Source organism: Microtus oregoni, unplaced genomic scaffold (assembly GCF_018167655.1).
Source record: "Microtus oregoni isolate MIOR12 unplaced genomic scaffold, Mior012 000002F_ref0000024, whole genome shotgun sequence".
NCBI classification, from domain to species: Eukaryota; Metazoa; Chordata; class Mammalia; order Rodentia; family Cricetidae; genus Microtus; species Microtus oregoni.
The window spans coordinates 75,669,067-75,930,809 of record NW_024543061.1 but is presented as its reverse complement, the minus strand read 5'-3'; the positions used below and the strand labels follow the sequence as shown (position 1 = coordinate 75,930,809).

At 43.0% G+C, this 261,743-nt stretch overlaps 2 protein-coding genes across 6 annotated transcripts; one reads left to right on the top strand and one right to left on the bottom strand.

The window, feature by feature from the left end:
* Positions 1 to 19,587: 19,587 nt before the first annotated feature.
* On the top strand, positions 19,588 to 68,409 carry Plbd1 (phospholipase B domain containing 1). The gene is made up of 11 exons (XM_041680100.1): positions 19,588 to 19,827; positions 27,763 to 27,982; positions 34,788 to 34,871; positions 36,324 to 36,462; positions 41,704 to 41,844; positions 42,551 to 42,695; positions 58,470 to 58,670; positions 58,811 to 58,951; positions 64,210 to 64,395; positions 65,627 to 65,733; positions 67,383 to 68,409. Exons 1-11 carry the CDS (start codon positions 19,713 to 19,715, stop codon positions 67,554 to 67,556), a joined length of 1,653 nt encoding a protein of 550 aa, XP_041536034.1. The 5' UTR covers positions 19,588 to 19,712; the 3' UTR covers positions 67,557 to 68,409.
* Positions 68,105 to 156,834, bottom strand: LOC121466380 (activating transcription factor 7 interacting protein). 5 transcript variants are annotated; one of them, XM_041680055.1, is made up of 15 exons: positions 156,701 to 156,834; positions 111,483 to 113,119; positions 108,445 to 108,525; positions 107,069 to 107,214; positions 105,112 to 105,249; positions 99,589 to 99,654; positions 95,608 to 95,681; positions 94,976 to 95,064; positions 91,307 to 91,942; positions 86,231 to 86,295; positions 84,419 to 84,497; positions 82,222 to 82,377; positions 78,671 to 78,853; positions 76,273 to 76,385; positions 68,105 to 72,298 (listed from the first exon to the last, which is right to left on the bottom strand). In XM_041680055.1, exons 2-15 carry the CDS (start codon positions 113,110 to 113,112, stop codon positions 71,879 to 71,881), a joined length of 3,876 nt encoding a protein of 1,291 aa, XP_041535989.1. In that variant the 5' UTR covers positions 113,113 to 113,119; positions 156,701 to 156,834; the 3' UTR covers positions 68,105 to 71,878. The 5 variants fall into 5 exon arrangements, with proteins under 5 accessions (XP_041535989.1, XP_041536023.1, XP_041535998.1 ...); XM_041680089.1 differs by having other exon boundaries at positions 82,222 to 82,374; XM_041680064.1 differs by lacking the exon at positions 156,701 to 156,834 and adding an exon at positions 142,678 to 142,849.
* Positions 156,835 to 261,743: the final 104,909 nt, after the last annotated feature.

The window sequence follows — 261,743 nt, the reverse complement described above, 5'->3', positions numbered from 1 at the left end:
TACTAGTCTACCAAATAACAATTAAAGGCATCTCATCAACTATGACACCCAGGTGATGTAGGAGTTCCTTCTGTATATGTGTTGCTTTTATTGGTTAATGAATAAAGAATCTGTTTTGGCCAGTGGCTTAGCAGAATAGAGCTAGGTATGGAAAACTAAACTGAATGCTGGGAGAAAGAAGGTGGAGTCAGGAGAAACTATGTAGCCCCACTGGAGACAGATGCTGGATGCTGAATGGAACTTTACCTGGTAAGCCACAGCCATGTGGCAATATACAGATTAATTGAAATGGGTTAAATTAAGATGTAAGAGTTAGCCAATAAGAAGCCAGAGCTAATGGACCAAGCAGTGTTGTAATTAATACAGCTTTTGTGTGGTTATTTCAGGAGTCTGGGCTGCCGGGGAAATCAACAAGCAGCCTCCTACTATATCCAGGCTCTCTGATAGACTACTACCTCCTCATGTTTCCTTTCTAGCTTCCTCCTCTTCTCAGTGTTCAGGCATTTGTGTATGAGTTGTCTCTATTGTGTACCAGAAACCCCAAGATCTGTCACTTGAGAAATTAGGACTATGAAGAAAAAAAGAGAAAAGACGAGAAGAGACAAAACAAGATGAAGCAAGCTGAGAAGAGGAGATGAAAGGAGAGGAGGGGAGGGGAGGGGAGCGGAAGGGAGGGCAGGGAGGGGAGGGAAGGGAAGGGAAGGGAAGGGAAGGGAAGGGAAGAGAAGAGAAGAGAAGAGAAGAGAAGAGAAATATGGTCATTAAGAGGAAGGAGGTGTGTGGTCTTGTTACTGTTGATGACTTGGTTGACTTTTCTGGGGGTAAGGATTGAACCGAACACCTTGCACATCCTAAGAAAGCGCTCTACCCCTAAGCCACATCCTTGGCCCCGCCTTGTCTTTAGTGCTCCATTTGAGAAGGCTGACATACTTTGCGAATGGAAAGGGTCAAGAGGGAGGCCAAGAATAGATAAGAGAGGCTAGACCCTTAGACTCTAAGGCTCAGCCATGAGTGGAAAGGGGAAAGAAGCTGGAAGGACCAGAAAGCAAGCAAGTGAGGGGGCAGGACTCAGATGGTTGGGGGAGAATGCCTCACCAGCACAGAAAGATGCTAAGTGGAAATATAGGTAGTTATCCATGGCTCTTATGGGGAAGTTGTGGGGGTTCCCACACTACAACTTCTGCTTTCTCTTTGTAGGAGGAGGCGGGCTGCCTACTCAGAACAAAATCAGTGCTAAGGAAGCTTGAAAAATGAAAACAGTTTGAAGTAAGAGGATGGCTAAGGAGATATTTCTCTGTCAGTGTTCTGATAGTGGTGGCTGACAGAGCAGCTAGCTAAATTCATCTAGATATTTTGTTGGCTAAGGGCTTAGTGTTTTTGGTTGCTATGATAAAACACCATTTTCCTAATACCATAAGTCTAAGGTGACTATCAGCACCTTAGAGACAAAAGATTTTATTTTGAGCCAGGTGGTGGTGGCGCACGCAATCGGGAGGCAGAGGCAGGCAGATCTCTGTGAATTCGAGGCCAGCCTGGGTTACAAAGAGCTAGTTCCAGGACAGGCTCCAAAGCTACAGAGAAACCCTTTCTCGAAAGAAAAAAAAAGATTGTATTTTATCGTATGCATCCAGGTATCCTTCCATCAGGGAGGGAAGCCAGCAGGAACTCAAGGCAGAAACCTGGAGGCAGAACTGAAGTATATTATTGATGAACACTATGCCATGACTTGCTTTTTTAACAGAAAACATGTTCTTGGGAATTGTGTTCTGAGTGAATGAGATTCATTGGCCTAAGGATGTTATACTCTAGCCTGGGTGTGTTTATGGGTGTCTTTATGCCCAGCATTCAGGACTGTCTACACAGGAAGTTCCAGGCCAGCCAACACTATACAGTGAGACCTAGTTTTCAAATAAATAATGTTAGACTTCTTAAACTAATTTGTAAAATTAACATGATCTCAATACCATCCAAACTCTTACAGAAACAGACAAGGGTTTAGTAAAGGAAAAATACGCAAGAGCAGACAGGGAAACACTAAGACAAGCAAACCAAGGAAGACAAATGTTAGCATATAGTGTAAAGCCTTGATAGTTAACACAACATGGTGGATACACAGCTGGAAAGAAGAGAAAAGAAATAGAATCAGCTAAGCCTAGAAATCAGTGCATTATAAAGACGGTGGTGTCCTAAGTCACGTGGGCAGCAATGAAGGTTTGCAGGAAGTAATGCCGGGATAACTGTTCAGCAATTTGGAAAAGATGGTATCCCTCACATATGAAAATAAATTTCACCAGGGGGTGTTGCTGTGCACTGTACATCTGTAAACCCCAGCGCTTGGGAGACTGAGGCAGGAGGATCTTGAATTTGAGGCCAGCCTGAGCTACATAGCAAGACCACATCTCAAATGATTAAACAAATGAATAAGATCTCCAAGTGCAACAGGAATATAAGGAGAAGGAAAGAAGCCCTGCAAATATTGAAATAAAGCAAGAGCGCAGGCCTGTTCAGGAGTCATATGAGGAGGAGCTTCAGAATCTCCAGCATCCAGAGAACAGAAAATGAAGAGTTTATAAATGAGACTGTGCGGGGTGCATGCATCTTCCTGGCAAAGACAATTATAAAAAGCAAAGCTAAAAGGTAGCAGCAAACTGTGTGTATGTATGTGTCTGTGTATGCACAGTGTGTGTATGTGTGTGTTCTTCTGTGCCTCCGTGTCTATGTCTGTAAAAGGTAACTGCAAACTTTGTGCTTCTACGTGTCTGTATATACACATATGTATTCTTCTGTGCTTTGTGTGTGTGTGTCCTGCTGGGAACTGAACCCAAAGCCTTGCTATGGCAGGGTCCTTATCACCAAGCTACATCCACAGCTCAGTCATTGCAAACATGTAAAAACATTTTTTTACATGTGTCTTCAATGAGACCTAGTATCCCTCACTCAGAAAGAGCTCTGCAATTTCAGGAACGAATGATCAAACAACCAGCAGAAAACTATGCGGGAACTGCAGGTGGCTGATAAGAAGCATATCAAATGGCTCTCAAACATACGGAGGAGCACTCAAGTTCACTGCTAGGGAAGCAAGCTAAAGCAATACTGAAAGGCCCACCTATGTTCCTTGGGCAAGGCCTGAGGAAGCAGGCATTCTAACACTCAGTGCTGGGCACAGGATCCAGCACAGTGCTGTGGAATGGTGAGTGTCCAGAGGAACTAACGTAACTAAACTACACATGCATTTACACTTTGAGCTCGAAATATCACTTCTAGAGACTTAATTTTAAAATACCTATCAATGAATAAAGAATAAAGCAGAAAGTTTGAAGCTAAAAAATAAACTAAGTTAAATTTCAATAGGAAGTTTCAAAAACAGATTAAAGCAAGCAGGAGGAAGAATTGGTAAGCCCAAGGGTAGATTGTTTGAAACTACACTGCTAGAGAAGCAAAAATTAGAATAAACTTTTAAAATGAGAAAAACTTGAGGAAGTCCATGAAATGAAAACAGTATCAAGGATAGCCTCAGAAAAAGTAAAAGGACAACAAAATGTATAAAAAAAAAATACAAGGCAAAAACTCCCTAGTCTTGGGAAAGAACCGAACATCCAGATCAAAGCAGTCCAGGGAACACTGGCTAAGATCAACCCAAGAAAATCCACACCATCACCAACATCGATTATTATAAAGCTGCCGAAAGTCAAAGGAAAGTCTTAAAGCGGCGGAGGAAAATCAGGTTTTTCTAACCAGAGCTGGAGGGGCGTCCTAGGGTTTGAAGTGGACTTCATTCACAGAAGCCCTGCAGAGCAGAAGAGAAGGAACGCCCTGTTCAATGGACTAAAAGGAGAAGATTCCAGAACTGGAGGTGTGAACGAGAAATGTCCCTGATAGGCTCATGTATTTGAATTAGTCCACAGTCGGTGATGCTCTATGGGGAGGTTGTGAGACCTCCAGGAACAGAGCCCTGTTGGAGGGAATACATCACTCAGGACGAGGTTTACAGCCTCACCGAATACCCTATCCCCCACCCTACCCCCAGACCTTCTTCCTGTATGTCATATAAAAGATGACCATCCATCTTTCTGATCATGCTCTCCCTGCCTGTGGTGATGCCTTCCCCCAGATGGACTCTGTCACTCTGGAGGGTTAGAGTCCATGATGGCAGAATCAAGGCAGCGGGCAGCGGGCAGTGGACAGCAGTCATGGTGGCTGGAACAACAGCTGGATGCTCACATCTCGAACCCCAAGGTCAAAGCAAAGAGAATGCATTTGAAATGGCCTTGGTGTCTCTTTACAGCAATAGAAAAGTAGACAAGACAGAGGGCAAGGTCAACCTGGTCTACAAAGGGAGTTCCAGGCCAGCCAGGACTGCCTAGCAACACCAGGTCTCTAAACAAAACAAACAAACAAACCAAGAGCTTGACAGCATAAACCATTAGGGAAATGCAAACTAAAACCACAACGAAATGTAATTAAGTAACCATTAGTACGTAATGGCTAAAGTTTGACACAGATCATAACAAGTGTTGACAAATACCAAAAGGTGGTAGTAACATTCTTACCTGCTGGTGGAAACATAAACTGTGCAACCTCTTCACAGGATGAGCTGGCAGAGTCTAAAGGCTTAACATATTCATGTTCATCATCCACTTCACTCAAGGGTAGTTTCCTAACTAATGGCCAATGTCCATACAAAGACTTAGACCTACATGTTCAGAGCATCCTTAATTATCACAGCCAGACACTGGAAATAACGTAAATGTTCATAAAGAGGGTAAATGGTTGTCGGCTATGGTGGTACATGCCTACAATCCCAGAGTTGGAGAGGCAGACCCAGAGATTATTGAACTGATGTGTATAGTGTTGTAATAGGAGCGGCGGGGCTGCATCCCCAGCACCCCAGCCGCCGGCTGCTTATGCCCCGAAATAATTACACCAGACACTGTTTTCTTTTAAACACTGCTTGGCCCATTATATCTAGCCTCTTCTCGGCTAACTCTCGCACCTGGACTAGCCCATTTCTAATAATGTGTGTAGCACCCCAAGGTGCGCTTACCAGGAAGATTCTAGCCTATGTCCATCCTGGGTCAGAGCTTCGCGTCTGCCCGGGAGAGGGGAACATGGCCTCTGCTCCAGAGAGCAGAGCTGTTGAGTCTGAGCTCACTTCCTCTTCCTCCCAGCATTCTGTTCTGTTTACTCCACCCACCTATGTTCTAACCAATAAAATGGGCCAAGGCAGTTTCTTTATTAGCCAATGACCTTCCTCCATCAGTATAGTATGTGGACTTTGTTCCAGTGGGACTTAAGATTTGTAGTTTTCATGATAGAGCTGGATTTTCATGACATAGACGCAATGGGGGCACACCTGTAACCCCAGCATGGAAAGTGGAGTAGGCAGATGAGGAGTCTGCCTGCTGCAGCCTTGCTGAGTTAGTTATGCCCTTGCTGGGACAAAGGATAAAAGATAATAGCAACCGAGGGAAGGAGGGGTTTGTTTGGGCTGACATCCCAGAGCTCTGAAGTCTTGAGTGGCAGAAAAGGGAATGGAGAAAGAAACAGGATTGAACTGTGGTCCTCATGTTTATGCAGCAAACACCAAAAGGTAAAGCTTTTATTTCTTGGGGCCTCCTGAGAGAGATTACGAAGCCACAGGAGGGCTCAGGTGACTGAGTTCCATAGGGCAAGGGGCACCTAGCAAGTAGGCTGGGTTAGCTCAGCTTGGGGCTTCCGGAGTATTCTCAAGCCTTGTGCAGTCTGGAGGCCACTGACGGGTGACTTGGATGTCATGAGTCAAGGGTGGCTATGAATCCAGGACTGGACCCTGACTTGGGAAGTAACTGGCACGGAAGAACTTAGCAAACTGCTCACAAAGAGGAACTGGGAGAGTTTAGGTGTGACTCCAAGGCTGGGCTAAACAGCAGAGAAACAGCCACCCAGGCATCCTTCATACAGGAGAGCCTGAGGCAGGAGGATTGCCAAGAATGTGACATTACGCCTGGGTTTCATAGCGAGTTATAAATAGCCTAGACTACAGCGTGAAGCCCTGCCTGTCTCAGAAAACCAAAGCAGCTAAGCTAACCAAAACAGGAAAAAAACCTATGAACTAGAGACTGTCATTAGGATAGTTATACAGAGAGAAAACAACCGTGTGGAACCGTCAGTTAGTGGCCAAATAAAACGTTGTAATGGTATGATTTTACCCCAAAGACGTAGACCTTTACCAAGTTTTACTCAGCAGAACAAAGGGTGGATGGGAGGATCTAAATGTGTCCAGGAGCTGGAGAGACATGTCAGTGGTTAAATCCCATACTGCTCTTGTGGGGAACCCGTAAGTTCCCAGCACCCATGTCAGGAGGCTCATAACCATCTGTAACTCCACTCCAGGGAAATCTGGTGCCTCTGGCCTCCTCGGGTGCCAGTACTCACATGTACATACCCACACACAGACACACAGGCACACACATAATTTAAAATAATAATAAAAAAAAAACAGTCTAAAAGGAACCAAAAGGGATGTCCAATCTTGTCACATTGTGAAACGACATTATCATCTCCAAAGTCTACACCTAAGAACGAGGAAGTCAAACCACAAAAGAAACTTTCTACCCTACCCCACCCCTCCACACACCACCGCACCTCACTGCACCCCACCCCACCCCCAAACCTACTGTGTTAAGTAAATTTACCATTTAGTGTTAGGCTGCGTTCAGAGCTGAGTTTGGCCTCTCGTGGTCACCTGGTGGGCTGAGGATGGACACGGCTGACAGTGTCCACATGGGGTTCATGAGGCACACAGAGAACACCCAAAGACAAAACTCCACCTTCATCCTCCTAAGTGCACCAAAATTTCCACATGGGAAACTAGGTCCATGGTGGGTTGGTTAGTGAACAAACTTGCCATGGGAGGGTGCAGGGTTTAAAGCCTGTCCCTTTTCAGAGCTGTTGTGAGCCCCTCTTCAGATGGTTGATGACCCACCTCAGCTGCGATCCTGTTACATATAACACAGGGACCTCACTGGTCGGGGTGCTCTCAGGAAAGACAGCATTCATTTAGATTTTACCCTGAAAGTCAAGCATGGTGTCACTCCTGCGATCCAAGCACTTTGGGGCCAACTGGAGAAGAACTTGAGTGTAGAAGGAGCTGTGGGCTGCATTCCTGCCGCCCGGCTCCCGGCCCCCTGGCTAGTTTATGCCCCAAAATAATGACACACAAACTGTATTTATATAAACACTGCTTGGCCTATTTCTATTAATGTGTGTAGCACCATGAGGTGTCTTACCAGGAAGATTCTAGCCTACATCCTGGGTCGGAGCTTCATTGCAGCTGCCCTGGAGAGGAGAGGCATGGCGTCTGCTCACTTCCTCTTCCTCCCAGCATTCTGTTCTATTTACTCCACCCACCTATGTTCTAACCTATCAGACCAAGCAGTTTCTTTATTAATTAACCAATGACCTTCCTCCATCAGTTGAGTTCAAGGCAAGCCTAGACTATGGAGCAAAACTCTCTTAATTCAAAACAAACAAACAGGGGCTGGAGAGATGGCTCAGAGGTTAAGAGCATTGTCTGCTCTTCCAAAGGTCCTGAGTTCAATTCCCAGCAACCACGTGGATGCTCGCAACCATCTGTAATGGAGTCTGGTGCCCTCTTCTGGCCTGCAGGCATAGGCACAGACAGAATATTGTATACATAATAAATAAATAAATATTTTAAAAAAAGGTAAAGACCTATTTTTTTAAAAAAGCTGTCTGGTGCCCTCTTCTGGCTAACTGTATACATAATAAAAAAATAAACATTTATTTCAAGGGATCTGAAGACAGATCTGTTTGCACCAGGTATGAACTGGCCCAGGTGGATCGACCAATGGGTCAGACGGATTGGATCAGATGGACCTGAAGCAACCCAGGAAAGCCGCCTGTGCCTCGACTTCCTCCCTCCTTGAAGCTCCTAGTACTGAGGATTGTTATGTGTCTGTCTAGCAGGGGAATAGTGCGTGTGCGCATGCGTGCGTGCGTGCATGCATGTGTGTGTGTGTATGTGTGCATGTGTGTGCATGTGTGTGCAGGTGAATGTGCACATGTGTGTAGAACCCAGCAGTCCACATCAAGTGTCTTTTGTGATTATTTTCTGCCTTGGTTTTTGTGACAGAATCTATTACTGGACCTGGAGCTGGGATGACTGGCAGGGATCTCTGCCTCCCCGCTCTGAGCCAACCGGCACACACCACCATACCTGGCTCTTGCCTGGCTCTTACATGGATGCTGGGACTCATGCTTAACACGGCAGGCACATAATAGATTAAGCCACCCCCCCCCTTTTGTTTGCTAACATTAATGCTCAGATCAAAAATGTACCTCCCACAGTGATGAACAGGTTACAGCAGGCAAGAAAAGGCTAAAGATGTTACAAGAATTAAAGAGGCTGCCCTGAAGACACAGGTAGAGGATGCTAAGATGCAAAGAAGTCTCAGTTTGAGACCATATAAGGTTTCCCTGTTTGTTTGTTTTAATGTGAGTATGTGTGTATGCATGTGTATGCGTATGAGTGACATGTTTGTGGGTGAAGGTGTTTACATATCATGGTACGCAAAGGGAAGTCAGAGTACAGCTTCTGGGAGCTGATTTCTCCTTCCGGCTTTATGTAGGCTCCACGGATCAAACTCAGGTTCCTGGGCTTGCTCAACAAGCACTTTATCCAGTAAGCCCATCCTGTAGGAAAAAAGATTTATTTTGTTAGTGGTGGTAGTAGTTCTGTTTTGTTTTTCTCTTTTTGTTTCACACGCTTACGTATATAATTTTGAATCTCAGTTCTGCATGCGAGAGAAAGGCAATAGTTTGTCTTTCTGACCTTAGATTGTAATCATCTCCAGTCCCATCCATTTTCCTGAAAGTGCCATGGTTTCATTTTTGACGCAAGCTGTTTAGGGCCCAGAGTTTCCGAATGCCATGTTAGAGGCTAGCTGCCCCACTTCATCTTCACTATTGATTTTAATACAATTAAAATAATTTACTTCACCTGCTAAAAACCAATAACACCTCCATTCCTCTCGTTATTCGACTCCCAGACCTGTCCCAAAGTCTTGATGTTTGTACTTACATTTCTAAGGTGAAATAAGATTCATAATCCTATTGGGTTCACTGGTTTGTTTTTTTTTTTCCCCCAAAACAATAGCCCACAAAGACCTTCTGAAAAACCAGGTCAACTAGACAAAGCTTTCCAAAACTAGCCAATCACAATGATTTCGATGACTATAGCCCAGGCTGACTTCTAATTTGTAGAAATTGTCCTGCCTCAGTCTCCAGAGTGCCAGGATTATGGGTGTGAGTCACCATGTCTGGTTTCTTTTTTTTTTTCTATTGTTTTTTGGATTTGATACAAGGTCTTGCTGCACAGTCTAGACTGACCTTGAAATGGTGAGCTCCTGCCTCAGCTTCCCTCTGCTGGAATTACAGGTGTGTGCTACCAGATCCTGCTTCTGTTTTCTTTAAAGTGGTTTTGATTGCTTATAGAATCTTCTGTAAGTGCTAATAGATGTTGCACAGCAAGGCACAGTGGTGCAATGATTATAATCCCAGCTTGGAAGGAAGCAGAAGCTGTCAAACCTCATGAGTTCTAGATCAGCCAGGGCTACACAGTGAGACGTCGTCTCCATAAACTAAAGTGTGTCCATGTCTAACACGGTCACCACTTTTACTTCTCAAGTACGTGTGACCTACAGTCGGCTGGCTCCCCGGATGCACAGCCCAGGGACAGTGAGAGCCAACTGCACAGCACCCCTTAGCCGCTTGCTTTCCATAGCTGGCTTTAAAAATGCACAATTCAGTATTCACTAGGAGTTGTCAGGATGCGCAAAGGCATTGCTCAATCCATTTGGCCATGGAAATGTCCATTATGGTTTTTATGTAATGGCGCTTCTATTGTGTAATTCTTGTTGACTAACCACCCATCCTAGTTACCTGGTAATGAGTGACACAAAGAAAAGCCTCCCTCAAAAGTGTCTTGTGCCATCATCACCCCAGAACAGACACGGACGGGAGTCATGCTGGAGAGGGCATTGTTTGGAGAACACACTCGCTTCACTTGGCAAAATGGACAGTTCAGCCCTGATAGATACGCTGAGGGCAAACTGTGCTCAGGTGGCAGAAGCTGCCTAAGAAGTCTCACTTTACTCCTGGAGAAGGGCCTGGAGTTTACCCACCCAGGTGGAAGAGCCCCTGGAATTTTTTTCACGTTGTTACTTCCATCTGCATTAGGTCTTAATTTGTACTCGCTAGTCAGTTGACGGGCATCGTAGTAATTTTTTCAGAAACAGTTCCTGGATGTTTCATGTTTCCCATGACTGAGAATTCGCCTTCACACCTGAACTGAAGTTAACCGTGCCTAAAATGTCCTGATGAGTCTGAAGATGGGCTGGAGAGATGGCTCTCGAGTTAAGAGCACTGGCTCCCCTTCCTGGGGTTCTGAGTTCAGTTTTAGGTACCAGCGTGGTGGCTCACAGTCATCTGTAATACTAGTTCAAGGGAGCAAAGGCCCTCCTTCAACCTCTGTGGGTACCAGGCACACACAGCGGCATAGAACACGCATACATGTAAAATAAATCTAAGAAAAGAAAAATCCGGAGGATCATACTCTATATTATTTTTGAATTTTATAACAGAGAAGAAAAAGTCAATTCTACTTTAATACTCTAACAGTGGCATCCCTCCTCCCTCTCTCTTCTGGAATATTCCAGTATTTATTTTCTTTGAGTGGGTACCAATTCCAATTTTTTAAAAAAGACTTATGTTTCTCTCTTCTCTCTCTCTCTCTCTCTCTCTCTCTCTCTCTCTCTCTCTCTCTGTGTGTGTGTGTGTGTGTGTGTGTGTGTGTGTGTGTGTGTATGTGTGTGTGTGGCGGAGGAGGTCCTCAGAGGCCAGAAAAAAGGGAGTCAGATCCTCTGGAGCTTGAGTTTTATACACACCTGTGAGCCTCCCAGCATGGGTTCTGGGAACCAAATTCCTTTGCAAGAGCAGAGGGATGCCACTCTTAATCACTGAACCAGCTCCTCAGCGCCCAAGCCTGCTATTTTCTTTATGGCCGCTATTCCACAGCCTGTAGCCATCACCTCTGTGGAGAGAAGAGACAGGAAGAGATGTGCAGACTCCCAGGGGGTGCCTCAGGCTTCGGCGGGGGCAGTGGCATGGAAAGGAAGGTTCTAGACCCCACTGCCTAGGAAGCCAGTGAGCAAAAGTTCATTAAAAGCTAACCCCTGAAAACAATGTGGAAGGTGGGCGTGTCGCTCAGCAGTAGAGCAATTGCCAGTTTATGTGAGGCCCTGGGTGAAAAGACTGCTGCATACTGTTCTCTGTCGTCCACATACATACACACAGGAAATAATAAAATTTGATTCCCAGAATGAACGGAAAATCAAATCAGGTGTGGTGGCACTGCCTGTAACCCCAGCACTGAGGAGGCAGCTCCCTAGGGCTCCCTGACCAGCCAACCTAGCCTAGCTGGCAAGCTCTCGGCCAGTGAGAGACCCTGTCTCCAAAACTAGATGAAGAACTGGAGAGATAGGTCAGCAGTTCAGAGTACAGAGGACCCGAGTTCGGTCCCCAGCACCCACATCAGGTGGCTTACAACCACCTGTAACTCCAGCTTTAGGAGACATGATGCCACTGGCCTCCACAGGCGTCTTTAGTCATGAGCATATACCCCGCCCTCCCCCCCACACACAAGCACATACACACATACATATAAGTAAAAATAAAAGGAGTCTTAAAAACCCAAGCACACACAACTAGGCAGAGGGTGTCGAGAAGTGACATCAAAAGTTGACCTCTGACCTCTACACTCACACACATACCCAAACTCAGGGTCAAGTGTCAAGCAAACACAAGGCCACAGTTTGGTCCCTACCTGAAGGTGACATAAAGGGCTATGGCATTTGATCCTGAAATGTTCTTTATCTACAAAGTTAAGTACCACTAGGGAAGGGCCCCGTCTTGTGCAAGGAAGATAGGCACCAACTATGTAGCGAGTCAGAGGAAACTGAAGACAGCTTTAGGGTGTAGCCATCCCACTTAGAAAAGAGATGCGGGAAGGTGCCTAGGGGAGCAATGAAGAAAGAAGTGTGTGTGTGTGTGTGTGTGTGTGTGTGTGTGTGTGTGTGTGTTTTAAAGCAACGTGCTCTAAACAATGCAGAAATACTCTTGGCCCCAGAAGTACGGAGTGCTCGGGTTTTCAGCCTCTTTGGAGGCAAGGGAGAGAAGAGGATTTGTAACAGAGTGGGGCATTCCTGACTTTGCCTTTGACCAATTGATAAACAAATAATCCCCATAAACCTCGTCCAGTTGGTAGCCACCTTTCCGAGGCCACCTTTTCAGCCTCTACTGTTGTGGTCAACACATTGTCCACTCCCCCAGGGTTCCTGGAGCAACGGCATCCTTTCCTTCCCGTGCCCAGTTTGCAAGACACCTGCAGGTTGGATTGCAATGAGGTAGCATGCGTGCAGGGCTAGCAAAGATGGCACAGACCCTGTTTAAGCAACTGAGACCAGCACCACCGACTGGATTAACCCAAGCCCTTGAGGCCTCTGGAATGATCATTCATATTTCATTTCTATAGCAAGTTGACTCCAAACTATGATATCTATAGACCGATGGTAGGTTTAACTGCCCATGACCCTGCGTACGCACAGAGGCAAAAAGAAGAGACAAGGCAAGAAGCTCAGTGCATGCATGTATGAGTAATTAAACATTACTCTGAATAGGGCCTTGTAACCCTTCGGTCTCAAAACATACTGGTGCTGGTGAGATGGCTCAGCGAGAAAGGCTGGACAAGTCTGATGACCTGAGGTCAATCTGTAGAATCCTTATAGCTGTGGAAGAAGAGAGGTGACCCCATAAAATCACCCTCTAATTTCCAGAAATGGACCATGACTGCATATATCTACTTCTTCTTCTTCTTCTTCTTCTTCTTCTTCTTCTTCTTCTTCTTCCTCTTCTTCTTCTTCTTCTCTCTCTCACACACACACACACATACACACACAAAATTCAATTCAATAAATATTCTTTCATAAGGATCATTCTAAGAATTAATTGCTCAAGGGAAGAGAACACAAACACATTGGAAGAGCAGAACGCACTTTGTGGGTTTTGGGAGGCTTTGTGTATACAGAGACAGATGTCTTCAAAGCCACTAAATTTGTAAGGCTTTGAACAAGGAAAAATGTTTTTGAAATATCCAAAAGTTTGATTTAGAAAACCGGACAACATAAACAGAGGTAAGGGGCACAGGGCATACTGAAGAAGGGTAAATTAGATCGCAAATACATGTAAAAAACATGGGTCGACTCCTAGGCCCAGCTGTCGGCACAGAGGTGCCAGCACAGCTGAAGAAGCTGCTAAGAGAAATACAGATGTCCAGACAATGGGTGCAGTTCCACACCGGGGTGGAGTCACCCTCTCAAAGGTGTTTCAGGGTGTGGAGAGATTTAGTAACAAAATGCAAGACCGGTTTTGAATTCCCAGGAGACGATACTACAACTTCCCACACTGTAGCCCATGAACTTGCAGGCCTTGTAGAGCAGCCAAGAGACCCACATGGCACCGGGGCTGTAGCGTGGCAGAGAGCAAGGCAAACATGGAGGGGGACGGACCCACACAAGATGAACTGAGGCACAGCAGGTCAGATGAGGTCAGAACATCTTTAAGTGCCGACTACCACTATCTCCAGGTTGAGAGGAGTCTAAGGAAGGACCTGAGACCTCCACAGGATCCATGTTGGCTATCAAGGTCTCCATGGACACACCAAAGCTGTGTGTTATTTCGGTAATGATTGGTGACAGCTCAGCCCTACACCTCACAGCCTTGTTAGCATAATCGCTATGACAGCAGGCCTGGTTCTTGTCCACGAAGTGAGCAGAAGTGATTACGGAGCAGGTATAACTCCCCGCCACCCTTTGGCTTTTCTGTGGTTGGAAGGAAACACCCCAGCTCTTCCCCAACATCTGGCAATCACAGTCCGTTTGCAGAGTGTAATAGCAGCATCTTTTGGATGCTCCAAACAGGGCAACAGGTGAGCGATTAGTACTGAACTGACAAAGGAGCTGGAGAGACGGCTCAGTGGTTAAGAGCACATGGTAGAGACCAGAGGACCTGAGGTCGGTTCCCAACATCCACACCAGGAAGTTTCCAGGGGATTTGATGCCTCCTGCCCTCTGTGGGTATCCAAATACATACACATGAAGAAATTAACTACATTTTAGGCTGTTAGGCATCCCTTTTGATCTGAAGCCTTGGGTATAGGTTACTGAGACTCCCGGTCATTTATAAACAGTAGCAAAAAAATGTTTGGGAACCTCTGTCTCGGGAGGGTGCTAGATCAAAAGATGAAAGGACACCAGGCTCCTGAACGTCTACGTGGAGGAGAGTCACTTGCTAATTAAGGCCTCCCACACTGGATGGGTAAAATAATAAACTTTTGTTGCACTAACCCTATGGAGTTCCTTATCACAGATGGCATTACCCTAAGTGATGCCCAGAGTACGTGGGAATCTTTTCCTGAGGCCACAGGTAGTGACAGCAGATAACTCGTAATCCTGATAGTAATGAGCCAAACCACATCCTGCTGGGAGCCGCTAAGCCGAGAGAGGACTCCGTAAACAGGTACTCATGTCCACGCAGTACACAGCTCCCCTCTCCGTCCTGAGCTAAGACTGACCTCCAGGCAAAGGAGGACACAGACAAGGCAGAAGAGGCTAAGGACTTGGCTTCTAGTTCCCTGTCTGTGACTGTGATACAAGCCCTGACTGAAAGTCACTTAGAGAGGAGAGGGTTTGTTCGGCTTACGCTTCTAGGTCACGGTCCATCCCTGGAAGTCGAGGCAGCATCTTAAAGCAAGAATCTGGAAGCAGGAACCATGGAGGAACACTGCTTGGTAACTCACCCAGGCTCTTTCTCAGCTGGCTTCCTGACATAGCCTGGGACCACATTTCCAGGGATTTTTATCATCCACGGTGACCTGAGCCCTCCTTATCCATTAACAATCAAGACAATCCCTCAAAGATATGCTCACACAGCCAACCCGGGGAAGACAATTTGCTCAGTTAAGACTCTATTGTTAACTCTGTGTCAAGTTGAGGACAAAACCAAATGGCATTATGTAATCACAAATTAAAAGCAGTGTTCTTCCATCAGAAGGTAAATTGTGTAGGGTTTGTGCTGGGTTTGGTCTTGAACTAGGTTCCCAATAGCTCAGGCTGGCCTTGACTTCATGAACCTCCTGCTTCAACCTCTTCCCACTTCCCTTTGCTGGGGTGATGGTCCAGTTGTTTGGGGTTCCCTCCCAATGGGTCAGGATCCAGAGCCCCTGTGGTACTGCTGAAGTGGCTACCGCATGCCCATTGGCCATCTCCTTAGGGCACAGTTGTTACCAGGGAAATTGGGATCCTATCCTGAGTTCTTATAGATCTGGAAGGACTGGTAAACATGCCAGGTTCAATTCCCAGCTCCTGCATGGTGGAAGCCACAAAACAACTCCCGAGGGTTACCCTCTGACATCCACAGGCAAGTTCAATTCCCAGCTCCTGCATGGTGGAAGTCACAAAACAACTCCCGAGGGTTACCCTCTGACATCCACAGGCAAGTTGCAACATAGGTGCCCGCTTCACAATGGAATAAGAAATAGATGATTTTTAAAAGTTTATTTATTTGAATTTTCACTTATTTATAAATGAATTTTTTTTAAAAAAATTTAAAAACAAATGCAACTACTAACCCTAGACCAAAGCACACACACACACACAAAACTATAAAGCAGGCTCAGAATGAAGCTCAATTAGTTTGTTGGGTTTTGTTTTTTATTTTGCTTGGTCATTTTTTGTAGATTTGAAAGAACACCACAAGGGCAGCGTAGAGAGGCAAGCAAGCTATAAATCTCAGTGACTGCTAGAAGGAGGTAGAAGAGATTGACTTTTTGAATTGAAATTCAAGAAAACCGGTATGTATGTCCAGCAGTCAAGGAACTGCATGAGAGGTGGAGGACTTCAGAGAAAGAGGGAGAAAGCCCAGAGTGTCCGGAAAGCATGGGCCAGTGCAACAGGAAAAAAGGAAAGAGAAAAGAAGTTTTATTTTGTCTTGTTGGAATTCAGAATGGGTCAGTTGCAAGCTCTGCAGGAGCAGCAGGTGAGGACAGCAGATGAGGGCGGCAGGTGAGGGGCTTCCGGGAAGGACAAGACAGGGGTAATTATTTCTCCCAACTCCTTCGTACATCTCTAGGTAAATCAGTTTTCCAGAGGCTCAGTCTCCAGGCCAGGTGGTTGACAGGCCCAGCTACCGACAACAGGATGTGATGTTCTAATCTTTGGAGCAAAGATGAATGTCTTTGACCCAGGGCCAGAAGCAGAACTCAGAGTCCATTCTCTTGGAGAGGAGGAGGCAGCTCTCCCCAAGGGGCCTCCACTAAGACCACCACTTTTTCTAAATCCTAAGGAGGGGCAGTGGTGTTGTTTTCCTTTCTGGTGTTTACAGTGGAATGGAAGACTGGGGTGAGGGTGGGGGGTCCATCTGGCAGAGAGGGGTCTTTCCAATGCTCTGGTTATTCTCCTGAAACTGTGGTGGTGCTGGGGATTGAACCCAGGTCTTCACCCACGCTAGGCAAGCACTCTAACACTGAGCCACATCCTCGTCTCCTTTTCAGGGGAACCTTTAAACAACCAGGGAGAGTTTTCAAATTCCATCTGAGTGAAACTAACAGTCTCCAAGGGACTGGAATTTTTCTAAGAATCGTATGCTGCAGCAAGGGAAAGATTGAAGTCTGATGCCAGCCATGTGGGTATAGCGAGGAGCATACACTTGTATCCCCAAGAGTCCACATGTTTGTGATGACATTGTGGAGCCAAACAATAATGGGGCAATGATGAGCGGGACCACACAATGACCAGGACTGCTTGGCCTTATACACCTTTTCCCTCTATTCAAACCTAAAGCTCATGTCAGGACCCTGATGGCAGACTTGGAGTGACCAAATCTCTTTGTTCGTCTTCCCAATGTAGCCACATAGAATGAATCTCTCTCCATTTTCTCTCTTCTTTGTCTCTCCCATTAGTGTGGTGGGGATTTGTAGGCAGAGCTTTTTGTTGGGACCGAGATCAGCTCTGTTTCACCAGCAACTTCCCAAATAACCACTCAGAGACTTATTATTAATTATAAATGTATGGCTGATAGCTCAGGCTTATTATTAATAGCTCTTACAACTGAAATAAACCCATTTCCATTCATCTGTGTGCTGTCCCGTGGCTCGTGGCTTTTTACATCTCCTGAATGTTCTGTTTTCTTTCCATCTGGTTGGTGACTCCCCTCATTTTATCCTTCTCTGCCCTGAATCCTGCCTAGCTATCAGCCAATCTGGTTTGTTGTTGTTGTTAACAATGAAAACAACATATTTTCACAATATACAGAATGATTATTTCACAGCAGGAATGTGTGGTAGTTTGCTCCCCCACTGCTGTGATAAAATGCTGATTTATGAAGAAAAGAGTTTATTTCAGGTTTTAGTTTATCATTTAAGGAAGTCAGGGAAGGAACCTGGAGGCAAAGAACTGAATCATAGACCATGGAGTAACCTCACTTTCTAGTTTGCTTCCGGGCTCATGTTCTGTTACTGTTCTTTTTTTTTAAAAAAAAAAATAGGGTTTCTCTGTAGCTTTGGTGCCTATCCTGGAACTAGCTCTGTGTAGACGAGGCTGGCCTCGAACTCATAGAGATCCGCCTGCCTCTCTTTCCCGAGTGTTGGGATTAAAGGCGTGAGCCACCACAGCCCAGCCTGTTACCCATCTTATATACCCCAGGTCTACCCTGCTCAGGGATGGTACTGACCATAGGACTGGGCCTGCTACATCAATTAGCAATCAGACAAATGTACCCACAAACATGCCTGTAGTCTAATTTGAAGGAGGCTTTCTCAATTGCTTCTCCCTAGATGTGTTAAATTGACAATTAAGATTAGCCATCACAGGGTGTGTGGCTGAGGCTAGCCTGTTGGGGCAGTTGGATTCATGAGTTTTGCCCTATTAATTCTAGTTACAATTTTGAACCAATATCCTTGAGTCTTTTAACCTAGAAGAGTTTGCGGTCACTAGTTCCTGGATGTTTAAAACCTCTACAATTTAAATGTGTCAAATGTACCACAACTCACATCAACAGAGCTCAGCTAGGGGTAGTATTTCATTTAGGGGACCACTGGACAGAATCTGGAGGCATTTTCAATGATCACGTTTAAGGCCTCGGAATGCACAGGACACACACATACAAGCACGCACACACATACCAAGGAAATAACTGGGCCAGAATTTCAATAGTGCTGAGGTTGAGAAAGTCTAATCCACTAATTTGCTTATGGGAATAATCACTTCCTCAACTAGAATGGGATTCTGTAGAGACATCTGTCATATAGGGCCCTATCCTGGAAAACTGAAGTCAGTGAATACTCAGTTAGCAAATCATCAGGTGGGTGAGGCCAGCTCCCATTAGGCGTCTTCTCTGAACAGTCGGCTCCTTGGATTAGGAGGGTCAGTAAGGTCACGGAGGCTGGGATGTGGAGACATGCCTGGAATATTTGGAATGACACAACTTCACTGGGCAGGCAACACAGGACCCAAAGGTTCAGTCTGCCTTTATTTTAATTTTCTGTACAGTGCCTACAATGCCCTCAGCTTCTCCCTCCATTGAATGAATATCACCAAACACAACTGTGATTTGTATTTAATACTTTATATGTGTCATTTCTATTACAAGTGATTTCTTTCACCGCTAGCAAAGGTATTCCTTATCAGGATCATTCCTTTAGTGTTTATTTATTTATCTGATGTTTTGTTTGTGTTTTGTTTTGTTTTTCCTTTTGGGAGACGGTCTCATTCCATACCCCAGGTTGACCTGAGACTTTTAACAATCCTCCCGCTTTTGCAATGCTGGGATTACAAACCTGGCTTTTTTTTTTTTTTTCAACTGTCTTAACTGGGTCCAGGACCAAAACCTGCGCTTGGTCAGCATGAAGTCTGTTGCCTACTTCACAATGTCACCTAGGGCACCCTGGACCAACTCACAATGTTGCTTTCAGTGAGCCCTGCCCAGAAATGGGGTCTCAACAGAGGATCAAGGGTAGATGCGCTTCGAGCCCACTGTGAATCAGTTCCGGCCAATGAAGCCAAAGCCCGGGAGGTGTGGAACTCCTGAGGTTAGACAGGCTGGCGCTAGAGGCCCTGGTTCCTGACAGATGAGAACCCCCGAGAAGACAGAAAGCCACAGAATCCGATCTGCGTGTAGGCAGAGGCATGAGACCCAAAGCTGCCTGGGGTACCTCATCTCCTGCCACAGGGGCCAAGGCTGCCTTGAACTGATTTCTTAGCCCTGAGTCCCAGCCTGCAGGAGGCGGCCAGAAGCCACGCAGCCCCTGAACTTCCCAAAAGCGCTGCTTTCTGGGCCCGGCCCACAGGTGACTAGAGGGTCAGACCAGACGGAAAGGATCCGCCTCTCCCAGCCTGGGGCTCAGAAGGGCGAAGGTTGGTTCCCAAGGCCACGTGAAGCGCCCAAACCGGCAAAACTAATGCCAGAAGAAAGTTAAGATCGCCCAGGCCTCTCCAACGAAACGTCCCTCTGTCACCCCCAAGTGCGGCTCTTGCAACAGCTGTTACCGCCGGCGCCAGTGGGACCTAATCCAGCCCGGCAGAGGTCACAGCGGAGAAGCGATGTCCCACCGAAGTTCTGGCAGGAGCCTCGGGCCGCCAGCGCCGCAGCTGCTGCTGCTGCCCTTGCTGCTGCAGCTTTCCTGGGCAGCCGCCGTGCGCCAACATAAGCAACCAGGTGAGCAAAACTAGGGGCCGCGGATTGGGGACCGCGCCCCGTACCCCGCAGCGCGCGCCCGCGGCTGGCCAGAGTCCCAGCAAGTTTGCACCCAGGGGCGTCTTTGGGTCGCACTTCTTGGTGGGCAGCCTGGCGAGTTGTGCTCCAGCCCTGCCTTAGATCAGCCAGCGGTGGCTTTTAAGGAGGGAACTAGGAGTCTCAGCCAGCGGTGGCTTTTAAGGAGGGAACTTGGGGTCTGCCAACTTAAAAAAGTTTTGGCCTGAGTTTTTGGCACAGCCAGAGCAGATCCAAAGGGCTCCAGTCAAAAAGGCATCTAAGTGTGTTTACCCAGATCGAACGGAGGTGAGATTTGAGGCCCGCCTGTGTTCTGCTTCTAAAGGCAGGCAAGCGACTTCGGCTTAAGAGAATTGATCGCAAACTGGTAATACGTGACAGGGACAAAACAGAAAAGAGTGATGCTCTTTCCTCCAAGTGGCCTCTTAGACCAAAAGAGGGCAAAAAATCTCCGTTCTACAGCCCAAAGAGCCAGGACGGGACTGGGAGGAAGTCGGGAATTTGCGCAAAGATAAGACAGCTGGATTGCCAGAGGGCCGTGGTGTAACCTCTTCCTGTCAGTAAAGCAGGTCTCAACAGGCGGCCTTCCAATCTTATCTTTCCATTTGCAAGAAGACCAGAAAGAATTGTGGGTTGTGCAGACTTGGGAGACTCCAAAAGCCAAATTTGGAGAAGATGAATTCAATTTCAAAATCTTCTCCATACTGACCTTGCCCAAGGACAAGCTGGGACTTGGGCAGGGTCCCCTTCCCAAAGTGGCTCAGATTCTTGTTACCAGCCGTCAACAAGGACCCGCACCTTGGAGATTTTGAGGTGTTTGCTTTCAAAACCGACTCCAGCCGTTCTGGTCCTGCATCTTTCCAGTAAGCGCCGGTCTGTGGCATCAGAAGACAGCGGTCCAGAAACACCTGGCGTCTCCCCTGAGTTAGCTGCACATTGTTTCCTCTCCCCAACCACCACACACGTACACACACACACACACACACACACACACACACACACACACTTTTAGTCTTGAGAAATGGTCCTCACTGCAGATAGCAGTCCTGATAGGCCCCTCCACGTGGGTTTGAGGACAGTTAAGGATGTTTGCAGTGCTATTTGAGATGCCTGTGATTTCCTTTGTTCCTCTCTATGGATCTGTTCATCTCAATGTTGATTCTGTACTGGAGACTTCCTCAACCTGCGGGCACACTACCTGAAATCTGAGTTGTAAAAAACCAGGGACTTGGCTCTCTCCCTGTGCTCCCTGAAGTACCTAGCTCAGTTCTGTGAGCTCAGTCAGCTTTTATCCTAACGTTTCATGGGGAGAGGTGAACAAATATGTACTCGCCCCAGACAAGGCGCCCCCCTGAGCCATCCTGCTGGCCCACTTCTTATTTTTGAATTTGGATTTCTTTTTATTCTAGAAACTGGCGGATTTATTTTGCAGTCACCTCTTCACGTTGTTTTAGTTACAGCCCACAGATGGCAGTGTGGCCGGTCTTTGAGGACTGAAAAGCCCAGAAGTATTTTTAAGAACATCCTTGTCTGGTTTCACTGTGTATGTGTGTTCAGTCCTGGGGATTGAACCCTGGACCCCATGAATGTTCAAACATTACCCTCTGTGATGGAGCAACCCCACCTCAACTCGTGCCATTCGAGAATAATCCTCCAGGCCAAGTCGGGTGGTCACTAGAGAGAGATGGGGCAACCTCTCTGAGACGTAGAATATAGCATATTCCTTCTTAAAACTGGTTCCTCACCTGACTGTCAGCCTTACAGGGCAAGACTCCAGAAGCCAGTATTGGCAGCATAGCAGATGTGATCAGATCTCTGGGAGCCAGTTCACCCTGATACACACCCAAGTCTGTTCCCAGACTCTTCATTAAGTATTCATTGGAGATATAACTGTCGGGCTGACTGGGTGCTCCTGCAGCCTGCTTCAGGCATATTCTTCCTGCCACCAAGACACACGGTAGACATTACTGAGTTCGATGTCTGGGGGCCTGGCTCCTCTCCCCTCAGTAGAACCTGGAATCAGCTGGTAGCGTTTGTCTGATTGAGCCATCTGACCAAATGGTGGGTATCTGCCTGGCCACATATCCAGGCCTCACCCATGTACTCCTACTACCCTGGATGTCATTTTAGTCTCCTCGAGGTGTCATGGCCGACCACTGGTTGAGTCTGCCCTCAACGGCTACTTTAACTCTGAATTCACTAAAGTGGGTCTCATGGTTGCTCCATGGATTTTTTTTTTAACACAGTAGTTCTTTATTATCTTTTATTATTTTAAAGACAGAATATCACTGTGTAGCCCTGGCTAGCCTAGAACTCATTGTGTAGACCAGGCTGACCCAGAACTCAGAGAGATTCACCTGCCTCTGCCTCCCGAGTACTGGACTTAAAGTCATGAGCCACCACACCGGCATGGCCTTGTTGCCCTAAACGCTGTTTCAATCGCTTCTGTGTGCTGCTTTAGCTCGAAAGGGTGGCTAGTGAGTTATTGCTTCTTTGTACTAGGGCAAAAGAGGAACTTACCTAATATTGTTAAAAAAGAGATAGAGGTAGTGAAATTATGGGGAAATGTTTGTGCAAAACAAAGCTTGTAACTCTGTGTCTGCACTGCTGCAGATGCCACGGGACATGTGTCAATCTTCCTGGGGGAAGTTGTGGAAGTCTTTTGATTGAGATTTGAAAAGAGAATAAATAAATCCCCGAGAGAGACTATCCTGCCGTGAAAGGCCTCCGTCAGCCTGACAGGTGCTGCCGTAGGCCCAGCATGAAGGGCTGACCAGCGACCTAAGCATTAGTCTCTTTAAGATGCCCTGTAAACTCAGGTGACCAACATCCTAATTCATAATTTGAAATCGTGAATCAATATCCAGAGACCAGTGAGATTGCACAACCAGAAAGGCTCACGGGGCACAAGGCTGACCTGAGTTTGATCCCTGGGACTTGCATAGGGTGGAGGGGGGGAGGTACCCGGCTCCACTCTCCACAGAGCTGTCCTCTGACCTCTGCTAGGTGCTGGGACACACACACACTCACATCCATCAGTGTGCTGTGAATTCCGTGTGTGTGTGTTCCCATGTGTGTGTGTGTTCCCGTGTGTGTGTGTGTTCCCATGTGTGTGTGTGTGTGTTCCCATGTGTGTGTGTTCCCATGTGTGTGTGTGTGTGTTCCCATGTGTGTGTGTGTTCCCATGTGTGTGGGTGTGTGTGTTCCCATGTGTGTGTGTGTTCCCATGTGTGTGGGTGTGTGTGTTCCCATGTGTGTGTGTGTTCCCATGTGTGTGTGTGTTCCCATGTGTGTGTGTGTTCCCATGTGTGTGTGTGTTCCCATGTGTGTGTGTGTTCCCATGTGTGTGTGTGTTCCCATGTGTGTGTGTGTTCCCATGTGTGTGTGTGTTCCCATGTGTGTGTGTTCCCATGTGTGTGTGTGTTCCCGTGTGTGTGTGTTCCCATGTGTGTGTGTGTTCCCATGTGTGTGTGTGTGTTCCCGTGTGTGTGTGTGTTCCCATGTGTGCCCTTCCAGTTTGGGATTGAGGTGGCCGTGTAATCAAGAAAGAATTGTGGTAGGCCCGAGGGAGTGGATGTGTTGGCAGATGAGACTCACCTCCCATTCCCAAGGAGGTCGTGATGGAGATTATTGGACCAAACACACACAAATATCTCTCATTAATGAGGGCTCTTGATGAGCCGTGACTCAGAGGGTCAGATCTGCCAGGCATGGTGACACACACCTTACTCCAGAACTCGGAAGGCAGAGGAAAGGTGATCCCTTAAACTGAGGCCCGCCTGGGCTACACAGCAAATCCCAGGCCAGCCAGGGCTGTGACACTTTCCCCAAAAGAGAGCGAGTGGAGAGTGTAGGTAGGGCTGGGGGAGGGGCGCGCCAAATCAGAATGAGGCCAAGTGGATGTTCAAGCGGGTAAAAACGAGGGACCATTTGGGGCCTGAGAAAACTCCAGTTATTCCTGCATTCTTGTTTTGTTGTTCCCTAACTGCCCATCAGGGCCACCAGCCACTCGCACCAGCTTCACACAAGCCTGCCCTCCTGTGCCCCACAGTGTCTGGCTTTCCATGGCAGAGCATCTCAGGCTGCAGACTTCAGGGGGACCCTCACAAGCCTGCGAGAGAGCTCTTTAACCTAGGCAGGGCATCTTATGACTATGTAGGAGAGGAGCAGGCAAAGAAATGTGCCCCTTTCTCTCTGTGTCTACATCTCTTTTGAGATTTCCCGCCTGGCTTCCCTCTGCTAAGCCACTGGCTAAAACAGCTTTATTCATAGCCGATAGGAGCAACACATACAGAGAAGGCCTTCCCACATCACTTTTCCGTCCACATTTGGTTTGTTTGTTTGTTTGTATGGGGACGGCATCTCACTATGGAGCTCAGGCTAACTTCAGATTCCCAGTGGTCCCCTGTCTCAGCATCCCAAGTGTTGGGGTTCCAGTAGTGAGCCACCATGACCTGCTGTTCCCCTCCCATCCTTGGGATGGGGTACCACACACTACCTCAGCAGGGCCTGGGAAGATCAGTCAGTTCACAGTTGGGCAGACTCATTGGCTTCCCCCATTTCTCCTGCTCTTCACTCTATTCCCAGGAGGAATTTACCCAAACAACCTTCCTCTGAGCCTACACCAAGCTGAACACATACCATTTTCTTGCCTGGACACTGCAAAACTCACAGAGCAGTTATTTCATCAGTAACTCTGATGAAGACTCAAAGCAAATCTAGAAGTCAGAGAGCAGTTTCTTGGGGGCCCTTGTAGGGGGAGGAGGCACGAATACTCACCACACAAGCGAGGCACACGAGGTAGAGGAAGACAGACTGAGGCACTTCAGTGAGTCTCCACCCAACCCGAACAGAATAAACCTCAACCTCGGGCCTCATACGTTTGCAAACATAATTACAAAGAGATATTAGGCCAGCCTCTCTGAAGGAACTGATGTTTGAATAAACTTGCTTTTCATTAGAAGAACGAGCACAGAGCTGAGAACTGTACTATTTAGCTTGGAAGAAGGAGGCCAAAGGGTCAGGAGTTCAAGGTCTTAGAGGGAGTTGGAAGGCAGCCTGGGCTACATGAGACCGCCTCAAAACACATAACTAGGGCTGGCGACAGGCGGCACAGCTCAGTAGTTGAGCGCACTAGCTCCTGCAAAGGACTAGGGTTTGATCCCCAGCACCCACGTGGAGGTTCATTGCAGTCCTTAGCTGCAATTGTAGGGACCCTAACACCTTCTTTTGACCTCCAAACGTACCAGGCACACACAGGTACCAGACATGCACTCATAAAAGAAATCTAAAAAAAAACCCACCAATGAGAATCCCCAAAGAAACGTCATTTTGTGGGGAATAGCAGCCCTCGGCAGAGGTGGGCAGATACGATCTTCGCCTTCAGAGGGCTGCTGCTGAAAACAAGGTTAGGGTTAGGAGGACGCACATCTCCTCCCATCAGTCCACCTTCTCCAGCATCTGCCCCTGCGTAGATATGCTCTTCAACATGGATGATGAGTTAGCATGCTAAGGGGGTTGGAAAAAGATAGTCGAGATGCTAGAAAACAAGAAGGAATTGGTAGACATCATGGAATGAGTGAAGTTGTTAGGGGCAGATCAAAACCCTCAGGCTTAGCATTAATCCCAAAGACATGTCCTGTGGGTAGTAAACTGGTTTTGGTGACATCTTAAGGATGGGGTGGAGGTGTCTTCATGCGGAGGTTTGTTGGTGTCGGAGAAGCTGGCTTTTGTGGTCAGGGATGCAGGAGGCTCCAGCAAGAGTGAGCTGAGCCCTCGAATGCTTCTCTTGCCTGCAGCAGCCTCAATGTGCAGAAAAGGGTTTGGGAGAAAGTTGCATTGACTTGAGCTTAGAAGAGAGAGCAGGGCCGGGCGATGGTGGCGCACGCCTTTAATCCCAGCACTCGGGAGGCAGAGGCAGGCGGATCTCTGTGAGTTCCAGACCAGCCTGGTCTACAGAGCAAGTTCCAGGACAGGCTCCAAAGCTACAGAGAAACCCTGTCTCGAAAAACCAAAAAAGAGAGAGAGAGAGAGAGAGAGAGAGAGAGAGCAGGAAGGGAAGAGGCCTGTGGGCTCACTTGCCTTCCCCCTTTCTCTCATGGTTCCCCTTTGGTGATTTCTCCCAGCCTCAGTTTTTTGTGGTAAAGTCAGGCCTGGTTCCTCATTCCAGGGGTGGGGTAGTGGTGGTGGTGGTGGTGGTGTGTGTGTGTGTGTGTGTGTTTGTATCGGAGAGGGAGAGACTCAGGAAAGGGATCAACTATAGCTTCTGGAGTCAGGAAGAAACTTGGAGAACAGACTTTTTATATTTGGGAAGGAAATTTTAAGATGTGCACAGCTGTCGATTATGGCTACTCAGTTTCATTAACAGCTCATTGTCTGTTGCCAGGATTAGTGAGAGGTGTGTTTGTGTGCATATGTGCGTGCAAGTGTGTGTGTATACTATTGTTGTTTTGAGACTGTTGTTTTGCTCTGTAGCCCTGACCAGCCAGGTACTAGAAGACTGTCCTCAAACTAGCAGTGATCCTCCTGCCTCTGCCTCCTGATGCTGGGATTGCAGCTATATGCAACCATGCAAGACCTGCCAGGAATGTAATGCAAACCTTTGCTTCCATTTAACCCTTTGTAAAGGCCTTCTGCTTGGGTCTGACAACATAATTGCAATTCCAGCAAGGAGGGTGGTGAGTTCTAGTCCAGCGTGAGATCCATACCGAGTGTATGCCTCAGGCAGTCAGTAACAACAAAAATACCTCCTTTCCAGGATATAACTATGGTCAGTCGCAGCCTGTGACCCTGTTCGTCTTCCGGTTCAGTGTGCATGGTGATTCTTACAGAGTCCAGGATCCCAGTGGGGATGGTGCCACCCGCAGTGGGTGGGTCTTCCCATGTGATTCCAGATTCTGTCAAGTTGACAGCATTTACCACTACACAGATGACCGGCACCCCACTAGACTCTCCTGCTGCTGTTTCCTGAGCACCAACTCTGTGACAGGGACTCTATCTGCTGGGAGAGAAACTGTCTCTGGATTTGAGGGGTTTGCCATGTAGGGTTAAGTGTAAAGGAGTGGGAACAGTGGCTCCTGTGAGACGGGACAGTTTGCTGAGTCCTCACCAACCATTTCCAGAAGGTTAGAATGGTAGGAAGAGAGGGAATATCAGGAGGAAGAAATGGCATCTCACATCAGGAGAGCTGAGCCAGTTCCTGGCAGGGCGGAGAGCTGGATGCACGGGTACCAGAGTGATCGGCCTGGAGATGCTACAGGACACGAAATGGATTGTGAGACCAAGAGGAGGGACTGAGAAATTGATTTTTTATTTTTTTATTGTTTATTTTGGGATAGGATCTCACTAAGCTGTACTCAAACCTGAGATCCTCCTGTCTCAGTCTTCCAAATCCTGGGGTGATGGGTCAGCATGGGTCAGCATGCCTGACCATTCCTGGCTTCAAATGGGAATCACTTTCTCTCCCCTCTCTCTGTGTCTCTCTCTTCTTGTGTGTGCGTGCGTGCGTGCGTGTGTGTGTGTGTGTGTGTGTGTGTGTGTGTGTGCAAAGCCTGTGGTTAGCCACAGATGTTCCTTGGGATGCTATCTACGTCATTTAGTTTCAAGACAGGTTTTATACTGGACTGAGGCTAGACTAGCCCGCGAGCTACTGGGAGCCAGTACTGGGATTACAAACACATGTCACCACAGCTGGCTTTTACTAGGGTGCCAGAGATCAAATTTGGGTCCTTACACTTGCTTGGCAAATATTTCACCGACTGAGCCATCCTCCCAGCCTGTAGGATAGAAATCTTTAAAAACAAACTCTGTGACATTGGTTACACGGGGGAAAGGCATGGGCCTTGGCTGAGTGGCGTCCCTCACGGCTCCCATTTCCTTCAGGAATCTACTATGCAACTGCATACTGGGTACCTCATTCGAAGTCAGTGGAAGTCAGGAACGTGCTGGACAAGAATGGGGATGTCTACGGCTTCTACAATGACTCCATTACAGTCACAGGCTGGGGCATCCTGGAAATCAGAGCTGGGTATAGCTCTCAGATCCTGCCCAATGAGATCATCATGTTTCTGGCCGGCTACCTCGAGGGCTACCTCACGGCTCCGTAAGTACCCTATCTCTTTACTTTGCGCCACCGTGGCTCCTGGACCCTGGAATGGTGTGTTAGAAGTGGAAGGTAGCTGGGGTGTCCTTGCTAGGTTAACAGCACCCCACTTGTACCCATCATAATCATATCCACCCAGAAAACACAAAGCACCCAGGTCGGGCACCCACTCCTTTTCATAATACTTCTTTCTTGAGATCTACTTTTTGGGGTTTTTTTTGTTTTTTTTTTTTTTAAACGGTTTCTCTGTGTAAAACCTCTGGCTGTCCTGGAGCTCACTTTGCAGACCAGGCTGACCTCGAACTCACAGAGATTCTCCTGCCTTTGCCTCCCGAGTGCTGGGATTAAAGGTGTGCACCACCACCATTATGTGCGTTGTATGCAGTGTATATACTTGTCCATTTGAGTGTGTGCATTGTGTGCAGGTGTGCCTGCGCGTGTGCAGAGGCCAGAGGTTGGTGGCGTCTTCCTCGGTCGCTCTCCACTTTAATGTTTTGGAGACCGGGGTTCTCACTGAATCTGAAGCGCTGTGCTTCAGCTAGACTGGACAGCCAGTGGACACCAGACACAGCTGCTCCTGTCTCCTCCTTTCCAGCGCTTTGGGTTGTTTTTGTTTGTTTGTTTGTTTGTTTGTTTTGAGACAGCATCTCACTTTGTAGCTCTGGCTGTCCTAGAACTCACTCTGTAGACCAGGCTAGTCTTCTGCTCACAGAGATCTGCCTGCCTCTGCCTCCCAAGTGAATGCCGAGCTTAACGGCATGTACCACTGTGCCAGGCTGCTTAGTTTTCATTTTTAAAAAGCAACTACGATTCTGTAACTACAATTTGTTTTGTTTTTAATTGATTGGCTTTACTTTGTTTTTTAATAAAATCTTATGTTTTGTCTCTGTGGGTTTTGTTTAGCTTTGTTTTTTTTGGTGGGTTCAGTTTTTTTGTTTGTTTGTTTGTTTTGTTTTTGTTTTTGAGAAATGGCCTCAGTATGCAGCCTTGGCTGTTTTGGAACTTGTCACGTAACCCAGGTTGGCCTCAAACACACGGATATTCATTTGCCTCTGCCTCCCAAGTGGGAGGATCTGGGCATCATTGCTGCTGCAACAAGCGACCTGATCAGACATCCAGGATCTGCAGCAGCTCTGCCGCCCTGCTTACTGAAAGGTAGACACAGGCAGGAAACTCAGCGTGATGGTGTGTTTAGATCACCTCTGGGCTCAGCACAGAGCTGCCCAGAGCTGGCTGCTTGCACAGCGACTGTGTGTCCTTCACACCCATGCTTGGCCGAGGGCTGGGGAACAGGTAGCAACCATGTCCCTCTTTCTCTTCTGATGTGGCCCCAGAGATGGGGTTTCTTACCCAGTCTGTTGTACAGGCTGTTAAGGCATCAGCCTGCTCAGTGGAGTAGCTAGGCTGACTCGCGGGATCACGGGTTCCAGCTGCTGGTGCTAGCAGGACTTTTAGGATGACAATTTCCAGTTGAAGTCCCACAGTGTGAGGTCTCAACTGAATGGATTCTGGGGAACTCGATGCTGCCTCGCTCAATACCGCTAACTGAAAATGCACTAATCGTCTAGGGTCAGTGTTATTATTTTAATGTAAAATTGCCCCCCCCTCACTCCGGCTGGTGGCCCTGTTTGGGGGAAGTTGTGGAAACTTTTGGACATGGAGCCTAGTTGGCAGATACAGGCTAATAGAAGTCAAATTTAAGGGTTATAGACCAGCTCCATCCACAATCTGAAGATCCCAGCCATAGGCTCTTACTGGCAGGAAGTCCACCCCTACACTGTGCTAGACTACATCTGTTGGACTCTAGTGTCCAAACACCGAGGAGGAGTCGCCCCCAGAAACCACCTCACACACCACAGGTGATGCAAAAGCATGAGGATTTTATTAATTCTGTCATGACAGGGTCCCTCAGCATTTGGGAAGCTGAGAGACCTCAAATAGTTGGTACAGTCTACTTTTAAAGGAGAAGGCCACAGAAGCAAGGGGGGTTGTTCTTTGACTATTATGATTGGCTTATTCAAAAGAGCTATTACCAATAATTGGCTGGAGAGCTGTTGCCAGATCAGATGAGGTAAGAGGTCATTTTGACCCCGTTTCCCAGGGGACTGAATCAAAGCATACGTATATGGGTTCAGGAACTGAGTACGTGTATATGTAGCTGTTAGGTCCTTGGTTCCCAGGGGAGGAGGGGAAGCACTATGGCACGGAGGCTGGGAGGATTCAGAATTGTCAGAAATGGCTTTAGAATTGTCTTAAAGTGATGGGTAAAAATAAATCCTCTGTCCCATGGGGTGCTGTCTTGGGGTACCCTGTCCTAGCAACAAGGTAGGAGGGCTTCTACTTCACTTCCTTTATCTTATGTAGTCTAGATTGGCCCATAACTCACAGTATAGCTAAGGATAACCTTAAACTCCTGATCCTCCTGCCTCTACCTCCCAGGTCCTGGGATTATAGGCCTGTGCCATCATGTCTCAGCTGAATGCCGTCCTGTTTGTTTGTTTGTTTGTTTGTGTGTGACCCCAGAGGCCAGAAGAGGGTATCAGATCCCCCAGAACCGGAATTATAGGCGGTTGTGAGCCACCTGATGTGGGTGCAGGGAAACACACTCAAGTCCTTTGCAAGAACAGGAAAAGTCCTAACCACCAAGCCATCTCTCCATTCTCCAAAGATGTCTTCTTGATAGTTTCTTATGACTATCTCCCCACTGACTTATGGCTCCATCTCTTCCCTCTACCATCTGTAGCAGCTTGAAGGTGGGGTCCCTGTCTTAACCACGTTTATGCACCCAAACACCTGGCTTGGCACTTCTGCCCAGCTGTTAATTATATGCTCATTAGATTTAATTGAATCCTGTTGTTGCAGTTGATGAATCAGAAGGAAGAGCGTGTATTTCCATACAACACAGCAAGCTGGAGCCCCAGCCATGCTGAGTTTCTTCCTTCGTTTTTGAAATTGATTGAGCGGCCCCCTAAGAGTTGTAAGTTCAGTCTCCTGTGTCTCCCTGGTGATCTAAATGTTAAGCGATCTTGGATGGGTCATTGATAATATGAGGCATTGAAAGCTTTCTGGGAAGAAAAGGGATGAGGATGTGGGGTCCTGGGATGCTCTCTCTGGTTGTTTAAATAAAGTGGCTTTAAAAAATGGGGTGTTCAAGACAGCTCCTGAAGCCTCCTCCTCTGCAACTTCCCAGCTGGAAGGAGTGGATTCAGTGCCCCACACACCTGTTTTGTTGCTCAGGAGGGAGGGACAGAGGTGGGCACAAGAGCATTCTTTGGTGGAGACAGTTTCCATGTTCACACAACCGTTGCCAAGGCTGGTAAAGTTTACCAGCACCATGGTCCCAAGAGAATCGGCAATCAGTCCATCTCTCGTGTTTGGGCTACTGTCAAGAAACGCCTCAAGAATTCCTTCCACGTGCCGGGCTTGCTCCTTTTGATGTGAGATGCTCCCAAGTCAAGTCTATAAGCAAAGGCCCAAATGAAGCTAGAGCCCCACCCTCAAAACTATCTAATGCACTATGGACGTGTGAGGACACTGAATACAGAAAGCAGAATGACAATCCAGAGAAGCAGGCCAGTGGCCACTGCCAACTGGCTACAAGCACTTATCAAGGGTGCCGTGCTCCAGTACGTGTTCAAAGAACATGAAGTCTTCACGTTAACTTCAGTCTGTGCTAATTCCAAGTTCACTGCTGGCCCCATTCGAGGACCGTGAAAACCTTGGCACAGAGAAATGTTTTAGGTAGTTGAAAGAAAGTCAGTAAGTAGGTATCTTAGTAAGGGTTTCTATTGCTGTGAATGAAAGCCCATGACCAAAAAGCTTACTCTTCCACATCATAGTTCATCTTCAAAGGAAGTCGGAACAGGAGCTCAGCCAGGGCTGGCACCTGGAGGCAGGAGCTGATGGATGCCGAGGCCATGGAGGGGGGCAGCTTACTGGCTTGCTCCCTGTGGCTTGCTCAGCCTGCTTTCCATAGAAGCCAGGAACACCAGCCCAGGGATGTCCCCACCCAGAATAGTCTGGGCCCTCCCTCATCAATCACTGATTCAGAAAATGCCCTACAGCCTGACCTGTAAGACATTTTCTCAGTTGTCTCCTCCTTTCAGAGAACTCTGAAGTTAACATCAAACTAGTCAACACAGTGGGGTTCCAGACTGGAAACCAGGCTGCTTACAGTCAGTTTTTCCATTTGTACAGACACGTGCATGTAGGTTAATGACTGTGGAAAACACTCAGGCCACCTGTCTGGTCCCTGGCGCAGGAGAGATGCAGGAGGCTGCTACATGGTGTGATGTTGTCATGGGGCGAAAAGATTCAGGAAGAGATGGATGCTCGTGTTTCCTCGAGATTTTCAATGTCTGAATGTGTGACAGACAGAGAGGAGCAGTGTTAGCCCACCGAGGAGGACCCACTGCAGGACCCGGAACTAAACTTGAGAGATCCATGAAGTTTGCGCTAGCGTCAGCGCCGCTGCACGAGACACAGAACCATGGAAAAGTCAGGGTTCTTGCTTTTAGTCTTCCACCAATGTAGAAGCAAGCTTTGAACTCAGTATTCAGAGTCAATGTCCTTGGAGTAATGTGCTTGCCTTTGCAAGGATAAAGACCTGAGATCCATCCTCCAACCCAAGTAACAGAGTAATAAGATGGTGCTTGCAGGAGGCAGAGACAAGCACATCTCTGGGCTCGCGACCACCAGCTCAGCCTTCATGCTGAGTCCAAACCAAAGGAAAACCCTGTCTCAAAAATAAGGTGGAAAGTGCCTGAGGAACAAAATCCTTGGTTATCTGCTGGCCTCCATGTGCGCGCGCACACATGCATGCATGCATGCACACACATACACATATGAGTCTGTGTCCTTGCATGGTATCAAAGATGGGTGTTGGAGAGATGGCTCAGCACGTGAGAGCACTGGCTGCCCTTCCAATGGTTCCAGGTTCAATTCCCAGTACCCACATGGCCAGCTCACAACTGTCTGTTACTCCAGTTCCCGGGCATCTGACACCTTCACACCAATGCACATAAAATAAAGTTAAAATAAATTACTTTTTTAAAAAATTGTTCAAGCAATAAGTTGTGATATGGGAACTACATCAAGCAGCAGAGTGTGACCCTGGAAACAAAGACTTGGAATTCAGTAGGCAAAGTTCGACTCCGTCCTTCTGGGCTGGAGTCTACAAGCAAACTCCCGACTTCTCTGTAGCTGTAATCTCATTCCTCCAGATGGCGGCCTTAAAGGAGCCACTCCCCGTAACCCACATAGGTGTGGTGTAAACACGCTTCTCCCTTCCTCCACTGACCAGTGACCCCCTCCCCGGGATGGGCCTATGCGCCTGAGCAGCTTGTAGGAAGGAGGAGGTTCAGTCAGTGGTTGCGTGATGCCATTACCCAGCACCCGCCACAGTAGAACAATCTCTTTTATTCTTTTGTCTTTTTTAAGAATCATCCGATACATGATAAGACTGACATACTCTCCATGGTCTCCATCTGTCCATTCATTGCTACCTGCGGTTTCAACAGCCATCCCCTGTGTCTTCCAGTGTCTCCTCAATTCACCCAAGGCCACGCAGAATATTTGGTTATCTGCTGAAAGTCAGTGAGATGTGTAAGGACAGCTTGGACTAAGAACCCCTAAATCTGTTGCCCTGAGAAACCCGTTCTAATCATCTCTGGCCCCAGGGTTCACCTTTAGTTTCCCATCTGTGACAAGACACTTGAGCAACTGTAAGGGGAAAAGGTCTGTGGGCTCCTGGTGTCAGAGGGTCAACCCCTGGTCGTCTGGGCCCGTGGAAGCCATGTGTCAGCTGGGAGCCTCACAGGAGCGCGCTCTATTAGTGACTTTCCCCTTTACTGGTATAAAACGCTCACAAGAAGCAACATTAAAGGGGGGAGGATTTATTGGGAGTTCAGGGTTTGAGGGGGATACAGCCCGTCATGGCCGAACAGGTAAGGCCATAGGAGTTGCCTGTGGCTGGACCAGGAGCAGCTTGTGCAGGTGGTTACATGGTGTCCAGAGTCAGCACAGGGCTCAAGTGGAAGGGATGACCCCATGACCCAGAACCCTCTAGCCCCACTCCTGCAGCCCTACCTCTGAGTTCAAGCTATGTGTCCAAAAGATTCCACAATGTCCGAAAATAGCACTGTTCCAGCGGGAGCCCCTGGTGGACACGTCACCTTCAGACCACAGACCGCAGTCGGCTTATGACGTTGTCCTCCTCTGCATCCCACATTAATTTTAACTATTGTTGTTGTTGTTGTTTTTGTGTGTGTACGTGCATGTGCACACCCAAGGAGTCAGAGACATGTTGGATTCCTTGGAGCTGGAGTTATAGGTAGTTGTAAGCTTCCTATGTGAATGCTGGGATTGAACTCAGGTCCTCTCCATGACTAATATTCACTCTTGACCACTGAGCCGTCTCTCCAGTCCCACCACCTTCTTTTGTAAGGCAAGGTCTCTTCCCTGATCCTAGAGCTCACCATATCCCCTGAGCTGGCTGGCCAGCAAGCCCCCAGCAACCACCTCTCTGCATCTTCCCATCACTGGGGATACGAGCACATGCTTCTATGTTGTGTGCTCGGAACCAAACTCAGGTCCTTTGGGGGAGCAGGGGGTGCCCATAACTACTGAGCCATCTCTCCAGCTCCTGGAGATACTTCTTCATTTTAAGCTAGGCATTTGTTTGGTTTAAAGAAAGAAGGCGGAGGTTTGCAAGCGGTGAACATTCTAGTTAGCCGGAAGAGAAAGTTACTGCGAGCGTGAAAGCCAACAGAAACCGGAATGTAACGCATTTTCCCTGTCGTTCCAGACACATGTCCGACCACTTCACGAACTTGTACCCACAGTTGATCAAGAACCCTTCCGTCATGGATAAAGTGCAGCGCTTCATGGAGTATGTATAAAAGCGTCCTGCTCTTGCTGCCAGGGCTCCCCTGCGGCCCCTCCCTCGTCAAGCTCCTAGTCTGTCTCTGCAGCAGAGGCTTTCCCATGGCGGGGGTCAGCTTTTCTGCTTGCTAGCCGCTTCAGCTCTTTCGGAGGTCAGGTTGAAAGTCACATTACCAACAGCTGAATCAGCTAGAAGCCATCGTCAGTGCCAAACAGACAAAGCCATATCTCTGAAGCCCCCCACACAGGTGTCCCTTACTTTCTTTCTAGGCATCCCTTCTCCTCGCTCCTTAAGGTGCTTCTGTGCTGTGTACCCGGCAATTAACTGAGTTGGGTGTTAAGGAATATCTAAATCCCTAGCCTGGAAGGCGAGAAGATGACAGGGTCTCACTTTGTAGCCCAGGCTGACCTGAAATCCACGATCTCCCTGCCTCAGCTTCCGGAGTACAGAGATTACCCACGTACCCAGTTCTAAAGTCAGACTTCTAATACTTTCTGGGGATGTTTCCATTTTAATTAAATTTTCTGGGGAGTAAAATTTAAGTATTATTAAATCAGTGGCATGCAGGAGAGTCATCTGGGAACACAAAGGTTCTTTCCTGCGTGGTCTGCTGATCACACATTAAACTCTGCATCTGTGAAAGGCTGAGAGGTGTGCATTGGATTGTCTTAAGAATAAAGACAAACCAGAAATGCTTTCTGTGTGAAAAATAATTACGTTAGATCATTAAATCATCCCATAGAAAGAACAGAGAGCTAAAAGTAGTAAAAATGAAGAAGCTGTTAAAAATAAAACATCCAGGGCCTGGAGAGGTGGCTCCCCAGTTAAGAGTGCTTGCCACTTCTGTAGATGACCTGGGTTCTGTTTCCAGAACCCACATGGAGGCTCACAACCATCTGTAACTCCAGGTCCAGGGGAATCCATCGCCCTCTTCTGGCCTCCACATGTACTGCATGCACAAGGCCCCTGGACAGACTGGCAGGCAAAATACTCATACAGCATGAATTAGTAAATAATCGTTAATATCATTCTATAACGTTGATGCAGATACCAATACTAAACCGAGATGAGATGGAGAGACGAGAGAGGGAAGCAGGACCGTTTTAAACAGCCTCGTCCGACTTCAGCTCTCCTGCACGCAAATGCAAAGCTATCCAGCCAGTCTTTAGTGCTGAAGCACAGTGGAGTAGCAATCTGTGCTTGGCTTTCATGGGTTAGTATCACATGCATAGCTTTCTAGACAAGGCCCCAGAAAAGCTACACAAAGTTAACATCCTGTGGGGACACCAGAAACCGTTTAACGTGCGTACCGAAATCACGTGAGTGGCGGCTGGAATCAAATCTAGAATTTAATTAGAGCAGCGTGTGTGTGGCTGTGTGACCTCTAGACTCCTGGTTTGATTTGGCTTCGAGTGAGCCATCATTGAGATCCGTGGTCAAATCAAATTTCTCCTCTAGGAAGCAAGATATATGGACTCGGAAAAACATCAAAGAACAGAAGGATGACCCATTTTGGAGACACACCGGCTATGTCATGGCCCAGCTGGACGGGCTTTATGTCGGAGCCCTGAAAAGGGCTTACATTGAAAATATGAAGGTAAGACTTTTCAAAGTGTCTCGGAATTCATATGGCCTGAGAGATGGAAAAAAAATATTTTGAATCCAAGGTTAGGGATATAGCTTTGTCGTAGAGAGAGCACTTATCTAGAATGTTCTCAGTTCTATCCCCAATGTCATAAACAAAACAAAAACCTCCTCATCTAATTGTTCTTACAGAAGTCCATTTTAATAAATCCAGCTGACAAAACAAACAAACAAGCCAATTATCAAGAGTACAGGGCCAACCTGGGCTACTTAGTTACCTCCAAGCTAGACTGGGCTTACACAGTGATACTCTGTCTCAACAAGAACAACAAACAGCATTCTAAACTACTGTTCAGCACAAAGTTTTGGTGCAAAACACAGCTTGTTTCTATTTTTGTCCAACCTTCTCTCTACACAGCTCATGCTGAGGTTTAAGAGCCGGTTACAAACATACAGGTTTTTTAGCTTACTTGACAGAGTTTTTGTGTTTGAAATTACCCTCTCATTAAGACAAAAATGTCTTAGTGTATAAATTCTGATCGCCACACCCAGCGATAATCACATAAACACACCAATGTGCAAAGCTATGTGTATTCATTCTGGAAGGGAACTAAGAAACCTTGAGGTGCCTAAGGTAGCAGCTGACATAGTTTCAAAAGTGATGGATAATTTGTGCCCTTGGGGTAATATGTGGGGTGTGTGAGAGTGTGTATGTGTGTGTAGATATATACATAGGACAAAATATTTGGAGAAAATTAACCAAAATGATGTTCATAATTCTAAGCCTTAAGAGATCACTCTTGCTCATAAATTAGAAATAAGACTTAAAGGCTGGGCATGGCGGCACATGCCTGAAACTCAAGCCCTTGGGGTGAGGAGGTGGATCAGGAGTTCAAAGCCACACAGGCTGGTTAGTTTTAACTGTCAACAAACAGACACCAAGAATCAGCAGAGAAGAGGACTGAGGGACTGTCTAGATCAGTTTGGCCCTGGGCCAGCCTGTGGGAGATGGCCTTGATGGCTGAGATGGGGAAAACCCACCCTGAATGGGGGCGGCACCACCTGGTGGCCTGTGCCCTGGACGGGAGAAGCGTAGAGAATGTGAGCTGAGTACCAGGCACAGGAGCAAGCCTGCATTTGTTCTCTTCACTGTTGGCTGTGATGCATCTTGACCTCCCTGAAGTGATGGACTGTAATCTGGGCTCGTAAACCAAGCAAATCCTCTCCTTGCCTCCACTGCTTCTTGTCCAGTATTGTGTCGCATCAACAGAAAAGAAACTGGGTCAGCCACCTTCCGCTGCAGAGGGAGATGGAGGCCAGCATGACCTTCATGAGACACTATGAGTGCTGGCTAGTTTTATGTCAGCATGACACAAGATAGAGTCATCAGAGAGGGCACATTTGTGTGCTGATGTGATTATCGCTGGGTGTGGCCACCAAAATTTATAAACTAAGCCACTTTCATCTTAAAGAGACAGTAATCTAAAACACTAAAACTCGCATCAAGTTAGCTAAAAAGTCTGTACATTTGTAACCAGGTCCTAAACCTCAGTGTGAGCTGTGTATAGAGAAGGCTGGAACATCATTTAATTAAAAAATGCCTCCATAAGATCTGCTGTAGGCAAGCCTGTAGGGCATTTTCTTAGTTAGTAATTGATGGCAGAGGGCTCTGTGGGTGGTGCAGTCTCTGAGCTGGTAGCTCTGGGTCCTATAAGAAAGCAGGCTGAGCAAACCAGGAAGAGCAAGCCCGTAAGCAGCACCCTCCATGGCTCCTGCATCAGCTCCTGCCTCCAGGTTCCTGCCCTGTGTGAGTTTCTGCCCTGATTTCCTTCTGTGAAGGACTACGGTGTAGAAGTGCAAGCCACATAAACCCTTCTCTCCCCAAGTTGCTTTGGTCATGGTGTCACATTATAGTAATAGTAACCATGACTAGGACACTATATAAGAGAGGGGGGGGGAGAGGGAGGAGGGAAAGGAAGGAAGGAAGGAAGGAAGGAAGGAAGGAAGGAAGGAAGGAAAGAAAGAAGGAAGGAAACAATAAGTCTATTGAGAAGATAAGAGATCAAGTCTCTTGTTTCAGGCCTGATGATCTGGGTTCAATCACTATGTAGAGATAGTGGAAGGAGAAACTTGACTTACAAATTGTTCTCTGATGTCCATATGTGCAGTGTGGCATATGTACATACATACACACACACACACACACACAAGCACACACACACACACACAGAAACAACTTCTACCCTCACCAACACACAAAAATATAAAATATAGTTTAAACATTTTTAAAGAATAAAACCCTAGGGGTGTGCAGGGATGAATCAGCAGTTACGAGCGCTGACTGCTCTTGCAGAGGAGCTCCAGTTAAATTCCCTGCGCCCACATTGGGTTCACATGTTTAACTCCAGTTCTAGAGGATCTTGTGCCCTCTTCTGGCCTTCTTGGGTACTGCATGTATATAGTTGACAGCCATACATGCAGGACAAAACCTCTATACACATAAAGTAAAAATAAATAAATCTGTTTATTAAATAAGAAAAAGAATAAAAAACTAAAATAACTACCTAGAAAGAAGAAAGTAGAGATAGAGAGAAGGAGCAGAGGCAGCATTTTCTTGAATGAAATTTGTTTTGTAGGTTTGACTTCAAAACCACACTTGGTGGTCCTAATTACAAGGTACAATTTAATGACAAAGAAAAGCAATATTTTCAAAGGTGGGGGAGATGATGCAAATATACCTAACTTTTCAAAAAATTGCTTTTGCTTTTTTGAGATCATAGTATAATTGCATCATTTCCCCCTCCCCTTTCCTCTCTCTAAGCCCCTCACTCTCTCTAAGCCTCTCTCTGAGCCTTTCTCTAAGCCTCTCTTTCAAATTCATGACCTCTTTTTCTCATCAACTGCTGCTACATGCATACATGTGTATGTGTGTATATGCGTAGATATCCCTACAGAAGCCCAGGCTGCTCCGTGCATTTACATCCCTTGTCTGTTTCAGGGCTGCCCATGAGTACTGGGATAAACCACTGGTGGGCTCTCCCTGGGGACGACTGTTTCTCCCACTCTTAGCATAACATAGTTGCCTGTAGTTCTTTCGTAGGGCAGAGGCCCCGTGGTTTTTCTCCATCTACTTAAGTCTTCTGTCTTTGACATCCTTGTTCAACTCATGTTTGGGAAACCATGTTGGTGAGTCTTTATGGGTCAAGCCTCTAATATTCCTAGGAGACACAGGCTCACAGAAAACTTAGGCTCTTTACATCCCTTCTCCAACAATGTTTCCTGAGTCTTCGGTACAGACTCTCCTTTGGGACTGGGCTCTGCAGCTCTGTATTTTGATTAGTTGTGGTTTGCCAGAATAGCTGCATCTGTTAAAAAGAGAAGTTTCGGCCGGGCGGTGGTGGCGCACGCCTTTAATCCCAGCACTCGGGAGGCAGAGGCAGGCGGATCTCTGTGAGTTCGAGACCAGCCTGGTCTACAAGAGCTAGTTCCAGGACAGGCTCCAAAACCACAGAGAAACCCTGTCTCGAAAAACCAAAAAAAAAAAAAAAAAAAAAAATAAAAAGAGAAGTTTCCCTGGTGAAGGGTGAGGGTTGGGCTTATCTGTGGTTATAAGGAAAATATCTAAACTTTTAACAAAAAGAAACTAACATGAGAATTTAATTGTGTGTGGTGGTTTCATTTCTATAATCTGAGCAGTTGGGGATCCTGAGGCAGGAGAATTTCTGAGAGTTTTCACTAGCCTGGCTTCATAGTGGAATGATAGCTCAAGAAACAACAAAAGAAACAGGCTAGAACGAGGCGTATCAGTTGAGAGTACTTTCTTTTTGGTTCTGGGCCCCCCAAGTCAGGCTGCTCACAGCTGCCTGTAACTCCAGCTTCGGGAGACCCAATGGTTCTGGCCTCCTCAGCACCTACATTCATATGTACATGCCCCCACATACATAAACATGATTAAAAATAGTAAAAATGGGCGGTGGTGGCACACGCCTTTAATCCCAGCACTCGGGAGGCAGAGGCAGGCGGATCTCTGTGAGTTTGAGACCAGCCTGGTCTACAAGAGCTAGTTCCAGGACAGGCTCCAAAACCACAGAGAAACCCTGTCTCGAAAAAAAAAATAGTAAAAAAATTAATATTTGTTTTAAAAAGAAAATAGACTTGAAACAAAAATAAGGTTTGTGGTGGTTTGAATGACAATGGCCCCCACAGACTCATATATTAAAATCCTTGGTCATCAGTGGCTGGAACTGTTTGGGAAGGATCGGGAGGTGTGGCTTTGTTTGGGAAGAATCAGAAGGTGTGGCTTTGTTTGGGAAGGATCAGAAGGTGTGGCTTTGTTTGGGAAGGATCAGGAGGTGTGGCTTTAGGAAGGGTCAGAAGGTGTGGCTTTGTTTGGGAAAGGTCAGGAGGTGTGGCTTTGTTTGGGAAGGAGGAGGTATGGCTTTGGGAAGGGTCAGGAGGTGTGGCTTTGTTTGGGAAAAGTCAGGAGGTAAAGCTTTGTTGGAGAAAGTGTGTCACTGAGGGTGGAAGCCTGTGCCATTCCCAGTTAGCTCTCTGGGTCTCCTGCTGATGGATCAGAAGTAAGCTCTCAGATACTGCTCCAGAACCATCCCTTCTTGCCTGCTGCCAAGCTCCTCATCATGATAATTCTAGGCTCTAACTCTCTGGAGCCATGAAACCCAATGAACCTTTTTTTATATAAGTTACTGTAGTCATGGTGTCTCTTCACAGCAATGGAAAAGTAACCAAGACAGCTTATAAATAAAAAAGCAAGCAACCTGTGGGCTGTGGAAATGGCTCAGTGGGTAAAGGGCTTGCTGTGTTGTCATGAGATCTGAGTTCAGATCCTCGGCAACCATAGGCCACAACCCCAGTACTGGGAGGTTGCTGTTGCTATGTGGAGAGTAGAAAATATCTATCTATGCTCCTGAACAGCACACAGAACACCGCCCCCTCCATGAAATAACCACCCTGCCCAAGACAGAACACTGCTGTTCTCGAGAGGAGCTCCTGCAGAGGAGCACCAACAGAAGTTCTGCTTGTTGTCTTCGCCAAGGAATTTCCCTTCCAGAATCTGTCCCGACACAAACATGCTAACTTCGCTTCTCAGTTACAAAGCCAGAAACTTAGTTTGTGAGTTAAAGTAACATGAAGGACGTAGCCCCTCCACATGACAATAGTTAAGAGAAGCCTGAACAACAAGCAAAGCCAGAGAGGACACGTGTCGCAACTCAGTGCTGTTGGTGCCTTTTTATAGCCCATGACGATGGCCCAAGTTCAGTTCCTGAATGCCGTTGGGGACCTGCTGGACCTCATTCCCTCTCTGTCTCCCACAAAAGGCGGCAACATGAAGGCGTTCAAGAGATGGGACATGGGCCACTGTTCTGCTCTTATTAAGGTGAGACCCACAGTCCCTGTCTTCTTCCCACCAGCACGGACTTTTTATTAGCATGTACTAATCACACACCACAACCAGTTTCCCGAATCACTTTTTCCGCACACACCTTTCCCATCTGTCTTTCACCCACACGTAGGAAACCTCTCCTTAGCCCTGGCTGGCTGTGGACCACTGCATAGACCCTCCGTGGTATTTAAGAACTGGCAGGAACTCGGATGGAGGGAATTAGACACGGTGTCCACCTATTTCCTCCACAATTCTGCCTCCACTATATGCATGCGCCATTCCTACCTTCCAGATCCTTCTGGTGTGGGCTTTGGAAGGACAGTCTGTGTTGCATACATTAAATGTTAGTGTTGGACTCCTTTGGCCATATTTTCCAGTAACAAAGAAAGCAATAATAGCGGAGATCACTCAGCAGGGGAAAGGCTCTTGCTGCCAAGCCTGGAGGCCTGAGTTAGATCCCTGAGACCCGCATGGCGGAAGGAGAGAAGTAACTCCCACAAATTGTCCTCTGACCTCCACATGTGTACCTGGCACACACTCCCCCGCAGGAATACATGCACACACTCACACAAGTAAGTGTAATTATTTTTAAGAAGAGAACGCCATAAAGATAAGTTGACACAATCCCTCAGGGGTACCCACGTGTATTGTCTACACGCTTACCATTTGCCCACACTTCTAACTGTGGCTTTGACTGCAGGTCCTTCCTGGATTTGAGAACATCTATTTTGCCCACTCAAGCTGGTACACATACGCAGCCATGCTCAGGATCTATAAACACTGGGACTTCAACATCAAGGACAAGTACACCACCAGCAGCCGGCTCTCCTTCAGCAGCTACCCAGGTAAATAAATCCAGGGTGCGGTCTGAGGATCGGCTCCAAGTTAACTGGATGGAGAGACGAAACATCCCCAGCTGTAGTACAGTTGGATTTTTAGAACGTCGTTTAAAGAAATTAAGTTGCCTTTTTTAATAGAATGACCTAAGTGGGCTCACAGTGCTTTGTGAATGTAAGTGGATGTGTCTGAATTAATCTCAAATGCTGACTGGTTCTAGCAGAGTGACTCGGTAAGTCCCGCCTCAGGATCTTGGTTTCCCTCCTTCATAGCGTGTGCCTGGTACTCCACTGCTGTGTGACCCCTAGCGCATAGCTAATGACTGAGTGTGGACTTCTAGCCTCCGCACTGCAGTCGGGAGAGGCAGGAGTTACGGTAGCGCTGGATACCACAGGCTCTGTCTTATTTCTGCTGTTGTTGTAATAAAATGCCCTGACGAAAGCAACCTACGGGAGACAGTTAAGGGTGTGGTCCATCGTGGCGTGGATGTCCTGGAGGTAAGAGCTTGAGGCAGCTGCTCATGCTGCATCCTCTGTCAGGGAGCGGGAAGAGATGACCGCTCCTACTTAGCCTCTTTCTTCTGCTTACCCAGTCCATGACCCAAGGCTTGGGAGGGGGCCACCCGCTTTTCCGGTGGGCCTTCCCACCCCTACTAACCTAGTAAAATAATCCTTTACAGGCTTAACCAGAGCTAACCTAATCTAGGTAATTCCTCACAGGTGTGCCCAGAGGCTAATCTCATCTAGGTGACCCCCCACAGGTATGCCCAGAGGCTTGTCTCCTAGGTTACTGAAAATTCTATTAGGTTGATGATCAGCATTAACTATGAAAGCTATAGAAAGTTTTTGTTTGTTTGTTTGTGGTAGAAATGGTTCGGTTTTTCGAGATAGGGCTTCTCTGTGTAAACCCAGATTTTCTAGAACTCTGTAGACCAGGCTGGCCTGGAACTCAGAGAAAGCTGCCTGACTCTGCCTCCTGAGTTCTGGGATTAAAGACATCTGCCACCACCCAGCGAGGTATTGAAGTTTAATAAACATTAGGAGTAGCCCAAAGAGAGGGTGCCACATCTGCTTGGTGGGAAAAGAACAGTTGACATTTGAGATGAATTGTAGCTAGAATTAGAACAGTAGAGAGGAATAGGAGGTGTCTGAGAGAGGAGGGCTAGCAAACCCAAAGCCTAGAGGACACAGTTGGTGACTGTCATTGAACAACGGGCAGGAATAAGACAACAGAGAGGGCAGAATTGTAGTGATGAGCAGGCATGTTGAGAGGGCAGAAGCCCGTCTCATGCTCTGTGTTCAGGGAGCTGCCATCAGCTCTATGGAGACAGGTGGTCGTGTGCCTTTGGCCTGGAGGAGGGCTAGGGCAGAGCTGTATTCTGTAGCCACATCAGTTGTTAGGCAAAGTAGACCATGACTTTTCAAGATATTTCTAGTGAGGGATGGGAAGCTTCTAGAACAGTGGCCTAACTCTTCTTAATGCTGAGACCCTCATGTTGTGGTGACCCCAACAATAGTTATCTTGTTGTTATTTCATAACTGTGATTTTGCTACTGTTCTGAATCTGTAAATATCCAATTCAGGATGGTCTTAGGTGACCCCTGTGAAAGGGTCCTTCAACCATCCCAAAGAGATGGTGGCCGGTGTTGAGAACCACTGTTCTAGAACAAAGCTGTCCCAAGGGCTGCCATAGAGGATCCGGAACTGGGAACGCGTATTTCTTGCAGTTTCACCATCTAGGAGACAACTTTATGTATCTCAGTGGGAGGCAATAAACCCCTTGCAAAGCCAGGCTTGCCTTTGAAGCAACCTTGGAGCAGGCTGGAGCAGCTACTCAGAAAGACGCCTACTACAGAAACGGAGCCTGTGGGGCCAGAGGTGGAGCCCAGAGTACAGTTTCCTATCACGTGGTCCAGCCCCACCCCCAGAGCCGAGAACAGGTCAACAGATGACCTTGGCAAGTTTGAGGCTTAGAATGCAGCCTATGTAATAAAAGTTGCTCCAAGTCTGACAGCTTGGTTTGCTCTTGGGACCATGCAACGGGCACAGGTTTAGAACCCTTTATATTGAATCATTGTGTGTGTGTGTGCATGTGTGTGTGGTGTGTGTAGTGTGAGTGGAGGTATGTGTGCATTGTGTATGTGTGGTGTGTGTAGTGGGGGGGTATGTGTGCATTGTGTGTATGTGTGTGTGGTGTGTGTGTGTATGTGTGGTATGTGTGTGTATGTGTGTGTGTGGTATGTGTGTATGTGTGTGTGGTGTGGGGGGTGTGTACATTATGTATATGTGTGTGTGGTGTGTGTATGTGTGTGTATGTGTGTGTGGTGTGGGGGTATGTACATTGTGTATGTGTGTGTGGTGTGTATGTGTGTGTGGTGTGTGTGTATGTGTGTGTGTGGTGTGTATGTGTGTGGTGTGGGGGGGTGTGTACATTGTGTATATGTGTGTGTGGTGTGGGGGTGTGTGCATTGTGTATATGTGTGTGTGGTGTGTATGTGTGTGTGGTACGTGTGTGTTGGGAAGCTAGACAAAAGGTCCCAGGTAAGGGACAGGTAATAAGGTCCCATATGAGTCTCTCTCTACACTCGGAGATGCCTGTGTTAGCCCAGCGAGTCTTAGCCAACAGAAGGAGATTTAGAAATTTTCTAGAAAGGTAATTTCTGTGCTAGACACGGGTCAGGAATACGATGCCTGGCATGATCTACCTGGTTGGTCACAGGGTGGCGGAGGGAGACTTAGAGGATTTTAAGTAAGACATTTGAAAGCCAAGTAGGTACGTGTACGGGTGGGGTGGGTCTTCAGCCCTTGGCTGCCACACCTGGCCATACCCTTCAGCTTTCTCAGGACTTCACACGGTAACAGCTACAGGCTGTCATAAGAAATTAACAAAATGACTAATAATTATTAGAATTACTTCTTCCAGTGTTCGGACTTAAAAAGATGAAGTCTGGAGCTGGGTGTAGTGGTGTTCACCTATAATCTCAGCACTCGGGGGGTGGGAGCAACAGGCTCAGGGGTTCAAGGCAGACTAGGCTACACGAGACCTTGTCACAAACAAAACCATAAAAAAGATCAATGTAAATACTGGATTCATCGCAATTGATCTTCTCCTTGACTTGAGCATATGTGTTCATTTAAATATTTGGGTAATGTTTTTTAGTTTTACATACAGCATTAATCAGTTTTCCATCACGATAATAAAATACCTGACCTAGCATAGTGACATACACCTTCAATTCCAGCACTCAAGAGGCCAAGACAGGCAGATGTCTGTGAGTTCCAGGCCAGCCAGGGGACTAGGGGACATAGACTCTCTCTCTCTCTCTCTCTCTCTCTCAAAAATAAATAAACCAAAAAAAAAAAAAAACGTATAAAAACACCAGGTGGCATACCTGCCTTTAATCCCAGTAGTTGGAATGCAGGAAAGGGAGATAGACTTCTGAGTTCGAGGTCAGACTGGTCTACAGAAAAAAGTTCTAGGACAACCAATGCTACACAGAGAAACCCTGTCTCAAAAAACCAAATACATAAATAGACAGACAGACAGACAGATATGTGAGGAAACAAATGAAATGCCTGACAACCTTATGGAAGATGAGTAGTTTACTTAGCATGCAGTTTGGTGCGTTTAACAGCACAGTGTTGACAAATGCTTAGATCTGAGCGACATCACATGACGGGTCAAAGCTAGAGCACTGTCAAAGTCATTGCATCTCAAGCCAGGACCAGGGAGAGAGAGGACAGCCCGTAGTCCTCAAGGAGACCATGAGAAGCATTGGCCCCTAGGCCTCAATGACAAGGCTGTCTTGAGAGGCCTTACCTCCCAAAAGTGCTACTGTCCCCCAGTAACAACAGTAAGACCCCAGTCTTAATAGATTCTTGGGGGACCCTAAACCAAACTGAAATTTGTGCATATGTTTTAATTAAATTTATTCTTAAATAAGTTTTGGTGCTACCATAATCAAAACAAATGTTTTTTTTCATTTTTCCTATAGTTCATCATATGTTTGTGCATGTGTATTAGTAAGTCACTGCTAACTAACAAAGAGTCCTAAAAAAATAGCAGCTTACCACAGTGCTGGGCACTTAGCATCTCATGGGCTTTGTGGACCAGCAGCTTAGATGCGGTGAGGGAAATGTGTCTGGGACTCAGCTAGAGGAGAAAAGACTGGGGTCCTGGAGGGCTGGAAATGTGGGTGGCTTAATTGAAGCTTGAGGATTCCCAAGGGCACTCACGGGGCTGGAAGGGTGGCTGGCGCTCCTTCCTCTCCACTCCAGGCTCTCCTCGGGAGTGACTGTCACTCGATCAAGTGACACTGGAGAACGAGCTATTGTGACCCAGCTCAGAGGTCACACATGGCCCTTTCCACTGCATTCTATTTATCAGAAGTGAGGGACAACGGCCAGTTTAAAAGCAAAAATAAATAAATAAATAAAGCCTAACTTTTTGAAACAAAAACTGCCAAAGTATTTGTGGACAAGTCAAGACCACCACTGCGCCCTGCTTCCAGGTGGCTGCAGAGAGGATTTTGAGTTTGAGGCCAGCCTGTTGAGACTCTGTCTCAAACAAAAAAAAAAAAGAGCAAACAAAATACTATTAGACAATGATTTTGTTTTGTTTTGTTTTGTTTTTAATTTTATTTTGAGGCAGGCTTTCATTATGTAGCCTGACGGGCCTGGCACTTGCTCTGTAGACCAGGCTGGCCCTACAGTCACAGACTTATACCTGCCTTCACCTCCTGAGTGCTCGGATTGAAACACCTGCCTCAGAAGATGCATCTCACTGTCACTTACCTCCCTGAGGCCTTTTTATGTCTGTTTATCGTATGTGTAGGTGTTCTCACACTACACATGTGTGTGGAGAGCCACCAGAGAGACTTGGGGCTCTCTTCCTGTCACAAGGGTCTGGGACTAGAGCTCAGTCTTCGGGGTTGGTGGTAAGAACGTTTTTAACTCAACGAAAGGGCTATGAGTTCCACGAATTTGCTTCTCTCCAGCCCAAGACTTCCGTAAATGATGATTCCTGTAGGTTCCATAAGAAGCCTTGGTAGTTTCTCTCTACACAAGAGAATATCTCTGAATGAAATTTGACTCCTTCCTTCCTTGTGTACCTTTGGTGACTTCCTCCCATGGTTAGTCTGGTAGATGTGATGAAGATTAGCGATGAAACAGGTTTGCTGTCAGGAAACAAAGATTCAGATTTCAGGCACAGATTTCCTATTAGCTGTGGGCTCTCTAGCCAAGTTTTTCCCGTGAACTAACGCCCTTCTCTTCCTACAGTGCTGAGTGATTTTGTCAATGAATGTTTGGGTTTTACTTTACCAAAGCCTTTCTCAGCACCTACTGAGAGGAGCATTTGACTTTTCTCTTTATTAACATGGTGACTAATTTATGTCTATTGATTTTTAAGACATTAAGCCAGTTTAACATTCCTAAATTAATCGTAGTCATGATCCATTGTTCAGGTTTTTTAATTTGAATTACTCATACTTTATTAAGGATTTTTTTATATCCAACAGATATACAAAAGGTATTTCTGTAACACAGATATTGGTACGTTTTCCTTCTGTGATAATAGTGTTAGCACCAGGGTGAGCACACCTGTGTGTCCTTGACATGGGATTATTCCTTCCCCTTAAATCCTGTGATGGAGTCAGTAAGGACTGATATTATTTTCTCCCTTAATAGGATTTGAATAAGATTCACTCTAAGGCATGGAATTTATCTGGAAAGTTCTTAGGAATTTAGCTTCTTTCATTGTTACAAGCTCTAGTTGTCTAGTTTTTTGATTTGTCTGTTAGGAGTGTTTTCTGTTCCTTCTAAGGTTTTTTGGATAGGACGTTATTTATGTGTTCCTTGACATTTTGTTGTCTGCGGTACCCAGTCATGTTCCCAGCTCTTCTCATTATCATGCTAGTTTGTATCAATCTTGTGCATCTGTTTTATTGATATTTTCCAAGAGTCAGATTTTCATCCCATTAATTTGCTTTCCGTTCTCTGTGTAATCTTCTTTTTTATTGTTTCATTTGATCATTTTTATCTTACTATCTATTTACTTCACAAGCTTATTGACCTATCAAGAGCAAATAAAACTATAAACTGTTGACAAGATACTTTCACAGCACTGTTAAGCTTCCACTAGCAACAGTTAACATAATATATATTTAGACTTAAGCCTGCCATTTTGATACATGTTTCTTGACTTCATCTGTCTTGTTTCTCTGTTTCTCATTCCTTGGCTATTATGAGCATCTGAACACAGTGGTCTAAAAACTTCTGTATTTGGGCTTAGAGATATGGCTCAGTGGTTAAGAGCCCTGGCTGTCCTTGTGGAGGGTCTGGGTTTGGTTCCTGGCACCCATGTGCAGCTCACAACTGTCTGTAACTCCAGCCTCAGGAGATCTAACATCCTCTTCCGGCCTCCACAGCCATGCATGGATTCAGTGCACAGATACATTCAGGCAAACACGCATGCACAAAAACAAGTAAATCTAGAAAATTCCGTGCGAATACCTAAGTTGGTTTTCTGTCTATCTTTCTCTGCCCTGGACTGCATTGTCACCGCTTGCTTAGGGACTGTAATAGACATCTTCAATACACAGTTTATTTCAGGTAAATATTTGATTATATCCATCAAAACATGGGTTGGTCTGGGGATATAGTTCAGTTGACAAAGTGCTTGGAAGTCTTAGGTTCAATCCCCTGTCCCACACAGACTGGGATAATTCCAGCACTTGGGAAGTAGAGGAAGAAGGATCAGAAGTTCAAGATCATCCTCCAGTGCATAGTGAGTTCGAGGTTAGCCCTGGATGCAAGAAGTCCTCTCTCAAATAAATAAGTGATAGGGATCTGGGATAGTGATAATTCTATGTTATTGTTTTCATATATACATGCACATATACATATATAATTTTTATTCAAACAGTTAGTGAAATTAGGATTATATATTAAGTAAGATTGAAGTAAATTGCCAATACTTTCTATTTATGCTTATATTTCATATTATTTATTTTCTATTTGTCTATGTGGCTGGTGGCTTTTGTTTTCTTGTGTTTATCCTCGTCTGGCATGTTGAACTTAAAGAATTTGTAAAATAATATTTTTCATAATCTTTCAAGATTTTCATCAATTACAGTTTCAAGTACTTTTCCCGCCATTTTTCCTCTCATTTGGAGACTGCAGTTCTGACTGCTCTGCCTCCTAAGTGCTGGGATAACAGGCATGCTCCCACGCCTGGCTCTTCCTGTTCTAAAGACAGTACAGAAACTAGGTTAAGTATCACTCATGGGATCTCAGATCACCTAAATTACCTCCTTCATGACCCTGTCCCCAGATACAGGGGTCATAACTTCAAACCTTTTAATTTTAAGGATCACAGCTCAGTGTATAAGAGATGATAAAGCTTCTTCTCCTTCTTAACCAGTGCTGTGACAGAGGTCATTTCTTCCCACATTTAACCATTTTCTAGAACCTACATAGCAATTCTGATGAGAAATAGCACGGAAGTACACGTCCCTAATTCCAGCACCCAGGAGGCAGAGGCAGGCCAATCTCTGTGAGTTCGAAGCCAGCCTGGTCTATAGAATAATTTCCAGGACAGCTGTAGGAGGAAGCCACTTGTTGGTTCCTAGCTGCCCGGCTAGCTTAGACCCAAAATAACCACACAGAAACTGTATTAATTAAATCACTGCTTGGCCCATTAGCTCTGCTTTCTTCTTGGCCAGCTCTTACATATTAATTTAACCCATTTCTATTAATCTGTGTATGGCCAGGTAGCTGTGGCTTACCCGCTAAAGTTCTGTCATCTGTCTCTGTCTGGGCTACATGGTGTTTCTCTGACTCTGCCCTCTTTCTCCCAGAAAACAGTGTAGCTTTTCCCACCTAGATCTGTTCTTCCCTGCCATAGGTTCAAAGCAGTTCTTTATTCATTAACCAATAAAAACAACGCACAGACAGAAGGACCTCCCACACTAGACAGCTAGAGCTACATAGTAAGACTTTAAAGAGAGAGAGAGAGAGAGAGAGAGAGAGAGAGAGAATAAACAGGAAACAGAGAAGGAAAATGGCCTGGATGAGACCCACCAAGCGCTGTGAGAATTAGACCACACTCAAGATTCGAATCAATGACTGCAAAGCTTGTTTGTGGTCATCTGTTATTCAGTAAAAAAGAAAACAAAGTCTTTTTTCTTTAATTCCATATTGTGTGCCGGGATCTGTGACTGACATGTTGACAAACATTTGTCTCTCTACCAAAACCCAAAAGCCTGGCCAAGGGTATCTTATTTGGTTCTTCAAAGATGGCAACAGAATGAGAGAAGTTCAAGGGGTCACACGGATAGATCGTGGTCACACGGATAGATCGTGGTCACACATGGCACGGCTGAGGCTGGGTTAAAGCAGTTTATCTGCCTGTAAATACCTCCTTCCTGAAATGGCTCAACTCACGTTAAACGGGAATGGTACCAGGAAGGGAGCCATGAACTCAGCCTCGGGGTTTGAGGAGTGTTTGCTTAGGGAGGAGAGCTGGAACCCATTCAAAGTGTCCTTAATTCAATCCAGTAATGATGATCCCCCATAAGACTGAGGCTTCAAGCTTAATTATCTGTACTGGAGGCTTTCTGGAACATTCTGAGTGTGTGTCACCTGGCATGCACGGGCTCCTGCTTTGCCTTGTGTCTGAGATCCTGTCCCCACCTAGAAACACACACATACAAACCTTTCCAATGGAATCGCTCCTCAAAACGTCCAGGGGGCGTTTGCTGAAAGTCCACATACAGCGGCACCCAAGGGAATTCATCTTTCTTCCATAAGTGCCGCAGTGATTGTGTGACGTCAGGGACACATGGTGAGAGGGATCAGTTCTCTCTGTCGGCCTTTATATAGGTCGCAGGGATGAGACGTGGGCCACTAGGCTTGTGGAGTAAGAACTTTTATCCTCTGAGCCTCTAGCTGGCCCAAAAAGGTTTTGTTTTGTTTTTTCTTATTCCCAGGCAGGGGCATTTAGAATAGCTCCTGGGTGATGCTAACATGCTGAGACCAAAGCCCACCCTTTGATGCCGCCAGCTGCCTGCGTGGTCCCAAAGCACAAGCCTTCCAAAAGACACACATGATAATGGAAGTGAAAGCCGAGGCTCTTCGCCCCAGAAGAGTTTAGTCTTCGAGGTCCATGATGGGGTGGCTTTCCTTGGTTATGAGGGTGTCGTGTTTAATGAAAGTATGCTGTGAACATTTTAACACGCGCGTGGTTGCTTTCACTGCTTTCATGTTGCCTCTTTGATCTTGGAGGCTCTGTTGTAAAAGTAAAATCTACACACATGATTCACAAGCATGGACAGGCCAAAGACCCTACCCTCTATTTGGAAAAGCTGGAAGCTAGAGCCGGGAAGAAGGAAGAGCCAAAGCAGGGCCGTCGTTGCAAAGGATAGCAGGCAGAGTGTGTAGCGCTTAACCCCAGTTTTCTTAGACTCCCTTTGTGTGTGTTTTACCTCCTTTGGCACCACTCCAGGACAGACTGTCTCCTGTGGGTCACACCTGTCTTAGTCAGCCTCCACCGCCCGGCTCAAGGAGCATCCTCCCTTTATCCCTCCAAGAATCGCACTGTATCTCCCATTCTCCCCTGACGGAAGTGGCCACTCAACGATTCCCCGAGCCGGTTCCAGCCGGCTGAACAGCTCCCATGAGTCACCCTTCCTGTTTCTAACGTAGCTGTGTTGCTGTGCGTGTGAACAATCATTGTTGACTTGCACACCTGTTCCCACCCCCTTGTCAGGTGCGTGTGGCTAGAAAAGGGTTGTTCGAAGTCCGCCTGAGATGATTCCTGATTGGCTGTTTAGTTCAAGTCGCTTATCTGCAGTGTGTGTGTGTGTGTGTGTGTGTGTGTGTGTGTGTGTATGTATGTATGTGTGTGTGTGTACACCAAAGGGTGGCTTCCACCCTTCCAGAGTGAGGAGCGCCGTTCAGGAGATGTGTAAACATTATTCAGTATCAACTTCTTTTTCAATTAATTTTACAATTCGCCATTGAGCACTTACTGCACGTTAAACCTTTGCACGATGCCAAAATAAGACAAAATTCCCTTTCTTGATAGAGTTTATATGCTGTAGGACCGGAAGAAATGACAAAAGGGAATAAATAAGGAGGCTGGCGGGGTAGCCCAGTGGGTAGAGTGCTTGCCACACAAGCTTGAAGACTTAGGTTTGGTGCTCGGAGCGCATGTTTAAAATGTTGGGCTTGGTGGTGGGCACTTGCAATCCTGGAGCTGGTAGACGCCTGGGGTTTATTGGTCAGCCAGTCTGGCTTGCTTGGCAAGCTCCAGGCCATCGAGGAACTCTTTCTCAAAAAAGGTAAAGTGGGGCCGGCAAGACAGCTTAGCCGGTAAAGGTGCTAGCTGCCAAGCTGGGTGACCTAAATTCAGTCCGGGGGACTGGTGTGGTCGAAGGAGAGAACCAGCTCCCACAGCTCATTCTCTGACCTCTGCATGCATGCCATGGCACACAACGTGAAAGCGCGCGCACACACACACACACACCACACACACTCTCTCAAACGTATCAAATAGAACTACAGTATCGTCTATTTATACATTGTCAGTGTAAGAGATTAGCATTTACTAAACAGAAAATTACTGTAAGAAAGTTATGAAATGTTATTATTATTATTTCTTTTTTGAGACAGGGTCTTATCCTGTGGTCTAGGAACTCTCTTAAACCTTGCTGGCCTCCAACATGGCTGACACCAGCCTCAGCCTCCCAGGACTACAGGTCTTTCCACATCCAGCTTGGATGGTCCAGTTAGTGATTTTAGACCGCAGTGTTACAGAGACCCCAGAGAGTGAAACCCGGAGGAAAGGGTGGGCATGTCTGTTCGTCGTGCCCTCGGTTGGCAGTGGGTTGTTATGACACCTCTGGGCTCTGGAACACTGGACACGTGCAGGAAAAGTGTCGACTGAGCTCACTAGGGAAACCTTTTAGGGCTGTCTGAATAAGGAGTCTTCACGGCATGGAGGGGTAGTGGTCACTATATTAAAATTTTGTTTTTATCTTTAATTCTGTGTCCATGTGTGGGTGTGTGACGGTGTGGGAGCAGATGCCCCAGGAGTCTGAAGAGAGGATCAGGTTCTCCGGGAGCTGGAGTCACAGGCAGTTGTGAGCCACTGTGTTCGGGTACTGGGAACCAAACCCTGATGCTCCCTCCCAAAGAGCAGCCAGTGAGCCGACTCTCCAGCCCCCGGTTTATCTCTTATTTGGGTCTTGCTCTCTCAGTGCCCCTGCCTGGGCCTTCTGAGTTCTGGGATTAAGACAGGAACCGCTTCTCATCTTTATAAATCTTACAGTAAGCATTAACACATTTTACATTTATTTATTTTGTGTGTACACAAGGGCCATAGCATGTGCTTGCCAGTGTGTGTGTGCGTGCACTCGCTCACACACATGCACACACATACCGTAATATGCATGTGGAGGTCAGGAGACGGCTTGCAGGAGTAGGGTTCTCTGCCTCCGCCATGTGGGCACCAGGGATAGAACCCCAGTTATCAAAGCTTGGTGACAAGTGCCTTTGCCTGCTGAATCTCCTCACTGACCCCTAAAGCACGCTCTATTTACTGAAAAAGCTCCCTTTTATTTCTTAATCTCAGCGAGAAAGTTGCCATGAGATGGAATCTGAGGATGAGGTTTATAAAACACTGGGAGTTTCCCGTTTCCCTAAGTGCTATTAGTTTGCCTTCCAGGGCTGCTGGTGACACAGTGTTTCCCTTAGGGCCTGCGCTGGGACTTGGTACCCTCTTTAAGTCTTATTTGACGTCCTTAAGCTATACAATATAGAGCCGCCCTCCCCAGAGAGTTTCGGCAAACAAAGTTGTCGTTTTGTCTTTGCTGTTCCAGAACTCTGGGCAGCCTGTATTTTTTTTTGGCTGCACTCCTCGGTGAAGACCCGTACCCTGCAATGGAGGGCATCCCTAAAGCACTCCCTCGTGGGAGAACGGCTGCCCTCTCCCGTCCGGAGAGGCTGCTACAACGAGGAGGAGTTAGCCACGCGTCAGAGCATTGCTTCAGCCGCCAGGGATCTTCCTCCCACAGGCTTGCTTGCGGTGGCCACGCATGGTTGCACAGTTTGAGCGCTGCAAGGGGAAGAAGAAATGAACGAGTCGTCCCTGCAAACTAACCCCCCTCTATCCTACATCCAGCCTGTGTCTCCCCAGAAATTGTGTTTGAGGGTGCCATTAAGCCTGTATAGACAGACCGGAGCAGATAACTCCCTCGCTCTTGCTCCTTGTGTGAACTGACCCACCCTGTGAAGAAACTCGTTAAATCAGTTGGACATCCTCTTACCATTTAAGAGTCTTACTCTGAAGCCCTGGCGATTAAACTTAGATTGTGAGAGCCGGACGACATCGCGCACTCTCGGGCTAGCGGAGCTGAATTGGCCACGGGGAAGGTTTGCTGTGAGCTGTCTGTGTAACCGAGAGGCTTCTCTGCTCCCACAACACTTTGCTCTCGTTTCCGGTGGCCCAGGCAGAGTTGAATTGGCCACGGGCAGGTTTGCTGTGAGCTGTCTGTGTAACCGAGAGGCTTCTCTGCTCCCACAACACTTTGCTCTCGTTTCCTGTGGCCCAAGTTGGCCTGGACCTTGCTGTGTAGCTGAGGATGACCTTGGACACCTGGGCCACTCTTCTCCACCTCTGAAGCACCTAGCTTGATGTAACCCTCTTACTGGACCCCTAGCCTACCAGGTCCACCCCAGGTGCCATCATTGTACAGTGACACACGCCATTCCAGGGGTGTGGTTTAAGGTGTTCCATATATAGTCTTTTTGTACTTAAGAAGAAGGGCATTTATTTTAATGTTTTAGGAGAAAGGAAATGAAAATTAAACCCTGGTTTCTTCGGATATTAATGTATATGAAAAAGCTAATATATCTTGGGTGTGAAAAGGAAATTAATGTAAAGAAAAATACTGAGTAACATATATGTTAAAGAGTGGTGGCGCACGCCTTTAATCCCAGCACTTGGGAGGCAGAGGCAGGCGGATCTCTGTGAGTTTGAGGCCAGCCTGGTCTACAAGAGCTAGTGCAAGGACAGCTAGAATGGTTACACAGAGGAACCCTATCTTGAAAAAAAAAGAGTTTGAGTTAGCCATTCACAATGTGTATATTTATTTGACTATCAGATGTATCCCATAGATATATACAGTTTTGCCTTTTAAGAAGTCAAAACAAGAAAAGCCCCCAGAGATGGTTCAGTGGTTAAGAGCACTTTTTGCTCTTGTAGAAAGGCCTCGATTTGGTTTTCAACACCCACATGGTGGCTCACAGCCCTCTGTAACTCCAGGTTCCGGGGGTTCTGATGCCCTCTTCTGGCCTCCTCGGGCACTGCACATATGTGGTATACAGTATACATACAATCAAAGGAACTATTTCTACACATTAAATATATATGTGTGTGTGTGTATGTGTGTATATATATTTGCTTTTCAAGAAAGGGTTCTCTTGTGTAACCTAGCTGCCCTGGAACTCACTCTATAGACCAGGTTGGCCTTGAACTCAGTGATCTGCCTGCCTCTGCCTTCCATGCACTGGGATTAAAGGCATGCACCACCACTGCCAGGCTAAATTAAAAACATTCAAAACTATAATACTAAGAGCCTGCAAGACGACTCTGGGTAAAAGTGCTTGCTTTGAAATCCTAACAGCCAAAGTCCAATCCTGGAACCCATGTAAAGGCGGAAAGAAAACTGTTGCTTCGGGTTTCTACTGTTAGGATAAACACCAGGACCACAAGCATCTTGGGGAAGAAAGGGTTTACTTCATCTCCCAGCCTACAGGACATCACTGAGGGAAGTCAGGGCAGGACTGGAAGGCTGGAACCTGAAGGCAGGAACTGACACAGAGACCAGTGAGAAACGCTGCATCTAGATGTTTAGTTTGCTTTCTTACCCACTGCAGAGCGACCAGGCCAGAGATGACACCACCCGTGCTTATCTGGACTCTCTTATACCAATCATTAGTCAATAAAATGTCCCACAGGCTTATGTATAGGCCATCTAACGGAGGCATTTTCTCAAATAAGATTCCTTCTTCCCAGACATGTCCAAGTTTGTGTCAAGTTGACCACACCAAACCAAACAAACAAAACGAGGACAAGAACCAATTGCACAAAGTTGTTCATTGGACCCCCACAACACAAGTGTCCATACACCTTACATACATACACAACAGTAATTGTTGGACTCTAGCATCCAAACACCGAGAAGGAGTCACCCCCAGAGACCATCTCATACACCACAGCCGATGCAAAAGCATGAGGATTTTATTAATTCTGTCATGACAGGGTCCCCCAGCATTCGGGAAGCCGAGGGACCCCGAATAGCTGGTACAGTCTACTTTTAAAGGGGCCACAGAAGCAAGGGAGGTTGTTCTTTGACTATTCTGATTGGCTTATTTGAAAGGGCTATTACCAATAATTGACTGGAGAGCTGTTGCCAGATCAGATGAGGTAAGAGGTCATTTTGACCCCGTTTCCCAGGGGACCGAACCAAAGCATACGTATATGGGTAATTGTCAGGAACTGAGTACGTGCAAGTGTAGCTGTTAGGTCCTTGGTTCCCAGGCGAGGAGGGGAAGCACTATGGCACAGAGGCTGAGAGGATTCAAAAATGGCTTCAGGATTGTCTTAAAGTCTTACATAATAAACAATACAAACAAATAATAAAATGAAAATATTATGCGAGTAACAGTTTAGATAACAAAAATGTAGATATACTCAGATAAGATAGGTCAAAAAGAAAGGGGATGTTATAAAATGGTAGACGCCAGAGCCCACGTCTATCTGTTCCATCACAGAAGAAGAGTTTAGATGGGGTGATTTCCAAAAAGGCGTCCTAGACACTGGGAAGTCGGAGGTGTCTGCTGAAGGTCCTTTTCTATTCTGTATTCTTACAAGGTGAAAGGGGCAAGCGAGCTCCCTCGGGCTCTTCACCTCACCCTTGAGAAACATGGCAGAAGAGCCTAGCCTAACTCCGGGCTCTCGGACATTCCTTTACCACTTTCAACTGTCGACCTCTGTGGGTGCAGATGGTGTCCTGCCCTCCCCCTCTCCGGGCTGCCTCTGAGTTGCCCGCCCACACTCACCCCAGCACAGATAGTCCTGCCAAATAGAGATCCAGTTTGTCTGCTGTTTACTTGCTGCCTGTATAAACACATGCCTCCTATCCCCTAACACACACACACACACACACACACACACACACACATATCTCGGGTTACCACACTTTTCTGAAAGAGAATTTAAGAGGGTATGGGGTGATGTGGGATTCCCCTCCATATGCTATAAACATGTTTTATTACCATTGGTTAGTAAATAAGCTATTTCAGCCTATAGCAGGGCAGAATATAGCCAGGATGAAAGAGATACATATATAGAGAGAAAGTAGGAGGAGTCAGAGAGATGCCATGTAGCTGCTGAAGGAGAAAGACACCAGTAGCCAGCCAGAACCTTACTCTTGTGGCAATACATAGAATAGAAATGGGTGAGTTTAAAATGTAAGCGTTAGTCAATAAGAAGCCTAAGCTATTGGCCAAGCCATGTTGTGATGAATACAGATTCTGTGTGATTATTTCGGGTCTGGACACCTGGGAAACAAACAAACCTGGTCTACAGTGAGGTTTACAGGAGCTGTGCCAAAGCTAGGAAGGGCTGCTGCAGGGAAAAGAAAGTCAAGCACCGTGCTGATGGTGACCGTGTGGACAGCGCACGTGTAACAGCCTGTGCATCTGCCATTCCTCCAGGGTTCTTGGAGTCTCTGGATGACTTCTACATTCTTAGCAGTGGCCTGGTACTGCTACAGACCACCAACAGTGTGTATAATAAAACCCTGCTGAAGTTCGTGGTCCCTGAGTCTCTCCTGGCCTGGCAAAGAGTCCGCGTGGCCAACATGATGGCAGTCGGTGGTAAGGACTGGGCAGAGATCTTTTCAAGGTACAACTCTGGTAAGTAGGTCTCTCTGTGTGCTAGCCCTCAGGCATGAGCCTGCATTAGTGAAGCATTACCATTGTTAATCAGTTGAGATTATCTACCAGTTAGCCAGGCGAGGCATTCCATGCTACCCTTGTGTCTCCCAACCTTGCAGGTACCTACAACAATCAGTACATGGTCCTGGACTTGAAGAAGGTGGCCATCAAGAAAAGCCTTGACAAAGGCACTCTGTATATCGTGGAGCAAATTCCTACATACGTAGAATATTCAGAACAAACCAAAGTTCTAAAAAAAGGTACCGTCTTCCCAGCCTGCCGGGATTGTGCGCCTATCTGTGTGTCCTGGCTTCATTTCTGCTCTTGTGCTACTGGGAGAAAAGCAACTTAGGCGTGTGTGAGGTGACTGTGTGTGTGTGTGTGAGGGGTGTGTGTGTGTGTGTGTGTGTGTGAGGGGTGTGTGTGTGTGTGTGTGTGAGGTGACTATGTGTGTGTGTGAGGGGTGTGTGTGTGTGTGTGAGGGGTGTGTGTGTATGTGAGGGGTGTGTGTGTGTGTGAGGTGACTGTGTGTGTGTGTGAGGGGTGTGTGTGTGTGAGGGGTGTGTGTGTGTGTGTGTGAGGGGTGTGTGTGTGTGAGGGGTGTGTGTGTGTGTGTGAGGGGTGTGTGTGTGTGTGTGAGGGGTGTGTGTGTGTGTGTGTGAGGTGACTGTGTGTGTGTGGTGACTGTGTGTGTATGAGGGGTGTGTGTGTGTGTGTGTGAGGGGGATGTGTGTGTGAGGTGACTGTGTGTGTGTGTGTGAGGGGTGTGTGTGTGTGTGTGTGAGGGGGATGTGTGTATGAGGTGACTGTGTGTGGCGGGGATGTGAGTGTGTGTGTGTGTGACTGTGTGTGGCGGGGATGTGAGTGTGTGGGGGGGGATGTGTGTGGGGGGGGGATGTGTGTGTGTGTGTGTGTGTGACTATGTGTGGCGGGGATGTGAGTGTGTGTGTGTATGACTGTGTGTGGCGGGGATGTGAGTGTGTGTGTGTGTGTGTGTGACTGTGTGTGGCGGGGATGTGAGTGTGTGTGTGTGTGTGTGAGGGGGATGTGTGTGTGTGACTATGTGTGGCGGGGATGTGAGTGTGTGTGTGTGACTGTGTGTGGCAGGGATGTAAGTGTGTGTGTGTGTGAGGGGGATGTGTGTGTGTGGTGACTGTGTGTTGCGGGGATGTGAGTGTGTGTGTATGAGAGATGTGTGTGTGTGTGTGACTGTGTGTGACGGGGATGTGAGTGTGTGTGTGAGGGATGTGTGTGTATGTGAGTGTGTGTGTGTGGGTGGGTGTGTGACGGGGATGTGAGTGTGTGTGTGCGAGGGGTGTGTGTGTGTGTGGTGACTGTGGTGGGGATGTGAGTGTGTGTGTGTGTGGGTGTGTATGTGACGGGGATGTGAGTGTGTGTGTGTGAGGGATGTGTGTGTGTGTGACTGTGTGTGGTGGGGATGTGAGTGTGTGTGACGGGGATGTGAGTGTGTGTGGCGGGGATGTGAGTGTGAGGTGAGTGTGTGTGACAGGGATGTGAGTGTGAGGTGAGTGTGTGTGACAGGGGCGTGTGTGTGAGTGGGTTTCCTGGTACGGAAATTTTTCTGTCAGTTTTCCTGGTACGGAATTATTGTGTTCGGCACAACAGGTGAGAGGGACCTCACTCTCTCATTGGAGATTGGGACGCCTGTCAGGCACATGACCCTCTGACCTCTAACAGCCCTAACAACGATCTCCTTCTTTAATTCTGGAGGCTGACTTTTTAGTTCCTCTCAGCACATTTTTTGGCTGTTGCTCTGACTCAGGCGGGAAAAGCAATAATACCAAATTGCTTCTCTACAAACTCTGGAGTGTCCTATAGCAAAGGCTGAGAGTCCAGAATGGGAGAACCGGAATAAGGTCTGAAGTACTGGGCCTAACAGAACCTTACTAAAGAGGGTACCATTAGTGGAAGGGGTCATCAGGGGTACTGCCCAGACAGGTGAAGCTGAGGGATTGAATCTTGGCTTCCCCAAAATCTCAGGTAAATGACCCATCCTCGCCAACCCTGCTCTCTCCATGTAAGTCAGGGCAACCGTGACATAGACCCACCATTGCTTGCTCATCGTTTTAAGATCCCAGAGCTCGGAAGCCAAAGTTATTGCTCTGGTGCTAAGTTACCCGGTAGGAAAATGTGATCCAAACTAAACTAATTTAGTAGGGAAAAGACACAAATCTGCAAAAATGAGCTTGAGGGCCTTCTGTCTTTATCCCCTCACAAAGACACTGCTTATCATGATGGTCATTTGTCTTTGTCTCTGTGACAGATCACATGACAGTGACTTAAAAGAGGCCAGATTTACCTGTGGTGCAGGTCACCAGGTCGAAACTTTAACAGCACTTGCCACTTTCCTACAATGACTTTTTTTTAAAAGTTTGTTCATTGGTATATACTGTGTACAAGAATAGACTCATTATGCTATCTTACACAGAGTATACACTGATTGTGTACAACAGTAGATTTATTATGCTATCTTACACAGACACGTGTTTTTATAGCACCCTCTCCTTCACCTCTCCCCCACACCTCCCCACCCTCACCAATCCCTTTCCTCTTCCCAGTCCGTCCCTTCTGCTTTCATGGTTTATTTTTTCTGGGCATGGGGGAGCCCTGTAGAGTTTAACTAGGGAGATTGACAAAATAGCTTGGGTAACTTAGCAGTGGCTATACTACAGAAGAAAACGTCCCTAGGGCCCCTTAGACCACTGGTTCTCAAACCTTTCTAAGGTGGAGACCCTTTAAGACAGTTCTTCGTGTGGTGGTGACCCCCAACCATAGTTATTTTGTTGCTACTTCATAATTGAAATTGCACTACTCTTATGAATTGTAATGTAAATACCTGGCATGCAATATGCAAATGGAGTCGTGACCCACAGGTTGAGAACCACTGCTCTGGCCACCCTTCTGGGTCTTTTCTCTGTTCTGATGTTTGATCTCACAGGGAAGTTCCAGAGAAGCATTATACTAAACATTCTGCTGTGAAGATAAAGGCTCAGGAAGAAATAGGAGATGCTCTCAAATAAAGATACTGTGTAACCATTCTTCAAATTAAAAAAAAAAAAAAGCAACTCTGGGATGGAGGCAGTGCTTCTTCTTCTTCTTCTTCTTCCTCCTCCTCCTCCTCTTCTTCTTCTTCGAAAGTTAATTTAGAGGGTTATGGAAGAAAAGGAGAGAGAGAGAGAGAGAGAGAGAGAGAGAGAGAGAGAGAGAGAGAGAGAGAGAGGAGAGAGAGGGAGGAGAGAGAGAGCTGCCTCTAAGAGCCAGACGGCAACTGAGCTTGAAATCATGCTTCCAAGAGGGGATGGTAGTGCTTAAACATCACCAGGTTGATCTGGGAATACACCCACTTCCATAGTAGATGCTTTTGTCAATGATGAGGCCTTATGAGATTGCGAAGGGCAGCAGAGACTGGTTTTGGAGGGAGCTGTTCCTATAGTATTACCAACAATTAATTTATCGCCGAGACTGGCACTACTGTAAGTACCCACAGCTGCTTGAACACACTTAGTGTCTACAATGATCCTTAAAAAGGAAGGATCCACTGTGTGATACTGGATTAGTTACCTTTGTTGTGATAAGCACCATGATCAAAAGTCACTTACATAGGCGGTTGTTTTGGCTGCTGGTTCCAGAGGGAGAGACCACGACAGCTGGAGAGGCGCAGTAGCAGGCTGCAGGGGCAGGCAACAGACAGATCACATCCTCAGCCACGGGCAGGAAGCAGACAAAGCAGAGGGGAAGTGGGGCCAGTACATAAATCCTCAAAGGCCACCCTCACTGATGCACTTCCTCCAGCAAGGTTGCATCTCTCAAAGGTTCCATGACTTCTCCAGACAGCACCACCAAGAGGAAGCCAAGTGTTCAAACACACAAGCCTGTGGGGAACATTGCTCGTTCAAAACACCACAGATGCTGGAAAAGTATTATTGACATTATAAAGATGAAGACATTAGCACAAAGAGGTGAATGATTTGTCCTTGGTCACATACCTAGTAATGCTGGAGCCAGGCTGTGAGTCCAGGTGGTATTCACTTCTGAGTCTCTGTGACTTAGTCCAGCCTAGCAACAAGTCTGTTTTTACCTGTAATTTCAGTGCTGTCCTTATCTCCGCTCTTCCTGGCGCTGGTTCTGTGCCCCTGCAAAGTTAAACATTTGCTTTGTCTCAGTAGCTTCTCCCTGGATAAGGAGCTTCCCACACAAGAGTAAAAAAAGGACAAAGACACACACACACAAGGGCCAAAGAACATGGCGGTCGGAAATGACTCCCTGAAGTAGAGCAACCCCTAATTTTTAGAATTGAAGTAGACTCACTGTACGTGGTGCAGGACTTCATAAAGACGTTTCCTCCAAGTCCACCGTGCACTTTGAGCTCATCCACCCACCATACTCCCCCCTTGCTCCCTCCTTCCATCCCTTTCCTGCTAGGCCCCTTTGTTTGTCCACGTCATCTCCGTTTTACTTTTGAACCGAACTATAAAGCACTCCGGAGGAAATGCGGTGTTTGTCCGAGTCGGGCTCACTCCCCTGCCTGTGACCATCTCCAGACCCACCCTCTTTCGTTTTATTCTTTGTGGCAGAGTGTCGCACTGTCTGCATTGACTCCTTCATGGCTGGATAATGGGCTGCTTCTACTGGCTACCGACCATAAACAATAAACATGGATTTACATGTCACTGTGGTGTGCTGACTTAAGATTTCCTGAGTGCATTCCCAGGAGATCCACAGCCGGAGCTGGTTTGGAGAAACCTCCATATTGGTTTCCATAGTGGCTAGGGACACCCTCATTTTAACTGATGGTCCTGTAGGTAATAACCTAGGCCAGTGTAAGCTGCGATGTTCCTAGAATTGTGCCACATGTCTACTGCTTAGTGACTTGATGTGCAAATTTTGGATGACAATGGCTACCGTCCTGAAAGTTAACAGCTTGCTGGAATGGGAAAGACAACACCCCACCCCATCCCCACTCATCATAGGCACTCCCTTCGCTTCTGTTCTCACAAAAGGAAGAAGTGGGGTGAGGTGCCTGAGACCTGAGCTTTCATCCAGGAACTTAGCTAGAACTTGCGTTTTCTGATGTCAGTGCTGTGCTTCCGTCAGTATGATTAGTGTCTGCTGTCCTCAGTGGGCACCAGACGGTCACCACATGGACGTCAGGCTGCTCCCCAGAATACTACATTATCCTTCGCTTTTTCTGCTCCATGGAGAATAATGTTATTATCTGCATTCTAGATTGCGCTGATAACTCGGGGTGAGAATCAAAAACCTCTCCTTCTCTTCTTCCCCACAGAAACCTAGAAGCACTCCACCTCGGGGAGTTTAGAGGGACCACTGGTCGGCAGGTTTCTGTTCTCAGCTCCAATTCCTATGCCGCTTCATTGTAATTACACATGTGGCGGGTCTCAAATATACTGTTATTCACTAACCTCCGCGTTTTGTTCCCCTTCTCTTCCCGTCTCCCTCTCTCTGTTCAACCCCATCTTTCTCTTCCGTTCCATATCAGGATACTGGCCTTCCTACAATATCCCTTTCCATGAAAAGATCTACAACTGGAGTGGCTACCCGCTGTTGGTTCAGAAGCTTGGTTTGGACTACTCTTATGACTTAGCTCCACGAGCCAAAATCTTCAGGCGCGACCAAGGGAAAGTGATTGATGTGACTTCCATGAAATACATCATGCGATACAATAGTACGTAACACATTTCTCAAGAGCCATTCTTCAAAACTCCTTTCCTTCCCCCATGGAATACCCTGTGCAAGTTTATCATCTTGTTCTAGAAGGAATTATAAGAAGTTATCCGTTCAGTGTTCAGAATACTATTCGTGCTGTACATACATTGCTGAACAAATAGAACTTTTGCCTCCTTTATAAAATCTCAGAGAACTTTTTGAAAGGCTGGCAGTGTGGCCCAGCAGAGAAAGGCACTTGCTGCCAGGCCTATTAGCCTGAGTTCGACGCCCTAGTCCTTGACAGTGGAAGAAGAGGATTCCCATAGTTTGTCTTCCGACCACCACAGGCACGCCATGACATGCTTATGTGCATACGCACATTTAAGCAGACACAAATTCAATTCTTGATCCTGTCTTCTCCTTGCAAATGTTGGAATTGTGGGTGTATATAACCACACCTGGCTCTACAGACTTTTTCTTACCTGACCGCCCTCCCCACACCAAAAAAGTTGCATGTAAAACATAAAGGAAATGAACCAAGTAGGGAGGGCCCCTTTCCTTAACACCTCTTGACCTTCTGCCAGCAGAATTCCCAAGGACAAAAGCAGCTAAAATACTCATAAATGCTTTCTTTTGATGAAGACTCTCCAAGGCTAATTTGTTTATCATCTGCTGGGAAATGGTTCTGCATGTGTATCTCTCCCTGGGGTGTGGTGCTTGAGGCAGCTAGGCCTGGAGCAAAGGATTTGCAGCTTGTCATTCCCTGGAGCAAGCCTAGAGCAATGCCTGTATTGGGAAGCAGGTTTGAGTTTCTAATGCCGTGAAAAGACACCGTGATCATGGCAGCATTTATAAAGGAAAACATTTAATAGGATGGCTTACAGTTCAGAGGTTCAGTCCATTATCATCATGGCGTGGAGCACGGTGTGCAGGCAGACACGGTACTGGATAAGTAGCTGAGAGTCTCCATCTTGTAGACAACAGGATGTGGTCTCCATGTCACACTAGGGAAGCTTGAGCAAGAGAGACCTCAAAGCCCACCCCAACAGAGATACACTTCTTCCTACTTCACACCTCCTAATAATGTCGCTTCCCTTTGGGGCCATTCTCTCTTAAACCACCACAGTGGGGGCACCCTGTCAAACACAATCTTTAATGATTCAGGCATGAATGGATCCAAACTCTTACTTTGGATAAGTAGATCTCAGAATAACCAATACCTGTTCTTTCCCCATTCTTGTGTCTCCTAGATTATAAGGAGGACCCCTACAGTAAGGGTGATCCCTGCAATACCATCTGCTGTCGTGAGGACCTGAATGAAGCCAGTCCCAGCCCTGGAGGTTGCTATGACACCAAGGTAACTCACATACCTTACTTTCCAATTTACTTCTAATGAGGAGTTAGGCTAGAGACAGATTTTTTTTTTTTTTTTTTTTGTGGCATAAAGCCCAGTGTCTCTAAACATATATGAAATTCAGGAAGCAGACTGTTCCTATAGATAACAGAATTTACCTTATATAGTGAAGGATCAATCTTCAACACCCTCACCCTGTCTAGAAGAGCTCTTAGTTATTTATAAATGTATTCATAGGGATGGAGAGATGCTTTAGAGAACTGACTGCTCTTTCAGGGGTCCAAGGTTTGATTCCCTGAACCAACATGCTGCCTAAGAACCATCTGGACTCCAGTTCTGGGGTATCCAACGCCCTCTTCTGGCTTCCAATGGCACTGCATGCGTGTAGTGCACATACACACAGGAAGACAAAATATTCATACACATAAATCTTTTAAAATTCATTTTAAAATGTGTACAATCAGCATAGTAACATTTTATGATGGCCCTAAATCCAAAGAACCATCTTACTGAGACTACTGTGGTTCTATATTACACATGAATTAAGGAATATGTTTTAGCCCAGTTGGCCAAAGCACTTCAGGTTTTTGCAGCAAAATGAAGCTTGCTCACGTGGCCAATAACAAAAGCCAGCTAACAGCACATTGATAGACGGCCACCATGGAAGGAACTAAATCACCAGAGACCCAGTGAAGGCTACAAGCTTGGCCTTTTTCTTGAGAGCAGGCTGCTCCAGACTTTCCCATACATAAGCTGGCCTTTTAGCTTCAAGATGCAGCTTTCATCTCTTTGACTGGAGAAGCTCCCACACCACTTACACTTGCCTTCACTGTCAGCCATCCTTCACGGGGGAGATGCTCTTCAAGTCTGAGTCCTAGCTCTCCCTTCCAGCCAGGCGTGTGAAGGCAAGACTTCAGTTCTAAGGATGTTTCATGTTGTACAACCCAGGTAATAAAGAAGAAAGTGGCACCAGGGAGCCCCAACATGTGTTGTTTCTTTTCCATGGTATTCACACTTTCAAGAGGAAAGTGTATAGGAAGTACTGCATTTGTCTCAGACAACATGCAGAAAACCGTCTCTGTTACCCTGTATGGAAGAACCAAAGTCAAGCTGCCATCTGCCAGATGTTGTTGCCCGAATAAGCTTAACATACATTGTCTTCCGGCTACTTCAGAAGCATCGCCTTCTTTCCCCTCTAACACTAGATTTGCTTCTATCCCTGAGTCGGGTTCTGGAGAGCCCTTTGAGTGTGGCTCATCCTTTAGAACCCTTGTTGCTGCCCTAATTAACAGCAGCCTCTGCTGAGGATTTGCTGGCTTTGTTACTCCCAGTAATTCATGCTTTGGTCTAGGAAGAACGGGCACGAGTCCACTTTCTGAAGAAAACCGAGTCGTGGAAACAACCACTAAAGTGATCTTAATGAACCTTGTGGGGCTACAATTCTGAACTGGCCATCCCACTGCGCAGCTTCTGTCTATGCTGCTCTCCTAGTAACTCCCATTTGGATGCTAAATGGCCGCAGAAGCTCGTGTCATGGATGGGATGCAGCTCCCAGGAAACTGTCTCAAAGGCTTGCAGTGTGCCCTTGAGTAGAAGACGAGGACTACGCAAGCTCCAGATGGTCTTTTAAAATGTTGTCCTCTCTTTTCCAGGTGGCAGACATCTTCCTTGCGTCTAAGTATGCAGCCCATGCCATTAGTGGTCCCACAGTACAAGGTGGCCTTCCTGCCTTTAACTGGAATCGGTTCAACAAAACTCTTCATGCGGGGATGCCAGAAGTCTATGACTTCGATTTTGTTACCATGAAACCAATTTTGACACAGTGAGGATGGAGGAGGAAAAGGACGCTGTGAATACGACTCCAAAGGCACTATATTTAGCTCTATTTTCCCATCTGTACATTTACTAAAAAAATACTAAATTCCCTTCCATTTCTCAGATTTTTGGCATTTTACAGCAAAACCATTTCCTGCAGGGTGGAGAGCGAAATGAACACACATGAAAGGACAGAAGCCATCCTCCCCTCCTCTGCCTGCAGATGCCAAACACAGCCCATGGTATAACCAAGCTCTAACCAATTGAGCTTGATTGTAAGATGAGGGTCATTTTCAGTCAAAAGCCATTTTAAGACACCTGCACCTCCCGTGTTTGTTCTCCTTCCCCTGCTGGCCAATGCCAACGGCAAAGCCCAAACAGGAGGCACTGTGACCCTATCTAACAAGGCAGTGGGTCTACAGAGCAACTTCTTCAAAGCTAGGGAATAACGTGGGGGTTGAGTGCCAGGGAATTGCCAAACAGGTTAAATAAGACACACTGAACAGTGAGCACACACACGCGCCGGGAACTCTCGGAATGAACTGGAGTACTCAGAATGTTAAAAACCCAATCATTTATTTCAGAGTACAAATTTCAGGCTTGCTGGACAAATCCCCACTGCAGTTAACACGTACACAAACAGCACTCTACTATACATGGAGGAAAGAGAATGAAAACTGTCAAAACCTAACAGAAAATAGGGCAACTTGCTACAGTCCAGTTAATGAGACCTCAGGAAGGCCTTACATCATTTTATTATTTACACATTCAACCGCAATGAACAAAAATCAGATTGCAGGTTGTCCTGCGAGGGGCTTATTTTTACATTTATGTTTGAAATTGTTAATAAATCTCAAGCTAGGATTCCCAGGTGTTTGATTGCTTAATTCCCTTATTTACAAAAGGAGGGGGGAATTCATTTAAATATTTAAATGATAGGTACTCAGTTGTCTCTACATAAAAAACACAAAAATAAAAGTTTGAACATGATAAAATCATTTGAAGATGAGAGCGGTGTCTCTTCAGCTACTCCCTTTCAGCTGACTCAAGGGGATGAGGTTTAAGAATTTGGTAAGCCTCCTATACTGACAAACTCATGGTTACTGTTCTAATTTTTTGTGTGCCCCTCAAATATTTCTTTGAAGCCATTTGCCCAGAAAATAATTAAGGCAGGCAGAATCACACAATTGCCCAGTTATCATCTATGCACAAGGACATGTATTTCCAAGAGAACCAAACATGTGACCCAACCAGAGGGAAGCAGGAAATATAATGAAGATACTGAATGGCCTAAGGCCGAGTCAGGGACTTGGAAGGCTGTCTTTGTGGTCCTTACAGGGTGAGATAGCAGCATCTGGAAGTGAGAAGATGCCACACACAGCATTTTAAAGCATACACAGTACTGGGAAACTCGCGGGAAGTGAAATGTCTCCAGGCACTGACACGAGTGGTAATCTGGAAGATGTTTAACACAATGGAGCAGGCAACAAGAACACCCATCTGGCGTGTATAAAGAAAGCAGCAGAGGTGTGCCTGAAACCCCTGAGACACACGTGCTTTTAAGGTACCCCTTATCTGGCACATGGGGGAGGGGAGGTCAAGGAGGATTCCTCTCTGTGAGGGGAATGGTGCTCAGCCCACTATTTCTAAGGAAGAAAACTCTCGTTTCTTTCATAAAGTCACGCTTCACTGCACAGTACAAAGTATTCTACAGTTTAAAACTTGAGCCTAGAGAAACAGGGCCAGTCACCTTGTCAAGTTAACAGTCACAACCAAGGCTGTCTTTGTATGCCAACAGCAAGGACATACATGAAAGAGGTGTGCTCACGCTTAAAACGGGGTGGAAAGTACTGACACAGCAGAGTAACAAACATTACTATTCCCGTTCATTCCCGTACAAACACCTGACACCTCAAGATGGCACTTGAGAAGTTTCCAGGATTCCCGGTGAGGCAATACTTAGCAGTATTGTCAGGCTAAAAATGGAGCAAACATGAATCCCCCAAATGGGACAACTGAGCTTATCTGTGATACTTTGAGCAGGAGGCAACAGAGAGCCATGGGACATGTACTGCTCCTAAATCCCAAGGGTGCTGAGGCCTGTGGCTGCTTCCATTCTCCCCCACAGACAGCCAGAGAGAAAGCCAATGCCCATCTGCCCCACAGAAAAAAGCCTAGCACATGCCAGAAAACTCAAGGTGGCTGCTGGCCGAAGCCTAGTGGCAGGTCACCTGAGGAGATTGTATCCAAAAGAGTGTTCTCCCTCAACAATTACAGTCTCTCTTCATACCTGATTTCCAATCTGGAGGTAACTACCTGCTGCAGGAAAGTTACATCTAGAGCCATTATTTAAGATTTTTTTTTTTTTTGACAAAAATCCCCAAGTAGAAGCCAAAACAACAAAATATAGTAATCCTACTGGGCTTTCTTCACCTAATTATATAACACTATGGAAACATTTAAAAAAGAACAAGAGAAAAAAATGATTAGTGAATATAAACAAAAATATTCACCCGGGAAACTTCCATTGGCTATTGGGCAGACCAGCCAGTAAAACCAATTTTGCGTATGTTTTTCAAGACATAGACAGGAGTGATGTTGAGAACAGCAACCCTGTGCCTCCCACAACACGTGATGAACGAACATGCTGGTACAGAGAGGTGATCTTGCATACGAAATCATTTCCTCCTTCCCAAATTCTCACTGCCTAACACTGGTAACATGATGAACATGATCACAAATCTGAGTCCTTGCTGCACAGCAGCAGGCTACGCTAAACTTTGGGGAAACTGACTTGCATGTGGAAGCTTAGGAGCATTTACACTTTGGCAACTGCAGGCTTCCTTCATTAACCAAAATGTTCATGCACACTGAAGATGACAGAGCAAAGCCAGGGAGAAGTCATCAAAGACCCTGTTGTCACAACTAGATGACTCCTGCTGTCAGCCACCCAAGGCACGAATACACAACGGGACTGGAGCTCCCCACTTCCAATGCCAGCAAAAGAGAATGACTGATGAAGGCAGAAGTATGTCTTAAAAATGCTGTAGGAGGAAAGAGCTGGAAAGTGACTGCACAAATCCCACAATGCCTCGCTCACCCTCACCCTTCCTCGTCTGCAACTCTAAGGCGCCTGGCTGACTCCCTGGGCATGCACGGGCAGAGGAAAGAGAAACAATGAGCTGACCGGATCTCGGAGCTGTGTGAAATGACCCAAAGGACACGCTTCTAAGTTCTATCCAAAGTTGATGACATCAGACAGTACTGGACACCACCACTCGAAGTGAAGGCTAAAGCAGGAAGGGTCTCTCTCGAAGAATTAGGAGATCTGAGCTCCAGCTCTTTCGTGAGCATTTACTGTCTGGGAAAGGACACTCTCCATAAGTGATGAGATGAACCACAACTTCCTGCAGATTCTCTAACAATACAACATAGACATTAAATTTTCTTAAACAACATGGCCTATTTTATGCAGCTAAATAATGGGCAAAATTAAAAGAAAACAGAAGTCAAATTTTTGGATTTTGTGATACAGTGATGTTATAAAAGATGAGGAAAACACACCCTACACAACTCGGTTCTAAAAATGCATAAAGGGTGTGGTGTCCTTGGTGGCAATGAATAAATGAAAGCTGAGAGAGAAGAAACAATGACAGGCATGTGGTCTATGTATTTCTGTAGCTTCTAAGGCACAACACAAATGGAGAAGCCAGATTAGGGACTTGGGGTACAGATACAAAATTTTTTACCTAATCAGTAACACAGAAAAAAAATCAAAGAAATTATGGAAAGAATATCCCTTCTGTTAAAATTAATCCGCTTTAAGCTAAATATTTTTTTTTCTTTTCATTTCTTTGGACTTTGTTTCGAGTCTTTGATCTTCTAGATCCCCCTAAAGGTAGAAGCAGGCCAGCAACCCCTCAGATTCTTTATCTATCATTTCCCACCAGGAGAGGTAATATGAGGAGTGAAAATGGGGACTGCACTGTGATAAACACACGCCCAGAAATTTAAAGCTTAAAACAAAAAAGAAAGAAAGAAAGAAAGAAAGAAAGAAAGAAGAAGACACACACGGACACCCATATGAATTCCCCAGCCTCATAACTAAAGCAAGGAACAATTTACATTTGAAGCCCCTGAAGCTTGACTTGTTCAGGGGAAGACTTGCTTTACCGGCTGAATTTATTATACTTCGGTTATAAACAAACATAGTGTGTACACTCATCTGTCCAAGAGATCTTGCACAAGGTGGATTTTACATTAAATTTCATGCACAAGATTAAAAACAAGCCCAAAATGTGCAACTTTGAAAAGAAGCTGAAGGCTCCAAGGTCTAACTGTTCTGGGAGGAAGAGATCACGTCCGTGGACTGAGGGTCACAGAAAGGCCCAAAACGTCCATAAATGTCCTTGGCGCGCACGGCAAAGTAGTACTTGCTGCCAGACACGAACTGAGTCAGAGTGCAGGCCATTGGCAAAGGAAGGGCTTTGACCTCGCCAATCTTCTTCCACTGAGAGGGCACAGTGGCACTGGGTTCCTCGTGGTAAGCGTAGAGATGGTAGCTGTCAACAGTAGCACAGCTCCGATCCACTTCCAGGACACTCCACGACAGCACGATGCCATTCTGACTCTGAACTCGTGCTAACTTCAAGTGTGGTTTCTGAGGCAGGGAAGTGCTGGCAGCTTCTGGGGGCAGACGCTGAGGCTGTGGGGCTTCCGGTAAGGGTGCTGGATGCATAGGGCGTGGAGGCTCCTGAGAAAGAGACATTGTGTTGATTTCTAATGATTATACAACCATTTTAGAAGATACTTGAGCGATCATAGAGAGAACATTTCAAATTAAGGACTCTAAAAAACCACCCGACACCACATCCAATTTTGGCAATTCTATTCAGTGATATACAACAAATCATGCTCCAGACTATGGTGCTGAACTTGCTCAACTATATTTCCTAGGCAGAAAATACTAAGTTCTTCATGGACAACAGCAATCACTGAAGAGACGCTGACACTAACAAAGAATTTACAATTCAATGTTCTCTACTGTAGATTCTTCTTTTAGGAAAGAATCTAAAAATTATGTATAACATATAATCAGCACATAGAAGCACACTCATTTTATGTAGAACATACAATCAGCACATGCAAGCACACTCAACTTTATTTTTTTTTTTTTTGTTTTTTTTTTTTTTGTTTTTCGAGACAGGGTTTCTCTGTGGCTTTGGAGCCTGTCCTGGCACTAGCTCTTGTAGACCAGGCTGGTCTCGAACTCACAGAGATCCACCTGCCTCTGCCTCCCGAGTGCTGGGATTAAAGGCGTGCGCCACCACCGCCCGGCTCACACTTTAGATCCACAATACCCTACAAAGACAGCAGCACACGGATGAATTATGCTGACCGTGCACTATGTTCTCGGCCAGGCTGGATGAAGAAGGCAATGCTGTGAAGGACAAGTGGACTTACAGAGGCACAAATGGCTGGATGACCCCCAGCAAACAGGGCAAGGGTGAGCAGATGAGCAGAGGAAGGTGGGAGGCTAACAGACAAGAGTGAGTGTTAGCACTTCCTTTGGCATAGGGTGCGTGAAGAAAAGACTATCTGGAAGGGAGTTAAGGCCCAGTGATTCAGAGCATGGAACTGGCCCTGGAGGGTCTGCTGATACAATGCTGCGTAGCACTGCAGCTACTGCAAACATGGCCATCACAGCTGATCTAAGACAACAGCGGTCTTCCCCCCCAAAAGAGCCAGAAAACAGAGTTCAAGTGCAACATACTACTCCCTGACTTGGTACTGGAGTCCAAATGTCATTCCTTACCAAACTTCATGTTAACAAAACATGTCTAAATATAAGGTGGGGATATAGTTCCATGCAAATACTGGTGGACAAGGCACCCAAATAGAACAAAGCAAAGCAGTACTTCATTATATATCTAGATGATGTGGGAGTCCCCTCTGTATGCTATGAATATGTTTTATTACCGTTGGTTAATAAAGAAGCTTTTTCGGCCGATAGCATGGCAGAATATAGCCAGGCTGGAAGAGATACAAAGAGTACACAGGGTCAGAGAGATGCCATATAGCTACCAAAGGAGACAGATGTCCCAGAACGACCTGGTAAGACACAGCCTTGTGGCGATACACACAATAATAGGAATGGGTTAATTTAAGATGTAAGAGTTAGTTAATAATAAGTCTAAGCTAATAGGCCAAGCAGTATTTTAATTAATATAGTTTCCGTGTGATTATTTCAGGTCTGGGGGGGGGTCAGGAACGAACGAGTGGCCTCTACCCACAGATAGTTTGAATAAACTAATGGATTAAGTGAAGGTTCAAGAGTATGCTACTAAATTCCAAAGTTTTATTACAGTCAAACTGTCAAAAGTATAAGACAAATTATTCTAAAAGCTACAAGAACAAAAGTGCCAAGTCACGGTTTAAATGTGATTCCCCTAAGTTGGAGTTCAATATGTAGAAAGGAGACTGCTCATTACCACCAATGAAAGAGAGCATGCAAGAATACAAATCCTACTGTAGATAGTAGAGATACTATCCACAAAGGACAAGGAAAGGCTGCAGATGCTAAGACTACAGGGCTGAAGCTGGAAAAAGTACGAATCACATACTGATTATTTCAAGGAATGTGGATGTTTTGCTGAAAGGCATTATTCCTAGTAGTAAAGAAATTATACATACATCTGTAGAGAGATATACGAGTCACCAGTTAACAGATAAAATCAAGTTGAGCAAGGCCCACATTTAAGGGAGTAACACTGAAAACTAGATTATGCCTGACAGAACAGCAGCCATAGCTGTTCTTCTAATCATCTCTTCCTGCCTTACTTAATCATCTCAGTTCATTAAAACCACACAGCTAAAAAGGGCTAAGAGAAGCTGGCTGAAGTCATAGGCTTAGGAAAGCACTGGAACTGGGTGGGTCTGCCTAGAGCTCATGTGGTCAGCCATGTCCCTTCTAATATGTTGAATATTTATGCTTGTTGAATCCACTCATGCCTCAAACCAGTTAAAACCAGGTAAGAGTTTTGTTTTCTCAGTGCAGATGGGGTTTCTGTTGAAGTTTTTGGGAAGAAATACATCACACTAGGTATTCCCTTAAAATAAGCAAGCGTGGCTACACAGGTCAGTGAACCCTCTGGAACCCCAACTCCTGGCAACTACGGCAAGAGGACCATGAGCCCGAGGCCAGTATGAGCTAGATGGAGACGAGCCTCAGAGGAAACAAACTAATGCAGCAAGTGCTGTGGGAATACAGTGACACAGACAGAAAAAAGCTGTCACGTGCGGGAAACTGTTGAAACTGCACACAGGTTACACTTTGAAAGCTTTAATAGCAGTAGATAAAACTAGAAGTCAACATCCCTAGCAAAACAATTTAAGCTATGAGAAGTTCTAGATTTACAAAGCAAAACGTCTCAAAAGCTGTTGTCGATTATGAAGTGGGAAAACCATCCCAGTTTATATTACAATTCCCTGAAGAAAGCAAAGCTTTCTCTTGTAGCTACAACAAGAATGGCAAATTAGCCGTGCACCTCACAACAGCCAGAACTGAGCAAAGGAAGATCCCGAGGAGGGTGAGATTGCGCTGCGACTAGACGCACTATGGGCGCGGGCACAGCACCACTAAACACTTCAGGACGTACTAGCCTTGTGTATTTATGTTCAAGTTTTACAGACCGGGAGCACTACCACTAATCCCCATAGGATGCTAAGGGCTCCAGCAGACAATAAGGCTCTTAGAGTGACGGGACTCAGACATGCAATTCAGGATACTACTCTTCCACTACATTTAAGTTAGAAAATCCCAGCTGACCAGCTCCAGCTCCATCCAGACACATACACGCATAAGTGCTGGGGAGTGTGGGCTTAGGGAGCACACTGCCTTGTGTTGGTTCCTCAGCCTGTGAATATCAGTTGCCACAAGGGCAATGGAGACTTTAGAAACTGTGCTGTATGAAAACAAGCATACTGCCATGTTGGGAACATGATGAACTCCAATGACAACTATGGGTGCTAGAAAAACATGTTTTGCTAAGTAATGTGTATCACCTTTGACCTCCTGCCTCCCTTCTCTGATGGCCAGCATTTCTCTTCATATATATCCTACATATATTCATATATATTCCTCAGCACCCCTGAAACTCAGGTATAATCTTGTCATATGACAGTATGGCCTAGTTTGATGCTACGTTTAGAGGAAAATACTTTATTTACTGTCCTTTTGTAAAAAATGCATTCTGAAAACCAATGGCTAGTTTAAAATAAACCAATGACAATACAGCAGTTCTAATACAGACAAGGAAAGAAGAAGCACCCTTTAATTTGCAATGAGTTAGAAGCGCTGTCTACCACCCCACAAGCCCTGGCTGTCGCCCTGTCTGCACTAAGGGAGCAGAGGCCCTAGACACTTTCTCAATGTGTAAGGGTAACTTCCTTAAAATAACCAACTACTCAAGGGGAGAGAGAACTATCTCCTTCCTTTGATAATACTACTTTAAAAAAAGAAATGGTAGCCAGGTGATGTTGGCACCCACTTTAATCTCAGGATGCAGAAGGCAGAAGCAGGCAGATCTGAGTTCGAGGCCAGACTGGACTACATAGTGAGTTGTACAACAGCCAGAGCTACACAGGTAGAGAAACTATCAAAAGGCTGTCTGGAACGCGGTGACAGCTTAGTCACTGAGGAAGTCTGAGGCAAGCACTGATATTTACAGTATGCACTTGTGGTGGCCGGTGATGCACCGTGAGCTGAGGCCCTGCTGATCCCAGGGTGAGTCCGTTGTTCACAACGTATGTGGTGGTCTGAGGCACTCGAACTGTAACACCTGGAAAAGAAAATAAAACAGAATATAAAGGAAATATCAAAATTCTACTGTAAATTTGTTGGAGCATTGTAAACATTATTAGTAAAGCAACTTTTTTTGTTTGTTTGTTTTGTTTTGTTTTTTCGAGACAGGGTTTCTCTGTGGTTTTGGAGCCTGTCCTGGAACTAGCTCTTGTAGACCAGGCTGGTCTCGAACTCAGAGATCCGCCTGCTAAAGCAACTTTTTAAAAAATTCAAGAGGAAAATGATTCCAACTGTCTCCAGTCAGCCAAGCTGTGACTCGACCACGAAGACACAAATCATAAATTCAAGCATTTCACAAATACTTCTCAAGTGGCACTGCAAGCTGCATGCAGCAACATGACCACCACCACCAACACAAATGCAGGAGTCTTCACAAGGACTACTAGAAATGAAAACCCGACAACACTGGCCCTGCTCTCCAGGTGTGGGCAACAGCCAGACTGGAGCCAACGATTCAAAAGATCACAGACAGAAGCTGTCATCAAAGTCATCCTTGGGGCTAGAGACAAGGCTCAGCTGTTAGGCGAACAGCTTGCTCTTGCAAAGGACCTGAGTTTGGCTCCTTGCACTGACATCAGGTAGCTCCTGTAGTTCCAGGTGATTTGACATCTTTTTCTGGCCCGTGCAGATAGATAGACACATATACACACATGAACAAACAAATCTTTTCTTACCCCTATGTTAGTGGGGTCTTCATTTTCTCTCTCTAAGGCTAATCAGCTGAGGACACACTTGGGAAAACAGCTGTGACATTGCCCAGGGTCAACAAATGGGAATTTCGAGTCACCTACTCTCCCAATCATGTCTTCTCCAGACACTCAGTACTTGATCCAAGTTAGTATTGCCAGGTTCCCTGGCTGTTCCAGAACTCATCCATGACCCAATCAAACAACTGCCTCCACTGATGGCATTAAGAAAAGCGAGGACAACAGACAAACAGGGAGGTATAAGGAAAGGCAGAAGAAGGGCAAAAAAGATCCTAGTGTGGAAAAGGTCACTCCTTTAAACTTTATGCATTCTTATTTGTCTATTTATTTGGGCTTTTTGACATAGGGTCTCATGTAGCCCAGGCTAGCCTTGAAATTATTATGTAGCCAAAGATGACCTTGGACTCCTGATCCCCCTGCCTCCACTTTCCAAGTGCATGCTTTTAAGCTTTAACTATAAATCTTTCCCTATGCTATATTCTACTATTAAGACACATATTCTATGCTATGAGTACACAGTATCTAATACAGAATGACTACAGTCACAGCTTAAATAACCTCTACATTTCCTGGGACAGTTTCCTTCCTTTAATTTCTTTAGCTGCCTTCCGGACTCTTAAGACTGTCAACAGAGATTACCCTTTTGCCATGACATCCCTTTTCTGGGTAAGTCACAACTTATCATTCCAACTCCGATTTGGATAGATGGTGATTATTAAGAGCAGGGCATAGAGTACGTGCCTTTAAACTTCAGCATGCAGGAGGCAGGAGTGATCAGACTTCGGTGGGTTTGAGGTCAGCATGTGCAGCACAGCGAACTTCGACCCAGGCAAAGATAGACAGGGAGAACGTGTCTCAAAACATTAGTAAATATCAAATGTGGTGCTATAATATAGGCCATTAACAAAGCTAAACGAAGACAATATAAAGGCTATATATAAATCCTACAGGATACATGTCCAATTCCTTTCTTTTAATCATAAGAAGGGCTGGATGTGGTGACACACACCTTTAATCCTAGCACTTATGAGGCAGAGGCAGGTGAAGCTCTGTGAGTTCCAGGCCAGCCAGGGTTACATACTAAGACTGTCTCTAAATAAATAAATAGGGGAGAAAAAAAAAAGAATATTTTTCAAAATCCATTTTAATAGATACAACTATATGCTTGTGGTGCTTTGAGAAATGTATACATGGTGGAATGGCTAAGTCCAACTAATTACCTCACATCATTTTAATTTTTGCCATAAAATCACTTAAAATCTCCAGTAGCAGCAATTTCCAATGTACTGCATTACTACTAACCACATACCACACAAGCGCATTGCTCAGTGTGTCCCCTACACCGTTACTAACTACACCACACAAGCGCATTGCTCAGTGTGTCCCCTACAACGTTACTAGCCATACCACACAGTGCATTGCTCAGTGTGTCCCCTACAACATTACTAGCCATACCACACAAGCGCATTGCTCAGTGTGTCCCTTTGTATGATAATCCAGTGTCAGTATGGATCAGTACTCACACTTCAAAGCCACGTAGAAAAAAGAGCCTTACTATTTTGAGGGTTGACCTGGCGAACAGCAGGAGCCTGCATAACGGTTCCTCGCAGGGGAGCCTGAGCTGGTGGTGCTGGCACAGTTGTATAAACCACCTGGTGATTTGCGGGAGCTCTTGGTATAGGGAGTCTTGTGGTCACCTGAGTTACTGGACGATGTGTTACATTCACGGTGGTTGGAGCTAATAGAAATCAACAAAAGATAGCAAGAATCTAGTCAATTCTATGTAAGAAGACAGCATAAAATTTACCATTACACAAAATTTGACCATGGGGGACAGGCTGTCAGAACCATGTACAGATCACATACCTCAAGCCCTTCCTCCAGTCCCCTGGGTCATATACATGCATTTCCCCACTTCAGGTGTCTCTGCCTAGCTGAGCTAACTATAGCAAGGGACAAGCCATCGCCTAGCAATAAGGAACAAGTTCAGCTGAAGCAATCCTCCAACACCCAGCCAAACTCATCAAATCAGAAGACTGAGGACAAACAAGCCAGCATAGCTCAAAGAACAGGCTGTATCCAATACTACTACATAAAGGAGGGTATGGCCTCAGACTGGGGGGGTGGGGGGGTGGGGAAGCATCCCCACACTGTGTTATCTGTAGGAGGGACTGTTGTTCCAGGGCCTAGCTTGGTTTCTGCTCTTCAAGCACATCTATGGCCTGCACTGTACAGACAGACGGCTGGCTGATGAAGTCCTCTCCATTCCTCCTGCACCAAGCCTGTTTCTATCTGACAGACCGGCTCTCTTGCCTGATCAAGCCAACTATCAACTCTGCTGGCCTGGTCTTTTTTCACTCACCTCAAAGCACCAGAGACTATGAATCAGCCATATACCCATGTTTCTGAAAACTTGCTGGGCGGCTTGCAGATAAGCATGTATTATTTTAGAAACTTAGAAGGAGGCAGCCTTCTATCTTTTTATGTAAATTCTTGACCCAATTATTAGTAAACATATAACGTCATTTAGCTCCTGTTCCTGCTCCAGTGCATAGGCATATGGACATTGCTCTGGCTACTGTTGAAGCTGTGTGTGATGAAGTTGGGAAAAGATGAGTTTGTTTGTCTGTTTCTACTCTTTCCCCTTCCACCTGAGTTCTTTTCTGAGGATGCCACTGTCCAAATCAAAGCCTGACTGCAAGCTGCATTTTATAAACTTGACACAAAAAAGTTGAATGTCTTTTTACATTTTCCTTTTTGTGTGCAAGTGTGATGATCAGATGACAATTGTGGGGCGGTGGTTCTCTCCTCCACTATACGGGAGCCAAAGACTGAAGTCACGCTGTCACGCTTGGCAGCTTGCAAGAGTAAGTGGCTCTACCTGATGTTCAATCTGCATTTCTACAGTTCATAAAACTGGCTCAGTATTGCAATTTACTTTAAAAAAAAAAATTCTACCTATATATTTGGCTGGCCATGATAATTTACATTTTATCCCTTCTCTGTGGGTTAAGTTTTCCTCTCCCAGCTTTCCTGCCTCACTTTATCCTATTCAGCTACTGGCTAGTCAGCTTGTTTTTAAACCAATCTTAGCAACATATATTCACAGAGTGTACAGAAGGATTATTCCACAGCACGTCTCTCCTTTAATCTATGTTCTAGAAGCATGTCCTTGAACAATGTTAGCAGGTGCTTATTCAAACGAAAGAAAAAAATAAATAAAAAAGGAAGTTTAAGAAGAAGCTGCAACAATGAGGTCGTTCTCATCTCTATAAATGGTGTTTGCCTGTGGATCACTTATGTACCTGGTATTGGAAGTAGGCCAGAAGAGGGCATCTGATCCCCTGGAACTACAGTGACAGCGAGTTGTGAGCCCCAATGCAAGATCCTCTGGGAAAACAACCAATATTCTTAACCTCTGAACCATCTCTCCCAAACTAGTTTTCATTCATTATAAGAGATGAAGTTCCACTCACTATGTTTCCCAGGTGTATTTTAGGCACAGGTGATCTCCTGCTTCCAAAGCAGCTGGGACAATGTCACCATGTATGTCCACAATGGGAATTTATTTTCTGTACTGCGTATTTCTATTCTCCAAAATTCTCTGCTCTATTTGCTTATTTAAATGTTTACCTATTTATTTTTTGTAGCACTAGCGATAAGCTGAGGACCTCATGTATCCTAGACAATTGTTATAGCAGAGACAAATCCCTAGGCCACTAAATGGTGACTTTTTAAAGTATTAATATTTTCTTGATAATATGACTCTGAATTAGAGTTCAAGCATAACTGAAAAGAATAAATTTACTTCCATGTGGAGACAATGAATTCTATAATAAAATCAATGTGGAGAAAAACATATTTAACAATGATATAAAGACTCCCTTACTGAAGACTTCTCAGAAAAGTGGTGATACTTGCCTAGCAGTATGTGGGGGCCTGGGTTATGCTCTCTAGTGCTTGTGTGTGTATGTGCGTACACACACACACACACACACACACACACACACACACACACGGCTCCTAAGCCTTGACTCTCTTGTGAGAGCCTTTTGAACTGAATTACTTCATCTGATGACAACTGCCAATGTATCTGCTTGTGTAAGGACACTTCACTCCACACTGTAAAATAGGCAACTGTCAATATCACTTTGGATCAAAGTTAAAGAGACACAGATTGCTAAGAGTTGAATGCAATAGTACCTATATTTAGACAGAAAAATAGCAATTAAATATAAAAAGCAACACAAACATCTAGACCAGAAATAGTCACATAAACATGTATTTTTGGCTAGAATGCCAGCAGAACAGGCTGCAGTTGAAGTGACGAATATGACATGACATCAAGACTCTGAAAGGGAAAAGATGCACAGTACACACTAACCAGCATTCACAGGCCACACTGAACCACTAGAAAATATCCCATTTATTCACTAATTATTCCAGCACTCTGACTTTCACGGCTGAAATGACATTTAGCTCAGTCATCCTTACTCAGTGGAGTGCTTATGGAAGCACTCTGCAGACAAATCTCTGAGCAATAACCTAACCTGGAAGAAGCCATACGCTTTGGTTGACTTTGAAATAGGCTACATACTCCTGAAATGTAGCAGGCAAAATCTTACATGGACTTCTTGATAGTATGTAGGTTGGTTAAAACTAGCCTCAGACCCTGCCTCAGTGGCAGATTGCTTATATAGCAAGCTTAAGACCCCAGGTTATTTACATACATACACACATACACACATACACACATACATACATACATACATACGTACGTGTGTGTGTGTGTATAAGTATGCATGCAAATATATGACCATCACTGAAATTCCTTGGTTATATTCAGAAAAAAATCATTACAAGTAGCTTTTCCAGAGAGGTAAATTTTCTCTGCTCTTCTGAGCAGCTGAGGACAAGGACACAGAAAAGTGTCATAATTATTCTCTACCTGCGCTGCTCCTAAGGGCAGTGAGCAAAGCTAGATCACAAATATTCTCTTTAAAGTAAGAAGCATTGTTCTTAAGATTTTATTGAATTCTTCCCAGGATTCCTTAACCAGTGTCTTATACACAAACTAAGGTTCTGCTGGGTGACTCGGCAGCTCACCTGTAGGCAGTAAGTGGATGGTCGTCTGAGACGGCCCACTTGTCGGCACTCCAGACGGCTGAGCAGGTGGTGCTGGCTGAATAGGCTGCAGTGGTCGAGGCATGGGCTGAGAAGTGCTCATGGCTGGCGCAGGATGACTCAGCTTCTTGGGCTCTGCTAATGAAAACATAAAACATGTGGCTGATGACAGGCACCACAAGGCACCACAGGCCTGACTTTTAACTCAAAAACTTCTTTGCTTGTCATCTACATATAAATTTCCCTCTTCAGAAACTACTTTCTGTTCTCATTATGTAGATTTTTGCTGATTAGCAGATTCCAGTTCACACTTTTAGAGGGATAATTAATTTCATTTTTCAATGCAAGAACCTTCTAGATTTAATATATCATACTGACTAGAATACCTTCATTGTTAAAATGCTTGAAGGCATTTGTACTCCTGTATCAAAGACATTCTTCTAGACAAATACTGTGAACTCATGGCTTCCCCTGACTTTCAGTTTTAATTGCTCACATTTGTTTAGATTCGTATGTAAATGGCAGTCATCAGCACTATTTATTTCTTAAAGTACAAAGGCTTAAAATATTAAAAAGGATCTCTGATGGCCTACAAAATAGCTGTCTATATCTCAGTCAAACCTAATATGAGAAGAACACTCAGATGGGCTGGGAAGAACATCAGCTGTTTTCTACAGAAGATGAGCCTCATTCATTTCCATACTGTGGAATTTCTCATTAAAACATCATCCATAATTGTGGTTTATTCAGCTTGTCTCAATAGAACAATGTACTTTAGATTGGGAGAATTAAGATGACCCAAACGTGAGGCAATGAAAGCAGCCCCAAGAGGCTAGCATACTAGCAGGCAGGATGCCTGGAACTCATGGCCAGTTCCACCGCCCAGTATGCTGCTTCTGTGTTTATTTTTGTGCTTTAAGAATTCCTGAAAGTCAAATCCATCTATCGAGAAAAGTAAAAATAAAAAAACAACAACGAAAAAAAACAGTTAAAATGACAATTCGAAAGACTTAAAATTAGCGTTGCAAGTGCCATCATCACACCAGCACCAGGCCAGCCTCAATGGAGGACAAGAGAAATATCTCAACTGCACCTCAGCTTTACGTGGCTCTACAGTGATTTAACTACATTTAATTTTATTTCTCCCAAAGCAACTGTCTTATATCGTAAAATAAAACTTTGTCAAACTTTTATTAAATTCATTGACTTCAAGATAAAAACAATTATTGCCAGGCGGTGGTGGCATACACCTTTAATCCCAGCACTTGGGAGGCAGAGGCAGGAGGATCTCTGTGAGTCTGAGTCCAGCCTAGTCTAAGAGATTAAGTTCCTGGACAGTCAAGGTTACACAAATATGTCTCAAATTAAAAAAAAAAAAATCAAACAACCAAACAATAACAAAACAATTAGCATTAGCATCATGGTTTTACACATGTCTGTGAACAAGGATACTCTAATAGCCAAGGAAGTCTGAGAAACACTACATTTTGAATTATGAATGGAGATTTACATCATAAATCGACACTAAAGGCAAGATCAGAGTAAATTAATAATAAAAATAAACCATTGAATAGGGGGAGGAAAGGGGTTCAAGACAGGGTTTCTCTGTGAAAGTCCTGGCTGTCCTGGAACTTACTTCGTAGACCAGGCTAGTCACAAGTCACAAAGATCCACCCCTTGCTCCATGTGCTGGGATTAAGAGTGTGTGCCACCATGCCTGGCTAATCCACTGAATTTTAACTCAGGACTTTTCGAATTAGAATTACTAACCAAGTAACATTAGTGCGAGAGTGCAGACTATGGCTTAGTATCAGTTCAGGAGAGGGAGAGAAATCAAGAGGGCAAGCCACCAAAGAGCCAGACTTGATCCCTGGGTCTCTGGCTGACTCTGCTGCTGCCTAAGTCTACAAAGTCCCTTCAACTCTAGATTGAGGCCAAGGCTTCATTAGCAAGAGCAACGGGGTGAGCAAAGGCGCTTCATAAGTGAGCATGCTCTCTGCTGCTTTTCTCTATAACCTGTTTATCTTCATTCAGGATCTGACTGCTGATTCTTAATTCTACCTTTAAATACTCTCATTCTGAAAGGGAAACAGATGCATCAACTCTACTTCACAAAACATCACCCAACATTACAAGAGGACATGGCATTACAGCCTTTCTCCCCAGAGTCTCTCGGTACCTTGTGTAGTCCCACTCTCCTCATCGTCCATTGTGAGGTCGATGACACTGCTTGAGTCATTGCCAGAAGCTTTCCCACTCTGAAAAACAAAACTTGGTTGATCCTGTGACACAACTGGCAAATACTAAATAATTGTGTGGTAACCATTAAAGGCAAAGGGGGTGAAGGGCCTAGTTCAAGCTAGGCTCCTAAATGCCTTTATCTCAACAGTTTGACGTCAACAGCACAACACAGCTGTGAGCTAAAACTCCCAGGGCTGGCAAATGTCTCAGTGGGTAAAGGCACTCACTCCCAAGCCTGACCTAAGTTTGAGCTCTGGAATTCACAAGGTGGTAGGAAAGAACCAACTCCCTCCCACAGGTTGTCCTCTGACCCCGGCTTGCACATTTTGGCACATGAGCACAAGTTCCAACACATAACAAACAAACAAATAAATAAACAAACACTAATTATTGCAATACAATGTAATTATCAAATACTTTCTAACAAAATTCTAATAGTTTTATATTGTGGAATAATGCTCTTGTACCTGTAAAGATTTGTCACTTGTTTTGGTTTAATAAAACACTGATTGGTCCAATAGCCAGGCAGAAGTATAGGCAGGGAGACTTGACTATAAAGAATTCTGGGAACAGGAAAAACTCAGTCTGCAGTCATCAACCAGACACAGAGGAATCAAGATGAGAAAGCCTCACTGATAAAAGGTACCAAGCCACGTGACTAAGTTGTAAGAGCTAGTTAATAATAAGCCTGAGCTAATAGGCCAACCAGTTTTTAACTAACAAAAGCCTCTATGTATTTTGTTGAGACTGAACAGCTGTGGGACCGAGCAGGACAGAAACTTCCATCTACGGTTTTTTGTTTTTAACAAATAAAGCTATCTGTTGTGCAGAGTTGCTGTAGGTGCCATTATCTGACAATGGAAACATCAGTCAACCTTACCCTAAGTGATCAATTATGAATATACCAAAACGCTAAGGACTACAGTTACAGAGAGGCTGCAAAGAATTAAAATATTTTTCCTTACAAAACACATGGCTATGTCATTAGATATCTGATTTAACCAAACTCAGTACAGTGTCCAAAATCATTATAAGACAATAAAGATTAAAAATAAAAACAAAAGCAACAGTAGCAGAAGAAGGGAAAACAGTACTGGCTGCAGAGACAGCATCAGACAAATAGCTGCAGTTCTCATTCCAACTCCTGAGCTATGTGAATTAATCTCTTTAGACATGTAATTATAAAGATTAATCCAAATGTATGTACAAAATGCTTAACATCACATATGAAATATGGTAATGATAATCATAATTTGTTGAGACATGGCATCTTGAGATGGACTCGAAATAATTAGGGAATTTGTGAAACTCAGGTTGAAACTGAAGGCTACGTAATGGGGTAGCAGTGACACTGCTGAAAACCAACCAGGGCATGAGAGCGTGGACTACAAACAGGACAACCAGGGCATGAGAGCGTGGACTACAAACAGGACAACCAGGGCATGAGAGCGTGGACTACAAACAGGACAATTTTATGCTGAAGAGGAGCACTAAGACAGGCTACATAGACAGTTCGTCCAAATGCTAATTTTATTAAAATCCTCTAAACAAAAACTTTTAAGTACAACAAACCTCTCCCTCAGAAAAGAAGGAAAAGGAACAGAGAACTTCTATTCAGTGAGCTGAGTGAGACTAGACTGGGCTACACAAGATCTGGTCTCAAAAACAAAACAAAACCCTGCAGATGTAAGGAAAATGACACTTTCTGTTGCTTGTCATGTGACTCTGAGGGAAAGGGAAACAACCTTACCTGTGATGTGCTGTCTGCCATTTTCTTATTAACAGAAGAATCTACTGTTTTGTTTGTTTGATTTTCTGAGAATTAAACAAAAACGGAAACTTAACATGTATAATATGTAAAGGGTTGCTTTACACAGAGTAATTTCTTTACTGTATGCTTTACACACACACACACACACACACACACACACACACAGTAATTTCTATATTCTTCTCCAACTATTTTCATGGTCATATTATAATGTTAAAAATGTTGAAGTTTCATACACTCATTACCTGGCAACTTAAACTACCCCAAAGAAGGCCCGAGAGATGAAACTGAACGTTAGTACAACACAGATGAGAAAACAGTTGAGTGAAACATCATTCTTTCACAAGATTTGAAAATCTTTGGGGAAAATCTAAGACTGAAAATGTCCATAATACATTCATTACAGAAGTCACAACAACCATGAGAAACAAATGCACATATCAGTTCAAGTACAGATTTCCTTTCTTTTGTGTGCCTTGTGCAGGAGCATCTGCTTGTTCATGGCTGTGGCTGGAGGCAAGAGGACGACACCAGCTGTCTCCATCGTCAGCTGCCACCTTAGACTTTTAGGTAGTCTGTCCGTGAACCTAGAGTTCATTGATTTGGCCAGGGTGGTTGGACAACGAGCTCCAGGAATCTCCCCATATCCGCACCCCTACACTGGCTTTAGATTCCACAGCCAGACCTGACTTTGGTGTAAGAGTCGGGGCTCTGAACTGGGGTCCTCATGCTTGAGCAATTTATTGTATCACCCACACACCCATATTACGTTCCTGAATTCATTTTCATTTAACTTGCATTAGGTTTCCATCGGAAAATTGTTCTGTTATGAAAACTGAAAAGCAAGGGTATCCCTGCCCAGGCTCTAGCAGACAGAAGAGGAACTATCTCGTCCACCGACCACAGTTCTTCACTTCCGTGCTCTGACCATTGTCAAGAGTGCCTTGTGTCACAGCATCCCATCCTTTTTCTGGAGGCCAACAACTTCCTGCTCAAAATATGGCATCCCCATATTCCAAACCCTCAAAACATATACAGAGAAGATCATTTGTGCAAAAAGCTGATAAAACTGTCTATATTACATATATAACTCTCTCTCTCTCTCATATATATATATATATATATATATATATAAAAAATACTTATATAAAGAATTGATTAAGAAAAACTCCACATGTTAAAATCCAAGGACAGGAAACTAATGTTTTCAATCTTGCTTTAATTTTATTTTTGGAGAAATAATATGTTAATATAAACTTACTTTTTAAAATATATTTTTAATTTGGCAGGATGTAGTGGTATGCATCTTTAATCCCAGCTCTTGGAAAGCAGAGGCAGGCAGAGCTCTGTGAGACAGAGGCCTGACGTACACAGCAAACTCTAGGCCTGCCAGAATTATATTAAGACCTTGTTTCAAAAACTATATATACAGAACATATATTCTATGTAATATATATTAATATATAATATATTTGTATTATTTCCTTAAAGACTTTTATCATAAAAGTTTTACCTGTCAAAGAATATAACTAGGCAATATTACAAAAGCATCATTAGTTTTTTTGCATACACATTAAATGTATGTATGTGTGTATATGTGCATGCATGTGTATGTGTGTGTGTGTATGTATGTGTGCATATGCTGTTTTGTTATCCAGAATGATTCTATTCTTGGCATAACTTTCTAAGGATAAATTAATTACTCACAAAACTGTAACCTTTCTCTAGATTTGCAATATGCTCTGTCCTTTAAACTACAGGCTAAAAATTCCCCCAATTTGTTGTTTTATTTTGGTTTGGTTCTGGGTTTTGTTTGTTTTTTTCCCAAGACAGAGTTTCTCTGTGAAGCCCTGGCTGCCCTAGAACTCACTCTTGTAGACCAGGCTGGCCTTGAACTCACAGAGATCCACCTGCCTCTGCCTCCCAAGTGCTGGGAATAACGGCCACTGCAGCTCAGCAAATTCCCTCAATTTTTAATGCAGCATTCTTCAATCTCAGAGCATTTTTCACCTTCTACTCTTTACCTGAGTTACTTCTCAAAGTAGGAAGTTAAAAACCATCTATCAATCAACAAAATTAACTAGGATACGAAATCAAATTATGGCTTAAAATCTTCCTATCATGCAGGACACTTGTTACCTGCTTGATGGATTATGTTATTTAACATCAGTTGGTCGTTTTTAAGAACCATTTCTATTTTTCATGTGCATGTGTCTGAATGTCTGACTGTCTGTCCTAAATGTCTGTATATTATATCACAAGTATGCAGATGCCTCTGAAGGTCATAAGAGGGTGTTCAATCTTCCGGAGCTGGAATTACAAATAGTTATTAGTTTTGCAATATGGGTGCTTAGAACTGAACCCAGAACCTCTGGAAGAGCAGCAAGTGCTCTTAACTGTTGAGCCATCTCTCTATTCCATAGTCCTCAAGGTACAAACTGGTAGTATTCTATTAAAGGTCTGGATAACCGTATGAGGAGAAATGGGATGCTTGCAGAAACTCAAAGGACATGATGGGTGAAGAAGTAACTGCTGAGTGATATCTAAATTCTAGTCTTCCCATATTTTGGAATGAAAGATGTTTAGGGGGCTGGAGAGGTGGCTCAGAGGTTAAGAGCATTGGCTGTTATTCCAGGAGTCCTGAGTTCCATTCCCAGCAACCACATGGTGGCTCACAACCATCTGTAATGAGATCTGGTGCCCTCTTCTGGCATCCAAGCATACATGCAGACAGAAGACTGTGTACATAATATCATGATTCCAGCTTAAATTATGAGTATGATTTATAATGAGTATATGAGTATAATCTCTGAATTTAGGCATGGTCAAAGAATATGGTTTTTGGTGTTCTTTTTGTTTATTTTGGTTTTTTGAAATGAGTTTCTCTGTGTGGCCTTATCTGTCCTGGAGCTCTCTCTGTAGACCAGGCTGCCTTCAAACTGAGAGATCCACTTGCATCTGCCTCCCAAGTGCTGGGATTAAAGGCGTGCACAACCACCACCCAGTTTAAACTACATGTTCTTACATAATCACTTTCCAGTTAATTGTGGAAACACCACTAATACTCATTAGTAACAGCCAGTAATTCATCTGTAAGAACAAATGAAATGTGATTTCAAATGAAGGTAACTTTAGTACTTTATATATAGTTATATGAATATATTAAATGCTAAAATAAAAACATTTAAGCATAAATATATCTCAAAAACAGAATTCTATGGTAATTAGTAATTATGGGAAGTATTAATCTTACATAAAAATGAAACAAAATGACTCATTGTTATTAAAACAGCTCATCAGCTACATAATTCTATAACAAGCCCTTATCTAATGCTTACAAACCGTTAAAGGGAACATGTTAATGAAATTATAATCTGAATTGCATATATTTAAGGTACAAGCATTCATAACATTAAGCACACATTCTAATTTTCTTTACAGGCCACGGTCTCACAGTAAAGTTCTATAAAAAATAGACCAGACGATCATTAAAAAAAAATCAACTTTGTTTCAAAATTTCATATTTATCCTGTACAAATATCACATAAAATAAAGTGCATTATAAATCATCTGACATATTAAAAATACGAAACATTCTGTGAAAAGAAATGAGAAAGACAATGAAGTGAATCTTGTTTGTCCTCCGACATGACTCACAGCAAACATCCCTCTTAGCAAAGCAAAGCAAGCGTCGGCCAAGGCTCTGTGGCCGGGCCTGGTGCACACACCTTTACCCCAGCACTTAGGACGGGAAGGCAGGCACATCTGAGGACAGTCTGATCAAGGTCAGCCACAACAAGAATTGTACAATTTTAAATAAATTTGCAGTCAAATTCATCTTATATTTTGAAGAAAAATACAATTAGGCAATATGTCTTATGGAAAATGACAGAAAATAATCAGTCAAACATTTTTGCAAGCAAAGAGCTATTTTTTTTAATTGTTCAGCTTTAGAAGACGCTGGGTGCTGAATGCACAGTGTGTTCCCCACTGGGGAGAAGATTACTGGTTTACTGTTGTTGTTGTTGTGGGGTTTTGGTTTTTTTGCTTGTTTGTTTGTTTTGAGAAAGGGTTTCTCTGTGTAGTACTAGCTGTCCAAAAACTCACTCTGTAGATCAGGCTGGCCTTGAACTCACAGAGATCTGCCCACCTGTCCTCTGCCTCCCAAGTGCTGAGATTAAAGGCATGTGCCATCATCTCCTGGTGATAAATAGTTTTTAATTCTCTCTTAAAATAAACTTCTAAAATTAGATACTCAACTGTCCTGGTCCACCTAATCTACCATTAAAAACAAATAGAAACACACAATGCAAACTACAAATCTATATAAAACCTCACCAATGTGGGGTGGGGCTCGAGCTCTGGGGCAGAGTGCTTGCCTAGCAAGCACAAGGACCTGGGTTCTGTCCTTAGCTCCAGGGAAGAAAACAACCAACAAACAAAACACAAAAAACTGACAAAATAACAAAAAAAAAAAAAAAAAAAAAACCTCACCAAAATTACTAAATAACAAATTACTAAAAAATAAAATAGAAATGCTAATTTCTCAACCAAAATTTCTTTCTCCCTGGGAAGAGCAAAGGGGCGGAGAGATGCAAGTGTAAGGGCACTGAAACAGTAAGGCAAGAGGATTTAGTTCTGCTTCTTAGGGCACAGGACAGAAACTAACTACTTGACTGAAATCATCTATGACAAAAGAAAAAACATTAAAGTCTCGAAATACTAAAATTCATTTCTTGAATTGGACTCATAAAGAGTCCAGCATTCTGAACTGACTATTACATGCAATGTACGTGGATCAAATAATTGTGACAGATCCCATAAAGCTATACAAATATGACTCACTAAGAAAGCACAGTGAAATAAACTTCTCACACTCTATCTACTTTAACCTCATCATTTTACATTAGGTATTCAGAAAATTTCTAAAAATAATCAAGCCTATTTAAATAATCAATTCTATTTACTCCATTTTTCCAATGAAGTTAGGAAGAGCTTAATGACTGAATGACCATCAATGTGCTTTTGTTTCTGGTACTAAGCAAAGCAACTTACCGGTTCGCGGGTTGGCAGAGCTATTTTGTTCTGCAGAAGATGAAGTGCTAAAAGCAGATATTGGGATTTTCATCTGTATTGGGCCTCGATTGTTAGAGGAGCTATAAAGTCCTGATGGGCCTACTGTGGGTAAAGAAGTCCTTGTGGCCTGCACAATAGAATGTGCAGTGGGAACGGCCTGCACAGCGAGGGTTGTCCCCAAGGGTGCAGCACTGGCAGAAGAGTTCCTCTGAATACTAGAACTGGGCACTGACGGAATGTTTGGTTTGGTGGGGTTTGGCAAGGGCGGCAAGGATACTGGATTTTTGGTAAGCCCGCTCACTGTTGGTGGGCTTTGCACAGATATGAATTCAACGTTGCCAGATGGTTGATTCGTCACGATAGTCCCTGGATGGCTTTGCAGGAGCTGAGGCTGAGAGGATACGGCAACAGGGACATGCAGAATCACTGGTAGGGGCTGCAGGGAGATTGTAGGCTGAGGGTTTCCACTAGGCACCTGAGTAGTGGCAACGACTGTGGCTGTGTTGGGAGCAGGAAGAAGAGATGCTGCTGGCAGAGAACCTGAGGTCGCCGAAGGCTGCAGTTTAGGCTGACTACTGACAATCGCCGGAGGAGTGACAAGACTGGCTGACGACACTACAGAGAAAACACAAGTCTGAGTCTAGATAACTATCTTAAATTATCAGCAAAAGATAAGTCACAAGTTGAATATATTTTAGAGAAAAGCCGCCACAAAGAAGTTTCCAGGTTTAAGTTTGAAAACCCTGGAATGTTTAGGAGCACTTCTGTGTACACTTGGTGTCTTTATGGAACGCCACATAATTTAATGTTACTATATAAGATTATTATCTCAATATCAAAACAGCTCTTGAAAATTACAATGTTTACTTCGGAGGAACTAACTGGAAAAACAACTAAAAAAATACTGAAAACTAAGTAAAACTATGTAAGTATTTTTAAAACCTCATTCTAAACATTATTAATGCCTAAAACATCGACAGTACCTAGCTGAGGTAGGAAGTCTGGAAAGCACTGGCATTAGTTAGTGAAGCTGATGGCACTATTCACCACTGGACCTGGAGGACTCCTACATATCCTTACTGAGATCCTTGAAAAAGAACTCACTCTGGGAGGAGTGACCCTTAGAGAAGAGTCTAGAAACACTACTGATAGAGAGGAAAGCACTGAGTAGAAAGTGGAGATCAATTAAGAAACAACACACACACATACCAAAGAGGGAAGAGTAAGTCCTAAACCAGAGATTTACAGTAGCTTACGATTCAACTACTAAGGTTTAGTCTCACTGACACAGGCTTAAAATGTAACTTAATTGACTACTGAGATATCTAATATCTAGTCTTTCTAAAATCATAGGTACCCCAGAGCAGGAATTCTCAGTGAGTGCAGAGAGATACCTATAGTGTCCTGGGAACTTTGCAATAAGTTACAATGTCAAAGCTGTTTTCCTAATAGTAATGAGACATTTGACTTTTGCACTTTCTGGACAAAAGGTGAATGCCTGTTGGCTTACTTAGTTCAGCAAGTCCATATCTGCGGACATTAACATCCTTTATGCTAAGAGTCCCAGTGATACATAAGGCAGACAACAAAGAACCTTATACACACCGCGCTTTGTCCTATGCAGCCGCGTAACCCTTAACAACATGAGTATGTTTTGAGAAATGCGTCATTACATCATTCCAATGTTGTATGATCACAAGACTGTACAAATCTACCTGGGATAGATCAACCACTCAATGTGTCAAACGAGACAGTAAATATAAAAGAGATGCAGCTACTACAAGCATAAAATTGGTATCAGTTTCAATAAACCATGGGTAACAGTTGTCACTGGGTACCCTACACAGTTTTATTTTCTACAGTCTGTACAGCTCACAATGCTGCAGCTCTGCTCACATGAACATAGCATACTCAGGAGGAACATGCTAAGCTATTATAGTAAACAGCTATGGTCTCAACTCTGTTGCTGTCTCCCCAGATAACTGTTTTAAACTGATTTGCAACTCACTGAAATGTCATTATGTGGTACACGACTGTACACATATCCTTACGTTAAGTTTACTTGGAAATTGGGCATAATAAAAAAACAGTAATACCTAATAAAACAATTATCACAATAAAAGACAAATGATTAGTGGAATGCTCCATGCAATATTAATAGACCGTGGTAAGAAACAATGGAAAACGACACCACGGATAAGGAGAAAACTACAAAATCCAAGGTAGAACAGAGGTGCCAACCGCTCCTGTCACACTGTCTTCACTAACACATACTTTATTACAGTATTGAAAAAAGGAAATTTCACTAAAGTAGTAGTAAAAGCTACCATTTCTATTATGTTCTACCCTCCAGTAAAATCATACACTGGCCTTGAATTATAATCTACCTGCCATAGCCTGTTGAGTTCTGGAATTACAGGTCTGCACTACAAGACCTAGCAGGACCTATTTTCTTGAAAGAGTGACAGAGAAAAACAATGAGAAAAGCCTATGATTTGAGTCTGCTCTGCATTAGTCCCACAGAAACCACCATCAGTGGGCAGTGTCCAGCTATCTAGTTCCACGGAAACCACCATCAGTGGGCAGTGTCCAGCTATCTAGTTCCACGGAAACCACCATCAGTGGGCAGTGTCCAGCTATCTAGTTCCACAGAAACTTAACCAAGATTTTAAAGAAATATGTAAAAAGCAACACATCACTGTTTTGGGGGATATTTATATGTACTTGCATGCTCATGTGTGTACATGAATGTGTTAAGTGTCACTCCTCCAGTGCCAATCCCCTTTCTCTTGGTATCTGTCACTGAGTCACTGGCACTTTCCCGTGCAATCTTCTACATCTTGATGGCACCACTCTCCATCTCCCTTTTCTTACTGGGTTGAGACAGGGTCGCTCACTGGCCTGGAGCTCACCATGTAGGCTGGCTGGCCAGAGTCTGCTCCCCTCTCTAACACTGAGACAGCCAAGTGAGGTGGCTGCCTCTGTCTGTCTTATCTATTTACTGCGGGCTCTGTGAAATAAACTCAGATCTTAGCTCTTTAACTGATTTTTTTTTTTTAAAGTACAATTATTTTCTATTTTAAAAAAGTTTCTATTCGAGACCAGCCTGGTCTACAGAGCGAGTTCCAGGACAGGCTCCAAAGCCACAGAGAAACCCTGTCTCGAAAAAACCAAAAAAAAAAAAAGTTTCTATGCACATGATAGGATTATTATCATTCACTTCTGTGTGGTTTTTGATTACTCAAGACAAGGGCTCACTATGTAGCCCTGGCTGCCTTAGAATTCACTACATACACCATGCTGGTCTTAAACTCAGAGATCCGCCTGCCTCTGGGCTTATTATTAATTTTAAGTGAAAAAAGTCCTTACATTTTTATTTTAACTCAATTTTTAGTACCAATTAGTTTAACTCGAAAATTCTCTGGAGTACTTAGCCATTCCCTGAGCCTGTAAAGGCCCTAGAGAAGAGAGACCTGAGAAATACTAGACTAGGAATTTCAGCGTCTCTCTTTTCATGTGTACTACTTACTTATAATCCTCAATTTTTTTGAAATATATTCATATTTATACCAAGGTGTCCTGTTTTCGAAGAGAACCAAAGATGTTAGGGTCCAAGAAAATGTATTTTTTGGTATTTAAAGAAGTTACCTGTATTCACAGGAGTTTGAAAGGATGGCGGTGGACCCTCACTAACATTTCTTTTCGACTCCAGCATTTGTCGTACCGTGCCTGCATTTCTATGAAACAGATACATGTACAGTCAATGACTATGTGATCCAAAGGGGAACCCACAGAAACAGGAAAAACAGTGGTCCATGGTGGGAAAAGGGTAAGATATGGGGTTTATACCCTATGCTTGAAGCCACAGTTCATACACAAGAATGAATGCCAGTTAACATAGCAGCAGAGTCTTTGCCCATATTCCACTGTTATTAGTTACCTAAAGACTGAATACAGGCAATGGCATATTCTTATCAAGGACCAAAGCAGTTCTCAACTGCTAAAACCTATTAATGACATATTCTTAAAGAAACATGTAGGGTTTTGGGGAGCGGTGGCCTCTAGATTTAATCCTAAATATTGAAAAAGCAAAGAAAAAAAATTTAACAAAAGAAAAATTCTAATAAATTATCAAAGGCAATACATAATAAAAAGGGGAAGTAGAAAAGCAACTATGACCTGAGTTATTTACCGCTGCTTAAGCATTTACAATTGTGTGCCAAGACTAAGCAGAGACTTGCTTTCTCAGTAAAACACAATGAACAAACTGAAGTTCTTACCTGTAGGTCACATTGTTATTGTTGCTGACATCACTGGCAGGCTTTCCTGGTGATACAGGTGGGTTTGGAGGGCTCTGAAAGAGGGGGGAAATACCAAAGTAAAAAAGTAAAACCCAATATATAGGAATTGCTAGGAAAAGAAAGTGAAAGAAAGGGCGTTCAAGTGCTTTCTCAATATCCGATCTATTATTTAACTAATGCAATAGAAAAGCACTGCCGGATCAGACATCACTACTTTGTCTTTTCCTATTTTCTTGTGGAAATCTTTCTTCATAAACTTCAAATCTTCTCATCCTGTCAATCTCCAGGTGGCAACTTCAGTCATTTTTTCTTTCAGGTGGTTTTCCTTCTAGTTAGTTCTACACAATTTATCTGGCAATTTTCTCAAATGTTTCTCGGAATACTTCGTAGGGCTCTGTGGTCATCTGGAGATGCTGTATATGTGCAAGGCAAAGACTTCAGTGCAGTAAGCAGCAGTTTTGGCTGGGCAGCAAGCTCATCGGTGCATTCTCTGCACTGAAGCGAAGTTTAGAGCAATGCTGTTCATTGCAGAGATGAAAGGCTCTAAGCCCTGCACACATTCAAAGCTAGGAATGTTACAATGCTGCTGCAACTTCTCTTATCTTTTGATTTGATTGGTTTTACAAAGATTGTTTTTTCTTTGAAATAACATTAACCGTTTCACTCCACATTTTAAATAAAACTAATAAAATATACTATTAAGGTAACAACATTGACAATCTCTTCAGTTCTACAAAGGCAGCCAGATTTCTCTATTGAGGCCCGGAGGTGGTAACTTTGGTATCCATTGGAGACCCACTTGTTTCACAAGTTTTTCCTTCATTTTTTTGACAATATATGAAATCTAAAGCTCTCTTACTTTCCAATCCTAACAGCACAATGGATGAACATGGGAAAGGAAAGAAAAAGAAAATGGGAATAAAAGAGGACATAGAAAGAGTAAAATGATTCAAATGAATATATAAACTAAACTAAGACACTAGCAAGAATATATAAAGAAATAAACGAGGTAAGACAAATCTCCAAATTATAACCTTTGTTTTACATAGTCTAGGCTGTCATGAAACTCTCTATCGGCCAAGTTTATAGTCTTATCCTCTCCTCCCTCCTCTCTAGCGCTAGGATCATGGGCATGTATATAGGACCACACCCCGTCCCATGGAGTGCTGGGATATAATCCAGTGCTTCGCATGTTAGGTATGATGCCAGACTTAAAGACAGTAAACACAGCTTCAAGAATTCTGCAACCTCAATAGATTAATAGAAATGCAGACATTTAAGAATACTGAAGAGAACTCAGTTCAAAGACTAAGGCACACTAAATATACAGGAAGAAAGCAAATCTCACAGCATACATAAAGGAAATAGTAGTCAGCATGTCCTAAAATAACAAAGGTCATTAAATGCTGGTTTGAAGAATTGTCAGGGGCTGGAGAGATGGCTTGGTGGTTAAAAACACTGGTTGCTTTTCAGAGGACCTGGGTATAATTCCCAGCATCCACATGGCAGCTCACCACTGTCTGGAACTACAACACCACAAGTTCTGACACCTTCGCACATGCAAGTTAAAACACTAATGCACGTAAAATAAAAACTAAATAACTTTAAAAAAAAAAAAGGAATTGTTCTCCTTGGCTCATAGGTTTAAATGTTTGAACAGCAGAGAGTGGCACTATTAGGAGAAGCAGAGTCCTTGGAGGAAGTATGTGCTGGGGTGGGCTTTGAGGTTTCTGATGTCACTCTTCCTGCTGACTGCCAATATAGATGTAGAACTCTCAACTACCTCGCTAGTACCATGCCTGCCTGTTGCCACCATGCTTCCCACCCTAGTAACCTCTAGAACTGGAAGCCAATCCCAACTAAATATTTTCCATTATAGGAGTTGCCAGTCATGGTGTCTCTTCACAGCAATAGAAACCCTAACTAAGACAGGCGTTGGTACCAGGGACTGGGGTATTGCTGTGATAAGCTGGACCGTGTTTCCTGTTGGCAAAACGTGGACTCTGGGACTTTGGATTGGGAAAGCAGTAACACTTTAAGTGGGGCTAAATGGGCCATCCTAGTAGAAATGTGAAAGACGGTGGTGCTGAGAGCAATCGATTGTGAAGGCTGGGCTCAAGAGATTTCAGAGAAGAGTAACATTAGTTAAGTGGCCTACAGGTCATTATTTTGTGGTATCTTGGCAAATAATGTGGCTGCTTTTTGCCCTTTTCCAAAAAAAAATCTGCTTGAGGTAAACTGAAGAGTTTTGGATTAATGTCCCTCGCAGAGGCGATTTCAAAACGGCCTCATCTTGACTGTGTTGCATGGTATTAGTGGACAGTCTTAGGCAGATCTATAATGAAAAGAAGGACTGAGTAAGAAAAAGTACAAAATATACAGTCTGAGGATAAAAGAAAAAAGAAGGCACCGCCAGAAAGTATAATAGAGTTAAGTATTGTGCTCAGAGATAAACATATTTAAAAGGAGAAAAAGACAAAAAACAGCCTGCTACCAGGTGGAATAAAGATGAATGGTAATCTCAAGGCAAAATCCCACTCAGTTAAGCTTCTAATGTGTGGAAAGGAATTTAAAAAAAAAAGCTTAGGGAGCCGGCGGTAGTGGTGCACGCCTTTAATCCCAGCACTCAGGAGGCAGAGGCAGGCGGATCTCTGTGAGTTCGAGGCCAGCTTGGTCTACAAGAGTTAGTTCCAGTACCCGAACCAAAAAAGCTAGAGAAACCCTATCTCAAAAATTAAAAACACCTTAGGGTTGGGTGTAGTGATGTAATGCCTTTTTTTTCCAGTACTCAAGAGGGAGAGATAGTCAGACCTCTGAGTTTGAGGCTAGTTTGATCTACAGATCAAGTTTCAGGACATCCAAACTTATTTACTGGGAAAAAAAAAAAAACAATTGAAAACAGAAAGTTGGTAAAAAGGTATTTGAAACGTGTTCCACCCCTAGCAAACAACAGAACTTGGCAGCTTTGGCCACATAGTTCTGGCTTTAGAATCAAGGATATAAGAAAGAGGTTATGGAATCTCCCACTGTAGCTAAGGAAAGCCACTAAGGCCAGGCATGGAGGTCCAGAGAAGACACTGCATGAAGCTGTGAAGGTCAAGCCTGCATTGTCTGAAAGACCCCAAGTTGTTGGAGATGGCCAGAGTCATGGGATACCTGCCAGAGAACTACTAACAAGGAGTGGAAGCAGCCCGAGAGAGAGAAGTGTGCTGCATTCAAAAAAGCTGAAAGGAGTTGAAGATCTGAAGAGCATTTTGATATCAGACATGGGCTGGAAGAGTTTGCAGTTTTCCCAGCTGGTTTTCAGTCTTGTTTTGGTCTAGTATTTCCTTACTATACTCCCTTTCCTCCCTTTGGAATGGTAATATATATCCTGTGCTATTGTTTGTTCGAAGTGTGTGATCTGGTTTCCAAATTTCATTTTACAGGGGGTTACATGTAAGAGATTGCCTTGAGTTTCAGAAGAGACTTTAAACTTTGGACATTTTAACAGTACTGGAACGATACAGACTATGGGGACTTTGAAGTTAGACTGAACGTGTTACATTATGATATGACAACAAGCCTATGGGAGCCAAGGAATGGAATGTGGTAATTTGAGTAAGAATGTCCCTCATGGGCTCAAAGATAAGAATGCTTGGATACTGGGAAGTGGCACTATTAGGAAAAGAGGCCTTGTTGGAGAAAGTGTGTGACTGAGGGAGGGCTTTGAGATTCTAAAGTGCTCAAGTCAGGCCCAATGTCATTCTCTCTTCCTACTGCCTGCCCATCAGAATGTAGAACTCTCAGCTCCTCTCCAGCACCATGTCTGCCAGTGATGAGGTCAATGACTAAACTAAACTTCTGAAACTATAGGCCAGCCCCAGTTAAATGTTTTCCATTATAAGAGTTGCCACAATCATGGAGTCTCTTCAGAGCAACAGAACACTAGGATAATGAACACAGAACAGAAATGCTTACTTCTTGTCTTTTCTTAAGATCATCTTTGGCTGCTCCAAAACGTTTGGTTAATCTGGCTATCTTGGCCTAGAAAAGAAACAAACAAAAGTCAAGTACTATAACTCCTTTAAGGTCTGCTATTCACAAGAGAAATCTACAGGAAACAGGCTACTGAGAAACAAATAAGACAAGCTGACTGTAAAATACATACTTGGAAAAAACACAGTGTGCTCCCTGAACTAATTGCCAGATATAAATACTAATAGACCAGCTTGTCCTTACCACACAACTAAGTATATTTACTTTCCAGAGCATATTTTGAAATATATAAGGTTTTATTTTATTTGCAGCTATTTTTCAAAATGGTTGTAATCACACAACTTTTTTTAAAATTTATTTATTTACTGTTTATTTTCTATTTATTTTCTGTTTATTGGTATTTTGCATAATGTGTAAGGGTGTCAAATCCCCTGGAGCTGGAGTTTCAGACAGTCACGAGTTGCAACGTGGGTGCTGCGAATTGAACCTGTGTCATCTGGACGAGCAGGCAGTACTCTTAACCACTGAGCTATCTTTGCAGCCCCACGCTTAACTATCTAACTTAAAACATACATGCATGCAGACATATATGCAAGTCATACGAAATCCTTTGACAACACTATTTGGATATCTACTCATTTGGACATGCAGCTTTCTACCAGAGCAGTGGCTCTCAACCTGCCTAATGCTGTGGCCCCTTGATACAGTTCCTCATGTTGTGGTGATCTCTCCACCATAAACTTCATAATTGTAATTTTGCTTCTGTTATAAATTGTTAATATAAATGCCTGAGAAGCAGGATATTATATGTGACCCCCCCTCAACAGGGTCTCAGCCCTCAGGTTGAGCACCGCCGCACTGGAGCTGATTATATATGTTTTGTCTACCGGATAAGGTGAATGTTTTCCAGTGCCTTGCTACAGTCATACAGGGCTATACCCATGGCTTTATAGCTTTGTTCTTTCAGAATATTTCTTTGGGGTAATTCACACAAGTGGAATTCTAAGTGACTAAAAGCTTTACTGAGTCTACAGCAGAAGAGAGGAGGTTTATAAATTATCCTTTGAAGGCAAGAGGAGGTTAGAAGGCAAACAACCCTTTCAGGTCTAACCTGTTTGGAGTTCACAGAGAAAACAAAAACAGTTCCATGCCACTCTGCCAACTGAGTAGCTTAGGGAAAACACACCAGAGCACTCAACTCTGCCAACTGGGCTTCCGCTTGCTTTGTTTCCTTCTGTGTTCCATGGGTGTCTCTCTTGCTGGGCTCATGTGCTGTCTGTCTCTCTGTTTCTCTCTCTAGCTGTGTCTACCACTCACTGCAGTTTCTCCACCCTTCACAGCATGCTTTTCCTGTCTTTCATGATTTTGTTTCTCCTGCTCTGTGCTTTCCCTATTTCCTTTTCGATTTCTAATTAACTATGATTTAATTTTTAACTCCTGAGTTCATCTTATGTGTCCTGGGCTTTTGCTCTTCTACCCTAAGTAGGAGAACAGATGTTGTTTGTAATTATTTTACTACAGTTAAGGATATTGTACAAGATGGCTCAGCACAGCAGAACGGGAGTGTACCTCTGTCACGCTGTCCTAATTCACATGTGCACCATGCATGTACATACACACAAATACGCACATACATAAACACATGCAAACTAAAGAAATGTAACAAAAATCTAAACATCTAGTTGTTGTTGTTTTTAATGAACAGTATTACTGTGGTATATTCTCTCTCCTCTGCATGGTAGGAGAAACTGAAACCTCAAGAGAAAGCAGACAGATAAAACATGCAATCAGAAGAAGTATCAATCAAATGATATACATTAAAATGTAGAAACAGACAGGTGAGATAACAAAATGATTGAAATGTCAAAGAATTTGAAAATCTAATTTTAAAAAGAATTATCACCTCAATGAAATAAAATTAAGTTAAACAAAGTAAAGCAAATTTGGTATTTAGATAACAAATACCAATTTAACAAAGAGAGATTCTGGAAAGTAATGTTTAATAATGGAAATATTAAAATTAAAAGATAAACACAAACTTTTTAAAACTCAATGGGATGCATCACCCAAAGACTTATCAATCAGAAGAAAAAATATCAGGGATTGAAAACAAGGTAAGGAATTCTTATATTCATACAGTAATAAAGGAAAATAAGAATAATGAGCCATAGGCACAATTTAAGGAACTCTGATCATGAGACCAGATTTAATCCCAGAGGTAGAAGAAGCTGAGGAGCAAACGAAAAGCATAGAAAACCTTGTCAAATCACACTCTAGCAGAAAATTTCCCTGATTTAAAAAAAGTGCAGGAGGTATTTTATCAGACAGAACCAGAAAGAAACTTTTCATGACACATTATTGTTAAATTATCAATACTCAACAAAGAATGCTGTAAAGGGTCATCTTACAAAGCAAATTCATTATAATTTTATTACATCATAAAACCTAAAAGTCAGGAAAGCACGTATATTTTAGGTAAATCACTCCCTAACTAGTTAAAATATTCAGAAAAGTTATCCTTTAAATTCTGATAGGGGGGAGGGGGCATTCTAAGATGAACATATACCAAATCAAACCATGACTACTTAAAGCAACATTAGAAAAAAAATTACAGAATTCTTCATACACACAAAGAAGAAAGTCACAATTACAAAAGCCTAGAAAAAAAATGAGTTCCATGAGAATGTATGAACAAACAGAATTAGGAAATAATAAAACAAATTCAATATAGTGTCCCAGAAAACTTTTAAGATCAGTAAGGTAGAAAGGAAAAAGTACTCAGATCAGCTGAGGAGCTGCTGCTGTGAAAAGAGACAGAACTACAGGAATGAGCATGTAAATCTTAGTAAAAAACGTAAATTATCTTCACTCTCCTGTTCTAATGCAGACAGACTGATTAGATTAAAACAAGGGGGAAAAAATCCAACTGATTACTGCCTGCAAGAAACACATCACACGGACAAAAGATATAGAGTGAATATGAAAGGATAGAAAAATGATATTCCAAACAAATGATAAGTGAAATCAAGCTGGAGTAGCTACATACATACTGATAAAGTAGAATTTCAGTCAAAGTTAGAATAAAGAAGCTCATTATAATACTAATAAAAAAGACTAATTATAGTGGTATATTATTTGTATTCTAATAAATAAAGCTTACCTGAAGACCAGAGAATAAACCAGTCATACTTGTCAGCCATACAGGCACACACCTTTAATCCCAGGACTCAAGAGAAAGAGGCAAATGGATCTCCCTGAGTTCAAAGTCACCCCGAGCCACACAAGACTAAATCTGTCTGAAACAGAAACAGAGCTCACACAAAGGTGATCCCAGCACCTAGGATCACATGCCTTTTATCCCAGCACTAAGGAGGTGGAGACAGGAGTGATATGGCTGGGCAAAGAGAAGAATATAAAGGGGAAGAAACAAGAACTTAGTGGAGTGTAGAGTCTGAGGATTCACTGAGACTGGATCTTGCCCTTTCAGTCTGAATATTTGGTAGAGGTAAAAGGTCTCTCTAGTGAGCCAGGTGTGGCAGTGGTGAATGCCTTTGATCTCAGCACTCAGGAGGCAGAGTCAGGTGAAATTTCTGAGTTCAAGGCCAGCTGAGTCTACAGAAGGAGTTCCAGGACAGTCAGGAGTATTTAGAGAAAGCCTGTCTTGAAAGAAACCAAATCAAACAAACAAGCAAATAAAAAAAAGGTCTCTCTAGTGCTTTGCTTTTCTGATTTTCAGCTTGAACCCCAGTATCTATCTCTGGGTTTTTATTACTCGTGCTACATCCAAGGATTATATATCCATTTTCATTCTTCTTGTAGAATTATTGGGAAATGCATTAAACATTTTGTTTGAGCAACTCAACTAATTGAATAAAGAAGCATTTGGGCAGGTAGTGAGGAGAGAAAGCAATTGAGGATGTAGCTCAGTTGTTGGCCTAGAATAAATAAACAAGGCCGTGGGTTCGACCCCAACACCACAAAACCAGGCGTGGAGGTGTATGTTTATAATCCTAACAATAAGTGGAGGCAGGAAACCAGAAGTTCAAAATCATTCTCAACTATACATAGAAAAAAAAATACTCATCTTTAATATGGATTGTTAGGAATAATTTTCGCTGACACAAATAATCCCAATCAGACCAAATCAGACCAAATTAAAAGATATCCAGGTTTAATTGGACTCCTGTGCTTTCGGGTGGCCCTGAGGGGAAAATGAAAAACCCAACAGCAGGGCGATGGTGGCGCACACCTTTAATCCCAGCAGTCGGGAGGCAGAGGCAGGCGGATCTATGTGAGTTCGAGACCAGCCTGGTCTACAAGAGCTAGTTCCAGGACAGGCTCCAAAACCACAGAAAAACCCTGTCTCGAAAAAAAAACAAAAAAACAAAAACAAAAACAAAAAAAAAAACCCAACAGACACTGAGAGGAAGAGGTGAAGTTTAAATAGCCTGTGGAAGTGTCTTGACCTTTCCTGGGGAGGAGTCAAGGTTTGGCGGGCTTCCTTGACCCTCCTTGGGAAGGTGGGTTTTCAAAGATTGAGGCCGGGAGCATGGATTAGTAAACTAATATCTTTTATAAAAAATTATATGTATAAATGTTTCTATAAGAATATACGGACATGCATCATGTATGTATGTGTCTTGTGCCTAAGGTCAATTAAAGGTAATAGATCCCTACTGGAGTTGCCAACAGTTGGGTCACTATGTAGGTACTGAGAACTGATACTGGGTCCTCTGCAAGAGCAGTCAGTGCTCTTAACCACCGAGTCATCTTTCCAGTCCTATAAACTAACATCATAAAGCATAATATCCACAGACAAAGTAGAATGATACAAAACTAATCCTTCACAAATATTATTTTGCATCTACGGTATGCTATATGCCAACCTTTCTTCAGGGATAAACAAAAAGTTCTTTTAAGTACCAATTTAGGTAATTTCTGAGTCTCTGATGTGGGGTTAAATTATGCCAAAGCTCATATCATAAAGTCTATAACCCAGGTATCTAAGGGTCACTGTAAAAATAATCAATTAATATGAAGTCTCTTAGACTGGGGTGGTTCTCTTCTAATGGAATTTATATAACTGGTACCTTCAACTACAAAGAAAGTTGAACACAAAACACAGAAAAAAGTGCCACATGAAGGCAAAGCCAGGAATGAAAAAGATACCTCCTCAGAGCTGCCAGCACGAGTCAGAGAAGAGACCTGGTGTGCACCCCTCCTCACAATACTACTATGCAGAGAAAGCTGTCTGCTGGGACCTTCCCCTAGGGTTTCTGTTCTCCAACTGTAGAGTAACACACTTCAGTTGGTAAAGCATCCAGCTATGTATGGTTCTGTTTTAACAGCAGCCCCAGCAAGAACAACAGACACTTTTTACTTCTTAAATAGGATGCTAATGTATTTTGCAGTCAGCTTCAAATACATGAAAATGGTAATACATAATCAAAAAATAAATTATACACAATGAAACGTGGGTTACAGAATTAGCCTCAGCGTACAAACCTGCAGCTCGGAAAGAACTGCTTTATGCCTTTTGTTGCATTCTATCTTTTCCACTCGGGTTTTCAATTCTGCCAAAGTCTTATCAAACACAGCACATTGGAGAGCACACAATTTTTCTTCAAGTAACCACTGTATAACCTTAAAAAAAAAATTCCTTTGTTACAAAAGGGCAATTCAACAACAACAACAACAAAAACAGTAAATATTAAGAACTAACAACAATAATAAGAACTTATTTAATGAATAAAACAGGGTTAACTAACTTAAAGTATAAAATTCCAAACTCAATGCTACCTACTGCCATTCACCACTACGCCAAAAACACAAGTCCATACTAAGGATAACACTTCCAGAGTGGAATTCTGAAAATAATTTGAAGCTTTTTAGTATTTTCTCCTTATCATCCTTATTATCCTGAACCCATCTGAACAAAATTTGTTAAAAAGAACAGCTTCAGAATTTTTCTAATCTATTAATGACTGGCAATTTTGTGAGATGCAGTAAAAATGTCACTGGAGTATAAGACTTGATAAAATATAACAAATATTTATCCAAAATTTAACCACTGTTTCATGTGACCCACAAAAAAAAAAAAAAAAAAAAAAACAGGATACTGGCATATCTATATGATCTATATGCCACACCTTAGAAATATGGTCTAGAGATGGAAATCCTCAACCCACAGGTGTTCATCAGCCCTTCACAATTCGAACAGTGCTGAATGCATTATTATCTCAATAGGCACAAGAAAAGGAAACTAGGCAGTAAGAGCATTTTTATAACTTCATTTAATTTCCTTTTTTAAAAAAGCATAGATGCTTGTACCATTTGTTCTTGTATCTTAGAAGAACTTCGGTTTATTAATTTATGACTAAATACATAAGACCCTAAAAAACAACCAGACTTGGTGATTTACACCCGCAAGTGAAGGCAGGACGACACCTGCAAGATTAAAGTCAACCTGGGCTAGAGCCTACACTATTATGAACAAATGTCTTATGGAGCAAAGAGGAGATCTGAGTTTCATGGCTCTCTATAAAAGGTGTTTTAAACAGATGTTGATATGGATCTGTGTGGTGCTCATGCATGTAAAGATACGTGTGCCCATGGACCACAGAGGTCAACATCAGGTATTTTCCATGATCACTCTGCACCTTGTTGAGTCAGGGCCTCATACTGGTTGAGCTAGAGTTCACCATCTACCTAGACTGGCTGGTCATTGAAGTATAGGAGTCCCTGGCTTCAGCTTCCCAGTGCATTAGCTAGAAGAGATTTATACGTGAACATCACCATGACTGACTTTTCATAATAGTGTTGCAAATGAGAACTTTGGTTCTCATGCTTGGAAAGTATTTACTCTGAGAGTTCTTCCCCTTCTCACACTAGGAAAAATATTGTAAATAACCAAAATAATTAATTTGCGATAGCTGTATACTAGTATAACAGACATAGAGGAAAATTGCAGAAAATCTTTACTCTGAACATTCCTTTTCCTAGTGCATCTAAAGCCTTGTCTTTATCATCTTTATATTAACATAAAGAGGTTTTAGGAAGTACCAACTTATAAAAATTATTATAGTATTTAAGTCTACTATTAAGATTTAAAATAAATAAAGCTTGTTTCTTCTGCATTATAAAATAATGGTCAATATAGGAAGAAAAAGAAAAGCTCAAAAACTATTCACTTTTACCATAAAAACAAATAGAAAAATATCTCCCTTTTATTTTTAATAATCACTACCACTTTTTTAAATAAAAATACTGTAACAAATAAGAGTCAGAGGAAATTTAAAATGAAGTTAACAAAAATAATCACAGATTTCATAGCTTGTCATTGACTTCAAGTTCTGACTGGCTAAATTCTGACTAAGTAAACACAGAATAATAGGATCGTGCTAGAAATCTTGATGTGTATGGACAGTGACACTCTGGAACATTGAAATATAACGGGTAGCACCTTCTGAAGCTTCTGGTTAATGTCTCCCTTGGCTGTGATCTTTACTTGAAACTCTGCCTCGTATTCTTCTTCCATATAGCGCCGACGTTTGGACTGCACACTGTCCATGTCTTCTGATTTAGAACGTTTTCGTCTGGAAAATTCATCTGAGAAAAACAACAAAAGCCCCCGCACTTTTAAAAGTCCATTGTTTTAGTTACAGCAGTCAACAGCCCAGTGAGTCAGCAGATGAAGCTCTCTGTCAGTCACCGTCTGACTGTTCTTAAGAGCTCGGCAGACACACACGGCAGCGCTCGGCTTTAGCTTTACAGCTGAGGTCTTGTCTACTACGCCAAAGAGAACCTGCACACTGCTTAGCAGTGAACTCTGAAACCAGGGAGTGTTCTTCCCTTGAGATCCTCACACAGACCAAGAATGCTCTACAGCCTTGTCCTGCGGATGACAGGAACCCGCCCCAATCTTCCTTTTACTGAATTTCATAGCACTTATGAATGCATTACCACAAAGACTGATCATCCTACATTGCAGACTTCTAGAATCTCTATATATTCTGAATTACTAGTTCTTCCTTGCAAAAACAGGTGCATGGCAATCACAGTGACCGAGCCACTCTCTGGTCATTCAACCCTGAGCAGAGACTCAGACATGAACTCTTAACATTTCCTAAGAGTTCAGATACAAAGACAGTGAAATGAATGTCACAGAAATACACTGGCACAGAATAGACATTCAATTAAAAAATTATTTCAAATGTTAACATACATTAAATCATGAGAAAAATTTAATTGGTTTTTCAGCATTTAAAAAATTGAAACACTAATATTCCACACCTTTTAGGTTCTTACCAATGTCACTCTATAAATGAAACCTATTTTCTTTGATCTATAAAACAATGTTCAAGATGAGGGGTAGAAAGAAACTCAGAAACTATCCATTCCGTTTTATCTTAGTAGTAGATAAAGAACTATATCCGCATCTATCTATGCACTTTTTAATACAGATACAATAAACCAAAGGTGCTGCTGGCTCCTAGCTGCCCAGTCCTTTTCTGTCTACTGCATCAGTTCTACACCCCTTCCCTTTGAATCTGTGTTGTTAGGAACGTTTTACCTCTCACTACAGCAAGACAAATCCTCCCTCTCCAAGCTTACAAACAGTTTAAGATACCTGGTGCCTCATGTTAAGTCTAAATCCTGTACGGAACGATTAACACAAACACACTGAAACATGAAAAGATGCATCCAAAGATCCTTGAACTGTCATTGCAAGACCAGAAAACTGAGGCTTAAACAAAAAAAGCTATGGCCATCTCTGGAGCAGAGAGGGCAGCCCATCACGGCTAAGGCCAACTAAGGCAGATGCGGGTATGTGCATACTTCTCACAGGTAGCCGCTCCTCATCCGGCACTCGCTCCTCCTCCTCCTCAGCTTTGCTGTCCTTTTCATTCCTTTCTACTTCTGTGAGGACAAATGTAGAGAAAAAGGGAATTTTACTTATTTCGGCAAAAGTTAGTAACAGCTCATCAATTTACATTTTTTGGTCACCATTCAGCTACCAAACAAACTTTTACAAAATTAAAGTTACAAAATAGGAAATCTGGAAAAAGAGAGCACAAATTGAAAAGTTAAATACTAAGTTTACATTCAAATTGTGTTTATCCTTAATAAGTGCAATATAAAAAATAACAGATTTTAAAGTCAACAATTTAACTTCTTCATTTTCTATCACCAGTAACAACTATTATAAAGCATTCCTATTTCTTTGCTTTCAGTTACTAAACTAAACCAGAGTGGTTCAGAGGTGAAAGCACTTGCCAGCAGGCCTGACAACCAATTCCCAGGTTTCATGTGACATGAGGAGAGAAATGACTCCAAGTTACCCTCGAACCTCCCGCCCCTTCCCTGCCACCACCCACACACTGTTACCTTACATAAATAAATAAATGTAAAAAAACGAAAGCAGTAGTTAAGACAATTACCAAAATAACAACGATATTCTTAAAATACTTGTAAATTCTTTTTCTGTTTGTTTGTTTTGGGGATTTTTGTTTTTGAGGTTTTTTGTTATGTTGTTTTGGTTTTGTTTTTTGTTTTGTTTTGTTTTGTTTTTTTGCGTGTTTAGTTTTTTGATTTTCAAGACAAGGTTTCTCTATGTAGCTTTGGAGTATGTCCTGGAACTCACTCGGTAGACCAGGATGGCCTCAAACTCACAAAGATCCACCTGCCTCTGCCTCCCGAGTTCTGGGATTAAAGGCTTGAGCTACTACCACCCAGCCATACTTGTAAATTCTAAACAACTCATGTATCTCCTCTGCAATGATCAATTTCAGATCTGTCCACTAGACTCATGGCACTTGAGACACACACACAAGGATCAGAGTGATTGCTAAAGTTTACACTGTGTCACAGAACCAAATCTGTTGAAAAATGTTCACATATTCTTACCAGGAAGTAGAGCCCATATTTTTTTGTTCAAACATTCTAGGGATTGAGCAAACTGCCCTTTGGGAAAGATTTAGAGAACACGTGTGTGTGTGTGTGTGTGTGTGTGTGTGTGTGTGTGTGTGTGTGTGGTGACTATGTGTGTGTGTGAGGGGTGTGTGTGTGTGTGTGAGGGGTGTGTGTGTGTGTGAGGGGTGTGTGTGTGAGGGGTGTGTGTGTGTGTGTGTGTGAGGGGTGTGTGTGTGTGTGTGTGAGGGGTGTGTGTGTGTGTGTGTGTGTGTGTGGTAGCTGTGGACTACCATGTGGGTGCTCAGAGTCCAACTTTGGCCCTCTGCAAGAGTAGCAAATGAATATTCAGTGTTCTCTCTAGCCCCAAGGAAATCTTCTTTCAACACAAAATGATCATCAAAGGCCCTTGTTCAGAAACAACTTATGTGTCATTTCAGGCAGTGTCAGGGATTTCTAAAGCCCATCCCAACACAAAGCTTCCTAGTTGGCCTGTACTTAGAGAGCCTATCCTAGGCATGGCACGTGTGTACAGATGCCTCTGTTCTTCAGTACAGCCTTCTCGTTAAGTTGCTAAGTTTTCACAGTTCTATCTTCCATGAAACTGGCTCTGTCTGTCAACACAGTAAGATTACTAAAGGTGGGAAGTCAAATCCAGGTAACCCCAAAACCTTTAAAAAAAAAAGCACTTAAATAAAGCATTTCTGATCATCCTGACATTACCTTGGTAGGTGACTTTGCCTTTAACAACCAAAGAGTACACAGCCTGACACACTCACTCACTGCTGCCCTGTGCAGGAATAACAATAGTGTATGCGACATGGAAACAGGTTTGCCTCTGTCCTAGCTAAACTGTGGGCCACAGGCCATAGTCTGCCAACCCCTTGCCTTGGATTGAATCCATAACTATATTTAAAGTTAAAGTACTAAAGGCTACTTGAAAACAACATACCCATTAGAAAAAAAATAGAGAAAGTAACAGGTAATTCATATATAAGAAAATACAAAAGGTCAATAAACAGAAAAGTTTCAATCCTGCAAAACACATCAGGAGAATGTATCCTACAGAAAATCTAACTTTATACAGATTTTTTCAAAGCTTTACACTAATACAAGGGTACCAATACTATATTCCACATCATTGGTTGTCAACTTGTGGGTTGCGACCCCTCTGGGGATTGGATGACCTTTCACAGGGGTTGCCTAAGTTCATCAGAAACCACAGACCTTAGGTTTACGCTACTGTTCATAAAAGCAGCAAAATGACAGCTATGAAGCACCAATGAAAGTGACTCAATGGATGAGGTCACAGCACAGGGAACTGTGTTAAGGGGCCACAGCCCTAGGAAGGTTAAGAAGCACTGGTCCACCTCAAGTTTGACAATAGCCAGGGTGGGGCTCTGGCAAGGTGGGAAGTCAAATCCAGGTAAGCTGGAAACTTACTAGGAGGAGAAACAAGGAGCTAGCTTTGTGAATGTGACTGGAGGTCTAGCTCTCAAAATGAGCAAAGAGATGGAGAAGCAGCTAAAAACTTTCCACGATGGAAGGCATGCTGAAGTAAGACAAGACAAGACAGAATACCTCCACAATGTCTGAACTTACCCAGAAAAAGAAATACTAGTCCAGTCTCCTTAGGCTATGATTTTAATTATCGACAAAGTAGTATTTACCAATATGCAACAGCTTGTTTCCAGGTGTACTAGGACATATTAGTTCTTCTATTTTTATAAAAGTACTATTTTTTAAAACTATCTTATTAATAGTTTAAGATAGGGTCTCATGTAGCATAGGCTAGCCTCAAACTACTTATGTAGCCAAGGTTAACTCCTGGGCCCTCTATCTTCCCTTGTGCCACCACACTTAGCTGCGTTTCTGTAATGTTATTCAAGGATCACTGATATCAACATGAAATGGGCAGGTTCTAGTAAACAGTTCATTAAAGCAAATAAAATCCATAATCAGCTAACCTGGAGAGCTCGGCTTATTTTGTGATATAACCTCGGGCTCATCTTTTCCGCATGAAATGTCCTCTTCATCAGAGAGGACCAAAAAGGCTTCTTTTGGCAAATTCTCAGTACTTTCTTGTTTTGATGGTGAGCCAAAAGAACCCTCCATTTTCTCTTCCAAATCTTGACTTGTCTCAGCCGGAAGGAGAGAAGTCTTTGAAAAGCAAGGAAGTTCATCCTCCGCAGGTGCAAGCTTTTCCAGAATAGGAATGATCTCGTCTGTTTCCATGGAGTCCGTGGTGTCTAAAGCAGTCTCCTTCTTGTCTTCTGCAGCACTGTCACTGACAGCTTCCTCAGCTTCCGCAGGACTTTTGTGCTCATCCTTCTCACTTTGGTCAACTTCCATACTGCTGGAGATGGCCTCTTCTGCGAGAGCAAGCGCGGCAATGGGCTCTTCCTCTACCTTCTTTGTATTTTCTGGAGGTAGATCACAACAAATAATTGCACTGTGTGTTTCTAGAGTTTCTTCCTTCTCACCAACATTATTGTTAGTTTTATCTTCCTCATCAAATGAGTTTTTACTTTGAATTTGGTCTACGTTTTCACTGTCTTCATTTTTTTCTGAACAATCATCATTGTTATTGCCACTCTGCTCTGTCTTGTCAGTTTCAGGACTTGGTTCACAAACTGGCACAGAACTTGGTTTAAAAGTATCAGTGGCTGATTCGGCAGCCAGCTCACCAGGAGCCAGCTCACCAGAAGCCAGTCTGCTACAGGTAGGGCCACCAGAGGGCTCATCACTAGAAGGCAGATCATCAGAAGGCAAATCACCAGAGCGGGCACAATCATCAGAAGATGGCTCCCCAGAGGCCAAGTCACAAGACACCACTGCCACTTCACCAGCAACCACTTCATCTGTAACTGGTTCACATGAAACTGCTTCATCCGACAGCGGCTCACCAGAGGTGGAACCACCAGAGGCAAGATCATCAGAGGCAGGCTCTTCAGAAGCAGTATCTGCAGAGGTGGGATCACTAAGGGTGAGATCACGGGAGGAGGGATCACTAGAAGGGGACTCCTCACAGGGAGAGCCATCAGTGGCTGGTACTCCAGCAGCCAGCTCTTCTGTGGTCAGATCAGCAGGGGCTGGGGTAGAAGGGGCTGGAGTAGCAGGGGCTGGGGTAGCAGGGGCTGGGGTAGCAGGGGCTGGGGTAGCAGGGGCTGGGGTAGCAGGGGCTGGGGTAGCAGGGGCTGGGGTAGCAGAGGCTGGTTCACTGGTTAGCTGAGAAGCAGGCTCGGAAGTCACACTAGGAGATGAAGGTTCATTACTTGAACCCTGTTCTTGCTTGTTTTTTACACTAACATTTGGGATACAAGGTGTTTCTTTCAATTCTGTTTTACTTTCTTCAGATTCAAAACTAATCCCTTCGATCCCGTTCACTTCTTCTCTATCTTGAATACAATCTGTATTTTCCAAAGGCGAGGTGGGATCCAGATCTCCATTTTCGTGGTTCCCATTTAAGAGTCTAGCATCGGTTTTCAGCACCTCTTCTTTGATTTTATACACAGCTTCGAGCTGCTGACGGTCACTCACTCTCATTGTTTTGCGAGCCTTGAAGACTTTTTTCTGAGGTTCTTCTACACTATCCATTTTGAATCTTTAAATAAAAAGAAAAAAAGGAATAATTGAGACAAAAGTCATTTAACTACAGGTTTACTGAAAATTAATGTGGACAATTTAGACAATTCATGTTTACTAGATTTACATAACATAAAACTAAGAGATGACACAGCACACAGCAGAACATCAGTTGCTAAGAAAATGAAGAGAAAAGAGGGATAGTTTTTATTCTCAATGTAAGAGTTAAAAAGCCAGAGAAGCAGCCGGGTAGCAGTGACACACATCTTTAATCCCAGCACTCAGGAGGCAGAGGCAGGTGAATCTCCCTGAGTTTGAGGCCAGCCTAGTCTACAGAGCAAGTTCCAGGACCAGTCTGGGCTACTCACAGATAAACCCTGTTTCAGAGGGGAAAAAAATCCAGAGGTGCTTCAGGAAGCATGAAAAAGCACATGAGGAAAATGAGTTCTGGAAACCAAACCTGAGTCTTCAAAAGCAGGAAATATACTTAGCCACTGGGCCATTTCCCAGCTTGGTTTGTAGGTTTGGAGAAAGCAGGCAATGATGCTAAAGAGACCAGGATTCTTCCACGGAATACAAAGAAACGTGCAAACACTCACTGTGGCGACAGCTACACAATGCTGTCTATCCACTGAAAACCCTCTAACTGTACATTTTTATGGACGAATTATACGTTATAATATATTGTAGTATGTCCTCTTTTTAGGTCAGTTGCGGTACAGTCCTATCAAATCTGTTTACCAAAGAATGAACTTTTATCCTTGTTAATGCTTCTGGTGTACAACTGCTCTGTACTTTTTTTTGCTCATTTCTCCTCTAATAATCATCTCTTTGACTTTTTGCATGGGTTTAATTTGCATCTGATGAGTTATTTTTTCAGTTACTGAAATAAAATATTCTTTGGGAAAAAAAACCCACCCTGGAGAGAAAGAGTTTGTTCTGAATCCTAGCTCAAGGCTGCAGCCCATTGTGATGGGAGGTCAAGGCAGCAGCAGGAGACAGACATGGCTGCTCCTGGCACATCCACAATCAGAAAGCAATGATGAGGTCTGGTGCGCGCCTCACTTTTTCTTTTCTGAGACCAGGCCCCAGTCCAGGGAATGGGATGACACATGGTGGGGAGGTCTTTCTACTTCCTAAGCCTAATCAAGGTAACCCACCCACCGGCATATCCAAGACGCCCATCTCAGGCAAGTCTAGATCTCAAGTGACAATGGAGACTAACTACTGAACCATATTTCCTTAAGGTTCAAATTTAACCGCTAATTTCCAATTAAATCTCATCTTTTATAACGTATGACAGAATGTCATTAATTATTAAGAGTATCTTTACCTGAATATCTCTATCTCTCTCTACGAGTGTCTCAAAAAACCAGAGAGAGAGACAGATATTCTGGTAACTGTTCTGGAACTAGCTCTTAACAGATCAGGCTCACCTCGAACTCAGAGATCCACCTCCCAAGAGCTGGAACTGAAGGAGTGTGCCACCACCGCCTAGTCTAATCTCATGCTTTTTTATGTGTATATACAACCTGAATATCTGTGTATCCTGTGCACCCAAGAAATCCAGAAGTAGATGCTGGATCCCCTAAAACTGGGGTTACAGACAATTCTGAGTCCAGGTGAGTACTGGGAACTAAACCCAGGTCCTCTACAAGAGCAGAACCACTCCTCACTGCTAGGCCACATTCCAGCTCGAGTCTCAGAGTCAGCTGTCATATTATCATTCTTTTCTGCTAAAATATTTTCTAATTTTCATAATTCTTTCTTTTTTATCTATAGATGACTGACTAGTGTATTTCTTTAAGAGGTTATACTAATCACCAGGTAAAGATCATTATCAAAACCCAAGCAAACACTGACCATGAACAGCTCATGACACATCCTGGTCTATACACACAGGGCCAAAAAGTGCCTGATGATTTTTCCTTAAAATGAATGAGACTGTGGAACTACACCATTACTGTTTAAACTACAGATGAGTAGAAGGCTAAGAGGGTGGGCTCTATTGCAAAGTGACCAATGCCTTCAGACAACAGCGTACCTAGGAAAAAATACAGTAAGACGGGAGCTATGATATTACAAGCCAAAGAACACCTAGAAGAAGTTAGGTGGAAGAAGTTGACTGGACAACTGCTTCCTCAGGCCCTTCCAAGGAGATATGCCTTGACAACACCTTTTGAGCTTCTAGCCTGGGAAATTAAGACAATATCTCTAGAGTGTGTGAGTGTGTGTGTGTGTGTGTGTGTGTGTGTGTGTGGTTTATTATGTAAACACAATAGTAAGAGTGAGGAATTGCCTCAATAGACACAAAATATCCATTAGACTACATTCAACATTACCTCATCATTAATAAGACATTTAAAAACAAAAAATTTACTTAAATCTGATAAAGGTTTTCTAGATATAAATGCTACATTTAATGGTGAAATAAGATTTTTTAAAAAGGCAGCCAGCAGTAGCACACGGCTTTATTCCCTGCACTCGGGAGAGGCAGAGGCAGGCAGATCTCTGTGAGTTCGAGGCCAGCCTGATCTACAAGAGCTAGTTCTGGGACAAGCCCCAAAGCTACAGAGAAACCTTGTCTCGAAAAACCAAAAAAAAAGGGGGGGGGCAAAGGTATTCACATCACCATTTTTATATAAACATAAACATTTCTGCGTGGCATGTGAAGTCCTGGATATGATCCCCAGTACCACCAAAAGGGGGAGCAATGCCAGCTGTAGAAGACAGAAGAGTGAGATGGGTAGGAGAGGGAGGGGGAAGTGAAAAAAGGAGGGGGGAGAGAAAAAGCGAGATCAACCACAGTGGAATAAAACACATGTACGTGTGCACCTGCACACATATTCATGCACGCACGCGTGCACACACAGTCAACGAGGGTCTACCTTTTTTTCCAATTTTTCTTTAAAAAGGCTTTTCTCCGTGTTATATACAAACAACAGTTCTCCCCTCCTGAGGCCCTATGTCTTTAAGCTCCACAAAACCACCTAATTTACACCATATCAAAGCAGGTTTTAACACTGTCACTAATATAACCTAGCAAAGTTGTTAATAACAATTACCTTTCAAAAATAAGCCTGACCTATTTGTCAGAGACCAATAGGATACCACACTTGGTCAAAGAATGTCTAGATTGTGTTACATTTGACATTCATTTTCTGAATTTAATTCAATAATATAAACATTTCTTAGTTTTATTTAAATTAAAGAACTCTTTAGAAAATTTATCTTTCAACTATATAGAAATCTTCAAACAAAACCACCACTGGACTATTTCTATTTCAAGAGTCTAGAACTGAAACCAAGTTTTTCCTTCCTCATTCACTTCAAAGTTACCTATATATTTTGCTGCAGTGAAGATACAGAATTTGTAGCCTACTTTTTGGTGCGGCAGGCAGAAGCCAAGGTTTTCTTCTGCACACTAATCAGAGCTATCAATGAGCTCTACCCCAGACAATGCAAGCCTGTTACACACCTTATTGACTGTAAACATTTTAAATGTAGCTTGGTTACCCTTTAAATAAGTTCAAATACTGAAGCGCCACTTCTTTAGACTTTGAAATATCCATTTCCAGATATTCTGTACATAACCAAGTTATCATTTACATTAAAAAAAATTAAAAACTTCCTAGCTTTCAAAATGCAGATCAGAAATTAACTTGCTGAGAGCCGGGAATGGGAGCCCCCCTCCCCCTTTCCCAGGTAGCAAACAATGTGAGCAGGTGGCCCAGCCTGCTCTTCCTTTAAAGGACCTTAAAAGGAAGTGGATCTACCATATATACAGGCTTTGCTGAAAATTAAATGATGTGACTAATTAATAACATTAATTAACTAATTAATTAATTAATTAAAATTGTCAGGCAATGAGGAGTACACCCATAATCCTAGCACCTAGGAGGCTGAGGCAGAAGGATGACCACAAATCTGAGGTCAGCATGAGTTACACAGTCAGATCCTCTCTAAGCTCTGGTACAGAGTGAGGCTCCACCGATACAAGAGAGAAGTGTGTTTAGAATGCAGCAAGCAAAGTCCTCAGCATTACTGTCATTCGCTAGACTATTTCCTCTGGGCACTTCTAGGCATAACTGTCAGAGTTTGAGACAAATTAAGTAACATTGATGTTGTGTGTGTCTATGTGTATGTATGTGCCTATGTGTGAGAAAGATAGTTAGAAAATCCAGTGTAAATAACAATTAATATTAAACTGTCTTCACCAAGTATCATTTAGCAAAACTAAATGCAAGTCAAGCTGGCTTTAGCAAAAATAAAATAATAATAAAAAACTAACATTAACTTCAGTAATAAGAACCAAACAGTACTGCCAGAAGACGATGGGTAACTACCTTCCATACCCACAAGAGAGCACACTACATCCATTTACTGGATTTTCATAGTTCTAAGCAGAACAAAACACAGACAAAGCAATAAGAAGTAGCATGAGCAACCAGTTCAGACTAGTCCAGCCACATCTGTGCAAACCAATCAGCAATCTGCTTTGAGAAATCTGTTTTGCATAAGCAAAGCTCAGTAGGAAAAAATATATGTGAGAGAAGGGCGTGTTAACTGCAAACCAGTCTCCAAGGCTGTGCTAGCAGAAGGTATTGCTACCGCCCATTTTCAGCACTGTCCTCTGGACACGGTCTGTAAAATAAATGCTCCATTTGGGGCAGCCACACGAGATACAGAACGTTTACACAAATGAAACTCATTTACAGAAAAACCCATTTCTATTTTACAGGAGAAAGTGTCTGCCATATCTAGAAACAACTGCATGGTGTGATGGATTAGTTTCTCCTGGCAGTACTTTTTTTTTTTTTTTTTTTTTTTTTTGGTTTTTTGAGACAGGGTTTCTCTGTGGTTTTGGAGCCTGTCCTGGAACTAGCTCTTGTAGACCAGGCTGGTCTCGAACTCACAGATAACTTTACATATTCAGATCTAAGAACTCTGGAGAAATGATAACATTTCTCCAGAAATGTTATCATCAGTTCATTAAAAAAGTACTGGAGTACTTTTTTAATGAAAGAGTTTAAAAATAGAATATTTTAAGACTTAACTTTACATATTCAGATCTAAGAACTCTGGAGAAATGTTATCATCATTTTCTATATAAATTCATATGTAAATAACCAGAGAAATATGTTACCTGAAATATGTCTTTTATGGGTTTTTTTTTTTTTAGTTTTTTGATACATTCTTTTTAAGAAAAGACCCATGAGCCTCTTCTTTAAAGGAGAACCTTTTTTCCTATGTCCTGCTCCCTCCACCCACTTCTTTCACTTCCTCCCTATGGGGAGATCACAGCCCTGAGACAAAGGGAAGCTGCTTTATCTTAGCTTTTAATCTTCCGGCTCAAAAACTCAAGAATGTAAATGGTTGTTATCAGCCAATCAGCAGTCAGCATTCTGATTCCTGCCCAGCAACAGAAGACAGACAATAAGGTCAGAGAAAGACAGTTTACAAAACCACATCTGAAATACTGCACTGTGGTTTTTGTCTGAAATGATAATCTAGAAGATTTGAAATCATGAATCTAGAAGACTTCATGTCTTAAATCTATGCTATGTATTAAATATACAGCACACATTAAACAAGCTAATAAGGTTAAGATCTTTTATGCTACCTTAATCTTGCTCTATTCAGTGATCATAAATGTTTTAAAACATAACTTCCGATCATAAATGTTTTAAAACATAACTTCCTATCTGAGGAATCAGTTAAACAGGGACAACACATAAAAATATCCTTTCTACACAGTGATTTCAAATTTTTATAGGTTCTAATACATATTCTTTTAGAAGATTAGTTTTTGTATTTATAAAACATTTATAAAACCCACCAAAATCTTAAGTCCAAATAATACAGATGACTTCTCGTGTCACCTCACCTTCCGTCCCCACTGCACATTTCCACACCCAAACCCACAGCACTCTGCACTGTGGCAGATGACGCGGTGCTCTGCTGGCTACTACGCGGAGCTGACTCGGCTTAAGTCACACAACAAAATCAAAATGTCTTACTCTCGGTGACTTAAGTGGTAAAAATGTAATTATTACAAAAAGCACAATTAATGCCTTTCACAGTTTTTATAAAAAGACCATATAAACTCTGGTTTTGAAGCAGTAAAATGTGGGTTATAAATTACTTCTACAGGGTTTTTATTAAATATTAAAAAAACAGAAAATCTATGATCAGAGTTCTTTTTTTCCCTCAAATTCACCATCTACTAGCTTTTCCTAGTCAACAAAATGTTAACTAATCATAATTTTCTCCCTTCGTTACAGATGAACCTTGCAATTTTTCAAACATACCCAAGAGGGAGCTTGCTGCAGCCATAATTTTAGTTTATATAATCTCCCCATAAGAGAAATAAATCAAAAGCTGCTTCAGTGCTTCAGTCCAGCAAGGGAACTGAAATTCACTCTCCGATTGGCTCAAAGCCTTAGCTGCCTAAAGCCAATCAGAGAAAAATATCCCGAACCTTACCCAGCAACAAGGGAAGCTGATGTGGGCAAGTGTTCTACTAAGAATTATAGGCACTGTGAAAGTCAAGGGAAACAATAAAATTGAATCCTATTGCACCTATAACCTCAAATGCTTTGTGTGAGTAACAGGTGTCCGTACTGCTGCTTGGTTTTTGTCTGAGTGCTTTTCTCCATTTTATTTAAACCAGTGCCTAGACAGTACGTACTGTCTTCTAAAAGCAGTCATAAATTACTGATTCAAACCACATATGGAATCATCATGTTAATTCAGACTAATATTATTAATAAAGGACATTTAAAATTCAAACTAATATTACCTAATAAAGGATATTTAGAAATAAAATTCACACAAAAACTTAGAACATGAAGCAAAATCACATAAGCACAGCACTCATCTGTAACAAACACTTCAATCATGCCCAGGCTGTTACACATTATTAATACTTTTCCAAACAATCAGATGCTGAAATAAATCACCATTTTATAGGATTCATTTTTGTTTTTTATTTATGTGCATGTGGTTGTGCCTATGTTTTCGCTACACATGTGCAGGTGCTGTCAGGATCAGGAGGACATCAGACACCCTGGAGCTTGAGTTATAGGTTCCTGGGAACTGAACTCTGTCTCTGGAAGAGCAAGTGCTCTTAAGCACTGAGCATCTCTTCAGCCCCTAAAATATGTTTTCTTCCATTGTTTTTCCTTAGATAGCTTAACAAAATCAACTCAACAAGCCTGACTACTAATGACCGAGTCCTATGAGTTCTAACCTATTGGCCAGTAAGAGTCTGTTGGTCTTCGTCACATACCCTTAGCCTCTTAGAAGGGCAGTTCATTTCTAACCTGGATGCAATAATGGCTCATGCCTGTAATCACAGCACTAGGCAGAGGAGGGAAGATGCTGAGAAACTGTCTCAAAAAAAAGGCAAATCAATCTGGCAGGTGAGGTACTATACACCTTTAATAGCAACACTCAGAAGACAGAGATGAGTCTCCACTGACCTAGGCTATGTGTAGACTTCAAAGGGAAACAGGGCTCAAATAGAGCAGTCTCAAAACAAAACAACAAAACAGGGGACATCAAAGTAACTCACCAGGGAAGGTGCTTGCCATTGATCTTGATGACCTGAATTGGGCCCCTGGGCCCCAGAGTGGAAGGAGAGAAACACAAGTTGTCCCGTGACCTCCATTCATGTGGCAAGGCACACATGAACCCACAATCATACATCAAATATAACTAAACATGTAATACAAACTAAACAAAGCCCTCATTTCTGTTGAGAGCACTGAATTTTGCACTGCATAGAACTTGCAGTATTTCTTGATGAAAGCATAACCATAAGAAAATCAGTGTTAGACAGTAAATACTAACAACTCTTCTCAAACTGATGGCCCCTTATTCACGCTAGTCAGTCTGATATTTTATCTTAAAAACAAGATGATGTCTTGTCATTTTGTTTAAAATCCATTATCTTCCTTTAACTTCAGCCTAATCCCTTTTATTGGGTCACACTCTTAAACACTTAAAAAAAAACAAGAGTGCTGGAAAGGTGGCTCAGTGGCTAAGAACACTGGTTGTTCTTCCAAAGGACCCAGGCTCAATTTCCAGGACCCACAGCAAAAATTGATTCACAATTTTCTGTAGCTTAAGAGGAATCCCACATCCTCTTCTGACTTCCCTGGGAACCAGGCACACATAGGGTGCACAGACATTTTATGTAGGCAAAACATGCATATATACCAAATAAATAAATTTTTTTAAGCTACAAAATACTGTTAGCTCATACTTTATTTTAGGGAGTTCAGATTTCCAGGTGATGAAGAGTTTGCATGTAAGATAGCACCAACACTGTTTTCAACACACTCCAATGAGCCTGCTCCTTTCTCCTTACCCTAAGTGGGGCAAGATTCTTTAGCATGTTTATCACAACAGACAACAATGAATTGCATTAAACACACTATAAAAGAATATAAAAGAACAAAGCAGGCAGCATTAAAGACTAAGGTCTACCGGTCTTTTACTCATGGAAAATGCAATTAAGCTGACTTTTACCAGGACAACCAGAAAGTATAAATGAAACAAATGCTCTCTGAGCCTAACCAAAACCTCACATGTATCTGAACCTGGCAAGTTTTATGAGCTACATTTACTTAATTTCCTGTGGCTTTATCACATCGTCACAGTATTCATAAGTATCCTGCTACCATTTACTATTCTGCCACTATCTTAAAGGTATCGTTTTTAAAATAAACATTATTCAATTCTAATACATTTACATTGTTTCATGAAGTATTTTGACATATATCATCATATCTCTAGTATAAGATTTTTAGTATAAGGCTTATTTTATAAATCCAAAACTTTGATATAAGAAAACATCTTAAATACATTAATGTTTTGATGTGTTTCTGAAGCCATGCACAAAATAATGAAAAATGGGAGTCCTTAATGAACACATACTATTTGTGTTTGGGATATATAATAAATACTGCCTGAAGAATAAATCACTACATACATAAAACTGACACCTATAATAAATAAAATCTGCTCTCTTAGAAAACAAAGATGGTAATCTAGAACATTCTGGCAGCTACTGAATTAGCATGCTCACATATCTACACATAACTAATAAAATGTACCACTTGCACAACGTCTGAGCAGCAAAGTCAAACACTGTTAGAATCAAATCTGACAAGAGGCCTTTTTCAGCCTTAAAGAAGCGTACATGGACAATGTGATTTCCTATTTCAAAAGTAAAATACCCCTTTAAAAAAAATCTACGCTTATTACTATATAATGATGGACAAAACCCTCTATGAAATAATAAACATACCCCCAAAGGAACCCCTTGCAGGCATCTTATCAGTTCTTTGACAGAAACAGAAACTGAAATACAATTTGCATAGTCACTGTGGTTGGCTAATGAAAGCAGGGCCATGTAGCCAATCAGGAAGTTAGAACTTGAGCAACCCAAAGAAGAGAAAATTTAAATCCACCTGGCAACAGCCTAAAAATAGAAACAATATGCAAGTAAGACTCCTAGAACAGATGTAAGCCTAAAAGCAAAAATTACTAACTGAAATACCTTACTGTCTTCAAGACAGAGTCTTGCATTTTAATATCTAACATTAACTTGACATCTAATTTGCTTATTAGATCCCAGTTACAGAAAAATGAATGCTACATTAAACAAACGAATCACTGCATTATTTGACTTATGGACGTGTGTGCTCTTGTGTGCATGTGTGTGCACTCACATATTTGTTTTCCCTTTTCCAGGAGAACAATGAAACACTTGAATCACAGTTGTAATATATTCTAGGCTTTCAAAAGCAAATCTTAATATATGAATAACATTTCATTTTCCTAGCACTTTTGGTATAATTGTTTAAGAATGGGATTTATTGATTTTTAAAAGCCTGTTTGGTGTACAAAAACACAAACAAGTGAATAAAAGCAGGCCTCTAAATAAGTTTGCCTTATACGTTTTTTTAAACATTAACTTCTAATGATAGTGTATCTTATACACAATAGGTATCAATAATTATTTATTTTCTCAATAAAGCTATTATTAGCATTGAGGGGAAATTTTATGTTACTGTTCATGTCAAATAAAATATATTTGAACATAAATAATCTGTACAAAATTTCTATTTCTGATTTTTCAATTGGTTAGCAAGATGGCGATGTTAAAATCTACAATGTTTAAAATTTCTTCCATTGTCGAGATGTGAGACACATTTCTTCACTCTGACCTTGAAACCTAATGGTTTTTAGCTTATATGCGCCTTTTTCTCTGTGTATTGCAAACCTACTCCATAGAGAATTCTCATTCCTAAAGGCAGTCAACTGCAGTCTCCTGTAACAGCTATGAAAGAGGAACGTAAAGGCGCAGCATAAAGAGAGCTCTCCAAGCATGCATGTCTGAACGCTAGGATGGGGGTGGGAGGACAGAGAAGATAATCAAGAAAATTATAAGACAGGAAGAAAGAAAAGATCAAAGTAGGACAAAACAAAAAGCAAAAAAACACTTGAGTTTCACTTTAACTTAAGTTACAGCTGCTGAAATCAAAGGCGGCTAAAACATTAGGTCCTGTCAGAACAGGCACTTGTCTGGTGTGTTTTTCTTTTTTTTTCTGTCTTCTTTTTTTCTTTTTTTATTTGTTTGTTTCTGATTTTGTTCTTGAGGTGATGGGAATCAAATACAAACCATTTTAAATAGTAAAAGTCCCATAAACAGATAGATAATAAAGGTTAAACCCACCTTCTAATAACACAATGGCTAAATTTTAAAATGGAGTTTTATCTAGAATATAATAGCTCTTATTTTAAACAGTTTACATAAAATATAAATAAAGCTAAATTTTTCTTAATGTTGTATTCTTATTTGTTGGATATCCAAACTATCTAACTATACTTATATCTTAATAAAAAGGATTAAAATAAAATCTGGAACATTGTATCTACACTATTATCCTCATCACAAAAGCAAGCAGTATAAATTAACCTGTGAGCTACAACTAATTAGAGGGTTTTTCCTCACTCATGATCTAATTTTGTTAATAAGGCACTACTGATGGGAAAATGTCTTTGATAAACCTAGATCATTAATATGACTTTAAATACAACCATTACTATTTCTATTTTCTTTCACTGTATTTAGAGTAGTTACGTTTTTTACTTATACTTGGTCAGTTTTACTTTGAGAAAACCAAGAAAGCATGAAATCTCAAGCATTATTCAAAATAGCCGAACAATATCAATTCATATTTGTGAGGAACCTGCGTAATCAAGGTACCTTAAACAACCAATTGAACAACTAACAAACACCCTGGAAAGGCTCCTAGAGCTCCAAGGTCAGCAGGGATGAAATGCCACTAGTAGCTTCTCTCCTCCAAAGCTTCACTCATCCATCAACTGAGAACCAGACATACATACAGCAAAATCTCTGCTGAGCATACAACAGGAGCAGCAGCAAATTACCTTCCCATTCTAAAATTTTCCCAGAAAAAAAGTAAGAATCTAATCTATTTATTGCTGGCAAATATTCCTTAAAAGTCAAGTATTATAGGTTGAGCTACTAGAGAAGAATTCATGGGGCTTCCTGCCTGCGTCTCTGCAGAGAGACAAGTGAACACCACTATAGCTGGCTCCATTAGTTATTATTGAACACTTTTTTGTTTGGTTGGTTTGGTTTTTTGAGACAGGGTTTCTCTGTGTAGCTGTCCTGGAACTCACTGGAACTCACCAGGCTGGCCTCATACTCAAAAAGATCCCTCTGCCAAGTGCTGAGATTAAAGGCATATAAGCATATAAAATATAGTATAACAGGAAGTGTTATTATAACTGGATCATATATTCTAGGTGGGTGTATATGAAATACAGGCATGTAGAGTCTTTTTCTACATGCATGAACAGGCTGTAGGAGTAGTCCTCTAGCTTTCGTGTCTTTATTACACCATTTAATTCTAACCATCGAAAGACTGGGAGACTGAGAGACTGAGAGATGGCTCAGCAGTTAAGAGCTCCCACCCACATCAGGCAACTCAGAGCAGTATCTGTAACTCCAGTTTCAGATACTCCCACGCTCTGGACTAGCTTTTGACACCTCCCAGACTCACATGCACACACACACAAACCAACAATCACAAAACAGATATTTTTCATCTTTTAAGAGACTATACTTTAGGGGGTCGAAGAAATGGCCTGGTGATTCCTGCAAGGACCTGAATTTGGTTCCCAGCACCTACATCTCTCAGCTCACAACTGCTGTTAACTCCAACTCCACAGGATCCAAAACACTATTTTATGTTCCAAAAACACCCACAAGCATATACAAACACACATTCGCGTACACCACACACACAAATAAAAATAATAAAAAGACATGAACTTATAAAGCCTTTATTGTCTTCATGGTAAGCTTAATTTTTATAAGCTAGATTTCTAAACACTGCATTTTAAAAAATTCTTTAAACCCTCAAATTCAAAGAGTATGACTTTCTTTCCAATCCCATTTTAAACTGCACTTCTGCTCATAACCCTATTTATAATTCAGTCATAGACAAAGACTTCTCAAGTAGTTGCTAAGCAACAGCAGCATGCTCAGCTTGGGCCTATTGGAAATCTGGCTGTCTGCCACATTAAAGGATTTAACTGAGCCTAGAGCCTCCAGAATTTAAAAAAGAAGACAAGAAGGAGGAGGAGAAAAAGAAAGAGGAAGGGAAGAGGAAGAGGTAGAAAAATGAGGAGGAGGAATAGAGAAAGGGAAAAATCTCCCAATGACATAGAGTAAAATCTACAAGCCAAAAGCACCTAGTGCCATATCCGGATATTTCTGAAAACTTAAAATCCTCAGAAGGTTTTACAATTCTTAAGCTCCTCTTCTAGTAAAAACAAAGCCACTGCAACAGCTTCGTAGCCCACTGAATACAGTCGTGAGAACAATGTATGGGACTGCCATGACATCAGGACTTCAGGGATTGGAGAAAACCAACCACATCCCCTCACATTTCTTTATCTCTACATGCCTGACAAACAACAAAGGGAAATGCCTCCACACTAAATTATGCTATTTTCTATTTTAAAACTGAAATAATTTAAATTTAGGAAATGCAATAACAATCCAAAAAAATCACGAACCACAGCTGCCATTTCTTAATAAAACTGAGTGAGCATTGAGTACTTCACAACTCATTCATTTATGCAAATTAACACTGATAAGAATAAAACTTAGCATTGTCAAGATCATTCCTTAAGCAAACAAAGATCATTTCAATCAGAAATCTTCATACTTGAACCAGCAGGAACAGTGTGACGCTACTTACTACTGTAGACGCCCTAACCAAATCAGTCTGTTCAAGCACCTGCAGAATATACAGTAAGAAAAACATGCCCAAAACATCAAAAGAAAGGTATCTAAAACATTTATATGGATTTAAAAATATGTGCAATATTAGAATTATGCAAGACATGACTCAATGTAGAAAATACATCGTCCTAAAAAATAAAAACTATCAAAAGAAATTCTAGTCAAAGCTTCACCGACATAATTTTTGTATCATAACAGAAATTTTAAGATTAATATCTAAAACAGAAGAAGTGGTTTATAAAGACTCAAAAAGTTTTCCCACCAAATACAAAAGCTTATGACAAAGTAATAATTGTTTGAAAGTAACAGTGCAATAGAATGGTCGAAAGCATAAATAAATAAGGACACGGCTTCTTAAATGATTAAGAATAACCAAGTTAGATATAAGTACAACACCAAACAGGCTATATGGAAAACAATGGACCATCGAGCACAACAGCAAACAGGCTATATGGAAAACAATGGACCATCGAGCACAACAGCAAACAGGCTATATGGAAAACAACGGACCATCGAGCACAACAGCAAACAGGCTATATGGAAAACAACGGACCATCGAGCACAACAGCAAACAGGCTATATGGAAAACAACGGACCATCGAGCACAACAGCAAACAGGCTATATGGAAAACAATGGACCATCGAGCACAACAGCAAACAGGCTATATGGAAAACAATGGACCATCGAGCACAACAGCAAACAGGCTATATGGAAAACAATGGACCATCGAGCACAACAGCAAACAGGCTATATGGAAAACAATGGACCATCCAATGATACAATGAAAATTAAGCAAATTCTTGAGGACCACTTAGAAAAAGGGAATAGCTACAAATGATTAAGGGGAAAATAAACAGAAAATTCAAATAAGATTTCGATTTTACCGCTGCAAACTACTTCCAGTTAGCATTAATATACAGAAGTTATGCCATACACTATTGGAAGAATTAATCAGGATCATTTATGAGATCAAATAGGGGGGGGGGGGGTGTTAATCTGGCCTCTCTAGCTCAGGATGTGTTAATCTGGCCTCTCTAGCTCAGGATGTGCCCAACTGTTTAAAAGAGGCAGATGACAGAATACACAGTTACACTGCAAACTAAGAAAATAGTTTTCAAAAATAAAGGAGCATCCAAACTAACACTAGACATGTTAGAAGAATGTAGTTATTTTTAAAGGTGTGATGAAACCTCTGAAAAGTTCTGTGTCAAAAAATGTCCAGTAGGAGGCTGGAGAGATAGCTCAGCTGTTAAGAGCACTGGCTGCTCTTCAAGAGGACCAGGGTTCAATTCCAATTGCACACATGATGGCTCACAACTTTGCAATTCCCAACACTTTCTTCTTGGCCTCTACGGGCACTGCATACACATGGTGCAGACACACATGTAGGCACATACACACTTAATAATTAAAAAAAAAAAGAGTACAAATAAACTTAGGTCGGAGGGATGGCTCGCCAGTTTCGAGTACACACTATTTTTTCTGAGGACCTGAGTTTGGCCAGCTCACAACTGTATGCCAGCTCCACAAAGATTTGGTGCTGGTCTCCAAAGGTACCTGTACTCAGGACCACACAAACCCACACACAGACCATAATAAACATAATTAAAAATAGTAAAAATAAATGTTCTTAAAAGAAAGTTAATCCTAATCTTAGAAATTAAAAATGAGAGTCAAGTGAAATGATCTGGTTAATCAGCATCCAAAATTTCTGTTCTTTCTGCAAAGGACAACTCTTCAGGCTAGTAACTATGGGGGACATGCACACTCGACAGTCATTTTCTCGAGTAGGGGGGAGGCAGGGAAACATCGGAAAGAAAAATAAAACAAAAAACTCAGTGCTGAATAAATTAAGGACTACTGGATACTGAAAATCAAACAAGCAAAATAAAATGTTGGTACTCAGCATATCATATCCATAAGCCCAGTAAGCAAAGACTAAATAAAGGAGCAAACTGACATTCAGTTTGTCATCAGCAATAGTGAATGCTAAAAGAAACACTACTCTCAAAGTCCAAAGGGAAAGGGTTTTGTTTGCTTTTCCTGGTTAACAGCCTAAACTAGCAATTAACAAGGATAGAAAAATAAGGATACTACTTCTAAGCAAAGACTGAAAAATACTGGATCCTTATTAAAATATTACATCAAGATTTATTACAAGAACAAAATGACAAAAATCTAAGAACGAAATCAGATAAAAGAAACAATTATCCAAACAACAAATTAGCTCATAGACAAGATGAAAAATTGCAGATTCATCTTTCAAATAAATATTCAGAACTAAAATCCCAAAGTTCACAGCGGGGTGGAGGGCACAAACTATGTAGAAGAGATGAAGAAATTAGCAGGACAGAACACATCCCTCAGGGAAAAATATACACGCACAGAGCTGAACTTCAAGTTATTAAAAACATTTTTTTAAAAAAATCATCATATAAGTATTCCACCAAGGAGACAAATCTTATAATAAAGCAATATAGAAGCTATGAAATTTAGGAACAAAAAATTACACATGCTAGCCAAATGCTGACACAAAATTAGAGGAACATATATAAACAAATGCTATGTGTATCACATTTTTAAAGTTTCAATGTGAAAATCAAGTAATGGAGTCAAGAGATTCACTCTAATGAGGGAAGGTGCAAGCCACTCCACACGCGCCTGTCAGACACACTAAATAATGTACTTCGAATCACGCAAAGCAACAGTGCTCAGAAATTCAGGAGGGAACATTCACAAGCAGAAATATACACACTTCATAAATCTATAGATGCAATAAAAATAGTGAATCTTCCTATTAACAACCTAGAATGCTAGAGAAATATATAGAATCACATACCAAAAGAGCCAAAATGTAAAACTCTTACAAATACAGCAAAAAATTACGAATATAACAAATATAAAGTGACCTCACATGTGGCAATAAGATTTTCATAAATTCAATAACAAAAACCCACACATAATAAAATTATATATTTCAGCAGAATAAGAGAAAGATTATCTCTATAAATTAAAAAAAACCCTTGGATTAAGAGGGCAATTTATAAAAAATAACAGCAAAGCACTAACCGAATGCATCCTAAGTAATTCTAATAAACTAGTCCTTTAAAACTTGATGTTCTTGGGCACTCAGAAGGCAGAGGCAGGCTGGTCTGAGTTCAAGGCCAGCATGCTCTAGAGTGAGCTCCAGCCAGGGCTTATGCAGAGAGACCTAGTCTCTAAATGAATAAATAAGTTAGTGAATGGCTCTACATATCAGTAAGCTTAATAAAAGATTCTATGTCACTAGTTAACAAGGTCAGTTTCTTTTTTAAACAAAGGTTAGCCATAATTGTACTAATTCAAAAATGTTAGTGCATTTAATTGCACTAACCAAAAAAACATTAATAAAGGCAGAAAGATATACTGTCAACTTAATACAGCAAAAGCTGAAATCATGAAAAAACTCAAATATGGCTGACAATGAAAAGATAAAAGAAAAATTTAGTAAGCAAGACTCAGAAAGAGCACTAAAATAACAGAAATGTGAAAGACAGAAATATAAGAAAACTTACTTGTCTCAAATATTCGAGTAACATATAGATCACCAATGGAGCACCAAGAAAGACTGAATAGTTTGGATTTATTATAAACCCTGGGCTGGTAAGAATGTACTAAAATAACAGAAATGTGAAAGACAGAAATATAAGAAAACTTACTTGTCTCAAATATTCGAGTAACATATAGATCACCAATGGAGCACCAAGAAAGACTGAATAGTTTGGATTTATTATAAACCCTGGGCTGGTAAGAATGTATCAGCGGACAAAGGCTTTTCACATTTAATGACCTGAGTTCAATCTCCCAAACCCACATAAGTGAAAGTGGAAGGAAAACACTTGACTCTCCAAAGTCCACTGACCTCCACACAAACAAATAAACATTAAGAAAAAAAAAAGGCTGGGTGGTGGGGTGGCGCATGCACGCCTTTAATCCTAGCACCTGGGAGGCAGAGGCAGGCAGCTTTCTATGAGTTGGACGCCAGCCTGGTCTACAGAAAGTTCTAGGAAAGTCAAGTTTTACAAGAAACCTAAGTAAACAAACAAACGAACGAATGAATGAATAAACTTAAAACCGTCAACAGTACAGAATGGCTACTAAACAAAGCTAGACCACAGACCAGAGACAGAAAGTCACGGAGAAGGAGTACCTTTTTAGGGTAGTAGGTTTATCTGAACATCAGTGACAATCTTTTAATACCTATAAAGTCAAATTCAGGATGCCCATTCTAAAGAATGATCTGGAACATGTTGTATGAGGAAAAGTTGTGGAAAATAAACACTACATACAGCCTAGGAAATATAACGTCCATCAGTGGCTTCAGGAATACACAGCATAGGGTAGAGAGACAACAGGCGCCAGCTCTGTCTCAAAGTCCATTAGCCAGAGCATGCAGGATCATAAGGGACTAACAAGGAACTGCTCTCTCACCCTCTGGCCACTAGAATGTCAATGCAGAAACAAGAGGATTCCCTGCCAGGAAGTTGTTCCTGGGCAGAAAGCAAAGTCCCAACTACTCCAGGGTGGCTGCTTAGTTCACTTCCAATTTCTGTGCTTCTACAGTGAACTAAACAATTTTATTTAAAGCAAACAAAACAAAAACTCTTTTATCCCCCAAAGTTTGCTTGGTTTTGGTTTGGCTTTTTTTCATTCAGGGTCTCACTCCAGGCTGGCTTGAAACTCTTGAGTTCAGTAACTTTCTTCTTTTCCTATATATAAATACTAGCCCATTAACGACCTTTCCAGTCCAACATTTCCTTCAAATGTTATGGCTCAAAATACATGGGAACATTTCCTAAATGTTTCAGATGTCTGTGTGCCTCACACCAATAAAATTATCTAATCTCAAAAAATCACTAAAAATTGTTTTCTATTATCATTGTAATCATGACTGAGTTACAACATACAAACATAAATTTCTGTATTAAAAAATATTAATGAGCAAAACATTCAAAAGGCAACAGCTAACATTCCACACTTGTGAAACATGGCTATACTCTATTGTAGCTAGCTCTTCAAATACATAATATAGTACTATTGACCAGTTACCTTTCAGAAGCTAGAATTGCAAAACCCCACCTAGTAACATTCTAAAGCTGCAGGGGAAGCCTAGTGTTTATCTTCTAGAGAGGAAGACAGAGAAGAGAATGGCCCACTGTGGCTTCTTCCTCTATTTCCTTTAGCTGGCATCACTACTTTGCACTTTATCTTCCTTATACCTATTCCCAAAAATGACATCAATTTGAAATATCAAATGTCTGACTATGACATTAATAATCACACATGTCCATTTCTTCACCTTTCTATCTTTATAGCAATTATAGAAAGCATCTATTATACACACTTGTTTTTATTTTCATGGGAAGTAGTGTTTCAAGCATACAACACAAGAATAACAATGCCTGTATTCCACTGGCCAACCTCCAAAATAAAGTAGTAGATGTACTGGAATTCCTATGTTAAATGCATGTTAAAAACTGTGATAAATTGAAATATTTGGAAAAGAAATGATTACAAATATGTAATGAAAACTCTGACCCTACTATTTTCTATAAACACCCTATTCTTTAACACATCAGTAAATCAATGTGAATGAGCAGAGGCAGTCTGCTCTACAGTGCCATGTTAACGTGCACTAGACTTTACAATGAGCTAAGGGAAGGGAATGCCCTCTCTTCACATACTACCTAGTGCTGGTTTAACTGAGAACATGGTAACCGGCAATAATGAAGAAAGATCTAAAACTGATGCATATGCAGTATAAATAGATTATATGCATGAGCAATATCCACATGAAGCTCGCTTCATTATTAGTTTATTTCAATTCAAATGTGAAGGAATTTAAGGATGGAAACATCTCTTTAAAAGAACAAATTCAATTATGTCTCTCAAAAACCTTCTGAATATTAACATTAGCAATCTACTAATCCTTTTATTACTACAGCTGAAAACAACAAAACTCTGCCTAAAGGCAAACAGACCCATACAGTACCTGGGGTGCAGAGGTGGCACAGAAAAGGAACCTGAATCTCTTACCTGAGGGCAGCTTGATACTGTCAAAAGATTTCCTCTTCATTTAAGCCACTGTAAACTTTAAAATCTAATGAGACTTCTAGTGTTAGCCCTGAGTCTAAATGTATTTGATTCATACTCATAAAAACAATCAGGACTACAATACAATACGGTTGGCTACAGATTATGGTTCCTGTTGGTGTTTCACATCTGCTGTGCAGTTTCTGCAGCAAACAGTCCCATTAGCCAAGAGCCAAAAACTGTCAATCTATTAGTAATGCTCTCAGAACACAGACAGGAGTTCATCTTCAAAATGACTGTTTCCAGTGAAAAAGCCTAGAATCCAAATTCTTTGTGCTGCTTTTCCCTGCTGTCAACTGTGGGTCTGCAGCAACTGCGGGCACTTAGGTACCTCCCACCTATCATCAAAGGCATCAGGAGGCACAGTCTCTAGAAGCAGTATTTACAGGTTAAAAAGCTCACAGCTGCTCTTGTACCCGTGTTCACTGTCAACTTTGGAGATGTCATTACTGTAACACTAATGCTTCAACTCTATTCTATCAGCCCAAACGCCAAATTCTCACACATTCCAAAGAGCAAGTCCATGACACATATTACTCGCTGCCACTGCACACCAGACTGCAGTTCCAGCTAGCTGGCGCCAGGAAGAACAATTTACATAAAGCAGCCCTTTCTTCAAGAGCAAACTAAAGGAAAGTACTGGTGAGAAAACCCTCCCCATTCGTTCTCCAACAGGCACTGACTGGTTCTAGAAGATGTCTAGCTAGCCACAAAAATAATTCAATTATTATAATATAATTCAATTATATATACTTTTATATAATTTAAATTCAACTCCTGTCACAAGAAACAATTTAATCCCCAAAGATTTTTTAAAAAATACCTTAACTTACTTGTTTCATGGAATAAAATTTAGTGTTTGTTAATCTGGCAATCATTAAAACTGTAAATTATAACTACAAGCTATCGTCACTCTAATTACAACTATTTTTCAAATTTTATTAATGAGTAAATATAAATTTCATTAAGCAAACTTTGACAAAATAAGATGCACATACTCAGGAACCATTATCATGACAGTCAAACAATTCAACATACTTACTGACACCACCTAACATCACTAAAGCGTGTTCTTCCTCAAGACAAGGATGCAGTCAGTTCCGAATGTCAGTACCAAGTTCCTCTCAAATGATTGCTGACGCGCCATTTCAATTAGCTAGCCCCTGTGAGCAAACATCCAGTCACAACCAACAGATGTGAATGCCTCTGCTTAAATTGTTTTAAGCTAATTTATGATTTACTGATACAAACTCCACTTTTTATCCCCACTTAATTTTAAAAGTGCAGATTACCTAAACTATAGTCGAATCCAAAAACTAGCGCCACATTTCTTTTGTGTGTTTGGGGGTTTTTTTTGTTGTTGTTGTTGTTTTGAGACAGGGTTCCTCTGTGTAACAGCCCTGGCTGTCCTGGAACTCGCTCTGTAGACCAGAGCTGGCCTCGAACTCACAGATCCACCTGCCTCCGCCCAGCTAATAATAAAAACCAAATAAAATAAATAAATAAAAATAAAAAGTACTTAAAATGCTAAGATATTATCTCAAAATGTTACTATTTTTAGATTTGTTTTTATTATTTTAGATTACTTGTATGTATGTATGTATATTTACATATAGATGTCCATGTAAATGCTAGACAAAAAAGGAAAAAAAAAAAAAGAACCACAGAGACCTGAGGTGCCAGATCTCTGGAACTGATGCTGAAGGCAGTTGTGAGCCACCTGAAGTGGATGTTGGGAACTAAACTCCTGTCCTGTGCAGGAGCTGTAAGCACTCCAAACCAATTAGCCATCGTCTAAGTCCTGTTCTATAATTTTAATCTTATTTCTAACTTAAGTTACCCTTCCTATAATAATGAGACTCTATATGAATATGCAGGTAACTATAGATGTTACCTGGGAGAAACAATACCTGAAAGGAAATTCTTCTCAGACAATTAATTGCGCTGTCCTCTGGAGAGCTGTCCACCTTGCCCATTCCACCCCAGCAGATAAATTAACAAACAACAAAAACAATGCAACTTCAGAATTAACCACACACTTAATACTAGGTGGGAGTGGTGGGGGCGGGGCAGCACAGATCTGAACACCAAGAACAGAAGTACCACATTCATCATAAAGCCTCAAGAACTGAAGACGTTAGAAATCATCCAGGTTCCTAGTGTCTTGTCACCGTTCTATTGCTATGAAGAGACATCATGACCAAAGAAACTCCTATTTACTAATTATCTCCACGAGCGTTAGACTTAGTTCCGTTGCTTCCTTGTGCTCTTTTTCTCCTCAAACTGTACATTCTGTATATTTCTTTGTCCAGCTTGCTCCATTTCATAATAGATCTGCATTAGGATGGCCACTAACAATCACATAACCCAGTCAATATTAAATTATCTTGAAATCCCCTCTGTGAAGGCCATTAATTCAAAACTCTTCAATTGAGCCTCAGGCAGATTTTTCAGACAAGTGCAGAAAGCAGTCACATTCTTGGCCAAAGTATCACAAGAAACAGTCTCTTCCCCATCTGAAACCTCTGGAGTTGGGCATCATAATCTAGACTGCTCTCAGCACCACTGTCTTCCATGCTCCTCCTAGCATGGCCCATTAAATCCCACTTAAAGTTCAACTGCTTTCCTAATCTAAAGTCCCAAAGTCTTCTATTCCTCCCACAAGGATCATGGTCAGGCCTTTAACAGCAATACCAACTGGTACCCTGGTACCAACTTCTGTCCTAGTCACTGTTCTACTGCTGTGAAGAGACACAATGACTAAACCAACTCTTACAAAAGAAAGGAATTTAATTGTGGGCTTGTTTAGAGCTTCAGAAGTTTAGTCTATTAGCATCGTGGTGGGAAGCATAGCAAAAGGCAGACAGGTATAGTGCTAGAGAAGTAGCTGAGAGCTACATCCTGATTCACAGGCAGAGAGAGACTAGCTTGGCAGGGGCTTTTGAAATTTCAAAGCCCACTCACTTCATGACACTCTTCCTCCAAAGCAACACTTATTCTTTCAAGTAATTCCACTCCCTGGTGGCTAAAAATTCAAATATATGAACTTATAGAGGCCTTTCTTTTTTTTTCCCCCGGTTTTTCAAGACAGGATTTCTCTGTAGCTTTGGAGCCTGTCCTGGAACTAGCTCTTGTAGACCAGGCTGGCCTCGGAACTCACAGGCCTGCCTCTGCCTCCGAGTGCTGGGATTAAAGGTGTGCGCCACCACCACCCGGCTAGAGGACATTCTTATTCAAACTACCACATTTATTTGGGCCCAGGCTGGCCTGAAACCCTGTATCAGAGGTTCTCCAACCTGTGTGTCATGACCCCTTTAGGGATGGATCAGCCCTTTCATAGGGATCCACATATATCTACAACTCATAACTAGCAAAATTACAGCTATCAAGTAGCAATAAAAATAATTTGTGGTTGGGAGTCACTGCAACATAAGAGACTGTATTAAGGGGTCACAGCCTCAGAAAGGTTGAAAACCACTGGGCTAGATCCTCCTGCCTCAGCTGTCCAAGGGCTGGAATCAGGTGTAACTGACTTCACTTCCAGTCTCTAATTAGGAGTATCCTTTTCCTCTTTTCACTTGGTTAAGCATCTAACTTTGAGTTTGGTCCAACAAAAACATGATGTAAATAATAAGCAGTAAAACATTATTTTAGTATCAAATGAGATAATCAGTTGTAGGAAATTAATCAAAAACAGCTCAATACTCCTGCTTCTGGAAGTGCCAAAAATAAGGATAGTGATCTAACTCACAGCTTCTTAAGCCAATAGCAGCAGAGAACTAACATTTTATTTAGAATACACTAGCATGAAAGTATTTTTGTAATGTACAATGAAAAGAATTGCTTGAGAAGTAAAAGACATAAAAATAAAATGAACATAAATCACTTTTTATGCAACTAATAAAAATCAGCTGCATAAAACTTATCAAATTGATAAAAAAAAATATCTAGACTCTCTCACAGCTTTTATGCCATGGGGAACCAAGACTTGGCTCTGTAACAAACAGTTCCTCCATGGGGCATTCACCTAGTCTACACGCAAAAGCAGGTTCTTGCTTGACAATTTTTAAGACAGAGTCTGGTTAAGCTGTCTAAGCTAGCCTCAAACTTAGAATCCTCTTACTCCAGAGAGCTAACATGTACTTTCTGATCCTTTAATCATCTCTACTGGTCCAAGAATGGCAAAAGAGATAGAATAATAATCAAGTGAACAGTAAGTAGCACCAGCAGAAATCTCCTTTCCTGATATCTGTGCAAGTGCTTCCCACTGTGATGCATGAACTTGCGCATCCTACAGAGAAACACCACACCAGTCACAATCCTTCACCAGTTGCCTCTGACTTACCTCAGAGGGGACAACAAACACCACCATCAGGCAAACTCAGAACTCTGCAGACAACCCTCAGGTTAATTCCCTCCTCTTTAAATTTGTATATTTGCGGTAGTCAACTGACGCAGTTCTTCATAGTTCCAATTATAAACTATTATAAATCAGTAACAAAAACAAAACAAACAAAAGCCTACTTTGTGAACGTTCACCTGAACTATTGAGGCTATCCAAATAGAGGTTCTGCTTTCTCCCACACACTTTGGGCAGTGTGGGAATAGAGAAAACCAGGGGAGTCTATCTCCTGGACAAGTCAGCCACCTTTTCATTCTTTAACAGTTTCACTTTTACCTTGAAATCTACTTCCAAAATGCAGTATTTTCCTTGGAGTTCCCTATCATTTTATGAATGTCAAGAAGCTGCTAGGCACGGTGGCATATTCCTGCAATCACAGCTTTCAGGAGGTTGAGGCAGGAAGAGGTTAGGCCAGCCTGGGCTACACAGTAAGACTGTCACCAGGAAAAAAAAAAAAAGCTGGACTGACACTCTGGAAAACGTGTCTTCAAATGCTTGCTGGCCACAATGGTAATTCACCAGTCCATACACCATCAAAGCAATTTTTCACAGCTGACACGGTGCAGGTAACGAATGGAAAGAGGAATTTCTAAGGCTAACTTTATATTGGCTTCCAATATTATCTATGCAAGAAAAGTATTTAATCAGAAAGTATCTTCAGCTAAGAAAACTTCCTATTAAAAATTCATTAGGTGTTAAAATTGTGTTCAATTTTGTAAGAAACCTTTGACAAAATGTTACTTTACTTACATCAGCAATTTAATTTTTTTATTATATACCCCCCTCAGGATTGGCTGAAACCAATGGTGTTTCTAACAATGACGCTATTAACGAAGTAAACCTCAGGGTCCTTTAGACATTTCCAGTTGAGCACTTATTTCAATCTTCTCACTTTGAATCCTAGGCTGACGTCAATAAGTCTCTCTATTAGGCCCCACAGTACTCTAACATTGGGGGGAAAATAGAACAGAGATTGAAGAGATGACTCAGCAGTTAAAAGTACTGACTGCTCTTCCAGAGGACCCAGGTTCAATTCCTGGCACACACACTAGCTAACAACCATCTTTAACTCCAGGTCCGGGGAAACAATGTTTTTTCCTGGCATTTGTGGGCACTGCACACATATGTGATGTACAGACAGACATACATGCAGGCAAAACACTCATATACATAAAATAAACCTCAAAAAAATTTAATTAGAAAAAAATGCTAACAAAGGTACCACATCTCGTAAAGAATACACTTACTTCACATATGTTAGGTCTCCCTAGGTTAAATACACTAGACTAGATTTTATTTATGTTTATTTTCTTCTGGTTTAGAAACTGTATTTTAGATATTGAGGCTATCAACACTCCCACTAATTGAGTACAAAGGGGATTGTAAGTGAACTGGCGAGGAGCCTAACAGTAAAGAAGATGAACCGTTTGAGACTTACCTACTCAGACGACATTACCAAAAAGAAATACAGGAATACCATTGCCCCAGCTAAGATCTAAGAGGCAAGATATGGGTTTTTAATAAAGTTTATGTTAGATGTTAACTAAAAAACTAACTGGCAGTAGTGAAAGGGTAAAGATCAGTCTAGCAGCTGTCAGTCTGGAGCACTGAACGAGAACTAAGGCCCTCCCCGCTCCTCCTCTGTTCCAGAAGCACAGGAAGCACTTGGCCATGAATTTGAGTCAATTCTTGGAGAAGCTGTTTTTCTTACGATATATCTGCAAGACTCAGCCAGACTACAACTGCAGCGTTTGCCCTACACTTCCAATTCCGTGACAACAACACTCGAGTCAGGCGTTACTTAGGAATGTATTGCAGCACGAATTATATGAGAAATTCCCCATCCTTTTCCAAAATACTCTGATCTAGTCACACATGATGAGTATAGTATGTGACATCTGAAAAGTAACAAACTGAAGAAACAGAATGAATCAGTATCAGAAAACAGAAGCCAAAGAAGGATTCATGTTTAAGTGTGGAATCTTAAGTCAATGCACTTTCCGCAATCCCAACATTTCCTTAGGAGACTTAACTGTTTTTAAATAGGTTATGGAAGGGGATAAACAATAGAGAGGGGGAAAGAGAACGGACAACAAATGGTCTCAAGAATTCAGTTCCCAGCCAGGTGGTGGTGGTACACACCTTTAATTCCAGTGCTTGGGAGGCAGAGGCAGGTGGATCTCTGTGAGCTTGAGGCCAGCCTGGTCTACAGGGGGAGAACAGTTCCAGAACAGTCAGGGCTACACACAGAGAGCCAGGGCTACACAGAGAAATCCTGTCTTGAAAAACCAAAAATAGAATTCAGTTCCCAGAATTTATATCATGCCCATATATATCCAGCATAATGTCTAACCTCTAATTCACAAAAAATTTGAAAACTGCCACCAACCCAAAATAATCCAAGGCCTAGTTTAAGTTTATAAATTTTAAAACTGGAAAACGGCAATGAAAAAGTTAGCACTAATAGCCTAAGTAACAGGAGTTTAGAATTTCCCCATGCGTAACTGATAAGTATGAGAGGAAATTCTATACTCAGCAACAGAAGGCAAAAAACGTGAATGCCAACATAAACTGCTCAATAATTTCAACCTAGTCAGTTTCCCTCCACACTAAATACCAAGGGGCTATCTTATGTAATTTTTTCAAACCTACATATTTCAATACTATTATCTCCTCTCTCTCCATCCTTCCACCAAGACACTGAAGTGCTCAACATGAAAAGGGAGAAGGGAGTGCCGCAGAAGTCACTCTCCCGCCCTGCTGCTGAGCATGACCTTTCAGAAAGACAGCAGACTCCCACACCCACCAACTCTTCCTGTCTCTGTTTTTGGGGCAAGGAACATGACTGGATGATTTATATACATTATCATTCAAATTATGATGAGTCATCATTTTACTTGAGATTAATTACACAAAAAAAACCTACCTATTTTATTTAAAAATGTATATAACCAAGAGGAGGTATAAATTTAAGTTTGTAACAGGGCAGAAATTTTCAACTATTAAGCATCAGATCTAATGTTCTAATATAAACCTTTAAGAAAACTGAAAAAGGGGCTGGAGAGATGGCTCAGAGGTTAAGAGAACTGACTGCTGTTCCAGAGGTCCTGAGTTCAATTCCCAGCAAACACATGATGGCTCACACCCACCTATAATGAGATCTGGTGCCCAGAACACTATATATGTAAAATAAATAAATTAAAAAAAAAAAGAAAACTGAAAAAGAAAAAAAGTAGATGCATTCAAGGATAAATTCAAACAGAATCCCAAAGCTTTAGAGGCTGAGCTCTACAAACATGTGAACCAGATCTGGACACTCAGCTTCTAAAAGGTCAGGTGACCTCATTTCAAAGTTGTATTATAAATAGCTTATTTATCAAATACAACTATGATAAGTAAATTTTATAAATCTATACTATAAAATAAAACATGTATAGCCTTAATGTGTCAGGGCCTTCCCTAAAAATTTAATTTAGCAAAATTTTAATTTGTTCTTTTAAAAGAGCCAGACATGGTGATACCTGCCTACAATTCTGAAAGACTGAAACAGGATTGCAAATTTAAGGCCAACCCAATCTATAGAACAAATGTTCAAAGGTCAGCTTATACCACATGAGACTCTTATTTTTAAAAAAAGTAAAAGGGGGGATAAAAAATTTACAAAAATAGAAAATAAGTTTCTCTACTCAGAATATTCAGTCATTGTTCTCTGTTATATTAGTCAAGAATATATTTAAATATTCTATTGACACAGCTACGGGAGTATATACTATATCACTCAGAAAATAACTTAGCAACTACTACAACTTAAACACAGCTTAAAACATAACTGTTCTTCTCCCCAAATTATGTGACTAAATTCCATCTACTCTTTGGGGAATACATGGCGGGATGGATGTCTATGAACCTAGCACTGGAGGGCCCAAGGCAAGCTCAGTTACTCAGCAAGTCAAAAGCAGCAGTGGACCACACTGAGATATTGTCCTAACTTGCTAGGTAACCTTGGAAATGTATATTACAGTATTCAGCAAACATTTGTTTTATAATGCTAAAAAAAAATTCCTTAAATTTGCAATCCTTTTGAGTGTTAACAGTTTTAAATATATATAACAATGTCAATTAGTTAACTAAAACAGTATTTATTCCACCTCTCTAGTCATCAGATTGTATTAGATTTTAAAAAGAAAAAGGTATGGGGGCCTATATGTAAAATTATTTTTGAAATTTAAAATCTGAATCCAAATGCCAATTCAAACAAAAAATAAGGAAAAAGTGAGTCACTATAAATATGTATATTAATTATAAAATAAAAAAGGCAGCATGTGAGAAAACACTAAAACATAAAAAATGAAGAGAACATATTTTCTACGATTAACAGAGAAAATTGTATTCTTTTTACAAAGTTACCAAACAATAACTCATTTTAAAAAGCAAAAAATCCTATTTTTTCCAAACAAGACTAATTTATGGCTTCTTAAAAAAATACTCAATATACTGTTTGAACTTCTAAAAATAACTAGTGAATTATCTGTCTACTACACAAGGGACATTTAGTTACTCGTGTGTTAGAAAAGCACGACTGTGGTGATCAAAATTCTGGCAATGACAACAAAATGGTGAGAAATCACAGGAATGTAACCTTTGACCTCACCATCCTAATGTATTGTTTCCCTAATACAGGCAGGCGTACAGCTCTTAGAGAACATTCCAACTTCTTCACAAGCAAATTTTCTTTCCTATACAAAGCTGGCTATATTCAAATGTTTTCTAATTGCAATGCTCACAGATCAAAGCTCGTGGGTCTTACCTCAGATCCTGCAGCTTGGGATAAGTCTCCTCACTGGAACGTCTGCTGCCTAGGCAGCCTCAGAGAGGGGCCAGCAGCCATTTTGAGACAGCTGCAGTCTCATTGCACAACAGTGTAATTAAGATGGCTGCACCGTGCACTCAAGAACTCACAGTGAAAACTCAGCCATGTATCAAAGAAAGCCCCTCCCACTTTGTCAGCCTGCAGGAAACTGAACACAGACAGCTAATGCATATACTGCAACAAACAATGCAGCCACTAAACACACAGAAAAAGAAAACAGAAGGCAGCAAGCCAGTTTTGCAACAAAATGCCTGTGAATTCGGACTTGCAACAGAGTTGGAGCACATTCCGATCCCAAACAACTTGAAATCCACGCCACATATTAGCAGAAACAGATATAGAGCCAGATCACACAGAGCAAACACTAGGGAATTCGCCTGAAAGACAGCCTCCATTTCAGTCCAGAAAAAAAGGGGGAGGAAAAAGCAAAAGCCCTCAAACCCAGCTCAAGACCCTTCTTTTTTTTACTTTTTCTTCTTTACCTATAATATATCCATCAAAGCAAGAGTATCAAATTTTTTTAAATCTTATTCATTTGATCAAGTTGACTTTAATTTTAAAAAGCTAATTTAAAACTTCCCCACAGAATCTAAGCTTCACAAGTGCAACCCAGCAGAATGGTCAGAGTTTACAACCACATTTTCAATTTTGACAATAGTGTCTTAAGACACAGGTGGCAACAAAGCTTAATTTGGTAATTTCTCATAAAATCAAATAACTCTTCTCTCTGTAGTCCAAATGTCACAAATATATTCTCAGGTGACACAGAACTCCCAACATTTTAATACTAGGAAAATGTCGACGAAGAATGTACTCACTGGGAAGGCAAACAGGGAGGACAAGAGGGTTCAAGCCAGTCTGGAAGTGGGACTACTAATCCACACCTGAGAACACTGCGAACAACACTGGCTTGGCAGAAACAGGCAGCAGAAGAGGCGGAAGGCACACAAAGGACCTCTTCCGCTTCCACCAGCCATGGAGCCTGGCTTCTCCCGTTCTTCTTGGGCATACACTCCTTAGGTTTGGTGATCTTGTGTTCTGTCTAGAGAGATACTGGTAAGAGAGGTGACGGAAATGCAGCTAAAGGACAACTGGCCTCACGGCATGATAATCATGTGGTTCATTATCTCGTTCTATTTCTGTATATAGTGGAAATATTCCATAAAATTTTTCTAATTACTCTGCCTTGAAAGAGGCCTTTATTCAATTTTACCTGGAATGGACTAGATAATATCTTTGAAAACTGCCTTAGGAGCAGAAAACCAAAGAAACATTTACACATGATCCAAGCCACATCAAAGTACTGGGCCTTGAGCATGCTAATAAATCCTCCATCCTGCTGACTAGAACACTAGGCCTTGTTTGTGTCCTCCATCCCACTGAGGTAGAACACTAACCCTTGTTTTGTGTCTCACTATGTAACCAAAACCCTGAATTCCCTGTATGCTCAAGCTGCCCTCAAACTTGTAATCCTCCTGCATCTACCCCATGAATGATAGGATTACAAGTGTTTGTGCCACCATATCTGGCCAAACCATAGCAGCTCTTAAAATAATGTGGCTGAGGGTGGCTTTGTCTATTCAGAAAAAGCAAGATGTTAGTAAACTGAAAATGTCTGGAAAAGACTTGACTACTGTAAAACTGAGGTGTAAATTCAATGGGGCAAGACACTAAAAATAACCAAAATATAGCTATCTGGTAAATTTTAGATGCTATTTCAATTGTTACTGTGATCCTAATGGCAGGTTTTATAGCCACTTTATGATAGTGAAACAGGCTCAGAGACTGAATAACAGTTAAAAATTAATAAAAGCTGAAATATAACTGAGACTACATTAGGCTTCAATGCATACAGCTTCATCCAACCCTTTCAGACACGGTCCTCTGGGTCTGACAAAAAACCAGAGAGGAAAACGGAAGGCTATTACAGTAACTGGTATTAGTTAAGTCTATATCTTACCCACCCCAGTTCACTAGACAGAACCAGCCTCGTTCACCAGATAAATTCTATTCTGGAGTCAACATTTACTGTTTGCTAGAGATGGACTACCACTCTTTAGGCCTAGACTAGTCATAGATTTATACATTCCTCCTGCCTCAGTCTTCCAAGGTCCCAGGATAACAGACATGGGCCAGAACCCACCATTCATCATAATCACAAACAGTCCTATCTTTATTCCCCCTTTCTCCTTAGTATGTCCATCACCTTTATAAACCCAGGTCAGCTGCTCTCAAGAGCTGGAAGTCCTTCCTATCTTCACTGCACTCACCACATTTCAATACTTCTCTTCCTAGATCCTGTTCAGACTAGAAACTGTTTGTGTTCCATTTGAATATCATTTTTCTGTTCAACAATATACAACTATCTCAACAGACAGTAAGTTGAGATTCTTATTAGTTCTGACACAAAAGTCTCAGAAAAGTGTGTACCTTCACTAGTAGGGTCTCTTCCTAATTTCCTACTAAAAGACTGCAGTTCCGAGTCCAATGGGGTAAAGATGTCTTCCGTAGAGTATACTCCAGTTGTCAGGGCTCCACAGGGACTACACAGTGTCTGCACAGAAGAGTCAAGCTCGGAAACAGCTATAAAGTAGATTGTTTTGTTTCAACTTATTATTATGTGTGTGTACATACGCACACACATGCAGTTGGGAACACATATGCATGTTCCTGGATTGTGCATGGACAACAGAGGCAACTTCCAGGAGTTGGTGCTCTCCTTCCATAGTGGGGTTCAGGACAGAACTCTGGTCAGGCTTGTGTGCAGCACCCTGAGCCATCTTCCAAAATGGTTTTGTTTCTTAATTAGAATATAATGTAACAGATTCCAATATGACATTTTCACATATAACTTAATTGTTTTAAAATTCTATTAATATTTCTAAGTCCAACAAAGCTTGAGTTAATGTCATAAATTATCTTTTAAAAATTTTAGATAAGATCATTTATAAGAAGCCACCCCATCATTTATTTGAAAAAATAAACGACTGGGAAAATTTAAGATTTAGCAAAATAACTAGTTCAATGACAAGCTGACATTTAATCTCTTCCAAGGAGAAACTAGCATGTTCTGGCACATTCCTCTCATTTCATCATTACAATGAAGCGGGCATGTCCTACAGTTCCGGGATGACTCAAAATGTCGATCATGTCGCAATGTCAAGAGTCTAGACATCCCTGAGAGTAAATGTTATACTTACCAACTTTTATGTCCATAGTATATAGCCTTTGTCAGGAATTACACAAGTAGTAATGATGGAGAGAATTCAGATTCAAAGAATTAGCTTCAGTCAACTCTGTATTTATTTACCACGTTTATGGAATAACTATGTATATAAATTACTGAAAACTACTTACAAGTCTTACTGTGTTTTGGCAGACTGTTCCATTTACTTAGCTATAGCACATCCGACACAAATTATTGTTAACATCCTGTCTTAGGGGGAAGGACATAAAGGGACTCTAAGAAACAAACTAGATCCTCACTAGCTTTTCTGGGCTCTAACTCAAACAATCTAACTCTTCCTTTCACTGTTTTACTTCTTAGATTGCTGACAGAAATTCTAACCCTACTTGCCCTGATTCTTGCTTTCTCATCCACCCTTCTTTGGAGACCCTGCTCCTCCCTTGCAACAATTACAGATGGTCACAATTCTCAATCTGCTTGCTTTCTTGAAGCATGCCACTCTCCAAAGGCATGGCTCCCTTTCCTCATCTCCCTGGAGGCAGCTTGAGAAGTTGGAGGGGACTTTAGCCACCAAGCTTGACAACCTGTGTTTAATCCCTGGGACCCACATGGTGGAAGTCAAGAATCAATTCCCTCAAGTACTTCTATAACCTCCACACCCATGCAAAGGAACACATGATTCACCACACAAAATAGAGTGAACTTGTAATTACAAAAAATTTAAGATACAAACTGAAAACACCTCACTTCTCCACCTCATTAACTTTAGATGCCCTTATCAAACACAAACACAGTTCAGTGAGCATGCACCTTCTGTAAACCTAGCAAAGATCTGAAAAATAAGATTCCCTGATTAAAATAATAGTTCAAGGTCAGCAATCAGTGTAGTTTAGTAGGGCTTGTGTAGCATTTACAGATTCCAAAGCCAGCAACTACAACAGTTTAATCTATCTAAATTTAGCTACTTCAATTGACTTTTATCTACCACATCATATTATGTGGCAAGTCCAGAAAAAGGAACTCAACTAAACCTTAAATATGGAAGACAGAAAGCAAAAGCAAAAACTAAGCAATTAACTATGTACCAAGAAGAAAACTTCAAAAAATTATTGCATGGAGGGGAAAAGTTGAACTTTTAAATAAAAAAAAAATAGTTCAGGCAGGAAGTGGAAAAAAAGAAAATATAAGAAATGAAAAATTCAATAAAAACTATCTGATGAACTTGAAGAAAACTGCTTCAGCATAACACAAATTACAAATAGAAAATGGAGTTAGAATTCTTTTTTTTTGTTTGTTTTTTTTTGTTTTTAAACTTTTTTTTTATTTAACTTTATTATGTTCATTGGTGTGAAGGTGTCAGATCTCATGGAACTGCATTTTCAGACAGTTGTGAGCTGCCATGTGGGTGCTGGGAATCGAACCCAGGTCCTCTGGAAGAGCAGTCAGTGCTCTTAACCTCTGAGCCATCTCTCCAGCCCCTGGAGTTAGAATTCTATATACAAGAGGCAGGCAGATCTCTGTGAGTTCGAGACCAGCCTGGAACTACAAGAGCTAGTTCCAGGACAGGCTCCAAAACCACCGAGAAACCCTGTCTCAAAAAAAAAAAAAAAAAAAAAAAAAAGGAAAATAGAATTCTATATACATATATATAATCTATACAAAAATTAAAATTGAAAGGAAGAATGGTAAAAGATGTCACCAACAATGAAATCATTTAAGAACGCTCTCCGGCATATAGTCCAACAGCGAGCACTTCCTTCCTGTGCACACGCTTCAATTGCAAAACAAAGGAAAATGACTTCAAATTAGAGTTATATACCCAGCCAAACTATCAGTCAAACATTCAAATACTGAATGATGTTTCTGATACAAATGATCTTTAAGACAACAAAAACAAGTCATCTCATGTATCCTGTCTAAAAAGAAAATAAAAATCACTACCTAAAAGTTTTCTCCTCCTCAGAGACAAAATCAATCAAAATAATGGCATATTGAAAAGAAGGATCCTACAAGAAAAGGAAGCCTCCATCATAGTCAACAAGAACCAGAGAAGATTCCAGCTGCATACAAGAGAGGCCAGAGAGAGCTACTGGGACATAACGGAGTCTTTACCCTCATGAGTCAACATCTGTGTCAGGGAATAGGTCTGGATTTTTCATGGTAGTATTAATACAAAGCAGACAACTTTGTGAAAGCAGTATTTAATATTGATAAATTTATTCAGAAAGACTTTACAGATAATAAGCTAAATTATGAGAAACATTTTAAGAGTAGTTATGTAGAAAAATACTGCTCAGTATTAAAAATTAACAGTATTAAAAATACTATTAAAGTGATTAAACACTACATAAGGTATGACTCTTTGTTTAATTTATTAGATTTATTTATTTGGGATGGAGGCAGAAGCTAACCCATGCCACAGATTGTGTATGGAGGTCAGAGAGCAACTGCAGGAGACAATTCTTTCCCTTCCATTTTGTGGATCCCAGGAATTGAACTCAGGTGCTAATGCTTGGCAGCAATCAGCTTTACCCACTGGGCTATATCACAGACCATCTCCTACGTTTTATAAACCAGTGTATATATTTTCACTAAGAGGCTTGCATTGGTCGCACAGTGGTGAACATAGTTACCTTCAATGATAACATGCTTTCTGAACCAGCAAGACAGCTTAGCAGGTGAAAAGTAATTGCCACAAAAGCCAAGACCTGAATTCAATTCCCAGAATTCAGAATGAAAGGAGAGAAGCACCTCCACATGTTTTCTCATGCCATGCTCATGACTGATCTCTCTCTCTCTCATGCGTGTGCGCGCGCACACACACACACACACACACACACACACACACACACAGAATATTTTTAATTTTTAAAGAATCTACTTTCCTAAATCAAATTTGTATTCATGGCCACACTAAAAGATCTTCTGTTTAGTATGACAGCAAAAGTAAAGCATACCAAGTGGAGCGATGATTCCTCACAAGAAACCAATTTACTATGTCTTCTGCAAGTTATGTACTCCGCGCTTAAACAAAACAAAATGAAGAATGCATCAGTTCCTGACAGTCTAGAAACACTGACGGAGAACTTGGGGGAACTACATAATCCAATACCACGACAGCTATACAGCAGATCACTCGGATCTATCAGGTGGCTCTTGATTCTCAATCAGGGATTTTCAAAAGCTGATAATGTCTAACATTCATAAAGTATCTGGCCAGAAGTGAGTATCTCATTAGAACTAAGTAAACTACTAAGTGTCTGGCACAGAAGCTCACGCCTATAACCCCAGCTTGTGGGAGATGAAGGGGGGGTCAAGGTCACCCTCCATTCTCCTCGTAGGGTGTGGGTCAGCTTAGCCTATGAGAACTCATTTCAAATCATCAAAAATTAAAAAGAATCAGAAAATTCAATAAACACAAACAACAGTTAAATCCATGCCTTATGGTAGGAGTCTGCTTAGAAGGGCAGACTATCAGGCTATGAAGAAACAGAATTATTTTCTTTTGCCTCAAGAATCACTTTCTAGCGTGGTATGGTGGCCCTCCACATGGAAGGCTGAGGCAGGAAGACTGCTGTGAGTTAGCCTGGGCTACAGAATGAGCTCCTGCCACAAAAACCACCCAATTCTCACATTTGCGTGCACTTGGTAGGCTGGGGAGGGAATCTTTCATCTCAGCCTCCCAAGAAACCAAGACTAGCAGGACTGAGTTACCATGCTAAACCTGCTTTCATTTTGGTTGACCTTGCCCCAACAAGTGAAAAGAGAAAGGGAAGCTTTGCGCCCTGAGTATTCATAAAAAGTGAAGGAGATGCAGTAATCACACACAGATCGAGTCCCTAAAATACATTACTCCATCCCTATCTTTGGCAATGATGACTAAATGAGCATCTCTACAAACAAGATTATTATTGAAAAAAAATCCACTTTTCATCATGAGGTTTACTGTAAATCTAGTGACCTCAATAATCATGCAGCTTGTTTAGTTTATGAGTCAGTCCTAAAACCAGATTCGCAAACAAAACTTTGCAAATATTTTTTCTAAATGTTTACATTTGGTATAAGAGTATATTATCAAATAAATTTTTTTCTAAATTACTTTTATTCGAGCTGTAGAGTCAAGATTATTGTCCACAAAGAATTTTTAAATTTTAAGTGTGTTTATGATGTGTATGAGGAGTAACCATGTGTAGTCACACATACGTAGGTCATATAACAACTTGGAGTCAGTTAACTGGTTCCAACTTCATGTGGGCTCTTAGGTTGCCAAGCTTATATAGCAAGTGCCTTAACTAGCTAAGCCATCTTACCAGCCCTAAAGAGTTTATTTCAAATTATTTGTGTGTGCATACATGTATGTTAGTGCAGGTGCCCAAGGACACCAGAAGAGGCCAGCAAATCTCCTAGAGCTAGAGCTGCGGCATAAACCACCTGATGTAGTGCTACTATGAATCAGACTCGGGCCTCTGCAAGAGCAATTTTCTCTAACCACCCAGACATCTGCCCAGCCCAATGTTTGTGCCACACAAATGTTATTAAGGGAAAGGAGGGAAGATGATACAACTCTAATAAGATTATCAGAGTGCTTATCTCAAATGTATGAGACCCTAGATTTAACACCCAATACCACAAAACAATTAACATAAAAACCAAAGAAAGAAATACTACAGAAACAAGTTGCCCAGATCACAATACAAAACCACAATAGTTGTTTATTATATTCTAACTTGTTTGAAGAAATTTCTTTGCCTTTAGTAAAGCTTTTTGTCTTTCATTTACTTGACTTTTTATCTTTCAACTTTTTTTTTTTGATAGTCTCACATTGTCCAGACTACCCTTGGAACTGTTACGAAGCTGAAGACCATCTTAGACTTCTGCCTCCAGAGCACTGCCATTACACGTGTTCAAAATCATGCCTGGTTTTATGCAGTGTTGGGAATCAAACCTAAGACATCAAGGATGCTAAGCAAGTACTCTGCCATCTCAACACACCTTTCCCAGTCCTATTTCCAACTTTTAAATCATTTCAATCTGATAGGAGGAGAAAATTATACAAATGCAATCCACCAGTACATCTTCTCTTCAGATCTTTACTCACAGGTACATATTGTTCTCCAGAGTGCACTTTAGGCTCTTAGGTGAGCAAAGGTGGAGCAAATAAATGAGGCATGAGGATGATGAACTTGTCGCCAGCCTGAACTATACGCCATGACCTTATCTCAAGAGAATATATACAAAGCCAGTCCTCAGGAGGCAGGGAGAAAGATTTTGTGAACTGGCAACTACAGGTAAGTTCTAGGTCAGCCAGGGCTACATAGTAAGATTGTACCAAAAACAAAACAGCAGCAGCAACAATAGCAACAACAACAAAACAAAAGACAACAAACAAAAGAGGGGATGCAGCTCAACTGGAGAGTGTCTGCCTAGCATTCAGGAATCCCCTGTGTTCAAGCTCCAGGACATGATGGTACATGCCAGTAATACCAGCACTCAGGAGGGGATGGAGAGATAAGACCAGAAGAGAGGGGAAAGAAAGAGAGGAGGAGAAATTAACAGAACCAAAAAAGAAGATAAAGCAGGGATGGAGAGAAAGGACAAATTCTTGTTTCTGCCACTGAAAGGCGACTCCTCTACTATGTCGAGAGACCAGCCTTCGCGGAACTCCTCCTGTCTGTCACATGTCCCTCTCTAGGGCACCTCTGTCACAGATTAAGGAAACAAACGCAATAATCCACCAGAAGCTCAAAAGTTCTCAACCAAGGTCAAAGGTAACATAAAAAAGAAAAATACCTAAGTGTTTCTAAGAAAATTTGCTTGAAAAAGACCCAAAAGCAGGCAGGCAGGATTAACGGCCTAACAAAAGTCACATCTTAACGTTTGCTATCGTTTCCTAGATTCAGTTTCACAAAGTCTGGAAGATTTTACTCTGAGGTCTTTTCATGCCTCCACATGTTCAATAAAATAATATCTGGGCAATAACCAGACTCTTTTCAATACAAAAAAGTAAAATTATGTCATTAGAAAGTATAATTAGGTCATTATCAAGTAATAATATGAGCAAAATAAGGTGGCACACACCTTTGATCTCAACACTTGGGAGGCAAAGATAGGAGGATCTCTTTAAGTTTGAGTCCAGGAAAAAAAAAGTAACATGTCACTGCAATCAAGATAAAGAAATTTAATGAATGAATGACATACAAAGTAGGGAGAGTATAACAATTTAATGCTACCAAGAAAAGTAAAATTGTGTTTATGTTTATTATAAGCTAAGGTTGGTTACACCCTGGCCAAACATTGAACTACATAACTTTTCAAAATTCCACCAATCAAAATAACAATAATGATAGTTTCGAGTGCCATAAAAACATTTTCTTTTGAAACCTACTTTTGAGTCTCTAACTTCTAACTGGCTTACTTTCTCATCAACATGTCCGCACACGGAAATGTAGCCGCATGCCTTCTCCTAGTTCATCTCTCTATCAGCACCCAGAAAACAGGAAAACAAAGTCTTTTTGAAAGATCACAGGGATCATAAGTTTTCCCAACATTTCCTAAAAACAGTACATTTTAGGAGTCTAGAAGAATAGCCTATTCATGATCTTTTTTAAGTATATGATTTAAAAATACCTCAAATGTAAATTTACTGTAATTCTAGACAATGATTATTATTGTTTTAATTTAACCAAAAGAACCTAATGTTCATCTACAAAACTACGTATTACCTAGCACAACTGTGAAAACAAATTGTGGGTATTAGAATTAAATATACAGCATTATTAAATACATTCATATAAGAGTTGATGTAGTGTCTGGCCCTACAACGCTTTGCAACTCTAAGGACCTTTGTTCCAGCCCTAGAACCCACAACAAAACATCAGTGTAGCTGTTGCACTTGGAACTGGAAAGCTGAAACAGGCAGTCTAGTATAACTGGTAAGCTCCAGGCTGATGAGAGACCCTCTCTCCTCCAAGAAGGTAGAAATTAATACTCCAGTGTCTGTGAGCACACATACACACATACACACGCATCAAACCATGCACAAGTAATCTTTAGAATTCTGTAAGCATTATCTATAGAGCTCTCAAAAAACAATTGTCTGGTTGAACCTAACACCTAAATTATGATCAAAAAAAAAAAAAAATCAACCACAGATGTAAATGTAGCTCAATGGTAGTCACTTATCTAACATGCACAAATCCTTGGGTTCAATCCCCAGTATAACACACACACACAATTAATTTAAAAAAATCAATGAAAAGAGAGCTGGAGGGCTGGAGAGATGGCTCAGTGGTTAAGAGCATTGCCTGCTCTTCCAAAGGTCCTGAGTTCAATTCCCAGCAACCACATGGTGGCTCACAACCATCTGTAATGAGGTCTGGTGCCCTCTTTTGGCCTGTAGACATACACACAGACAGAATATTGTATATATAAGAAAGAAAGAAAGAAAGAAAGAAAGAAAGAAAGAAAGAAAGGAAGGAAGGAGAGCTGGAGAAATGAAGGATCTGAGTTCAAATCCCAGAGCCCGCTAAATGAAGACATGGCAATACATGTGTCTGTCATCCAGCAAGAGACAGAAGACACCCAGAAGCTCACGTCACCTAGCAAGGTGTACACAAAGCAAAGCAATTAAGACATCTGTCCAGACACAATAGGGAACAAGGACAGGCACCTGAGCCTATCCTCTAATCTAAGGGACTCACAGACATCAAGGCAGGAGCACACCACATTCACAAAAGTCAGACACAAGTATATGCACCCACATCAGACACAAAAGTATCATTTTTAAATAATAATAAAGTTCTAGAAGAAGATAAAATGGACAAGTTCGTCTCACAACAGGTAATGCTTTGTCTGTGAGAAGCTCTGGAATAAATCAGGAATGAAAAGAGCAGTGTGGTTAGGCATGGTGGCGCAGGCCTTCCAACACTCAAGAGAGACAGAGGCAGGTGGGGATCCCTGTGATTTCCAGAATAAGGCGCTTCACGTCACTAAATAGAAACAAAGATCCTCAAGACACAAAATCAATTCCAAAGGTTAAAAAAAAAAAAAAAGGAAAAACAGCAGCACTGAGTTACCATAGTTATTGCTGACAAGCAGACAGGAACATTAACATCCATAAAAGAACATGCACACACAAACACACCTGAAAATAGTTCATTTCACAAGACAGGAAGGAAGGAAGGAAGGAAGGGAGGGAGGGAGGGAGGGAGGGAGGGAGGGAGGGAGGAAGGAAATCACCTTCACTCCTTAGTTAGTGACCACCCATTTTCAACCTACCTAATTGGTAGCAGTATGAGAAATCTGGAAAAAAGAAAAACCCTACACTGGTCTATTTTGTAAGTCAAAATACTTTAAAACACCCTTGCTTATCTTTCTTTCTTTTTATTTTTTTGGGGGGTACATTTTGTTTTGTTTCTCTGTGACCTTGCCTATCCTAGAACTCACTTAAAGATCAGGCTGGCCTCAACTCAGAGATCCACCTGCCTCGCACTCAAGAGTACTAGGATTAAAGGTATACACCACCACTGCCCGGTCTAAAAAAAACAATTTTAAATAACTATTGTTATAGATCATGACTTGTGTAAAATATTCACCAGAACACAATTTCTAACAGAAAAAATGAGCAACAAGCTAACGACGCCCAACACCAGTAACCAGCACTTGGGGAAATCAGGCAGGAACATTTCTGGTCCTGGGCCAGCCTGAGCTACAGCTGAGACACTGAGGGGAGGAGAGAATGGAAAGAAACAGAGCAACAAAAAGACTGCGGGTGCTTGGGGAGGCTCAGTAAGTGACTGTGCACTGTTCAACACAAATAATCTTCAGACACTGAAAACCATGAGCCAGGCACAGCAGAGAACACTTTTAATCCCAACGGAAAGAACCAAGTAGCTCTATGATTTAAAGGCAGCCTAAGTATACATATAAAGTGCTAGTTTGGCCTAAGCTTCATAAGGGGACTTTCTCTCAATAAATGAATAAACTAATTAATTAACTGATTAACAAAATAACAAATTTGAAAATATCTGCCGATTGAGACTTTTACAATACAATATTACATACAAAATAAATTTTAGAATACAAATTGGGAAGATATTCATAATAAAATACGGAAGTTAAAACAGCAGGAATTATGCTGGGGGTGTAGTTGAGGCTCTGAGTTTGATCCACAGCACCACCAAAAGGGGAAAAAAAAGCAGGAATTAAATTAAAATTTAAATGATAAATATTTATAGACTAAGTCGCCAAGGCAAAAGTGAAGCCATAACAATCCCAACAGTTAAGAGTGCTTATTCTGACCGACTAACTGAATACTTTCTAAACCTTCAAATGTGTAAGCTTCAAATATTTAGACATATTTTCACAAATTCAAATAATTTTTAAAAATTCTATGACTTGGGGCTGGAGATATGGCTCAGTGGTTGGGAGCACTGCCTGCTCTTCCAGAGGTCCTGAGTTCAATTCCCAGCAACCACATGGTGGCTCACAACCATCTGTAATGAGATCTGGCGCCCTCTTCTGGCCTGCAGGCATACATGGAGGCAGAATGTCATGTATACATAGCAAATAAATAAATTTAAAAAAAAAAATTCTATGACTTAACCATTGCCACTTTTTCTAAACTATATACTTAAAATGTACAAAACTACAATGATTTTAAACGAGTAACCTAGCTCTTATATATTAGATACACATACTATATACATGTACTCATGCAGTGCATATGAATAACCTAGCTCTTATATATTAGATACACATACTATATACATATACGTATGCAGTGCATATGGCAAAGCTTTGTTCACCACCCAGCTGAAATTTACTTGTTCCTGAGAAAATCCTAAAGAATAAACCATTGACATTCAGACACTCCATTAGTTTTAGTAAATTTAAAATCACATTTACCTTCTAAGAAATATAATAGCAAAACTGTCCTCTCGATATTGAAATCTTATATTCTTCCAGTACCTTAGGATCTTCAATATCAACCCAAGCAAGACACAACCATCTGTGTATTCGCACAAAAGTATAAATTTAAACAGGTGAACTAAAATAACAGGAGGACAAATACGGGGTGAAAGAGCCACTGCAGAAGCATGAATGACTAAAGATTGCCACAGTGCCTTCATTCCACGTACAAGATATTTCATGATCCACACCAGATCCAATTTAGACCCTTGGGGGGCGCTCTGCACTGTCCCTCCATCCTATGCCAGATGTCACATCATTTCAAAGAACAAAAAGCCCAGTCAACCAAAAGTGCTCCCGTCAACTATATCTTATTATCTTATCTAAGAGTATGTTTCAGGTAATAAAAATATTCCAAAACCAACCAATATTATGTGCTACTGCATTTCTTCGTTTGACAACAGAAGAATTCAAACTTGAGTTGCGTAAGCAATCAAGAAAGCAACTGTATCTATGAATGACAGATTAAGTTTATAAAGCCATTTACAAGTTTTTAGACTAGTAAGAAACGAGTGGCTGAGTAAGAAAATCATACTAATCCTACGTATCTGGACCCAATTATGCCATATAAAATTTATATGCAATGGCATCACTATTTTAAAGCAATCAGTAGCGCTCCATATTTTAAGAAACTAAAACCAGAACATATAACAGCTAAAAAAATTTAAAGTGTACATCATATACACATACTACAGTGGACATATTTCTTTTAAATTTTAATTCGTTCACTTAATTCATAAAGGTTTCCATGTAATTTGGAATATTTTGAAGAATTCTTCATCACAAAAAGGTATCAGATATAGTAACTTAGACGTGATTATAAAATGAGAAAAGGAGTTCATTAATTATTTTTAGCAATTGTCTGAAGAAATAATAAAATTTAAAACATGCAAGACTGAAGTGCTTTGGCAAATAGTTCAAGATTAATTAAAAATTCATTGATTTGAATGAAATAGTTCTTTAAAAAAAAAAACGACCTGATGAAATTGAGATTTCAACTTAACTTTACCATTCTCTCCTTGTTTCTTCTCCCAAACTAACATTTTAAAAATAAAATCGTTTCTGTTTTGTAAACGATGCACATCCAAAAGCGAACAGGTAAAAACAGGGTTAAAAATTATTTACAAAAGTGCAGCAGAAGGAAATGCACTTCCCCTGGGAGCACCACTAGGTGCCGATCTTATCTCGCTGCACAGCACATGAATCCAGAAATACCTCACTAACAGCGAAATTATAATCGAGAACCACAAGAGGCAATTGGTACACAAAATGAAGGTCTGCAACCGGAGAGAAGCAGAGAATAAAAGCATTTTAAGGTCGGCGTAAGTGTAAGACACGAGAAGAAAGTTTTCCCCGGAAAAAGTGAGAAGAGAAGGACAGCGAGATGAAACCCCCTCGAGAATGAGAAAAATTAAATCTAGAACCCAAATGGCGTCCAACAAGAACATTAGATCTTGAAAATGAATATTGCGCTTGCGCAGCCACCGCCCGGCCAGCTGCTCAACTGCAGCTAGAGCCCGACCCCACGCGATCACGTGCTCCCATGCAGCGCCCGCCCGCAGCTTCGCAACCGCGCAGGCGCAAACTCAACTCCCGCAGCCGCCATAATGCGGTCTCGAGTCTTCCGAAATACAATAGTCATTTCGCCGACTGGAGTTACAACAGCCCCTGGCACTCGCGGATACCTTCAGGGGCGGGAGGTGAGGGACGGGAACCCGAGTTCCTTCCTACACAGCCGTCCCGCGCAGCCGTCCCGGGCGCCGCCGTCTCAGCCGTGCGCTCCACTCCGCCGCCTCCGCAGATTCAAAAACAAACCCGCTTCTCCCCTGCACGCGCCGGGGCCGTTATGCAAATAGATGGGGGCGGAGCTCCGCGTGCGCCCCGTGCACTCCGCCCACTCTGCCGCCGGCCAATGAGCGCACGCGGTGCCTATTCGCCATGCAAATCTCCTGGTTTTTTATTTGAATGAGGGCCTTTGACCACGCCTCCTGCCTTGAAAATGAGAACCAAGTGTGCGGTGGTGGCGCTGCCGTCTTTCCAATCGCATCCGGAGGTAATTTTTTTTCGTTTGGCTTCCCCTCCTCCCCCCACCTCCGAGGTGTTTTTTGCGTGGAGATTCCTCAGTGAACACCCTTCATGAAACTTGAGAAAGGAAGTAGGTGAGTGTTTAAAAGGCAGAAAGATTTTCCACAAACTCTACAATCCTAGAGCAGGATTCATTCAACATTTATTTTTTATTTTAACTTTCACCTTTTTTGCTTTGTTGAGACAGATTCATACGGTTTCACGCAGTATGTAGCTACGTAGCCCACACTGGGCTGGGATTCGAAATTACTGTTCCTTAAACTCTCAAGAGTCAGTTACAAGTATCATTCATTTTTAAGTTCACCAAATGAATTCTATTACTCGTCAGGATGTGGATAAAAGCCTCATTTTTTTCAGGTAATGTGTAACAGAGCAAGCACTACCAATCATACCTTCACACTGTAAATTCACTTATCTCTAAAATAGTGATAATAACAACTGCTCAACCAAATTGAGATCTAGAATGGAGAAAAGAATCAAACTGCTTTCATCAAGCCAGTAAATGCCAGAAAAATCTTAGATGTTAAGTTTAATTACTTAAAATGTAATTTTACCCTCAAAGCATTGAACAGTAACTTCAGCAATCACTGTGTTCCAAAACTATGTTGTGAAGGTCAGTGCTGAGGGAATCTAACTCTCATAGCCAGCTGTAATAGCCCATGGGTGGAACCCTCCCCCCCCTTGGCAGTAAGGGAGGGTGGGGCAGTTCCTTATCATGGAGGGACCACGTGCCTCCAGATCATCCTGGGCTTGAGACTCTGTCTCCAAAAAGACCCACAGCTGTAATTGTCCTGTACTTAACAGTTCAACTAGGGTGTTAGGCAGGCAAGCCCGTGGGGTTTTTAATTCAGCAAACAACAGCTGAGGACAAAAAATGTGGTGTGATCCCCAGACTCTTTCGAGTACCAGGCCTTCCATGCTTGAGTCCTGAGTGATGGCAGCAACCCAAAAAGGCCAGAATCATGGAATGAACCTTCGCCACTAAATTTAGTCCGTGCCTGTGTGCTCTCTGAGACTTGACTGTGGGCGGAACTTGTGACTTTATTTTTGAGTATATCAAAGGTGAACGGGCAGCAGTGAAAATGCAAGGGGACTTCAATTCCAGCACTGGAGACAATAGGCAGGCTGATCTCTGACTTCCAGGTTTACAGGGAGTTCAGGAAGGGTTACTCAGAGAATCCCTGTTTGCGGGGTGGGGGTGGGGATATATTTTTCTAGATATAATTAAAACCCTAAATTGATTTTGAGTTGAGAGAGATTATCTTGAGTATCCTCATTTAATCTAGTAAAAAAAAAGAGAGAGAGAGAGAATCTTAAAAAGGCAGGTGGCGGTGTCAAATGCCTTTAATCCCAGCACTTGGGAGACAGAGGCAGATAGACATCTGAGTTCAAGCAGCCTCATCTATGGAGTGAGTTATAAGATAGCCAGGGCTACACAGAGAAACCTTGTCTCCAGAAAACCAAAAAAGAGTGAGTGTGAGAGAGAGAGACAGAGAGAGAGAGGGAGAGAGAGAGAGAGAGAGAGAGATTGAGATTAAAAGGAAAACACCCAGCTGGGTGTGGTGGTGCATACCTTTAATCTCTTATGAGTTCAAGGCCAGCCTGATCTAAGAAGAGTTCCAGGACTAGACCAGGGCTGTGCAGAGACATCTAAAAAAAAAAAAAAAAAAAAAAAAAGGAGGAAAAGAAAATGTGAGGAATGCCGGTTGTGGTAGGATTTGCTGAAGGAGGAAGAGGCGGGAGGATCACGAGTTGGAGGCCAGCTAAAAAAAAAAAGAAAATGTGAAAAATGTGAGCGAGCTCCCATCTTCTTACTCCAGCCCCCACACCAATCAGAGGAGGTATTGCTCTTGAGTCTTGACAGATCTGAACTTGTTTTCGGGAGGATTGTGGGCAGACTTCAGATTGAAGCCATTGAGTGCTGGGAGTTTAGTGAGCTGTTCTGTAGGATCTTGGGAGATAAGAGTGTTGAGCAGTAGAGACAGATGGAAACCTGACGTGAAGTTTCAGAAGGAAGCAAAGATTACTGGGAAGTTTGTGTGAAGAATCTGTGGTTCTTGCCGGGCGGTGGTGGCGCACGCCTTTAATCCCAGCACTCGGGAGGCAGAGGCAGGCGGATCTCTGTGAGTTCGAGGCCAGCCTGGTCTACAAGAGCTAGTTCCAGGACAGGAACCAAAAGCTACGGAGAAACCCTGTCTCGAAAAATCAAAAAAAAAAAAAAAATCTGTGGTTCTGGTCAGTTGGGGCTGAGGAGTCAGCTGTGATTAACAAGAGACCAAGACCACAGAAGAGAACCTTTGATTTCCCTGGGACAATGGATGTTGGGCAGCTGGGACCAAAGAACCAGCAAGCCTGACAGAGATGGCTCACGCCTTTAATTCCAGCATTCAGGAGGCAGAGGAAGGTGGATCTGTGGGAGTTCAAAGCCAGCCTGGTCTACAGAGTGAGTTTCAGGAAAGTCAGGGCCGTTACACAGAGAAACCCTATCTTGAAAAACCAAAAAAGAGAGAGACGAGGAGAAGAAAGAAGCATGTTATCTATTTTACTTCTGAATAGTTGAAGAATAGTACTAGGTCTTCTGAGACCAGATAGTATACACTGTCCTACCCTTTCTAACATCAAAATACATGCTGTCAGCAGGATCAGAATTCATTCATGAACCCTAAGCAGCACCAGTTGTCCCTGGCCCTGTAGACCAGGACAGCTACAGGGCTCCAGGTCCCTCTAAGGCTGACTTCTGTAGGCCTCAGCCTTTCTCTGAGGAGAGCCTTCCCTGATCCAGGTGAATGCAGGGAAACAAAAAGCAGCCTTGTGGGAAACTCTACAGCCTCAGCACCTTGAACTGCTTGCATCAGGAACATTTCTAGGCATGAGCAGAAGTTGTAGGAGTAGTCACTTGTTCCAAATAGAGACTTCTGCTCTGCAGGAAGTCCTGGGGCTCTGGGTTCTAATTCTGGGCATCTGCAGGACTGTGGGCTACTGAGCCACTTGTGGCTATGTCACTGGGTGTTTGTATAAAAAGAGGAAGTGAACAAAAAAAAAAAGTCTCCTGCAAGGGATTTGTAAATGTATGTCTTTTTTGTTGTTGTTGTTGGGAGGTTAAATTTTTATTTGCTTTTTTTTTTTTGGTTTTTCGAGACAGGGTTTCTCTGTGGCTTTGGAGCCTGTCCTGGAACTAGCTCTTGTAGACCAGGCTGGTCTCAAACTCACAGAGATCCGCCTGCCTCTGGGATTAAAGGCGTGCACCACCACCGCCTGGCGTTAAATTTTTAAATATTAAATGTATGCTCTGAGTCTGGAGCATGCACTCAGCACTTGTGGCTAAGTAAAAGGGCCTTAGTTTTTGGTTTTTATGGTTATGACTAATTTTGTGAAAGAAACTGTATTACTTCTTTGTTGATTTAATTTCAAGACTTGTGTCTATGTCCTTAATCTATATTGTGGTGTTTTGTTTTCTACCATTAAGCCTAGCCCTCTCTTACTTTTTACTATTTTTATTTGTTCTTTGTTTTTTCTGTTTAATTTTTGCATCAAGCCCTATCATATTGTCTGAGCTGACTTAAGTTTACTGAGACCCAGACAAGTCCCCCCCCCCCCCCCCCCCGCCCAGGCAGGGTTTCTCTGTAGCTTTGGAGCCTGTCCTGGAACTAGCTAGACCAGGCTGACCTTGAACTCAGAGATCTGTCTGCCTCTTCCTCCTGAGTGCAAGGATTAAAGGTGTACACCACCACTGCCTGGCTAAGGAGTCTTAATTTTATATTCTGTTTGTAGATACCAGTTTTCCATGGGTTAAAAGAGAACTACTTTGCCCCTTTATGCAATGAATAGCCGTGTATTACTGATAGCGGTGTCGCTATTCAGTTATGTTTAGGCAAATCAGAGAACTAAACTGAAAGTCATGCTTCTGTTTCCCTGGACCCCCTTTCTGTACCAGAATGTTCCATCAGGGCTTTGGTAAGGCAGTTGGACACCCTCATGAGTTCTGGGGTTAAGAAGTTGACTTAAGCCCCATAGACATGCAGTTAGAACTAATGAAATAGCAATCGTGAGGGTTAGCTAGAACAGAAGGGAAGGAAGCACCAGCTAATAATAAGAAACATCAAATGTATTCATTGCTTAAGTGGGATTTTGCCAGAGCTGTATTGCCTCTGTTCAATGGTCGCCACACCTTGCACCCAGTCACATTTCTGTTGCTCACTCAGGGTCATTGTTGGTCCAACGATTTGTCAGCTATGAAAGCTGAAGGTGAAACGTAGGAGAGAGCATACCCAGAAAGTGCCAATCTTTCTGTTACCACAGCTGAGTAAGAGAACTGCCAGTGTTTTGCTTCTGCCTTCCAAGTTTCATCAGATCCTCTTCTAGCTACCATAACACTAAAAATATAGGGAGAGAACTTAGGAATTCGTAACTCTAGATTATACAAGCTGAACAGGCTCTAACCACAAGTACTTATACCTGACCTGATTTCACTGCCCAGACATCAGGCTTTAAATTATGACTCAGGCCATTCTGGTCATAGTCTCACTGCCTCATTCTGTAAAGATAGTCATAATCTTAACATTGTACTTTTTTCCATTTTTAAGGCACTCTTTGTTTGAGGTTCTACTGTGTATGTGCTTGGAAAAGTAATCAGCAGAAACTAGCTGTGCCTACAAGGACCTTATAGTTGCTGTGATGATTTGAGTGAGAATGACCCCATGAACTCATATGTTTTAATGCTTGGTCCCCAGTTAGTGGAACTCTTTAGGAAGGATTAGGAGGTGTGGTCTTGTTGGGAGATGTGTGCAATCTCCACTCTGGCTCAGGGGGAGGTTGTTACTTCTCTGCTCTACTCCACTCTAGTAGAAGAAGGTCTCAAGCAAGCCTCATTCAAGAGATTTACTGGAAGGGAAGAATCCAAGAGGGTTCCTGGCTCTGCCATGGTAGAAAAAGTCAGCAACAAATGGAACAGGCACAGGGCTTACATAGAACTTCTTAGGGGCAGAGTTTTCCAGGGTTGCATTTCCAGGAATTGGTTGTATTTCAGTTCCTGAATTTGGACAAGCTCAGAGATTGTCTGGATTTTGTGTTCAAGGATTGGTTAGTTTTTTGTACTGACTTGGTCGGGGGCAGAGTCTGTTTCTTAGGCTCTTGTTTCAGGGCCAAAGCATGTTTCTTTCACTGGTCCTTTTAGCCTTTGACTCTGGTTTCAGGATCAAGGTGTATTTTCTGTCTCTGGTTTCAGGGTCAGGTTATGTTTCTTTGGTTCTGGTTTCAGGGTAAAGCATGTTTCTTCAACTGGCTCTGGTTTCAGGGTAAAGCATGTTTCTTTCACTGGCTCTGGTTTCAGGGCCAGGGTGTGTTTCTTTTGCTGGCCCTTTTACTCTACATTATGTGCACAGAACAGCAATTCAAAGCACTTGTCTCTGTCTTCTGGCTCTAACATTCTTTCTACCTCTTCTGTATTATTCCATGTGTGTTGGGACAAAAAAAAGGTTAATAAAGATGTCCTGTTTAAGGCTGAATATTTTATCTTGTTCCTGTGGGTTTGAGTATTTTGGGGAGCATTTTGTTTTATTTTTATTACATCCTGGACTGAGAACACTTCACTCTCTACATATGCTGACACATTGAGAATATAATGTGGCAGGATATAACATGCCTACAGTCCCCGCAATAGGGAAGGAAGCATAGACAAGAGCTTCATGGAGGGTGGCCAGTCTAGGCTGCATAGCAAACTTCCTCTAGACAGACAGAGAGAAAGAGAAACAGACAGAGACAGAGACAGAATGAATTAGTGTTAGATAATAGAAGGATTACTTGCTCAAGGCTTAGTGTTGTGGTCTTAGCTGCTCTCATTCCCCCTGACTGACAGCGGAACTTCCTTGTGGTCTGTAATTGACAAGGATGTTTGTATTCTTTCTGGCTGGTGGTTTCCACAGAAGCAGTAGAGGTATAAAAGGCTTTAGATCAGGGCAAAATAAAGGTTGCTATTCTTCCACCTGAAAAGATGCCTCCGTGTCTCAATCCTGGCACACACACACCCCCACCAGTCTCTGCATCCAGTCTGCGCTGGTGCAGCAGTTTAGGACTGGATATGATCCTTAATGTACAACATTTATATATGAACTCACTCTCGGGACAGGCATTTTGGGACCAACAATGAAAATGAGTAACTATAAATCTTGCCCCCTTGGACCCACTATTAATCATGTAGACAAAGCAGACCATTTTGTTAAGTGTTTTTAAATTTGGTAACAGGAAGCGAAGACTGTTTCTTATCTTTTTCCTGTCTTCTCTATGAAGGAGACATTAATTTGCAGATACAGAGGATAGTAGTAAAATGTGAAATATATGTGAGACTATTTGAAATGTGTTTTGTTTTCAGTTCTGGTGTACTTAAAAATTATTTTTGCATTTACTTTATTGAGATAAGGTCCTACTAGGTAACCCATGCTAGACTCCTAAATCCCTATTTTAGCTGATCCTGTTGGCTCAACCTCTCAAAAAGCTAGGACTGTAAGCATTTACCACTTAGAGGTGTCTTGTTTGATTGCTTGCTGTTAAATCACATTTATTTTTTTTATTGAGACTGGTGATACCATACATGACATGTGTTGTGGTGGCTAGTCTTCATTGTCAACTTATCCACATTTGGAATTAACTGAAACCAAAGCATCTCAGTACAACTCTGAAGTGTTTTTCCTAATCGAATCATTTGAAGTGGGAAGAACCACCCTTAATTTGGAGTTTGTTTTTTGAGAGAGGGTTTCTCTGTGTAACCCTAGAACTCACTCTATAGATCAGGCTCATCTCAAACTCACTGAGTGCTAGGATTAAAGATGTCCACGACCATTGTCCGGCTTAATCTGGATATCCACCTTGAAGGACATGGAAGAAGGACTTTGCCTGTTTTCTCACTCTCACTGGAAAACCCCTCCTTCACTAGCACTGGAACCTCCTTCTTCAGGATTCCCACACATACTAAAGAACAACCGAGACCCCAGTTCAACTCAGTGGACTTAACAGAGAGTGATTCTCAAACTTTCCATTGTTGGACTAGCTGGATCACCACCTGTATACACGTCTGCGTGTGTGTGCGCGCGCGCATGTGTGTATGTGTATGTGTGTGAGTATGAGAGAGCGAGAAAGAGCCTTGACTAATAAGCTCATGTGTGGCAGAGGACTAGTTGTACCAATGAGATCATTCCTTCTACAATATATATCAAGTCTTCTTGCAGCTTGGCTTATCTGGGATGAGGTCTCAGCAGTCTTTTCTATTCATCCACTCCTGTTGGGGTGGGACTGAATCTAGTCAATTTCAGGGAGTTCCTGAAACTATTTTGAGTTGTTTCCTTCCCGGCTTAATGAGTTTCCCTTCAGGATGGAATGTTTCACTTCGAGGAAATTGCTACACAATTATTATGGAGTGGAGACAGGTGGAAACAGTGAGTTCCATACCAGCCAGGGCTATACAGTGATACCCTACCTCAATAAATACAGCCAAAAAGAAAGCAGTTCTGCCATATGCTCTAGAGTAGATGGACTTTAAACTAGAAATGTGTAAAGTAGCTTCAAGAAGATCTGCTTTTGCTGTTGCTGACTCTGACTCCTTCTGATACATCATAGAGGTAGAATCATACATAAGCACATCATGTTGCTGGGGACCAGGCCCAGGCTTTGTGCCTGCTAGGCACTCACTCTTCTAATCAGTTACTCCCCAGAACCTGTTTTTGCCTATTTCTATGAAGATTTTTGTTGTTTTGTTTTGTTGTTTGTGGGGTTTTTGTTTTTGTTTCGTTTTTTTGAGACAGGGTTTCTCTGTGTAGCCCTGACTGTCCTAGAACTCACTTTGTAGACCAGGCTGGCCTCAAACTCACAGAGGTCCACCTGAGTGTAGGGATTAAAGGCATGTGCCAGCACTGCTCAACCAATTTCTATGAAGTCTTTATGATTAAGAATGGGTTAATGGGACTGGAGTGTTGGCTAGGGCATGGAGAAGAGGTTATTTACAGGACCACAAGCAAGATACCATAGGTGCACTTCTGAGGAAAAGGCCTATCCATATTGTACCACTAACCCCCATAGTGTTGGCTGAGCTATGGTGCATTTGATATCCACATACCATTTGCTGCTAAGCACTCACTCAATGACGGTTTATTCTCATCACTCCAACCTGTTATGAGTCTTCAAAGTGACCATTGCCCTCTAAAACAAGAAGCTTCTCTGACCAAGGCTGAGTGTAGCACTAGACTATGAATATAAAGATAAATAGCGAGAAGACAGCTTAATGCTATCCAGGTAGCAAAAGCAACAATAGAAGAAGACCCTGCACTCAGCCCATGACCCCAAAGCCATGGGTTTTTAGGTTAAAAATACAAGGAATAGATTCCCTACTGTGGAACAGGCCTCAAATCCAGTAAGAAAGGAATTACTACCATTACTGTTTATTTTTTAATTCATTAACACACAAGATCTTCATTGTGACATATTCATACAGTATTGTTCCGGTTCCCGTTCTATTGCTCTGACAAAATGCGATGACAAAAGGCAGCTTAGGAGATGAAAGGATTTAATTGGCTTATATTTCCAAGTCACACGCCATCACTAAGGATGGTCTGATGGAGGAAGGTCATTGGCCAATAAAGAAACTGCTTGGCCCTGTGGGTGGAGTAAACAGAACAAAATGCTGGGAGGAAGAGGAAGTGAGGTCAGAGACTCCACAGCTCTCTCGGGAGCAGACGCCTCAGAGAGAGACGCCATGCCCCGCTCCCGACCCAGGATGGACTAGGCTAGAATCTTCCCAGTAAGACCGGTTCTCACAGATTATTAGAGATGGGTTGATCGGGATGTGAGAATTAGCCTGTAAGTGCTAGAGCTAAAGGGCCAAGCAGTGCTTAAAAGAATACAGTGTCTGTGTAATTATTTTGGGGCATAAGCAAGCCGAGCAGGCGGCCGGGGTGCTGGGAACGCAGCCCCGCTGCCGCCCTTATTACTTCAATGGTCAAGACCGAACTGAAGTGAGAGCTGAAGCGGAAACCGTGGTGGAATGACACTTATTGGCTACCAGGCTCTGGCATCCTTATAAATAAAGCCTAGGTCCCCCTGTCCAGGGAGTGTCACCACCCTCAGTGGACTGAGCCTCATACATCAATTAGCAATCAAGACAATCCCACAAAAACCCAACCACAGACAACCTGATAAAAAAAAATAACAAGAGTTCTTTTTTCAGGTTATTCTAGGTTATGTCAATTGACAGTTTGTAGCACGATTTATAAAAACCAAGAGACAGAAATTAGGGTTCGACCTGAAGGTCATAAAAGCAAAATAGCCAGCCACTGGCTCTTACCTCCACCTCAGTCCAAAATGGCGATCCTGCCTCCAGGAATCTCAGAATGAGACTGACTGAGAGCTGTTTCTTCCCATCTTATATTCCTCTCTAGGGCTGGGATTAAAGGCGTGCACCACTACCAACGGTTTCTATGGCAAACTGGTGTGGTTATTGGGATTAAACATGTGTATCACCACTGCCTGGTCTATAAGCTAATCAGTGGGACTGTTTTACTCTCTGATCTTCAGGATCGACACAAATGAAATATCACTGTAACAGTTAATGCTCACAAGGACACAGTTGATACAGTTATACCATTACACCCCAACTGCCCCTGCCAGTTCTTCCTCCTCTCTTCTTGCTAGTCCCTGGGACTCTGAAATAGTCCCTCCTGCTTCCACGCCACATATTTTCTCAGAACTTTTACTTCTTTTGAAAGATAAAAAGTAAAAAAAAAAAAGAAAGAAAGAAAAAATAAGAAAAAAATCTTTGCCAAAAAACTTTGGTAGTTAAAAAGGAGACCAAAATCTCCCTCCTACAGTCAATTAAATTGTGTCCTTATTGTAAGACACACAGGAGCCTAGCTTATGTGAGTGACCAGGTCTCTGCTAGGTTTTCACATTTCTGTTAGGTTTAGCATTTTTTGTTTGTTTGTTTTGCTTTGCTTTTTGTTTTTCCAAAGATGGAGGGCATATTTATTTTTTTTTGGGGGGGGGGGGTTTCGAGACAGGGTTTCTCTGTGGTTTTGGAGCCTGTCCTGGAACTAGCTCTTGTAGACCAGGCTGGTCTCGAACTCACAGAGATCCGCCTGCCTCTGCCTCCCAACTGCTGGGATTAAAGGCATGTGCCACCACCGCCTGGCTTGGAGGGCATATTTAAAGAGGGAAAATGCCTTTAAGACTTTTGGGATCTTGCCAGGAGGTAGTGGCACACACTTTTAATCCTAGCACTTGGAAAGCAGGAGCAGGGGCGGGGATCCCAGGGTTCAAGGCCAGTCTAGTCTGTACAGTGAGTTCCAGGATAGCCAGCACTACACAAAGGAAACCCAGGGAGGGGTGGGGGTGCTGTGGGGATCTTAGGGGCTTTCCAGAATCATTTGACAATCAAAAGGATTTGATATTTTATCTTACTAACAATTCACATTTAAATTAGATATATTCCATATTTTGTAAGTATTTTAATACTATATTAAGAGACATATACCAGTCCTTTGAGGTGACTTGGCAGGTAGGCGTTTGCTGCCACGTTTAATCTCTGGGACCCTCAGTGTAAGGAGATAATCAACTCCTGTAATTGTCCTTTGACCTCGATATATTTACTCACACATGTAGAACACACATACAAACATACACCATAACTAAATAAGCGTGAGCCAGGCATAGTGGCATACACCTTTAATCCCAACCCACAGGAGTCAGAGGCTGGAGTAAGTCTTGGCTTAAAACTAGCCTGGTTTATATGGCAAATTTCAGAACAGCCAGGGTTTTGGAAAAAGACTCTGTCTGAATTATAAATAAGTAGAAAAAGGAAAACAATAAATGTATATCCTATGAACTATTAGATCAAAACAGGAGAGTATTTTGAGACAGATAACACATAGCTCAGAATGGCCTTGAATTCATTTTGTAGGAGAAACTGGCCACGATTTCTTGGCCCTCCTGCCTCTAATGGGTCCTGGGAACCAGGTTGTGTTACTACACTCACTGTCTGTGGTGCTGGGAGTTGAACCTGGGCCTCGTATGTGCAGGGTGAGCACTTTACCACTAAGCAACATCACCACCCTCCTTAGTTAACTTCAAACTGGTAAATGAATCGAACTATAGATCATCTACACAAGTTTTAGGAAGGAGCTTTGCTACTTTTCTTACTGCCCCAAATAAAATCTTCCTTCAGGAAAACTGATCAATATTTAGTGCAACTTTGATGAGTGTACCCTATTAAGTTTTGGCTTTGCAATATGATTTCACTGCGTAGACCTGCCTGACTCAGAACTCACTATACAGACCAGGCTGGCCTTGAACTCTCAGAGATCTGCCTGCCTCTGCCTCCCCCTTATAACTTTTATTCTTTCTACTGACATAGTACTATTGGCTACTAATAGTCAGAGCCAGTCAGCATCTATCCTGTCATTTCTGCTGGCATACTTAGGGTTTCTATTTCTAAAGCACTATGGTCAAAACCAGCGTGGGGAAGGAAAGGGTTTATTTAAGTGTCCAGCTCCATTTATCCATCACGGAAGGACATCAGAGCAGGAACCTGGATGGAGAGCCAATGAAGAGGCCATAGGGGAATGCTGCCTGCTTTTCTATAGCACCCAGGACTACCAGGCTAGGGGTGGCACCACTGACGTTGAGCTGGGCCCTCCCACATTGACCATCAATCAAGACAGGCCAATATGGTGGGGCATTTCCTCTTATGAAGTTCCCACTTCACAAGTGGCTGGCTTGTGTCAAGTTGACATAAAACGAACCAGCACACTCACCTATAGGCTCTGACATACCACATGTAAAAATTAGGTTTTTGTCTGGTGTGGCCACACATTTGTAATTCCAGAGCTTGGGAGGCTAAAGTAGGAGAAGGGCAAGTTCAAGAGTAAGCAGAAGATCCTGCCTAAATAATTTAATTAAATGGGTCTTTGACAAAGACTATCTAGCTCCAGAATGTTTGTGCTCTACATTCTTCACCTGGCCTCTGTCACCCCAGTCCCCTGAGCAGCTGAAGACTTTGGCATGCACCATCACACCCCATCCTTCCCAGTTGTTAATACCTCACGAACTCATGAATATGGGCCCTATACACAGCATCACTTTCACTTTGTCTTACAGTTATCCTTCCCACATGATTTCTCTGTCACTTTGTATCTTCTAGTGTTGAAGAACCTCCTCTAAGTGTATCAGCTCGTGTAATTTGATACTTACTTTTGATTGGGACCTATTTCGTGAAGTTACAGACTAAGCTGTAGGTTTTTGCCAGAGGAGACAAATAATTTCTTGCCTGTAGAAAGATAGAATTCCTCCTAAACTTTGTCTCAAACCTAGCAGATACATTGTTGTTGTTGTTTTGAAACAAAGTTGCATGTAGTCATGAGTGGCTCAAATTTACCAAGTAGCCTAGGCTAGCCTAGCACTCCTCCTGATCCTCCTGCCTGCAATCACCAAAATTGCTTTTGATTCCAAGTGTATGCCACCATGCTTTCTGAAAATGTATTTCTGTGTCCCTTTCCAGGTGGATTTGTTCTATACTTCTTTAAATCAACTGACATCAGTTTACTGATTAAACAATTGCCATTGGCACATGCTCATTCTATATTTGTAGGAAAGCTGTGTTTTAAAACCTGTATACTTAAAGAACTAGAGAGATGGCTCGGCAATAAAGAGGACTGACAGATCTTCCAAAGAAGTCAGGTTTAATTCTTAACACCGACAGGGCAGCTCACAACTACCTGTAACTACCTTTCCAGAGGATTCTGCATCCCCTTCTGGAACTAGGAACATACTCTATGCAGAGAAAACACCGTGTGCAAAGATCAGTTCAATTTCAAAATAATGCTGTGACATATCTCACTAGCGCCTTTGCTTTCTCTGCTCCATTCTGTGCCCCCACGGGCATCCCAGAACGCTAGTCATGCCACTCATCCCCTTCTTAGCTGAAACTTCTAATCTACAGACACTTCTCCCAGTCATTAGCCTGGCATTCACAATGAGCGAGGAGGCCTTCACAACTCCTATCCAAAAACTCTCATTTTTGCCTAACAAAAAGAGTCCTTATTTTCTTTAATAATTTGTCATTTTAATATGTCTCATCTGAATTGCTTTCTTTGTCCTTCTCTTATTTAAGCATTTCTTATTCCAGACAGACATGATGAATTTTGAGTGTAATCCTAGAATTTAGGAGAGTAAAAGAGAAAAGGATTGCCATAGATCCAAGGTCAATTTAGTTTTTAGGTTTTTTTTTTTCCTCTATGTAGCTTTGGAGCTTGTCCTAGAACATGCTCTTGTAGACCAGGCTGGCCTCAAACTCACAGAGATCCGCCTGCCCTGCCTCCCAAATGCTGGGATTAAAGGCGTTCGCCACCACTGCCCGGCTTAAGAACCTATCTCAAAACAATAACAACAACAAAATATACAATTCTTTTTCCCTCAAGCCTGCTCATTTTATCTCAGTCAAGGTGCCAGTTTCTTTTTAAAAATTGATATGACATGAAGATATTGCATTATAATAAATAAATGTGTGTGTGTACACACACATATATATAATTTTTGCTTGGTTCTTGGCACAGTACTTCAAAAGCACTTTGAACTCCCAGGGAGATGCATCTTTCGCATGATGCCAGAGTGACTCATCTTGGAGCCCACGACAACCTCAGAAAGAACAACCATGTGATTATTGGATTAGGTAGTTGGGACTCTGAGTCACCCTAACCACTCAAGAGACCAAGGGAGCTGGAGACTGGAGTTAATCACATGGGCCGTGGTTTCGCCAATCATCTCCATGTAGTGAAGCACCAAGACAAACTAGACACCAAAGCTTGATGGGAGCTTCCTGGTTGGCGAACACAGTGGTGGGCCAGGAGGCTAGTTCATCTGGACTCAGTGAGCAGAGGACACAGAAGCAATTGGTTCCCTCCTGTCCTCTCTGCACTTTTTCCAGTAACTTCCTGAGTCTTGTCCTCAACAAGAAAACTGACCACAGGAATAAGGCTTGCTGTGACTGTTGACATGGCTCATCAGAACTGAGGCAGCTATGAGAACTTTGAATTCTTAGTCATGTTGGTCAGATGTAGGGGTGGCAAGAGGGATGAGAAACAAGACCCTCTCTAATAGATTCAAAAGAAGTGAAGGAAAGCAGGTTTTTGTGTACCATTCTGCAGAAAGAGACGCCAGCATAGAAGAAAGGCAAAAATGGCTACATTGTTGCCGGGCAATTGTGGCGCACACCTTTAATCCCAGCAATCGGGAAGCAGAGGCAGGCGGATCTCTGTGAGTTGGAGACCAGCCTGGTCTACAGAGCTAGTTCCAGGACAGGCTCCAAAGCCACAGAGAAACCATGTCTCAAAAAAACAAACAAAAAAATGGCTACATTGTGATTCTCAAGTCCCTGATGATGAGAAATTCCTGCTCTCTTTTCCCATTGGTTGGGATTCCAGAGTTACAGTTCATGCTCCTCTAGTACAGACCTCTTCCCAAATCCCCGCCCGACTGCTTCAGTCAGCAAAGCCTTACCTAACTGCTGTCCTGGTGTGTGTCAATCAGGTTGGCCTCAAACCTGCCTCAGCTCTCTGGCCTCAGCCTCCAGAACTCTGGGACTACAGGCGCTCACCATGTTTGGGCTCAGTTTCTTGTTTCTCATTAAGGATCTTATATAGCCCAGGTTAGCCTCAAACTTACTAACAGAGGCTGACTTTGAACTCTGGTCTTTCCTGCCTCTAGCTTCTTAAGCAGAGGTTGTAGGTATACTATACACCACTATGATGGGCTTTGAGAGGTTGGACCAGGTTGGGTGTGGCCTTAGGTACCAAAAAGGCATGAACTTGCGCGCCCCAGCACTGTTTATATGACGAGAAGGTCCAAGGAGACCCACAGCGGGTGGGCAGGTGAGAACCCATGGCAGGTAAAAGACAGACACGCCATGCAGACAGTGCTCACTCGGAGAGGTTTTATTGATATAAAGGGAATGGATTTGTACTTTTTATTATTTTTTATTTTTTGTTTTTTTGTTTTTTTCGATATAGGGTTTTTCTATGTAGCTTTGGAGTTTGTCCTGGAACTAGCTCTTATAGAATAGGCTGGCCTGGGACTCACAGAGATTTGCCTGCCTCTGCCTCCCAAATGCTGGGATTAAAGGCGTGTGCCACCACCTGAGGGCCGGATAAAGGAATGAAAAGGGGCAGAGGGGAGGAGGGACAGGAGTGGTGGAAGAGAAGAGGCAGAGAGACAGAGACGGCAGAGAGACAGGCAGTGCAAAGATCTGCCTTCCTCTATAGAGGAGCAGCAGAGAGAGGGGGAATGGGCAGATCTTGTCACTTCTTTAAGAGGCTTTTTATACGCAGGCCTTGTCTCTTCTTTAAAGACCTTCATGTGCCTGCATACAGACTAGTAGGTCTATTGAGATAAAGGGAGTGGGCGAGGGAAGAAAGAAAAATTCAGAGAGGAAAAAGAGGCAAGTACCAACCTGCCATTTCAGAAGAGGGAGGGGGAAAGAGATAGGGAGTGGGCAGAGCTTGTCTCTTAAAAGGACCTTTGCACCTCTATACAGACTCCTAGTGACATAGGTGCCATAGGACCCTAGGCTGCATCCTGTCAAGTGACAGGGACCAGCATAATGCTAACACAGTCAACAGCAGGCCAGTGTGGGCTAGTGAGTTCTAGACTAGAGTGGACTACTGAGTGAGATGTCTCTGAAGAAAAAGAAAAGTGGGAATTTGCTGGTGTCAAATGCTAGGGAAAAAGTGGGTCAGTCTCAGGAAGCTGATGTTAATGTGATAGAATAAAGACAGCTGTTAGGTCAGGGCTATGGCTCGGCTGGTGAAGCATTTCCTGTAATGTGCCAGGGCCTGATTTGATCCCCAGCACCCCTAAACTGGGTGAGGTGGTCCATACCTGCAATCCTAGCTCTTGAGAGGTAGGTGCGACGGTCAGAAGCTCAAGGGCATCTTCAGCAGCGGAAGGAGTCTGAGGCCTTCTCTCAAAACCAAAAAGCAAACCAACAGAATCTGATACTGTCAGCTTGAAAAGCTAGTTTATGTAGCAACTCATGAGGCCTTGAAAACTGAGGGTGGAGTCCTGTGTGGGAGGCAGAATGAGTCCTCCACAGAGATTAGCTGACCTACTTTTAGTATGAAGGCCAACCCTGACCTTGGTTCCCACACCTCCAGCTGAGTGAGTGTTGACTCACACTTGAGAAAATGAATGTAAGTCACAGGACACAACTGTCAATTTAGAATATTTATGACGAGCCGTGTGGTAACTACACTTTAATACCAGCTTTTGGGAGGCTGAGGCAGGAGAAGTACTTTTGTTTTGAGTTCACTATGGGCTACAAAGTGAGGATATGTCTCAGAAACAGAACTCCAGCATATTAGGAGAGTTAACTGTGGGTTGGACCATGCTAACAGTGTTGCAATCTTACTCTGAGCACCGTCAAGATTAATGTGTACTCAGATTATTCATTGGGCCACCAGCTCACAAATAGCGACAGGGAGACTTACTATTATTTATGGAAGCTCAGCCTATAGCTTAGGCTTGTTTCTACCTAGCTCTTAAAATTTAAATTACCCCATTTATATTAATCTACTTTGGACCACATGACCTTACCTACCGTCCACCTCATACCTCCTGTTTTTTCTTCATGTCTCCTGGCTTCTCCTGCCCCTTGATTCCTCTTTTTCCTTCATTCTCTTCCCAGAAATCCCGCCTATACTGCTGGCTAGCTATTGGCCATTCAGCTTTTACCCATACCAATCACAGTAAATACATATTCATACAGTGTACAAACCTCCCATAGCAGAAGTAATTAAAATCTAGGTGGTCTTTTGTCTTTAAAAACCCTGTGCTCTGAGCTTTGGGCCTCAATAGTTTTCCCAAGGCAGTAGCCCACTCTTGACCAATGGCTAAAAACAAAGGACATTTACACTTTTAATTGGCCTAATCTTCATGTGTTTAATGTCTTAATTATTGTAGGTTGGTAGAAGCTATAGATTCAGTATCCACAAATATGGAAAACCAGCTAACAATTCACATGGTTCATACAATCAAAGGTGCATCAGAAACACTCTAAAGGATCCAGCTCAGAGGTATCCTGACAGTCAGGAGTCAGAATACCACAAAGTCACATGGCTTGGGAAACCTCACACAAGAGATTTACTGGGAAAGACACAAGAAGGTGACTGCCTCTACTCAGGAGAGAAGAAGCAAAAAACTGAGCAAGAGGCAGATATTTTTGGGGTGGAAGTGGGAGTAGAGCTATCCACGGTATCCTAGGATTGATGGGATTTTGTGGCCCAATCTTAGGCATTTTTTTTCTCTGTGTAAGGCAGAGCCTGGCCACCTGCACCTCAAGGAGCTGGAAATAAAATGGCAGTTGAGTCAGTTAGAGTAGTCTGGGGGCGGGGCCTCGCCATGCCTGCCTCAACAGACTTCAAACTGTTGGTTTATGCTTACCTAGTGTTGTTCAAATATTTTTTGTTGTTTGATTTTTTTTTTGGAGGTGTTTGTTTTTTCGTTTGTTTTTGAGACATCTTCTCGCACTGGCTGTCCTGGAACCCGTAGAATCAGACTGGTCTTGAACTCGTAGAATCCTGCCTGCCTAAAAGGCCCAAGTGCTAGGATTAAAGGCTTGTGCCACCACACCTGATTATTTAAATATATTAATCATGTACGTATAGAAAAATGTACAGACCCAGGCGGTGGTGGCAGCACTCAGGAGGCAGAGACAGGAGGATCTCTGATGGAGGAAGGTCATTGGTTAAAAAATAAAGAAACTGCTTGGCCCTCATAGGCTAGAATCTTCCTGTTAAGCGCATCTTGGGGTGCTACACACATTATTAGAAATGGGCTAGTCCAGGTGCAAGAGTTAGCCGAGAAGAGGCTAGATATAATGGGCCAAGCAGTGTTTAAATGAATACAGTTTGTATGTTGTTATTTCGGGTAAAGCTAGCCAGTGGCGGGAGCTGGGTGGCAGAATGCAGCCCCGCAGCTCCTACAACAGAATGGCGCCCAGATGTGTGGACAACTGAATCCACTGAAAGCCTGAGAAAGCTTGGGAAAGAGTAAAGCATGTTTTCTTTTTCTTTTCTTTTCTTTTCTTTTTTTTTTTTTTTTTTTTTTTTTTTTTTGGTTTTTTCGAGACAGGGTTTCTCTATGGTTTTGGAGCCTGTCCTGGAACTAGCTCTTGTAGACCAGGCTGGTCTCGAACTCACAGACATCCGCCTGCCTCTGCCTCCCAAGTGCTGGGATTAAAGGCGTGCGCCACCACCGCCCGGCCAAAGCATGTTTTCTTGGTAACAGCAATTTCTTGGGTCTGCTCTGCTTGCTAGAGGCAAGCAAGTGCTCTCATCTAAGAGAGGCTTCCTGACTCAGTTTTAGCTGCAAAACCCTGCAGCTCTTTAAAAGGTCCTGCCAAGAAACATTTAAACAGTGTTGACGAAAAGCTGAACGCATGCTTTTCGGGTTTTCAGCCGTAGCAGGAAAAAAAGCTGCGCCCTTTAAAAATGCCAGCTTTCTGGGCCGTCCTGCCAGGGCAAACTCTGACTATTTGAGGCAGGAAGGCCAACTACAGAGAGAGGACTTGATTATTGTCTGTGGACATAATTCTGCAGCTTACTTGCTGGCAAGGACCTTGAAACACTGTAGACTTGTGGCACTGAACGCGGCTCTGGCCGGTACCTCAGCCACAAGGTTGGAATGGCAGAAAACTAAGGAATGGGCTGGATCCAGCCAGCAAAGCCGCGGCTTTAATCCTACCCATATTGCTCAGTAAATTAAAGACTCATGTGGTCAAAAAAGAGACATATACAGTAAAAGAAAGATTCAAAGTCAAAATGTTTAAATGATTTACAGTGTGTTAAAAATATATGCAAGCTAAAAGTTAAAGTTCTTAAAAGTCAAAAATGGCAGAAAGAGAGTAGTTGGGTGTGGTAGTACACACCTTTAATCCCAACACTTGGGAGGCAGAGGGAGATTGACCTCTGTGACTTCAAGGTGTGGTAGCACACACCTTTAATCCCAGTGCCTAGAAGGCAGAGACAAACAGATCTCTGTGAGTTCAAGGTGTGGTAGCATACACCTTTAATCCCAATGCCTGAGAGGCAGAGACAGGCGGATCTCTGAGAGTTCAAGGACAGCCTGGTCTACAGAGTTATTCCAGGACGAAGATACATAGAGAATATAAAATAAAAGTAAAAATAAGCAAAATAGAGTTAAAATAAAGACTCACAAAGATGGAAAATACACAGAGAATTTTGATACTGTATGCTATTATGCTCTCTTTGAATTGTTTGAATGCTGAGGAAGGAGCAACAGCTGCTAAAAGATATTTATAAATGCTGCTGAACTAATCCAACATAGATATTTTGAAAATGCCTTGACTTTGAAATTTGGATCTAAGGACATGATGCTTTGGAAAGGAGTTTCTTATTTTGTTTTCACAGAGGGTGAGAGTCTGTGAATTGCTTCTATCCCAATATGGTATGATGAACCACGCCCTCCTGAAGGGTTGCTGTGAACACCTTCAGAAAATTGCTTCGCTCAACTGCCAACTGAGATGAAAGTAGCACACAGGTTATACCATGAAAGACCTAATTAATGACGCCCCCATTCAGCAGGAAGCAGTTTGGAGAGAAAAACCTGCGTCCATGTTCCCAAATATGGTTTATAAACTTTCTTTTACACTTAAAGGGGAATATGATATAGATATGAATAATTTGCATTAGTATAGATTTTGCTTTATTGATAGAGATTTAAGGTCAATTTTGTATATGTATATGTATTTCTGATCTTGATTAAGGTATTGTGATTGTGTAGTTCACTTAAAAATGTAATGTATATAGGTTGTTAATGGATAATCAATAATAGTCAAGCTTGTAGTCATGTTAGTTAAGATTTTCTAGATGTACATAGATATATTTTAGATAGGTATTCTTCATATTTTTCAAAGATTATAGAATATGGCATTTTAAATGTTTTAATAACTTAGGGTTTTTCATGACAATGAGACACTCTGCTCCTGGCAGCACCAATCTACTTCAGGAAGAAGATGGGCATCGAAGAGGATCCTTATGGAGTTTGATAGCCATTTGGGCAAGAAACTGCTCTTGGCTGGACTGTTGCATAAACTGGACACAAAGTACCCACAGAGAGAGGACTGCTGAACTTGCCTAAAGGTGAGATGATCTTTCGGGGTTCGACTCTGCAAGACATTCTGCAAAACACAGCAGATAATGACTGAACTGCCTTTGAAATATCCTGCTTCATTGAAATGTCTGCTGGATACTATGGGCCTGTAGGCCGAAGATGGATGCCCCAACGGTACAGACAAACTTTGGGTGACTGTCCAGGCAACAAGATGTCTCTGTCATTTCTAGAGTTTGAAAGTTGCTTATTTCTTGTTTGCTTAGGTAATATTGTATCTTTCTGGAGTCTTTGATGGAGTTGAAGAATAGTTAGTTATAGTTATAGTTTTCCTTAGTTATGATAAAGACAAAATAGATGTAAATATTTTAATTTTTACTTGATAACTTTTTTGTTATATGTAATTTTGCTATGTTAAAGTTAAAACCTTCCTTTTTTTTGTTTAAACAGAAAAAGGGGAAATGATGGAGGAAGGTTATTGGTTAAAAAATAAAGAAACTGCTTGGCCCTCATAGGTTAAAACATAGGTGGGAGGAGTAAACAGAACAGAATGCTGGGAGGAAGAGGAAGTGAGCTCAGAGGCCATGCTCCCCTTTCCCGGACAGACGCGATGAACCTCCGACCCAGGATGGACATAGGCTAGAATCTTCCCGTTAAGCGCACCTTTGGGTGCTACACACATGATTAGAACTGGGCTAGTCCAAGTGCGAGAGTTAGCCAAGAATAGGCTAGATATAATGGGCCAAGCAGTGTTTAAATGAATACAGTTTGTATGTTGTTATTTCGGGGCATAAGCTAGCCAGGCGACCAGGAGCTGGGGTGGCAGGAACACCGCCCTCAGCTCCCTCAACAGATCTCTGTGAGTTTGAGGCCAGCCTGTTCTATAAGAGCTTGTTCCAGGACAGGCTCCAAAGCTACAAAGAAACCCTGTCTCGAAAAACAAAAACAAAAACGAAAAATGTACAGAGTTTTTTTTTTTTCTTAGCTCTGTCAACCTACAATCTGAGTGGAAAACATCTACTGAGACATTACTTGGATCAGATTAGCCTGTAAGGAGCTTCCCTAAAGGATTGTTTTAATTGTTTATTGACGGAAAAGTACCCATCCCATTGTGGGTGGCACCATTCCCTTGGAAGGTGGTCCTGAGCTACATTAGAAAGATAGCTTGACATGAACCAAAGCAAGCAGTGTTCTTCCGTGGTTTCTGCTTCAAGTTCCTGCTTGGACTCCTGCCCTGACTGCTGTCAGTGATGGACCATGACCTGGAAGTTCCTGCTTGGACTCCTGCCCTGACTGCTGTCAGTGATGGACCTTGATGAACCTGGAAGTGTCACCAAATCAATCTTTTCTTTCCCAGGTTGTTTTTTGGTTGGTGTGTTTTGTCGCAGCAACAAAAAGGAAACTAAAACATTTTTATCCCTTAAGAATCTACTGCACAGCAGGGTGTGGTGGGATGAAACATAATCCCAATTCTTGCAGAGGCTAAGCAAGAGGAGTATCCTGAGTTCCTGACCAACTGGAGCTGCATAGCAAGTCCCTGTCTCAAAACAAACATCATAGAAAACAAAACAAATAGACAAAAAAGGCTACTAAAATAGTTCAGCAAGTAAAGATGCTTACTGTCCAAGCTGACAAGCAGTTTCATCACCACAACCCATATAAAAGTAGTAGAGAATCCACTCCACAAAGTTGTCCTCCGACCTCTACATACAATTAAGGCAGGCATGCACACAAACACATACCATGTGTGTATGTGTCCATAGGATAATAATATATAAATATTTTTGAAGTATAAGCACTTTGGTGGTCTAAATAAAAATGGCATTGTTGGAGGAAGTCTTCACTGAGAGTGGGGTAGGGATGGACTGGAAGGTTTCAGAAACTTATGCCAGGCTTCAGTTTATTGGCTCACTGTCTTTTCCTATCTTTGACCTCCTTCTCCAGCACCACCCCTGCCTACATGCTGGTATACTTACTGCTGTGCTGATAATGGGCTGAACCTCTGAACTGTAAGCCTGCACCAATTAAAAATTTTCCTTTACAAGAGTCATGGTGTCTCTTCACAGTAATAGAAACTCAAACTAAAAACACGCACTAAGGGCCAGCGGTGGTGGCACACACCTTTTATTTCAGTATTTGGGGGCAGAAACAGGCAGATCTATGGGAGTCTGAGGCAAACCTGGTCAATGTAGCAAGTGCTGAGTACATACAAGACTCTGAAGGAAAAAAGTCATGCACTGAGATTTACTTATGTCATAGTGAACTCACTTTGTTTGCAGCTAAGCTTTGTTTTACTTATGATGATAATAAAAGACTATTAAGAACAAGGTTGGCTTTTCCCTATATGAGGCAAATATAAAGAGCTATTCATTGAAGGTGGGGGAAGCTGGGAATGTGGGGGCTGATGGAACACAGCACTCTCTGTACTCTCTGCCCAGGTTCTCTCTGAACTTGAAGCTGGTTTCTCTTTTTTTCAGTTTGTTTTTTTTAAAAAGCAGTGTCATTCAGAACCAACCATCTCTGTAAGGTTGTCCCTGGGCTCCATTTCCACATAAATATGAGTGAATATTCATGGAGCAGTTAGCAGCGTGAAAGATTCTTTGCTGTACTGGCGTGTTCTGTGTCAACTTAATGCAGCTAGAGTTATTTGAAAGGAAGGTACCTCAAAAGAAAACATCTCTATTACATTAGTATGTAGGCCAGCCCGTGGGGCATTTCCTGGTGTTTTTGTTGTTGGTGGTGGTGGTGGTGGTGGTTTCTTATTTATTTACCTTTTTTAAATTTAATTTAATTTTATTTTATTTTCCAAGACAGGGTTTCTCTGTAGCTTTGGAGCCTGTCCTGGAACTAGTGGAACTAGCTCTTGTAGGCCAGGCTGACCTCGAACTCACAGAGATCCGCCTGCCTCTGACTCCTGAGTGCTGGGATATTAAAGGCGAGCACCACCATTGCCTGGCCTTTGTTTTTGGTTTTTTGGTGCATTTTCTTAATTAGTGATAATGTGAGATGGTCCAGCCCCATGTGGGTGATGCCATCATCCATGGGTTATCTTGGGTTCAATAAGAAAGCAGGCTGAGCAGGAGAGCAAGCCAGTAAAGAGCACTCCTCCATGGCTCTGTATCAGCTCTTGCCTCCAGGTTCCTGCCCTGCTTCAGTTCCTGTTCTGGCTTCTTTCTTTGATGAATGGTGATGTGGAAGCCTAAGTCAGACATCCCCTTCCTCCCCGGCTTGCTTTTGGTTGTGTCCACTTTCTCAGAGCAATCCTAGTCCTGCCTAAGACACTTGGTATGCTCTGCATCTGCTAAGGTCAAGGTTGCTAGGTGTTTGTATGTATTTTTTTCTGGTCTTGCACATGATAAAAAGTCTCCTTTAAAAAACAGTAAATTTCATTATGTACCATAAGTTTGGCCATGAACTCATGGTCTTCATGATTTAGTCTCCTAACCCGTGTCACCATGCCCACCTAACTCCTCAGTTTTGCGTCAGACATTTCCTCCTCTAGTATGAATATCTTCTTTTTCTAGGCACTGCTTTGTTTTTATTGATTGATTGGTTGGTTGGTTAGTTTTTCGAGACAGTTTCTCTGTGTAGCCCTGGTTATCCTGGAATGAACTCTGTAGATCAGACTGGCCTCGAACTCAGAGATCCAACTGCCTCTGCCTCCTGAGTGCTGGGATTAAAGGTCTGTGCTACCACTGCCTAGCCTTTTTAGCCACTCTTACAGCATATACAGTAGTGATTAAGTTTCTCACACAGGAATAGAACATAACTGGAACGGATGAGTATCTTCCTGGGTAGGAGGGAGAAAGGATGATACTGAATCTCATTGCCAAGTTGACTGGATTTAGAACCACATAGGGGACTCCCTTTTGGGCATGAGGGCACTTCCAGAGCAGGGAAGAACCAGTATAGTAGTTACTTTTCTTTTGCTGTACTAAATACACTGAGGAAGGCAGCTTTAGGAGAGGAAGGAAGAATGTATTGGGGCTTATGGCTCCAGTGCTGCACCATCTGAGCCTCCCCAAATAGCAGCACCGTCTTTAGACCAAGTACTCATGTATGAGAGCTTATGGGAGGCGGGGCTGTTATGGTTTAAGTAAAAGTACTGCAGGTCCCTGAAGTGGCGGTGGGCAGTTGGCCCTGGGACCACACCACAGGTCCCCAAGCAGTGGCAGTGGGCTGTGGGTCCAAGAGCAGCCAATCCCAGGCAGGGATAGTACAGTTCCCCAAATGTCTGCCCGGGGCTATAAGTCCTAGACAGGGAGCTTGTGGTGGGTGAGAGAGACCTCAATGGGGCAGCCAGTCCCAGGAGGAGAGACAGACAGACGGATGCCACAACACCATGTCGCAGGTCTCTGAAAGCGGGTGGTCCTGGGGCAAGAGACAGACAGATAGGTGCTCCGTGCAGAGTGAGGTTGGATATTTATTTAGTGCTTTATAGAGGGGGAAAGGGAGAGGGGGAGAAAGGCAGAGAGAAAGAAACAGAACAGGGGAAGGGGAAAAGTGGAGAGAAGGGAAAGACAGAAGCTGCCTCTTCAGGAGGGAGACAGAAAAAGAAGGGACTCAGGCTGGAAGCTGAAGATCAGCTTGCCTGGGCAAACAGAGGGGAGGAGTGGGCGTGGCTTGTCTCTTAAAGGGACAGAGCAGACCATTACTGCAGCATTTCTCCTTTGAGTCACCACAGCCACCCTACAGTCAAATGCTATACAACTGAGATATGTCTCCTGATGTATGTGAATGTGAATGGTGCCATCCTATGAGCTACGGGTCTAGAAGGAAAAAAATTAGAAACTAAGCCGAACCCTAGTTTTTATTTCTCTCTGCTTCCTTGTGGACAAACAGATGTGAGCCTGTTTTGCCTTGACTAAAGTTTGAGCTTACTTTTACTCTTTCAAAGTTGTTGACAACAGGTGTGGCTACAAACAAGAAACCCTAACCTAGGGTGTGGTTACTTTGTGTTGTAGGAGCTGTGGGGCTACGTCCCCTGCACCCGGCCGCCCGCATGGCTAGCTTATGCCCCGAAATAATTATACGGAAACTGTATTCTTTTAAACACTGCCTGGCCCATTAGTTCCAGCCTCTTATTGGCTAGCTCTTACATATTGATCTAACCCATTTCTAATAATCTGTGTAGCCCACGAGATGGCTTATCAGGGAAGATCTTAACCTGCAGCTGTGTCGGGTAGGAGAATCATGGCGACTGCCTAACTCGGCTTCTTTCTCCCAGCATTCTGTTTTGTTTATTCTGCCTACCTAATTTTCTGTCCTATCAGGCCAAACAGTTTTCTTTATTAGTTAACCAATGAAAGCAACAGATAAGATACAAGACCCACCTCCATCAACTTTGTGTTTTGGACATTAAGAGGGCCCATAGAGGTGAATCTACTCTACCCTGACCAAAGGTCAGATAATTCAAGCCTATTCCTGCTCCTTCATTTGAAAATAGGTGTTTTGACAGAGGGAGTGGGTTGGTAGAGGATACTTGGTCTAGGGTGTATTCACTGCATCTTCCTTCCCAAAACATCAAATGTTTACCCGGGAAATAATGGCTTGATGTCTCAAGTATTGAAGCAACTAACTGTCCTGTTGTCCTTTGTGTCATGTTAAAGCAGTCTTGCCTCCCCCCTCCCCTTTTGTATTGGAATATAAAAGCATATGAAAAATAAGCGTGGGTGAATTCAATATTCAGTATTCATTGAGTTGCCCTCCTGGTACTATCCTCTCTCTGTCTCTGTATTTCTTTCCTATCCCTGTTTCTCTACCTAACGTTTCTAATCTAATTTAACGCGCCCCCAGAACAAAAAACCCATTGTGACTAGACTGCAACAGAAGTCACCCCAACATGTGACTTATGACACTTCCTGATTGCAGACACATGGCCTGGTGTCTCACACCTACAGTCATGTCTTCCCAAACATGTGTCCCGAAACTGTGATCCCAAACAAATCCTTCCTCCCTTAAATTATTTTTGTCAGGCATTTTACATACCCACAGGAAAAATAACGAGAGTATCCTTTTTTCTTTCTTACCTCTTTCTTGCAGCTTGGCAATTAACCTTTATTGCCACAGCATGTGAAAGCATCCCTTTAAGCTATATGTTGTCAAACTGAGCTGTAAGCAGTATGTGTGTTCACTTGTGGGAAACAGTCTTTAAAAGAGTTTGTATAGTCTTCACACCCTATTCTTAGCTCCATGCCCACTCCTAGTGGATAAAAGATTAAGTACTGTTGAGAACAATTCCCTCAGAATTGAAACAATCTCTCCAGGAAGTGGGGAGAGCAGCTTGTGAGAGTCAATAAGTAAACAAACTTCACAAGTCTGGGAAAGATAAAATTTACAAGACTTACTAGGACCTTAGAAGCAGTAAACAGCTGCTGCCTGGGGAGGGAGGAAACTGACCCACCAAGCTGCAGCTGGCAAAAAGGAAATCCGATGAGCTGAGCTGTGTAGAAGATGCTCTGACTTGACATGCTTTCTGCAAGTCGTGCAAAGAGCTCCTGGGTTGCAGTTCTTGCAAGTCCCTCATCTGTGTTGGTGTGGGCGGCTTGATAATCTAGGTGCTTTTCACTCATCCTTGCAGTAACCCCATAAAATCATTGGCTCACTAAGTTGGACTTTGGTATATTCATCGTATTGGTCTTTAGTGGATTCCTATTTTGGTTGAGTAGATGTGTGTTGTGGAATATTATTTTAAGATGTGTTACATTCATTAATGCTGTTATTCTTTTGGTCTCTGGTCCCTTTAAGGGACAAGCCACGCCCACTCCCAGCGACCTCTGACCCCTGCCCCGCCATCTTAACTCTCCCCCCAACCCCCGTTCCCCTCCTCCCTTCTTGGCATGTCTCTCTCCCTCTCTCTCTTTCTCTCCCTCTCCCTCTCTCTCTCTCTCTCCTCTAAGTAATAAAGGTTCAGTTCTGATTCTTACTATGTATCTGTCACATGTCCCTACCCACGTGCCAGCTCGCCATTGGGAACCCGCCTCTGCTTGGGTAGTGGACGGGGGACCTGCAGTGAGCTGCTCCAGAGCCCGCACCCGTCCCTGCTGGGGATCTGCTGGGGCTTGTGGCTGCTCTGCGAGCTCACCACTGGCCACCACCAGCTGCCACCTGGGACACGCAAACATTTTTTAAAATCATAAAAAATGCTGTGGAACATTTGTTAAATGATGCAAAGGTGTGTTGCATTATTTTATGTTGGATTTGTTTTGAGAGGCCAAGACCACACAAATCGAGTGAGTATGTAGACCTAGCACAAACCCTGAGCAGCCTGGCTCTAGGTTCAGAGCCAGGGATAGAAACACACCCTGAAAATGGTACCTGAACCAGGGGAAGACACACTTTGTCCCTGAACATAGAGCTGAGAAAAAGTCCCCAAACCCTGAAACCAGGACCACCAAAAGAACATACAAAGCCCCGAGATTCGGAGCATACCAAAGATATTTGCCCTGCTCAAAAAATTAGAGGCAAAAAGGTAAAAAGAACCAAAGAAAGAGACACAGTTTCTCTCCAGAATCGGAACCAACTCTGGCCCTGACACAAAACCAGAGAATCACTGAGCAGGAGAAACAGACCAATCACTGAGCCCCTAGAGGCTTAGACTTCCCCTCAGGCAGCTACTGGCAGTTGAGAATTCCCCTCCAGTCTGGAAATCTTACATCATAGAGGAAGCAAATCCTCAAACTGGAAGTCTAGAATTCCGCTTACCCCACTCAGGGGCAGTCAATTTCAAACCCAGAGGCTTGGAATTCACCAGGCCTATTCCCCCTATATAAACCCTCTCTTTTTGCTGCTCGGGGTCTCTCGTGTGCTGTTACTGTTGCTACTGTCACTTTGAATGGTTAGAGGGACCCGAGTTAACTCACAATAAAGACTCTGCTTTTGTATTGGATATAGTCTTGTGGTAATGTTTTGGGGATCCAGACTTTGGGTGTAACAGTATAGCTCTGTGAAGCTGTGTTACTTTGCCTGTCTAAAACACCTGATTGATCTAATAAAGAGCTAAACAGCCAATAGCTAGGCAGGAGAGGAATAGGTGGGGCTGGCAGGTAGACAGAATAAATAGCAAGAGAAAAAGAGAAAATGGGGGAGCGAGAATGAAGAACAGGAAGGTGAGGGCAGCCACCAACTCACAACAGACACGGAAGAAGGAAAGAATATATACAGAAATAGAGAAAGTCAGAAAAGGAAGATGGGATAATTAAGTAAGAAAAGCTGACTAGACTAGACATAAGCCATGCTAAAGCCAGGTATGCATAAGTAATAATAAGTCTCCACATATTTACTTGGGAGCTGGTTGATGGGACCCCCAAAGAGCAAAGAGTTTAAAGAAAAAAAAACTTCTATAGCTGTGTGTGTGTGTATGTGTGTGTGTGTAAGAGTGTGTACTGTCTTCTCTTCAAACAAGTACCTCAAAGTGTCGTAGTACACATGACAAACCACGTATCAGGTGCCACGGGTGGTACAGTTTCAGTATCAGTGAGATGGTGATGTGGTGGGGAGTGTTTACTCTCTTTAGCATGCAGAGGAGACCACACCCTGATTGAGGCTGTACATTCAGAGGAAGGAATGGAAAATATCAATGGTTTCTACGTGTAGCAGCTGCTTCATCACACTGAAGTTTAAATGCTAGGAAAAAGACAGTAAAGAACAGAGGTGGGAGAGACTGACACTTGGCTAAAACAAAAACTGCCGGGAAGTAGTGGAGCACACCTTAAATCCCAGCACTCAGGAGGCAGAGGCAGGCAGATCTCTCTTTTTTCTTTGCTTTTTAAAAAAAAATTTATTTTTTTCTATATTTATTGAGCTCTACATTTTTCTCTGCTCCCCTCCCTGCCTCTCCCCTCCACCCTTTAACCCTCCACCAAGGTCCCCATGCTCCCAATTTACTCAGGAGATTTTGTCTTTTTATACTTTCTACTTCCCATGTAGATTATATCTATGTAAATCTCTCTTAGTGTCCATATTGTCTAAGATCTCTGGGATTGTGGTTTGTAGGCTGGTTTTCTTTGCTTTATGTTTAAAAACCAGCTATGAGTAAATGCATGTGATAATTGTCTTTCTGTGTCTGGGTTACTTCACTCAAAATAATTTTTTTCTAGTTCTATTCATTTTCCTGCAAAATTTAAGCTGTCGTTATTTTTTTCTGCTGTGTAGTACTCCATTGTGTAAATGTACCACATTTTTTTTTATCCATTCTTCGATCGAGGGGCATTTAGGTTGTTTCCAGGTTCTGGCTATGACAAAGAAAGCTGCTATGAACATAGTTGAGCACATGCCCTTGTGGCACGATTGAGCATCCTTTGGATGTATACCCAAAAGTGGTATTGCTGGGTCTTTTTTGTTGTTGTTGTTGTTGTTGTTGTTGGTTTTTTGTTTTGTTTTTCAAGACAGGGTTTCTCTGTAGCTTTGGAGCCTGTCCTGGCACTAGCTTTTGCAGACCAGGCTGGCCTCGAACTCTGCCTCCCAAGTGCTGGAATTAAAGGCGTGCGCCACCACCGCCTGGCTATTACTGGGTCTTGAGGAAGGTTGTTTCCTAATTTTCTGAGAAATCACCACACTGACTTTCAAAGGGGCTATACAAGCTTGCATTCCCACCAGCAATGCAGAAATGTTCCCTTTTCCCCACAGTCTCTCCAGCATAAGTTGTCATCAGTGTTTTTTATCTTGGCCATTCTTATAGGTGTAAGATGGAGTCTCAGAGTTGTTTTGATTTACATTTCTCTGATGACTAAGGATGTTGAGTATTTCCTTAAGTGTCTTTCAGCCATTTTAGATTCCTCTGTTGAGAGTTCTCTGTTTAGGTCTGTACTCCATTTTTTTTTATTGGATTATGTGATATTTTGGTGTCCAATTTCTTGAGTTCTTTGTATATTTTGGAGATCAGACCTCTGTCTGATGTGGGGTTAGTGAAGAATTTTTCCATTCTGTAGGCTGTCGTTTTCGCTTGTTGATCATGCCCTTTGCATTACAGAAGCTTTTCAGTTTCAGGAAGTCCCATTTATTGTTTCTCTCTGTGTCTGTGCTGCTGTGGTTCTATTTAGGAAGTAGTTCCCTGTGCCAATGCATTCAAGTGTACTTCCCACTTTCTCTTCTATAAGGTTCAGTGTGGCTGGCTTTATGTTGAGGTTTTTGATCCATCTGGATTTGAGTTTTGTGCATGGTGATAGATATGGGTCTATTTTCATTTTTCTACATGTTGATATCCAGTTATGCCAGCACCACTTGTTAAATATGCTTTCTTTTTTCCATTTGATATTTTTTGCTTCTTTATCAAATATCAGGTGTTCGAAGATGTGTGGATTGATATCCAGGTCTATTCAGGTCCATTGGTCCTCTTGTCTGTTCTTATGCCAGTACCAGGCTGTTTCCAGTACTGTAGCTCTGTAGTAGAGTTTGAAGTTAGGGATTGTGATGTTTCCAGAAGTTCTTTTGTTGTCCAGGATTGTTTTGGCTATCCTGGGTTTTTTGCTTTTCCAAATGAAGCTGAGTATCATTCTTTCGAGGTCTTTGAAGAATTTTGCTGGGATTTTGATGGGCATTGCATTGAATCTGTAGATTGCTTTCAGTAAGATTTCCATTTTTACTATATTAATTCTGCCTACCCAAGAGCATGGAAGATCTTTCCACTTTCTGGTGTCTTCTTCAATTTCTTTCTTCAAAGATTTAAAGTTCTTGTCATCCAAGTCTTCCACTTGTTTGGTTAGAGTTACTCTGAGATATTTTATGCTATTTGTGGCTATTGTGAAGGGTGTTGATTCTCTGATTTCTTCCCCAGCCCTTTTATCATCTGTGTACAAGAAGGCTACTGATTTTTTTGAGTTAATCTTGTATCCTGCTACATTGATGAAAGTGTTTATGAGTTGTAGAAGACCCTTCATAGAATTTTTGGGATCACTTATGTAAACTATTGTATAATCAGCAAACAGTGAGAGTTTGACTTCTTCTTTTCCAATTTGTATCCCTTTGATCTCCCTTTGGTGCCTTATTGCTCTAGCTAGGACCTCAAGAACTATATTGAATAGGTATGGAGAGTGTTATGATTTTTGCTGCAAGTCCCAAGCAGCGGGTCCCAAGAGCCGCCAACCCCTAATATGGCCCAGCCATGCGGCAGTGGGAAGGTCCCACAGACAGTGAATCCCTGGAAAGTGCAAGTTCCTGGCAAAGGTGCAGGTTCCCTGCGGCAAACTGTGCGACGTGTGGGACGCACATGGACAGACACATCGTACAGAATAGAATTGGATATTTATTAGTTGAATTATGGAATGGGAAGGAAAGAGGGGAGAAGCGGGGAAAGAGAGGAGAAAGAGTGTGGGTATGAAGGAAAAGAGGAGGGAGTAAGAGAGAAAAAGAAGAGGGAAGCGGGTAAAAGTGGGGAGAGAGGCAGAAGTGAAGCTGCCTTTCCGAAAGGAGACAAAAAAGAGAACGAGCTCAGGCCAGAAGCTGAAGATCAGCCTGCCTCAGTGGATGGGGGAGATAGTGGGTGCGGCTTGTTTCCCAAAGTGACGAACAATCATAACAGAGAGAGTGGACAACTTGTCTTGTTCCTGATTTTAGTAGAATCGCTAGGTGTTTCAGTCTGATGTTGACTGTTGGCTTGCTGTATATTGGTAGGCAGATCTTTTTGAGTCCGAGGCCAGCCTGATCTACAGAGTAAGTTCCTGGACAGTTAGAGATATGCAGAAAAACCCCATCTCAGGAGGGGGAAGAAAGCTACTGTTTGAGGTATACAAGTGAAGCTTGTCATTTGTACCTTGCCAGAATTAAAGGACAATAGATTTGCACTGAAAATGGGATTAATTATAACCAGCTACTAAAAACTGTGATCTTAGCAGGATGAAAATCATGTTTCACATTATGTACAGAAGCATTGAGTCCTGGAAACTGTAAATATTTTGTCTCATTCAAGTCTTTTATCAACAATTTTAAAATAATTGCCCTTATACTGAAAGCAAAATGGATGAGTGAGTAGAGGGAAGAGTACTGTGGGAAACACACTCTTGCCTGTCAGTTACTCTGTCAAGTGCTCAGAGTCCTTTTCCCTTCCCTCTTACTTTGTACCAGTTAACCAATCAAATTGTGAAGTTGAGCTCCCATCAATGCAATGAGACGCAGTGGCCTTCTCTATCAGGGATAAAAGATAGGAACCATCTTGGCCAAGTGTACTTGTGCTAAGGTTTGTGAGAAATCCCCATAAATGATCATCAGTCATGTATGCAATCAGCAAAAGTGTTTAGTTAATATTCCAACATGTTGGGGTGGCACATGGCAATGACAGGAGAAGCCCCCAGGCTCCTTTTAAGCAAGATTAGAGGAGTCCCAGGGAGAGGAGGTTAGTCTGGGGTCTGATTGGTGTGTTTAAATAAAAAGTTTAGGAGTTTGCTATAGGATTAGTTGGTGGCTTAGAGATTAGGGCCTTTTCAACTGCAGGATGGAAGAAGCTGTTTTTAGTTCTCTTTCAGTTTGTACAAGGCTGTGGGGCAACCTCTGATTGGTTGCCTCTGAATTCTCTCTTTCCCAAGAACTGCTAGCTCAGCTCCAGCTCGTTCCAGTAAACTGAACCTGTGGCCTGATCCCTGGCAAGCACTATTAGAAACCTGTCATGGCTCTGCTTTGGTTCCCCGGTCCTTTCATGTTCTGTTTTGGGTCTTGATGTAGCACAGAGAATTTCCTGACCAAGCTACTTTCCCTTAGTTCATGTGTTCATGTTGTGTGGAACTAAAATTATTCTTTGACCCTAACACTACAGTAAGTGTTGACAGAGGTTTCTGTTCTGCCCAGTCTTGCAGGCATTAAGTCCCAAAGAAACACACAGAGGTCCACATTAATTATAAACTGATTGGCCTAATAGCTCAGACTTCTTATTAACTCCTATAATTACATTATTCATTATTCCTATGTTAGCCACGTGACTCAGTACCTTATTTGGCAAGGCAGTCACGTCTTGCTTCCTCAGAGTCTGGGTCACAGTTGCGGTCTGAGCTTTCTTCTTTCCAGAATTCTCCTGTTCTCATTGCCCCATGTCTACTTCCTGCCTGGCTGCCCCACCTATGCTTCCTGCCAATCAGCATTTTATTAAAAATAATACAAGTGACAGGATAAAAGACCATTTTCTCACATCACTTCCCTCCCCACTTTACTTTTTTCAAAACAGGAACTCCGAATTGAATCTTCCTTGTTTAGCTTTCTTCCTGACCATTATCCATACAAGTTGTAAACAACACTCTAAACAAAGGAAAATATCTACAGTCCATTTTTTGCGAATGTGGATGTAGTTTTCCAGGCTACTTCCTGCGGATAGGGGACACTGATAATCTTATGGGGACATAACGAAAATTTAGAATTATGATCAAGTTGTGACTAGAGTGTCCTATGAGGCTTGATCATCTCTGTTCTGGATGTAGATCTCAGACATCTGGGCCATTCGCTCCTATCAGAGATGTCTCAGGGGGTCTTCCTTAATCAAACCTGATTTTTCTTAACCCAGAATGAATCCACAGCCTCTCATTTCCTGTGGAAACAAAAGCAAAACCTCTTCTCCAAAGCAACATACCTTTTGACTTCTTATACCATTACAAATCCCATTTACATCCCTAAAACACCTGCTTAGACCTTCACAATTTAAGCTTTCATATCCTCAAACCTTTATAACTTGCATTTATACATCTTAAAACATTTCCTCAGACCTTTTGTAACTTGTCTCTGTATACTCAGAGCACTTTTTAGGTCATTAAAACTTGGAATTTGTTTAAGCTTTCATTTCTCAGACCTTGCATGAACTTTACACCTTTTGTTTGTTTGTTTTTGTTTTTTGTTGTTGTGGTTGTTTTTTGAGACAAGGTTTTTCCGTGTATCTCTCTGGCTGTCCTGGAATGTGAACTCAGAGATCTGCCGGCCTCTGCCTCCTGAGTGCTGGGGTTAAAGGCTGTGCCACCACAGCCCGGCTAAATCCAATCATTCACCACGAGACACAGGTGGTTGATTCCTGCGAGCAATCATTATAAAGCAGGCTCCTTTAGAGACAAGAATATTAAAGAGTTACATTGCCATCTGTGTTGTAAGTTTATCTCCTTGTAGGATCTGGTAGCAAGGTAAACTGTGTCCAGTCCACTCTGTGAAAGTGAGGCCTGAGGCCTAATTTTTACATGAAGAGAACTGAGAAGGCAGCACAGCCTTAGTTGCTGCTGTTAAGCTGACAAAGCCGTCACTAGCTTGTCATCAACACCACCAGAGGTCTGAGAAGGACAAATTCACCTGAATAAGCAGGAACTACAGATCCAGTAGGTCCCAAATCTCTTAACTTACCAGTTGCCTGGACAATCACCCTAGGTTTCTCTGTGGTAGTTGAGGGCAGAGGTCCCAGGATAACATCAGTCTTAAAGTGCCTGGCCTAGAAATTCCAACAGACTTTCCTGAGGAGTAGGAACTTGGTGGATGGGCCTACCTTGTCTAGGAAAATCGGGGTAATCAACTTCCCTGTGTCTGGCCTCTTCAAAGTTTGAATACAGTCCCGGCTGCTGGAGAGGTGAAGGGCAGTTTTATACCCAGTGGAAGGCTGTGTCACATTTAAAGCAAGCTCTGGGTGGCATTCTTCTGTGCCTGTCATCATTGGAGAAGATTAGGGGTGCTGCCAGGAGCTGGCACTTCTCTCTACCACAAAAAGCTTTTTTATTTCAAGTAAACATTTTAAATGCCATATTTAGCAGATCTGTAAAAGTTTGTGGTCCCTCTGTCTATTAAGTATATTGAAACCAAAAAAAAAAAAAAAAGAAAAAAAAAAGTATATTGAAACCAAACAAGCTTTTGCTTGTTTCTAGTTACTTGTTCTGAGGCTTAACTTTGAAAACATACAGGAGGGTAAATAAAGTTTATATCTGTAGTTAATTACATTAGTACTTAGTGTTATGATCTGCTGATCTGGCCTCTCAACTGGGTAACCTGTCCCTTTAAGAGACAAGCCCTGCCCACTCCTACCCTCCCCCCCACTCATACCCCCCCACTCATACCCTCCCCCCTTCTACCTAGTCAAGCAGATCTCCTGCATCCTCCAGGCTATTCTTTCTCTTTTTGTTCCTCTTCTGAAGAGGTAACTACTGTCTCTCTCCCCTCCATCTCTCTTCTCCCCCCTCAGTATTCCCCCCTCTCCCCCTTCTCATCTTCCCCTTCCCTTTCCCTTCTATAAAAACCACTAAATAAACTCTATACCCAAAATCTCTCTGTATGGCTTATCTGTCTGTCTCTCACCTGCTGAGATCTCCCACCAGCCAAGGGGACCCCCAAGGCCTCTGGGGACCCACCGCGACCCCACTGGGCCTTGGGTGGCTCACCACTGCCCCTCGTGGGACCAGATCCCACCACAATATCATTAAAAAAGAATAACACTTAGCATGGCTAGAAGTGTAGCTCTGAGGACATTAAAGAATCTGATCACCCATAAGCTGACTGATCATTAACTTGCATGTCTTAATTATCCTCTTAGAGTTCACCTTTATGGAATATTGCAGGTTTTTATTTGGCTTAGTTTATTCAAATAACAAAGAACATAAAAAATAATAAAAAAGAAGTTAGATAACTATTGCTGTGAACCTGAGTAGATTTAGGAATTTATAAATCTTGATTATCTTATTTATTACCTTACTTATCAAACATATGTTATTACTTATCTAAATTTTCTAGAACCTTGGTGTTAAACAGTTAACAAAGGCCTAAGTAGTTAGGTGTAAATCTCTACGTAAACTTTAGTTAATCTAGTAGAACTTTAGAACCTTAAAATTGTATTATCATATATAGTATATGCTAAACCAGAGTTGAATCAAATATATAGTAGCAAATGGAGCCTTAAATTTTTGTCATCATACAAAAATCCATACAAATTCAAAATATTTGAGACTTGTTCTGCTTCCTTAGTCTAATGGAGATACAGTGATAAACAGAGAGGCCATTAGGACTAAAAAGCTTTTCAGTTGTCATTCTGTGCCCTGTGGTTACCTGAAGATGGTGGTTATGTCACATGGCATGTACTCTTTAACCTAAGTAAAGATGGATACCAGCCATGTGGCTGCTTACATCTTGATGAGGTCTTTGGTCAAGATGGAGGAGAGCCACACAGTTGCTACTTCAAAACATCTGTTTTCCTGGTAGATTATTTCTTTAAATGGGAGTTGAATCCAAATTACATACACACACACACACACACACACACACACACACACACACACACATGCACAGAGTTCAATGCAAGTTACATACACATATACACACAGTTGAATCATATATTATATACACACACATATATATGTACATATACATGTATAGATTTTTAGTTTTAAAAACAAGCCTTTTATGTTTAAAGCCAACCTATGTTGAAGATTTTATAGATGTTAAACCATACCCAATGCATTTACAAATCCTGAGATAGAGTTTACAGCATAATCTTAAGAGATTTTTTAAGAGCAGAGTACAAAGAAACCATAGAAATAAAAGATTTTTAATAGTGGAAAGCAGAGAAAATGTAGACCAGAGCAAGTTTAGATATATTTGTGGATCATTTGTCTCTGCAGTAGCAGATTTATGATTTGTGAGAATTTGGAAATCAAGCTCATCAGTTTTTGGGGTGGGGGGCATTAATCCATACTAAGGCCAAGCTATTCTAATAAATTCTGAGTCTGGAGGAAAGGAGAGTTGTAAAGGACTCTGGGGAGGGCCTTATCCTATAAACTCCAAGAGGGAGTTGAGAGCCAAAGCTGCAGGCCTGCTTCAGAAACAGCCAGGAACTCCACCCAAGGGAGGGGTCCAGTATCATAGAAGCCAGGGAGCTTCAGGATAGAGCAGGCAGCTTCTAGGGGGAGGCAAAAAAAAAAAAAAAAAAATTGGTAAAGTTTAGACCTGGGAAGAGAGAGAGAGTCAGCTCACAGGCAGTTCAAAGTGGGAGGAAGAGCAAAGGAAAGCAGGCTGCAGTGAGGGTGCAGCTCCTGATGGAACGGAGAGAAGGGAAGGGTGGCTGCAGCAGGCCTTGTGCCCAGCAGGCTGCAGGTGTAAGAAAAGCACATAGGTGCCCAAGCAGAGGGCACAACAGGCCAGAGCAAAGCAGCGCCTGATGAGTCAGGCTCTAGAATTTGGAATCAAATTCACAAACAAAGGGTCAGTACATACCTCGGAGAGTTAGATCAGCAGCTCGGTTGGGAGTGGGCACTGCAGGGGAAAAAGGGTGTGTGCACGTGCAACTAGCCTTTGTTTTTCCCTTCCTGCTAGGTACCCATTCAGCTTCCCACTTTGCAACATAACTTAGAGATCTGTCAACCATAACTTAAGCAAATAAATCTGGAGCCTTTCGGGTTAGGTGCCTGGAGAGGCTGGAGGTTTTCTATGGATGACTTCTTTCCCATAGGTGAGGAAAAGGCGAAGGTCCAAGGCCTGAAGTCCAAGCCCTCCCCCAACACCCAGACTCGGGAACTCAAGGAAGAAGACACAGCTGGTTAGTGGGTCCACACAGCACTGGACAGGGGTCAGAGCTGTCCTAAAAGCCAAGGAGACACAGGGCCTGGCACCAGGACTGTCAGATGAAGCCAGAAGGCAAAAAGCAAGTTCAAAAAAGAAGCCTCACTGAAGGGAAAGGGTCATAGGTGGGCACCTCTGTCTGAAGAGTACCAGGGAAGCATTTATGCCAATTGAGAAGAACCACTGACCAATTGCCAGTGATGGGTGGAGGGCCAAGTGATCAGTAGGCCAGAAGGTGGATATGTTGTGGGTAGACTGGAGAGAAGGGATAGGGTAGGGTCTTAGTGCAGTTTAGACCCCAGGTAGGGAGCACAGGCACCAGGGTGTCCCATCTGAGTCATTGACACCAATGTTAGGGTTCAGCAGCACAAGAGTAACTGGGCAGATTGGGGCCAAGGAGTTCCACAGAGATCACACCCTTCAACAAATATTACAGGAGATTTACTGGGGGGAGCAAAAGTCTCCCTCTGAGTGGGGACAAGAGTGGGGGTGGGAGTTTGCCCCTGGTTCCTTACTGGTAACAGTGGAAAGGCATGGTGGAAGATTGCACCTAGTTCTGGAATGTGGGTAACTCTTAGGTGACCAGCAGGAAATAGACTAGATAAACAGTGCATTCCTCAAGATACACCCAATTCTTCAAAATTAGTTTCAGACATGCTCATGGAAGATGTTGCTCAAAGAGGAACTTCTGAGACAGCAAAATATAAGGTCATGTGTTAGCCATCCATGCCGTAATAACAAACATAAAATCATGTGTTAACCATTCATGCCATCATAACAAACATAAGGTAATGTGTTAGCCGTCCATGCCGTCATAACAAAACATAAGGTCATGTCTCTCCTTAGACCTCAATTCTCTGTTTTCTGGTGAGTGTATCCTTAATGTATCTCCTTGTGAGCTGTCTTCTGTGTACATATCCCTGCAGTCTCTTCCTCTTATAAAAATCTTAGCCATGTTGGATTCAGTACTCACCTGTATGCCCTCGTTTAACCTCAGCCTCCTCCCAAAGCTCCAAAAAGCAGTCACGTGGGGGTGGGGGGTTAGGGATTCAACTTGGTTCTCCTTCCTTCTTTCCTTCCTTCCTTCCTTCCTTCCTTCCTTTGTCTCTTTATTCTCCTATTTCTCAGCACCTCATGTAGTACAGGCCACTGTCCTGCTCAGTATGGCACCTTGGATGACCTTCCAGTCCTGATTCTTCTCACTCCACTTCCTAGATGCTGGTGAAAGACCCCCAGTGTGGGGAGACTCTCATTCAAGTCTCGGGATAACATGACCCTCCCCTCCCCCCCCAGTAACTCATGAGAGACCGGCCTTGCTGCAATCACACGAGGTTTAATCGATGAGATGGGAACCAGTGCACTGGGGCCGAGACTCCTAACCCACGCAGGGGAAGAGTTCGACCCCGAGTGACCTGGAGAAGGGGTTTTTATGGGAAGAAACCACAGCCCAGCAAACTGAAAGGAGAAGGGAGGGGGTCACAGAAAGTCACAAGGGGGCAACTCCATGCCTCTCAAGATCACTCAAGGTCATAATCAGCTAGTTCCTAAAACACAGTATTCCAAAAATACCAATGACAATCACAAGGGGGAAACTCCCTGTTTCTCAAGATTATTCTCAAGATTACAATCTAACTTTATCTTCAGCTAGTTCCTGAAATGCTGAAACACAGTCACTGAAGCCGCTAATCCTAGATTTCTGATTCTTCTCGACCTGCTTAGATTTTTGGCTATTTTCTTCCTTCCAGGGCTTTCACTGGGATCACAGGCAAACACCACCACATCCTGCTTCATCATGGGGATGTTTGCGTGGGAAATTAACTCCACAGATGAAAGTCCTTGAGGCACAAACTTGACAACCTGAATCGATCACTAGAGTCGTGTAGACAGGAAACCCTGTGCTGTCGCACGCAGTGTGATGGGGCAAAGTCAGTCTAGTTGTCCAGAAGCTCACATCCCCACTAACTTAGACAGTGGACCACGAGCCCCTGCCTCAACAGATGGAGGCTGGGCCTGCCTGCTTCACACCAACCCCTGGGGGCTGTCTTCACACTTCCATTCCCAGGCTCGGGTGTGCGTGCACCCGCATATACATGTGAACACACACGGGGAATTTTGAGTGGATACAATTTAGACACCAACAAGGACAAAAACGAAGGGCTCTAACAGGCCCAAACATGGCAAGCATGTTGCCCTCAGATCTTGCTCCTCCCTTGCCCCATCTTTTGTGTTAAACCACTGGACTTCCCACCAGGCTCCTTATTTGGCTTCTTCCTCAGGCCCGACTGCCCCCTGAGGCTGTACAGCTAGCAGAGTTCTTTATTTGGCCACACTGACTACTGTCCAATCAGGACTTGCCAACTCATCCTAGCATGGACCTCCCCCTCTGGCTTCCAAACCACTCCTGCAGACTTACAGCTGCTGTCTCTAGCTATGAATCTTATTCAGCCTCCCAGTCTAGCCTGGCTGGCTTGCTTTAGAAAGGATCTCTTTGTGTTGGAACTTGGTGTTTGGGTGTGGTGTGTGCCTAATACAAAGTCCAGAAGGGAACAGCCTGAGATTCGAGATGCAAGGGTCTCTTAAATATATGAATGAATTCCATAAAGAGGAAAAGAACCTAGTGCAGCCTAACAGGTTAGTCAAGTCACCAAGAAGCTACAACTTGCGCTGAGAAGGGTGGATTTCAAAGGCCAGTGAATATTAGTGTTTGCTCTTTTCTTTTTATCTAATTAAAGTTTCTCTCTCTCTCTCTCTCTCTCTCTCTCTTTCTTTGTTTTTGTTTTGTTTGTTTGTTTTTCAAGACAGGGTTTCTCTGTAGCTTTGGAGCTTGTCCTGGAACTAGCTCTTGTAGAACAGGATGGCCTTGAACTCACAGAGATCCGCCTGCCTCTGCCTCCCGAGTGCTGGGGATTAAAGGCGTGCACCACCACTCCCTGGCCTAAATTTTTCTCGCACCACCACCGCCCTGCCTAAATTTTTCTTTTTCTTTCTCCTTTCCCTTCTTTTTGTTTGATTGTTTGTCCAGATAGGGTTTCCCAATGCCACCCTGGGTGGCCTTGAATTCAGATATCAGGCAGTCTCAGCTTTCCTAGGATTGCAGCCTTCCTAGGATTGCAGCCTTCCTAGGATTGCAGATGTGTTCTACTAGTCTGCCCCTCTGCCTCTTAAGCACAGCTAATTACCTAGCACGTGTAAGACTAAGTGCCGGCAGAGATGGCACACGCCTTTAATTCCAGCACTCAGGAGGCAGAGGCAGGTGGATTACTGTGAGTTTGAGGCCAGCCTGGTCTACAGTAAGTTTTGGGACAGGCTCCAAAGCTACACAGAGAAACCCTGTCTCAAAAAAAGTTTAAAAAGTAAATAAGTAAGTAACCGGAGGCCACGTCAAACCATAATCTCAGCATGTTGCCTGCTAAAAGGAGGGACTTTAGGATCTGTTACCAACAATTAAGTCTTCAGGTTCTGCAGAATTCGGATGAATGTCCGAGATCTAGTCAACCACCCTTCCCAGAAATCCAGAGATGGTGAAGTCAAGAGAGGAATTTGCTTCCATTTCTTTTCTATCTTTCTTTGTTCTTTTTTTTTTTTCTGTAGGCAGGGTCTCATGTAGCCCAGACCAGCCTCAAACTCTCTTTGTATACAAGGGTGACTTTGAACTCCTGATCCTCTTAACTCCTGTCTCCTAAATGCTAGGATTATTGGTGTTATCACACCAGAAAAAAAAAAAACAGAGGTCTTGTGGGGCCCAGGGCAGTCTGACCACACATAATGGGGCCCAGGCTATGTGGGGCTGAGGCTACACAGTTGCCAAGCAGGCAGCACCCGGTTCCAGGAAAAGCCATTAGCTGGCACCACCCAGGAAGAGACCATCAGAAGGAAATTCCTAACATGCCAACCATTGTAGACAGGATCTCCTGCCAGCACACACACAGTGCTTTTCACCAGGACACCCCTAGGCAAATGTCAATCAGTCCAGGGTTCTGAACTCTAGAAGTCCCTCACCCCTACCCTTGCTATTATAGAAACTCCACCCCAACTGAGCTTGGGGCTCTCTGACTACTCCAATACTTTGGACACATGGAGAGTCCAAATTTGCAAGCTTGTGTAAGAATTAAGGTTCTTTGCTTTTACACACAGAACACAGCCTCTTAGTTGGTTTTGGGGGAATTCTGTGATCTGGGCATAACAGTCTCATCACCTAAAACCTGTCTTCAAGGCTTTGCTCAGGAGCCCAGCAAAATGTTAAAGGTGCTTGCTACCAAGCCTGATGACCAAGTTTAATCCCCAGGACCCAAGTAGTTGAAGGAGAGAGCTGGCTCCAATTTGTCCTCTGATCTCCACATACATATACACATACCACACACTATATATGCTTAAAGTAATGATTTTTTTTTTATTTTTATTTTTTTCTTTTGGTTTTTCGAGACAGGGTTTCTCTGTGGCTTTTTGGAGCCTGTCCTGGAACTAGCTCTGTAGACCAGGTTGGTCTCTAACTCACAGAGATCCGCCTGCCTCTGCCTCCCGAGTGCTGGGATTAAAGGCGTGCGCCACCATCGCCTGGCTTAATGATTTTTTTTTTTTAAAGACTCTGGTGGTTTGGAAGAAAATGGCTCCTATAGGCTCATGCATTTGAGTGCCTGGCCACCAGGGAGTGAGACTTTGTTAGAAGAATTAGAAGGGCTAGTACTGTAAGACAGTGCTAATGAGGACCTCAGCGGGCAACAGGGTGACAGAATACGCCATGCAGAGAAAGAGTGTGGAGTTATATTGAAAAGAGGGGATTGGGAGGGTAGTGGGGAGAAAGGGAAGGGAGCAACACAGAGACAGAGAGGGGAAGGGAGGAGAGAGGAGAGGGAGAAAGAATGGCAGAAAGGAATAAGAGAAGAAAGTGAGTGGAGCTTGTCTCTTAAAGGGACAGGGTACCTTCTGCTATGCAGGCAGGCAGGACTCAAGGGCTTGAAGTGTGGTGCCAGGATGTGCCTGAATACTAACAGTTAAAAGGCATGGCCTTGTTGGAGGAAGTGTATTGATGAGGATGGGCGTTGAGATTTCAAAAGCCAAACCAGTCTTAGTGTCTCTGCCTGCTGCCTATGGATCAAAATACAAAGCTCTTGACTACTGCTCCAGCATGACACCTGTCTGCTTCCTGCTATAACATTCATGGGCTAACCCTTTGGAACTGTAACCAAACTCTCCAGTTAAATGCATTCTTTAACAAAAGTTGCTCTGGTCATATCTCTTCATAGAATAGAATGATGAGTGAGATGACCATACTAAGGAGAAGGTAGGGAATGCCCCAGTACTACACGGGTTAGACATGGGGTACCCTCCTGGAATCCCAGCAGTCAGAAGTTCAAAGTCATTCATGTACTACATAATTAGTTCTACATTCCTTGGATACTGACACCCTATCTCAAAACACCAAAACAAGCCAGGTGGTAGCACACACCTTTAATCCTAGCACATAGGAGGCGAATCTTTGTGAGTTCGAGGACAGTCTGGTCTACAGAGTGAGTTCCAGGACAACTAGGGTCATTACACAGAGAAACCCCGTCTTGAAAAACAAAACAAAACAAACAAAAAACACAAAGCAAAACCAAAGCCCTAATAGGTAATGGGGAAATAATTCAGTTGTTAACAGCACTTCCTTCTCTCCCAGAGAATTGGCATTAATTCCTTTAATTCCTAGCACCCACATGTCAGCTAACAACCATATATTACTCCAGGCCCAGAAGATTTAATACACTCGCTTCTGGCCTCATGGGCACCAGGCAAGCATGTAATACACACATACACACGGATGAAACACTCAAACACATAAAACAAAAAGAAACAAAACCCCACAGCAAACAACAACAAAATGTTGAGGCTCATATATTTGAATGCTTAGTTACCAGAGACTGGCATTTGAAAGGATTAGAAGGACAATGAGGTGTGACCTTGCTAAGAGGTCTTTTAATCCCAGCACTTGGGAGCCAGAGGCCGGCAGATCTCTGAGCTTGAGGGCAGCCTGGTCTACAGAGTGAGTTTCAGAAAATCTAGAGCTAAACAGAGAAACCCTGTCTCACAAACCCCCCTGCAAAAAGAAAGAAAGAAAGAAAGAAAGAAAGAAAGAAAGAAAGAAAGGAGAGATGTGTTCTGTTGGAGGATGTGTATCACTGAGATGTGATTTGAGGTTGCAGATCTCATGCCAAGCCCAGGGATTTTCTCTCCCAGCCTGTGGATTAGTATGCAGCTCTCAGTTACTCCTCTAGCACCACACCTGCATGCTACCATGCTCCCTGCCGTGATGAAAGTGAACTAACTCACTGCAGCTATAAGCAATCCCCAATTTAAATACTTTCTTTCATAAGAATTGCCTCCGTCCTGGTGTGTAACATGAGGGCCTGCTTGTCAGGGGTTTCTGTCCTACACAGTTCCAACAGCCCATAAGCCCCCAAAAAAAATCACACAGAGAGTCTACATTAGGTTATAAACTAATTGGCTTATTAGCACAGGCTTTGTATTAGCTCTTATCACTTATATTAACCCATTATTCTTATCTATACATGGCTCAGTACCTTTCTCATGGGGCAGGTCACATTTTGCTTCTTCCGTGATCTGGGCAGGACTGGGAGGGATGGGCTTCTTCCTTCCCAGAATACTCCTGTTCTCCTTCCTCTGCCTCTACTTCCTGTCTGGTTGTCCCACCTATACTTCCTGCCTGGCTCCTGATCAATCAACATTTATTTAAAACATCATTGACAGAATACAGAATTATCCCATACCACTGGTATCTCTTCATAGCAATAGAATACTGACTTAAGATAGTCTTGGTTCATTTCCTTTTAACTGTGGGAAAGGACTTGAAATGGACCTTATTGTACCCATAGTCACAATACTAATGACAATTAGGAATGCCCTGTTATGAAGACTATGATACATTTCTTGATGCAATCTAATACCACCCACAAGGGAGGAAGGGTTTATTCTGATTTACAGTTCATCATGATAGGAAGGAGCAGAGAGAATGGAGGTGGTGCCATGAAGTATGTCACTTGGTATTTACAGAAGACAAAGATGTAAGTCAGTGCTCAGCTCCTTTCTCTTCCTTTTCATTCAGTCTAGAACCCCAACCCATGGAATGGTGCCACTCACATTTAGGGTGGGTTTTCCTATCCCGATTTTCTTTTTAGATCCTGTTTATACACAGTGTTAATAATCATCCCAATGTGTACTCTGCTAAGAAGGCTGGAAGTGGACTTGGTTAATGTCCTGGTGACCTTGTCTTTCACTATATAGTTCTGGTTGGCCTGGAATTCACTACACTGAGCAGGCTGGCCTGGAACTCACAGAGACTCACTTGTCTTTCCTTCTCAAGTGTTAGAATTAAAGGCTAAAGGCATGCACCACCACACCTGGCAACACTTTTTTAAGTCAGAATCTCAATCTGTTATGTCCCACCCCCCCATCTTTTAAGTTTATTCAACACAAAACTATCTCCTCTGACTTCCATAAAGTGGCTGACCAGGTCTACAGCTAGAGTGTCCTCTGAATTGGAATTCCATTACTGAGCCAACCCAGTCTCAGCTCTCTTATCAATCCAGAGGACACAGTGCTCTTCTGTAGGTGTTTCCATCCTCCCTCACCCCTGTGACACTTATAGATCTGTCACTGATGTGGGAGTGTCATATATCAATCTGTTGATTTCATTGGTTAAGCAATAAAGAAACTGCTTGGCCCTGATAGGTTAAAACATAGGTGGGAGGAGTAAACAGAACAGAATGCTGGGAGGAAGAGGAAGTGAGCTCAGAGACGCCATGCTCCCCTCTCCCGGATAGACGTGATAGCTCTGCTCTCTGAGGCACACACGATGAAGCTCCGACCCAGGATGGATGTAGGCTAGAATCTCCCTGGTAAGCTACCTTGTGGGCTACATAGATTATTAGAAATGGGCTAGTCCAGGTGTAAGAGTTAGCCGAGAAGAGGCTAGATATAATAGGCCAAGCAGTGTTTAAAAGATTACAGTGTCCATGTAATTATTTTGGGTAAAGCTAGCTGTGCAGGCGGCCGGGTGCCAGGAACGTAGCCCCACCGCTCCTATTACTACATGTCACCCTCTGGATGTATGGGCAGAGGCCTGCCAGTCTCAGGATAGCTGCAGCACAGAGCTATGATCTCAGGAGGTGAGTGCAGGTATTAGATGTTCCTCTTGGTGAGGTGCCAGTAAAAATGTCTCCAGGCAAACAGTTCTTTCAGGTAACCACTCAAGATTTGATGGACTATATGGCCTTCATTATGTCAAGGTTGAACACCTTCTTGTCTAGCAGCTAAGGGTATTTGGGCATAGGGACACCTTTACTTACCACCACCAATCCCTCCTGAATGAGTTTATCAATGGCAACCCATATATTCTTAGGCACTACCATTGTGGACCTATAGGGACTGAAGCAGAGGCTAGAAAGTCACTTTGAAGCTTATGATAGCCTGCAACATAGTATGTGTCCAAAGACTGAGGGGGTCTCTGCAATACCATGGCTTGAAGGAATGATCCATGGGGGACAAGAAACTAGTTCAGTTCAACACAGCCTTGTAGCTTTTGTTGATTCAAAAATTGGAAGTCTGACCCTCAAGAATTATTTTAGGCATATTTTAAAGACAGCACAATTTGGTGAAAAAAAAAATTCCTGGTGATAAATAACTACTTTTTTTTTTCTTTGAGACAGGGTTTCTCTGTGGCTTTGGAGCCTGTCCTGGAACTAGCTCTGTAGACCAGGCTGGTCTTGAACTCACAGAGATCCGCCTGCCTCTGCCTCCGGAGTGCTGGGATTAAAGGCATGCGCCACCACTGCCCAGCAAATAACTACATTTCATGTGCACAATGCAACTTAAGACATGAGAACATTGAAATGCTTTATAAAGTACATGTGACATTCTCCATAAAGATGGGTTTGTTCTGCCAGGTGGTGGTGGCGCACGCCTTTAATCCCAGCACTCAAGAGGCAGAGACAGGCAGATCTCTGTGAGTCTGAGGCCAGCCTGATCTACAAGAGCTAGTTCTAGGACAGGCTCTAAAGTCACAGAGAAACCCTGTCTCGAAAAACAAAAACAAAAAAAAAAAAAAACAAAGAAAAAATAGATGGGTTGGTTCTATAGATTAACTACATGTGACATCTTTCACAAAGATGGGTTCTCTCGATTGACACTCTCATGATAAGGATCTGTAGGAGGATCCAGTGTGGTCTGGGTCACACAGATAGTACAAAGTCAACAGGCTGTTAACTACTTTTGACCCAACCATCTGGGTGAAAACAGGTTGTAAATGTTTTCCTTTGTAGAGACAACACCATGTTTAACATTCCAAGTTCTCCTAGTGCTTATGTGTGAGCACAAAGACCTGTGCCTCTCACAAAAGATAGCCTTGAAATCACTTCCACCTCTCAAGTGCTAAGATTATAATTGTACTGGGAATCAAACCTTGATCCTATTTATTTATTTAGGAATTTTGAGACAAAATTCAGATCATGAATATAGAGGAGGATAACCTTGAACTTCTCATCTTCCTGACTTCAAATCCCAAGTGAGTATGGTAGGATTATTGTGAAATCTTTACTGAAATCACCAGAGTGATATTTGTGTAGAAGAAAGAGCATCTGGTGTAGTTTGCATAGCTCATTTGCTCTCCCTTAGAGCAAAAATGCAAATATTATAAGGAAGGGCACTTTCACTCCTAGAATAATGCCCATGTCTCAGTCATCATTCTATAGAGTAAATACTTGGGAATTATTATTTATGGATAATTTACATTGGTATAGCTTTTTGTATATTGATACAAGTTCAAATTATATTTGTTATAATTTCTGTTTACAATATTTGTACACCTATGCAAAAGTTATTCTGTCAGATTGTATACATGCATGTTTCTACCTCTATTTAGGACATTTTGTATATTGATAAAACTTTTAGGATGTATTTGGTGTTGGAGGTCCTTCTGTTTGTGTGTTGCTTTCATTGGTTGACTAAAGAAACTGCCTTGGTCTAGTTGATAGGACAGGACTTAGGTAGGTAGAAAAGACAGAACTGGATACTGGAAAGAAGGGCAGAGTGAGAGACGCCATTGATCTCCTGCCTGAGTCAGATGCTGGTTAGAATCTTGCTGGTAAGCCACAGTCACATGGCAACACAAAGAGGAATATAAATGGATTAAATTAAGATGTAAGAATTAGACAATAAGAAATTAGAGCTAATGGACCAGGCAGTGTTTAAATGAATACAGTTTCTGTGTGATTATTTTGAGTGTAAGATACCTGGTGGCTGGGATGACAAACAGCCTTCTCCTCCTGGTACATATATTTTCATACTGCACTATATATTATTCTTACATCTGATCAAGGTACTTATACATTGTTTACAATTTGAGGTCATTGTCCTCATTTGCTGCACATTTGTTTACAGATTATTTAATATTCTGACATGAAGTCTTAGTCTTTAAATTAAACAGATATTAAGTAGTATAGGTCAATAGTTGTTCATGTTTGTTATACATATAGTCAGATCAATTAAGTTCTTTAGATACATAGAGATTATATTCTGCCTAGGTAGGTAATCTTCAACCATTTCAAGGTTCTGTAGAACATAGCATTTAAATAACTTAAGGTTCTGTTGATATGAGACATGCTCCTGATAGCACCAGTCTGTTCTTGAGAGAATGTTGAGCACCAAAGACACTCCATTTGGAGTTTGTTTTCCTCTTGGCACAATTGGCCTTTGGGTAAGGAACTGCCCATGCCTTAACCACTGACAGAGTACATGGTGTTGGACTGGATATACAGTACACAAGGAAAGGGACTGCCAAACCTTGCCAAGACAGAGTAAGTAGATGGTTCTAAAAAATTTCCTTCTCAGGTAACCAATTGTCTCCATCATATACTGCTCACTTTGGAAGCTACTTGATTGTACTCTCTGCCTACTCAAGTAAGATTATCTCCTTTCTCAGGCCTTCGATGGGGTTAAAGATTAAATAGTCATAGTTACCTTCCTCTTATGATTTAGCCAAGCCTATTTCTGATGTAAGACTTAGACTCTTTAAAATAAAATGTCTACTAAAACATTTGTTATGTTATGTGTTCCTTGCTTAAAATTATTTATATTGGTTGTAATTTTATACTTGATATCTGTTTTTGTTTTTGTTTTTTTTGGATTTTCGAGACAGGGTTTCTCCGTAGCTTTTTTGGTTCCTGTCCTGGAACTAGCTCTTGTAGACCAGGCTGGCCTCGAACTCACAGAGATCCACCTGCCTCTGCCTCCCGAGTGCTGGGATTAAGATATCTGTTTTGTATTGGGTTTGGATCACTCTTATTTAGACAAAAGAGGGAGGTGATGGGGAATCTTTGTCAACCATTTTTCTTTAAGATGTGGGACCAAGGTAGGGTGTGGCTTTCTGGGACCTGGATAAAAACATACACTCTCTCTGTGTGGTGCCCTTGCATCACAGCTTGGACTTCTTGGTCCTGTTTCATGAGTTTGCCCCATATAATAAATAAAAATATAATTGTTTTATCTTTTAGCTAGCCTGGTTATTTAATGACTCGAACTACAACAACAAAAAAACAACCTGTTAACAATAGAAGCTTAACAGTAAAACTGACAATAGTGGAAAACAGCTTAATATATTTTAAAGCAGAGTTGGATAACATAAACAGTATTTTTGTAAGAGATTTAAAAGTACAAACCAATTTAAATTTGAGACTTAGTGCTTTCTTAGTCTGGAATGAGACACAATGAACAGACTATTAAAAACATTTAACAGTAGGAATATGTACATATTTACACATTTACACACAGTTGAATTTAAGTGTTATATAGATATACACACAGGTTAAAACTAATTTATGTTCATACATAAAGTTAACTCAAAAGTCACATGCTTGCACACACATATATTAAACAGGAATTGGGTGAAGTGGATGCTCTGGTGGGCCCTATCAAAAGCATGTTACTTTGCAAAACACACATGTAACAGAGTCACAAAACATACATGTAACAGGGTCAGTAAGAATAATTTAGAGACAAAAACATAAGTAAACCATGAGACTAGGCAAGGAATACCTCAGTAAAGATGACAACTTGGTTACCTGACCTGCTCTTAGTCAATATGGAGGTGAGGTCATCTGACCTGCCCTTAGTCAAAATGGCAGCAGTCACATGTTGTACAGAGAAACCACGTTTTCAGAGCCACAGTGGGAATTTTAAACAGATACAAATAACAAGAAAGACATAGACGCTGTGTGGAGCATACATTTAAAATAGAATTACATTCTATCCATGAGGCCACACTCAAGCACATTCTTTTATACATGAAGTAGAAAGGAAATTGCTCAGCACCACCACGCACAAACTGCTCTACCACCAGCCCCTATAGGGAACAAGGGCCTGAACTAGAAACAGCTACTTCATGGATCTGACTAGTCTTAACAGTTTCTGCAGGACCAGGGGTAGTGGTGGCAGAGACAGAATAGAAGGAACTGGAGTGAGAAAAGGAAGGTTGGGGACTGGGTTACCCAGAGAAAGGGAAAGTAGACAGGTGTGACATGCCAGCAGGACACCTGCACTGCGGAGCATGGTTGGATAGAAACTGTTTAATCTGCCTGATTGTTGATAGAAATTAGAAATTTCCCACTTTAGGTTTTTATTTAAGGGGCATATATGTCATTTGTTAATGCAAAGGCAGGTAAGGTTAGGAATCTGTAAGTAAGGCAGAGGTTTTAGGGTCTGTGAAAGACATACATTTATTTCCCAAGGCCAAATGCGTGAGAAAGGCAAGACTCAACGGCTACACATCCACGAACATCTTTGGGATAGAGTGACAGTCAAGAGATAGGCCAAGGCCACCCTAAGACTCATCAGCTAAGAGGGTAGAGACCGGGGGCCACTCCAAGTGGACAAGGAACTTCAGTCTGATCATGAGACAAGGACTACAGTCTAAGAATGATAAGCCAGATCTCAGTCCTCAGCTGTTAGAGATGACTGTCTCTGGTTAGAGATGAATGTCAGTGAAAGCTGACTTGGGGAAGAGGACCTTACCATTTGAAGCCATGGAGCAGGCATAGGATATTGGAAAGAGTTCCAAGTCCAGGGTCCCCAGGTGTCCTCAGCTAGCCTGTCCACGTGTTGGAGGGAACATGGAGAAAGCCTGACTGAGTCACGCACCAATGTTGTTGTTCATAAATGGTGGGTGACCCATGGCCATTCCCATGAGGGGCAGTCTTTGGCCACCCAAGGTCTCGGCAGATCCCCTTGGCAGGTGGGAGATCACAGCAGGTGAGAGACAAACAGATATGTCATGCAGAGAGAGCTTTCGAGGTCTTTGAAGAATTTTGCTGGGATTTTGATGGGCATTGCGTTGAATCTGTAGATTGCTTTTGGTAAATTGCCATTTTTACTCTATTAATTCTGCCTAACCAAGAACATGGGAGATCTTTCCACTTTCTGGTCTTTATTTCTTTCCTCAAAGATTTAAAGTTCTTGTCATCCAAGTCTTTCACTTGTTTGGTTGGAGTTACTCCGAGATATTTTATGCTATTTGTGGCTATCGTGAAGGGTGTTGATTCTCTGATTTCTTCCTCAGCCCTTTTATCATCTGTGTACAGGAGGGCTACTGATTTTTTTGAGTTAATCTTGTATCCTGCTACATTGCTGAAAGTGGAAACCCTTTCTTTAAAACCAGCAATCTGCATCATGGATAACTGTGGTATATTATGACAAATTGAATAGGACTAAGTTTAAACTACCTAATGCCTATCATTTTGTTAGGCACCTAAATAAGAATGAGCATCTTTGAATATCATTTGCCATGGACTCCTTCCTCACAGTTAGTTTTGAACCACACTTCCTCTTTCCCTGGTAGCACGAGAAAGAGAACCCTCCAAATGTCCCCCTTAAGATTTAAAATACCATATAAAAAAAGTGAAAGTTTCAAGGCTTCTTCAAGACTGATTAATGGAAAACCTTTTCTTCTTAGTCAAATTGGATGGAATCTGAGTTCAGCCTCAGGCCATTCTGATCTGATCCAAAAGTTATATTATTGCACATAGTGTCTTCCTCCCTAAGAAGTTACTACAGTTGAGCTTGTAAATCATCTGGCTGGCAGACTCCCACTGGGCAAGTGGCTTCAACCTGAAGGCATGCTAAGAGAGGAGGAATAACTGTCCTTGCATTAAGATAGTGCAACTTCCTTGGGGCAGGGGTTTCAGATCTTCTGATAAGCCTACCCACTTTGTTGAGTTCTAACTCAAAGAATATAACTGTTCCTTCTTCCTCTCTTTCAGATCAGACCTTCATGCCTAACTTAAAAAGCATGACTCACCAGGAGTGGTCATGCATGCCTTTAATATCAGCACTCAGATGCGGAGATAAACAGAGCTCTGTGAGTTTGAGGATGTCCTGGTCTACACAGCAAGTTCCAGGCTAACCAGAGATACAGAGTGAGACCCTGTCTCCAAAAAGTGGGTGTGGTGGCTGGAAAGAAAATGGACCCCAAGAGTGGTACTATTAGGAAGTATGACTGTTTTGAAGTAGGGGTGGCCTTGTTGAAGGAAATAGATCACCGTAGGGGTAGGTTTTGAAGTCTGCTTTGCTCAAGCTTCACTTAGTGTGACTCAGACCACTTCCTCTTGCCCTCAAGACATAGGACTCTCAGTTCCAGCTCTAGCACCATGTCTGCTTGTACTCCTCTGTGTCCCACCTTGAAGATGATGAACTAAACCTCTGAACTGTAGGTGAGACACCCCAATAAATGTTTTCCTTTGTAAGAGCTGTCATGGTATCTCTTCACAGCAATAGGAACACTGACTAAGACAGGGTGTGAGGGTGACTCTTCCTTCTCTTCTCTACATCCTCCTTCCAGAAACTATGAAGATTAAGTTTTCATTTCTTTTTACCTGTAGTTTTCCCCTGAAATACCACTAAGGTCCACTGAGCTGGTCCACTGGGTAAAGGGGCCTGCAGTCAAGCTTCCTCTTGATCATCAGGACCCAGCTGGTGGAAGGACCCAACTTCTGGCCTCTACATGTGCACCAAGGTATATGCATGCACACGTATACACTTATACATATGCACATTAAAAAAATAGAATTAAAGAATTTTTAACTAATAAAATTGTTCTTGAACTTTGCCTAAGTCCATTTCTAAATTCTTTTCTTAACCAAACTAAGAACCTAGATTTCCCTAGGAGTAATTTCAGTGGAATGAATCAGAGCTTTTCACTTTTTCTTTGTGAGAGCCTGACTCTAGTCGGCATGTCTTCATTAAACTAGTGTGAACTGTGTTTAAGGCAGCAGCATTCCCTGGTGTCTCCATACAGAACACCTGCCAAATGCTTGCAGAGCCCTGCTTGGCCCCCCAGAAGAAGGAGCAAGGACAAAGCAAAGCACCAGGGTTCTTCCTTTCAGTAGTAACTAAGAGTGGAGTCCTGAGCTCTGTGCATGTTGTACACAAGCCCTCTACTCCTGTTGTCAACATCCCCAGCCCAAACCAAGAATCGCTTTTAAAAAGTCAACTTCTCCTTGTTCCGTGAGCTATGTAGGTGCTGTCTTCAGCAATTCAGGCTTGTCCTCGTTTGTGGAGCGAAATCTATAGTCTTGGCAACAGCCTGGGTTGTTTGGGGGTTCCCATTCAAGTCGTTTGACCAACAACTCAATTAGATGTAACCAAATTCTGGTACCATAAGCTTTATTTGGTGACAAGATGGCCAGTTGTGACGCTGTCCTCCCCATTATTTAGCAAGCTCATTTAGATTGCCTCCATATATGTATATATTTTAGGAAACTTTTACGGTGTTAGGGTTCCATACTAATTTTTAGTATTCCCTCCTTTGTCTCCTTCCTCATACTCCCTCCCCACTTGAACCTCCATTTCCAGTCCCCCCTCCATCTATAATTATTCTAGTTTGCTTACCTTGGGGGAACTATCTGTATGCCCCCTACTCCACCCCAAGTCCCTCACTTTAGACATAACTTGGTTTTATGACCTGTTGCTTGGGTATCAATGACTTAACAACTACTATCCACATACAAGTAAATACATTTGTATTTATGGGCCTACCTACCTGTCAGGATGATTTTTTTTTTTAGTTCCATCCATTTACCTAAGAATTCTATTTTTTAAAATGGCTGTATAATTTGCCACTGTGTAAATGTACCACCTTTTCTTTATCCAATCATCTGTTGGGGAACATCTAAATTGTTTCCCATTTCTATATTTTACGAAAAGAACAGAAATGCAAATGGCTGAGCAAGTATCTGTGGCAGATATGTGCATATGCCTAAGAACAGTATAGCTGCATCTTGTGGTATCCATTCCCATTTTCTTGAGGAACCCTCACACTAATTCCACAGTGATTCATTCTTTATTCTTTATATATTTTGGATATTGGCCCTCAATCAGTTGTATAGTTGGTAAGAAAAACAAAAACGAAACAGAAAAACCCTTTTCCATTCAATAGGCTGCTACTTTCTCCTTATTGTAGTGTCCTTTGCCATACAGAAACTTTATAGTTTCATTTTTATGATTTTAAAAATGATGGCGAGCCCCCGGCGGGCTTGCAGAACAGTTGCTAGCCTAGCAGAGACGTTTCTGGGTCCCTGCAAGATCCTCAGGCGTTTTACTAGTGGTGGCTCATCCTGGGCAGGCTGGTCCTGCCATGTGGCCAGGAGAGCCACCCAAGTGGGCGGGTGAGCAGGCAGGTAAAAGGCTTACAAGACACAGTAAATAGGCATAAAACTGAACATTTATTACTTAGAGGAGAGAGAGAGAGAGAGAGAGACAGAGACAGAGACAGAGAGAGACAGAGACAGAGAGAGACAGAGAGAGACACGTGTGCACACACCAAGAGGGGGACAGCGAGAGAGATTCAAGATGGTGGGGCAGGGGTCAGAGGTCACTGGGGTGGGCGTGGCTTGTCCCTTAAAGGGACCAGAGACCAAAATAATAACATTCATGAGGTCCCATTTATTAATTGTTGATTTTAATGTCTATGGCTAGTCATGTTCTGTTGAGAATGTCTTTTCCTGTACCAATGAGTTCGAGGCTATTCTCCACATTTTCTTCTATCAGGTTCAATGTTTCAGGTTTTATGTTGAGGTCTTTGACTCCTCTGGAGTTGAGTTGTGTGTAAGGTGATAGATGTGGATCTATTTTCATTCTTCTACATGCAGTTAGACAATTTTGATTAGCACTATTTGTTGAAGATGCTATCTTTTCCTGATGTTTATTTCTGTCTTCTTTATAAAAAAAAAAAAAAAAAAAAACCAGGTTTCCATGACTGTGTGGATTTATGTGTGGGTCTTCAACTTGATTCCAATGATCAATATGTCTGTTTTTGTGCCAGTACCATGCAGTGTTTGTTACTATAGCTCTGTAGTACAGTTTGAGCTCAGGGATAGCAATACCTCCAGCAGTTCTTTTATTACTTGGGATTGTTTTAGCTATGTTTTGTTTCCGTGTTTCCATATGAAACTGAAAATTGTCCTTTCAAGATCTGTGAATAATTGTGTGAGAATTCTCATGAGAATTCTCATTGAATCTGTAGATTCCTTTAGGTACAATGGGCATTTTTACTATGGTGCTCCTACCAATCCATGAACATGGCTGCTGGAAACCAGCTTCAACAAAAATACCACTTACCAGGGTAGGGACATGGGGATTAGAAAAATTGGTAAAGGGTACAAAGATGCAAGTGAAACCAATAAAACAGAAAATATAAGATAGTACCAGCAGGGAGTTTTAGTGAATACTGAAATTGCCCACATTTAATTTCCATTTGCTTAAAATACCCTGATTCCAAAAGTTGGAGTAAGATGAAAAACTACATTAACATGATTCAAGGAAATGAACATACCAGTTCAAGGATATGGGCTACATTCTTAGTTAAACATTCTGTTGCTACAACAAGACAAGTCTTGCTTACACCCTAGACCAAAACATTCTGTATGCAAATCATCCCTTGGGTGGAATAGATTGTTATCTCCCAAAGGGAGTAGGAACATAGTTGGATCCTTAGACTTTTGTTTGAGGTAGAAACGGATCTACTTCACTATACCTGTAATACAAGATCTGGATATTAGCCACACCTGTTGACAATAACCTTGAGAGAAGAGAACCTTCTGATCTAAATCTAGCTGGGATTTCTGTTTGAGGTAGAAACAGACAATAACCTTGAAGGAATAAAAGTAAGTTCTAACTCTCTGACCTTTGGTCAGGGTGGAAATAGGCTCAAATTTTTGGGCCTCCACACATGGCAGATTTTTTTCATCTTCTAATATCTTTGAAGCTAACTCTATTCCACTGGTCCCCCTGGACTGGTTTTTCTCCATCCAACTGGGTTCTGCTTATTAGCTCCTGAAGCCACTTAGGAAAGAACCATTCTGAGACTTAAAACTATTACATACTCTTTGACCTATTAGCTCAGGCTTCTTATGAACTAACTCTTACATCTTAAATTAACACATTTCTATTACTTTATATTTACCATAAGGCTTGTGGTTTGTTACCTTTTGCTTCTTGTAATCTCCCTGACTCTACCTTCTTTCCTCCTCTATCTCTGCTTGGATTTTTCTTGCAATATTCTGCCCTTCCATAGGCTAAAGCAGCTTCTTTATTAAACAATGGTAATAAAACATATTCAGAGCATACAGAGCAGAATCCCACATTATATCTTCTTCAATGTTTTAAAGATTTTGTCATACAAATATTTCATTTATTGGTTAAAGTGACTTCAAACTGCTTTATATTTTTTGAGGTGTTATTTCTCTGATTTCTTTCTCAGTTCTTTTGCCTGTTAAATATAAGATGGTTATTGAATTTTCTGAGTTAATTTTATATTCAGCTACTCTTCTGAAAGTGTTCATGAGCTGAGTTTTCCGGTGGCATTTTTAGGGTCATTCATATATATTATCATCATCTACAAATGAAGATACTTTGACTTCTTTTCCCATTGCTTTAGCTAAGACTTCAAATACTATATTTAATAAGTATTGAAAGAGTGGACAACCATGTCTTATTCCTGATTTTAGTGGAATTGCTTTTATTTTCTCTCCATTTTAATTGATGTTAGTTATGAGCCTGCTGTAAGTTGCCTTTAGTATGTTGACATATGTATCCTTAATTTATCAAAGGACTTTAATGATGAAATAATGCTAGATTTTGTCAAAGATCTTTTCTAAACCTAAGGAGATGACCAAGTGGTTTTTGTCTTTCAGGATTATTTGATATATGTTGAACTACCCCATATCTCCAGGATGAAGCCTGCTTGACCATGGTGGATAATATTTTTTTTTTTTTTTTTTTTTTTGTTTGTTTGTTTTTTGGTTTTTCGAGACAGGGTTTCTCTGTGGTTTTGGAGCCTGTCCTGGCACTAGCTCTTGTAGACCAGGCTGGTCTTGAACTCACAGAGATCTGCCTGCCTCTGCCTCCCGAGTGCTGGGATTAAAGGCATGCGCCACCACCGCCCGGCTTTTTTAAATTTTTTTTTGTTTTTTTATTTGTTTTTTGGAGGATAATATTTTTAATGTGTTTTTGGATTTTGTTTTTATGTATTTTATTGAGATTTTTTGCAACCATGTTTGTAATCGAAATTGATCTATATTTGTCTTTCTTTCTTGGGTCATTATGTGGTTTGGTTATCAGGGCAACTGTGGCCTCATAAAATGATTTGGGCAATATTGCTTCTATCTCTTCTTTGTGGACCATTGGCATTAACACTTCTGTGAAAGTTTGATATAATTCTGTGATAAAACTATTTGACCCTGGGCTTTTTTATTTTATTTATTTTTAGCCTGGGAGTCTTTTTAATGACTGCTTCTATTTCACTAGGTGTTATAGGTCTATTTAAATGGTTTAATCTGATTTTGATTCAACTTTGATAAGTTGTATATATCTAGAAAATTATCCATTTCTTTTAGATTTTCCAGGTTTGTGGAGTGTAGGTTTTTAAAGTATGTTCTTATGATTATCTGGGTTCCTAGGTGTCTGTTATTATGACCCTCTTTTCATCTTTAATTTTGTTAATTTAGGTTTCTCTCTCTACCTTTTAGTAACTTGGTTCAGTTTGTCAAAATTATTGATTTTACTAAAGATCTAACTCTTTGTTTCACTGATTCTTTATATTGTGTGCTGTCGGTACTATTTCTATTTTATCAGTTTCAGCCCTGAGTTTCATTATTTCTTGCCATCTATTTATTTGGGGTGTGATTTCTTCTTTTTCTAGATCTTTCAGGTGTGCTGTTATCAGTGTAACATCTTTCCAATTCTTATTTAATGTAGGCACTTAGGGCTATGAATCACCTCTTGTTGACTGGGGTTTCTCTTGACAGAGGTCTCTGTCCCACCTAGTCCTACATCCATTTAGTCCCAGATAAACACACAGAGGTCTACATTAATCATAAACTGGTTGGCCTAGAAGCTCAGGCTTCTTACTAATTAATTCTTACATTAACCCATTATTCTTTTCTTTAATTAATTAATTTATTTAATAAAGATTTCTGTCTTCTCCCCGCCACCACCTCCCATTTCCCTCCCCCTCCCCCAATCAGGTCCCCCTTCCTCATCAGCCCAAACAGCAATCAGGGTTCCCTGCCCTGTGGGAAGTCCAAGGACCACCCACCTCCATCCAGGTCTAGTAAGGTGAGCATCCAAACTGCCTAGGGTCCCACAAAGCCAGTACATGCAGTAGGACCAAAACCCAGTGCCATTGTTCTTGAGTTCTCAGTAGTCCTCATTGTCCGCTATTTTCAGCTAGTCCAGTTTTATCCCATGCTTTTTCAGACCCAGTCCAGCTGGCCTTGGTGAGTTCCGGATAGAACATCCCCATTGTCTCAGTGTGTGGGTGCACCCCTCGTGGTCCTGAGTTCCTTGCTCATGCTCTCTCTCCTTCTGCTCCTGATTTGGACCTTGTAACCCATTATTCTTGTCTGTTTAGCCACATGGCTCAGTACCTTTTTTGGTGAGGCAGTGTCCTCCATGTCTGGGTGATGACTGCAAATTCTCCTGTTCTCATTGTCCCTCCTCCACTTCCTGCCTGCTCCCCCCTCATACTTCCTGCCTGATTACTGGCCAATCTGCATTTTATTAAAATACAATTGGCAGGGTACAGACCATTGTCCCACAGCAACCTCTTAAACCTGACTTCATTGTGTCCCACAGGTTTGGGTATTTTGTGTGTTTATTTTCATTCAATTTTAGGAAGTACTTAAATTTTTTCTTGACCCATTTGAGTCAGTAGTGAGTTGTTCAGTTATGATGAATTTGTTAGCTTTCTGATGTTAATATTGTTTTTATCCAGCTTTGATCCATGGGGGTCAGATAAGATTAAGGATATTATTTTTATTTTCTTGTATTTGTTGAGGTTTGTTTTGTCTGAGTATGTGGTCAATTTTGGAGAAAGTTCCAAGAGGTGCTGAAAAGAAGGTAAGTTCTTGTTGTGGAACGATCTTTTTGTACACTGTAAAGATGTGTTACTAGGATTGGTTTAATAAAAGCTAACTGTCCAATGAGTAGGCAGGATTTCCAAGCACAGAGGATTCTGGAAAGAAGGAGGGTAGAGACAAGAGGAGATTTGGAGGAAGTAGGAACACTGTAGGGCAGTGTATAGATGAGATAAAGGAGCCTTGGGGCGGCACATTGATTAATAGTAATGGTTTACATTAAATTATAAGGAAATGGGTATAGACAGTCATTGAAAAACATAGTTCAAAAATAAGTAAGTCTTAAAAACAAGAATAATGTTATATAAAAATAGGTCACATACAGATGGAAAATATTATGGAGTTTAACCTTATATGGTACTTTGTAAATCTAAAATTTTTTGAATGTTAATGAGCAAAGAATGACAGCTGTTGAAGGATAGGACATTGGATGGAGGCAGGTACAGCTGAAGCAAACCCATTTAGATAACTTAGGAATGCCTTCCAAATGGAAGTCCGAAAATGTATTGTGAAACACGGTTAATAAAGACTCAGAGTCAGGAATTGGACCAGAAAAGCAAAGCAGCCAGTCACTCAGTATAAAAATGGTGATCCTGCCTTCAGGAAACCTCTGAATGAGACTGGCCCTGAGAGCTCTTTCCCCCTGTTTTATAATCCTCTCTAGTTCTGGGATTAAGGGTATATACAAATACAGCCTGGTTTCTATAGCAAACTAGTGTAGTTACTAGTTCCTAAATCCCTGTGTTCCTAAATCCCCTGGCAGTTCTCCCAGCAGTTAGTGGTGGGAAATGCTGGCCAGTCCCGAGTGGCTGTAGGCATGCAGGGAGCTCAGCAGAAACAGTTGTGGGTCCCTGCAAGATCCCCGGGCAGTTTACAAGCCGTGGCCCATCCTGGGCAGGCTGGTCCTGCCATGCGGCCAGGAGAGCCAAGTGGTAGGGTGTAAACAGGCTGCGGGTAAAAGGCATATAGACACATAAAATAGGCATAAAGCTAAACATTTATTAAAGGAGAAAGAGAGAGAGAGAGAGAGAGAGAGAGAGAGAGAGAGAGAGACATGTGCACACGCCAGAGGGGACAGTAAGTGAGTTTCAAGATGGCAACAAGAGGTCAGAAGTCACAGGGAGTGGGCATGGCTTGTTCCTTAAAGAGACCAAAAGAATAACAGTTACTAGGATTAAAGAAAGGTGTGTGTCATTGCTGCCTGGTCTGTAAGGCTGGCCAGTGGGGCTGTTTTACTTTTCTGACCTTTCTGCAACTTTATTTATTAAAATACAAAAGAAATGCCACTATGGTATTGTTTTGGGGAAGAGTTTTTTTGTTTGTTTGTTTCCATAGAAAACAAAAGGGTATGGATTTTTTTCAAGGTTAAAGAGGATCAGGTTAGATCAGAGGAGATCCCCTGAAAATCTGGCTACAGACTCTTTATGTCTGGCTTGTGTATAATGCCCAGTCTATACTCCTGTTAATGCAGATATATATGTTGTCTTTGAAATTTGGTGTGTTTTCTGAACAAGGGGACCAGACACCTATGAAAACGGGTGGCCCACATAACCTATCCCCTTAGAATGCCTCTATCACAGTTTCCTCAATGTTCTGCATCCTGCACAACGTCAAGACTGCTGGCAGAGATGGTCTAGCCTTGCAGAATCTCCAGTCAGAACTTTAGATAAGCCCTATAGTTTCCTATCACACCAAGACTAGAAAACAGCTAGCTCTCCCAGGACTGGACCAGTATCTCGGTTTTTTTTCTGGGTCCCCTAGAAATGCTATTTCACATATAACCAAACAAAAGAAAGTATCTAAACACAGAAAAATGTGTAGGGAGACTTTAATCTGTCCTGCCTCCCTGTTCTCAAATCACAACACTGAGACTTATTATTAAATTATGAAAGCTTGATCAATAGCTTAGGCTTGTTTCTCACTAGTTCTTATAACTTAAATTAACTCATTTCTATTCACCAATGTGCTGCCCCAGGCCAGCTGACCTCATCTATGTCCTGTCTATCCTGCTTTCCTGATTCTTTCATGTCTCCTCATATCTCCTTCCCAGCATCCTTTGTGCTTGGAAATCCTGCCTAACTATTGGTCTTTCAACTTTTTATTAGCCCAATCCAAATGACATCTTTAGAGTATACAAAAATATTATTCCACATTTTTCCCTTTTTGTCTAAATCAAAAAGAAAGGTTTTAAATCTAACATAGCACAAATATACATTAAGAACAATTATCAGGTATTGTCTAAATACAAAAGAAAGTAAATAACTTATACAATAAGAGCAATTATCAAATAATTATTACACTTATAATGTTTGGATATATATTCTCTAAATATAAGTTAGGTCCATTTGATTTATGTCAGTAGCTACAATGTTTTTCTATAGTTGGACTTTCTGCAGACCACCAGCTCCCAAATAATGACATGGAGACTTCTTATTAATTATGAAAGCCTGGGTTTGTTCCCAGGTAGCTCTTATAACTTAAATGAACCTATTTATGTTTATCTACATTCTGCCTCATGGCTCATTACCTTTTCTCAATACAGTGTATGTCCAAATTCTTCCAGTTCTCCCTGGCAAATTCCCTGCCTCTTAGATTCTTTCCTTGAATTTCTCTCTCTTCCTGGAATTCCCACCTATTCTCTCCTGCCTAACTATTGGCCATTCAGCTTTTTATTAAACCAATCAGAAGGTGCCTTAGCAGAGACACATTTTCACAGTATAGAAAAAGATCCCACAACCTTTCTCTGTTTGGTTTTTGTCTGGTTGATCTGTTTATTGGCAGGAGTGGGGTACTGAAGTCACCCAGTAACAGTGTGTGTGTTGTAATAGGAGCAGCGGGGCTGCGTCCCCAGCACCCTGGCCGCCTGCTAGCTTATGCCCAAAATAACAACACACAAACTGTATTCATTTAAACACTGCTTGGCCCATTTCTATATAGCCTCTTCTAGGCTAATTCTCACATATTAATTTAGCCCATTTCTAATCATCTGTGTAGCACCGGTCTTACCAGGAAGATTCTAGCCTACGTCCATCCTGGGTCGGAGCTTCATCGCGTGCATCTGCCTGGGAGCAGGGAGCATGGCGTCTCTGAGCTCACTTCCTCTTCCTCCCAGCATTCTGTTCTGTTTATTCCTCCCACCTATGTTTTAACCTATTAGGGCCAAGCAGTTTCTTTATTGCTTAACCAATGAAATCAACAGATTGATATATGACACTCCCACATCATGTGTGAGGGTTAATATGTGATTTAAGTTGTAGTTGTGTTTCTTTTATGAACTTGGTTGTGTTTGTCTTTAATATATATAAATGTTAAGAAATGCAATTTCAAGCCAAGTGGTAGTTGCACATCCCTTTAATCCCAGAACTTGGGAGGCAGAGGCAGGTTGATGTCTGTGTTCAAGTCCAAGTTGGTGTACATAGTAAGTTTCAGAACAGCCACAGATACACAGAGAAATCCTTTTACAAAAAAAAAAACAAACAAACAAGCAAGCAATTGCTGTGTCATATATATATATATATATATATATATATATATATATGTCTCCTTTGATGAGTATGTAGTGTCTTTTCCCTCCCTGTCTCTTCTGATTAATTGTCAGATATTGAAATGACTATACCAGCTTGCTTCTTAGGTCATTTTGCTTGGAACATCTTTTTCTATCCTTTTACCCTCAGGTGTCTGTCATTGATGCTAAGGTCTATTTCTTAGATACAACAGAACAATGGATTTTTTTTTCCCATTCATTCCGTTAGTCTGTGTCTTTTTTTTTTTTTTTTTTTTTTTTTGGTTTTTTGAGACAGGGTTTCTCTGTGGTTTTGGAGCCTTTCCTGGAACTAGCTCTTGTAGACCAGGCTGGTCTTGAATTCACAGAGATCCGCCTGCCTCTGCTTCCCGAGTGCTGGGATTAAAGGAGTGCGCCACCACCGCCCGGCCAGTCTGTGTCTTTTTACTGGGAAATTTAGACCATGTTTGAGAAATTTCAGTAAGCAATGTTTGCTGATTCCTGTCATTTTGTTGTTGTTGTTGTTGTTGTGGTGGTGGTGGTGGTGGTGGTGGTGGTGGTGGTGGTGGTGATGGTGGTGACTTCATCGAGGCATTCTGGGTCGCTTTGCATACCAGTTCTCAAAATATTTAAGAGTTGAAAACTTGATATCTTTGTCAACAATGGATGCCTATTATTGTGTATTCAAAAGGACACCCTTGGAAGAGGTGTCTTCTGCACACTGTCTTCCCTAATCTCCACAATAACCAGAATAAGAAAGCTGAAAGTTACTTATTGGTTCCAAAAGCATCTTCAAAATGATACACATTTGTATTTGTTGAAAGAGGAGCTGGGCAGTGGTGGCACACACCTTTTATCCCAGCACTCAGGAGGCAAAGGCAGGCAGATCTCTAAATCTGAGGTCAGCCTGTTCTACAAAATGAGTTCCAGGACAGCAAGGGCTACACAGAGAAACCCTGTCTCCAAAACAACAACAAAAGAAATTCAAAGAGGTCAGGCAGTGCAATAGTACAATATTATGTTGTGACCTCACACTGGGAATTCAAAAACAGTTAGTGAACATCACTGATTTAGTCCAAGTCAGTAAGGAGGGTTGAGGCTTTCTTTGATTCTCCTCTAGTTCACTCTGTAATTCTGGTCTATGACATGGCTGCAGCGGGGTAATAGAGTCATTAGGATGTGGGACCAAGTAAAAGGTAATTAGATTAGATCATGGGTCTCTACCCTCATGCAGGGATAATAGCTCTGGTTTTGAGGAGTAGGGTGTCACCAGGCATGATGTTGGTAGACTGTAATCCCAGCACCTGGGAATCAGAAGCAGGACAATTAGTGAAAATTCAAGACCAGGTTGGTCTGCACGGCAAATTCCAGGCCAATTAGGGGTACATAATGAAACCCTGTGACTAAAGATAAAAATAAAGAGTGGTCTGGGTCTTTCATGGTTTATTGGTGTGTTGATTTAAAGCAAGAGAAGCACAGCTGCCCCTTGGGTAGGCTATCGGTTCCCTCCATTCTCTGCTTTGTTGTTCTATGCCCTCAGCTTTACTGTTATCAAAATGGCCTCTACTCTCCATGGGAAAGTTAATATTCAGAGACTAGAGGTGACTTATCAGGGACTGAAGAGCTAGCTCATCAGTTAAGAGCCCTTGCTGTTCTTCCATTTCTAGCAGCTGCATTCAGGCAGTTCACAACCTTCAAAACCTCTAGGGGTCTGATGTTTCTGCCCTCTCAGGCACATGGACTCTCATGCACATACCCACATGCAGACGCACACACCTCCACATAATTCAAAGTAAATCTTGAAAAAAGGGGGCTGGGGCAATTGGTTTATTTGAGAGTTGGCACCCTGCAAAACAATCTTGGGGAGCCAGGCAGTAATATTGAATATTTATTCAGGGGGTTATAAAGGGGAAAGGGAGAAGGGAGGGCAGAGAAAGAGAGAGAGAGAAAGAGAGAAAGAAGGAGAAGAGAAAGGAGAGAGAGAGAGAGAGAGAGAAAGAGGCATCGGTGCACAAGCCAAGAGGGGACAGTAAGAGAGAGATTCAAGATGGGGGAGCCGCGGTGGGGGGGGGGTTGCCGTGAGTGGACGTGGCTTGTCCCTTAAAGGGACCAGGGACCAAAAGAATAACAGGGACAATGGGAAAATAGGAGGCTGGTTATGAGTTGAACAGTGTTTGTCTTTGTCTTTGACCTGGTCACCCCAACGGACCTCTGCCTCCCTGAGGCTAGTTCCTAGAATTCTTTAGACAAACACCTTACTGTTTTGCAAGTTTATAGCAAGGGTCAAGTCTTGTGCTAACTGATGCATAGAACTAAACAAAGAAGGGGCAAGGAGTGCATCACACATTTTCCTGCCACGTGAAGGGTTATAAACCCAGAGAAATGTTACTGAGCAGCTAATGCTTTAATCACATGGGCATAGCTTTTCTTTAGAGCTGGAAATGTGGGGCCAGTGGCACAGAAACAAGTGAATTGTGCAAAGGACAATTTGTCAAGGCTCTGCCTTAGTAAGGCTATCTTGAGGCTATTAACATTCAGGTACATGCTGTCCCAGCCTGTCGCCCTGCTCCTGGCATCACACTTGCCTGCATAACAAGTCCCTTTAAGAGAAATAACCCTGTCCCTTTAAGAGACAAGCTCCACCCACTCTCTTCTTTGTTCTGCCATTCTCTCTCTACCTCCTTCTCTTTCCTTCTCCCCACCTCCTTCCCTCTCTGTCTCTCCCATTCTTGCCTCCCTTCCCATTCCCTTTATCTCAAATAAAACTCCACATTTAAGCTCTCTCTGCATGACATATTCTGTCACCTTCCCCAGTCCCCAACTTGCTATGGGGTGCCACAGAGGTCCCCCTAGCGTCTTGGATCTTAAGGGGACTGTACAGTTACCTGAATCATGAACCTTGTGTCTTAGGCTGGTCTCAAACTAACTAAGTAGCTGAGGATGACCTTGACTCAAGAGATTCCTCTACCTTGAGAATGCAGGGACTACAGGCCCACACCACCCTGTCCTGTTCACAGTTCCCACTGTGCTGGTTCATTGAAATTACACTCCACTTTGCTTGTGGTTGTTAAACCCACAAGCCTAGGACAGTAATAGTACCACGGTGTCAGGAAGGGCCGAGTGGCTGCTGACTACCTGAAAGTTGTTGCTATATGGATCAAACCTGAGGGACAGTGACATCACTTTATTGTAAGACTTACCCATATAGCAGTAGTCGTCAAAATGTCACTGTAAAGATCCGTTTCTGGGCTGGGGTGGAAGTTCAGAGGCCGAGAGCTTATGTAGCACGTTTTAGAGTCCGGAAGTCCTTCAGTCCTGGGGTTCTTTCAGTCTCCATTACCCGGTCCCTAGGGGAAAACGCCACGGCTTATATCAAATAATGTTCCTCCCGGCTAAGTTCTTTGAAGTTTAAGCAAGAATAAAGGTTACCCCCAAGTACACATATACAAACACGAAGCTGGGTAAACTGTATGTTAGCTGTGAGCAGCACGAAGAAACCGGCTAAGTGCAGGCTGATCTCAATGTCCCTGTATAGCCTCAGGCTAGCCTTTAACTCTCTCTCTCTCTCTCTCTCTCTCTCTCTCTCTCTCTCTCTCTTTCTCTCTCTCCTCTTGTGTGTGCCAGCCTATAAACAAAGAATCCAAGTATGGGCCACTGCCCTTCTGAGTGAGGCCTTAATTTAACTTGATCCAATGAAAGCCTTCTGAGGGCTCTCAGGGACTGGCTTTCGATTGTTCCTCTGGGGCTGGGTGGGGACATTTCTTACCAATAACTTTCCTTAGAGCAAGGGAATCCCTAAGGACTGGATGGAAAGCTTTGTTTGAAGCCTTTTAAGTGTTCCCAGGGGACAACAGTATTTTCCTTCTGTTTTTCTGTGGGGCAAAGGTGTTTTCTTTGAGACAGGATCTTGCTGTGTAGCCCAGGCCGGCCCGGAACTCTTGACAACCCTTCTGCCTCAGCATCTGAGTGTGCTGGGATTACATCTATTTTGTGGGCAAGGTTTTTATTACAATAACGTATTGTTAGTCGCATTCCTTCTGGTCCACGTAATATAAATGTTTACATTTATTTGTAAACCTTGACGTTTCTGGATAATCATGTTACTTATTGCTGTCGGTGTTTCTGGTCTTGAGGGTGGAGGTTGTCCCCAGTGCTCAATTTCAGGGAGGTCACTCCCTGGCTCAGCAGAGGTGGCGACAACCTTTAGTGCACAGGATGTAGTCATCGGTGGCCTGGAGGAGTACAGGCGCCAGTAGGCTGTCTTTTTTTCAGGCCATCAGCCAGAGTTTCTCAATCGGCTGGCTCTGGGGCCTGCAGGGCGGGGCGGGCATGCCTTCCGCATTCCTCTTCTGGCTGTGGCTGCAGCTGCAGCGTGGGGGGAGGGGCGAGCTGGGACGTGGGGGAGGGGCGAGCTGCAGCCCGCGGAGAGGGGGATGGGGAGAGGCCCAGGGTCCCCGAGAACATGGGCAGGACCTCTCTTCACCATGCCTGGAAAGCCTGTCACAGAACAGACAAAGGCAGGGCCCACCTTCCCATAACCTGAAGTCTCTGGGCTCTTAAGGATCGTTTTAGACGTCGGGCCCCTTCACGTTTGTTGACCTTGCATCTGTAAAATGGGGCTAAACCAAAATTACAATAAACACGATATGCAAGAAAGAGGCCTCGGCCAGAAGCGAAGGCACTGTGCTTTGTGGATGTTGTCGCAGCCCAACATAAAGACAGGGCCCAGAAAACAAAGGCCTGGCTTTGTTCTGGCCTCCTGAGGAGAGCCACATCAAAAAGAAGCCCTTTGTGCCTTCAGTCGCTTTGCCGAGTACACAGAGGGAGGCTCTGAGAGCTGTTTTCCTGGTTAGAGACATTGTTCTGGAAACAGGGTGGGTTGCCATGGCAACAGCTCCCCAGGGCCTGGTCCCGCCCATTTCCAGGCAGCCAGCCTGTCAGCCTGTACTGCCAGCAGTTACCGACCGGGTCACTCCCGGTTTCCCGGGCTCCTCCCACCCAGCGCAGCACAAGAAAGCTAGGCAAATTCCAATTCCCCAGATGGCCTTTGAGTCAGAAAACATAACTCCGCACTTGGCAGGCCTGAATCTTTCTTGAAACAAAAGTCATTAGATTGAAAGCTTGTTGAAGGCAGGAACCATCTTTTCTTCAGCGTCCCTTCACCACGACCATAGCCTCTGCTCAGAGTAGCCCGTCACACGGTAGGCGCTTTAAAAGGGTTGACAAGCCTTTGTCACCAAGTGGCAATATGCTGTCAGGTTAAAAGCACGTACTGGAACCAGTAGCTTTCTCCGCAAGGTTGGAGATAGGTCACACTAAGTCAGCCTTCCGAACTTGGTTTTTTCATCTCTAAAATGGGAGCCGTCATGCCTTTCTCAAGCATTACAGCTAGGAAATGCATGGCTCTATGTGGGGCTTGCAATTATTTCTCGTGCTGATCTCATTTTAGCATATTGCATGTTCGCATAAAAACGGCCATCCCTTCCCAAACAACAACCACCCTTCCAGGTGGGGTCCTTACCAGCTCATGTGTAATAGATAATGGCATTGATGTATAAACGTACTTGCTCGATTATTTGTGTAATAAGCATCAATAGAACATGCCTGCCAGTACCAAGTTTTCCATACTTCAAATGTCACACATTAATAATGCAAAGTGGGCTGAGTTCCAGCGGTCCCTCCATGTGTCTAAGATTAACAGAAAGAAATGGCATTTCAACGTTTCAGCCTGGAGGGCTCCCCTCTTCTCCTTCAGCATCTCAGGGTATTTCTGGTCCCCACAAACCCAACAAACGAGCTCCAGGACGCCCCTCCCCCTCCCCCACAGCAGACTGCCTTCTAAGTCTCCAGCTACTCACTTGCTGACTCTGGAAAATTCTAACCATTTGGGGGACACTCAAGGAGAGAGAATCCAATCCCCTTGCTTTCTTTTCCAAATGAGGCTGACCTGGACTTTATCCAGGTTCCAATCACTTGAAAACCCTTGGAGATTTCTAGGGGGGGGGGAGGGGGGTGGTAGCCGCCTGGGAAGCCTCTGCCCTGAACTTGGCCCCAGGAGGTGCACACCCAGCACAGCTGTGGACCACAGCTCAACTAGGTGACAGATTGTTCCTGGAGCCACTCTGGGTGGGGCTGATGGACAGCCGACTGGGGAAGGAGAGACAGGCAAGGACTTAATTAGCATTGCAGTGTTGCCTAAGATTGCTGTTGCTTAGTTGACAAGGTGTGTACAGCCTGTGTGCATTTGGGTATACGGAAGGACAGCATGTTGGCCGGATTGCGCACGTGCATTGTTACTGAACGCCCAGGGCAGAAGATACTGAGATGGCCAATTGTTAGCTGGGCACGCCATAGGCATGGGTACTGTGAATTTTGTGCGTGTAAAGACATGCAAACCAAGGTGGAGAAACATGGTGTGAACTCCAGGGTGTGAAGTGCTCTCGGTGCTTCAGACCTTCTCACGTCCCTCCCCACCCCCACTCCCCAGAACAAGCAGTAAAGGAAAACTAACTAGGCCACGAGATCCTCCCCTCCCCCCTCTAAGGCCTGGGCCAACACTCTGAAAACTGATACCCTGAGGCCCTTTTTCCCTCACCAGCTACAATCAGTAGCGAGAGGGAAAATGTGGACCGGATCTGCACACAGAGGCCCGACTCTGAACTTGCCCTGCTATGCTAGGCCACCGATCCGGCCCCAGGCCTGGTATTTCAGCTGACTTGGCCACTCCGGGAACCGGCTTTAGGTTCCAGCAAGTCCCTGCCCAGTTCAGGTCTGTCTGTGAAATCCATGCTACATTTTCCATCTCACCCTTCTGAAGCCTCAGCCTGTGGCTGTTGTTCTCAATCCAGCTCAGAAACTGGCTCAAACCGCCCTGAACCGGATTTGGTGGCAGTTGAGACACAGTTTCTGCCTCTTTGTTAGGGCTGAACCGCCCTTGTTCTGAACATTTCCCTCCCTCCTTTTAGCCCAGTGCCTTACAGTAATGTCCCCCCATCTCCTCCTTCTGCATGCCCCCCCCCCCCAGAATACCCATGAAATAGATTAAATAATTTTTTTAAAAAAATAGATCTAGGTTGTATGCCTTTTGGCTTTATGATATTAGTTATTTCTGAGTTGTTATCTAGCCGATTAACATGGTGCCCTTCAAATGATGTTCATGCCAATCCAGAGAAAGCTGGCTTTAGGTTTTGGGTGGAGTGAATTGCTCATTTCCCTTTCGTGAAATATAAAATAAAATAATTTGTTAGCTTTTTATCAACATACAGAATTTATGAACAGCCAGCCGTGCCCGCAAGGGTGGAACGACCCAGATGGGTTTGGTCTTCCAGGTGTAATTTTAACCCTGGATCAGATGGTGTGAACTGAAGGAGGCTGGCTGGGGTGTGTGGAGGGGTTGGGCACCATTCCACACAGAATGCGGTGGAGGCAAAGTGGGGACGGCATAGAATCAGGGCAAAACAGTACTGTGATTTCTGTAAAATATAAAAATTTCAAATGTAAGCATTTCCTAGGTTTGGGCACCAGACAGGAAACTCGCATGACATTGAGGTGAAATTCCCCCAGGTTGTCCACTTGAAAATGCCCAGTTGTGTGTTTATGCAATTATCTCAATAAAAAGATTGTCTCAATTTCTCTCTCTTTGATAAGAATTTCTCATTTTGAGAATTTTGAGAACTCAGGAAGAGAGACTGCAATAAGCAACCATGATCTGGGTGTGGCTCCGTATGCTGCTTGATGGCTCCCTCCTCGCCCTCTGCTGGCCAATTCAGGTAATGTGTGAAGATGTTGAAAACCTTGCTGGACAGCCTCCATTTTCTGTCCAGGCCCGAATACCCAGCTGCCTAGCTAAGAATCCTTCATTCTGCTTGTTTTATGTGCATCTTTTTTTACTCCTATGCCAGAAGCAAAGAACTCCTATGCATGGCGTTGAAAGAAGATAACTCATGTTTTGCTTCCATAATTTTTCATGGGGTTAACTATAAATAAATTATTTAAAATCCAGCCCTAAATCCCATGGCTAAGACTGGAACATGACCTTTTTCTCCTTGGCTAAAAACCAGAGTTAAAGGTGCTGAGGACAACCCCGCACTCAGTAGATCGGCATGTTCAAGGTTAGGGTCAAGGTCATGCCCTTTATGTAACACATTTGAGGCCAGCCTGAGATACACAAAATCCTATGTTTTAGAAAACAAACCTCAAAGTTGTTCATTTAAATAATTTCAGTGGTGCATGAAGTGCTAGGAAGAGGCCAATTACAGCTCAAATCTAGGGGTGCTATTTATTTGTGTGAAGGGAACGACTGGCCCTTCCTTTCTCCCTCTCTCTCCCTCACCAACATCCCTTTTTCTCTGTCAGGAAGATTCTGATGAAGGTGGGTTGAACTCCAGGAATCTTGAAAATAAACATGAAAAATTATTGAATCCACTCATTAGATTTTTTTTGTTGTTGTTTTTGTTTTGTTTTTTGTTTTTGGATTTCAGGGATCCTGAGTAATTATTGTAGGAAAACTCAAAATATTCATATAGAATTTTCCAGAATGTGGAACACCAGGTGGGATTCTAGAAAGGTAGAAATTAAGATATTGACTTTGACCTTCTGATGGTCAAATTAACTCTTCAGGACCCTCACACTATGTGTTTTCTGTGTTAAAAATTCTCACGGGCCCCAGCTTTTACACTCTCTGGGGTGAAGCCTCTCCTCACAGGGAAGCCTTGCTGAATGTTTGGTCTCTCCTCTCCTCCCTGTATGCTTCTTTACCTTGTCCTACACGGTGTGTTTGTTTTCCTGTAGGTTCAGTTTTCTCTGTCAAGCTCCCTAAACCCCCTAAAGCCGGCTGTCTAATCAAAATTGTACAACACTTGTGGCAAAGGAGCTGCTTTAAAGCGAGGAATACATATGTGTTGGACAGACGGATTAAATTAAACAGCATTCCCTTGGCTCCGGTCCATCACTTCCGGGAGGCTGCCTTCCTACCACGTGGCTCTGTGCCCACTCAGCCTTGCTTGCTTTTTCCCCTGTGGACTCTGCCATTGCGGTTCTCAGGGTTCCTTTCTCACCATGAGCTACTGGGCAACCTCACATTTTGGCCCCTAGAATAACGATAAATGAGCCTGTAATCTTGTAAAATGCAGTCTGTGTTTTCTCCTCAGTATACTTGGTTCATTCTGAGATGGGATTGGACTCCAGTTGTGATGTCTGAGCACGCAGTCATCACGTGGCGCCCCCACCCCCAACTCCAACAATACTCCCTTTGTTCCAGCGCAGAAAGGCTTTACTGGTCTGACTTTTAAAAAAAGTCTCCCCCTGCTGGCCACAGGCAGACTTTTCTGTGCTCAGATTTGAACGCCCTAGAAAGCCAAGTGGCAATTTACATGGCCCTGAGCCTGTATATCAGATGTCACATTCGTTCTCTGGACGGCAGCCAAACTCAGGAGTGACTTATAGATGATGTTTTTCTTGCTCCTCCTCAATTTTTCTTTCTCCCTTTTCTGAGGCATGCTCTTTAGCCCAGACTGACCTCCTCCCTCCACCTTCTGTGTCGTAGGGTTACATTCATGTGCCACCGTGCCCAATTTATTTGGTGCCAAGGATTGGCCTCAGAGCTTCGTGGGTGATAACTAAACACCCTAGCAACTGAATTTCATCCCCACCCAGCTTTGGCCCGTTCACTCTATAGTTCCAAAAGCTAGTGAGAAGACTTTGAAGATGTGGTTCCATTCTGTATTCTCTGAACTATTGTTTGAATTAAAAAGCTTTAAAAGTGTGTGTATATATGTGTGCTGGAGGGGCGCGCGTGTGCACGCACACTCATACATATGTGCTTAGGTGCAAGTAGATGCTAGAGGAAGATTCTAGTGTCTTTTTTCATTCTCAGTCTTATTCCTTTGAGGCAGGGTCTCTCTTTGAACCAGGAGCTCTTGTTATTTCGGCTAGGCTGGGAAACCAGCAAGTCCCAGCAATCCTCCTGTCTCCACTTCTCTCACTGCTGGCTCTACAGATTTGGGCATGTTCTCTGCTGGCTTATTACATGAGTGCTGGGATTTGAGCCCTGGTCCTCACGGTTTTGAAAGTCGTTTCATGAGCTGAGCCATCTCTCCAAGGATTGCTGGCTTGTATTTTGTCTCAGGTGCTGGTACTAATACCAGTCCAGTAGATTCATAACCCACGTTGACTTCAAACTTGTGATCCTCTTGCCTGAACCTCCTGAGGACAGGGATTATAGGCATGAGCCAATATTCCCAGTTCACCAAATGGTTTTCCTTAGCTAATGGTTTTATAACTGTTTGAATTTCCCCAACTGCCTATAAATTATTGTAACTTACACTCCATTTTAATAATAAGTAAAATTTTGAGACATGGTTCACTCTCTAGATTAGTCTGGCCTCAAACTCTTTATGTTGAGCTCCAAGCAACCCTCAGCTTCAGCTTCTAGAAGGCAGGTATTTCAACATATTAGGAGATGGTTAAAAGCTGAAGTTGGGCCTAATTGGAGTAGTTACTGAGCGTGTTGGGGGAAGGGTGACTTGTTTGTTTGTTTGTTTGGAGATGGAATCTCTGTTTGTAGCCCTGGCTGTCTTGGAACTCTTTAAGTCGACCAAACTGGCCTTGAACCCACAGCGATTTGCTTCTCCCTCTGCCTCTGGAGTGCTGGGCTTAAAGGTACACCCTCACACCCTCTCTCTGTGACTCTTGCTGCTGGGCGGCTGGCATAAACTGAGGAACTTTCTTCTACCCCACCCTCCCTCAGAGACATTTGACCTCAGCACAACCAGCTGACCACCGAACCCTGGACCAAAGCCTCCAAAACACAGAGCCAAGTTAAATCTTTCTCCCTTCTTAAGACAGTTCACCTGGGACATTTGTCACCTGGACAAGAGCTGCCTCACGTTGCTCCATTGCATGCATGCCTGTGAAAGCACCATTGCACATGAAAGCACCATTGCACGCATGCCTGTGAGAGCACCACCGCATGCAGAGCCATCTTTAACCCTCATAGCTGCTGCTTTACTATTGGAGACTCGGAAAGGTTAGGCAATTTGCCTAATGTCACACAGCTGTAGGTGGCAGAACAGTGACAAACCCAGGCTGTTTGCGTCTGTTTACCCGGCACATACTCAGTGTTGTTAGATGGTGTTCTTATTTCCTTTCTTGGTTTCATGAAAATGAGTCATCCCTTCCTCAGGAAATCTTAATATAAGGTTGTGGAAATAGCGCCAGCCCAATCCCTAGCTTTCTTGGATGAGGAAAGGGAAATCCAGACAAGTCCCAGCAATCCGGAGGTGGAGGTTGCTGGGAGAACCAGGGCAGCCTGCACTAACTTCACAATGAAACAAACCAGGTCAAAACAACAAATCAAAGCAAAGAGAGCCTGCAGGACTTGTGCTCGGTAGCTTGCTGATCATAATATTAAGCGCGTGCACGTGTGTATGTGTGGGGGCGGGGGGAACCGGACAATGACACACAACTACCTGGACTCAACCCTGCTTGCTTCTATTCATATTTTTCTTTTCTTTTCTTTTTTATTTCAAGACGTATTTATTATGTATACATGTACTGCCTGCATGTATCCCTGCCCACGAGAAGAGGGTACCAGCTCTCCTTACAGATGGTTGTGAGCCATCATGTGGTTGCTGGGAATTGAACTCAGAACCTCTTGAAGAACAGCCCGTGCTCTTAACCTCTGAGCCATCTCTCCAGTTCCCTGTTCATATTTTTCTGACCATTTTGAAAAAGAACGAAAAAGAGAATTTCCTTTGTGGTGTTCATCCCTTACACACACACACACACACACACACACACACACACACACACACACACACGCGCGTGCGCCTTTGACAGTTCATACTACACAGCAGAGACTCAACTGGACTGAGCTAGTTTTCCCTCTCCACACTGCCAACAAAGAGCCTGAGGGGTTTATCCTGCCAGAGATAAAAGGTTGCAAAGTGGCCTTGGATTCTCCTCTTCACTTCACCTTCTTTGTTGCTGTGGAGGTGATTGTGGTTTTGTTGTTTCCTTTCTTTCTTTTTCTGCTACAACTGTGGCTTTTGTGACCATTCACACAGCCCAGGCTGGCCTAAAACATCCTTGGTAGTCAAGAATAACCTTGAATCTGATCCTCTCCCACCTCCCAAAGTGATAGGACCAGGGATTCCTGCCACACCTGCATTATCCTGCCACGCCTGCGGTATTTGTTTCTATGACGGAGCTGGGGGGATCTAACCTGGGGTTTCCTATGACCCAGGCAAGAGCTGAGCAGCAACACACCCTCTCCCACCTTTCCCTCACTTCCTGTTCCATCTTACTGCCTAGCCTGTTTGCTTCTTGGACTGTTTGAATAGTACTATCTTGGGTGTCAACCTAGCAAAAAATTAACTTGTCTGGAGAAGAAGTATGAAGCGGGACAGGCACCAAAGCTACACAGAAAAACCTTGTCTCGAAAAAAAACAACCAACCCACCAAACAAACAAAAGACTACTAGCAGATGCCTAGTCTTGTTCCCTAGATGAATACAGAAAAGCCCAAATTCCTGTCTTTATTATACAATGATCTCAGTATATCCCTCTGTAGACTTTGATTTAAGTAAGTAAATTTTAATATAACAGTTGTTATTATAGTTCCTGATACAGTGCCATTGATGCCAGGCAATCCTTGAACTCAACTTGCTTTGTAGCCAAGGATGACCTGGGACTTATAATTCTCCTGCCTCCAACCCCTGTGTGTAAATTGATGACATGAGCTCTCCGCGGTGTGGTTAACAGGAAGGTTTTACTGTAGTCATGAAAGGGAGATAAGTGAGAGGCATCTGTAAGAGTCCAGAAAAATAAGTAGGTTGAACATGGCCACCAGACAGGACATGACCTGGGCATGTGTGAGACAGAGGAGAGTAGCAGGGGCTAGGAACAGGGAAAGAATAGTGAGAGGTGCAGAACTGGGCCACAGCATGCGAGAGCGAACATAGCAAAGATAGCAGGGATATAGAGAATGAGCAGCTTCAGGGAGGAAGCTTGGGAGCTGGAGGGAATGCAGGGCACAGAAGGAGGGGAGAAGGGCTTGGATGCTAGCATGGACTTTGATATGTGCAACAAGTACTTGTGCTACCAGCGTTTGCTTTGCGATACCAGCATGCTCTTTGATATGTGGGTAGATGTCATAAGAAGCCATATGCTCTTCTGCCAAAGGTAAAGGAAATGACACCTTTTGGTAGAGGGGAGCTTGTAATGGTAAAAGTAAAATGGCACTGTTCCCCCAGTGGTGGCAGTGGGCAGCGGGTCCTGAGACCATGGTGGGCCACCAAGGCAGTGAGTCCCAGGCAGGGAGCCACGTGGCAGGTGAGAGACAGAAACAAATAGGCAAGTCATACAGAGTGAGGTTGGATATTTATTGCAGATGGACACTGTTTTGTGCCCATTTGTCTTCTGTCTTCTTTGGAGGAAAGAGTGCTGTTTCTAGGTGCCAACCTGTCTCTTTTTGTTATGAAAAGTTTTTTAATAATTAAATCTTTAAATGCCACATTTCCCAGATCTCTAAGCAGTTGAGGACTGTTTACTGGATATAGATGAGTTATAACTACAGTATAGAATCTGCCTGGAGAGCTGGGTCTGGCTCTCAACCTAAGAGGTTAAATTTACACTTGAAAAAAGACCGAAAGAAGAAAAATTGCTTGCAATAGAAGGTTAACAGCAGAACTGTCAATAGTAGAGAACAGCTCAATATATTTTAAAGCAGGGTGGGATTAAATATACCATATTTTTGTAAGAGCCTTAAAAGTACATACCAATTTAAAACATGAAACTTGTTGCTTTGTTAGTCTGGATATAATCAGCAGACGATTATAATATTTAACAGTAAACATAGGTGCATTTAAGTTACATGTGTGCGCACACACACAGAGTGAACAGGAATTAGGCAAAGTGGATGCTCTTGGTGGGCCCTACAAAAAGCATGCTACTGCAGAAAACAGGCAAGGTATTCCTTGCGAACCAGGCAAGGAATACCTCAGTAAAGATGGCGGGACTTGGTGACCTGACCTCAGTTAAGATAACAGTAAGGTCACCCATGTAACAAAGTTAACACCGGGGAACCAAGTAGGGAATGCCTCAGTAAAGATAGTGGAATTTGGTCACTTAAGCTTGTTCTCAGTTAAGATGGCCATGAAGTCACCTGACCCCAGTCAAAATGGCAGCGGTCACATGATGTATAGAAAAGCCATGATTCTTCAGCTGTAGGTTATTTTTTAAAACATGACAAGAAGAGAAACCTAGAGGCGTGATCCACCCTGTTGCCGAGCTCTCATGCTTCTTCTGCAGTGGGGAGCAAAGGCTAGAATTGTAAACAGCTGCCTCGTGGATCTGACCAATCCATGGAACCAACGGTAGTGGTGGCAAAGACAGTCTGAGGAAAAATGGAGCTGGCAGGACACTGGCAGAAAATGCACAGGCAGGTGGCTGATAGTTTGAGTGTTTATACCATAACTGAAAACATAAAAACCCATGAAAAACACCACAGGGCCTATAGAAGAGTGCCCCCTCTATACAGGTGGGGTGTGGAACAGCAGCAAACACTGCAGGGCCTATAGAAGAGTGTCTTCTCTCTACAGGTGGGGTGTTAAAGACTGACTGGCTCCAGTCCAGGTGACTCAGAAGTCAAAGAGGCTTAGAGGCCACTCCAAGCAGTCTCTCACAGCGGGGACCACTTACAAGTGGTCCAAAGGAAAATAAAAGGAAAGGAAAGGAGAAAAAAATCCAGGGGACCCTGGGCCCCCAAGTCAAATGCACCACACAGCGTGTGAAGTGCTAGCGTGGGAGGACCAATCCTGAGTTATCCAGTCATGTTTTTAGCTTTGAAAAGCAACCAGAGATAAATGACAGCAAAAGGCTCAACCATATCTGTGAAGGCTGTGGTTGAGGGCTGGAAGGGGAAAACTCACCACTGAAGCTGCTGGTGTACGTAGAGACTGGTTGATGGAGGAGGGTTATCTGTCTATTGGTTAATAAAGAAACTGCCTTGGCCCTTTAATAGGACAGAAAATTAGGTAGGCAGACTAGACTGAACAGAATGCTGGGAGAAAGAAGCTGAGTCAGGCAGTCGCCATGATTCTCTCCGAGACAGATGCAGGTTAAGATCTGCTGGTAAGCTACCATCTCATGGTACTACACAGATTATTAGAAATGGGTTAATTAAGATGTGAGAGTTAGCCAATAAGAGGCTGGAACTAATGGGCCAGGCAGTGTTTAAAAGAATACAGTTTCTGTGTAATTATTTCGGGGCATAAGCTAGCCAGGTGCTAAGCTAGCAGTCCGTTGCTCATACATCTATAATTGGTGTTGAGGCAGGTAGGATGTAGCGCGGTTGTAAAGAAACCTTGGTTTCCCTGTTTGTTGATGATATGATAGTTTACATAAGTGATCCCAAAAATTCTACCAAGGAACTTCTACAACACATAAACACTTTCTGCAATGTAGCAGGATACAAGTTTAACTCAAAAAATTAGTGGCCCTCCTGTACACAGATTATAAAATGGCTGGGGAAGAAATCAGAGAATCAACACCCTTCACAATAGCCACAAATAGCATAAAATATCTCAGAGTAACTCTAACCAAACAAGTGGAAGACTTGGATGACAAGAACTTTAAATCTTTGAAGAAAGAAATTGAAGAAGACACCAGAAAGTGGAAAGATCTTCCATGCTCTTGGGTAGGCAGAATTAATATAGTAAAAATGGAAATCTTACTGAAAGCAATCTACAGATTCAATGCAATGCCCATCAAAATCCCAGCAAAGTTCTTCAAAGACCTAGAAAGAGTGGTACTCAACTTCAGTTGGAAAAGCAAAAAACCCAGGATAGCCAAAACAATCCTGTGCAATAATAGAACTTCTGGAGGCATCACAATCCCTGACTTCAAACTCTACTACAGAGCTACAGTACTGAAAACAGCCTGGTACTGGCATAAGAACAGACAGGAGGACCAATGGAACCAAATAAAAGACCTGGATATCAATCCACACATCTTCGAACACCTGATATTTGATAAAGAAGCAAAAAATATCAAATGGAAAAAAGAAAGCATATTTAACAAGTGGTGCTGGCATAACTGGATATCAACATGTAGAAAAATGAAAATAGACCCATATCTATCACCATGCACAAAACTCAAGTCCAAATGGATCAAAGACCTCAACATAAAGCCAGCCACACTGAACCTCATAGAAGAGAAAGTGGGAAGTACACTTGAATGCATTGGCACAGAGAACCACTTCCAAATAGAACCCCAGCAGCACAGACACAGAGAGAAACAATAAATGGGACTTCCTGAAACTGAAAAGCTTCTGTAAAGCAAAGAACATGGTCAACAATACAAAACAACAGCCTACAGAATGGGAAAAGATCTTCACTAACCCCACATCAGACAGAGGTCTGATCTCCAAAATGTACAAAGAACTCAGAGATCTTCCTGTCTCTGCCTCCTGTGAGTGCTGGGATTAAAGGTATGTACCACCACTGCCTGGCCTGTCTTCCCTTCTTCCTTTCTTTCTTTCTTTCCTTCCTTCCTTCCTTCCTCCCTTCCTTTCCTCCTCCTCCTCCTTCATTTTTTCAAGATGCATTCTCTCCTGGAATGTATGGAGATCAATCTTCATCTGCTTCGCAAGTGCTGGGATTAAAGGCAGGCACCAAGATGCTCAGCTTGTTTTCACTGTGAGGCTGTGCTATGAAGTCCTGAAACTCATGATGACCGTCTTGCTTCAGCCTTATCAGAGTTGAGATGTTTGGTGTGTGTTCCCAGGCTTGATCCTGCCTTTCTTTAATTTTAGTTAACTCATCTGGACATAATTTTCTGACCTTTTTTGGATTTTACAAAAGAGGATTTATTGCCACGCGGTGGTGGTGGTGCATTAAAGAATCCCAGTACTCGAGAGCAGAAGCAGGGCGATTTTGTGAGTTCAAGGCCAACCTGGTCTAAAAGAGCAAGTTTCAGAACAAGCTCCAAAGTTACAGAGAAACCCTGTCTTGAAAAACAAACAACGAACAAAAAAAAGAGTAGGATTTTTCAGGTTGTTTTACACTATACATTGGGGTTGTTCCACAGGAGATGTCTGTACACTGCAGAGTCTGAGAAATCTTGCTGCTTGGTCCAGGAGGCTGGAGGCCTCAGCAGTCCATTTGGCACTGATCTCTTGGAGGATTCAGCTTTTGTGGAATGTTCCTCTACACTGTAGGAAGATGTGCAACTGTGATTGATGTAATGAAGAACTGAATGGCCAATAGCTAGGCAGGAAGAGGTTAGGTGGGACTTCTGGGACAGAGAGCTCTGGAAAGAAGAAGAAAGGAGGAGTCACCAACTAGTCAGAGAGGAAGCAGGATGTGGGAGTACAGAATAAAGGAAACCGAACATAGATTAAGAAATAAGGGTTAATTTAAGTTATAAGTACCAGTTAGGGAGCTAGAGAAATGGCTCAGTAGTTAAGAGCTATGTCTGCTCTTTTCAGAAGTCCCGAGTTCAATTCCCAGGAACCACATGGTGGCTCATAACCATCTACAATGAGACCTGGTGCCTTCTTCTAGCCTACAGGCATGCATGTAGGCAGAACATTGTATATATAATAATAATAATAAAAAAGAACTAGTTAGGGACAAGCCTAAGGTAAAGCCAAGCTTTCATGATTAAAAATCAGTCTCTATGTCATTTTTTGTGAGCTGGTGGTCCAAAGAAAGATCTGTCTACATTCAGCTGCTGGTCTTCGGTCCACACTGGCAGCTGGACGAAGCAGGATTCTGATGTCAGCAAAGGAATTCAGCAGCAACAAGATAGATACTCTCACCAACAAGAGCCAAGGCAGGCACCCAGTGCTTGCTCCTTAAATGGGGACTGCCTCTGAAAGGAACCACCCACTCTGGGAGATGTCACAGACCTACCCAAAAGTGGCTCTTAGTTAATTCCAGATCCTACCCAGTAGACAGTCAATCGAGATTAACTACGAGATTAACTACAATATCACCTTTATATGAAGTGTTCTTTTTACTCATTATCTCCCAAAGAATTTTGGCTTGGCAATGAAAAGGTATGTTGACAGAACAGGATCATGCTCTCTTGCCTTATTTAGTTTGGCGTATAGCAGGAACCCAGAGAGAATACAAACATGTCTGGAAGTGCCTATGCACAACACAGCTTTCTTGTCTTGACACAATGCCAGTTTGAAAAGTCATTGTGTGTAGTGTTAGACTGTAAACAGAGAAATCTAGCTTCAAGGGAAGTCAAACTTTTATCATCCTAGAGGATGAAATCGGTTGTTCTTCTTTCTTTTTCAATGTGTATAACCCCATCACAGCTGCAGAGACAGGTAGATTATGGGGACTTGCGGGCCATCCAATCTAGCCACATGGCAAGCTCTAAGTTTAGTGAGAAACCCTGTCTCAAAGAAATAAGGTGGCAAGTTTTCCAGGCAGGTGCCTGAAGATGGCCTCTGGCCCCTGCCATGGGCACAGTGGTAGTGTGAAGGACACTTGTGTGGGGATACATATATAGACGCTGTTTTGAGACAGGGTCTCACTAAGAAGCTTTGGCTTGCCCAAATGGAAACTTACAGGAAGAGAGTTTACAGAGTGTGTGTAGGAATGGGAAGAGAAAAAGAAGCTGTAGTCTGGCTGAAATAAGGAGAGGAATGGGGAGAAATAGAAGAAGAAAAATCAGCAAAGTGTGGTCAAATAAAAGGAAATGGCGACAGCCGAGACGTAAAGGGAACGGTCCCAAGTGGCAGCTGTGGTGGCAGTCGAGGGCCATGAAGAGCTTTCTGAAGCGAGTCCTGGGAGATCATCAGTGAGTCATCTCAGAAGCTGCAGAGAGCAGAGACGCGTGCTGGCTTTTTGATGCCGTCGGACTGTTGAGGCTCTTGGCTTCCTCAGAGTCCTTACTGGGACTACAAGCGCCTTGGTGGCATTTCTGCTGCTGTGACAAATTGCCAGGACAAAAGCGACTTAGGGGAGAAAGGGTGTGTTTGGCTCACAATCCTATCATGAGGACTTCAAGCCTGCAGGAACTTGAAGCAGCTGATTACATCCACAGTGAAGAGCGAGAGCAATGAATAAATGCACGAATGCCAGCGCCTAGGGTCTTCCTGCCTCTGCCAGGCGAGTGCTGGCTTTGTAGGAATGCGCTGACCTGCCCAGATTCCACGTTATTTGTTGAGACAAGTCCTCTTATCGTTTGTTGAGGCAGGCTGACCAGTGAGATTCAGGGAGCACCCCGTGCAAGCACCGGGGCTACCGATGCATGCTCCTGCCCTGGGGTTACAGATGCGCGCCCCTGCCCTGGGGTTAAAGATGCGAGCCTCTGATGCGCGCCCCTGCCCATGCTTCTTAATTTGGTGCTGAGCATCTGAACTCAGGTTCTTATGCTCACAGCACTTTCCAACTAAGCCATCTCCATATTGCTTATTTTCCTTTTTTAACACCCCAAAAGATAGGCGCTAGTGTTTTTGTAGCTCCGCCCCATCACCACATTGGAGTGACAGCCAGACCCGTCAGTGTTCCGCCTTCTTTGCCATCCTGGGTCAAGTGTGTGTTTAGATTTGGAACAAAGGGAGCCAGCAGTTCCAGAGTAGCCATCTCCAGTTTTGGAGTGGCGACAGGGATGTCAGCTGCCTTGTCCTCTATTTCACATCCACCCTTGGTCCAGTTGCCTGACCTGTTGTCAAGTAGCAGTGTCAGATGTCATGGTCCCAGGGACACTGTTCACGAAGATCACATGATAACAGAGACTGAGATCCCAATAAAAAACAAAATAAAACCCACACCATATTGCACATGTCTTATGTGTGTGCGTGCGCTTGCAAATACTATATGCCTGTCACCTGTCTGACGCACAGTGGCTCTGTTTCTTTATTCGAACTCTGACGGTCAAAGATGGGATATATTACTTGCAGGTATAAATTACATATTTATTAACCTCTGCTTCGTGCCTGTGCTTGATTTACAGAATATCGTAATGAACACAACATGGGCAGACATCTAGAAACGGAGACAACTAAATATTAACAATCAACACATAAGACAGGGAGGGGGAGTGCTCTGAATAAAAATGAAGCCAGGCTGGCGAGATGGCTCAGTGAGTAAAGACGCTTGCTGCTAAGCCTGCAGACCTGAGTTTGATCCCTGGAACCGAACCACAAGGTGGAAGGAGAAGGAACTGATTTCTGCAAGTAGTCCATGGTGTGTGTGTGTGTGTGTGTGTGTGTGTGTGTGTGTGCGCACGCGTGTGTGTGTGTGCGCGCGCACGCGTGTGTGTGTGTATGTGCGCACGCGTGTGTGTATATGAAAATAGCAATAGCAAAAATAAGAAAACAATGGCACGATGCTAACCAAGATTGGCAGCAAGAAACTCATTGCAGTTGGGGAAGGGTCGGGGCACGCCTTGTCCCCCACGTGAGGTTTAAGCTGAAATCTGATGTTTAGGTAGTAATGCAGGACAGAGTTCATCAGAAAGCAGGGTGAGCTTGCTCCCTGAGTGAGGTCGTGAAGAGGCTTGCCTGGCTGTCATCAGGTGAGACAGAAACGGCCTGAGTTAAGGTGGAGAAGAGAGTTTCGGGGTTGGTCAAGTCTTCTGCACTTCTCCCAGAAGTAAATGACAAACGCACTGTTTATAATTGAGATGCATGAAGGATGGTGGGAAAATGCAATAGCAACTTGAGGGCAAACAGGTCTTTTATTTTTTTAAGACACCGTCTCACTGTGTAGCTTGGGTGACCTATAACTGAACACATAGACAAAGCTAGCCTCAAACTCATAGAGATTTGTCTCTCAAGTGCTAGTATTAAGGGCACACACTCTCCTCCCCCAAGAAAATAGATTAGTTCATATAGACTGGAGGAATACAAGGATAAAGGTGGCTGCTATACATGCATGTGGAGAAATGAGCATATGCATGTGTGTACATGTGCAAAGGCATATGTGTACGTGTGTTTTCAGGGGAGGAAAAGAATACATACAAGACAACAAACAGACTTCTTTCAGGTGTCATATGTGCGGAAGGAGGTGGTGTTGGGTTTGGAGGGAAAGTCCATTTGTTAACTAGTGTGGGTCAAGCATCTTTCCTGGCTGAGCCGGCTCACTGACCCCTATTAGCTAGTGCTATGAACTTATTCAAGCTTGTTTAGCTGGGCCATGGTGTAGCTTAGTGGTAGAGTACTAGTACTTGTGTGGACTGTGTGAGGCCCTAGGTTCCATTTCTAGCTCTGTGAAAAACAAAAACAAAAACAAAAAAACAAACAAACGACTGACTGTTGTCCCCGGAAAATGTCTCTCAAGTCGTTTGCTGACAGTGCCTTCTTCCTGTGCCGTCTTAACGGGGCTTCTCTGTAGACAGGAGTACTATCCCTCTATGTGGCTTCAGATGTGACTGGCCGATGGTATAGCTCCAATTCTAATTGGTTTTAATAATAAAAACCTGGGGTCAGATATGGGGTAAATGCTAAAAGATCAGAGAGACAAAGGAGCAAGTCACAGCCACCTCTTACCTCGCCAACTTCTCAGCCGAAAAGGGGGCCAAGCCCTGTCTCTGCCCCGCCTTATCACTTTTCTTATAGTTTTGCTAATGCAAATTAGGATAGAAGGTGAATTAGGTACAATCCTTTGGAGTCCAAGATAGGATGGAGTATTTTCTCTGAATTTGTCAAATGCAAACGGACTAGACATTGTTGATATATTTATTGCCGGTGTATATTGTTTATAGTTATCGTACTTATTGTATATAGTTTCTTATATTAGATATAACCTTTTTTTCTATTTTAGACAAAAAAGGGAAATGTCGTGATATTTTGTTTGTGCTCTAACAACACATAAAGCTTGTCTGGAGATCAGAGTATAGAGCTAGTCACTAGCTAACCATAGAGGCTAGGCAGTGGTGGCACACACCTTTAATCCCAGCACCCTGGAGGAGGAAACAGGAAACGACACAGCTGGGTGGAGAGAGGAGCTTGGCCCCCTTTTTGGCTGAGAAGTTGGCTAGTAATAGGTGGCTACAGCTTGCTCCTCTGTCTCCCTGACCTTTCAGCAAGTACCCCTATATCTGACTCTGGGTTTGTATTACTATGACCAATTAGAATTTGCACTACACAGTAGAATGTAGAAAGAAATGACTGAAGCTAGTTCGAAATGCAAGCTTTCAATAATTGTCTCTTGTTTTCCTCCCCATGTTTCTGTTTGTCTCACCTCTCGAACATCTGACTTTTGTCATGAGAATAGCTTGTTTCAGGGCCCGTGGCTTCTTTAGCAGACGAACAGACCTATATGGGGAATAAACCATCATCTGCCCAAACTAATATATTAGTTTTATGTTTATGTTGAGACAGAGTCTTGCTGTTCATCTCTGGCTGGCCTGCACCTTGTCTTCCAGCTTCTGACTCCTGAGTTCTGGAATTACAGGTATACCACAATGCCAGGTTTGTGTGGAGCACAAATAGTGCCAACCACTCTGCTTTACATTCTCGGTTGGCATGTTTGAGCACGGATTTATGCTTACATGCTCACATACACACCCCCATACACAGTTCAGAAAGCCCCTCCCTATCCCCAGACAGTTATCACACTGCAATCTGAGAGTGCTTTTATCCATGTGTGTATCTAATTACTGCAAACAGACCCACAACAGGATGGGAAAGTGATCTGCATTCCTTTGGGGTATTTTATCCTGTTTAACAACCTTCTCCTAATCATGAGTGGAATTCTCAAAATACCAAACATACAATGAGGAAGGAAAAAATAGAGTAATAATAATTTAAAAAATGTAAACAGAGACTGTGCTTTTGTTTCCTGGCCACCCGGACCCGGATAATCACACAGAAACTATGTAAATTACAACACTGTTTGGCCAATGGCTTAGGTGTGTTCTTAGCTAGCTCATACATCTTAAATTAACCTATTTGTATTGATCTAGGTATCACTACAAGGCTGTAGGTTCTGGCATCTTTTTTGCTCATCAGCTACATGATTTGACTCTGCCTACTCTCTATCTATCATCTATCTATCTATCTATCTATCTATCTATCTATCTATCTATCTATCTATGTTTAGATTTCCTGCCTGGCTTTATTTGGCTAAACCATTGGCCAAAACAGCTTTATTCATTAACCAATAAAAGCAACACATATACAGAAGGACATCCCACATCAAAAAAGTCCCTAATAAGAAGATATATTCATGTGTTTGTAGCATATAGTATATAACATTCTGCTGGACATAGGTAGTAAGAATAGAAGAAAGCTTCTTTCTTGGTTATTTATTCATGGACTTCCAATTTGTGTTTTGCCCTTGTGTCTTCAAATTTTTATTAGTATATGTTAATTATTCATAATAATGGGTTTTATTATGACATTCTTATAACTGTATATAATGTACTTTGATCATATTTACCTCACACTATTTATTATCTCTTGTCCCTTCCACTCCCATTGATCTGTTTCTTTGTCCCAACCAGTTCCTCTTTCACTTTCATTTTGTGTATGTGTGTGTGTGACCCAATGAGTTTCGCTAGAGCCCTGTCCAGGAGCTGGGACAACTTACCAGTGATTACACCACTGAAGAAAATGTTTCTTCCTCCCTCAGTAGTCATTCAATGCCTTTAAATCCCCAGGGATAGATGAGGTCTCATGCTCACAACCCCCACAATTATAGGTGTTAGTCACATCAGTTGGATGTAAGTCTTGTGTAGGTAACAGCCGCTGTGAGTTTGAGACTTGAGCAGTCAGGACTGCTGTGGTCAGGCTGGGGGGTGGGGTGTCCCAGGATTGAGGCACAGAGGCTTCTTTTCAGGTGGAAGAACAGCAACCTTTATTTTGCCCAGCAACCTTTTATACCTCTACTCCTTCTGTGGAGACCCACAGGCCAGAAAGAACACAAACATCCTTGTGTCAATTACAGACCACAAGGAAGTTCCCCTGTGGGTCACGGGGAGTGAGGGCAGCTGGATCACAACAAGGACATAACAGACTGTGTTCCACAACACTCCACCCCTTCCTTCCTCAAGCTCTTATGTTCTGCTCCCTCTTCTGAAATGCTGCACCAGCCTTGGGGTGTGGTGTAGATGTCCCACTGAGCATCAGTCACCGATTCTCATCGCCTCTGCAGAAGGAAGCTCCTCTTACCACAGGTGACAGCAGCACTAATCTAAGAGCATGAACATAGCCATGCAGAAGACAACTGGATGAGCATGAGCATCATGTCCATTTCTGTAGTAATGGGGGCGGGGCTGCGTTCCCAGCACCCTGGCCACCTGCTCGGCTAGCTTATGCCCCAAAATAATTACACAGACACTGTATTCTTTTAAGCACTGCTTGGCCCTTTAGCTCTAGCACTTACAGTCTAATTCTCACATCCCGATCAACCCATCTCTAATAATCTGTGAGAACCGGTCTTACCGGGAAGATTCTAGCCTAGTCCATCCTGGGTCGGAGCTTCATGCCGGGAGCGGGGCATGGCGTCTCTCTCAGGCGTCTGCTCCCTAGATGAGAGCTGTCAAGTCTCTGACCTCACTTCCTCTTCCTCCCAGCATTTTGTTCTGTTTACTCCACCCACAGGGCCAAGCAGTTTCTTTATTGGCCAATGACCTTCCTCCATCATTTCCCCTTTTTCGGTTTAAACAAAAAAAAAGGCTTTAACTTTAACATAGCAAAATTACATATAAAAAAACAGTTATCAAGTAAAAGTTACAATAATCTTTATCATAAGTAAGGAAAACTATAACTATAACTAACTATTCTTAACTCCATCAAAGACTCCAGAAAGATATAATATTACCTAAGTAAACAAGAACTAAGAAACTTCAAACTCTAGAAATGACAAAGACATCTCGCTGCCTGGACAGTCAACCAAAGTTTCTCTGTACCGTTGGGGCATCCATCTTCAGCCTTCAGGCCCAGGGTATCCAGCAGACATTTCCAAAAAGCAGGAAAATTCAAAGTCAGTTCAGTCACTATCTGTTGTGTCTTGCAGAATGTCTTGCAGACTCTTTCAAAATGAATCAGGAACCCCGAAAGATCATCTCACCTTAGGCAAGTTCAGTAGTCCTCTCTCTGCGGGTTCTCTGTGTCCAGTTTATGCAATAGTCCAGGCAAGAGCAGTTTCTTGCCCAAATGGCTATCAAACTCCATAAGGAGCCTCTTCGATGCCCATCTTCCTCTTGAAGTAGATTGGTGCTGCCAGGAGCAGAGTGTCTCATTGTCATGAAAAGTCCTAAGTTATTAAAACATTTAAAATGCCATATTCTATAATCTTTGAAAAATATGAAGAATGCCTATCTAAAATATATCTATGCACATCTAGAAAATATTAACTAACATGATTACAAACTTGACTATTATTTATGATTATCCATCAACAACCTATATTTCCTAATTATACATTACATTTTAATAATGAACTAAACAATCACAACACCTTAATCAATATCAGAAATACATATACATATAACAAAATTGACCTTAAATCTCTATCAATAAAGCAAAATCTATACTAATGCAAATTATTCATACCTATATCATATCCCCCTGTAAATGTAAAAGAACATTTATAAACATTTTTTGGGAATATGGGCGCAGTTATTTCTCTCCAAACTGCTTCCTGCTGAATGGGGGTGTCGTTAACTAGGCCTTTCATGGTATAACCTGTGTGCTAGTTTCATCTCAGTTGGCAGCTGAGCGAAGCAATTTTCTGAAGGTGTTCACAACAACCCTTCAGGAGGGCATGGTCCATCATACCAAATCGGAATAGAAGAAATGAACAGCGTCTCATCCTCTGTGAAAACAAAATAAGAAACTCCTTTCCAAAGTATCATGTCCTTAGATCCAAATTTCAAATTCAAGGCATTTTCAAAATATCTATGTTGGATTAGTTCAGCAGCATTTATAAATAAATATCTTTTAGCATCTGTTGCTCCTTCCTCAGCGTTTAAATAATTTAAAGAGAGCATAATAGCATACAGTATCAAGATTCTCTGTGTATTTTCCATCTTTGTGCAGCTTTGTTTTAACCTCTATTTTGTTTATTTTTACTTTTAACTCTTTGCTTTTTGAGACAGGTTCTCTGTATCTTTGACCTGAAGTAACTCTGTAGACCAGGCTGTCTTTGAACTCTCAGAGATCCGCCTGTCTCTGCCTCCCAGGCATTCAGGATTAAAGGTGTTTGCTACTACACCTTGAACTCACAGAGATCTGTTAATCTCTGCCTTCTAGGCACTGGGATTAAAGGCGTGTGCTACCACACACAACAACTCTCTTTCTTTTTTTGTTTTTTACTTTAAGAACTTCAACTTTTAGTCTGCATATATTTTTAACACACTTTAAACCATTCAGAAATTTTCTTTGTCTTTGAATCTCTCTTTACTGTATATCTCTCTTTTTCTGACCACACGAGCCTTTAAATTACTGAGCAATATGGGTAGGATTAAAGGCGTGGCGTGGCCAGCTAGATCCAGTCCATTCCTTAGCTTTCCAGCCTCAAGGCGGATATACAGGCTGTAGCCATGTTTACTGCAACAACTGTATGGCATTTCAAGGTCCCTGCCAGCAAGTGAGCTACAACAGACAACACTCACGTCCTCTCTTGGTAGCCGGCCCTCCTGCCTCAAACAGTCAGAGTTTGCCCTGGCAGGATGGCCCAGAAAGCCAGCATTTTTAAACGGCGCAGCTTTTTTCCTGCTACGGCTGAAAACCGAAAAGCATGCGTTCAGCTTTTCATCAACACCGTTTAAGTGTTTTGTGGCAGGACCTCTTAATGAGCTGCAGGCTTTGCAGCTAAAGCTGAGTCAGGAAGCTTCTCTTAGAAGAAAGCGCATGCTTGCCTCTAACAAGCAGAGCAGACCCGAGAACACAGCGAATCTAGTTGCCATCAAACAAATCGTAGCACTTTACTCCAAATGCTCTATTCAAAAGCTCTGTCTCCCGCAGGAGCCAGACAGAGATCGCAATGGCGGTACAGCCCCAGGAAGTCGCGCTTTAAAATGGCACAGCGTTTTTTCTGCTACTGTTGCCGAATCAGGAAATCTCTCTACCGCACGCCACCAACAAACAGCAAAAATCTGTGTTAAACTCTCGCTCCCTTATTTTTAAGCCTTCTCAGGTTTTTTAAGTGGGTTTAGTTGTCCACACGTCTGGGCGCCAACTGTAGTAATGGGGGCGGGGCTGTGTTCCCAGCACCCTGGCCGCCTGCTCGGCTAGCTTATGCCCCAAAATAATTACACAGACACTGTATTCTTTTAAGCACTGCTTGGCCCTTTAGCTCTAGCACTTACAGTCTAATTCTCACATCCTGATCAACCCATCTCTAATAATCTGTGAGAACCGGTCTTACCGGGAAGATTCTAGCCTAGTCCATCCTGGGTCGGAGCTTCATGCCGGGAGCGGGGCATGGCGTCTCTCTCAGGCGTCTGCTCCCTAGAGGAGAGCTGTCAAGTCTCTGACCTCACATTTCCCCGTTAGCTCCTTTAACCTCCAAAGCTAGGGACTTATGGATTTTCTCCTTGAAAAGCTTCTGCACCCTAATAAGCCTCTCCACCAATGCAATGATCCAAATCAGACCAAATCAAACCAAATTAGTAAAAGCCCAGGTTTAATGGATACCAGTGCTCCCAGATGGCTTTCCAGTCCTCCAGAGAGAAGATGGGAAAGGAAGACCAGAAAACCATGTGTTTGTTTCCTGGGGAGGGGGGGCAGTTTAAATACCCTGTGAGAATGGTCTTGAGCATCTTTGGGGAGGGGTCATCATTTGGCAGGCTTTCTTGGGAGCAGAGTCTGGACTGAGGCAACTCCCAGGGGAGGGGACTTGGGACCTATGAATGGGACTAGTTATGGGAAGGGTGATTAACTGCCAGAAAGATGGGACGGAGAAGTACCCTGGTTGTGCAGAAGAGGCAAGGGTGAATGAATGAGATGAGACCAGATAAGCCCTTTTAAAACCAGATTTCAGTTGCTGGGTAGGTGCCTATTTGAGCTTGAAGAGGTGGTACCAATGGTGAAGCCTCAGGAACTGGTGGAGGTGCTGGCGTTAACTGGAAGGCCCTCTGTAAGCTGATCTTGGCCCAAACAGCAGGAATAACCTATAAAATATGCTTGAAATGGGTAGGGTCAAAACAGGTTCTGGAGACTGTTAGTTGTCACCAGACCAGATTTCTTGATACAGCAGCAGCGGAACTTTTCCCAGGAACTTGTAGGTATCTGAAAGACATCCGGAATAGATTTACATCTTGGTGTCATAGCAAAAGGTTAAAAGGCACGAACATTTTAGAAGACAATTAGAGAAACTGGAAACTCTGAACCTCTAACGATACATCTGAAACCTGTTAATCCTGGACTATGAAGCCTGTGAAAGAGGCACACCTGTCTGTATTTTTAGCAGGAAACTTAACAAATGAAGTAATGAGCCACCGGTACCCTAAGTCATTAAATACCATCAGACAGCTCTAAGAGGGTAAGTAAATAAGCAGAAGTGAGACAGTTGTTCCAGCTACCCAGGCAATCCCAAGTCTCTCCATGGTCTTTGGCGAACACCAGTCTTAGAAACAGTTCTTGCCTTTCGGTGATAAGTGCAGGAGGCCTGTCAGATTTTCCTGTCGGGGGCAGGGTTTAGTCCACCTGTCTTGGCGGGATGAGAAGATCGATCTCATGGTACAGTGCCATCCATTCCAGGCAGGGTCCAGGCAGCTGATGAAACGAAAGGTGCTTTTGTTGTGTGGGTGGCTTTGACATATCCAAAGGCAAGCCTCATGGAGGAAGTTCTACAGCTATGCATCTTCTTGGAGACACAGGATGCTGCAGGAGCTGACATGTCTCTTTATCTTAAGAAGCTCTTTTGTTTAATGCTATACTCTCACATCTGTAAAGGCACTTGAGAATCAGGGTACCATTACCTGTCAGGTATATCCAAATTAGACATATAAATTAAAGTTGGACATCCAGTTTACCCAATCAGTTACAGCTTACCAATGTCAGTAGAGGCAAGAAGTTCAGAAGGAATATGTTGTAGGACAATTCTGTATTCTGTCAATCATGTTTTAAATAAACGCTGATTGGCCAGGCAGGATGTATAGGTGGGACAACCAAACAGGAAGCACAGACAGGGCGATGACAACAGGAGAATTCTTGGAAGAGCGAAGCTCTCTCTTGTAGTCCTGCCCAGACCACCAAAGAAGCAGGATGTGACCTGCCCCGCTGAAAAAGGTACTGAGCCATGTGGCTAACATAGATAAGAAAAATGGGTTAGCTGGGCGGTGGTGGCGCACGCCTTTAATCCCAGCACTCGGGAGGCAGAGGCAGGCGGATCTCTGTGAGTTCGAGACCAGCCTGGTCTACAGAGCTAGTTCCAGGACAGGCTCCAAAGCCACAGAGAAACCCTGTCTCGAAAAACCAAAAAAAAAAAAAAAGAAAAAGAAAAATGGGTTAATAAAAGCTACAAGAGCTAATAAGAAGCCTGAGCTAATGGGCCAACCAGTTTATAACTTATGGAGACCTCTGTGTGATTTTCTTTGTGACCAACCAGTTATGGGAACTGGGAAGGACAGAAACCCCCAACAAGCAGGCCCTCATGCTACAGGAATATTTCAGTAAGCCAACATATACTGGAGGTGAAATGTCTCTTTGGCAGGGCCAGTGCACATGGGTACCCTTACCAAAGACTCCTGTGGAGTCAAGTCCAGAGAGTGGGTGGTTACACCCACAACAGACTTGCACTATTACACCAGTGGGTGTATCTTGCCTGGCTGGTTCATAGTGTGGCATACAGGGTCCTTTCCCTGAAATCTGCATAGCACCTTCCAGAACTATGAAAGCCAGCAAGGAAGAGTCCTCCTGATCAGTTTTAGATTGATTTCTCCATGCCCTGTGACCAAAACCTGTGGTATCTCTAGCAACAGGTCTTAGCCCCTTATAACGGGTTAATTGCAATCTTCCTCCTGCTTTCTATAACTGCATATGAGAGAAATATAATGGAGGATTTTTTTTTCAAGAACTCTGCCGATCTTGTTTCCTTTCTGTAGCTGTGATACAGCACTATGACCCCCCCCCCCCAGTTTAGGCTGGGGGATGGGAGTGTTTCCGCTTAAAGGTTGCAGGCCATCCTTGAGAGCAGTCAGGGCGGAACCCAGGGAAGAAACATAAAGAATGAACCATGAAGGAGTGCCGCCTGCTGGCTTGCTCTTTGGCGCTCTCATAGGTCCATGCTTAGCTAGCTTTTTCATCCATCCCAGGGTCGCTTGTCTATAGTATAGTACCACCCACAGTGGGCTGGGCCTCCTACCACCTCCAAACATGCCCATTTTATCTGGGCAATCCCGTAATTGAGACTCCCTTTGAAAGACCCCCACAGTATAGACAAACAGCTAAGCAGCAGCAATGCCAGGCTTAAACTTTGGAGCAACACAAGTAACATTAGAGCAAGGAAATTCGACTTGAGAACAAGGGAGGAGAAGCCAGGCAAGATATCTGCGGTCAGCCGGTCAGCCATCTGGCCCCAAGCGATAAGGAACCCGCAGCTGGCCTGCTCTAATGAGAACATCCCGTTTGCTTAGGGAAACAGGATGCCTATAGTCAGGACATGTGCCCAACTTAGAATATCAGTAATTCACAGAAGAGACAACTCCCCCTATGAAAGATCCCAGCTTGGCTGCTGTAACGTCATTTCACAAAGCTTTTGATGAACGACTGTAAGTGCAGAGTAAGGTCAGGGTCCCTGGCTGCAAAACAGGATATTTATATCCATAGATTCGGACAGGACATCAATTAACAGGATATCTGTTCCCATACATCTGTGCTGGGAAAGGAAAAACCACCTGTGCCCCTTGCCCCATTCCAACTGACCACTAACAATGCATTTGCTTCTGTAATCTGCTTCTGCTGCCCTCTTTCCTATAAAAAGACCTTCCCCCAGTCTGCAGGCGCGCTTGTCTTCCGAGAGACTAAGTCGCCCCAGGTACCTGTGTACTGAATAAAGCCTCTTGCTATTTGCATCCGAAGAGTGACTCGCTGTTCCTTGGGAGGGTCTCCTCAGCCTGAAAGACTGCCCACCACTGGGGTCTTTCACCTTCTCAGATGACTCTGAGCCGTGCCAAATTGACAGTTAAAGCTAAATAGGAAAAAAAAAAAAAGATTGTATGTGTGTGCATGTTTGCGTGCACATGAGTGCAGGTGCCAGAGAAGGCCAAAAGTCATCAGCTCCCCTCTGTCTGATCCCAAGAAACCCCTCCCTGGCCAAGTCTGGCATTTTCTCAGGACTTGAGAAAACAGTTCCTACCTGCTAAAAGGAAGCATTCTCCTTACCTCTTGCAAAAGGGACCTCTGGCTCTTCAATCATACAGGGCTGTGGTGCCTAAAACCCTGGAAATACTTCCCACCCCCCCATTGCTTCTCTCTGCTTTCCTGAGAGACAGCATTGATGATTTGGAATAAACTTTTTGTGTTTTTGTTTTGTGTGTGTGTGTTTTGTTTGTTTTTCGAGACAGGGTTTCTCTGTGTAACAGCCCTGGCTGTCCAGAAACTCGCTTTGTAGAGCAGGCTGGCCTTGCCTGCCTCTTCCTCCCCTCCCTGAGTGCTGGGATTAAAGGTGTGCGCCACCATCGCTCAACGCTATTTTGCTTTCTTTACTGCACACTTTTCCTTCACCCTGGAGCTGGCGTTGCAGGTAGCTGCAAGCCACCTGATGTGGGTGCTGAGATCGGCACTTGGGTCCTCTGAGGAAAAGTGCTTGCTCCTCACGTTTGAGCCTTCTCTCCAGCCCTGCATATCTGCTTTTCAGAAGCTGCTTTCATTTCTGTTGTGGGGATTTGAGAACTGTCTTTGGGGTCAAGTTGTCACTGGCCCTTACTTGCCAGACTTGGAGCATATATGGCATTATACCTTCTGTGCAAACTCAGAAGACTTTGATGTTTTTGATTCTCAGAAAGGTCCTAGTCGAATAATCAGTCTCAGAAATAATTAGTTCTAATGTTCAAACCCAGATCCTTCCATTACACTCTGCTGAGCAGTGCTCTGATAGTCTCTTCACCCCAGCTTTAAGAGTTTCCGTCTTGACTTTGGGCATGCAGAGTCTATGTGCTCGGGTCCTCTGTCGGCACTGGGTGCTAATAACTAGAGGTTTACACGATAAGTCTTGCCCTGAGTCATAGCGTTACCTAAAGGATTGCATTAATCAAATCCTAAAGGACCATGTTCACCAAATACTTGACTTATGAGTATCAGAAATAGAACAAACTGGTTTAAATCAGTGGCAGGGGGAGGGGGCTAGAGAGATAGCTCAGTAAAGAGCATGGGCTGCTGTCTTTTTTTTTTTTTTTCTCAAGACAGGGTTTCTCTGTATAACAGTCCAGGCTCACTTTATAGTCCAGGCTGGCCTTGAACTCACTGACATCCTCCTGCCTCTACCTCCCAAGTACTGGGATTACAGGCGAGTCATCACCACCTGGCTATTTTAGCTAAGGTTTCTATTGCTGTGAAGAGAAACCATGACCACGGCAACACTTTTTTTTTTAATATTTATTTATTATGTATACAATATTCTGTCTGTGTGTATATCTGCAGGCTAGAAGAGGGCACCAGACCTCATTACAGATGGTTGTGAGCCACCATGTGGTTGCTGGGAATTGAACTCAGGACCTTTGGACGAGCAGGCAATGCTCTTAACCACTGAGCCATCTCTCCAGCCCCCCCCCCTTTTTTTTTAAGATAGGGTTTCTCTGTATGTCTCTGACTGTCCTAGAACTTGCTTTATAGACCAGACTGGCCTCGAACTCACAGAGATCAATCCACCTGCCTCTGCCTCCTCTGTTTCAGGATTAAAGGCGTGAGCCACCCGGCTGACTAGGGCAATTCATTTAAAGGAAACTAAACCACAGTTCAGATGTTCAGTCCATTATCATCATGGAGGGGAGCAGACTTGGTGCCGGCTACATCTTGATCAGAAGGCAACAGGAATTAGACTATGACACTGGATGGTATCCTTAGCATAGGAGACCTCAAAAGCCCACCCCCACAGTGACACACTTTCTCCAACAAGGCCACACTTACTCCAACAAAGCCGCATCTCTTAATACTACCACTCCCTGTGAGTTTATAGGGGCCCACATTGCTGCTCTTGCAGAAGTCTTGGATTTGATATCCGGTGCCCAAACAGGAGGATACAGCACTCTGTAACACTACTTCCGGGATCTCATGGCTTCTTCAGGCCTTTCTGAGCACCAGGCATGAATGTGGTATACAGCCATGCAAGCAAGCAAAAATACTAACACAGAAAATGCAAGATAAAGCAATGTGCCTTACCCTGTCTGAGGAGTAGATGGTGGTGGGCGTGGGGGGAAGGTAATTAGGGGAATGAGAGGAGGGGAGGGAGTGGGAACTTGGATTGGGTATATATAATGAAAAAAAAGATAGTTTGTTTTCTTTTTTAAAAAAAATTTTAAAAAAATGCACAAGGAGATATAATTAATTACACTGTAGGAAAATGGAGATAAAAAAGAAAATGTAAGATAAAATTAAATTGTTCAGTTGGAACCTCCAGCTCGCCCCTGCATGGTACGGAAAGCCCATTCCTCTCTCTCTTTCTCCCTCCCCCCTCCTCTCCCTTTCCTCTCTCTCTCTCTCTCTCCCTCCCTCTCTTTCTCCCTCTCTCCTTCTCCAAACCCCGCCTGCTCAGAGAGTCTCCCAACAAAGAAAAGGTACCAAAAACCCAGTTCTGAATTTCTGGTGGCAACTGCAACTTCCTCCTCTGTTATGACAGCAGCGCAAATCCCCGCCTGAGAACTCAGCCTGAGAGCTCAGCCTGAGAGCTCAGCTTTTGAGCATACTTGGGCACAAACCCAGGTGGACACGTCATCACCCCTCACCTACAACCTATAAAGTCTCCATGCTTTAACTGGGTGTGGGGGTGGGGGGTGGGGGGAGTGGAAGGGCTGGGGGTGCTGTTTCCCCAGCCTCGATCTCTGTGACTGGAGAATTTCCCTGGGATTGCTTTGCTTAAATAAATCTGTTGTTTTGAGAGGTCTAAATTTACCCCTTTTACAACCGGATCTAGTTTCAGTTTTCTTTAAGAGCAAACCAGGTTTTTTTTTTTTTTTTTTTTTTTTTTTTTTTTCCCCAGGCAAAGGACTATTCATTAGTCACCACCGCCCCAGACAGCAGAGACAGGAAGCAGAGCACAAACGAGGCCCGAATCAGCTTCAATAGTATCACAAGACACTGCCCTGCAACCCCCTGAAACAGACCCAGACTTGCCCCAGTATGCCCAGTGATAGAAAAACTAAAACCTCAGCTAATCAAAAGTAAACTAATGTAACTGCTGTTTGTTTAGCCAATCATGCTTTACATGACCCAACTGTTTCTATAATTCCCCTGGCTGCGCTTTGTCCCCGGTCGTCACCATTTTGGACAGGCGAACCATCCGCACATGCGGGTTAATAAACGCTCTTCGCTCTTGCATACTATTTGAGTCTGGGGTCTTCCCTCGGCGTTTTCGTGGACCCCTACAGTTAAAACTTTTTCAGCTGAGCTTGATCTGGTTTACTGCACCGGAGGAGAAACATTATTGGTGGAGCAGAAAATCTATTAAAAATTTAAAAAGTTCCCCCCCTCCCCCGAAAAAAAAGAAAGTCACTTTTTTGGCATATACCAGTAATCCTTTCCCCCTTGGAAGGCAGAGGCAGGAGGATCGCTGCAAGTCTGGGGCCATCCTGGCCTGAAGAACAAATTCTAGGCCAGTCTGGACCTCTAAAGACAACCCTGCCCTCAAAACAAACGCACTTTGTTGATATAACCAGTGCATTGCTCAAGTGCAGCTGGGTTTCTAGGCTGCATGCTCTCATTAGAAGCTTGCTTTCGCACCCCTGGCTCTGCCCCGAGTTTTAGCTGAAGCACTTTCTACTTCCATTCCAATAAGCAAACCCCACAGCGGAAGGAGGAGAGTGCCTCTCAATGACCCAGCAAAAACTGGAGCCAAGCCTGTTTCCAACCGGAAGGGCTTTACGAAGGGATGGAAGAGGCGGTTGGCCAGACTCAGGTCAGGCGTTTGCTGTGGAGCTAAGGCGCCCAACCACATTCCTCCTCCACATCTGGCCTCCTCCCAGGACTGTGCTCTGCAATTAGAACAGCTGCCCTCCTTGTCAGCGAGGGAATGAAAAACAGGAAGTGAGTGGGTGTGATCTGTGGGTATCAGGATACTGGCTCTGCTGGCTTTGGCTTCTGCCGGGGCACAGGCGGGTGGGGGTGGGTGCAGTACCTGAACATTGAAATCCTGAAGTATGAAGACTGACTCTCAGCCATCTTGGATTGGATTGTTCACTACCGGTAATGCTGTGGGATTTCTTTGTTTTTAAACCAGACTCCAAAACAGTTTGGTTCTTCTTAGTTGAACCTTATCACAAGAAAAGCAAACATTTCAACCGAGGGATTTTCTACCATCAATCAAGTTCCAAACATCTCGCCTTGAGGTTTTGTTCTTAGAATTTTGTTTTGAGGACTAAAGTCATCGTGCCCTATGTCACCAATCAGCCACACATCGACCGTACTCGACATGTGGAGAGCCTAAAAAAATGGCAGTAATCTAACCAGGCACAAGCTCTGCATTTTAGGGGCTGTTAGTGTGTATGTGAGAGAGAGCGAGAGACGGAGAGACAGAGAGAGCATGAGAGAGCAAGTGCACGTGCATAAGTATTTTATTTCCTTTTTTCTTTCCCTTCCTCCTTCTCTTCCTCCCTCCCTCCCTTCCTTCCTTTACTTTTTTTTTTTTTTTACTTTTTTTATTTCTCAGGATAGCCCTGTCTGTCCTCTAACTTGCTCTGTAGACCAGGCTGACCTCAAACTCAGATCTGCCAACTGAGCACTGAGATTAAAGTCATGCACCACCACTGCCCAGTCATTTTTCGCCTGGAACTCAGAGCAGTAAGTAAGCTAGGCTGACTGGGCTGTGCACCCCATGGATCCACTTTTTCTCCTCTCTAGAACATGCCATTGTTATGACACACAAGACTGGACTTTGGCGGGTGTACCCAAGTCGGCTAGAGACAGATGGTGCGTGAGGGACAAACGCGCCATGCAGGCAGAGCTTATGTGGGGATTTTTATTGGGGGAAGGGAAGAGAGGGGAGAGAGAAAGGGAGCCTAATGGGGAAAGAGAGAGAGAGGGAGGGAGAGAGGGAGGGAGGGAGGGAGGGAGAGAGAGAGAGAGAGAGAGAGAGAAAGGAAGAGGGAGAGAGAAGATATGCAGAGAGGGGAAGAGGAGGAAGAAGTGAAATTACCTGGCGTGAGTGAGAAGGAAACACGGAACACGCAACACACCCGCTTAGGAGTTTGTTAGAGGGGGATGTGTACAGGCCTTGGAAATCGGTGTGGAGAGAGGAGAGGGGAGGGGAGGGGAGGGGAGGGGAGGGGAGGGGAGGGGAGGGGAGGGGAGAGGAGAGGAGAGGAGAGGAGAGGGAGCAAGGAGAGGGAGACAGAGAAAGATGGCGTGTCCAGCTTTTAAAAGCTGCCTAGTGCATGCGCACAGGGGGTTGGTGTGACTACATAATAAGCAGATGACAGATGACGGGCTCATGCATGCGCGCAAGGGCTTAGCTGAATCATAGTGGATGTAACCATGCATGCGTGCACGTGGGTCCTGCTGGGGTCCTTTAACATTCAGGAACTTCTGCCCGAGGGCATGTCCGCATGTGTATGGCTCTAGAACCTGGAAATGCAGCCTTATTTGTGGCTGAGATCATTACAAGAGGAAGAGGTGGGCAGAGTTCTGCCTTTTAAAGGTGTTGAGGAATATTATTTTCAGGTGTGACTTTTGTCTATGCTGCATTTGTTTAACTCTGTGAAGCTGTGTTACTGTGTCTAAAACACCTGATGGACCTAATCAATAGATGAACGGCCAATAGTGATGCAGGAGCAAGGATAGGCGGAGCTGGCAGGGAGAGAGCATAAATAGAACGAGAAAAGGAGGAAAAGGAGGAGCAAGCGATCAAGGAGAGGAGAACATTGGGGGTTAGTTATTCAGCTACACAGCATGCCACGGAGAAAGAAGTAAAGAAAGGAATGCAGAAATAGAGAAAGATAAAAGCCCAGAGGCAAAAAGTAGTCAGGGATAATTTAAGAAAGAAGACAAGAAACAAGCCAAGCTAAAGCATTCACATCTGAGAATAAGTCTTTATATGTGATTTATTTGGAAGCAGAGTAGTGGGCACCTCAAAAAATCAAAACATTACACAACATAAAGGGACACAGTACTGTCTGCCATGCACTCAAGGGTGATACACTCTGCCAGGTCCCCAAGGGGCAGGGGCAGGTGTGCCTGGATGCTAACAGCCACCATGCCTAACTTAAAAAAAAATGTGGATTCAGAGGATGAAATACAGATATTTGGGCTTGCAAGGAAAGCACTATATTAACTGAGCTATCTTTCCAGACCCTCATGTTATGGGGAGTCCACCAGAGATAACCATTCAGATGTAGTTTATAGCCAATTGAAAGCCTTTATTCCACCCAGCTGAGACTACAGTCAGGCATTTGGGACCTAAGTGTAACCCTGAGCATTTAGAGCAATGGGCTTTTAAAGGCAAAAACCACATCCTGGTATCTTACTTTGCAGCTGGAAGGTGGTGGGGTTATGCATGCAAGCAGTTTGACAGAAGCTACAGCAAGCAGTTAGCTGCAGCCTGTGGGGCAGCTACACAAGCAGGCAGTTGCACAGAAGCTAAGTTAGCTGGGGAAATTCCACTTTGGTTTCCTAGAGTAGAGTTGGATAATTTTCCATGGTATTTTCCATCAAGGAGTTTAAATTCTAGTTAAATCTGAAATCACCTTTGCAAGAATACAAGATGGGCTGGGAGGTAGCGGCACAGGCCTTTATTCCCAGCACTTGAGAGGCAGACACAGGCAGATCGCTGTGAGTTCAAGGCCAGCCTGGTCTATAGTGTGTACCTTGACGTCAAACGCTAAGTAGAGAAAGCTGGACTCCAAAAACAAAAACAAATAAAACAAACAAAGCAAGATGGAAGAATCTCTGGACTATTTTGCCTTGTCACAAGCCCCAGTGATTCTGTGGACATGGGTCAAATTATTACTTGTCCTCTTCTATGGGGACATTGTTGGTCCTAAAGAACAGTAGCTTAACTGACTATTCTTTGTTTGAAGTAAGTTGGCAGTGAAGATGAGGATGCTGGGTCTAATCTTTACCCTGATCAAATTTAAGACTCGGATGATTCGCCCGCCCTGGACTTCCACCCGGGGCTGGAGTTCCGGCTTTAGGCACCGTCTGGGACTCTGAGCTCCCTCCCTGGGCAGAATCAGGACCCGAGGACCTTCTCTACAATGACCCATGTGTTCCATCTGCCTGGACACAGCTCCTCCAAACAACACTGGCTTCTAATCGTGAGTGTCCCCATTTCGGCCAGCTTAACCATCTCTTTTAACCCAAGGGATTGACCGTTGAGCTCCCGGCAACCCTTCACAGTTTCTAGAGATGGGGTGACTTCCAACCATGGGCCTCCAGGGCCTTGGTTGTTCCCTTCGCTGGCATTCAATTCGGCTTGTCTCCTGTGCTAAGCCCTTGCCTGGGACAGCGTGGCCTTAGCCAGCCCCTCAGCTCACCTGTGCCTGGAGGCCCAGGGTCTCCAGTTCTCCCTCTTTTACTCTTTTCATTCCTTTTCTTCCTTTTTTTCATCGTAACTGCCACTACGGTGCCGCTATGGTGCAGCCTGGCCTTGGCTGAATCCCTCCTGCCCGGGAATCCCTCTCTCGTTGGAGGCTTGAGTCAATTCAGCCAGGTTATAGCACCCCCTCTGTGAGCTCGGACACCTGTTCACAGGGCCTGGGTGTTTGGGCCATCTGCATCTCACCTTAACGGGGAGCCATTCTCTTGTAGGCTTGAGGTGCCACAGTTTTTGTGGGTGTTTTCATGGCCTTGACCATGGGAGCCAAGCCGTCCAGACCTATCACTCTAGCCTCATGCTTTATACTTATCCATCTCTGTTCAAACAATGACCCCAATATACTTTAGAGAAAAATTGTAAATGGCCACCTAATGGCACACTACCACCATACAGACAAATATGTAGGCACTAAGACAGCTTTTAAAATTCCAGCTGGCTTTTTCTATTCCAGCTGTGGCATGCTGCAGTTTTTTCGGTTCCAGCCTTTCGCCCCTCCTTCTGTTATGTCATGGCAGCTCAGCAACAGAGCAGATCACACCTTTAGGTCCGTCTCAATAAACTTAAAGTCCTTACAGCTCAAAAATTGTAACTTTTTTCCCAAAACCCGTGGCTGTCACCATCTTGGCTGAGGGCCAGGTGGGTCAGGTGACTTTGTCACCATCTTGGCTGAGAGCCAGGTCACGTGACCAAGCTCTCCTAGTTTTACTTATGTCTACCTTGCCTTTTTCCCCATTTTCACTAAGATCCTCCTGTTAACTCTGTTACATGCGTTTTGCACAATGGCATGCCATTGATAGGGCCCATCAAAGACATCCACATTGCCCAATTCCTGTTCACTCTTTCTATGTATAACAATTGTCCATTACATCTCATTTCAGACTACAAAATCATGAGTCTCAAATTTTAAACTGGTATGTACCTTTAAGTCTCTTAAGCTGTTCTCTACCATTGTCAGTTCTGGCATTAACCTTCCATTGCGAGCAGTTTCTTCTTTCTGCTCTTTTACAAGTGTGGATCTTACCTGTTAAGAGCCAGTATACTGCAGGTATATTTAATCCAGCCCTCAACTGCTCAGAGATCTGGGGAATGTGATATTTAAGATTTAGTTATTTAAAAACTTTTCATAACAAGAGAGACAGGTTGGCTCCTAGCAGCAGACTCTTATTTCTTCCAAAGAAGACAAATGGACACACAGAACAATGTCATTCTGCAGTTCGCTTCGCTGACCATTGGGCGAAACTGCCTTTCATCTAGATATGAACGGAATCACTGGAATCGACAGCCTAGCTTCTCAGGTCAAGGCAGGGCTGTCTTCTTACAGATATCTTAGCCCACAGGGTCTTCTGGAGTCTGGCAGGCCCTGCGCTAAAGAGCAAAGGTCAAGTGCAAACTTCAGCGACCATGGAAGAACTTACTTGGGTGCCAACCAAGTAAATTCTCTGTCTTTTTTTTTTTTTTTGATTTTTCGAGACAGGGTTTCTCCGTAGCTTTTGGTTCCTGTCCTGGAACTAGCTCTTGTAGACCAGGCTGGCCTCGAACTCACAGAGATCCGCCTGCCTCTGCCTCCCGAGTGCTGGGATTAAAGGCGTGTGCCACCACCGCCCGGCTCATATTTTAATCAGTAACTCAAGTAAAATCTTATCCTTCTCAAAGATCTCTGACAGTTTGATAGCTGAGAGTTTTTCCCAGATTACCTCACCAAACAAATTTCAAATCAAATTTCTCTTTTATACTGCCTTCCATACTCTTAAAAAATACTTTTCATTATACAAAAATATGCCATAGTCATTATGTGTCTAAAACTTCTGTTTTCACAAATTCAAGGAGTTCTTGTGAGTTCAAAAGGAGTTCTTGTGAGTTCCAGGGAGACAAATTAAAGAATCCACCTTAAACAGGTCAGATACATCCCCCTCAATTCCCTAGTCCTAAAAATTTTTTTTCCTTATTTTAACTTTGTTCTTTGTTCTGCCAATACCTTAAACAGGATAAGAGATACCAGACATTTCCATGCCACAGACACCGGTCAGAAGCAAAGAGACCAGCCATGCCAGGATGTGGCCAGCACACAGCCTTCTCAGGTTCCCCCCCCCCCAAAGACGACGCCCACAATTCAGCAGGAAGCAGTTTTGAAAATTTGTTGCCCCAATTCCTTCAAACTGTGGTGTCTAATCTCCTGCTTTTTATTATAAGGGTTTCTGTCTCTTTAAGAGACAAGCCACGCCCACTCCTTCCCCCATCCGCTGAGGCAGGCTGATCTCCAGCTTCCGGCCTGAGCTCGTTCTCTTTTTCATCTTCCTCTTGGAGAGGCAGCTTCGCTTCTGTCTCTCTCCCCACTTCTCTGCTTTCCCTTCTCTGTCTCTTTCTCCTCTCCTCTTCTCCTCTCTCTCTCTCTCTCTCTCTCTCTCTCTCTGTCCCCCCTTCACTCTTTCCCCTCCACAACCCTCTGAATAAACATTCAACCTCACTCTGCAAATCGTGTCTATCCATGTCTCTGTCTTCTGTCCGCCCGCCATGTATCTCCCTGCCTGGGACCAGCCATTGCTCAGGGACCAGCAGCCATCTCTGCCTGGGACTGGCTGCTCCCAGGGCCCGCTGTCTGCTGCCACATGGCCTGCTACCACCATTTGGGACCTACAGCATTTCTGCTGCCTACTGCCACTGGGAATCTTGCAGCATTTTTTTAAAAAAGAATATTATCAACAGTCTGGCTAATGCTGACCTTAAGGTTGTCATGGGGACCAGGTAAACAGAGACTGATACCAATTATCTGATCTGTGTCTACTTTTTCCCCTTTCTTTGAGGTTTTCTCTGACCACAGTAATTTTTTCTTTTTTATTGAAAGTGAGACCTAGCTCTCTGACACCTCTATATCCAAGGAGTCTGGGATGACTGGAAGCATCACCCCAGCCCTCGCCATTCATTCTTGGGGTGCCAATGGAGCAGAAAGCTCCATCTCAAGCCTCCTCCCCCTGGGAGTTGCCTTTGGAAATGCCCACCCAGTGCTGACCCCTCCCCAGGGAAGATCAGTATCACACTCATAGGCTATTTAGGCTGCTGCCAAGAAAAAGAACACATGGTCTTTGGGTTTTGTGTGCCCGCCCCCCACCGCATGCTTTCTCAGCCACCCAGAAGCCATGCAGTAAACATGGGCATTGATTCAGTCTAATTGGTCTGATTGGCAGAGTGGCTCATCTTTTTTTTTTTTTTTTTATTTTTATTTTCGAGACAGGGTTTCTCCGTAAATTTTTTGGTTCCTCTCCTGGAACTAGCTGGAACTAGACCAGGCTGGCCTCAAACTCATAGAGATCCGCCTGCCTCTGCCTCCCGAGTGCTGGGATTAAAGGCGTTGTGCCACCACCGCCAAGCCTGGAGTGGCTCGT

What these genes read in the sequence shown, in the direction of transcription:
- LOC121466380 (XM_041680055.1), bottom strand. Translation starts at nt 113,112, where the DNA reads ATGGATAGTGTAGAAGAACCTCAGAAAAAAGTCTTCAAGGCTCGCAAA. An exon ending in AAATAAGCCGAGCTCTCCAG is followed by an intron (nt 108,526 to 111,482) that starts GTTAGCTGATTA and finishes TTGTCCTCACAG; the next exon opens with AAGTAGAAAGGAATGAAAAG. An exon ending in TTAACCAGAAGCTTCAGAAG is followed by an intron (nt 105,250 to 107,068) that starts GTGCTACCCGTT and finishes TTTTTTTTTAAG; the next exon opens with GTTATACAGTGGTTACTTGA.
- Plbd1 (XM_041680100.1), top strand. Translation starts at nt 19,713, where the DNA reads ATGTCCCACCGAAGTTCTGGCAGGAGCCTCGGGCCGCCAGCGCCGCAG. An exon ending in CTTACATTGAAAATATGAAG is followed by an intron (nt 36,463 to 41,703) that starts GTAAGACTTTTC and finishes GCCTTTTTATAG; the next exon opens with CCCATGACGATGGCCCAAGT. An exon ending in CTCCTTCAGCAGCTACCCAG is followed by an intron (nt 42,696 to 58,469) that starts GTAAATAAATCC and finishes CCATTCCTCCAG; the next exon opens with GGTTCTTGGAGTCTCTGGAT.